The 264,192-nt window shown below is 49.3% G+C and overlaps 7 protein-coding genes, 1 non-coding gene and 1 pseudogene across 20 annotated transcripts; 5 read left to right on the top strand and 4 right to left on the bottom strand.

Moving 5' to 3' along the window:
* Positions 1–41,306: 41,306 nt before the first annotated feature.
* EMID1 (EMI domain containing 1) lies at positions 41,307–89,935 on the top strand. 6 transcript variants are annotated; one of them, XM_047828748.1, is made up of 16 exons: positions 41,307–41,461; positions 49,858–49,971; positions 50,465–50,568; positions 58,189–58,272; positions 59,392–59,453; positions 61,428–61,548; positions 61,751–61,801; positions 61,885–61,974; positions 62,752–62,907; positions 63,888–63,977; positions 64,118–64,170; positions 64,655–64,717; positions 64,824–64,868; positions 79,330–79,374; positions 85,439–85,529; positions 88,739–89,933. In XM_047828748.1, exons 1-16 carry the CDS (start codon positions 41,361–41,363, stop codon positions 88,861–88,863), a joined length of 1,395 nt encoding a protein of 464 aa, XP_047684704.1. In that variant the 5' UTR covers positions 41,307–41,360; the 3' UTR covers positions 88,864–89,933. The 6 variants fall into 6 exon arrangements, with proteins under 6 accessions (XP_047684704.1, XP_047684705.1, XP_047684709.1 ...); XM_047828749.1 differs by lacking the exon at positions 85,439–85,529 and adding an exon at positions 84,372–84,456 and having other exon boundaries at positions 88,739–89,932; XM_047828753.1 differs by lacking the exon at positions 88,739–89,933 and adding an exon at positions 84,372–84,456.
* LOC125149762 (uncharacterized) lies at positions 67,572–67,739 on the top strand (annotated as a pseudogene).
* A 680-nt stretch (positions 89,936–90,615) lies between the features above and the next one.
* RHBDD3 (rhomboid domain containing 3) lies at positions 90,616–96,516 on the bottom strand. Of its 2 annotated transcripts, XM_047828754.1 has the most exons (8): positions 96,369–96,516; positions 95,988–96,179; positions 95,295–95,442; positions 93,486–93,674; positions 92,475–92,858; positions 91,412–91,574; positions 91,037–91,324; positions 90,616–90,950 (listed from the first exon to the last, which is right to left on the bottom strand). In XM_047828754.1, the coding sequence occupies exons 4-8, from the start codon at positions 93,631–93,633 to the stop codon at positions 90,773–90,775; spliced, it is 1,161 nt and encodes a 386-aa protein (XP_047684710.1). In that variant the 5' UTR covers positions 93,634–93,674; positions 95,295–95,442; positions 95,988–96,179; positions 96,369–96,516; the 3' UTR covers positions 90,616–90,772. The 2 variants fall into 2 exon arrangements, with proteins under 2 accessions (XP_047684710.1, XP_047684711.1); XM_047828755.1 differs by lacking the exons at positions 95,988–96,179; positions 96,369–96,516 and adding an exon at positions 95,623–95,783.
* Positions 96,030–123,391, top strand: EWSR1 (EWS RNA binding protein 1). Of its 3 annotated transcripts, none has more exons than XM_047828745.1 (17): positions 96,104–96,249; positions 100,181–100,217; positions 100,360–100,411; positions 102,417–102,540; positions 106,833–107,019; positions 108,965–109,132; positions 110,886–111,097; positions 112,115–112,295; positions 115,068–115,102; positions 115,637–115,669; positions 115,986–116,104; positions 120,182–120,311; positions 121,164–121,286; positions 121,794–121,956; positions 122,372–122,469; positions 122,770–123,022; positions 123,177–123,391. In XM_047828745.1, exons 1-17 carry the CDS (start codon positions 96,237–96,239, stop codon positions 123,214–123,216), a joined length of 1,968 nt encoding a protein of 655 aa, XP_047684701.1. In that variant the 5' UTR covers positions 96,104–96,236; the 3' UTR covers positions 123,217–123,391. The 3 variants fall into 3 exon arrangements, with proteins under 3 accessions (XP_047684702.1, XP_047684701.1, XP_047684700.1); XM_047828744.1 differs by having other exon boundaries at positions 115,065–115,102; XM_047828746.1 differs by lacking the exons at positions 115,637–115,669; positions 115,986–116,104; positions 120,182–120,311; ... (3 more) ...; positions 122,770–123,022; positions 123,177–123,391 and having other exon boundaries at positions 96,030–96,249; positions 113,935–115,084.
* Positions 123,392–130,215: 6,824 nt separating this feature from the next.
* Positions 130,216–135,747, top strand: GAS2L1 (growth arrest specific 2 like 1). The gene is made up of 6 exons (XM_047828743.1): positions 130,216–130,370; positions 131,339–131,990; positions 133,279–133,386; positions 133,481–133,577; positions 133,681–133,852; positions 134,414–135,747. The coding sequence occupies exons 2-6, from the start codon at positions 131,358–131,360 to the stop codon at positions 135,447–135,449; spliced, it is 2,046 nt and encodes a 681-aa protein (XP_047684699.1). The 5' UTR covers positions 130,216–130,370; positions 131,339–131,357; the 3' UTR covers positions 135,450–135,747.
* Positions 135,748–135,917: 170 nt separating this feature from the next.
* Positions 135,918–138,856, bottom strand: RASL10A (RAS like family 10 member A). The gene is made up of 3 exons (XM_047828756.1): positions 138,199–138,856; positions 136,819–136,943; positions 135,918–136,535 (listed from the first exon to the last, which is right to left on the bottom strand). Exons 1-3 carry the CDS (start codon positions 138,415–138,417, stop codon positions 136,268–136,270), a joined length of 612 nt encoding a protein of 203 aa, XP_047684712.1. The 5' UTR covers positions 138,418–138,856; the 3' UTR covers positions 135,918–136,267.
* Positions 138,857–149,045: 10,189 nt separating this feature from the next.
* On the bottom strand, positions 149,046–234,129 carry AP1B1 (adaptor related protein complex 1 subunit beta 1). Of its 5 annotated transcripts, none has more exons than XM_047827097.1 (23): positions 234,051–234,129; positions 184,684–184,746; positions 181,648–181,753; positions 178,648–178,783; positions 177,623–177,868; positions 175,636–175,826; positions 174,610–174,831; positions 171,968–172,088; positions 171,408–171,503; positions 170,283–170,398; positions 169,769–169,934; positions 163,012–163,110; positions 162,216–162,475; positions 161,362–161,563; positions 160,565–160,585; positions 159,870–160,013; positions 154,937–155,082; positions 153,042–153,171; positions 152,660–152,744; positions 151,876–151,962; positions 151,618–151,772; positions 150,912–150,920; positions 149,046–150,047 (listed from the first exon to the last, which is right to left on the bottom strand). In XM_047827097.1, exons 2-23 carry the CDS (start codon positions 184,718–184,720, stop codon positions 149,973–149,975), a joined length of 2,850 nt encoding a protein of 949 aa, XP_047683053.1. In that variant the 5' UTR covers positions 184,721–184,746; positions 234,051–234,129; the 3' UTR covers positions 149,046–149,972. The 5 variants fall into 5 exon arrangements, with proteins under 5 accessions (XP_047683053.1, XP_047683052.1, XP_047683054.1 ...); XM_047827096.1 differs by lacking the exon at positions 234,051–234,129 and adding an exon at positions 203,982–204,133; XM_047827098.1 differs by lacking the exons at positions 150,912–150,920; positions 234,051–234,129 and adding an exon at positions 203,982–204,133.
* LOC125149750 (small nucleolar RNA SNORD125) lies at positions 154,274–154,370 on the bottom strand. The gene has a single exon (XR_007146046.1). It is a non-coding gene; the product is annotated as a small nucleolar RNA SNORD125 (small nucleolar RNA).
* A 9,748-nt stretch (positions 234,130–243,877) lies between the features above and the next one.
* Positions 243,878–252,815, top strand: NEFH (neurofilament heavy chain). Its single transcript, XM_047827095.1, has 4 exons — positions 243,878–244,751; positions 246,591–246,790; positions 247,773–247,897; positions 249,523–252,815. The coding sequence occupies exons 1-4, from the start codon at positions 243,878–243,880 to the stop codon at positions 251,600–251,602; spliced, it is 3,279 nt and encodes a 1,092-aa protein (XP_047683051.1). The 3' UTR covers positions 251,603–252,815.
* Positions 252,816–264,192: the final 11,377 nt, after the last annotated feature.

The following is a 264,192-nucleotide window of genomic DNA, read 5'->3' as shown; positions in this document are numbered from 1 at the left end:
AGCTTCCTAAATAATGCCAGTGCTCACTGAAGTTTGACAACTGTCTTAATCTGTCTGATAAGTTCAGTTGGTAGTCACCTTCTCTTTGGGAAATGAATTGTCCACACGCAGATGCAGACGGCTGCCTCCTTTGCTGCTGGCAGCATATGTGTTATTCAGCTGTAAAGTCTACCACCTGGGACAGAGAGGGGACAGAGAGGGGTATCGGATAAAAGGCACAGCACAGCAGGTATTCCAGATACTTCTCTGGTATGGAGCCCGAGTGCCCCTTTGCCCGCTATCCTCCCCGTGCGTCGCCAGCAGCCAGCACTCACACCCGCTGTGGCCCTCGGAATATGAGGGTTCCTTAAAGGCCAGCTTCACCTGAGTGTTTATCCTCTCTCTTTTCCTGGAAGCTCTCTCCTTCCATGAAGGAAAATATTTTTGGTGGCTGATGGAAAACAAATGGGGTGGCCTTGCTGTTGAATCAGCCTGCCACAGAAAAATGGATGCAGCCAGAGTATGCAACTCTCCTGCCTAAAACAGGACTAGGAAGAGCCCCCCACACCCATCTGTGTGGGCTTTGGGGGCCACCAACCTGGACCTCGTCCCCTTGTTCTCCCAAACCCTCAAGATGCAGACATTGTAAGACCCGCCCATGGGGAGCCAGCACCAGCCCCATCCTTTGTCAGGCAATCAAAGGCTCTTCTTCCTGTGGAGACAAAAAGGGCTGGACAAGAGTGACCTTGTCTCCAAGCTTGGAAGTCACATGATTGTCTCTTCTCCCCATGGGCTGTGTGTGCCTGAAACTTCAGACCATCTCTGGGAACTGGGAAGCTTTTGTTCCCCGGTGGCGGGGTCGGGTCCCCATGGGGGATTGTTTTTTCTTGGCTGAAAGGGACACTTTGGGGATAGAATATTTCAACCTCAAGAAGCAGCAATATTTGCTTGTAGCTGGAACTCTTCGTTTCTGGTCTCCAGCTGTTGTCTGGAGCCACCAGGCCCCCGCTGAATGGGACTATGCCTGGTAACCGAGGGCGGGCCGCACTGGGCTGGGCTGGCCGTGGACCAGCCCGTGTCCAGGGAGGCCCGTCTCCAGGACAGCTCGGAGGCAAGGATGCCTGCGGCCCTCCCAAAGGTGCTCACTGAGCTCTGGAATCGGCCTGCTAGCAGCAATGACTGGGCTAGAGAATGGCTCCACAGAGAAGCATTTCAGGGGGAAAGTGGATCCAAGATTAATGTGCAGAATAACTCCTCAGGGGACGAGCAGAAAGGATTGAAACAGCCAAGGCTTTTGCAATTGAGGAGCTTCAGATATCACTTATTTCACTCTTAGGAATGTTTAGCATTGTCCCCATTCAAATGAGGCCACCAAACTTTTAAAAACTTAGTAGGGGCCTGCTACTTTGCGCGTTAATCGTGTGAACACGTTTTGGGGCACCTGGGTGGCTCAGTTGGTTGAGCGTCCAACTTCCATTCAGGTCATGATCTCACGGTTCGTGAGTTTGAGCCCCGCGTCAGGCTTGCTGCTGTCAGTGCAGAATTTGCTTCAGATCCTCTGTTCCCCTCTCTGCCTCTCCCCTGCTCACTCACTCTCTCTCTCTCTCTCTCCCTCTCAAAAGCTGAATAAACATTTTTTAAAAATCGTGTGAATATATTTAATGAACATGCTTTAGCTGCTAGCACCAAAGATAAAATTGGATCAAAGGCACCAAGGGGTATTCAAACCTCCTATTTGGCCCAATATGGGGCAATTTTTTGTTGGGCTTGGAGGTGAGCTGAGGAAAGCACTTTTCAATGTGCAAGGATAATAATAATGATGAAGGTGATGATCATAACAGCCAGACACTGTGCCTAGCACTTGACAGACAAGACTACATTCATCTTTGGGACAACCCAGCCTGTGGACCTAGGCTCACAGAAGGGGCTCAGCCCAGGGGAGGGCAGAGCCAGGATCCAGCCCCCGTCCACTGGCTCCAAAACCAGGGGGCCTTACTCCTGTTGTGCTGCAGGCCTCTTCCGCCCAGGCAGGGGCATGGGCTCTGAGGAAGGCCCCGCAGCCCCCAAGTATCTCCCCATCATGAGCATCGCCTCCAGACAGCCCAGGGACAGTACCAATCAATTTTCTTGGAGCAGGGAAGGCATCAGACCTATGCTTCTTTACCTATTTGCGGACACAGGACCCTCTGAGAATCAGATGAATGTTATCAAGCCCCTCCCCTCCCCCAAAGACCCCACCTACAAAAATCTGCATAGAAATTCTGGAGATTCAGACACTCTCCCCTCCCTGAAACTGTCCCATGGACTTTAGCTTTAGAATTTCTCCATTAAGCTATAAGCAAGTTTACCTAAAAGTTAAAATTAGGCCAAAAGAGTGGCCTAATAATAACAACCGTGGATACACTTTCCTGATCACTTATTAAGTGTCCAGCAACCTTTTCTGCTAAATAACTATTTTAGACTTTGCAGGCCATGGGGTCTCTGGTCTCTGTCACAACTACTCAGCTCTCTGCACTAGTTGGGAGGTACCTGCTTGCCAGAAACAGGGCCCATCCGCTGGGACCCTCAAGGATCCCATTTGGCACTGCCCATCTTGGCGCCATCCAGACAGTTCCGTGAGGGGTGGGGGATTGGTGGGTGGGTGGGGAAGGGTCACCAAGGCCCATGAGTAAGCCGCCACAGCCAACATGTAAATAAACCTAATTTATGGACACTGACACTTGAGTTGTATATAACTTTCACATGCCACCCACTATTCTTTTAATTTTTCCCCAAATCAAAAAATGTAAAAGCCATCCCTAGCTCGTGGGCCCAACCAAACAGGGGACAAGCCCGCAGCCCAGGGTTTGCTGCCCCCTGCACTATGCTGAGCACTTTTCATATTATTTCATGCTCCCAACACCTGTACGGATTAGGCATTCTTATTATACCTTTGTCACATGAGGCCACTGAGGCTCAGAGAGGTTAAGTAACTCACTGAAGAAGCACAGGAATCAGGACTGGAACCCCTTCCCAAAACTACTTGCTTTCCAGAGAAAGGGAAGGGAAAGTTGCCGTTGGAGCAGGAAGGGGGACCCTCACTCATGGCAGCACTCTGGGCACTGGGAGGGCCCAGAAGAGGCTCCTTCCTCATCTTTGCTTGAACGCTCTGCTCTGCAGGAGAGGGTGGCTCGTTTCCTGACCCCCTCCTCCAAGGATGGAGGCCTCAGACCCAGGGCAGCTGGTGGTCCTCACATTGTTTTGTACCTCCCAGGTTCTCTTAATTATAACCAATTTACCACCCTCAGCAATTCCTTGTTCTCCTTTGCTAACACCCGCAAGTTGGAACCATCAGCCGGACTCCCAGCCAAACGCTTGGCTAAAATCACTTCCCTTTCCCATGTAGGGAGCCCCCGTCCCTTACAGGATTGCCTTTCTTCTCAGGCCTGTGAGGCGGGCAACACCGGCCTTTTTGCATGCCGCCTTGCTTGGCTGGGATTTGCCATCCAAATCTCTCAGCAAAGGGGGAGACAGAATCTGTTTAACTTTGTCCGACTCCCTGCCTTCCGGGCTGTCTGGCTCAGAGACTGACTGCAAAGGGCAACCTTCCTTCCCTGATGCTCTTCGCCATTTCTCCATTCCAGCCTTAGCAACTTGGGCCCAAGGCTTTGGAACTCTCTGCTCCAGAAACACACTCCGGGGTGGGGAGGGGAGGGGTGGTGACAGGCACCCAAGTCTGGGACTGAGGAAGATAGAAAAAGGACACGGGTTTGACGTCACAGCCTGTGTAGGTAACCTTGGCCGAGCAACCTGGCTTCACTTTGGAAGAGCCTTGATTCCTTATCGGAGGGACATTAGGACTATGAGCTCCAGACTCGTGGGGACCCGGGTTCAGTTTGGGCTCTGTGGTCACAAGTTCCCACATCTCAGGCAAGTTGCTTTACCTTCCTAACCTCAGTTTACTCACCTATAAAGTAGGTATGGCAGTAGTTTTTCATAGGGTTGTTGTGGAGCTTTAATTAAATAATAAAGGTAAAATGTTAGCTCTGCTCCCAGCATTCTAACAGTTTTTATCGGTAAACTCAGGGTGGTTATCCTCCTAACCACAAAGGTCTGGAGAGGAGTCAACATGTCAGGGGCCTGGCCTGTAGTCCCGACCCTGCAGGGGGGAGCTAAATCATAGGGTTCTCACTAGATCCCACGGAGACCACCAGGAGCACAGGGGACTTCAGATGCACCCCATCTTTGGGATCGAGAACTCCATTTATCAAACTCCAAGCACACAATGCACTAAGGGCAGTTCTCTCTGTAGAAAATAATTCCTAATTTGGTTCCTTTAAGGAGCTAGTTGTCCCCAGTGCATTCTATATGTGGCCCTGTTTTACAAAAGTATCTGACCTTCACCTTCTCAGGGACGTATCTATCTATGGGGGTGAAAGTAACCTTCTCTGCTGGCTTCATGCCCGCAGTGGATTTCCTTATCAGGAACAAATACAGAATTTGGATGTAGTCCTATTTCCCTCCTGGCGCCAGGTGAGCAAACAGTCAGGCTAAGTAAGCCCCCGGGCTCAGCTCGCAGAGGGAAGGTGCAGAAGGGCTGCGTGCCAGTCAGGCTGCCCCTCTGCACAGCCCCCAGACCGGGTCTTCCGCGCCCATGCTTTCCCTGCAGGAGCTTTCCCAGCGCAGCCTTGCTCGCCAGCGCCGCCCGGTGGTAAGACCAGAGACCTGCCGAAGAAGGTCGGCCCTGAACCGCCGCTTCCGCGCAACCCTCCCGGTCATTAACTCCGGTTTCTCACTCTCACCAGGACACTTAGAAGCTCTGTGATTTGCTAACCGTGCCAGAAGGTGAGTCCTCTGGGCCTTGACCCCACAGAAGATCTTTATTTAAGAGCATCCTTTTTGTTCTGCTTATAAAAGGAAGCAATTACATCAGGTGGGAGTGAAGCTGCCGAATCCGACCCCGAATCTCTCCCTGTCTCCCGGAGACACCTGCTGGTGCAGGGGGCCTCTCAAAGCCTTCTCCCCAGGGTCAGCAGGACACTAGGCCCCCATGCCGAAAGGTCCTTCTCTTTGTGAAGTCAAAATAAACATCCCCAGCCCCCCTGGGCTACTTGAAGTACAAATGTTTCTGCCTTTGGAAAGAGAAAAAAGAAAGACGCAAGTTCTCCCTGAGCAGATGGGCGCCAAAGCAATAATTAACCCTCAGCAATCGGGGTGTTTGATCTTCTGCCAACGGGTCTGCAGCAGGTTGGGGGGGAGGAGGCTGATGTAGGCTTCTGCTATAAGTTTGTGTTTGATGGGCCTTTGAGGCCTTGGAATGCTCTCTGGAAAGGACGCTGACTACGTCTTTAAAACTCTGAATTAGGCCCTAGGGACCCATCCACAGAAAGTTCCTGATGCCGCAGCACCCGTTCTAGGTGGAGGGCTGTGAACAGCCACAGCATTCAAACCACTCAGGACCAGGTTCCTGGTGGTAGGTGTACATACAGAACACAGAGGAGCCGGGCCCACCACGGGGCTAACATTGGCTAAAGTCACATTAGTAGCCAACATTTATTAAATGCCTAAGGACCAAGCTCCCTGCTAAACTCTACACACAGCATATTATTTCATTTGGTCTTCCCAGCAACCCCGTGGGCTGGGTATGGTCATACTCGCATTTTACAGATGAGAAAATTGAGTCTCAGAGAAATAAAGTCTGTTGCTGATGTCATTTCATCCCAGCTGAATAGACTCTCTTCTTCATATAACATGTGTCCTTTGCCCAAGGTCATCAAGCTTGTGAGTGGCAGCAGAGCTGGGACCGAAACCCCAGGCTTTATGACTTCAAAGTCCCATCCGCCCAGCCCTGCCCATTTGTGTTCACAAACACAAATGACAGTTATCACTTTTCAGACTTCCAGAAGCACTGCCCAGCTCAAAGGAGCTAACCTATGGCCACTCACTACAAGGATTATGGTCAGGGCTCCCCTTGGGTGTAGCCAGAGAGAATGGGAGAGGCAGTTGTCAGACTCCCATCATGAGAGGCCAGGGCAACTGAGAGGATCAACCCCTTCCATCTTTCCAATGAGGAAACTGAGGCCCAGAGGGCAGAACTCATGCCCAAGATGCCACTGTGACTTTGTCTCCACAATCAGCGTCCTTTCCATGGCTGCGTGGAGCTTCCTGGAGAAAGATGGAGCCAGTGTTAAGAACCAGACTGAGAATATAGGGAGAAAGCTGATCTTCCTGGTGTGTTCCCTAGGCCCTCTAGTATGAAAGGAGGGCACCATGCAGTTTCTAAGGGTGTTTCTTGCTTATGCACAGTCATCCATGGATGGCTTTCACCTTTAGCTCTACGATCTTATAGATTTAAGGCACACTTGTATCACAAACAGGCAGGTGAGGGCATGGAGTGTGCATAGAGGGTCTCCAGGAGATTTTAGGGGTAAGGGCTAGGAGTATACTTCTTCACTGTAGTTCACTTCCTCCCACATCCCATTGGCCATAACCAGTCACATGAGCTCACCTGGATGCAAGGGCCTCTGGGAAATGTAGTCTTCCTTTGGGCAAGGAAGTATGGGAAATTAAGTTGGTAAATCCATGGCATTGTCTCTGACACACTATTCAAAAGTGCACAGTCATGGGGTGCCTGGCCAGCTTAGTTGGTAAAGAATGCAACTCTTGAACTCAGGGTCATGAGTTCAAGCCTCACACAGGGCATAGAGCCTACTTAAAAAAAAAAAAAAAAAGTTTATTGTCATGTCAGGGCCTGAAACATCTCAAGATCAGAGGGAAGTCCAGTGTGTGTATTGCTCAGCACATGTGAGGTTGGTGACGTGGGTTGGCACAGCGTGAGAAATGCCAGTGAAAAGGTGAAAGGGGAAGAAGGTACTGATTTGCATTCAAGCCCCATGTGGCTCAAGTCCCTGACATCAATCCAGCCATAGCAGAAGGTCAAGATGGTGCCAGAGAAAGATGCAGAATCTTCCAGATGAATGTCAAGGGAAACCCAGTAACCCTGAAAACATGAAGCGAGGAGGCCTTGCTGGCTCTCCAGAAAAGAAGAGGATGCAAACTGGGAAATACAAGTAAAGAACAGAAGAGAGAAGCAAACAAGGGGCACTAGGGCATTCTAAGACACAGGGACTGGTTCCAACAGGGCCTGCTTCACAGGTCTGCTACTTCTCAGTCACAGAAGGCACCATGTTCAGAAGGGGCCCATGCTTGGCTCTGCTGTCGCCATCTTGAAATTCTTTTTATTTATTTTTTTTTCAGGACAATCTTAAGTTTATTTTTTCCCCCATTTATTTATTTAAATTTTAATTCCAATATAGTTAACATACTGTGTTATATTAGTTTCAGGTATACAATATAGTTATTCAACAATTCTATACATTACTCAGTCAGGGTGAGTGTACTCTTAATCCCCTTTACCTATTTCACCCATCCCCCACTCCCACCTCCACTCTGGTCACCATCAGTTTCTTCTCTATAGTTAAAAGAGTTTGTTTTTTTTTGGTTTGTCTCTTTTTTTTATTTCATTTGTTTGTGTTGTTTCTTAAATTCTACATATGAGTGAAATATGGTATTTATCTCTCTCTGGCTGACTTATTTCACTTAGCATTATACCCTCTAGATCTTTCCATGTTATTGCAAATGGCAAGATTTTGTTCTTTTTTATGGCTGAATAATATTCCATTGTATATGTATGCCACATCTTCTTCAGCCATTTATCTATTGATAGACACTTGGGCTACTCCCATAATTTGGCTATTGTAAATAATGCTGCAATAAACATAGGGGTGCATATATCTTTTCAAATTAGTGTTTTCATATTCTTTGGGTAAGTAGCCAGTAGTGGAAATCCTGGATCATGTGGTAGTTCTATTTTTAATTTTTTGAGGAACCTCCATACTGTTTTTCACAGTGGCTGCACCAGTTGGCATTCCCACCAACAGTGCACAAGGGTTCCCTTCTCTCCACATCCTCACCAACACTTGCTGTTTTTTGTGGTTTGGTTTTAGCCATCCTGACAGGTGTGAGGTGATATCTCATTGTGGTGCCATCTTGAAATTCTTAATAATTTTCAAAGAAGGAGCCCCACGTTTTCATTTTATATGGGGCACCACAAGTTATATAGCCAGCCCTATGTCCAGAGATAGCAGCACTGGTTCTAGATGACTCTGTCTACAGGACATGGGGTGCTGCTGACACAGGCTGCTTTCCAGCCTGGTGGGACAGTGAGGCAACAAGGAGCTGGATCTGAGGTAAGATGAGTAGGGGTGGTCAACCCCAGAGTATCTTGCTCCTTAATGTGCCCAGGTATAAACATTTAGAAGGGACTGGCTTCAGATGCCACTTGCTCAGGGAATCAGATTGGGAGGAAACAGGTGCTTACTGGTAAGAGATTTTTCAAAAACAGAGAATGATGAGCTCTGAAAGAGGTGTGATGTTGAGGATGACAGATGAGTAGATGAAGTCCAGGAGCCCAGGCGGGAAAACGAGGGCATCAAATCAAAGTGAGGGTGCCCCTAAAATCAGTAGTCTCTACTTTCATATACAGACATCCAAAGAGGCCTGTGCATTTTTTAAAAATAGTCCTGATGCTGGAGACATTACAAAAGCAGGGAATAGATTAATCGGCCTAAATGGAAATGGCTATGGATGGTGGTAGTGGGGATCCTCTTCAAGTCAAGGAGGGATTCAGGCACAGCTGGCAAGCTGATGGGATCAGCCCCCCCATTGCATTAGCTAGAAGAGGCCACGGCCTAAGGGAAGTAGGAAGCTGGCACAGTGAGCTCAACCTAGTTACAAATAAGAGGAGTGAGTAGTAATAAGACCTTGCTATCATTTGTTCAGCACATACTGTGCCAGGCACTGTGCTATAAACATGTTAGTTATCCCCTGCTGCATAACAAATCATCCCAGAATTTAACAGCTTAAAACAATGACGGTATATGACCTAGAGTTTTTCTGGGTCGAGATTCAGGAACAGCTTATCTGTTCACAGGGTCTCCCATGAGGTCATAATCCGGATGTCAACCAGGGAGGCACTCATCTGAAGGCTTGACTGGGCCTGAATGATCCGTGTCCAACATGGCTCACTCATGTATCTGGTAGGTGGGTGCTGACTGCTGACAGGAGGCCTCAGTTCCTCACCACTTGAACCTCTCTATGGGGCTGCTTAAGCATCCTCAATACATGGTAGCTGGCTCCCCCTGGGGCAGTAGAAGAGAGAGGAAGATGGAAGTTTCCATGTCTTTTGTGATGTAGCCTCAGAAATTACACTCCACAATATCCTATTGGTACAGAGGTCAGCTCTATCCAGTGTGGGAGGCAACTACACGAGGGCATAGATACCAGGAGGTGAGGGTCGTGCTAGGTACCATGGCGTGTTACTTGCATTATCTCATTTAATCATCACAATAGAGTTGGTCATAATTTTCCCCTACTCAAAGAAAGAAAGTTTATTTAATATCAAACAACAATACATAGCAGAGTGAGGATTTGAATCCAGCTGTCCCTTGGATATCTGAACTCTGTGGTGAGCAGCAGTGATGTAAGCAAGGCCTGACAGAAATGTTCAAAAAACCCCATTAGACAGTGGACTCCAAGCGGCAGGATGTGTTTGTTTCTCTCCTCTGCGGAGTCCTGAGGGAAAGAGGCATCTTCTCTCGAACTGTCTCACGGGACATGAGGAGCTTTGGTCTGGGAGGACAAAAAGTAGCTGCCTCTTTCCAGTCCCTCCTCATTTCTCTCCAAGAGGAGGGGCTGCTACTCCAAATGAATCTGATTCCAGAATAGTGACTGAGTTGAGTTTATTGGTGGTCAGTCATTTTTAGAAGATACTTCTCACACGCACCTCTGTCTCTTCACATACATACATACCACATGCATGCATACAACCACACATGCATAAGCCTGTGCACACACTGTCATACACACATGCATACCACACAGTGCATGTGTGTGTCACATGCATGAACATGTCACATACATGAACACACACCACACACTCTCCTTTTGGGCTTTCTGCCCCTGAGTGAACACATGATTCATTTTTTTCTTTTTTTAAATATTTATTTATTTTTGAGAGAGGGGGGAGCGGCAGAGAGAGAAAGAGACAGAGGATTGAATCAGGCTCTGTGTTGACAGCAGAGAGCCTGATGTGGGGCTTGAACTCACGAACCGTGAGATCATGACCTGAGCTGAAATTGGACATTTAACCGACTGGGCCACCCAGCCACCCCCATTTTTTTTCCATAAATATTTATTGAGCACGTATTTTATGCCTGGCATGGTGCTGGGTTCAAGGGATAAGGGATATGGCATTAAAAACAGACATGGTTTCTCCTAATGCAACGGGACAAGAAAGAAAGTAAAAGGTATACAGAGTGGGAGGGAAGAAATAAGACTCTCTTTGTTTACTGATGACATGATCATCTATGTAAAAAATTTTTTAAACTTGACCAAAAAAACAAACAAAAACCTCCCTGAAATAATAAGTGATTATAGCAAGGTTGCAGGATATAAGATTAATATACAAAAGTTAATCACTTTTCTATATACCAGAAATGAACAAGTGGAATTTGAAATTTTTAAAAAAATACCATTTGGGGCACTTGGGTGGCTCAGTCAGTTGGGCGTCCGACTTCAGCCCAGGTCATTATCTCGCAATTCATGAGTTCAAACCTCGCATCGGGCTGTCAGCACAGCTCAGAGCCTGGAGCCTGCTTCGGATTCTGGGTCTCCCTCTCTCTCTGCCCTTCCTCACGCATGCTCTGTCTCTCTCTCTCCCCACCAAATTAATAAACATTTAAAAAAATTCTGTGAATTGGACAAACTGACTCTTAAGTTTATAGAATGGCAAAAGACCCAGAATCACCAATACAATATTGAAGAAAGAAGAATGGAGAACTAACACTATCCAATTTCAAGATTTACTATAAAACTACAGTAATCAATACAGTGTGGTGTTGGTGAAAGAATAGACAAGTAGATCAATGGAACAGAATAGAGGGCCCAGAAATAGACCCCCATAAATATAGAAACTGATTTTTTACAAAGGAGCAAATGCAATACAATGGAGCAAAGATGATCTTTTCAACAAATGGTGCTGGAACAACTGGACATCCACATTAAAAAATCTAGACACAGGTCTTACATCCTTTACAAAAATTAACTCAAAATGGATCACAGATCTAAATATAAAGTGAAAAACTATAAAGCTACTAGAAGATAACTTAGGAGAAAATCTATATAACCTTGTGTATGGTGATGATTGTTTTAGATACAACAACAACAAAGACACAATGAAAGAAATCACTGATAAGCTGGACTTCATTAAAATTAAGAACTTCTGGGGCACCTGACTGGCTCAGTTGGTGGAACAAGTAACTCTTGATCTCAGGGTTGTGAATTTGAGTCCCATGGTGGATGTAGAGATTACTTAAAATCTTAAGGGGTCCCTGGGGGGCCCCATCAGTTAAGCTTCTGACTCTTGACTTTGGCTCAGGACATGATCTCACAGTTTGTGAGTTTGAGTCCTGCATTGGGCTCTGTGCTATCAGAACAGAGCCTGCTTGGGATTGTCTCCCTCTCTCTCTCCCCCTCCCCCGCTTGCTCTCTATCTCTCTCTCAAAATAAATAAAAATAAACTTAAAAAATAAAAATAAAATCTTTTAAAAAATTAAAAACTTTTGCTCTGTGGAGCTCCTGAGTGGCTCAGTAGGTTAAGTGTCCAACTCTTGATTTTGGCTCAGGTCATGATCTCACAGTTGGTGAGATTAAGCCCTGCATTGGGTTCTGTGCTGCCAGCGCAGAGCCTACTTGGGATTCCCTTTCTCTCTCTGCCCCTCCTCCATTCTCTCTCTCTCTCTCTTTCTCTCTTTCTCTCTCTCTCTTTCTCTCTCTCTCAAAGTAAATAAGTAAACATTAAAAGAATTTCTGCTCTGCAAAGATAATGTCAAGAGGATGAGAAGACAAGCTACAGACTAGGAAAAATATTTGCAAAAGACATATTTGATAAAGGACTGTTATCTAAAATATGAAAACAATCTGATTTTTTAATGGCCCAAAGATCTTAGCATACACCTCACCAAAGATATGCAAATTGCAAATAAGCATTTGAACAGATGCTCCATATCATATGTCCTCAGAGAAATGCAAATTAAAACAACCATGAGATACCACTACATACCTATTAGAATGACCCAAACCTGGAACACTGACAACACCAAATTCTGGTGAGGATGTGGAGCAATAGGAACTCTCTTTCATTGCAGTGGGAATGCAAAATGGTACAACCACTTTGGAAGACAGTTCGGTGGTTTCTTACAAAATTAAACATGCTCTTACTGTACGATATAGCAATCATTCTTGTTGGTATTTACCAAAAGGAGTTGAAAACTTATATCCACACAAACCTCTGAACACAGATAATTACAGAAGCTTTATTCATAATTGTCAAAATTTGGACACAACCAAGATCCTTCAGTAGATGAATAGATAAATAAACTGAGATACATCCAGACAATGGAATATTATTCAACACTAAAAACTAATGAGCTATCAAGTCATGAAAAGATGTGGAGGTAACTAAAATGCACATTAATAAGTGAAAGAAACCAATCTGAAAAGGCTACATACTGTATGATTCCAACATTCTGGAAAAGGCAAAACTATGGAGACAGCAAAAAGTTCAGTGGTTGCCAGGGGCCTCGGGGGAGGGAGGAATGAATAGGCAGAGCAGACAGAACAGTAAAATACTCTGTATGATACTATAATGATGGATATATGTTATTCTACATTTGCCCAAACCCACAGAATGTACAACACCAAGAGTGAGCCCTAATGTAAACTATGGACTTTGGGTAATAATGATGTGTCAATATATGTTCATCAGCTGTAACAAATGTCCCACTCTGGTGCAGGATTGTTGAGGGGGAAGGCTATGCATGTGTGGGGCAGGGAGTATATGGGAAATCTCTGTATCTTCCTCTTAGTTTGCCATGAACCTAAAACCACACTTTACTGTCATGAAGCCTGTGGTCATGCACCCCAAGTGGAACTGGCCTTCTGGGTGTCCCTGCTCCTCCTATCACATCTGCTGCACTCACTCACCCCTTCCATTCAGCATTGGGTGCAGGCATGGGAAAGGCCGCCCTAGACCTGGAGCCTGAGCCTTGGACTCTGCCCGGTTTTCCAGAGGTCCACAGTATGGAATTGATCATTAGCTTAATTAATGGTAACGTGTATTGTAGAACCTGCCAAAGTTATAGATGCACAGCCTCTCTTGACTTTTTGAGTCACAGTAAGATGGAACTTTCCAGAAATCAAGAGACCAAGATCAAAGGGTTTTTACTGTTCTTTTCTCTTCTGCCCCAACTGTGCTAAGCAGCTTGTAGATATGACTCGTTTCTGCTTTCTGCCTTCTGCCAGTGGTAGGATTTCTTTGCCCAGGCAATGCAGGACTCTGCAGTGATGAAACTCAGCATGCCCTAGTTCTGTGGGCACAACTGGTGGTAACTTCAAAGGACAGAGAGGACATTTTCATTACCCCTCCTCAGATAGAAATGGTGGGCTCAGCACAACTGTCTGACTTGCTTGAGGCAGGTCACAACTTTCTTAGCTCATATGGGACCCCTGGAGGTGACTCCCCCTTTCCTCTCTCATCAAAACAGCACACAGCAAGCTGCAAATTCTGGGGCGGAAGGAAGGAGTTCCCACAGGAATTCAGCCCTGGTTGCAATATGTTTTATCATCTAGAAGGCCACATAGAGCCTTGTGTGGCTTCCTCAGGATCGGTGGTCACAGTTGTTTAATTCCAAAGAAGAGCTTGTCACCCAGTGATGTCAAAGTGCAGTGCAGGCTTTTCTGAGAGTGTCCCAGAACCAAGTTGCATATTGATTTCCTTTTTGTCAATGACTTTGTGCATTTAACAAGCGGGGGACCTCCCTGGAAACAGGATTAGAGCATTCCTGGAGCTCCCAGCCAGACACCAGCTCTGAGAACTACAACCACAGGTCTTTGGGCAGTATGAGCTCCCAGCAGAAGACAAGGATGGTGGGTGATGTCCGGTGGAGAGTGCATTTGGTGGGTGAGCCCATAAGTGCATGTGAGAGAACCTTGGGATCCTCAGCACATTGGGACCACCCCATCTATAGACCAGGCCTACCTAAGTTACCTCTGGTTCCAGATGTAAATGCCACGGCCAAGTGATTTAAAGTCACAATCCGGAAAGTCTGCCCATCAGAGCTGGAGATCAACTGCAGACACCTCTGAAGCATCTGGGCAAATGGCCCACTACCCCCGCTTGTACCCTCCTAGGGGGAGAAGCTCATACCTCTCCAGGCAGCTGGTCCTGCATTCAACAGATAGGACACTTGTCTGTCCAGACCTTGGACTCCTGTTGGCTCAGGAATATGGGCCTTGTCCTGACCAGTCTCTCAATCCCATCTATTACCCTTTATCCCTCTGCCACCACTGAGGTCGTGCCATAATCAACCCTTGCTGAGTGACCATAACAGCATCCTCAATGGTCTTTCTCCTCCCACCCATTCTCCACCATCCCACAGGGGTTCCTTCCTGAACATAGGGCTTACCAGCTCTTTCCTACCTAAAATCTTCCCTGGTTCTGCAGTGCTCCCAGGATAACAGGGCTTCCAGGGCTTTCATGAACTGGCCTCAACTGACCACTCCAACCTCAATGATGATGATGATGATGATGATAATTATAATAATAATAATAATATGATGATGATGATTGTCAACACTTACATGGCACCTATCAAACTCCAGTTTAATAGGAGTTTAAATGTCCTGAATACACCGACTCACTTCATCTTCTCAACAGCTACAAGGATGGGGTCTCCAGCATCCCTAACTTATGCCCAGCTTCAGTCTTTGTAAAGTCCATACTCTTTCTCCTCTGGCCCTCAGACACACTTTTCCCTTAGCCCTGAACACACCTCCATGTCCTCTTTGCCAGACTAAGGCCATCCCTCCCTCAGTCCCCAGTAAGGCCACCCCTGGGCATGTATCTATCCCAGTTGGAGCCCCAGGAACAGCTACATAATCTGCAGGGCTAAGTATGAAATGAAAATAAGGGGCCCTTATTCAAAAACCATGGAGAGTTTCAAAACAGTGACAGCAGAGCATTAAACCAGAGCATTAAGCAGGGCCCTTCTGAGCTTGGGGTCCTGTGTGACTATGCAGGTCACACACCTATGACATCTGCCCTGTGGGTCCCTGCAACACTTTGGTAAGAGCCTTGCATTAAATCCTGTGCAGTTAGCTCTTTTGAGTCTGGCCTTGACTGATACCAGCATCCAATCTATGCTACCAAGGTCCCCAGGCTAAGCCCCTGGATGGAGATGTTGATGGCTTAGCTCTCCAGGAGAGCAAGGTCCCTTGATCCCCAGGCCTGTGCCAATGCTGGGTACACATTAGAGGCACTATGGTAATGGCTGGGGACATGGATGAGTCCACACAGAGACCTCAGGGGTCATGATCAGGCCCACTTTGGGTCCTTGCACGGAATGTAGTGCGCAATGCCAGTGGCAGGGGCCAGCCCTCCTGAGATACCACACTACCCCACACCCTGGACTCCTTAAGCCAGCAAGAGAGACTCAAGGCGGGGCTTCAGGGTGGACTGGATGAACTAGGGGATGAGAAGGAGTGGTCTGGCAAGTGTGGAGAGGAACAGGCCAGAAGAGGAGGCCCCTCCCAGAGAGTAGGTGGTGAGGGATGAAGGAGAAAGAGTGGGCATAGGGGTCTGCAGAAATCTCAGAGGTCCAGGCAGCAGAAGCTTTAGAAACAGACATGCATGTGACAGATACATCCAATGTGAGGAGAAATGCCTTCAGTTATCCAAGGAGAACCCTCTGGGGACACCCGGGACCCCAGAGAATATTTTGCTAGGTCCAAAAGGGAGGACATGAGACTGGCTGCAAGAATCCACCCAACCCTGTGGGTGTGTCTCTACATGTGGCCTCCTCAGGCTTGTGTCCCATGGCTGCATCCCCTTGGCTGTATCCCTGTGACCCTGTGACAGACACCCTCTTGGAAATGGAGAAACCAGGACACAAATATACAGTGCCTGTACTCCACCTAAGCAGGCACAGAATCCAGTGTGACTCTCTGTGTGGCCAGAGGTTCCGTAGCAGCCTGGTCACCAGGTCAAGACCTGGGACCCTCAGGAGGGTGGGAAATTGAAAGTGGAGCACCAGCCCAACCCAGTAGAGAGAACCTATGAGGGGGGCACTCAGGGAGCAGCCATGGGGGCCACAATATAGACAGGGCCAGGGCCAAGATGACTTTGAACCTGTACCTCCCTCCTGGACCTCTCCTTGCCATAGCCACATGTTTGCCCAAGGCCCTGGACAGACCATCCCTGCCAAGACTTAGCCTTCTCCATGGCTGGGAAATACTCCTGCAACTTCTGTAACAACCCCTGACCTTCCCTTCATTGCCTGGACTGACTCAGGGTTTCTCCACATTCAACCTAATTGGCATTTACATAACTCCCTACCTAACGAAAGCAGAATGCATATCTCTCCAAGTGCGCATGGAACATTTACTAAGATAGACATATTCTGGGCCATAAAACAAGCCTCAGTGAATTTAAAAGAACTGAAGTGAGCTTCCACCTTAAGAAACTAGGGGGAAAAGGAGGAGGAGGAGGGGGAGGAGGAGGGGGGAAAGAAGAGGAAGAGCAAGAAGAAGGAGATGGAGAAGGAAGAGAAAGAGAAGAAGGAGGAGGAGGACAAGGAGAAGGAGGAGATGATTAGTGAGACCCAAAGTAAGTAGAAAAAATGCATAAAAATCAACGTGGAAATCAAATAAATGGAAAACAGAAAAACAATAGAGAAAAATCACTGAACCAGATCTGGTTCTTGAAGAATAACAATAAAATTGGTTAACCTCTAGCCAGATTGACCAGTAAAAAAAAAGAAAGAAGACACACTACAGAAGTGACATCTCTATGGATTCTATAGATATTTAAAAGACAAAAAGGGAATATTTTGAACAACTTCATGCCAATTAAATTGGCAATTTAGATGAAATGGACAAATTCCTTGGAAGACATGATTTACCAAAGCTCATTCAAGTACCAAGAATAACCAGAATACCTTTCTATATTTTAAAGAGTTGGAATTTATAGTTAAACATCTTTCTACAAACAAAACTTTAGGTCTAAATAGCTTCTGGGCCTGGAACTCTACCAAATGTTTAAGGAAGAAATAATACCAATTTCATACAAACTCTCAGAAAATTGAAAAGGAAGCCATATTTCCCAATTCATTCTATGAGGCCATTATATCCCTGACACCAAACTGGACAAGAGTATTATAAGAATAGAGAAACTATAGTCCAATATCACTCATGAATATAGAAACAAAAACTCCACACAATTTTGGCAAACTGAATCCACTAATATATAGCAAATTCTCTCAGTTCTTGTTTTTCTGGGAATGTCTTTATTCTTCCTTCAGTTTTGAAAGATAGTTTTTGTTGGAGATATGATTCTTGGTTGACTTATTTTTTCCTTTCATCACTTTGCCTTCTAGCATTGTTTCTGATGAGAAGTCAGCTGCTAATCTTATTGAGGTTCTCTTGTAGGTGATGACTCGTTTCTCTTTCTGCTTTCAAGAATTTCTCTGTCTTTGAACACTTTTACTCTGATGTATTTGGGTGTGGATCTGTTCATATTTTTCCTACTTGGAGTCCATTAAGATTTTTGGATATGTACATTTTAGGTTTTCATCAAATTTGGGGAAGTTTTGGGGCACCTGGGTGGCTCAGTCAGTTGAGCACCTGACTTTGGCTCAGGTCATGATCTCGCAGTCTGTGAGTTCAAGCCCCATGTCGGGCTCTGTGCTGACAGCTCAGAGCCTGGAGCCTCCTTCAGATTCTGTGTCTCCTTCTCTCTTTGCCCCCACCCCTCCTCTCTCTCTCTCTCTCAAAAATAAATAAAAATTTAAAAAAAAGAAAACATAACATAACATAAAAAAAATTGGGGGAAGTTTTAAGCCATTATCTCTTCAAAAAGTTTTTCTTCTCCTTTCCCGCTCTCCTCTCCTCTGGGGCTTCCATTATGCGTGTGTTGGTATGCTTAATGGTGTTTCACATTTCTCTAATCTCTGTTTATTTTTCTGCATTCTTTTCTCTCTGTGTCCTTAAAATTGCATAATCTCTACCAGTCTATCCAAAAGTTTGCTGATTCTTTATGAACTGTTGTGGATAGGGGAGGGAGGGAATAGGCCATGGCTCAAATGCTACAGACTCTTGTGTTCTGAGATTTAGTAGATTTTCTTGAATAAATGTTTCTTTGTTTGCTGTATGCCCTTAGGGACATTTTCAGAGGATTTAAATGGTTGTTGTTTTTTTTTCAAATAAATTTTACCAGTTATAGTTGTTTCTCTGGGGAGAGGGACCACAGAGCTCCTCACACCACTATTCCAGAAGCCATCTCTGAATATAATATCTATAAAATGAGTAATACATCACAACCAAGTGGAATTTTCCTGAAGAATGCAAAGTCACTTTAACACTGGAAAATCAATCAGTGTAATTTACCATACTAACAGACTTAAAAATAAAAACTATAGAATCATTTTAATAAATGCAGAAAAACACTCATTCCTGATTTAAAAAAAAATTTTAAGCAAACCAGGAATAGAAGGGAACTTTCTTACCTAATAAAAGACAACTACCAAAACAAAAACAAAAACCAACAAAAAATACAGAGCTAACATCATCTTTGATGGGGAAAATCTGAATGTTTCCCCCTAAGATCATGAACAAGACAGGCCTATCTACTCCTACCTTCTATTCAGCATTGTGCTGGAGGTTCTAGCCAATATAATCAGGCAAGAAAAAGAAATAAAAGGCATCCGTATTTGAGAGAAAGAAGAAAAACTTCCTGTATTTGCATATAACATGTACATCTCTATTGGAAATCTGATGGAATTTACAAAAAAGCTACTGGAACTAGTGAGTATTATAAAGATGCAAGATACAAAATCAACATACAAAAATTAATACTATTACTAGCAACAAAAAATTGGAAATTAAAAAAATTTTAAACACTATTTACAATAGCATAAAAATATGAAATATTTAGGGATAAACACAATACAAAGTATTAAACATTGCACAGAATATTGTTGAGAGAAAATTTAAAAGTCTAAATAAGTGGAGAGGTATACAATGTCCATGGATTGAGAGACTCAATATTGTCAACTTTCCCTAAAACGATCTATAGATTTCAACATAAACCGTAGTCAAAATCCCAGCAGTCTGGTTTTGTTGTTTTTTGTTTTAGAAATGGACAAACTTACTCTAAAATTTATATGGAAATGCAAAGGACTTAGAATGGTCAAAACAACTTAAAAAAAAAGTTGAAGGACTTAAATACCTGCCTTCAAGACTTGTTTTAGGGGCTCCTGGGTGGCTCAGCTGGTTAAGCGTCCAACTTCAGCTCAGGCATGATCTCACAGATTGTGAGTTCGAGCTCCGCGTCGGGCTCTGTGCTGACAGCTCAGAGCCTAGAGCCTCTTCAGATTCTGTGTCTTTCTCTCTCTGCCCCTCCCCTGCTCACACTCTGTCTCTCTCTGTCTCTCAAAAATAAATAAACATTTTTTAAAAAGGCTTGTTTTAAATTTATAGCAATTAAAACGATGTGGCATTAGTATAAAAATAGACAAGTAGCTTAATGAAAGAGAACAAAAGTCCAGAAAAAGACCCATATATGCATATGGTCAATTGACTTTTTAAAAGTTGCAAAGGTGTTTTTGTAGAGAAAGAGTAATATTTTCAACAATTATAGTGTGCTGAATGGTACCCCCTCTCCAAAAATATGTCCACATCTTAATTCCTGGAACCTACGAATGTTACCTTATTTGGAAAAAAAAAAAAAAAAAGGTCTTTGCAGATGTAATTAAGTGAAGGGTCTTGAAAGGAGAAGATTATCCTGGATTGTCTGGGTGACAAGTATTTTTTTTTTAATTTTTTTTAATGTTTATTTTTTTGACATAGAGAGAGACACAGAATGTGAGTGGGGGAGGGGCAAAGAGAGAGGGAGACACAAAATCTGAAGCAGGCTCCAGGCTCCGAGCTGTCAGCACAGAGCCTGACATGAGGCTCGAACCCACAAACCATGAGATCATGACCTGAACCAAAGTCAGCCGCCTAACCGACTGAGCCACACAGGCACCCCGACAAGTATTTTTTATAAGAGACACACAGAGGAAAGACACATAAGGGGAAGGTGGTGTGAACTCAGGCACAGTTGTGATGTGACCACAAGCCAAAGAATGCTGAGCAGCCACCAGTAGCTAGAATACATGAGGAATGGATTTTCCTATAGACTTTCCAGAAGGAACATAGCTCTGCCAACACCTTAATTTCAGACTTCTAACCTCTAGAACTGTTACACAATAAATTTCTATTGTTTTTATTTTTTTAAGATTTTTTTCATGGTTTATTTATTTGAGAGAGAGAGAGAGAGAGAGAGTGGGGGAGGGGCAGAGAGGGTGAGGACACAGGATCTGAAGCAGGCTCTGTGCTGACAACAGAGATCCCGATGCAGGGCTTGAACTCACAACCCTCGAGATCACGGCCTGAGCTGAAGTTGGATGTTTAACTGACTGAGCCACCCAGGTGCCCCAAGCATCCAACTCTTAATTTTGGCTCAGGTCATGATCCCAGGGTGGTAGTATCGAGTCCTGCCTTGGTCTCCAAGCTGAGCATGGAACCTGCTTAAGATTCTCTCTCTAGGGGCACCTGGGTGGCGCAGTCGGTTGAGCGTCCGACTTCAGCCAGGTCACGATCTCGCAGTCCGGGAGTTCGAGCCCCACATCAGGCTCTGGGCTGATGGCTCAGAGCCTGGAACCTGTTTCCGATTCTGTGTCTCCCTCTCTCTCTGCCCCTCCCCCGTTCATGCTCTGTCTCTCTCTGTCCCAAAAATAAATCAACGTTGAAAAAAAAAATTTTTTAAAAAAAGATTCTCTCTCTCTACCTCTGCCCCCTCCCCCTCTCATGCACGTGCTCTTGTCTCTCTAAAAAAAAAATTTTTTTTTAATGATCTCCATATCATCGGTTATTAGAAAAATGCAAATTAAAACTACAGTGAGGTTCCTTGCACATATTTTAGAATGGCTAAATTTTTTTTTAAGTAACCTCTACACCCAATGTGGGGTTCGAACCCACAACTACGACATCAAGAGTCACGTGCTCTACTGACTGAGCCAACCAGGCGCCCCTACAATGGCTAAAATTAATGACTGACAATACTAGCTGTTGGTGACTCTGAGGAGCAAACGTAGCTCTCGTGCACTGTTTTATAACCACTCTGGAAAACAGTTCGGCCGCTTCTTTAAAAGTCATCCTCCTTGCCCATGACCCAGCAATTCTACTCCTGGGTCTCTCTGCCCAAGAGAAATGAAAATGTATGTCCACACAAACAGTTGTATGCAAACATTCATCGCAGCTTTATTCATGAGAGCCCAAAAGTGGAAACCACCATCTATGTCATCAACAGGCTGAGGATAAACAAGCTGTGAACCACTTTAGCAATAAGAGGGAATGAACTATCGGTACACGTCACAATGGAGAACACCGTAATAACTATGTAGAGTGAAAGATGCCAGACCAAAAAAAAAAAAAAAAAAAAAAAAAAATACAAACACTATGATTCCATGTATATAAAATCCTAGAAAATACAAAATAATCTATAGTGACAGAAAGCTGATCAATGGTTGCCTGGGGATTGGGGAAGGGGTTGGAGGAAGGGAATACAGCACACAAGGAAAAGCACAAGGAAGCTTTGGGGGCCATGGGTGGATAGGTTCGTTATCTTGGTTGCGAAGAAGGTTTTTCCAGATATAGACATATGTCAAACCTGATCAGATCGTACCCTCTAAGTGTGTACGTTGATTGTAGTCAATTTTACCCTCATTAAAACTGCTTAAAATAATGTCTTATGGGGGCACCTGGGTGGCTCAGTTGGTTAGACATCTGACTGGCTCAGGTCATGATCTTACGGTTTGTGGGTTCGGGCCCCACGTTGGGCTCGTGCTGGTAGCTCAGAGCCTGGAGCCTGCTTCGGGTTCTGTGACTCCCTCTCTCTGTGTCCCTCCCCCACTCACGGTCTCTCTCTTGAAGATAAATAAACATTTTTGAATAATTAAAAAACAATAATGTCATATGATATATGACATAATAAAATGTAATTTTTTAAATAAAGGGGCTTTTGTACTGAGGATTGAGGGCTTCTTTTCCTTTTTTTTTAAGAATGTTTATTTATTTTGAGAGAAAGAGAGAGAGCATGAGTGGGGAAGGGCAGAAAAAGGGAGAGAGAGAATCCCAAGCAGGCTCTGCACTGTCAGCACAAAGCAGGGCTCGAACCCACAAACCATGAGATCGTGACCTGAGCCAAAACCAAGAGTCAGACACTTAACTGAGCCACCCAGGCACCTGGCCCTCTCTTCCATCTTAAAAGGGGCATCGGGAAGTAGTCAGGTCATCTGGCCCGGAGTCTGTGCCCTCAACTGTCTCCTGCCTCTCGTTATTCACCAAAGATGATCCTTTCTGGGGCCAAAATGGAGATCAGATTCCCCTGAATAGCACAACACCCAGAGCACATGAGCCTATGTGAAGCATTTATGATACTTCACTTTCATCTATGACGATGATGGTGAGGATCATGATTTTGCTTTTCTTGTCCCAGGTGCCTCAGACCTCTTGAAAATAGCTCCTAGCTCCCATAACAGCATATTCCTACCTCAGGGCCTTTGCACAGGGTGTCTCCTCACCCAGTGGCGCCAGTCTCTTCACTCTCCACCAGTTAATTCCCCTCATCCTTCAGCTGTCAACTTACAAAGATTTTCTTTGACCTGCACCCCCACTCCCAAGCCCTGCCATCTAAATTGGGTCCTTGTTACTCTCTTGCACGTGCCTTGCCTCATTCCCTGCCATCATTTCCTATCACGATATGCATCACAGTTATCTGACTATCGGTTTGTCTACGGCCTGTCCTCTCGGCTGGTCGTGCCTGTTCCTGCATGGCCAACACCAAACCTGAGCTTGGGCTCTGAGTGGCGCTCAGCAAACGTGTGTGGGGCGAGTGAGGACATTCCCCTCACAGTGCCCGGTATGCTGGAGCCACAGAGCCGGCATTGAATCTCCCAGGGATCCAGTCCGCCACGTTCCACCCAGCAGGCGAATTTCAGAGCTGACATTAATTCAGACCCCACATACATGATTCTTACTGAGTAAGACATCAGGACAATCTCGCCCTTTGTCGGAACTGTGGGGGTTTCACTTACGCGTAGAGAGAAGCCAGTCTAAAATCAGTCGCTTTTTGAAAACCATCAGCTCAAGAAATTAAGGATTCTGTCAGCGTGCCCTGAATTTCTGGGCCCAGCAATTAATTCCTCCTAGATTAAAGGATTGTTGTGTTGCTGATACATTATTATGCAGAGTGGGCTTGCTGTGAATTTTAAAACTTTAACCAGAATCCTCATTAACTGGGACCTTTTATCTGTGTGCAACTTCTAGAAGAGGCCAGTGGCCAGAAAGTGAACTGACACATCCAAAAAAAAAAAAAAGAAAAAAAAAGGAAAGAAAGAAAAACATTCCAGGGGGTGTCCCAGTGCACATTCAGTCTGGACAGCTGTCCTCCCTCCTAATGGTCACAGGGCCTTTTACTCACAGTGCGCTGGGCACAGCCTGTACATCACCCCACTGAATCCTCTCCCGCCCTATCAGGTGGCCACACTTCTTATTATCTCCAGTCTATCAGTGAGGAGACTGTGGCTGGTGAAGGGGAGTGAGATGCCCTGCTCAGGCCCGCAAGGGCCTCAAGTCTATTTGACTTCCAGACCCCAGGCTTGGCCCCATCGTCCATCACATCCCTTCTCCCTGGACGCTAAAGATCACTATGCAGAAGGATGACCCCAAGGCCTTTTGAGTACATCAACCATCCAAGGACCATTCCATCTCAGAGTGGTGCCCAGGGCCACTTGTGTGCTGGGAGGAAGGCTCTGCTGAGCAATGAGAGCCAGGGGGCCGGAAGGAGCAGTGGAAGCAGCTAGTCATGTGTGAGGCTGAGGGTGACCCAGGGGCCAGGGGCTCCATCCTGTCGGGGAATTTCGAGGTCCTCTCTGGCAGGGTCCAGCCTGGCTGCACGTATGACAGAACATAAGCTCAGAGGCAGCTCTGGAGGGGAGATTTCCAGGACCCCCATCAGATGCTGGCTGAGACACCCCAAGTTAGACTGGGTCCTCTCAGTATTTGCCACTCCCCTTTTCAGTTGACGTAAATTTATACACATAACCTTGGTGCACACAGCCATTTCTTCACCCCACCCCTGGGCAGGCTAGGAACCAGCACCCCACTCCTGCTCCAGCCCAGTGTGGGTTCCCAGAGCCCTGGGACCTTCTTTTAAAGTTTTTTTTTCTTTTTTTTTATTAAATGTTTTTATTTATTTATTTATTTAAAAAAGATTCTTTTAACGTTTTATTTATTTTTGAGACAGTGAGAGACAGAGCATGAACAGGGGAGGGAGACACAAAATCTGAAACAGGCTCCAGGCTCTGAGCTGTCAGCACAGAACCCGATGCGGGGCTCCAACTCACGGACCGTGAGATCATGACCTGAGTCGAAGTCGGCCGCTTAACCGACTGAGCCACCCAGGCGCCCGTGTTTTTATTTATTTTTGAGACAGAGAGAGGCAGAGCATGAGCAGGGGAGGGAGAGAGAGAGAGAGAGAGAGAGAGATACAGAATCCAAAGCAGCCTCTAGGCTCTGAGCTATTTGTTAGCTCAGAGCCTGACACGGGGCTCGAACTCACAGACTGCAAGATCATGACCTGAGCCAAAGTCAGACGCCCAACTGACAGAGCCACCCAGACGCCCCAAAAAAGTTTTTTTTTTCTAGAGAGAGAGAGTATGTGAGCGGGGCAGAGGGGCAGAAGGAAAGAGAGAGAGAATCCCAAGCAGGCTCCATACTCAGCATGGAGCATGATGCAGAGCTTGACCCCATGACCCTGGGATCACGTGAGCCAAAATCAAGAGTTGGATACTCAACCAACTGGGCCACCCAGGTGCCCCTAGGATCTCCTTTTAGAAACTTTAGAAACTCAAAAGGAAACGGCTCAGGAGCTCCAGCATCCCTAAGAAAACACCCCCTTCTGGCTCCCCAAACAAGAGGTAGACAAGGCAGGCTGCCCTGAGAGCACTGTCCCAGGGCATGCTTCCTCCAGGACCAGGGCACCTGCTTGTCCCTCAGTCACACAAACGACTTCTCAGAGCCTTCACCCGAGGTGACCAGGAGCCTGCCACAGCATGAAGCACTAATATTATTTTTCCTCATTAAAAAAACCACACACACACACCCACAAAATGGGGCGCCTGGATGGCTCAGTCATTTAAACATCCAACTCTTGAACTCAGCTCGGCTCACGATGTCATGGTTCATGGGTTCAAGCCCCACATCAGACTCTGCACTGATGGTGAGGAGCCTGCTTGGGATTCTGTCTCTCCTTCTCTCTGCCCCTCCCCTGCTTGTGCTCTCTCTCTCAAAAGAAATGAATCAACATAAAAAATTTGAAAAAAAAAAAACAAAACACTAAAGGAAATTCTGACACATGTTACGACGTGGATGAAACTTGCGGACATTCTAAGTGAAATCAGCCACAAAAGGATTGTGTGTTTGCGGTATCCTATATGATTTCACTTATGTGAGATACCTCGAAAGGTCAAATTCATAGGCAGAAAGAAGGATGGGTGCCAGGGGCTGGGGGTGGTGGGGGGAGGGGGAGAATGGGGAGTTCGGGTTTAACGGGGACACAGTTTCAATTTTTGCAAGACGAAGAGTTCCAGACACAGATGGTGGTGGTGGCCGCACCACAGTGGGAACGTCCTTAATGCCACTGAAGCACTTACAAATGGTTAAAATGGTAAATATTCTATTCTGTGTATTTACCACATTGTTTTTAAAGAATAAAAAAAAAAATCTGAAGTTTCCCTTCGTCAAGCAAGCATCTTGCTATTCGAATTATCCCATTGAATCCTGGTGGCAACATCTGGAGGTAAAGTCTACTATTGTCCTTGTTTTATAAGCGAGAAAACCAAGGCCAGGGCGGTGCCGTGAGTGGCCTGGGTGGCAGGACCAGGGTTCGGCCCAGGGCCTGCCTACAAGGCCTGCCGTCTCCCCACCCGGGGCCCTGGCCACAAAGGGAGCCACCCCCTTCCTGACCACGTTCCACAGTTCTGCTCAGATTCCCCTGCCAGGGGACAGCAAACAGGATCCAGATGGCGGATCCCCCGCTGACCGGGATGGGGCCGAACTTGAAACCCCTTCGCCAGGGTTTCCAAATGCATCCCAGACTTCTGTCCTGGAAGCGTCTGGTGCCCTCCTGCTGGGGTGGTGGGGAGCAGAGAGGCAGACGAGCCTGACCACAGGCCTCGTCGGTGACCGTTGGGGGGCCGGGGGATGGCACTAGCCCCCTGTATTCCCACAGCCCCTGGAGGGCCCAGTTTCCCCAGACAACGAGACTCATCTTATTCCACTGGCATTAGTTCCCCGGAGCTGCCATGACAAAGTGCCACAAATTGGGTGCTTAAACAACGTAATTCTTTGTCTCGTAGCTCAGGAGGCCGGAAGACTGAATTGACGTGCTGCCCGGTTGGCTCCTTCTGAGGGCCGTGAGGGAGAATCAGTTCCACTGCTCTCTCCTGGCTTCAGGAGGCCTCAGGCGTTCCCTGGCTTGTAGATGGCCTCCCTGGGTCTCCACATCATCTTCCAGCCACGCATGCATGCCTGTCTGTGTCCAAATTTCCCCTTTGATAAGGACACAGTCATGTTGGATTAGGGCCACCCTAGTGACCTCATCTTAACTTGGTCTTCTGCAAAGACGATCTCTACATAAGGTCATATCCACAGCTTCCAACATATTTGAGGGGGATGCAGTTCAACCCATAACTCTGTCCCCTGATGCCATTTCTCCACTCAGCACCCAGGAGGCCAGAGGGGAAGGTTCTGCGGGCCAGAGAAATTAGCCAAGCAAAATGCTATCTCGCCTCCTCTCTGCGGTTTCAGGACTTCAGAACCTTCGCCATCGTGAACTGAATGCTTGTGGTGGGCCAGGCGCTACGGTCTACACGGTCCCCAGGCCTGAGCAGCTGGGTGGCTGTTGCCACCTATCTGATTTTACAGGTGAGCAACACGACTCTCAGCTGGAGAAGTGAGGCTCAAATTATTGCCTCGTTGGAGTAAAAAGCTATGCCTGGGGATTCGGGAGAGGAGCCATGTGAAAAGAGGTCGTTTCAACCTCCTAAAAATCTCTCGAGATTCCGGTGACTTTTCTCCATCCCTGCTGTGACCTCCTATACGTATTAGTGTCCAGAGGCTGCCGTAACAAATTACCTCAAACTGGGTAAGACTTAAGACATCAGAAATGTATTCTCACAGTTCTGGAGGCCAGAAGTCTGAAGTCGAGATGTCGGTAGGGCCTCACTCCCTCCAAAGACTCTGGGCTCGGGGGAGGGGAGGGGGGCAAACGGAGGTGGGGGAGGGACCCCCTTCGGGCCTCTTGCAGCTTCTGGTGGCTCCAGGCATTCATTGCCCGGTGGCTGTGTCCCCCTGTCTTCCTGAGGCCTTCTCGTCTTCTCTGCCTCTCTCTCCTCTGGGTGTTTCGCACTAGAACATTTGTTATTGGGTTTCGGGCCCACCCAGGTGACCTAGGATGAGCTGATCTCAAAATCCTTAATTTCATCATAACTGCAAAGACCTTTCGTCTCCCAAAAAGGACACATTCACAGATTCTAGGATCTGGACAATACATTTTGGGGGTCACCATTCAACGCTCGTGTACCGTGCTGGACACCATCGTCCAAGCTGGACTGCTGAGCAACAGCCCCCATCTCCCGCCTGCAGCCCTTGCAGCCAGAGGGATCTTGCAAAATCAGGGAGCAGCCTCGTATCCTTCCCTACTTAAATCTCACAGCGGCTCTAAGGGCCTGGCAAGCGGCCCAGACCCCGGGCTTGGCCCTGCTGGCCTCTCAGGCGTGGGCTCTCTCTGCTGCCCTCCCCCAACCCTGTTCCCACTGCACTGCCCTGCCTTTGGTTCCCACAGGGGTCTAAGCCTGCTCTCGCCTTCAGGCCTCGCTTCCACCACTTTCCCAGCACCTGGGACTCCTCCCTGGGCTCCACCCGATGACTTGCTCATCCACCACGTCTCGTCTCAGTGTAGACACCCCTCCCTCGCCAACCCTGGCTGGGTCATGGCCTCCTCTGAGCTCCCACAGTCCCTGGGCTGTCGCCGTCATGAGCTACGGCAGTGGGGTATAGCGTGGGTTCACCTGATTCGCTCCCTGGAGGGGGAGCTCGGCCAGGGAAGGCGAAGGTTGCCCACACCCATCTTACTCACCACGGATGGTCACCACCCACCCCAGGGCAGTGTCCTAAGGTGTTTCTGGGGGCCTGAATGTCAGGCATGGCTGGACCATTCCCTCTACCTCCCACCCCTGCCCATCTTCCTTCCTCAGAGTCTTGAGGAACACCTTTCTCTCACTGTTAAAATCTTAAGTTCTGGGGCGCCTGAATTTCTCTATCGGTTGAACACCCAACTTCGGCTCAGGTCATGATCTCACGGTTCGCGAGTTCGAGCCCCACATCGGGCTCTCTGCTGGCAGTGTGGAGCCCGCTTCAGATCCTCTGTCACCCTCTCTCTCTGCCCCTCCCCCGTTTGCACTCTCTCCCTCTCTCTCAAAAATAAACATTAAAAACAATTTATAGGGGCGCCTGGCTGGCTCAGTTGGTTAAGCCTTCGACTTCAGCTCAGGTTATGATCTCTCGATCCATGGGCTCAAGCCCCGCGTCGGGCTCTGTGCTGACAGCTCAGAGCCAGGAACCTGCTTTGCGGCTTCTATGTCTCTCTCTCTCAAAAATAAATAAACATTAAAATTTTTTCTTAATTTATAAAATCTGAAGTTATGTTTGAGTGTGTGTTTTATATATAACAGCTGTATTGTGATATACTTTACGTACCATACAATTCACCTATTTAAAGTGTACAAGCCAGTGGTTTTTAGTATATTCAGAGTTGTGCAACCATCACTGCAATCAAATTTAGAACATTTTTATCGTCTCCCAAAGAAATCCTGTGCGGATTAGCAGTCACTCCCCATTTCCCTCCAATTGCTCTCCTTCCCCAGCCCTTGGCAACCGCTAACCTGCTTTCTGTCTCTATAGATTTCCCTCCTCTGGACATTGCATAGCAACGGAATGGTACAATATATTGCCTTTTGTAATCGGCTTCTTTGACTTCGCATAATGTTTTTGAGGTATCGTAAGCCTGTGTCAGTATTCATTCCTTTTTATCGTCTGAATAATATTCCATTGTATGGACACATCACCACCGTTTATCCGTTCATCAGCGATGGGCATTGGGTTGTTTCCACTTTTTGATTATGAACAAGGCTGCGTGCAAGTTTTTGTGTGGTTGTATGCTTTCATTTTTCTTGAGTATACACCTAGGAGTGGTGAATGTGGGTTTTTTCCTTTTCTTTTTTTGTTTTGTTTTGTTTCATTTGGCTCTGTGACCAACATGGGGTTCGAACTTACAAACCCTGAGATCATGAGCTGCTTGCTGTACTGACCGAGCTAGCCAGGCGCCCCTGGAAATGTTTTTTAAATTAAAAATAGCTTTTATTTAAAAATTTTTTTTAATGTTTGGTTTATTTTCAAGAGTGAGAGTGCAAGCAAGGGAGGGACGGGGTGAGGGGGAGAGATCTAAAGTGGGTTCTGCACTGCCAGCAGCAAGCCTGATGTGGGGCTCAAAATCACAAACCGAGAGATCATGACCCGAGTCAATATTGGACGCTCAACCACCTGAGCCACCCAGGCACCCCAGATAACTTCTATTTTAAATTACAAATGTGGGGTGCCTGGGTGGCTCAGTCAGTTAAGCATCCAGCTTTGGCTCAGGTCACGGTCTCGCGGTCCGTGAGTTCGAGCCCCGCGTCGGGATCTGTGCTGACAGCTCGGAGCCTGGAGCCTGTTTCAGATTCTGTGTCTCCCTCTCTCTCTGACCCTCCCCCGTTCATGCTCTGCCTCTCTCTGTCTCAAAAATAAATAAATGTTAAAAAAAATTTAAATTACAAATGCGATACATTGGAGATCACCCAAATGACAAATTAGAAGAAAATATAGACACAGTCCATAATCCCCCCAAACAAAGATATCTTGTGTCCGGCCCTGCAGACACCCCTTTGCTACTGTTTACTTATATGGTGGGTGGACAGGAGGCCGTGTATGTGGAAACTGACTACTTTCCATCCATGGAAAAGACAGCCTACATCTGGCACCCCCTGATCCCTCCTGTGACTATCAATAAAGTGCCATTCAGTGCAGATTAGAAAAGAAACCAGATTTGACTTCAAAGGACAAACAGCTAAGAGAATGGAGAATTTTCAGGTGTCTAGAGACAGATTTTCAAGGGGCTAAAACTTCTCTTTGGAAAAAAAAGGGGGGCAGTAAGAAAACAAAGGAGGTAACAGCCAAGCAAAAAACTGGGGAATCATTGTATCAAGGTGGATGGCTTACAAGTGATTTATTTTCTTTTAAGAAATGTTAATGATACAATATTGTGATTATAATGTTTTGCCACTAAAAAAGATTCTAAGAAGCCTTTGAGGGCTTACTGATGAAAAAGAATGATTTTATAAAACTCAGCCATTCTTAAGAAGGGTGCGGCCAAAAAGGCTTTCTTGCTCCTTTATAGTTTCTTCCAAGAACTGGCTCACTGAGACAGAGGCTGAGCAAGCAGACAGCCGCAGACCTGCGGGAAGCTGTGACGATCTCAGCTCCAAGACAGAGCTGCTTATGAGCATGGAGGAAAAAGCAGGTAAGAAAAGGCATTAAAGCTTTCCCCCTTTAAAACTACTGTGGGGGGAAAAATTGGAAATTCTTAACCATTCATGACCAGTAAGAAAGGCTATGCCTACATATTTGTCTTTGTAAATACCTTCCTTTTGGGGCGCCTGGTGGCTTGGTCGGTTAAGCATCTGACTTTGGCTCAGGTCATGATTTCATGGTCCGTGAGTTCGAGCCCCGCGTCGGGCTCTGTGCTGACAACTCAAAGCCTGGAGCCTGTTTCAGATTCTGTGTCTCCCTCTCTCTCTACCCCTCCCCTGTTCATGCTCTGTCTCTCTCTGTCTCAAAAACAAAAACGTTAAAAAAAATAAATACCTTCCTGTGTAAGTATCCATTCCCAAACTGTATGTTCTTATTATAATAATGATTTATTTTTTAATTTTTTACTTTTGAGAATATCTTGAGAGAGAACACAAGTGGGGGAGAGGGGCAGAGGGAAAGAGAAAGAGAGAGAGAGAAAGAGAGAGAGAGAGAGAGAGAGAGAGAGAGAATCTTAAGCAGGCTCCACACTCCTTGCTGAGTGTGGAGCCTGACACAGGGCTCAATCCCACGACGCTGAGATCACGATATGAGCCGAAATCAAGAGTCGGATGTTCAACCGGCTAAGCCACCCAGACGCCCCTATAATAATAATTTTTATAAGCATCACTTCTTAAACAGTGATGAATATTTCTAATATTTATGCTCAAGTGTTTTAAAAAGAGTCCCACTTATTCTAAAAAGTACCATTAAATAGAAAAACATGCTTGTCTACTAAACAGCACAGTCTAGAGGTGGCAAGATGCCTGGCAGGGGACCGGCTACTTCCCCACCTTCACGCAGGACAGACATTGCTAAATGATAACAGCACTCTTTCCCACCAATCTCAGGACAGTCTCCGTAGCCCTGTCTACTCTTCTCAAAAGGCAGCTTCTAGGAGTGGATCGGTGTGGGTACAAGCCCAAGACGCCACCTACTGGCAAAGCTTTCTAATTGCAGGCAGAGTACACAGGACCTGTTCTGAGCCAGCAAAGCCAGACAAAATGATGGCACATTAACTATTCAGCCTAGTCTTGCATAAATACAATAGCTCTCCTAGACAAGAGCTTTGAATTTCAATATGACTTTTCCTTGCTTTAGCCCAACAGATTGGCCAGTAGAAGCATTTCAAACAACAATTAATGGTAAAGACCCTTTAGGTAACCCTAGATTCTTCCCCAACATTCTCTTTGCCAAAGGCTGACCCTTCTGTCTGTCCCAGGCTTCAGGTCCCCAGGCTGCCCAGATGTCTTATTTCATAAACTACATGTCACATGCTTCAGATTCAACATGGGTACTCTTTCCTGGGCAGATGTGCCGGTCACTGGGCAAGGAGCTCATTTAAAGGCTCCTCATAGCAGTCTACCCTGAGACACCTGCTGCTATCCCCATTTTCCAAGCAAGAACACTGAGGCTCAGGAAGGGGAAGCAACTTGGCCAAGGTCACACAGTGAGGAAGACAGAGGCAGGATTGAAGCATCCTCCTGGTCAACGGGGGCTACGGGCCCCACAACATTAGCCACGTGCTGGGCCCCTTTCTGAAAACAGGCTGCTCTTGTTGCTGGAAGAGTCCAAAGAAGGTCAGCTGTGCTCCCGGGAGCATCCCACTGGGACAGGGCACAAGCAGCCCCAGAGGGGCCAATGGGCCCCTTTCAGCAGGGAGATGTCCACGGGGCAGGGTCCCAGGGCCAATTCTGGACCTGGACAATCCTGACCACAGGCCAGTCCTGACCACTGGCTCCAGGGTTCTGCAGCCAGACGTTGGGTCCCACTCTGCCATTGCCTGCGTGCAGTGTATCGACCTCCCTGGCCTCCCTTTCTTGGGCAAAATACCTCCGCGTGGGCAGCTGTGATAACGCACGCAGTCTGCAGTCACACAGATAAGGGCCTGGGGCTGACCCAGCAGGAAGCAGGTCAACGCTGGCCCCCTTCTCCCTGCCCCCACACCCCTCTCCACCACCGTGTCCTCCTTCAGACTCTCTGTTCTCTTAGTATCTATCTCTGTCTCTGCCTGTATGACTACTCTGACCTGCCTTCTCTCCACGCCAGGCTCAAGTTCTGCCTTGCTGACATTAGAGTTCAGTCTCTCTCCATCTCTCACACGGCCTCTCTTATCCTTCCCCTCTCTGTCTCCCACCCTTCTCTTCTCTGTTTCCGTCTTCCCTCCTCCTCTCTTACTCTTCCTCCCTCCATGGGATCAGGGGATGACACCCAATTTCAGCTTCTGGTGGCTCCAGCCTGCAGACATGGAGGCTGTCTGTCAGCTCAATTCCTGGGACGGGCCCTTCCCACTTCTCTGTCACCTCCCTGAACAGCCTCCATGCAGGTGTGTCATGAGCCCAGGAAGCCCTGGGCCAGGCCTGCTCAGGCCAGGAGCTTGGGGTCCTCCCAGGGAGAGCAGGTTCAGAGGTACAGTTCCTGATGCAGCCTTGGTACTAGCCGATCTCTGCCTGCCCAGTGGCGGAAATCTGTGTAGCTACCTCACCCCAGCACCCAGGGGCACTCCCAAGCTGCAGGCAATGGCCACCAGAGCTGGAGGCGTAAGAACTGCCATCTTATACGTGCATACACGTATAACACATAGTTAATTCTCAGGGCAAAGAGTGACTGTGCGTGTGTACTTTTGGGTATTCATTTTTTTCAAACTACGTAAAAGGATTCACAATGGAAACAAACACCCTCAGTCTAGCGGCTCACCTTCCCAAAGGCAGCTGGTTACCAATTTCTCGTGAATCCTTCTAGAGACAGTGAGTGCACGATGCACGTATGGCTATATATCCCTGCAATTTCCCCCCTAAATGGCGGCAGCCTTCATACACAGAGGTACTTACCTTTTTCACTTAACATCCAATCTTGGAAATTGTTCCATAATCTGCCTCATTTCACGTTCCATAAAATTCATCTTTGAACGTGCACGATTCAGTGGCTTTTAGTGTATTCAGGGCTGTGCAACCATTATTATGATCTAATTTTAGAACATTTTCATCACCTTAAAAAGAAACCCCGTACCCATGAGCGGTCCCTCCCCATCCCCCGTCCCCAGCTCCTGGCAAACATTAATCTGCTTTCTGTCTCTGTGGATTTGTCTGCTCTGGACATTTCATATGAATACAATATGTGGCCCTTGGTGTCTGGCTTCTTTCATTCGGTGTAATGTTTTCAAGGTTCATCCATGCAGTAGCGGGTGTCATATTAATGGCTAATATTCCACTGTAAGAGTATACCATAGTTTGTTTATCTCGTTTTTAAAAAATGTTTATTTTTGAGAGAGAGAGAGAGAGACAGAGGCAGAGAGAGAGGAAGAGAACCCCAAGCAGGCTCTGCACTGTCGGCGCAGAGCCCAACACGGGACTCAAACTCACGAACTGTGAGATCATGACCTGAGCTAAAATCAAGAGTTGGGACGCTCAGTCAACTGAGCTCTAGGCGCCCCAACCCCCTCATTCTTTTTAACGGCAACGTAGCATTCCACTGATGCGTGCACCTTAATTTACCCGTCTCCTGCAATGGGCGCTTAGGTTGTTTCTAGTCTCTTCCTTCCACAAATGGTGCTGCAGCTGATTTCCTTGTGTTCTTTGCAAATGTATGTGTAAGAGACTTGCTCGGTGTGGAATTGCTAGGTCAAAGGAGTATATGTTTAACCTTTCATTACGTATTACAAACTGCACTTCAAAGCGGGCATATGTGAAGTGACATTTTTCCCACACCCTTGCCAACCCATTTTATCAAAAATGGTTTAAATCCTTAGCATTCATTTTGGAGGGTGCTATCTTATTGTAGTTTTCATTTGCATTGCTTCTCTTTTGAGTGAAGGTGAATGCCTTTTCATTCCACGTTGTCTGTTCATGCCTTTTGTTCATTTCTCTATTGGGCCATTGGTGTCATTGATTTGTAAGGGCTCTTTATATATGGAGGGAATCAACCTTTTTATCTGACTGATACTTTGCAAATTTTCCCATAGCTAATCACGTTACTTTTTTCTGTACCCAAATGTATCTTTGACGATGCCTGGGGTATGTATCTTTCCTAGAATTCTTAGAAAAAATTACAAAACATTCCCAGCATCTATGCCTATTTACGACCTACCAAGAGAACCAGACAAATCAACAGGTGGCTCCAATACAGAATGCTGTGAGTGGGGAAGCCCAGTGGACACACGACCCAGTCTTGGGGGGTATCTTTCTAGGACATCTTCCAAGAGGCAAAGGGGGTGATAGCTGAGCTAGACTGAAGGATGAGTGAGCATTGGCAGGCAGAGGGGACAGAATAGGAAAGCTATATAGCCAGCTGCAGAGCACAGAGTGGTCAGGAGAACTGAGACACATTTGATGTCCCAGGGTCAGGGGCAGAGGGAAGATGAGCAGGCTGGACCATATTCAGTTCTCAACCTGAGGGCTGCAGAGAGGCTAACGTATTCCTCACAGGGTAAATTGGCTTCATTTGCCTTTGGAAAGATCCCGAAGAACTGGAAGGGTCAGAGAGGACTTAAGGCCACCAAGGAGACTGAGGCCATATCCTGTGAAGCGGGGAGGCTAGAGGGGACAAAGCCAAGGGGTGGGCAGATAGAGATGGGATCCAGGCTCAGCGCCACAGGGCCGGACCAGAGGGCAGGGCGAGAAGAGCCTGGAGTCCAGGTGCTCAAGGGACACATATTCCCCCATATGGCTGTCCATCCACTTAAGACTCTCCAGGCCAAGCAAGAAGCTAGGGATCCAATTCTTTTAGGCTCAGAGACTCTGTTACACAATTTATACCAGCCCAGGTCAGCCAGTGCCAGGCATGGGTGGGAGACTGGCTCCCCATGCTTGAGGCATAGGGGTGCGGTTCTGAGGGAGGCCAGAGCCCGTGGGGTGCAGAGAAAGGGGCGAGGCTCAGGAGTGGTGCTGGGCTGGCACCCTGGTCCTGCCCGCTCTGCCCGGCTCCGGAAGGACCTGAGGTCCTCTGCCCAAAGGACCCTTCTCCCTGTCTCTTCTTCTGTCTCTCCATCCATTTACTTTCTCCATCTCTCTAGTTTATTTGTCTTCCTCTGTCTCGGCTTGCTGGCCCTTTCTCTCTCTGAGTACCTCTCTCTGGCTCTTTCCCCTTCCTCTTGTTCTTCTCTTCCCCCTCAGAATCACTTCCTCAGAGGTAGAAATGATTCATCTTAAGGGTGTCACGTGCTCATGGCCCAGCAGGCACCACCTGGGACTGGCAGGGGCCCAGGGTCTCTGCTCTGAGTCACCCTCTTGCTTGCCCTTCTTGCCTGCCAGATCCATATAACCCCAGGGACTTATGGCCAGCACCCCAAATGCATCCAACAGGGGGTGGGCTTCATTTCACTGGAGCTGGGAGATAGACACCTTAGCACACAGAAGGCCCTCTCACTTGGCAGACCTTTGTTCCTAGACCATTGGTCACCAAATATCCCCCTTATCAGCCTCGAGGTTCCACTACCAGTGATTCAGGGCTTAAACGAGGAAGAATCTCTGTTAACTGCCCTCCAACATTTAACATTCAACATATTAGTCATTGACATGCTAGTGCAAATGAGCCAACAGCTCCTCTCTCTGCCCCCCATCTCGGTGGACGCTGCCGAAGGAGACCCCATTAACCCATTTTTGCAGGAGGACAGGTGTAAAAAGAGAAGCAGAATAAAGGACCCCACAGAAGGCAGAGGGGACAGAGGTGGAAGGCAGAAAGGAGGGGATTTGGGGGAAGGTAACAGAGGATGGGAGGTGGAACAAAAAGTTAAGCAGAAGGCCTCTTATTTGTCTATCCCTTCATAGTTCACAAAGCACAGTCACAGGAAAGCCCCCAAGTCTTGTCATCACCCCCACTTTCCAGATGGGAAACTGAGGCCCACAGAGAAGGGACCCGCTGTGGATCACACAGAACATCCAGGACTCCTGACTCCAAATCCAGGCCCCTTGTCCTGCCTGCCATGCTAGTTTGTGCCCTGTCTTATCACTCTGTTGTCTTCCTCCTACTTCCTAAGGTGCAGGCCTCTCCTCCCAAGGATTCCTGAGGAGGGCAGAAGTCCCTCTTGCAGCCCTAATTTATGATTTTCTGACAGCTTCCTTCCTACCTTTCTCTTCCAGACTCAGACCCAGCTCTGTGAGGAAGGAATGAGCTGGGTAGAAGGCAGCTCCATGGAGCATAAATAATTTGTCCAGGCAGCTGCAGGCTCTCGGGAGGCCCCCAGCACCCCCGCCCTGGCCCAGCGGGGTGTCCCCTGCTCTGGGACTGAGGGGCAACAGGGCCAGGCCTCCAGATCAAAGGCACAGAAAGCGGGCATTGTTCCCCAACCTGGAAACGCTTGGGGAAGGCCTAGCCCTCCGGCCTGCCCTTTGTCTGGGCAGAAGCTTTGAAGGCCACTGACATTTACGCAGCCCCCTCCCTTTCATAACATCCAGGCACTGCCTGGGCCATTAGGCCTGGGGCCCTGGGGGCTGCTGCCATGGTTCTGTGGGCACCCCGGGGCCCCCAGCCCACTTGAGCTGCTTCCTCACCGATAGAATCGGGGTGATATGGACAGATGAGGTGGGGCTCCTGGGCTCACACAAGCTGGTACGCAAACAAGGCCGATGATGACGGCACCCCTGAGCCAGGGAGGCTGTCCTGTGGGACATAGGCAGGGGAAAGGCCCTTAGCACAGGCTCCAGTGGGAGTTCATAAGGAAGGGAGGCTGCGACCCAGGTTTGTTTGCTATGAGAACACTATTTCCTGTTTGGACTAGGCCTGGTGGACATGTCAGTGAATCCACAGCAGAAGGGCTGTGTTTCCCCAGACCCCACGGCCTGCTCCAGGAGGATGTGTGTGCGTGTGTGTGTGTGTGTGTGTGTGGACACGTGTGTCTGAGTCCGTGTGCCTGTGTGGCCGACACACACGTGCGTGTGCCCATGTGTTTTCTCTCACCTCATCGGCTCCCAGACAGGAGCCTAAATCTGAGCCAAGTTCTCTTTTTCCCTAAAGCAGCCCCACTGTGGGGCTCGGCCAAAGGGCGCCAGTGTGGCCTGGTGGGTAGATCGGCACCCATCACTCACCAGCCGGGCCTCGGGCGAGCCCCACACCTGGGGGGATGATAAAGCGGCCTCCCTGGGGACGGAGAGGAGGGCAGGAGACAATGCAAGCAAAATGCTTAGCACAGCACCTGGCACAGGGTCAGCTCTGGGGAACGGAAGCTGCTGTCTTACTGGCCGTTGCGGTCTCGGGTCTTGGCAGTAGATAGGACCAGGCCCCGAGGGAGGAGGCCCCGCCCACAGGGACAGCCCCCACTCCCTGAGAGCTGGAGCCAGCGGCCCCTCTCCTCTCTGCCTCAGCAAACACTGAAACCTCAGTTGACCAAGACCCAGGTCCCCGCAGCATTTCCTGCCCTTCCTGCTTAGGGAGGAAAGAGGACCAGAAAACAGGATGACATTTACCAGGAAAGTGTGTGCTTAAAAGGGGGCTTCAGGCTGTGCGCCAGGACCACCACACGGAGACTCAGAGCTTTCACACTTCCCCAGAAGCACACTCCTGAGCCAGAGGGATCTTGAAAAGGTCCTACGGCTTGTTCTTTCAGGCAAGGAAATGAGACTCAGAGAGGGGAGGTGACTTGTCCTAGGTCACACAGCTCCCAGAGCTTGCTCTGGAATTGACACCTAGGTTTTTGGGAAACTGAGACCATGCAGTAACCAGCAGGCTGCACTACCACAAGGTGTGGCTGTAGTTATAGGAGATCCCAGGAGATCCCAGTCTCAGCAAGGACAAGGACCCCTTCTGATGTCCAAATGTCGATAACACCTATTACTGAGAGTGTCCCTGGCTGAGAGGTCCCTTTTTTGACAGGGTTCGCTGGCTGGAAAAATTCCGCAGTAGCCTGAAGCTCCCACAAGTTTGGTGGCATTGACAAAGGAATGTGTGTGCCAGTAATCACAGGAGCATCTTGGACACGTTGCACATAGACCTGGCAGTCCCTCCTCTTTTCTGTGGCCCCAGAGGGGGTCTCGGACATCTTGCAGCCCCTTCCAGGCACTCTGCAGGACAGAAGCCACTGCCTGGCACTTCTCCTTCCTCAAGAGATGCATGCCCTTCAAAGTGCCCTTTGTGGGGGTGCCTGGGTGGCTGAGTCGGTTGAGTGTCCGACTCCTGATTTCGGCTCAGGTCATGATCCCAAGGTCATGGGATCGAGTCCCTCATCAGGCTCCATGCTGTTTAAGATTTTCTCTCTCTCCCCTTCTGCCCCTGCCCCCTCTCTCTCTTTCAACCTGAGAGAGCTCACTCTCTCTCTCTCAACCTAATAGATAGATAGATAGATAGATAGATAAATAGATAGATAGATAGATAGATGATAGATAAAATGAAGTGCCCTTTGGGGAGACGGTTTTTTATCCCAGCCATTTAACCAGGATTTGATGGGTCTGGGATCCTCTCATGAGATGGCCCCTTGGAAGTGACCAGTCATCCAGGGGATGAAGTCACTGATCTAGTTGTGTCAAAACAAGGGCTAACCACAGAGGTGCAAAGCTGCATTTTGGGAGGTCAGACAGATGGCATAAAGTAGGTGGCCCAAAATGGCACATGGAAGGGAGGGAGGCAGCTCCCCAAGGGGGCGAAGTTGGCACTATGACGATGTCTTTGGAGGAAGTGGTGCATGCTTGGGGGACCATATGAAGCAAGAGACGGTGGATGCCAGGGCAGGGCCAGACATCTCATGGTCACACCCACATAGTGAACGTGCAGATGTCCTTACACAAAGAAACTGAGGCTGGAGAGGGGCAGGACTTGCTCAAGCTAACTTGGGCAAAGGCAGCAGAGGCAAGGTTTGAACCTGGCTCTTACTACTTGCCCCCTCACGGGTATTGGCATACCCTCCCCCATCCTGACTTAGGCCCAGGATCCGGTGCTGGCCCAGCCCTGGTGAGTGCAGGAGAGACAGTCCCTGGGAATCAGAGTTAGGGGCTGGCAAATCCTTCCTGCTGGAATGTTTCTAGCAGAGATCCTGGGTTTGGGTCTGGACAAGCCACAGCAGGATCCTGAGAAGCAGGCCCCTGGTGCACTGCCAAGCTGGGCAGGGGGCTCCCCAGCCCAGGACTGCCTGCCGCATATCAATCCAGGCAGAAGAGGGAGTTGAGACTGTCCTGACGTTCTGGAGGGGTCCCCTCTGATGACAGCTGTGGTTCCTCCCCATAAACACACACACCCATCATACCTGCACACACACATATCACACACATGCATCACAAGCATCATCATACACATACACATTCATCCATCGTGCACATACACACACAAACACACACTTGCATACACCTCTGAGGGATTGATTCACAGCCCTCTCCCCAGAAGTTTATCCACGTACTTCAGATACTCTAAGCCAATCCTTACCTTGTTACAGATGAGGAAACTGAGGTCCAGACCAATATGCTGTCTGCTCTCTTCCCTAATTGTGCTTAAGAGGTAATCCCTTCCTTGGGTGGCTCAGCCCATCAAGCATCGGATTTAGGATTTTGGCTCAGGTCATGATCTCACGGTACCTGGGATTGGGCCCTGTATCACGCTCCCTGTGCAAACAAGTGTGGAGCCTGCTTGGGATTCTCTCTCTCTCTGCCTCTCCCTGCTTGCACGTCCTCTCTCTCAAAATAAACGAATAAACATTAGAAAAAAGGGGGGGGGGAGCTGATTCCTCTGAAGTCAGAAGATATGGGTTCAAATCCTGGCTCTTCCAACCACTGACAGACAGCCCCTCTCTGTGCCTCAGTTTCTTGATCTGTAAGACGACAGTAAAAGAAGACACTGATCTTATGACCAGCTCAGGTCTTCTCCTTGCAGGAGCGGCTACAAGGACCTGGGCCTCAGGTTTCTTCTCTGTATAATAGGAATAATCATGCCCACCTTGCCCAGAGTGGTTGCAGGAATAAACAGAGACAGGATGTGAAGTGGAGGCCAGGTGCCCTGCACACAGTGGTGCTCACTGCTCAGGAAGCCTTTGTTGCATGGATGGATGGATCCCGCGTGCCTTGGGAACTAGATCTCTCACAAATGTTGGGAAGGGATGAGGGCCCTGGCATCGCTAGTCCAGGCGTGGCGGCTCTGGTTGGGTCCGGGCTGCGTCTGAGATGGTGGCCCCGGCCACAGGTCCCGGGTCTGCAGCACGTGAGAGTGCACCTCCGAACTGGCAGCCTGGTCCCAAAAGGGCCACGCGGCGAAAGGCGCCAGGCTCAGGTGGGCACCTGGCGGGCCTCCCGGCGGGGGCGCCCGACCCCCCGGGGCTCCTTCCGGGTTGGCAACGGCTGCGCAGGGGGCGGGGGGCCGCGCCGAGGGGCCGGGCGAGGCCGGGAACGCGCGCCCCCGCCCCGCGCCCGCCTCCCGCCCGCCCTCCGGTCGCTGCGCTGGGAACCGGGAGCCGCGCGTCCGGGGAGGCTGGCGGCGCGGGCGGGCGGGGACGGCAGGCTGGGGGCGGCGACGGCGAGGGGCCGCGCGCGGAGGGCGCCGGGCGCAGCATGGGCGGCCCGCGGGCCTGGGCGCTGCTCTGCCTCGGGCTCCTGCTCCCGGGAGGCAGCGCCGCGTGGAACGTCGGGGGAGCCCAGTTCTCCGGACGCAGGTAAGGGCTGCCTCCCACCACCTCTGTGCCCTGCCAGCCCTGGGGCCAGGACTCCAGGCACCCCCCCTTCCCTCCCCCCAACCTCCGTGCAAGCCAGGGATTGGGGAGGGGACCTGGTCCCCCACCTCAGTGCCAGCCGGGATGGGAGTAAGGGACCTGGGCAGCCCAGCTATCTGGCCCAAGCTCCCGGCAGTACGGGGGTCTCCTACTGCAAGTGTCCTGAGCCGGCGTTCCCCTACAGCCTCCTCCACCCCTCCACCACCGCTTCACCTCCAGAGCCCCAAAGGAGGGGGAAGGGGAACAGCCAGGGAGAAGCCCGCCTCGCAGGACTTCCGTGGCCCTAGCTCAAGGGACCCCCTCCCTGCACACAGGAAAAGCCCAGCACATCCCCTAGCTGACCCCCCTTCGGGAACCTCCACCCTTTCCCCTCTGCTCTTGGCTTTTTTTAGTACCCTGGCTATTTATTTCCCTCGGAGGGAGAAGACAGGGGTGGAATTTCACAGTCCGTGGGTCAGTGGTCACCCCCAGGGACCTGGCATTTTGAACAGAGATGGGAGAGAGTATTCTGTGTTCCTTCTGCTGTTTCTGGAGCTGGGAACATTCTCTCTGTTGGTGTTTGTGGAGCATCTCCCCAGTGGGGAGTTGAGCCCCTTTATTTGCCGTGTGGTCATTAATCCTTCAAATGACGGATTTGAATGAGGTAGGAAGCACTATCCCCATTTAGCAGATGAGCAAACTGAGGTCCCAGATAATTAACATAATGTTCTAGGCTCTTGGGCCATTAGTAGAAGTGCTGGGATTTGAATCTGTCTTTCTGGCTTTGATAAGTGTTTGAACCTGTACTGGCCCCTGTCCTGGCTGCAGCCCCCACCTCTGCTGGGGTCCTCTCTCTCGAGGGCCAGCCCTTGTCTGAGGCAGACAATACGGAGTAGCCAGGCCTCTTCAGGCCTTTTCATCCCATTCAAAGGCCTTCCCCGGCCCCCACCCCCTAGGGCCTCAATTCTTTAATTCTTTTCAGAGATTCCCTTTCTCAGTGGTCAGGGGCCAGCATGCCCCTGCTGGGCTAGCAAGAGCAGGTGACATGGCTGGGGCTGGAGGGCAGAGGTGGTCAAGGCATCATAGGCCAGAATAGCGGTTATCTGAGACAGGGACAGGCAGGTGGCAGATACCACAGCCGCCACCACCTATTACATGCTGAACACAGCTGACTTGGGTTGGGCATTTTACCCGCATCTACCACCTCCAGAATCTTCTTCCCAACTGCCATGGAAGGCATGCATTTTGATGGTTCCCATTCCATAGAGGAGGAAGCTGCGGCTCTAAGGGAGGATAACACCTCCCCAGGGCATGAATGTGAACCCCCAGGATCCTAGGTGCTAAGGTGACCAAGACCCTAAACTCGAATCCCCAGTGTCAGGCTCAGGATGATGGTTGAGGGGACTGAAGGTCCAGACTGCCCTCCGGCCAGTCCAGGGCAGGGCCTTCCAGCCTGGGCTTCTCACCTCCTCACGGCTTCCTGCGTGGGAGCAGGATAGTGGCTCTGGGCAGGTATCTGTTGTCACTGGGGACTGTCACCCCATCTGTTCTCAGAAGGCTCCCAGTGGCCTGAGCATCACAAAAGCCCTATGGGCGGTGCTGTTGCTCCCATTTTACAGATAAGACTGGGGCCCAAAGAGGAAAAGTGGCACCTGGATCCAGGCCAGCCAGTTTCCCAATCCAGTGTCCTTTGCGTTGTAGCAGTGGTCAGCTGTGGGTCTGGGAAAGGTGTGCAGCTTATGGTTAGGAGGTGGGGGCTCTGGCCCTGGCTCTGGCACTCACTCAGTGTGTGACCTCAGGCAGGTCACTTCATAGCTCCGGGTCTCTGTTTCCTCAATGTTTCCCTCTTTCCTCCCCTTGTCCCCTGCCTGTTCTGAGGGTGGATGGTCCCCCATAAGAAGAATGAACAGTGGTTCCTCCTATCACTGACATTAGGTGGAGGAAGGGACCCCTAACTCGAGGAATCTGTGGTCCTCGGCTGCCAGGACCTCCCCTTGTGGCCACGTCCCAGCATTGTTGGAGACAGCATGGGGACGTCACACCCCATCAGCACTCCCTCCACTCCCAGCCCAGCACCCCAGGCGCCCCTTGGCAGCCAAAGGATCAGAGGCAGAAAAGAGGCTTTGTGCTTGGGGAGGGGGAGGCCCGGGAAGGCATCCAAGGAGCCGCCCCAGCCCCAGGAATGTGGCAAGACTTTGAGACCCCCGGAACCAGGGTGCCCGGGGGCTGTGCAGAGATGCCTTGGCTCACCCCTGCCCCTGTCTACCCCCCCCCCCCCAATCCCTGCTGGGGCTGCTTCCTAGCCCCCATGAGATCCCTTCCCACCTGAATCCTTATTTCCTTTAACAACCCATCTCAGCACTATGGCTCTAGAGTAGAAGCCATCACCGTGGCCTGGCCTAGGCCACTTCCCTCTGCAAGATGGGCTTCCTTTGGGCAAATCCTAGAATCGAGAGGAGTGGAGAATTTTCCTCCCCAGCCCCTCCCTGGGGAGCTCAAATCCCAGCTCTCTGCCCACATGGGTGACCTGGCCAGGTGACTTCTCTCAGAACCTCAGTGTCCCCCTCTTTAAAATGAAGAGCCTGAGGCGCCTGGGTGGCTTGGTCGGTGAAGCGTCCGACTCTGGATTTTGGCTCAGGTCATGATCCCAGAGTCCTGAGATTGAGCTCAACCAGGAGCTCCATGCTCAGTGTGGAGCCTGCTTAGGATTCTCTTTCTCTCTCTCTTTCCCTCTGCCCCTCTCCCCTGCTCACATGCGCATGCTCTCTCTCAAAAACTAAATAAAATAAAATAAAATAGTAAAATAAAATAAATAAAATAAAATAAAATAAAATAAAATGCAGAGCCTGGCAATTCCTATCCCAAAGTCAAAGGAAGGACCTGTGGAAGGTACTGTGCTGGTGTCTCTCAGCGAAGCCACTCTACCACAGCAGTGGGGTGTGGAGCCAGTGTCACAGTTCGAGAACAATAGCTATTAGCACCGTGCTTTACAGTTTGTGTGAGAGGAGATTCTGCTGTCCTCATTTGCAGATGGACAAACAGAGGCGCAGAGAGGGTCAGGGTCCAAGGTCACTGAGTTAGGAAGCAGCAGGGCCAGGACTGGAACTTCTCCTCCAGAGCGGGGCTCTGGCTCTGATCACCCTGCCCCCACCGTGTACATCTCCTTTCTTTCCTCTCCTTTTCATAACGGCCCTTGGCCCCTGGCCCGCTTGGCTGCCTCCTGCAATTAGCCCTATCACTGTTCCGGATCGCAGCCCTGGGCCCTGCAGAGACAAAGTCCCCTGGGCCCACATGGCAGGGGGTGGAGGGCAAGTGGGGGGGCCCTGGTAGGGGTAGCTGGTGCCACACCGAGCTGGTCTGGCCTGTTTTCTCTCCTCCAGCAGCCTCTGGGGGCCCAGGAAGTGCTGAGTGGGAGCAGTGGCAAGCCCGGAAGAGAAGGGCTGCCCCCTCCCAGCTCCTGCCCTCGCCCCATCCCACAGGCTCAGCCTCACTGGGTTCTTGGGCAACTTATCACTGACCCGCATCTCAGAAAAGAACCCCCCCCCCCCCCCCCCCGCCCAGGGGTGCCTGGGTGGCTCAGTCGGTTAAGTGGCCGACTTCGGCTCCGGTCATGATCTCGCAGTCCGTGAGTTCGAGCCCCGCGTCGGACTCTGTGCCTGGAGCCTGTTTCAGATTCTGTGTCTCCCTCTCTCTGACCCTCCCCTGTTCATGCTCTGTCTCTCCCTGTCTCAAAAATAAATAAAACGTTAAAAAAATTAAAAAAAAAAAAAAAGAAAACCCCCAGGGACAGTGGGATGTAGGCAGGCTTCCAAGTACAGCGCCTATCTCTGGGAACCTGGGTCCTGGCTCCTCTGCCCAGGGCCATTGCCTGTTCTTGGTCATTCAGTCATTCAGCAAACCTCCCTGGGCACCCTCAGGCTGAGCCCCATTCTAGTGTGGCCCCTGCCAGTGCCTTCCCTCAGCATCTGCAAGGAAGGGAAAAGCTCAAGGCTGCCTTGAGTGGCTGAAGGTGACCCCTGGAGGTGCCTTACCTCTCCTGGGATCTTAGGACTGAGACCTAAAGGACAAATAGGAGTTTGCTGGAGCAGGGGGGAGTGGGTGCTTTCCAGGCAGAGGGAATTCGAATGCAAGGACAGGGCTGGCAGGCCTCACAGGGCGATGGGGAGCCTTGGTGGCTGTGGACTCACAGCAGGCAGTGGCAACATTAGGTCTGTGCTTTAGAAGGAGGTCCTGCTGCCCCTGGAAAGTAGACAGAGGGGCCAGGCCAGGACTCTTCAGAGGAACTTGGGTTTATCCTGGGAGCAGTGGGGCTGGGGTCGTCAAGGCCGGGGGAAGGGTGGGCGTGGTTATTGGTGACTCCCCGCCCCATCCCAGGGGAGTGGCCAGGGGCTGACCTTGAACCCCACATGGCCTAAGTATCCCCTCCTGTTTAGTCAGCCATCAGCTCCACATCTTTTAAGCAGGGGATTCAAGCAAACTCCAGCTCGTGGGAAATAAACGAGGGACCCACATGGGGGCAATTTTAATTAAGGAAGAAGAAAATCATTTTCACTGCCCCCTGGTATAAAGAAAGAGGGGCAGGTCAAGCAATTGTGGGCAGTCACAGGCCCACCTCCCCCAGCCCGGTCCAGGGCCTGGGCATAGAGGGAGGCGTGTGTGCACAGGGCCATTTGCCTGACAGGATGATCATTCTGTGGCTGTGTGTCCTATTGGATTTGCCTAGGTCTGACTGTGCTTGAATGTGTGTGTGTGTGTGTGTGCTTATGTGGGTCTGTGTGTGTGCACATGGGTACACGTGTGTCCAGGAGTTGTAGGCACTCATAAATACGTGCGTGTGTGTCCATGTGTGTGTGTGTCTGTGTGTGTGCTCACTGCATTGATGGATGTGCATGCCTTTGCGTGTGTGTATACAACCATACACTGGGACGGAGTCTTCATTCCTGGCGCAGGGGCCCCTCCAGTATCTGGAGCTTCTGACTGTCCTCTGCCTGGGTTGCTCCCTCCCTCCCTCCCTCCCTCCTTCCTTCAATCCCAGAGCCCTAGGGCCAGCCTGAGGAACATCACACAGGCTGCAGGGAACCCCCAGCACCCCTCAGGAAGTGCCTTCCAAAACTTGCACCCCAAGTTTTATGCATTTTTCTGGATAAGAACCACAACTGACATCACTTTCTCAAAGGGGCTTATGCCCCCCCACACACCAAACAAAACTCAAACAGCTCTAGGGACCCAGAGGATCTAAAGAGTGGGGCCTTTTTGAAGAAATGTATTTTTTTTTTTTTAACTTCTAAAATCACCCACCTGCTCATTGGGAGAAAATTTCCAGCCTGAGGTTAAGAGTGCCAACTCTAGGGTCAGATGGACCTGAATCCCAACCTTTACTGTGTTGTTCATCTTGGGTGCCTGGGGCTCATCCCAGACATGAGAGCCTCAGTCTTCCCATCTGTAAAGTGGCACTCATAGTTGGTATGTGAAAGGCTTTGGACCCAAGCTCCTGGTGTGCAGCACGCATGATCATTGAAGGCTGCTGTTACTGCAGGAGACAGAGCAGATGGAAAGCTCCTCCCTGCCCCCATGGGTGGCAATTTGATGTGAGCGTGTGATTTTTCCTAACTTTGCACACATAGCTATATATGTGCATATACATATAAATAGTCTTTGAGCTTTCTCTTTTTTATATTTCTTTAAGTTTATCTATTTTGAAAGAGAGCATGAGCTTGAGCCCGGGAGAGGCAGAGAGAAAGGCAGAGAGAGAATCCCAAGCAGGCTCCCCCACTGTCAGCACAGAGCCCAGTGTGGGGCTCGAACCCATAAACAGTGAGATCATGACCTGAGCGGAAGTCAAGAGTTGGACAGTTAACCAACTGAGCCACCCAGGCACCCCTGAGCTTTTTTTTTTTTTCATGTAATGTTTATTTATTTTTGAGAGAGAGAGAGACAGAGGGTGAGCAGGGGAGGAGCAGAGAGAGAGGGAGACACAGAACCCGCAGGCTGAGATGTCAGCACGGAGCCTGACACACTGTGAGATCATGACCTGAGCCAAAGTCAGACACTTAACCACTTAACTGACGGAGCCACCCAGGGCCCCCCACCCCCACCCTGAGCTTTCTTATTTTAATAGAAATCCAATCCTTCTCTATCCGTTGGTCTGCACTTGCGTTTCTCAATTAGCCAGACATGGTGGTCTACACGTGGAGAACTTGGGCTCTATCTCGCATCTGGTTTTCCACATCCAGTGGTCCTGTAGCTGTTTAGGCTGTTCCCAGTGTCGCGTGGTTCCCAGCAGTGCTGCCACAAGCCCCTGTCACCTCTTCCATGTGGTGTCTGGCCAAGGGCTATGGTGAGCCTCTGCCAGGTCATTGGTCTAAACAGAGCCATCCCTTCTCCCCACTGTGCCTTTGGCTAAGGCTGTTTCTTCCTTCTGGACTTATCCCAGGGTGACAAAACGGTAAAGGGACTTCCCCAGCGTCCCACAGTGAGTTAGTCGGCAGGTCCCGGCCAAGGACATTCTCTGATGGGTGACCAGGGTCGGGGGTGGGACGGCAGCTGGGAGACTGGATGTCGGTGGTGGCAGACATCTCTGTGATGGCTGAGACATTCCAGCGGCTCAGCAGCCCTCAGCCCTGCACAGGGTCACAGGCCCTGCATTTTTTGCCGGGATTGGGAAAGGAGGGACTGTTTCAGGTGACCCTTTTCAGCCAGAGCCTGTCACCCCACCAGACTTTCCTTTGTGGTCTTGAGCCTGGGGTCAGCAGGTTCCCAGGCTGGGGCCTTCACAGAACCATGGACCGTGGCTCAGGAGATGGGGAGGAGACAGGAGCTGAGATCTCTGGGATGAAGTCAGGGGCCAGGCTGGGCCATCCACATTCCTGGGTGCAAATCCGACTCTACCATGCACCAGCTCTGGTACGTGAGCAGTTGTCCTCCCCTCCCCAAGCCTCAGTTTACACCTTTGTAAAATGTAGGGAGGTGCCTTCCTGACTTACTAGGAAGATAATGTAAATACCCTTAGCATACAGTGGGTGCTCAATAAATGCAATGCAATATGTTTTTTGTTTTTTTGTTTTTTTAGAGAGAGAACACACGAGCAGGGGAGAGAGGGACAGAGGGAAAGACAGAGAGAATCCTCCCTGCTGAGTGTGGAGCCCAATGTAGGGCTCAATCCCACAACCTTGGGATCATGACCTGAGCTGAAATCAAGAGTCAGCTGCTGATGGGGCGCCTGGGTGGCGCAGTCGGTTAAGCGTCCGACTTCAGCCAGGTCACGATCTCGCGGTCCGTGAGTTCGAGCCCCGCATCGGGCTCTGGGCTGATGGCTCGGAGCCTGGAGCCTGTTTCCGATTCTGTGTCTCCCTCTCTCTCTGCCCCTCCCCCGTTCATGCTCTGTCTCTCTCTGTCCCAAAAATAAATAAACGTTGAAAAAAAAAATTAAAAAAAAAAAAAAAAGAGTCAGCTGCTGAAATGACTGAGCTACCCAGGCGCCCTGCAAAGCAATATGATTATTAATGGGCATTTGGAGAATCCAGTCCCCCATGCTTGGGACATCTGGCTATCACACAGAGGGGACACAAGGATAAGTGAGACAGGGCCTCTCTTCTGTCATGCCAGGGGAGGGACAGGGCAGACATGAATCCTCAGCCTAACTCAGCGAGACAGGTATACAAAGTGCTGCAGGGGATCCCTGGCAGGGAACCATCAATTCTGTTCAGGTAGGGGTGGAGGTGGAAAAGGACTCGGGGAGAGGTGACAGCACAGTAGGGCTTTGAAGGTCGGAGGTGCCAAGTGGAGAAGTGGGGGCAGGGTGGGCCCAGCGTGTGGCAGTGGGCCCAGGCAGTGGGCCCAGCGTGAGTGTGTGTGAAGGCCTGGAGGTGAGGGTTCACAGCAGATGTGAGCACAGGACATCTGGAGGGCGCCGAGTGAGGATGAGCACGGGAAGAACATGGCCAGGTTTCCATTTTATGACACTCTCCCTAGGGAGCAACTGAGGGGCAAGACGGGGGCTGCTGCTGTTGTCCGGGTGGGAGGCAGGAGGCCCTGGTGACCCGGATGGAGAGAAGTGATATCGAGAAAGGAGAGCGCAGGCAAGGATGCCTTGCTCCCGTCTTGTCCCCCGCAGCTCAGTCCCCACGACCTTCCGAGAGCCCCCAGCACAGCTGCCCCTCCAGAGCTATAGGAGTCACTCCTCAGCCACAGTAGCCCAGAGACTCCTGACTGGGGCCCAAAGGACTCAGAGCTCGGGGGTCTCTCTCCCTAGAGACTCAGGGCTCCTGGAAAGAACCTGGACCTCCTCACTCATCCTCCCCGGGGTCCTGGGAAGAGGCTGCGCATGGCACCTGAGCTTCCTCACTGTGGGTCTGTTTCAGGAACTGGTGCTCCTATGTGGTGACCCGTACCATCTCATGCCACGTGCAAAATGGCACCTACCTTCAGCGAGTGCTGCAGAATTGCCCCTGGCCCATGAGCTGCCCAGGGAACAGGTAAGTGAGACCATGGTGGAACAGGGGCTGGTGGCATGCTAGGTGGAGGCCAGCAGGAGCAAAGGCCTGGTTGTGACACTGCATCGAGAGTGCAGGGAAATGCAGGGGCCCCGAGGGTGGGCGGAGCAAAGGGAATTTTGGCCCCGTCCCCATCCTCAGCACCTCCCCTTAGGCTCCTGGGGCACTTGGAGGGCCTCCTGGGGGAAGGATTCCACCATTTACCCACATGCATTCACTTGGTGAAGCTTCACTGCTCGGCGGGACAGGCCAACCCAGCTTGCAGGGACTTCCTGTCCACTTAGTATCTAGATCCCCCCACCCGGGGAGTTACAAGGGATTGGAAGGGCTGAATCCCTGTGTAGAGGAGGAGAGAGGCTCCAGAGGGGCTCAGAGGTAGCAGAGGACCCTGGAGCTTATCCCCATGGACATCCAGGTCGGTGGGAAAGGTGGCAGAAAACTCTGTCTGAGTCCGGCCCCCTGGACACTCTTTCAGCTACAGAACCGTGGTGAGACCCACATACAAGGTGATGTACAAGACAGTGACCACGCGTGAGTGGAGGTGCTGCCCCGGGCACTCAGGGGTGAACTGCGAGGAAGGTAGGACTACCCCGAGGTACAGGCCAAGTGCCTTCCCTTGGGCGCGTGGGTGGGAGTAGTCAACCCTTGCTAAGTCGGTAGATGCTACAGTGGCCAGCACTGGGCACACCCAGGCCCACTAGTGAGGCATGGCTGGTATGCACACAGTCAGGGCCTGCTGTCCCATGGGTGTTGACCGCCTAACTCTCAGGACCCCTGAAGGAATTTCATACATGCTGCATAGCTCATGTCTTGAGGCACACCGTCCCAAGCCTTTCCTCCAAACTTGGGGAGAACCCGTGTGGACATTTCCATTGGATATGGTAACAGCACATGGAAGCAAAGCACCCCTTAAGTCTGTGAACTGGCCCAGTTGGGATGGTTGTATCCATCTTGTGGGTGAGGAAACTGAGGCTCAGGAAAGTGATGGGTATACAGCTCCTGAGTGGCGGTCAGGATTTGAAGGCTGGTCTGCCTGGCCTCTCCCAGGGCCTTAGAGATGGGCCACCACATGTGGAGTGTGTCGCAGGCAGAGGGAGCCCTTTCACCCCACCCCCCTTCTCTGCATGCAACACGGGTGGCTCAGGGCCCAGCACCCAGCAGTGGTACAGAGGACACAGCCCAGGCCTCCCTGCACCCTGGACACATGGTTACCTGGAGAGCCCTCTCTCAAGGGCACCTGCCTCTCTGCTAAGCAGTCTGGGTGGCTCCCACCCTCACTACCTATCTGAACTCAGCAAGAGAAGCTGTCAGAACCAGCCCAAGAAGCACGCCTGTAGGCACATCAGTGGAAAGAGGCATTCAGGGCCCCCAGAGCAGCACGTTAATGTGAGCATCAGTCACAAGATATACTCTGATTCCAGAAACACGAACGTGTGAGACATGGCCTCTGAATCAAGAGAGCGTGATGCTAACAGAAGTCACCATTCATAGGTGCTTCTTGAAAGATTTACATGCTTCGCCTCCCTGGGACCCACAAGAGTCCTGCTTCATAGGATGGGCAACAGAGGCCCAGAGAGGTGGAGTCACATGCCCAGAGTCACACAGGGTGGGGGGTAGAGCTCATGACAGAGTGGGGCAGGGAGGGGCCTGGCAGATTTCCCTGTGGGGTTGGGGAGTCTCCAGTTCTGGTAGGGGTGGCCAGAGGGAGTGGGGGAGCTGCCTGATGCCCAGCAGGGGTCCTGTACAGAGAGGCAGCTGCCGGTGCCGGTGTGAGAGGGGACATCAAGGGGAACCAGGAATGGGACCCTCCCCTCCCTGGTGGGAGGAAGAGGGGCCCAGGGGGCAGGAGGAGAGCCAAAAAGGAGGGGCTGCTGCCAAAGAGGACACAGAGTAGCTGGTTGGGGGGAAGTAAGTCCCCAGAGTGTGGGGGCCACCTGGGCCTAGCGGGCCTGAGCCAGGCAGGGCCTGCCCAGACAAAGGCCACTCTGTCAGTGGCTTCCCTCCCAAGGGCAGACCTTCCCAGGTCTGTGGGGCCATCATGGAGCCAGTGAGGGCGGAGGACAGGTGGGGGCAGTTCCCATGCCCTTGAGTCCCACAGCTGGAGGCTGTGTGTCCAGAAACCAGGATCAAGGCTAAGGTCTCTGCCAATGGCAAGGTTGGCGTGCAAGATGGGGGCTGGGCTAGGCCAACCCTGACATCTGCCATCTCCTCTTTCAGGGCCTCCAGGTCCCAGCCTGGGATGGACGTCTCCAGGGCTTCATGGGCCAGGCCAGATCTGCCACACACCAGCTGTGTGGCCTTGGGCCAGGGACTCCCCATACATTGTGCAAGTCATTGTGCAAGGGCACCGGGCAGAGGGGGCGGGGTGGGGACTGCAGTGCAGGTGGCCCGTATCTCGTGCCCATTCAAAGGGAGGAATACCTTCTCTAAAGAGCACCAAGCTGCTGTGTGCTCTTGCAGAGCCTGGGCTCTCCCACACTAAACTTCTGTGTTCTCACTTGTGAAATGGGCAGGGTACTAGAGTCTGCTTCCCAGGGATGTTTCAAGGATGAAATGAAGCCGTAAAGACCCTGCAGTGGCACGGCAGCCTGTGGTGGGCACTATGTGATAACCAGAGACAGGAAGGGCCCCTCCCACACACACACAGGCAGAGCAGACTAAAGAGATGCCCAGGCCTGGATGTTCTGGAACACTGCTCTTCTGGGGTCCTGGGAATGAGGGTGGGGAAGCATGAGGACATTGCAAGCCCAACCCAGGCCGTGCCCTTCCTCTGACAGCTTGGTTGAGGCTGAGCCCCACCCCCCCAGCAGTTTCCCTGGCTGGTAACTGCCCTCATAATCTGCCCAGCCCTGTGACATGGCCCTGGGGCCACAGAGCAGTGTCACCAGAGCAGTGTGGGGTGACATGAAGGAGGAGAGGGAGCACCCATCATTCCAGAATTCAGATCTAGATCAGCTGTGCTCTGCTGTGTGATCTGGGGCAGGTCACCCTACCTCTCTGAATCTTGTCTCTATCTGGAAGTCACCTGGGATTGAAAAGTGCCCACCTTGTACTTTATTATGAGCATCTGAGACTCATGCCTCAAACACAGTGGATATTCATAAATTTATATCTTCCTCTCCCCCTTGGCCCCTGTGCTGGGGATTCTGCGATGGCTCTCTGGGACTGTCCTCCCTCCCACCTCTGAGATTAGTTTCTCAGTCAGCTGCTCAGCAAACAGGCCTCGAGTCTGCAGGTTCTTCGTTCACTCGTAGCTCTTAGCCCTGGCTTTCTCATCTTCAGAATGGCAATGTTCACTCTGTGATGATGAGTGAGGATGTACCCTGATGTTCATGACAACCTATGAGGAAAACACTGGAATAGGCCCCGTTTTACAGATGGGGTAACTGAGGCTCAGAAGGGTATTCACCTGGACCTGGAGTCACTCAGCACGGGACCTGTCTGATCAAGCCTCTACTAATGCCTCTTGGCCTTGGGAGGTGGGACTAGATGGAGGAAGAGAGCCTGGCTGAGTCTCACCTGGCTGCCCACTCCCACTGGAAAACGTTGAGGAAGGGCCAAGGCCGGATGCACTGTGTCTGCTGGTCCTGAGCCCCTGGTGGGCTCTGCTGAGGGCAGGGCTGCTGTGGCCTCCGTGTTATTCTGCCTCTGGGAGGAGGGAATCCTTGCAGACAGATTGTTCACCCATCAGCCCCATTGTTCAGGCGATGTAAGTGAGGCTCAGAGAGGGTGTAGATCTCATCCAGGGTCACACAGCAAATAAGCTTTATAGCTGGGATTCTCAGAGCTAGGGCTCTGACCTGGGGTCTGCAGCTTCCCCCTGGCTCAGACCCTCCCGTAATAATAATGATGAGGGGAAGGAAAGCGTCCGCTGTCTTCCATGCCGGGTACCATGACTCACACCCACCGGTGTCATGCTACCTATCATGCCATGATGCAGAAGGTCCAGGTATGGAAATTGAGGCTGGGAGAGGGAAATGCCTTGCTCAAGGTCACATCCCAATTCAAAGTCCATCAGTATGACCTGGGGCCAGGATTTTTCCTCTGCAGCAGCATCAGCTGAGGATTTCCAGTAGGGGAGTATTCGGACAGTTGGGGCACCATGAGACTGGTGGAAGCCAATCTCAGCCCCAATTGCTCCCTGATAGAAAAATCAAGAAGCTCCCTCACCCTCCTCTCCCATGGGATCCCCTGCAGCTAGGTGACCTCTGTTTGCCCCTCACTGTTCCACTGTCCTTAGCACACATGTCCCTTCCCCATCTGTGGACTCCCACAGCCTTTCTATGATGGGCTACCAGAGAGGGAAGAAGTTTGCCCCAGGTCACACAGCAAAAAAGCTTAAGAACAGACCAGAGGTTCTGGCCCAGGTGTTGCCTGGGCCCTGGGCTTCTCCACCATCCAGGGCCAGGCCCTTCCTGCACCTATCTTTCCAGCCCTAACTAGATGCCAGTTACAGTGCAAAGTTTGTGCTTTACTCTGAAGATTCAGGATCCTGTGGGCTCAGTGCTGCCCGAGTCTGCCACCTGTCTACTCCACTCCTGTCTGGAAGGTCCAGCAGCCCCTATCTTCTGACTCCCTGCCTGTCCGTCCTTCACCCCTAGCTGGGTGGCTCCCCTCTCCACCTTCCTGACCACCCCAGTGATGTGCTCCAGCCTTGCCCTCACTCCATCTTACCCCTGGCCTACACTGGCCTTCTCTCCCACCCCACAGCCTGGGCAGCAGCTGTCCCCTCTGCCTGTGACCCTCCTGGAGCTGCCACCTGGCTACAGTGGCCCCCGCCTTGCCATCACTACTCGTGTCTCTCCAGTGCCTGACGTACAGTGGGTACATGGGAAATGAATGGGAACCTCCTTTTACCCTGAAGAGAGGGCCAGGCTGGACACAGACTGAGGCTTCCCAGAAGCCAGCTGGAGGGTTCTTGGAGCTCCTGGCCCCATCCCTGACCCCATCTTTGGTTCAGGCCAACAGCAGCAAATATTTACATTTGCAAAGTAAATTCCCAGGACGACACCTGGACTGAGGCTGGGGAGACTGCATCTCTGTGGCTGTGGTCACTGGACCCAGCAGACCTGTGGGTGGCTCATGAATGAGGAAGCCCCTCTGCTGGCCCCTGTCCTGGAAGAGAAAGCCAGAGATGAAGCCCAGGGACACTCGCAACTTCTCACACCCACATTCCCAGTGTAGGGTGGTGTTTGAATCCCCACATCCCTACCTCTCTGTGTGGGCAGGCGGCCTCTCCTTTCTGGGCCTCATGTTCTCATGAAGACCCAATGAGAAGGGGCTTCTTAGCTTAGTCCTAGTGGTGGGCAGGGGGAAGGGGAGCTGCTTATGGGGGCACAGGGCTTGAAACTGTACCTGATGCTGTCCTTGTGCAGATCAAGGCAGGGAGTGATGAGAGTGTCATGGGGGGAGCTTTGGTGTGTCTGGGAAGGCTTCCTGGAGGAGGTGATATAGGACTGGCAGCTGTGGGGAAGGGGGTAGGGAGGCAGTGTGTGTGGTACTGGCAGAGACCTCCCAGGTGGTGGGAAGTAGCCCACAGTCAGGTTTCCCAGAGGGAAGCTGGGGTTTGTGGTCCTGGAACCCAGCCTGGAGCCCCTGAGAGGGCAAGGTTAGGGCTGAGGGGTGGAACTTCAGGACAGACCACCAGGCTGGGATCTGGGGGACTTTCAGCCCGTTGGGGTCTGCTCCAGAGGTCCTGGCCCAACACCAGTGGGAAGGATATGATACTTTTGGATGACAGGGGACCTTGTCCCAACCCTGAGCTTTTTTCCTACTGGGATTTGCTGTGCGAAAGGGCCATTTTACAGCCTGATTTGCCCCTTAAAGTAGTTCTGTCCACTTACCAGAATTTGAAGTTTTAGGGATTGTTTTTGTGAATCCTGAACCAAACCAATATTTTCTGGGTTTGTTTTTTTTTTTTTTTTAGCAGTTTTGTTATTTCTTTAACTATCTTCTTTCTTTCCTTCCTTCCTTGCTTCCATCTTTCTTTCTTTTAAAATTTTCACTTGCCGTCACTTTGAACCAGTTACATCTATGCTGATGGTCAGACCATGTTTTCATTAGTTTTTCTAGTTCTCTCTGGCGTCCAGTGAAATGTACAAAAGCAAATTGGTTGAAAAAGAATTTCCAACCACAAGTGCATAGATTAGTAACTCAGGGAAGCCCTCATGTGACGTTAGAACATTTATGCTCATTTTCAAGACCATTGTGTCTGCCGTCCACATTATTTTGCCTTTTGTTTTGTTTGCTTTACATTCATTTTGGGCCGGTGATTCATGCATTTGTTAACAGAAGGTCTGTTGAGGCCACTGAGGCCCTACTATGCAACAGGCACTTTTCCAGGCCATTCATGGGACAGACTAGGTCCCTGCCCTGGTGGGGCTCATGTTCCAGCCAGTGGGGTGGATGACTGGCCGTGAACTGGGGAACTGACACAGTACATGTTAGAGGGTGGGAATGCCATGAAAAAAAGGGGGAAACAGCAGGGTAAGTGAGGAGGCCGGGCCAGGCAGATGCTCTGCCAGACTTCATCCCAGAGAAAACCCAAACTTCCATGAGGTTGGAGAGACAGCAGCTTCCTTTGGTTGAATTCCTGAAAAGAGTAACAAAATGGCCTTTTACATCTTCACCTGGGAGCAAAGAGGACGAGGAAGGCTTGGCGAGCCCATTCTCCTCCAGAGCCAGCATTCCTACAGGTGCCAGGCCTCCCTGCCTCCACCCAGTGGGCTGACTCGAGGTAACAGGTGGCCCAGAGGTCGAGCCCTGGAGTTAGGCTAACCTGAGTTCAAGTCCAGGCTCCAGCCATCTTGGTTTCCCTCCAGAGAGATACTCATATTCACTCGTCCATTCATCTGAGCACAGGGGACAGAGGAGCTCTGTGCCTCAGTTTCCCATATGTAAAGTGGAGGTGGTACTAGCTATCCATTTATAGGGTTCCATGAGGATAATGAGTTAAAAATGTGTATGTGAAGTGCTTACTAGAATGTGCCAGGCCCAGAGTAAGTGCTAGCTGTTAAGTGTTAGCTGTTACAACCTACCATGTGAGATTGAGCTGGGGTGTGTAGAACACTTAGCATTGGCCTTGGCTCACATGGCATTCCCCCCACCTTGCCCCGATCCCTGCCCCCAGTCCTGGGCTGCCAGCCCACCTTCCTCTGTCCTGGGCCAGATTTATTCCCTGCGATGGGGCAAGTCCCAGGTCCCCAGGGAGGGTGAGCGGGAGATGCAAGGCCAGTCTGAGCAGAGGCCCCATAGTGGAGCAGGGTCTGGCCGCCTCCCTGCTGGGGGCTGGCCAGAGACACCCGTCTGGTTTGAGTTCCCGGCGCCGCACTCCCTGCACCAACCCGCAGCCTGGCTCAGAGCTGCCAGGTTTGTGCCTTATTTGGGTCTTTTCTCCCCGCCCCCCCCCCAACCAGATGGCACTCTGTGGCCTTAAAAGGCAGGCCTGGGGGGCGGTGGGGGGGGGGGCAGAGAAGGGCAGTTGCTACTGCTGGCTCCAGAGCCCCTCCAGCTGTACCCCTGCCCCTGGCTCGGCCAGCCCATCCCTCTGGCTGTGGGGAAAACCAGGCCCCCAGAGCCAGACCAGCCAGGGTGGCCACTCTTCATAGGGGTGGTGGCAGAGTAGAGCACAGCCCCCCTTGCCCTTCCCAGGCAGCCAGCCTCCCTCTGGTTTTCATTTAAAACCAGGGCGGGTTCCACTTCAGTGTCTTCTTACCAATTGGGGCAGGGAGAAGGGGGACAGCCATGTCCCAGCTGCCTGCTGTGTGCCTATGTGTGCCCAGGGGGCCCTTTGTATACATTGCCTTCCTCAGGATCACACCAGCCTGGGGGGCGTAGTAGCCTTATGACTCCACTTTACAGGTGGGAATATAGGTGGGTCCAGAGAGGACAAGTCATACAGGTCAGCAAGTAGCAGGGCTGGGACCCAACCTTGCATCTGTTACCTCTAAGCTCTTAACCCATGCAGCTTGCTGGGGTCATTGGCCCCTACCTGCTGCCAGCCCGCTCCCTAGTCCCATCAAGTTCGCAGTCTTGTTCCAGTTCATCCCAGCTCTTGCTGTGTGACCCAGGAAAACTGTCCCACCTCTCTGGGCCTCTGTCTCCCTCTTCACCAGGAGGGGTAGGGATCCTGGTCGGGGCCACAGTGGCACATGGGGAATAGTGCAGGCCAGCGGGGCTCTCATCAGTATCATCCCTCAGTTTCAGGTTCCGCTGGCTTCTTGGAGCCTGGCTGGTCAGGCAACACCATGCGACGGATGGCACTTAGGCCCACAGCCTTCTCAGGTGGGTCCTGGGGCAGCTGCTTGGGGTCCCCCTGGTTTAGGAGAGGCCGGACGGGGGCACAGGCAATGTGGTGATGATCCTAAAGCCAGCTGAGTCCAGCAATGGAGGGTCAGGGAGAGCGCCCACCCTTGCCCACCCCAGCCTGGAAAGAAAAGTGGGGGTGGAGAGAAAGGGCCTAGAAGGAGTCTGACCTGGGCCCAGCACCCCAAGACCCATGACCCCCAAACTCTTTTTTGTGTGTGTGTGATCCCCAGACTCTTGCAGACGTGGGCCCAAGCCGCCAGTCCTCTTTTTATTTAAACTATGCTTTTCTCCGCATCTGCAATGAGTGAGGCACTGCGCCAGGTGCTTTCCATTGTCAACCCATTTCAATCTCACAGCCCCAGGAAGGCATCATTGTCCCCATTCTAAAGAGGAGGAAGCTGAGGGTCAGAGAGGAGATGCGCCCTTCCCAAGGCCCCATAACCAGGAAGGGGCAGCTCTGGGACTCGACCCCAGACTTTGTGCTTGTCAAGAACTCACTGCACCCTTGCTCTGAACTCAGTGCCCTCAGATGTGAACTGGGGTGACACTAGTCGTAACACATGGGATCCTGGCGTGGACTGGAGAGATGAGCCCTTAAAGCACTAGTCCCCGTGCACCGCAGCTGGCAAGTTCTGGAATGGGCCAGAGAGCTGCTATCGATAACTTAGGGGTATCCCTGGGGAGGCCCGAGGAGCTGGACGGTGGTTGCGGAGGCAGAATCAGAGGGTAGCGCCTCTGAGCCAGCTCAGTCCAGGTTGTGATGTGTCAGTCCCCAAAGCTGGCAAGCCCAGGCCAGCCCTGCCCAAGGGGAAGCAACAGGATTTCCTGCCCTGGCTTCCAGGGAAGGAGTCATCTTAGATGTAAAGGTTGCAGGAGGTGGGTCCCTGATTCTGCTCTGGAGGATCTGGAGCCAAAGGAAACCCTCAGGACATGGCCTACCTTGAACAGGCTGTAGCCCCTTCTCCTGCACTGAGCTATCTCATGGTTTGGGGTCATCAGGTGTCCCATTGCCTCCATCCTGCCCCCAGGCGTTGAGGGGCTCCATGGGGAACCTGTGGCGCCTGGCCCCAGCCCCAGCCTCATCCCTCCCTGCAGGTTGCCTCAACTGCAGCAAAGTATCAGAGCTGACCGAGCGGCTGAAGGTGCTGGAAGCCAAGGTGGGTGAGCAGCTGCCCTTCCCCTGGCCTCCCCACCCCCTCCCTGCACCCCTACGCCCCATCCACTCATGATTCCCATTGCATCTCTGAGCTGAGCTTCAACACCCAAGAGCATGTGACCTCCCTACCAGGCACCCACCACCCTCCAGAACAAGCTGGCTTCCCCTCTGTGCCCTTCCCCAGGAAGCCTGCTCACAGTCAGATCGCCTGGCCTGCTCTTCCTCCGGGAGGCCTACGAAGCTCCCTGTGCACCCCCATCTCCATGCCAGCCAGATATTTGTAGACCCCACCCCCCCAGAGCCCGTGGCTGAGTCTCTTATTTGCCCTGTCGCCTTTGCCTTTTATTCCCCTCCACCACCATAATACTATCTTCCCAGTTTCCAAAGCAAAACATCTGCACATCCCAAATTATCTCAAGATACAAAGGTTTCAGCAATTAAAAAGCAAGACATTCTAAGTTTAGAAACATGAATAGCTCAGAACTGTGAAAAACCTACCAGAAAACCATCTGCAGCAGTCACCTATGCCCCGAGAGAGAGCAACGGTCAATATTTAAGCATCTTTTCTTCCAGATTTTCTTTTCTTTTTTTTAAGTTTACTTACTTATTTTGAGAGAGAAAGAGAGAGAGCGCGCACAAGCATGAGGGGGCAGAGAGAGAGAATCCTAAGCAGGCTCTGCACTGTCAGCAGGGCTCAATCCCACGGACCATGAAATCATGACCTGAGCAGAAATCGAGAGTCAGACGCTTAACCAACTGAGCCACCCAGGAGCACCCCCCCCCCCCAGATTTTCTAAGCACACGTAAAGACATACATGTTTTGTCTGCATATCCTTTCCTCCATCATTCTCTCCTTGGGAATTTATCTTAAGGAGAGTAGATAGATGCAAAGGTGGTTACCAAAATGTTAATGATTAATAGGGAAGAGGCGCCTGGGTGGCTCAGTTGGTTAAGCATCTGACTTCGGCTCCGGTCATGATCTCATAGTTTGTGAATTCGAGCCCCCGCAGTGGGCTCTGTGTGGACAGCTCAGAACCTGGAGCCTGCTTCAGATTCTGTGTCTCCCTTTCTCTCTGCTCCTCCCCGACTTGCACTCTGTCTCTCAAAAAAATAAATAAATAAAAATTTAAAAAATAATAATAATGAATAGGGAAAATTGAAAACCAGATGGCGGAGGGAGTGGTTGCATAATTAGCATAATACCAGACAGCCGTTCACAACACCTCCGTTTTGTAACATGAAAAGATGCCCCTGAGGTATCAAGGGGGAAAAGGAAGTTTCTGAACAGCATGTGCTAGAACCCCTGCTAGGAAGTGTGGGAGCTCCGGGAACCCCACACTGCTCCCCAGGCTTCCTCCCAGGAGGAGCCGGCATGAGGGGCTCAGTCTCAGGTCTGGGGTGTGGTTCTTAGTTCTGGGTCTGTCTGGGAGTTTCAGCTTTTCTCTGGACAGGACCACACGACCCCCGCCCCCTGGTCAGTGGGCATTCTGGCCCCTCTTTAATCCCAGGTCAGAGGCTCAGCGGACACCACTGACTTTCAGAGGCTCCCCACACTGGGTCCCAAAGTGGTTTTGTATACACCTCAGGGCCTCTATTTCATGTCAGACCTTCCCAAACTTCCCTCAAAATTTAGTAAAAATCCTCCCAGCCTGTAGTACTTGAATAGACCAAGAGGAGTTTCATGTTATTTATGCGGCTCAGCATAGGAAAGACCCTGTGGCCCAGCAAACATGGCGACACAGAACTCCACTTGGGTGGCAGTGACGGTGTATGATGGCTTTTTTACGGTGACGAATTGTGTAGTTTGAAAACCACAGTCACTTCTGATGAAGTTCTGAGCCTCTGGGAGGTGGGTCTCCACTCCAAGCTGGGCTATGCTGGCTGCATGGGCCTCCTGCCCCCAACACGGGGGCCCCTCTGCTGACCTGCCCCTGTTGAGACCCTGGTACCTACCTGTCTTTTTCTTCCTCCGCAGGTGGCGGTGCTAACTGTCACTGAGCGGGCAGTGCTCCCGACCCCAGCGGCACCCGGGGACCCTGTCCCACTCTGGGGCTCCCCAGCTGCCCGGGGTAGCCCGGGAGATGGAAGCCTCCAAGGTGAGTGGGTCAGTAGGGGCAGTGTGTTGGGAATGAATCAGGGGAGTGAGACTCCAGTCCCCGCCCTGCTGCTGACTCCCAGCTTGACCCCTTTCTGGGCCTGAGGGGATGGGGCGCAGCACCCCAGTAGCCCCTGTCGTACACACTGGAGCTGGAGGCAGGGACCCTGGATGACACTGACCCCTGTCTACCCCTGCCCCAGGGCTACCAGGAGCCAGAGAGAACGTGAGGGCCCCGCTGCTCCCTCGAGAGGGTAGGTGCTGACTGGGGGACGAGGGCCAGTGTCAGGGCAAGAGCAAAGTTGGAGCTACCAAGCTGATGAACTTTCTCCCCCAGATCGAGTTGGTGGCCAGGGGCTTCCTGGGCCCACTGGCCCCAAGGGAGACACTGGCAGCCGGGGCCCAACGGGGATGAGAGGCCCACCAGGTGAGTGCCCACAGCACTGCCCCTACCCCCAGCTTCCCAGGTCAGCCCTGTCAGGTGAACCCTTACTTGGCCAGAGGTAGCCTGGGCCCCTTCCACCCACGTGTCTCTCAGTTCATCACCCCTCCACTCACACCTGGGCTCCCCAAAACCCTCTTTTGCATTCTCTGGACCCATGTGTCCTGGGCACCTACCACAGCAGGCTCTGAGCTGGGTACTTGGTGGGGTCAGACCTGTCTATACCCTTCTGATGCTTCCAGACCAGCTGGGAGGAGGAGAGGCAGGCAGAGGAGAAATAGCAGTGTCCCCCACCATGTGACCAAGGTTGTTCTGGGGGAAGTTGTAGGTATGGAAACCCCAAGGAAGGAAGCCTAGACCCAGCCTGGATGGGGTGGGGCATGAGAAGGGCTTCCTGGGGAGTGACATCATAGCTGAGGCCTAAAGGATGACTTGGAGGGGACACCAGGCAGAGCAAAGGGAGGACTGATGGAGGGAACAACTCATTCAAAAGTCTGGAAGGGAGAGAAGAGAACATTCTGGAAATCAACATTTCCTAAGAACCTGCTGTATACCAAGTGTCCATTGTCCTAAAGCCCCTGAAGAGGGCTGTGTTCATCCCCTTAATAGATGGCCAGGGAGGTCAGGGCCAGGACCGGCCTGGGCTTGTGGCCTCCGCAGCCATCGTGTACCCACTCCCCCAGGCTGCCTTGTTCCGCCCCCTTGCAGCCACCCTGGACCTCCCTGCCTCATACACCCAACAACTCCCTGGTTCCATTGTAGGTCCTCAGGGCCCCCCAGGAAGCCCTGGCCAGGCTGGAGCTGTGGGCACTCCTGGAGAGAGGGGACCTCCAGGTCCACCAGGGCCTCCTGGCCCCCCTGGGCCCCCTGGCCCCCCAGTCCCTGTTGGACCACCCCATGCCTGGAACCCCCAATATGGTAAGTCCCTTGGGGTCATGACAGATAATGGTGGGAGTGGGGGCAGGGCTGGCATAATGATCATCCCATTGTCACTGCCATCTACCAGGTACCTTCTGTATACTAGGCTTGCCCTTGGTCAGCTATGTGTCACCCAGTCCTCCCATAGTGCCATTGTCCTCTTCTGTTCTCCGATGAGGAAGACTGAGGGCCAGAGAGGAGCGATTACATAACCAGAACATGAGAGACCAGCTTCAAACCCAGGCGTCCTCCGGAGCCTGTGCTTAGAATTACCAGCATCCGGCCCTCCTGCCAAGTCTTGGAGCTGGCGGTGATCCAGCCCTCAGAGCGCTGGAGAGCCCCAGGCCTGATGGCAGGAAATGAGTTCTGTGCTCCCTGACCCTGTGCTCAGAGAGCCTCCTCCACCCATCTGGACCCAGACATGTATCCTTGACCTCCTCCCCAGGCTGACCTACGTGTGTGCCGCCAGTGGTCAGAAGCTAGGAGTACCAGGTTCAATCATACCTGTGCTGTATCTTTGATGTATGACTGGGCGCCATTCATTCCATCTCACCACTCCTCCCTCTCCAAGCCTCAGTTTTCTCATCTGTACAATGGGGAGAGTGACTGCACAGTTCTCCCAGAGCTCCATGACCCCCATGCACAGAAGCCTAGCACAAAGTAGATGGTCAATAAATAGTAGCTGTTATTACTATTCCCATTTGACGTGTGGCAGTATAGGCTCAGCAAGGTGGAGGGTCTTGCTGAATGTCACTAGCCAGAGTGCGGTAAGGTTAGAACCCAGGCCTCCCTGCTTCCTGGTCCCATATGACCAGCACTCTCCACACTCCTCACCCTTGGAGCAGGTGTCCAATGGCCCCGCCCACACTATAGGTTGTCCCACAGGGTAGTCAAAGCTGGCTTGGCAGAGGTATGGCAGGTAAAGACTGACTGCCCTATCCCTGCCCAGTCCTGCTCACTCACCATCTTTCCTCCCCCAGGGGACCCATTACTGTCCAACACCTTCACTGAGACCAGCAGCCACTGGCCCCAGGGACCAGTCGGACTCCCAGGCCCCCCAGGGCCAATGGGTAAGTTGAGTCCAGGCCCAATGTAAGGGGTGGGGTCAGATGATGGCAGAGTGGCTAGGGCTGTGGCCATCAGGAGGGAGTGGATAGTAGACTTACTGGTATTGTACTCTGAGTCCTGAGGATGTCGTGTCTTACTCCAGGTCCCCCTGGACTTCCTGGTCCCATGGGCATTCCTGGGAGTCCTGGACACATGGTGAGTAATTCTCCAAGTGGTCCCACTCATCTGTCCATCCATCTACCCACCCACTGTCAGTCCACATATTCATCCATTCACCCATCTACCATTCATTCATTTGTTCATTCATTCAAGCATTTATTGAGCACTTAATATGCAAACTACTTTCAGTAAATCTTTTTATTCAGTCATTCAGTCCATGTAAGGAAGAGCAGCACATACAGCCAAGAATGATAGAGGTTCTTTTTTTTTTTTTTTTAAAGGGCTGCCACCAGCACATGGCAACTTGCAGATCAGGGGTAGGGACTCTCTGACTCCAGGGCCATAACTCTAAACCCTGAGATGTATAAACTGCCAGCTGTATGCCAGGCACTGGGAGTGTGGTAAAGAACCCAGAGGTCCAGGCCAAACTGGGACTCCCTCCTTGACCCCTGTGCCCCCCAAGTCCTTGCCCACCCAACCCTGCCTCAGTACAAAGCTGAGGCCCTGTCTTGTTGCTCAGGGACCCCCAGGCCCCACTGGACCCAAAGGAATCTCCGGCCACCCAGGAGAGAAGGGAGAGAGAGTGAGTACTGAGGCAGCCCCTGGTGGAGGATTCTGGGGAATCCTGGGATCCCTGGGTCACACCCACTCCAATAGCTGACTCTATACCTCTCCTCCCTCCCACACAGGGACTGCGTGGAGAACCTGGCCCCCAAGGCTCCATGGGGCAGCGGGTGAGTGATGCTGCCCACCCTGCAGCACCCCCTCCAGGATCCCACAGGCTCAGACCCCTGCTCTGGCTCTACACAATGAGACCAGAGCTCCTGACCCCCTTCCTCTCCAGGGCATGATCCATCCCTCTCTTTCCTTATCTCTGGGTCCTGTCAGCCTCTTAGTATCAGGCCATATACCTCTCCTTCACTTGGGCTCTGTGTCCCTGTAGATTTTCTCTATCTCTTTCTTTCCTCTGTGTCTCTGACACTCTATATTTCTTTCACTCTCCATCTTTCCAACTATGATTGTTGATTTGTCTGTTTCTCCCTTTAGTTTGGTCAACTTTTGCTTTGTGTGTTTTGAAGTTTTGTTATTAGGTGCATACATGTTCAGAATTTTAATGTCTATGAAATGAATATTTTTCTCTCTGGGGATACTCCTTGTTCTACATTCTACTTTTTTTAATTAAAAAAAATTTTTTTTACTGTTTATTTATTTTTGAAGAAGAGAGAGACAGAGTGTGAACAGGGGAGGAGCAGAGACAAAGGGGGACACAGAATCCAGGTTCTGAGCTGTCAGTACAGAGCCCGATGTGGGGCTCAAACTCACAAACCATGAGATCATGACCTGAGCCAAAGTCAGACATTTAACTGACAGCCACCCAGTCACCCCAATTCTACCTTTTTTTAAATAAAGTTTTTTTATTGACTTTTTTGTAGAGAGAGAGTGCATGTACACATTGGGGGGAGAGGTAGAGGGAGGGAGAGAGAAAGAGAGAAAAAAAAAAGTCTTAAGCAGGCTCCTGGCTCAGTGCAGAGCCCAACAGAGGGCTTAATCTCATAACCCTGAGATCATGACCTGAGCCAAAATCAAGTTGGATGCTTAACTGACTGAGCCACCTAGGTGCCCCAATAAAGTTTCTTATTTATTTAAGTAATTTCTGCACTCAAAGTAGGGCTCAGACTCACAACCCCAAGATCAGGAGCCTCATACTCTTCAGACTGAGCCAACAAGGGTATCCTCTGCATTCTACTTTGATACTAAAACACACCAGCTTTCTTACACTTAGTGTTTGAATGGTATATCTTTTTCAATACTTTTGCTTTCAACTTTTTCTATTTAAAGTATACCTCCGGTAAACGGCATATAGTTAGGTCTCTCTTTTTTCTTAACTGCCTTGACTGTGGAGTTCATTTACATTTATTAATACGGTACCATTTACGTCAACCAGCTTGCTATTTGTGTTCTATTTACTCCATCTCTTCTTTATTTTTTCCCCCTTTATTCTGCTTTCTTTTGGATTGAGTACTGTTTACTCCATTTTATCTCTGCCAATGACTTTGTGTTATTTTTTCACAGTTGTTTTAAGGATAAAAAATACATCCTTGACTTACCACAATTAACTTGAATTAATATTATACCACTCCACGTCTGAATAGGAATGTTACAACTGTATAATTTGCCTCCTTCTGACCTTGTGCTATGACTGCCATATATTTCACTTCTGCATTTGTTATAAACCCCACAATACATTGTTGTTATTGCTTTAAACAGTTGACTTTGAAAGAAGTTAAGAAAACAAAGAAAAATTGTCTTTTACATCTATTGATATATTTATCATTTCTAATGATTTCCTGTAGCTCCAGATTCCATCTGGTATCGTTTGTCTTCAGCCTAAAGAAAGAATGCCCTTTAGCTCTGCTTGTATGAGTCTGCTGGCAACAAATCCTCACCGCTTCTGTCCAAAACTGTCTTTATTTTACCTTAATTTTTGAAAGATATTTTAAATTGGATATAAAATGATAGCTTGGCAGTTTTCCTTCCTTTTAGCACTTTAAAGATGTTGTTCCATGGTCTTCTGGCTGAGAAAATTAGCATTTCTCATGAGAAATTGGCTGTGGTTCTTGTTGTTTTCCTTGTACATATCTTTTTGCTCTGGCTTTTAAGATTTTCTCTTTAGGGGCGCCTGGGTGGCTTAGTTGGTTGAGCATCCGACTTCAGCTCAGGTCATGATCTCACGGTTCGTGAGTTCAAGCCCAGCGTCGGGCTCTGTGCTAACAGCCCAGAGCCTGGAGCCTGCTTTGGAGTCTGTGTCTCCCTGTCTGTCTCTGCCCCTCCCCCACTCGTGGTTTGTCCCTCTCTGTCTCTCAAAAATGAATAAACGTTAAAAAAATTTTTTAATAAAATTTTTTTAAAAATTAAAATAAGATTTTCTCTTTACCCTTGGTTTTCAACAGGTTGATAATGATGTGGTTGGGATGATTTTATGTTTATCCTGCTTTGGGTTTGCTAAGATTCCTAAATCTGTAAGGATTTTTATTTTTGTTAGTTTTTTTTGTTGTTGTTTAATTAATGAAATTATTTCTTAGAGCATTTTGAGGGGGGGGGTGGGGTTCACAGTAAAATTGAGCAGAAAGTATAGAGAATTCTTATATACTCCCTGTCCTCACATATACACAGTCTCCCCCCACTATCAACATCTCGAATACAGTGGGACATTTGGTACAATCGAACCCACATTGACACATTATTATCATCCTGAATCCACAGTTTACATTAAGGCTCCCTCATGGTGTTGTACATTCTACAGTATCAATGGATGTATACTGTTAGTATCTACCATTGTAGCATCATGTAGAATAGTTCACTGACCTAAAAATCCTTGGTGCTCTGCCCATTCATCCCTTTTTCCTCACTAATATGCATTTAAGTTTCCTCCATATATCGCTTCTCGGCCTTTTGGCTAAGATCAAGTGTAGTTTCCTCCATATCTTTTCATGGTTTGATAACTCATTTCTTTTTAGCTGTAAATAATTTTCCATTGTATATACTACAGTTTATTTATCCATTCACCTACTGAAAGACACCTTTCCGAGTTTGGGCAATTATGAATAAATATCCACATGCAGGTTTTTGTGTGGACGTAAGTTTCCAGTTCATTTGGGTAAATGACATTGAGTGCAATCACTGGATCATATAGTATGTTTGGTTTTGTAAGAAACGTTTTTGTAAGGGGCATCTTGGTGGCTCAATCGGTTAAACGTCCAACATCTATCAGGTCATGATCTCATGGATCGTGAGTTCAAGCCCTGTGTCAGGCTCTTTGCTGCCAGTGCGGAGCCCACTTCGGATCCTCTGTCCCCCTCTCTCTCTGCCCCTCCCCTAATGATTCTCTTTCTCTTTCTCTCTCTCTCTCTCAAAATAAATAAACTTTTAAAAAAAGCTTTTTAAATAAGAAACACACCTTTTGTGTGTGTGTATGTGTGGTGAGAACACTGAAGATCTCTCTTAACAAATTTCAGTTATACAATGTAGTATTATTAACTCTAGTCACCATACTAAATATTAGATCCAAAGAACTCGGCCATGCTATAACTGAAAATTGATATTCTTTTATCAACCTTCCCCATTTCCCATCCCCTGCCCCAGGCCCTGGGATCCACCATTCTACTCTGTTTCTCTGAGTTCAACTTTTTTTTTCTTAAAATCCACATATCCTTCTTATCATTAAGATTCCATCTTTTTTAAGGATGAATAATGTTCCATTATATATACACACACACATATACATACATACCACATTGTGCTTATCCATTCATCCATATCTTGGCTTTTGTGAATGATGCTGCAGTGAATATGAGAATGCAGATATTTCTTCAAGATAGTGATTTTTGTTTTCTTTGGATAAATACCCGGAAGTGGGACTGCTGGATTGTATGGCAATTCTATTCTTAATTTCTTGAGGAACCTCCATTCTGTTTTCCATAATGGCTGTATTAATTTACATTCCCACCAACAATGCACAAGGGTTCCCTTTTTTTTTCACATCCACACCATTTTTTTATCTCTCTCTCTCTCTCTCTCTCTCTCTCTCTCTCTCTCTCTGATAATAGACATCCTAACAGGTGTGAGGTAATATCTAAAATTGTGGTTATGATTTGCATGTCCCTAATAATTAGTAATCTTGAACATCTTCTTACATACCTATTTGCCATTCGTATATCTTCTTTGGGAAGATGTCTGTTCAGGTCCTTGCCTGTTTTTAATTGAGTTATTTGTTGGATTGGGTTTTTTCCACTTGAGTTGTATAAATTCCTTATATGTTTTGGATATCAACTCTTGTTGGATAGGTGGTTTGCAAATATTTTCCCCCGTTCCATAGATTGCCTTTTTTTTCCTTCCCTTTTTTTTTTTTTTTTTTTTTTTGAAAGTGAGCAAGCAAGTGGGAGAGAGAGGGAGAGGGCGCCCAATGATGCATGGCTCCATCCCATGACCCTGCATCATGACCTGAGCCAAAATCAAGAGTCCAACGCTCAATTCACTGAGCCACCCAGGCACCTCTGTGCAAAAAATTGTTAAATTAGTTTTTCTTATTGTTGAGCTTTAAGAGTTCTTTGTGTATTTTGGATAATAGTCCTTTATCAGGTGTGTCTTTTGCAAATATTTTCTCCCAGTGTGTGACTTCTCTTACTCTCTTGACATTATCTTTTGCAGAGCAGAAGTTTTTAATTTCAATGAATTCCAGCTTATCAGTGATTTCTTTCATGGATTGTGCTTTTGGTATTGTTTCAAAAAGTCATCATGAAACCCAAAGTCATCTAAGTTTTCTCCTACATTACCTTCTAGAAATTCTATGGTTTGCTTTTTGCACTTAGATTTGTGATCCATTTTGAGTTAATTTCTGTGAAGGGTATGAGGTCTGTGTCTAGATTAATTTTTTTTAATTTTTTAAAGTTTTTTTAAAATTTATTTTGAGAGAGAGAGAGCATGCATGCATGGGAGGGGCAGAGAGAGAGAGGGAGGGAGAGAGAATCCCAAGCAGGCTCCACACTGTCAGTGTGGAGCCTGATGCGGGACTTGAACTCACACACCATGAGAGTTCAACCATGACCTGAGCTGAAATCACGAGTCAAACACTTAACTGACTGAGCCACCCAGGCATCCCTAGATTATTACTTTTTTTTGCCTGTAAGTGTCCAGTTGTTCCAGCATCATTTTTGAAAAAGATTATCTTTGCTCCACTGCATTGTCTTCATTTCTTTGTTGAAGATCAGTTAACTATATTTATATATCTGGGCTCTCTGTTCTATTGCATTTATCTGTCTATTCTTTAGCCAATTGCACAATGTCTTGATTACTGTAGCTTTATAGTAAGTCTTGAAGTAGGGTAGTGTTAGTCCTCGGACTTTGTTCTTCTCCTTCAATATTGAGTTGGCTATTCTGACTCTTTTTCTTCTCCATATAAACTTTAGAGTTAGCTGATCAATATCCACAAAATAACTTGCTAGAATTTTTATTGGAATTCCATTAAATCTATAGATCGAGTTGGGATGAATGACATCTCGAAAATATGGAGTCTACCCATCCATCCATATTTATTTAGTTCTTTGCTATCCTTCATCAGAGTTTGGTGATTCTCTTCATATAGATCTTGTATATATTTTGTTAGATTTATACCTAAGTATTTCATTTTGGGGAGTGCTTATGTAAATGATAATGTGTTTTTAATTTCAGGGGCACCTGAGTGGCTCAGTCGGTTAAGCGTCCGACTTTGGCTCAGGTCATGATCTCACAGTTCGTGGGTTCAAGCCCCACGTCCGGCTCTGTGCTGATGGCTCAGAGCCTAGAGCCTGCTTAGATTCTCTGTCTCCCTCTCTCTCTGCCCCTCCCCTGTTCGCCCTCTGTCTCTCTCTCTCTCTCTCTCTCTCAAAAATAAACATTTAAAAACATGTTTAATTAAAAAAAATAGATCTAGGCCTACTCAGATTGTGTATTTCTTCTTCTTTTGGCAGATTAGGTTTTTCAAGGAATTGGTCTAGTTCGTCTAAATTACCAAATTTGTTGGCATAAAGTTGTTGATAATATTTCATTTTATCCTTTTAATGTCCAGGGGATCTGTAGTGATGTCCCCCCTTTCATTTCTGGTGTTAGTCATTTGTGTCTTTCTTTTTTCTCTTTTAATTATCCTGGCTAGGGGATTGTCAGTTTTATTGATATTTTCAAAGAACCAGCATTTGACTTTGTTGATTTTCTCTATTGATTTTCTGTTTTCAATTTCATTGATTTCTGCTCTAATTTTTATTATTTCTTTTATGTTGCTTACTTTGGATTTAATTTACTCTCCTTTTTTCTACTTTTCTGAAGTCAAAGTTTAGTTTATTGATTTTAGATTTTGTTTTTAAGCTTTTTTTTTTTTAGAGAGAGAGAGAGAGAGAGGGAGGGAGGGAGGTCATGAGCAAGGGAGGGGCAGAGAGAGAGGGAGAGAGAGAATCCCAAGCAGTTTCCATGATGTTAGGATGGAGCCCAATGCAGGGCTTGATACCACAAACTGCAAGATCGTGACCTGAGCTGAAATCAAGAGTCAAAGGCTTAACCAACTGAGCCACCCTGGTGTCCCAGATCTTTCTTCTTTTCTAATACATGCATTCAGTGCAATACATTTCCACCTAGGCATTGCTTTCGATACATCCCATAAATTTTGGTAAGTTGCAATTTTATTTTTATGTAGTTAAAAATATTTTTAAATATCTCTTGAGATTTCTTATTTGACCCATGTGTTATTTAGAAATCTGTTGGTTAATTTCCAAGTATTTGGGGAGTTTCCAGTTATCTTTCTATTATTAATTTCTAGTTTAATTCCATTGTGACTTAAGAACATGCATGGTATGATTTCTATTCTTTGAAATTTGTTGAGATATATTTTATGGCCCCAAATGTTCCATGTGAGCTTGAGAAGAATGTGTAATCTGTTGTTGGATGAAATGGTCTATAGATGTCAATTATATCCAGTTGATTGATGGTATTGTTGATTTCAACTATGTTCTTTCTTTTTTTTTAATTTTTTTAATGTTTATTCATTTTTTTGAGAGATAGATAGAGATAGAGCATGAGTGGGGGAGGGACAGAGGGAGAGAGAGGCACAGAATCCAAAGCAGGCTTCAGGCTCTGAGCTGTGAGCACAGAGCCCAATGCAGGGCTTGAACCCATGAACTGTGAGATCATGACATCATGACCTGACCTGAAACCACTCTGAAACTGACTGAGCCACCCAGGTGCCCATCAACTATGTTCTTTCTGATTTTCTGCCTGACTACATTTGTCTGTTTCTAGCCAAGGATGTTAGAGTTTCCAACTCTAATAGTGGATTCATCTATTTCTCCTTGCAATTCTATCAGTTTTGGCCCCGTGTATTTAAAAAAAAATTTTTTAAATAATTTTTCTAATGTTTATTTATTTATTTCGAAGAGAGAGCACAAGTTGGGAGGGGCAGAGAGAGAGGGAGAGAGAATTCCAAGCAGGCTCCATGCTGTCAGCACAGAGATCAATTCGGGGCTCGATCTCACAAACCATGAGATCATAACCTAGGCTGAAATCAAGAGTTGGACACTTAACTAACTGAGCTACCCAGGCACCCCTTCGCCTCGTATATTTTGATGCTCTCTTGTTAGGCACCTACACATTAAGGATTGTTGTGCCTTCATTGATCGCTTTATCATCATTATGCATTGCCCCTCTTTATCCATGAAAGTTTTCCTTGCTCTGAAGTCTGTTCTGTCTCAAATTAATATAGTTACTCTCATTTTCATTTGGTTAGTGGTAGAATGGTATATCTTTTTCTATCCGTTGGCTTTTTGTGTGTCTTTATATTTAAAGTGGGCTTCTTCTGGACAACTTACAGTTGGGTCTTGTTTTTTTATTCACTCTGACAATCCTGTCTTTTAACTGGGATATTTAAACCATTGGCATTTAAAGTGGTTATTAGGTTAATATTTACCGTATTTTTTACTGTCTTCTATTTGTTGCCCTTATTCTTTGTTCCTATTTTTGTCTTCTACAATTTTTCTGCATTTTGTGGTTTTAGGTCATCATTTCACATGATTCCATTTTCTCTCCTTTCTTGGTACATTGATTGCACTTCCTTTTTTTTTTTTTTTTTTTTTACTTCTTGTAGTTGTTTCCCCAGAGTCTGCAATATACATTTACAACTAATCCAACTCTACTTGCAAATAACACATTACTGCTTCATGGTTAGTGCAAATACCTTATAATAAAATATTCCAATTCTTCCCTCCTGTTCCTTGTATCATTGCTGTCATTCATTTCACTCATATATAATCATATGTAAATCTATCTATACACACACACACAGATATACATAGACTCACATGCATAAGCCTATATGATCAAATATATTGTTGGTATTACTATGTTGAACAAAGTGTTTTCTGTTAGGTCAGTTAAGAATAAGAGAGATAAAAGTTTCATTGGGTTTTTACCTTCATTTATTCCTTCTCTGATGCCCTTCCTTTCCTTATATAGATCCTGAGTTTCTGACTTGTCACTTCCTTCTCTTTGAAGAATCTCTTTTAACATTTCTTACAAGGCAGATCTACTGGCAAAAATTCCCTCAGTTTTTGTTTTTCTGAGAAAGTCTTTCTCCTTCACTTTTGAAGGATAATTTCAGAGGGTACAGAATTCTAGGTTAGTGGTTTTATTCTTTTAACACTTAAAATATTTCACTATGCTCTCTTCTTGCTTGAATGGTTTCTGAGAAGTTGGATGGAATTCTTATCTTTGCTCCTCTAGATAAGGTGACGTTTTTCCTCTGGCTTCTTTCAAAATACTTTTTTTGGCAGGAGGTGGGGGGCACCTGGGTGGCTTAGTCAATTAAACATGTGACTCTTGATAATCAGCTTAGGTCATGATCTCATGGTTGTGAGATCGCGCCCCACATCAGGCTCTGCACTGAGCATGGGATCTGCCTGGGATTCCCTATCTTTCCCTTGCTCTCTCTGCTCCTCCCCTGCTCTTACTCTCTATCTCTCTCAAAATAAATAAATAAACATTTATTAGGTATAAAAATACACTTCCTTAAACTTTAAAAAAAATAATCTCTACAATCACTGTGGTGCTCAAACTCACAACCCCCAAGATCAAGAGTCGCATGCTGTACGGACTGAGCCAACCAAAGCGCCCCTTTCAAGATACTTCTTTATCTTTGGTTTTCTGAAGTTTAAAGATGATATGCCCAGGGTGTAGTATTTTGGGGCGGGGTGGGGGGGGCGGACATTTATCCTGCTTCGTGTTCTCTGAACTTCCTGATCTGTGCCTTTGAGAAAATTCTCAGTCATTATTGCTTTAAATACTGCTTCTGTTCCTTTCTTTTTCTTTCCCTTCCCATCTTCTCATTACATGTATGTTATACTTTTTTTGTGATCATCCTATCATTCTTGGATATTCTATTCTTTTTTTCAGTCTCTTTTATTATTGCTTTTCAGTTTGGGAAGCTTCTAATTGTCATAATTTCAAGTTTAGAGATTCTTGCCTCCACCATGTCCAGTCCACTACTGAGCCCATCAAAGGCATTCTTCATTTCTGTTACAAGTTTTCAATCTCTAGTATTTTCTTAAACATATATGCAAGTTTTTAACCTGAAAAATCTAAATATTAATATTAAGTCATATATTCATGTGCCCAACACCAAGCTCAAGAAATAGAACCTTATCAGTACCTTTGAAGCCCCCCATGTGCCCCTTTTGAGTCTTTCTCCTTGAAAGGTATCTTTATTTTTATATTTTTAATTATTATTTAAAAACTTTTTTTTAATTTTTGACATTTCTTTTTGAGAGAGAGAGAGACACAGAACATGAGCAAAGGAAGGGCAGAGAGAGAGAGGGAGGCACAGAATTCAAAGCAGACTCCAGGATCTGAGCTGTCAGCACAGAGCCCAACACAGGGAAACCCATGAACCACGAGATCATGACCTGAGTCAAAGTCAGATACTCAACCGACTGAGCGTCCCAGGCACCCATGAAAGGTATCTTTAAAGGGAATGTGAAGGGTGCCTGGGTGGCTCAGTCAGTTAAGCATCCAAGTCTTGGTTTCAGTTCAAATCATGATCTCACAGTTCATGAGTTTGAGCCCTGTATCAGGCTCCGTGTTGACAGTGCAGAACCTGCTTGGGATTCTCTCTCTCTCTCTCTCTCTCTCTCTCTCTCTCTCTCTCTCCTCCCCTCCCACGTGCTCTCTCTCCCTCTCTCAAAATAAATAAATAAACCTAAAAAATAAATAAATAAAGGAAATGTGAAATCTTGGCCAAGAAACTGAAGGACTTTATGACTACAGGTAGTGTTTTGTTATTTTTCTTGCTGTAGGTAGAACTTTAGGGAGGGGACAGTCTGGGATGAAATTCTGTTGAATTTTTATTTCTGGAACATGGCTCCTGATACTAGAAAGAAAGGCCTTTGTTAGGCCTGAAATATTTCTTTTTTTCTTTTCTTTTCTTTTCTTTTTCTTTTAGAGAGAGAGTATGCATGAGCAGGGAAGAGGGGCAGAAGAAGAGAGGAAGACAATCTTTTTTTTTTTCTTGGAGAGAGACAAAGCATGTGCATGTGTGTGTGTGCAAGCCAGGGAAGGGCAAAAGGAGAGAGAAAGAGAGGGGGAGGGGTGGGGGGGGAGAGGATCTTAAGCAGTCTCCAAATTCAGTGCAAAGCCTGACACAGGGCTTGATCCCACAACTCTGGGATCATGACCTGAGCCGAAATCAAGAGTCAAACACTCAAATGACTGAGCCACACAGGTGCCCTGTGGATTTAAGTATTTCTTAAGAGGCCTGGGAAAAATGTGATTACCCTTAGCTAACAGACTTTATGAAGAGGACCTTCGACTGAAATCTAGCATTTCTTTTTGATTTTTAGAATTTTCATCTCTCTGCTCACATTATCCGTGTTGTCAATTTTTTACATTAAAATTAATGGAAATTTAATTTAGAATATTAACCATAGTGTTTTATTTGCTAATTCCTGGTCTGATAATTCCAACATCCATGCTATATCTGACTCTAGTTCTAATATTTACTCACTCTTTTAAAACTGTGTTTTTTGCCTTTTAGTATGCCTCGTAATTTTTGGTTAGAAGGTAAACATGAGGTACTGGGTAAAAGGCCTCTTTATTCCAGTAAAGAGTAATGTAGTGGTAATGTACTCCAGTAAAGAGTAATGTGAGGAAGCATTCTGTAGTCTCATGGTTAGGTCTCAGTCTTTGGGTAAGCCTATCTCCCTACATTGTTAACTTCACCAGTGCCTCTTAATTTTGTTTTGTTTGTTTTGTTTCCCCTCAGGTGGGACAAGGTGGCTAGAGCTGGGATATTTCTCTTCCCCCATGTGGAAGGCTAAAGCTAGCTATAGTTGGGCATTTCCCTCCCCCTCCAGATTGGTAGGCTCTGATAAGACCCCAGCAGGTTAAACTCTGATAAAATAGTTTCTCCTGAGGGCAGGCCTTGCTGAGAGCAGAATGCTCTGGTGTGTTTCAAGATGGTACCTTTCCCCCTTCCTGCTGCTGAAAGCAAGAGGAGATTTTTCTACAGCATTCACTATAAGGACCTGACAGAGCTCTTGAGTAAAACTAGCAAAGATGTGAATATTCTCCAAAATCTGGGTCCCCCTGGAATGGTTAACTCTCAGAGTTGTCCACACTGAGCCTTTGGCAATTTGTCAATACATTTGGGTTTTCCTACCCTGGTGCTGGTTCCCAAGGAGGCTTATGTTCAGTAAATTATAATCCACCTCCTTTCTTCTCTCTCTCTCTCTCTCTCTCTCTCTCTCTCTCTCTGCAACTTGGGGGGCAGTGCTTTGTCCTGTGACCTCACATCTTTGATGCTTCTAAGAAGAGTTGTTGATTTTTCATTTTGTTCAGTGTTTTATTTGTTATTAGGAAAAAATGGTGACTTCTGAATTCCTCATGTGCCATACCAGACACAAAAAAATCTGTTTTGTTTCATTGTTTTTTTTTAAGTCAAATTTAGGGAAAAATTGGTTAGTATTTCTCCACATTTTTTCTGTTCCTGTACTCTCTTCTCTCCTTTTGTGATCCTAATTATACTTAATACTCTCTCATGAGTCATTGAGTCTCTGTTAACTTTTCTAAAAATCTTTTTTCTCTTTGTGCTTCAGTTTGAGTTATTGTCTTGACCTGTCTTCAGGTTAACTAATTCTTTCTTCTGTTATGGCCTATCTTCCGTTAATCTCAGCTACTGAATTTTTTCTTTCAGGTATTATCCTTTTCATCTCCAGGATTTCCATCTGATGCTTTTTCACAGTATTCACAGATCTCCTGAAATTCCCCGTCTCACCACCATTATATCAGTTCCACTACATTCTTTAACATGTTTATCGCAGATACTTTAAGTTTGTATTTAAATTCCAGTTAATTAGCGTCCAGTGTAATATTAGTTTCAGGTGTACAATATAGTGATTCAACACTTACAAACAACACCTGGTGCTCATCCGGACAAGTGCCCTCCTTAATCCCCATCACCTATTTCACCCATCCCCCCACTCCCCTCTGGCAACCATCAGTCTCTTCCCTATAATTGAGTCTGTTTCTTGCTTTGCCCCCTCCACCTCTCTCTCTCTCTTTTTTTCCCTTTTGCTCATTTGTTTTGTTTCCTAAATTCTACATATGAGTGAAACATAAGACATTTGTCTTTCTCTGACTTAGCATTATAGTCCCTAGCTCCATTCATGTCATTGCAAATGGCAAGATTTCATTCTTTTTTATGGCTGAATAATATTCCGTTGTATGCATACACCACATCTTCTTTATCCATTCATCAATCAGTGGACACTCGGGCTATTTCCATAATTTGGCTATTGTAGATAATGCTGCTGTAAATATCAGAGTATATATATATATCCCTTTGAATTAGCATTTTTGTATTCTTTGGGTAAATACTCAGTAGTGCAATTGCTGGATCATAGGGTAGTTCTATTTTTAAATTTCTGGGGAACCTCCATACTGTTTTCCACAGTGCCTGCCCCAGTTTGCATTCCCACCAATAGTGTGAGGAGGTTCCCCTTTCTCTGCATCCTCACCAACACCTGTTGTTTCTTGTGTTGCTGATTTTAGCCATTCTGATAGGCATGAGGTGAATATCATTGTAGTTTTTATTTGGATTTCCCTGATGATAAATATCACAGATATTTTATTTTTTATTTATTTTTTTGAGAAGATGCTTGTTTTCTTTTAATGTTTATTTATTTTTGAGAGAGAAAGAGCACAAGCAGGGGTGGGACAGGAAGAGAGACCCAGAATGTGACACAGGCTTCAGGCTCTGAACTGTCAGCACAGAGCCCAACGGGGGGGCTCAAACCCACAAACCACAAAATTATGACCAGAGCTGAAGTCAGATGCTCAACTGACTAAGCCACCCAGGTGCCCCCATTTAAAAAAATTTTTTTAATGTTCATTTATTTCTTTTGAGAGAGAGAGTGCAAGTGGTGGGAGGGGCAGAGAGAGAGAGGAGAGAGAGAAAGAGAGAGAGAGAGAGAGAGGGAGAGAGAAAGAGAAAATCCCAAGCAAGTTCCATGCTTGTCAGCACAGAGCCTGATGTGGGGCTCCATCCCATGAACCATGAGATCATGACCTGAGCCAAGATCAAGAGTCAGATGCTTACCCGACTGAGCCACCCAGGTGTCCCTGGATTTCCCTGATGACAAATATCACAGATATTTAAAAAAATTTTAATGCTTTTATTTATTTTTGAGAGAGAGAGAGAGAGAGAGACTGAGCACAAGCAAGGGAGGAGCAGAGAAAGAGGCAGACACAGAATCTGAAGCAGGCTCTAAGCTGTCAGCACAGAGCCCGACGCGGGGCTCAAACTCGTGAACCACGAGATCATGACCTGAGCTGAGCCACCCAGGTGCCCCAATATCACAGATATTTTAAACTTTGTGTCTACTAAACCCAAAATCTGGGTTGGCTATGGATCTGTTTCTACTGACTTATTTTTCTCTTGATATTGGGTCACATTTTCCTGTTTCTTCACATATCTAGTAATTATTATTGCATACTGGACAATATAGATAACAGAATAAAGAGAATCTGGGATCTATTATCTTCCTCTGAAGAGTGTTGATATTTGGTCCAGTGTGTGGGTTGGACTCAGCTTGTGACTTTAGGATGGGTAGTTCATGGACCATCTGAGCATTAGAGGGGGGTATTTATATAGATTTTACTCCCCTACTGTAGCTCCCTGCTTTCCAGTATTTCCTTTCAATTTCACTCTCCTGTGGCCATCTCAACTCCAGCCTATGATTCTTCGGCCCAGTAAGATGATAAAGCTTTCTGCTTGAGCTATTTGCCAGGCTGAGGGGGCTGCAGTGTGCCCTCAGAAGAAACGCCACAAGTATTTATTTTTTACCCAGTGTAGTTCCCTTCTTTCAAAAGTCAAATAGCCTCCAGTTTCTGGCTGCTCTTTCCCACGTTCTATTGTCTTCAAGTCATTGTTTTGGGGGGTTTTTTTGCATTTAATCTAGTGTTAGTCCCATACAAGCCACTCTCTGTCTCTCTCAGCCTTCTAGCTTCTTCCAGTCTCTCCTTCCCTCTTTCCCCCTCTTTCCCCCTCTCCTCCCCTCCTTCCTTTTCCCACTCTCCCTCCCTCCTTCCCTCTCTCATTGCTTCTACCTCTATCTCTCCTTGCAGGGAGAACCTGGCCCCAAAGGAGACCCTGGTGAGAAGAGCCACTGGGTAAGCTCCAGCCGAGCACTGACCTCCCACTGCCCTTCCTGCCCTGGGCTCTCAGGAGATCATTAGCAGTGGGGACACCTCATCCAAATCCCCACTGTAACCTGGTCTCCTAGGAAGGAGGCTTGACAGATCTCAGCTCTAGCCCCCTCCCAATCCTGTCCTTCCCAACCGGACAGGGCCAGCCTTATCAGCAGACCCCATGCTCTCTGTCTCTGTCTTTGTCCCTGTCTCCGCCTTCCCTCTGTGGCCTTTCCAAGCCAGGGTGACCCTGCCTGTTCCGCCTGGGTGGTTTGGGCTGACCCAGTCCAGACTGCATCCTCTGCCTCATAGTCCCTTCCCAGCAAGGGCTTTGGCTTCTGCTCCTTTGTCTGCAAAAGAAAGGGAGGCGTGAAGACAATATCCACACAAAAGAATGGGACGGAAGCCTTGAGAAATCTGTGAAGCATAGGAAGGGAGGCATAGGAATGGTGAAGGCCCTATGGTTAAAGGGACAGGGGACCTAGATACCACCGTATACATAGGAAATCCATGGAGCACAGGAAGGGAGGCCTAGAAGCCATTATGTATACATGGTACATGGTAAATGAGGTCAGGGGACCTAGACTTCACTATTCTCAAAAGACCTGTAATTAACAAGAGGTCCTAGACACCATCACATACATAGGAGACTCAGGGGGAGTGCAAGGACAGGGGGAGTGCAATGACAGGACTATCATGCATGGGAGAAACATGGAAAATGAGATGGGGTGATCTAAAAATCACTCTGCACAAAGGAAGCCCAGGAAGATTGAGAAGGAAGGCCTAGAAACTGTCACATACACAGGAGACATAGCATGTATGAGAAAGGAGACTTGGAAACCACAGCTGGGGTCCTAGAGACCTTTACAATCATTGGTGATGGTTGCAGTGAATGAATTCCCAGGCCTAGAAATTGACCCACCCAAGATACATGGGGAGAGGACCAAAAGCCCACAATGCAAGAACCTGGAAACCATTGTGACATAGACATTTGGAAAATGGACAGGGTGGAGGCAGACACCCCTACAGGAGAGAAAACTGGGAAGCTCTTTAGGAGACTGGTATCGTGCCTCCCTTTCCCCCAACCCCGTCTGGATGCAGTCTGGCTGGGGTGCCCTACTTTCCAGCAGGCACTAGTTAACGAAGACATGGGATGCACCCAGCGCCTGCCTTGCCCTCTCTGCTCCTGATTGTGGGGTCAGTGATGGATACAGCCGTGGGAGCCCCTCACCCCGCACGAGCCCTTCCCCATGTCTTCCCATGACTTCTGGGGCCCTGCTACCTCTCCGGCAAACCTCCCCCAGCCCCTTGCTTGTCACTCCACTCCCCATACCCCCCTTCATCCCCCAGTGGCTCTAGAGTCTCTTAAGCATACTACCAATAGGTGCATGAGCCAGGCCGGGGGTCAGGTAGACCCATATAAGCCCAGCCCTCTGCCTCCCCTGGGCCTGTCACTGGCCACCTCCACTCTAGGAACATGTTTTCTATTCAGCCCAGGAGAGGTAGGAGAGGTGAAGTGAAGCTGAATTAGGTTATGCAGCTTTATCCATACATGGAGATTCTGGGAGGAGAATGGATGCCTGAACTATCCCAAACCAGGCCTTGAACTCAGGACCACCTGTAGGAGGGGCTGCCCAAAAGGTAGCAGGGCCCCTGCCCATCCTCCTTCCTCCCTGACTCCCACCTGTACTTCTGCCCCTGCTTGCTGCCTGCCTGAGGGGGACCTGCTGGGCTGGGGTCAGCATGAGGCTTTGGGGACTTGGGGACCAGCTCTGTGGGGGGTAGGTGGAGATGAGGCCCAGTGTGGGGAAGGGCCCTGAGGGGCCACTCTCCACCTACCACCCCCAGGTAGACCTGAGCCAACAGTCCGATTGCGGCTCGGCAGTGACACCCAGTGGTCATGAGCATAAAGTGCAGGCACTGCCCCAGAGTAGGCTGAGCCATCCCATCTAGCCAAAGCTCATACCCCTTATTCAGACAAGAAAAACTGAGGCCTAACTCCACAGAGCAAATTGTTGGCAGAGCTGGAAATGAAACCCAGGATTTTCAGCTTCCAGGACCTGGGAAACCAGCCCTTCCTTGGTGGGTGCCAGGCCCCAGGCTGGGTTCTGTGGACATAGATGTGATTTGGGAAGGGGGGGGGGGGAGGGAGATACAGACCAGTAACCAGCAGCAACAGGATAGAGGGAGTTCAGCTGTGATGGGGGAGGATTTATCCTCCTGAAGGAGGAGATGGGAGCTGAGGCCCGAAAGGTGCATTAATCAAGCAAAGGGTATTCAGGTAGAGGAGTGGGAACATCATGAACAAAGGCCTTGGGGCTGGAGTGAGCCTGGGGTAGCCAAGGAGCTGCAAATACTTTGCATGGTACAGTGTGACAGTCAAGGGGTGAGACGGAGGTCAAATAGCCTTGCAGGACTTAGGCCATGTTGAGGAATTTGAACTTCGTTCTGTGGACAGTGGGGAGTCACTGAAGTATTGAACAGCAGGAAAGAGACACAGTCAGATTTCTGTTTGCAAACCATTCCTCTGACTGCCCTGCGGAGAATGGATGGGAGAAGCAGAAAGAGAGACGGCAGGCAGGAGTCTGTTATGGCCATCCTGGCAAGAGACCCTGGGAGCAGGAACCGGAAGGAGGGCAGTGAGGATGGATGGATGGATGTCAGTGGACTAACAGAGACTTGGTGCTGGTTTGGCTGTGAAGGGGAGCAAAAAGTTAAGGCAACTTTCACAGAAAAGAACAAGAAGAAGAAGCCCCCCGCCCGGGGTTCTGCCCATGGAAAATGGGAGGTATCTGTCGTAAAGCTGAGTACGGGGTGTCCGGCAGACCCTGGACGCTCAGTCTGGGTTTGGAGGCGACTGGGGTGTTATCAGTACAAACAACAGGCCTCTCATCTTGGAAGGCATCCAAATAGCAGGAATGTTGCTTTAGTGTTTTCCTCCAATTTTCATTTAGAAGATTTTCAAATGTTCAGGAAAATCCAGAATGAATATCCTCCTGCCTTCCACTAGCCAGACCAACTATTAGTATTTTGCCACGTTTGCTCTTTCTCTCTTTACTTATATTTACAGACTTTAAAAAATCTATTTGAAAGTAAATTGCAAACCTCGTCTGTATTTTCCCTAACACATCAGTGTGTATCTCAAAAGAGTGTGGACATTCTCCCAAAACGCTCCAATACCACCATCACACCTAAGAAAGCTGAAATTGATTCAGTGAAATGATGCTCTAAAGTGATGTATCATTTAACCTACATACAAATTTTACCAGTTGTCCCCAAAATGCCTTTTTTTTTTTGCTTTTTTTTTTTTTAATCTAAGCTCATCAAGATTCATGCATTGCATTTGGTTGTTACAACTCTAGTGTCTTTTCATCTAGAATGGTCCCTGTCCTTTTCTTCTTTCTCTTGACTTTGTCTTTTTGTGAGTGTCCCACCATCTATCTAGATTTGCCCGATTGTTTCCTTGCGACGAGATGCAGTTAAATGCTCTTGGCAGGAGCATTGGTGGGGGCTGCAGTACCCTTTATTACATCTTATCAGGAGGTTCGTGAGGTCAGCTTGTCCCACTGTCCATGCTGGGAGTGGCTTAACATAATTTTTGAAGGTCATCTATTTTTAGATCCTGCTCTTGTAATACTTGAAAGGGATTACTTTGGTGTGCGGCCCACGGTGACTCTGACCGTTAGGCTGCAATGTCCAGTCAGTGGCCTGAGAGTATCCAAATCCTTGTGATGTGGACAGACAGCTGGGTTATAACAGACAGCCCCAGCAAGGCCACAGCAGGCTCACAGACACATTGGGAGGTCTCTCGGTTGTTAGATGTTGGATTTCAATGGTGGCAATATGCATATGCTACCCCATCCCTTCACTTAATCTGAACCAAGTAAAGGACACTGAGAGAGACTCCCAGGTATGTGAGGGCTGGAATAGTTCTATTTGCTGTCCTGGGGTGCTCCTTTGGAATTAAGATATCGACATTCCGGAAATAGCTTTAGTCTGGATTAGGAAAGAGGAAGGAGTGAGGGAGTGTGGAGTTTCAGCCAGATTGTGGACCTCATGCTGGGGAAGGAAAGGACAGACAGACAAACTGGAAGTGAACGTGAGGGCTGGCCTGAACCCTGGGTAGCAGCCGACAATATCTCGGGGTGGGGAGGCCTGGGGCAGGGGCTTTGGGGGCCCGCTGCCACATCCCTGGGCCTGGGGGCTACAGACCTAGGGATGCTACTTCGAAGGGAGGGTGGGGCTGGGGGCCTGATTCCAGGACATGCAGAATGCAGACTTGGAACAGTCAGAGCCTGGGGAGGGATTGAGCCCAAAGTGAGAAGGGCTGAGGAGTGGACACCTGGGCCTGAGCCTTAGCTTCTCCAACACGTTAAGCACAAGTTCCCAAAAGTGATGCCACTCAAACATTTTCTAATTTTACTTGCCTATATTCATTTTGATGTTAATGGAAAGAAGATCAGTGGGAGCCTGAGTGGAATTGATGGAATTCATTAGAGTGAGGTTAATGTAGTATGTTAATGTAGGCAAAAAGTGAGTCAGTTTAAAGAATATTAAGTAAACAAGAGTGCAGGTGGCCCAGGGATGTGGCAGGAATCATGCAGGTGTCAGGCAACAGAGATTTGGGGGTGCCCCATGACAACCTCCAGGGCAGGCCCCGAGGCAGGTTCTGGGACAGCAGTGCGGCCCCTGTGGCCTGGCACTGCCCTGCCCCCAGTGCAGCAGATGTGCAGGGGTGTGGGCAGAGAGCAGCCAGCTGGGACCCATCAGGACTTACTGAGGGGGCCGCTTCCACCTGTCTTGCCCCTCCCTGCCCCATCCTCCCCCGGCCTTATCCTGGCTGTCCGCGGACCCTGGGTTGTGGCAGGTGGTGCGGGGCCGCAGGTGCATGTCCAGGGTGGGGCATGGGCCACCAACAAGCTTTGCAGGACCTCCTCCCTTGCCCCCTTCACGGCTGCATCTGTCTCTTTCCTCCGCAGGGGGAGGGGTTGCACCAACTACGCGAGGCTTTGAAGATTTTAGCTGAGAGGGTTTTAATCTTGGAAACAATGATTGGGCTCTATGGTGAGTAGAGACAGACAGACGGACAGACAGCCCAGCCCCCACCCACCAGCCTTCCCCAGGCCCTCTAGGGGTGGAGCTGCCTGGACCCAGTCATGAGGCTGGAGAAGGTGCCTGCCCCAGGCAGGTGAGGACGTGAGAGAACAAGGCCACCCATCCCTCAATGGCTGGTTCCTCCTCCACAGGTGAAAGGGAGCCCTAGAAACCTGGGCCCCCACCTCTGTGGTCAGACTGGGCCTCCGGGCATTGTGAGTAATGCGGTTTCCAGGCCTGCAGGGGAAGCAGAGATGACAGATTTTGAGTTTCGAAGAAATTAGGGGCAGTGGAGCCAAACTCCAGACCAGAAAGGGATTGTGGGTAACAGAGCCACATGGCAGAAGAGCAGGGGATCATGGGTAATAAAGTCAGAGCCCAGGCCCACAGGAGGGTTATGGGTAAGAAATCCAGACTCCAACCAGGCTTCATTCAGCTCTAGAGAAGTCATGGGTAAGAGAGCCAGTCCCCAAGCCCACAGGACAATAGGTCATGGAACTAGACTCCAGAAGTGCGGGGACTGCGGGTGACGAAGCCAGGCTCAGTCCCCGGGGTACTCCAGGTAATATACCACCCACCAGTTCTGATCTCCCCTCCCCCAGGAGCCCCCAGAGGCTCTCACAGGGCAGGCCTTCCTGGCCCCAAGTATCTCCCTTACAGTTCCTCCTCTGGTCCTCCTAATGTGTCCTACAGGTCCCTTTGGGGGCTGGAGGGAGACAGACCGTCACCCCAGGCTCTCACCCACCAATTTCTCCACCCATCTGGTCACTTGAGGAGCCAGGCAAGCCCTGTCCCCAGTTAGAAGGGGAGACCGAGGTCTCAGTAGAGACTCACACCCAGGCTCCTGCTTCGAAGCTGGCAGGGGCCTGGCCCCTACACCCCACCGTCAGCTCCCCGGCCCAGCCCTTGGAGGCCCGACTTGCACCGTCTGCTTTTCTTGATCTCCCATCAGGCTCCTAGCTTACAGAGCTTCCTGCAGCAGCAGGCTCAGCTGGAGCTCCTGGCCAGACGAGTCACCCTGCTGGAAGCCATCATCTGGCCAGGTAACGGCAGGGCGGGCAGGTAGGGGCAGTCCCTTCCAGGAAGGGCCTAGGGACATAGAAGTTACCTCCCACTGCTGGATCCAAGCCAGCAGACACTCCTCCTTTAGTCCTTCCAGCCAGCCAGCAGATGGTGCCTGACACCCTGCTGGCACAGGCTCCCAGATTAGACAGACATAGTCCTGCTCTCATGGAGTACAGGGTGCAAGGACACGGGGGTTGCCCTGGTACGGGCTGCTAGACCCAGGGCAAGGAATACCATGGTGGAGTGAGTACTGTGACAGCACAGAAGTGCCCCTGACCCAGGCTGGGGAGTGGGGAAGGGCATCTCAGGGAGGGCTTCCTGGAGGAAGTGTCATCTAAGTGGAGACCTGAAGGGCAAAGATTGAGGCAAGTAAATGGGCACAGGAACAGCATGAGCAAAAGCCAAGAGGCCGGTTCTGTGAGGTTGCTAAAGAGCAATAGGTGAAGCTAGAGAATCTGGCAGGGCCCAGTTTGAGAAGGCTCTTGAAGGGAGGTAGAAGGCAAGGAAGGAGGTTGGACACCAAGTGGGCAGCACCCCTCCCTGCGCCTGGCTTGTCATGGTGGGGCCAAGGAGGGCCCTCCCCATGAAACGGAGCTTGTGGGTGGCCCTCAAGAGAGGCAGGGATTGGCCACCCTTGGGGCTGAGCTCTGGTCTTCACCTAACCACTAAGAGGCCCCCATAAGCCATCCTTCTCCCACCTCCAGCCACCCCATATCACAGCCTGGTCCTAGTACATCAGTGCACATGGGCCTCAGAATCATGTCCAAGTTCGCATCTGTTTTATAGATGAGGAAACAGAGGCCCCAAGCAGGAAGGAGGGCTAAGGATACAGCCAAGCCTCCTTCATTCAGCAAAACTGTAGGGCATATCTACTGAGTGCCAGGTCTGGGCGGACACTCTGTGCCCATCAAGTGATGGGGGATCCTCAGTGTCTACAGAGATGAGGGCCAAGGGGTACAGGGGCACCAAAGGATGTGAGTGAGTGGCAGTCACTTCTGGCTATGGGTTGGAGAAGCCTTCCTGGAATGGGGACACTTGCACTGAGTAATGGAAAATCCCTACGAGAAGGTAGAAAGGGCAGCCTTGACAAAGACCTGGAGGCTGCAAGGGGCGTGTGGTCTGCTTCCCAAGCTCCTCTCACCTTGCCACATGGCTTCTCTAACTTCTAGAAACATCAGTGACCATCTCCCAGACCTCCTCCCCTCTCACAGATTTGGGACCAAGGACCAAATCCCAGGCTCTCAGCACCTTTTTCAAGTGTCTCTGCACCTCCTCTCTCAGAAGGATAGGGACAGGAACCAGAAGGGACACACTAGCCTTGGAGCCATACCCGCACTTTAGTCTACTGTATCCAGCAGCCCAGGGAGGGAGTTCTGGTCACCTTAGGAAGCCCACGCCCACTCTCTGTGGCCACAAGCCTGGGGGAGTGACCCCATAAGCAAGCTTGGGTGATGGGCCTGAAGAGGGGGTAAGGGAGGAGGGGAGCATTGAAGAAGGAACTTTCCCCTCACCCATCGTACACAGCAGGTGCTAACTAAAGACCCAGATAGGGCTCATGTTTAGGCTATAATCAATAATAATGAGATAGTAACAGCTGTCACACATCCAGCCCCCCAGGCTGGGGGATTTATATCCAGTCCCTAATACAAGCTTGCCAAGTGGGCAATGCCACGCCCATTTCACAGATGAAGAAACAGAGGTTCAGAGAGCTCACATGATTTCCGCAGGGTCATAGCGATAGTAGTGGTAAGGCCAGGGGTCCACCGTAGGTCTGTCCTTTAAAGCTCTGGCTCTTTTCGTTCCATCAACAAAAGTTCACTGACACCTCTGTTCTGCCAGGCATTGAGTGGGGCCAGGGGAAACCAAGGACCCTGAACTTGATTGTGTCAAAATAGTATCTCATGAGCAACTCAAACAGTAACCAGGCCTGCAGGAGACCTGGGTCAAAAACACATTTAGTGACCATAATAATCCAACATTTATTATGAAAACCACTCCTGGGTACCTTAAACACTTACCACAAGGGTGGGACACAGTATTATCCCCATGTTCCAGATGAGGCTCAGAGGTTCTATACTTGGTTTAGGACTTGGCCCTAGCTGATATTAGAGGCTGAGCTCTGTGGTACTCTCCTCCTATGCTCCCTGATTTAGGGCATCAAATCTCCCTTGACTGTGAGCACACACAAATCGGTCTGTCCCAGAGGCCCCAAATTTCGGCCCAGAGGTGCATGGGAGGCTGGGACACACAGAGTCAGGGTGCTAGACAGTTATTATTATGAAGGTATAGCCCATTCCCCTGGCAGTGGCCCAATGGGACGCTGGTGCTCACCAGAGTCCAAGTGTCCATCCCTTTGAACAGGACTTTGGAGGCTCAGCCAAGTCCCCCAACCTAGGGCTCTGCTCCATGGATGTTCCTCTTCCCCTGGGAAAATAGCCCAACCTGACCTACCTGACCTGTTTGTTTAACTTAGAGAGGGACTAAAGTTAGTGGCAGAAGGCTTCCTGGAGGAGATAGGCCTTCCTCTGGGTTTTGAAGGATGAGTTTTCCAGGTGGCAAAAATGCCAATTATTGTTTCACTCTTGGGGGATACCTTATTTCCAGGTTGGGGCATATTTCACCATAGTCAAATCAGAACTGATTTCAATATTATTGAAGCTGGTCAGGACCTCAGTGTATCTGGAACTATCCCCCCTGGTTTTAGAGATGAGACAACTGAGCCTCTGACAGAGGTTAGACTTGCCCAAAGCTGCACAGTAGGTCAGTGGCAGAGCCTGGCCTTCCGAAACTCTTCCCCATCACAGGTGGCCTGAGTCTGTTCCCTGACCTTAGTTTACCCAGCTACAAAATGAGGATGATTCACCTATATTCCAAAGTGTGGAAAAGAACTATACTTGTATGGATCATTCATTCACTATGTGCTAAACGTTTCAGAAATATGGCAGGTTCATTTATCCCCCCTTGACAGAGAAAATCAGAGACCCTTGAGTGCTCTCATTGGGCTGGGAGCTGCTAACTCCAGGGGGTAAGGGGAGACACTAATCAGCTTGCAAACTACCCTTTCTCACAGCTCTGCCTCCCAGATGCCAGGGCAGAGTGCCCAGCACCCCAGCCCCCAGAAGGCCGAAGGAAGATGGGCACCTCATACAGACCTCACTAACCCCGACTCTCTCCTTCCCTCCGGCAGAACCAGAGGGGTCGGGGGCAGGCCCTGCCGGCACAGGCACCCCCAGCCTCCTGCGGGGCAAGAGGGGAGGACACGCGGCCAACTACCGGATCGTGGCCCCCAGGAGCCGCAACGAGAGAGGCTGAGAGCAGGGGCGGCCCTAGGGGCAGACCTGGCCTGGCTTCCCTTCCTAGCCTGGACTTGGCCAACTGCCTCCAGGGACCGCCCATGCATATTTATTAATGTCCTCAGGGTCCCTTCTGCCACCTAGGCCTTTGGGATAGGCAAGTCTTGGTCCTGACACCCCGTGCAAGTCTGCCTACTATGAAGCTGAGAAGGGACTGTGGCCTGAGAGGGAGGGGCAGCCCAGGCAAGAGATGAGACCTTGCTCAGGGCCTTGGGCCTCCATTGCCCTCTGTGAAATAGGATGGTGCAAGCCTGCAGGGAAGGGGTGGCAGGTTGGAGGCTTTGGTATTCTCACGGGCTGCCCGGGCATCCAGGCCTGTGGGCACTAAAGGGTGGCTGGAGCTAGGGTTCTTCTGGGCCCTTAGCACACGGGCTGGTGGGGAAAGGCAGGCTTGCCTCTCCCTCCTCCCCAGCCAAACCTCGGGGAGCCCACCGCAGCCCTCCTCTCCTTGATTTCTGGTGCTGGGTCCCCACCCTGAGCTCAACAGGCAGGACATTGCATAGGTCCTGCCTCCTGAGCCCCCAGCCCCTCCCATGTCCCAGGTGGGGGCGGAGGCATGGAGAGGGAGGGGCACCCTGGAGGAAGAGGTCTCCAGCCAATAAAGGCACCCAACCTGAAGTCCCACTGGCCTGGTCTCGGTGTGTGCTTAGATGGGGTGCAGCTGGGCAGGGCCAGGAGCCTCTTCTCTCTTCTTGGTGGCCTTCCCTGCCCACATGCACAGCAGGACTGTGAGGGCAGTCAAGGTGCTGTTGGGCAGGGGGGCACACAGGGGTAGGTGAGCAGAGCAGAGGCTCACACCATCCCCATCCCCTGGCCAGGTGTTCGGCAATGGCTGCAGCTCCTGAGAAGCCCAAGGAGCAAGAAACTGCCAGACCTTGGGGCAGCTTCCAGATTGGGTGACTCGCAGCATCCCCCCCAAAGACTGTTTCCTCACCCATAAAAGGACGGCATGACCTTCAGGCTGTCCAGTCTGTTTCTGGCCCCTTGCCTGTGGCCAACGGCAGGGCCGGTCTCTACAGCCCCTTTACTCTGGCCCCAGCGTGGGGTACAGCCCCCTCAGGCGACTAGTCTGTAGGCTGCTCCAGGACACACAGTTCCCTGCATCACCCCTCAAAGTCCAGCTTCCCAGGTGCCCCTGGCCTTACCTCTCCCCACAGCCCATCAGCCTCACACCCAGGCCCCACCCTCCACCCTCTGGCTCAGTCTGCCCCTCCCCTTCCGGGGAAGGGGTCAAGGACTGAGGAGGGCCAAAAGGGAGGAGCTGCCTCTTCCAAGCTGAGAAAGCTTCTCCCTCATGGCACCCCCACATTGCTTCCTGTGCAGGGAGCCCAGCAGGCACAGCCACCAGCTCCAGAGCCTCAGGAGACTGAACTGGCCCCTGTCCAGCAGGGACACTGTCAGGGTGCGGGCAGCGAAGGGATGATATTCCTGGGGAATTGGGGAAGGTTTCCTGAAGGAAGGTCTCCTGTAGGCTGAGACCCAAGGCTGGGTAGAAATCAGCTGGGAAACAAGATTGCTCCTCAGCAGAGGGTCTTCTATGCCCCGAGGTGGAGGGTGTAGCTTCCCCAGGAAGAGGCTGCAGTTCAGCCTTGGTCTCTGCACATCAAGGAGCTGTTTGCCTGAAATCAGTCAGTCCCTCCCCGCTCATTCATTCATCCCCCTTGCTGCCAACACAGAAGAGTCAGACACAACTGCTGCTCCTGAGGAGGTCTAGGTTGAAAAGTGCACTGTTTTTATTCTGAACGGTACCAGGGTGGGGTGCCAGAGGGGCCTCTCCTGCACCACACTGTGACTCTCAGCAGACAGGGCTGGGGCTCCGACTCCCCAACCACAGGCCGAGCCCCTTGTCACCCAAGGGCCTGCATGTGCTAGGGGGGACCAGGGCCCTCAGGGTGGGCGGGTCCACCCCTCCCCTGAGTCACTAAGGCCTCAGTGCCCACCTCCCCCTCAACCAGCAGGGACACGGCACCCTCCACTCGGCCCGTGGCTGCCAGTGCCACCACTGCCTGCTCTGTGGGGAAGCCCATGCGCTCCAGCTGCTGCAACCTGTGGGATGGGGGGACAGGGAGGGAATGTCAGGGCCACCTCCAGCCCCTGCACCAGGGGACCCCACCCCCACCCAACCGCCTTACCGCAGAGAGGAGACAGAGGACTTAGGCAGCCGTAGCGGGCTCTCAGGACACTGGGCCGGCCCCTCAAGGAGTGAGGCCTGGATCCCCTCCTGCAGCATCTGCTCATCCAGGGCTGCCCACAGCGGGGTCCCTGGGGGCAAGACAGGCCCGGTCCAGGCCAGGCCCACCTCAGAGGAGCCCTCCCAGGTCAGCTGCACAGGCCCTAGGCCTGGCGGGAGGTGGGCTGAGCCTTCGCTGCGGGACCAGAGGCTAGGGGAGGCTGTGTAAAGAGGTCCGGGGGCGGGAGGCCTGGAGAAGCAGAAGCAGAAGAGGGCCTGACTGCCAGCACTGCTGCGGATTACACCGGCGGGGCGCCGTCTTTGGCATAACTCTCACCTGACTCCGGCAGGATGGGTGACCGGCAGCTCGGCCAGGCTGCCTGGGGTAGGAAGGAGTCTGACCGGCCAGCACTCTGCCAGGGCCCTGCACAAGATGCCCTCCTGCAGTGCTTGCAGCCGCCGCTCAGAGAGCTCCAGCCACCGGAAGGCCCCGGCTGCATCTGTCTGCCCGGGGCAGGGCGGCCGGTCAAGGAAAACCAAAACCAGCAGGGGTGAGCCCACACTGCATGCCAGGCCCTGGGCCAAGTGGTGACAGGCATTCCCTCACATCTATCTCCTCACTGTGGCTCAGCAAGGGGTGTGTTGTCATCCTAGTCAGCAGCTCTAGGAAAAGGAACCTGCCCGAAGCTACTCAGCCAGTTAGAGGGGGAGGCAGGTGTATCTCCCCACAAAAGCTCTATCCCCTCGTCTCCGGCATCCCCTGCCTGCTCTGTTCCCAGAGCTCTCCGGTCTGACTCAAGGCCCACCCTTGTGCCCAGTGACACCCCCCTCATTGCCCTCAGCCAGGGCAACGTACTCCCCACTGCAGGATACAGCCAGGCCTGGGCAACTGGTGTCCCCAGTCCTAAAAAGCCACAGCGGGTAAGCCTGTGCCCACTGTTCTCTCCAAAGGCACGGTTTCCCCAATAGGCACAGAGCATCTTTGGAGCAAAAGCCTGTGTTCAACACACCTGCACCGCCAGCCACACGTGTTCCACCTTTCAGTGCTGAGCCCCGGGGCTCACTCTCACCCTGGCCTTGCACTTCCTGCACCCTCTGCCTGGCCTGCTCTTTTTCACTTGCCCTGAACCCTTCATCCTGCACATCTCAGCTCAGATGCCGCCTCCGTAGGGGAGGGCTCCCCTTTATATTATAGTTGGTGCCTCTACCTGGCCATTAGCTCTCAGCTCCACCCCCGCCCAGTCTGGCCAGAAGAAGACTCACAGATGCTCCCGGAATGTGTTTGCACAGCTGACCTGCAAGGACCTGACCTCCTTGTGCTGCTTCCCTCCCAGGCAGCCTGGGGGCCCAGCCACAGAACCCACATGTCCACGTGGGCCCTGGACCCAGGCAAAGGATACAGGCGAGGCCAGCAAGGAGGCCGCACAATAGCTGCAGGAAGGGTGGCTCGGAGCTGAGCACTGGTGTCAAGGCAAGCAGCAGCCACGGCAGCAGCCACGGTGGCAGTACCCCCTGGGGCTGTCTAGGGTGGTAACCCTGCCCCGCCAGCATGGCCAGGTGGACAGGCATGTAGCCACAGCCACCAGCTGCGCTGGGTACCCCGAGGCCTGCCAGCAGCACACCCATTAGCCCAGCAGCCAGGGCGAGCAGGGCAGAGGCATGCAGGAACCGCAGCGTGCCCAGGTGGCACTCCTGCCACCAGCCCAGTGTGGGCAGGAGCAGCAGGCTCAGGAGGAGGCCAGGTAGGGCCGTGTGGCCCAGGACGTGGGTCAGCAGACGGTGTGCTGGGAGAGAAAAGGATCTTATGTGCCAGGTTAGTGGCCCTAACCCCCAAGGCTGTCCCAGAGTGGTAGTTACCCTCTACAGAATACCCACTAAGCCAGCCTCCTCTCCCCAGGAGCCAAAGTCTGCCCACTGCCAGCACTGTAATTACTCGTGAAAGGGACCAAGGGCTTCTAAATGCTGCGGCTGCTCCCCTACTGTGTTAACCGAACATGCTGGAGACACCACTCAGTCTTCTCAAGAGCAACCCAACTATGGATGAGTCACTTAACGTCTGATGGGAAACACTCAGCTGGGGTCACTCCTCAAACTCCCAGGACCTCCTGAACATTCCTGTACTAAGCTGAAAGCCTTAGTTCTTATTTTAAGAGAAAACCACCAAAAAAGGAAGCCATCTGAAAAGAATACCTACTCACAGGCTCCCACAGCTCTGCTGGCCCCTCTGCCTAGGTGCTCCGCCCTCCCTTCTTGGCTGTGGATGAGCTGGGCATGCTTCTGTCCAAGGCCACTGGGGGCACTGGGTCCTCTCTCTGCTTGACCAGTGTATGATGCATGCCGCTCCTATGAACTGGTCTTAGGCCCTACCTAAGTCTCCTGCCTCTTCCAAGGTCCATGGGGCTGGCTCTCACCCTGCCAAGGGTCCAGCAGCAGCTCTGGGGCCAGGGCAAGGCTTGGGCCAGCCCCCACCAGCCACAGGCAGCTCAGCAGCAGCATCAGGACAGAGGAGGCAAGAGGCAGTGCTGGGGACAGCGGGCCAGGGGGACCTCTGGCATGCATAGCACGGCTGAAGGCGTCAAGAGTGGTCTTGGGGCTGTGTGCTAGGAATAAAGGAAAACAATAACAATAGTTATTACTGCAATTTTCACCCAACTTCCTTTCAACTACCCTCCCAATGGCTCCATTTTACAGAAGTAGAAACTGAAGCTGGAGAGGCAGGTCCAGCAACTCAACCATAGAGCTCGGACCCTAACCATGTGCTTAGCCATCCTGCCATCCCCTCTGCCTGTGTGAGGATGGTGAGGAGCCAGACCAAAAGGGCTGTGAGTTGATCTGGGGCTCTGGACTCCCAAAAAAAGGGGTGCAGCACTCCAGGACAAACTAAGGGTCATCTCCAGCTTTCCTCTGCCTCCCTCTTCCCTTGGGTTGCAGACCAGCCACCTTTCTCCCTTCTCCCCTCCACTGTGCCCAGCCTTAGAGCTCTAGAGGGGCTCAGCTGCCCTTGACACAGGGTGAGGCCAACCAATCGGCAGGCAGATTCGGAAGGGGCTAAGGCAGAAGGCCTGGAGGAGGGGCAAGAGTCCCACACCCTAAGTGCAGAGAGACAGAGACATTCCCTTTCTTCAGCTATGAGTACAGCCCTTCTGGCCCTAGCCCTCCTTCCAGTGTCCCCTCCACTCCTTCCTGCTGTGCATCCCTGGACAAGTTTTCCATCCTCTGGGCCTCTCCTTCCTCATCTGTAAAATGGGGATTAAGAAAATCCTTTCCTCATACAGTGAGAAAAAGAAATGGACTAAGGCAGGGCCCAGCCCACAGCTCCTGCTCAAAAACTGTAGCCATCCCAGCTAATTGTGGGAGGAGGCAGAGATAACTAGCCACCAGTGAGGTGGGGGGCAGGGGGGGGGGGTGGCTCCTCAACATGGAAGCAGCTGCTCCAGCCTGGCTGGTTCAGTCTGGCCCTCAAAAAAGCCAACTCCCAGCCCACAAGGCACAGGCCTTGCTGAAACCTTCTCACCCCCAGCCAGGCCTGGAGCCTCCCAGTGAGTCGATCTCATGAGGCAGAAAGCAAAAGCCCAGAGACAAGAAGACTGCTTCATCTGCTCCTTTCCCAAGAGCAACCTCAGCATCAAAACCCACCTGCCAGTTTCCTGCAGGAAGAATGTAGAAAGTTCCTCTGCCTGCAATGTCCCTCCCTTCAGCTCTCCAATAGGCAAACTCCTATACACCCCTTGAAGCCCAGTTCAAATGTCCCTGTCTCTTACCCTGGCCCGCCATGTCATGGGTCATAGATCTTATCCTATCTAGTGAGTACAGCTTGGCCTGTCTTTTTTCCTGAGCGGATGGTCTGGACAGGGGGCAGGTGGGAGTGCCCTCCTCTTACTCATCCCCAAGTTTCCCATACGTGTGTTCACTGAAAGAGAGACACTGGCTTGCTTCCAGGTCCGGCTGAAAGATTTGGGTGAGCCCTGTGCTTCCTTGGGCCTGAGCACGTTTGAGGAGACTAGACGGAGTCCAGAAAGGCAGACAGGTGCCAGCCTTGCCCAGAGCCAAGAAAACCACTGCAAGCCTCCCTCCTTCTGCACCTTCACAACCATTGTACCCAGGGCACCTTACAAGGGTGAAAGACTTGCACACGGACAAACAGAACTGGGACTGGAACCCTCTGGGCCTCAGTCTCTTCATCGATAAAATGGGGCTGTGCACCATCAGACCCTGCCTACCTTACTAGGAAGACTGGAGGACGCAATGAGAAGACAAGAACTGGGAAGATTCTTCCGAGCGATAAAGTGGGAGTCCCAGAGCGTGGGTCGGACTCAGCTTTGTGACTTAGCAAAAGCACACAAATTCCTTGGGCCTCAGTTTCCCCTTCTGTAAAAACAAGGGTATTGGATGGGGGGGGGTACTAAAAGGGCACTCTCAACGTTGACCGTTACTGGGGGGGGGGGGCTCTTAGGATCTGGCGCGCTACGTTCGGGGGGCGTCCCATCTAGCCCACCCGCCTCGGCCCCCTCCCCCCTCCGGCCCAGGCCACGTGTCCGGGGTACTCACTGCAGAGCGCGTTCCCCCCCCCTCCCCCGCCCCCGGAATGCCAGGTGGGGCCCCGGCTGGGAGTCGGGACTCTAGCTTCCCGGAGAGGTCTGAGAGCCCCGAGCCCATTCTGGTTGCACTCGGGCGCGTGACCCCGGCCGGGCTGGCTCGCCACCTCTTCCCCCGCCCTCCCGTCCCCCTCCGTCCGCCGATTAGTCAGCAGTTGTTCTAGGCCCGGGTCCCTTCCCCCAGCCCTCCCGCCGGCCTCCGTGTCCCTCCAAGGCAGACTCTTCAGAGACGGTCCCTAGAGCCAGCGGACGTAACCATTCCGAACAGCTTAGCTTTGCACGGAGAATCACTCCGGGTTGATACCAAGACCCGCTCACCCTCCGCTTCGGAACCTTCGGCGCTAGTTTGGCCCGCATGTCACGCCCAGCGCCTTTGAGAGAACATTAGGACAAGAGCTGCAGGCGAGAAGGACGAGAAGGCTGTGGTTCATCCCTCCTTCCCTCACCCCTGCGGCCTGGCTCGATGGTAGCGCCCGAGGTTGCGGGTTTCGCGCCTGCGCAGTGCGGCGCCTAGAGGGAAAGCGAGAGGGAGACGGACGTTGAGAGAACGAGAAGGAAGGAGAGAAAATGGCGTCCACGGGTGAGTGTGGTGAAACCACGGTCGCGCCGGCGACGGTCGGGACACCCAAATGTGAGGCCGCTTGTCTCAGGGGGTGACCGAGACGACTAAATAGAGTTGCGGAGAAGGGTGTGAGGTACCTTCCGGGGCCCGACGAGCTCGAGGGCTCGAGTTCTCCTCCCCTCCCCCCACCGGGAAGGCCGGTTCTGGAATCTTCCGGCGCCCCCGGCGCGCGGGGTGCATGCGGCGGCGGGGGCGCGCGGGGCCTGCCGTGGTCTCCATTGTATGGCGGCCGTCGGGTCCCGCGCTCCGGGCTGCTCGCCACGTGGGCGGGGCCTTAGGCCTCCGGGCCCCCGCGTGGGGATGGGGGTAGGGCTCGGCAAGGCCTCGAGTCCGGCGCCCTTAAACCGGAGCGCGGGCGGGGGGGAGGTCTCGACGGCTGCTCAAGAAGTCGCAGCACTGCCGCTTCTGTGATTCCTCACCCCACCCCCATTTTTAGGGAGGCGGCCCAAGCTTGAAGGGGACTCTGCTTCGCCGAGGAGCCCGGGGGGAAAAGCAAATAAACAAAAAAGGCATCGCGGGTTTGTGAGCCGAGGGGTGCCGACCTATGAGCGGGCGCCCCGTCATGGCCCGGTCGGCAGGGGCGTCCGGTGTGGCCGAGCTGCCCTCTCGGCGGGTTCTAGCCCCAAACCGAACTTCTGCCCGACTGGGCTTTGGGCGGAATGTGCTTCCCCCTCCAGAGCAAACCCCCCCCCCCCCTTCGTTCTTACTATTATTGATTCCACTATCTTTTCTCCTCAAAAAGCAATTCAGTGGCTTCCCGGGGCCATTTTTCAGCAAATGCCGAGGGAGATCCGTTGTATAATAAGACCAGCCTGGATCGCGAGGCCAGAAATCCCTACCGAAAGGAAATTCTGGCCTCTTTGACCTAGGAGAAACAAAAGGCCCAAGTCGGCATTTGAATTATTCTTAAGCAGTTGCCTCGCACGTTTATTCGACTAGGTTAAGCTGGCGGGCTTGTTTATCTCTCGGACTGATACGAGAGAGGGAAGGGAGACGTAGGCTGGACTTTGAAAGAAAGCCCGGGGTGGGGGTGGGGAGCTCGAATGTGAAAATCTAGGGTGGTCTTTGATGCGTGAGTTGTTTAACCTTGTAGCCTAAACATCACCGGCAGTTTGCAGCCTGTTTGTGCACTAACCTGCGGTTTTTGGTAGGGCGGGGCATTTTTGCCTGGGGGGGGGGGGGGTATTCTTAAGCCATCTAACACCAGGCCTTAGAAGCAGTGGTAGAAGTCGAGGGAAGACCGGAAAAGCTCTGGTTCCTTCCGAGATTTAATTTGAAAGGGGTCCAGAATCCAGCAACTTAAGGACAATTTTAAGTCTTCCCCTGCTGTGTGATCAGTAAACAGGCAGGTAAATGCTGGCTATGGGTTCAGAGTGCCCATAGATGAGAGGACTCTGAAATACCACAGCCCAAGGCACATCCTGGTGGAAAGTGGTTTCTGCAGAGCCCTTTCCACCTTCCTCTTCCTTGGCGGTGTTTGAATTTTGTGAGGGAAGAGTGCTATTCTCCCTTCCCTCTTTAAGCATGGGGAGTCAAAATGTGTATGATCAAATTTTTTCGAGGCTGGACATTCCAGTTTCTTGGTCTACTTTGCTGAAAATGTTTTTTGGAAACCTCCATGTACTGTATTAGAATTACAATTGCGTTTTATGTTAGACACACAGTATTAGGCCAGCTGGAGGATCTTAAATCATGGACTTTGGTTTCCTTACGTTCAAAATGAAGGAATGAGGCTAGATCTTTTCAGTGCTTTTTGAGCCCTGAACTTATTGACCTTATAGAATATTTGGTTCCCACAAATTACTCCATATTGACTTTAACTCATTATGTAGTCTGAAGCTCTAAATCTCTGTTTGCATAGTGAGTACCCTAAAGTATCTGAAAGTCACTACTTTGGGTAATGTAAGATGTGGGTTTTTTCCCTCATGTATGTTATAGGTAGAAAAGTGAAGTCGATGTCCACTTTAACAAAGAATTACAGTGCAAACTCCCGAGTAACCACCATTCAGACCAAGAAATAGAACATTGCCAGCACTCCGGAGGCTCCCTTCTCCTCAACTTGTCTTGTATTTTTAGTGGAGTCTTCAGCTGCGCATGTGAGGGTTAAAAACAAAGTATAACTGACTGCTAAAAAAAATCTGACCATTCTGTAACTAACATTTTTGAGTCCGTAAAATGTTTGTGTGCTGTAGGTAAATAAAATAAGTTCTCAGGAAACAAATTTGCTACCTCCCTTAGCCCACCCGTGTGGGACTAAATGGGCTAGTTTCACGCTGATCTGAGATCATTCGTTGTTCCATATCAGCTTTGACAGTTTTCTGTTTTTACATAACTGTTCTTGTGTAAAAGTCCTCTTGCAAAGTTGAACTTACATGTCAGCAATTTAGAATAATTTCTCATACAAGACACCAACAAAACGTAGACTGAAATATTTTATTTTTGATGCTTCGTTTGTTTTGTGAATACCACATGGAAGAAGTGATTTGCATTTATTTTTTATGCACTACATAGGAAGCATGACTTGTGCTTTTGAAAATGCCTTAAGATTGTCTTGAACAAATCAATTTGTTCATTATACAAACCCTTTGGACATTTGATTTGATCATGTTGATTATTTGGGATTCTGTGTTAAGGCTGTACAGAGGAAGGAAAGTAGTTACAGGTAGAGAGGTAGAAAGGTGACCCTACTTGAAGACAGATTCAGCAAAATGCTTTGGGGTCAGGTGGACTGTGAGGCAGGCTTTGGATGGAGTGGGGGTAGATAGAAACTCATCCGTGAAGAGCTGAGATAGATGTCCACTGTTGCTTTCAAATGAGGGGCTACTTTCTGATTGGAAAATAAAGGACCCTTTTGTTTAGCACTAATGGCAGTACTGTCTTCTGGCATAGAAGAAGATAAGTATTTCTTGTGGAAAGTAAAGCATTGGGCAGAATTTTCAAAAATAATTAACTTTAAAAATATATGTCAAGTTCAGTAGTGCTGTGAAAACTTCTTAATCATTTTATTTTCTATTTTCACTACTTGTAGACACCTCACTGAACCAGAGTTCCTTTCTGTGCATGTTGTAAATTTCATATGAAAAGGAAAATTATGGGAAGGATTATGTAGAAAGAGAAAAGAAGAAAAGTTGTGGGTTCGTTTGTTTTCTTTAGAATTGAAATCATTTTGAGTTTTTAAAAGATATTACCTAAAACCAAATTACTCCCGTGCTTTCTTTGCCACATTTCAGATTCTGAAACTTTTAACTGCTGGGATTTATGTCGTGTCTAGCTTCTGACTTAACTGTACACATGTAACCCTGATATACTTAGGAAGGCCTTTAAAACACTGGATTGAGATGGCTCTCCTTTTTGCCATTCCATGTCACAGTCCTGCTAGGGAATTTTGGTTGGTCTAACTTGCTAAAGTGAGGGAGTGATAGAAAAACTAGTTTTTGAGGAGGTGTAGTGACTGATGTAACCAGTCTGATGTTAAACATTGTGATATTGTGGCATGCTTCGTTTTTATATGAAGGTAAAACTTCTGATCCTGTTGGTTCATCTTGGGGTTTTTTTGTTAGTCTTAGGCTGATGATCCATGTATTTGAAATGACAGCCTGCAGTTAAGGGGGGTTTGTGGTCATGGGAACCTTCAAAGTAGCTCTGCCAAATCAGCTGATCTTGACCTCATTAGCTGGCACTATATTCAAACTTTGAATTTAACTGGCTTAGACTTATTTTTTGGTTTGATGTTGAGAGGCAAGAGGCACTTATTGGAACCTGTATTGGCCTGTACTTCCTCTCAACAATTTAAAGAATTTATCTCTGCCACCTGAATTCCTTCACCCCTTTTTTTCTTTTTCCTTGCCTCTGCTAACTTGACACTATTTTCTCTCCTTGTTTCCTCTAGATTACAGTACCTACAGCCAAGCTGCAGCCCAGCAGGGGTAAGTCAGTCTTTTATAACAGGACTTTGGGTGTGATTGATTATACTGTTTTTAGAGTACCAAGTCTCCTGGAGTTATAGAGAATTTTGTGATGGAATCTGAATGTTCTGTATTCAGTTCTTGAATTTAATTTTTCTTACAGCTACAGTGCTTACACCGCCCAGCCCACTCAAGGATATGCACAGACCACCCAGGTAATCTTTAAGATAATTGCATATGATTGCATCCCCAAGCAAAATGTTTCTGTCAGCCATTAAAACAATAACAGATACAGATATTTTTTAAAAATTCAGTAATAGGAAAGTATAATGTGCTTGTAATCATAAAAATACCCAGGTGTTTTAAACTTTCACAGTGGGAGTGAAATGACACCATTCTCAAACTGGGAATTGCTAGCTCCCTATACCTTTCTGCCTTGTTAAGTTAAGTGCCTTGTTTTGTGCTAGGTCTGTCTACATACTATATTCTGTTTAAATTTATTTAACTTTATTATACAGCAATTCTGTCAATACAAAAAATTGCAGTGCATAGATATGTCATTTGCCAGTGTTCACACAGTAAATGGCAGGATCAGCTCTGCTAAGTATGGCTGCTTAGCTACAGAGCCTCTGAGCCCTTTCCAGTACAGGAGCTTGTGTTTAAAAGCCTAGGCCAGGGTACCTGGATGGCTCAGTTGGTCATTTAAGTGCCTGACTTTGCCTCAGGTCATGATCTCATGGTTTGTGAGTTTGAGCCCCAACTCAAGCTCTGCACTGACAGCTTGGAGCCCACTTTAGATTCTGTGTCTCCCTTTCTCTCTACCCGCCCCCCTTCCCCCCCACCACTTGTATTCTCTTTCTCTCAAAAATAAAAATTAAAAAAAAAACCCAAGTGGGGGCACCTGGGGGGCTCACTCGGTTAAGCGTCCGACTTCAGCTCACGTCATGATCTCACGGTTTGTTGGTTTGAGCCCCACATTGGGTTCTGTGCTGACAGCTCAAAGCCTGGAGTCTGCTTCAGATTCTGTGTTTCCCCTCTCTCTGCCCCTCCCCCACTTGAGCACTGTCTCTCTCTCTCTCTCTCTCTCTCTCTCAAAAATAAATATTTAAGGGGCGCCTGGGTGGCGCAGTCGGTTAAGCGTCCGACTTCAGCCAGGTCACGATCTCGCGGCCCGTGGGTTCGAGCCCCGCGTCAGGCTCTGGGCTGATGGCTCAGAGCCTGGAGCCTGTTTCCGATTCTGTGTCTCCCTCTCTCTCTGCCCCTCCCCCGTTCATGCTCTGTCTCTCTCTGTCCCAAAAATAAATAAATGTTGAAAAAAAAAAAATTTAAAAAAAAATAAATAAATAAATAAATAAATATTTAAAAAAAATTTTTTAATGATAAATAAAAACTCAAGTGAGTATAAAGTTAAAAAAAAGAAAAAGCCTAGGCCAACACGTGTTAGAAACTATCATCCTAGAATTCTTAAGATCACTTCAAATTCTGAAATGATCCATACATTAAATGGGTGCTGATAATTCTTCCATGGAAACATCCTAGGACAGACAGATTGTGAAGTGTCTGGCAGATCTTACATAATTGGTCATTCAAATCTCAAATGTAATCTTGCTAATAACCTGGAAGAATACCTCATTCCTTGCCAGGTTTTAAGTATTAACTAAAGTCCAGGTTCAAAAGACTGCCCTTGATATGTTAATCTTAAGAGGAGACACTTGGTGTTCTGGTTTGGTTTTTGTTTTTTTGTTTTTGAAGTGATGTAATAGTTTTTAAATCTGTATGTCAGGCTGAAAATCTGGTTATCAAATCAACAGATTTTAATCCCATTTTCCTTTTCTTTCCTTTGGCTCATTTTGCCTTCCTAACATTTGTTTCCAGCTGCTAAAACTGCTACACTAAGTGTTGGCAATTATGCACCTGTTCCCTTATTGCCCATCCCTTGAGAGTCTCTTGTTAATCTCTTGTATGTTAACTGAGATTTTGCCTAATTATCTCAGGAACTTTTTTGTAGTTAAGTTTACGAAAATATGAGTGAATTAGATAAGGGAAAACAAGCATTTGTGATAATGTAATCACTTGTCTGTTTTTTCCAGTCTTTTTACTAGAAAGCAATATTTTTGGCTTTGGTCTCCCAATTTGGAAACTCAGAAATAAGTCGATCTATTTTATTGCTAAAATACCAGGTTTACATATGAACTTCCTGCATGCGTTTTCTTTGAGCAGGCATATGGGCAGCAAAGTTATGGAACCTATGGACAGCCCACTGATGTCAGCTATACCCAGGCTCAGACCACTGCGACCTATGGGCAGACTGCCTATGCAACTTCTTATGGACAACCTCCTGCTGGTAAGGCCTGCCTTGGAGAGACTTTTGGGTCATAGCCACTGGGAGTTTGCTAAGAATCTTGTTATTCTGTATATTCTGGTCCATACTTTGGCATCTGGGGATCCTTTATTTTTAGGAGGAGCACTTTTTTTGGTCTCTTTTTTCTTTCCTTAGTTCTCCTAAAGGATCTGTAATAGAATGTGGGTGGGATAATTTTCTATTAACTATTTCATACAGTGTATTGAATAATTTCATAACCAAATGGAGAATATATAAAAGATTGTGCTAATGGTAATACTGGGTAAGAATGAGCCTTCTTAAAGTGAGCTGCTTAAAATCAAACTGATTTTCACATCTGTTTGCTTCATCTGATAGTGTACCCTCTACTTTTTGTTTTGTGCTTTCCACAGTAGAAGGGACCAGTACAGGTTTGACTATCCTGCTCATTCTTGCATGGGAAATGCTTTCCATCTTGTCTAACCCTGTAATGTTGACCCTTTAGGTGTTTCCATCTGTTTAACCCTCAAACTTTCTAACATCACACACAACAAGGTGCTAATGGGAAATTGCTTCAGGTGCCATTCACAGATCCATGTCCTTTTCTTTTTGTGATTTTGGGAAAGGTTATGCTTTATTTTACATTATTTTCTGTCAGGCCCTAATAATAGTTCACTTTCCCAAAGGTATTTCAGATAACTATTCCCCAGCTGACTTCCTCCTATTCCCTGAAGAATAGATTGCATGAGTAGATTTATTTAGAGGAACAGACTGCCACCCTGCATGTAATGTTTGTCTCTTGGTTGGTTTCCAGTCCAGACACATTTTATTTTCTGTTTTAAATGTTAATTATTTTAATTCATAGTATGTCGTACCAGCATTCCAAGGAGCTAAAAAAATAAACTACTCTGAGAATTAGAACAAAGTATACCCTAATACTAGGATTGAGTGGAATATGTGAAAAATTTATAATAATTTTTATGTTTAGTGTTTCTGCATAACATTTTAGAATCCCTACCTTCTCCTCACCCACCCACTCCCGTCTTTATTATTATAAGAGAATATTGAGTATACACTAGTTTTAAAGATGTAAAAACTCTAATTTTCCAACTATTTTTAGTTCCCTGTTCTATTAATCAAGAGTCTTTAGTAGGGGGAAACCTATATATGTAATTTATGTCATTGAGTGACAATGTCCTGGATTTGATGGGAAGAATTCCCTAATCTGTGTAATTAATGCATATCTCATATAGCATGAGAAATGTTTGCACTTCCTGTTGGTGTTAGTACTGGAAGAAAAGCTGGAACTAGTACCATGCAATTTGAATTGTGAGATTCAATTTTGAAATCGTGAGGTGAACTTTACATACCAAGCTACTAGAGTTTTTTATTGATCATAATGAGCATACAATATTAGTTTCAGGTATACAACATAATGATTCCATATTTGTATATGTCGTGAAATGATTGCCACAGTAATTCTAGTTAACATCTGTTGGTACACATGGTTAACAAATTTTTTTTCTTGCATTGAGAACATTTAAGATACAGTGTCTTACCAACTTTAAAATATACAAGACAGTTTATTAACTATAGTCAAGGTGCTGTACATTACATCCTTGGGATTTATTTATTTTGTAAACAGAAGCTTTTGACTACCTTCACTCGATTTTAAAAACAAGTATCATTTGAAAATAAATAATACAGCTTAGATCTAGCCTTTGGAGTCTAGATCATTTTATAGGGACATGATAAAGTCATTTATAGGAAATACAGGAGTCTTCTAGGTTCTTTAGAGTCATGTGTTCTCATTGTCATTAAATGGACAAGTTCTATCATGAGTACAAAAACATAGGACATTCTGATACAGAAACCAGTGGCTTTAATGAGCAAGAGATTGCACTTAATAAGGACTGTTTATATGTATTTTATAGTTTATGGAGAACCATTTATACCTCCCTTAGTGCTCCTATTGATCTTTGAAGTGTAGACATCAAAATTAAACCTGATGGGCAAAACTGAGGCCAAACCAAACTAAGTTAGGAACCTTCACAGGCAGTGAATGGGTTCAGACACTTTTGTCCTTAAATCGTGCTGTGTTTACACATAAAAGTCATCAGATAGTTACTGGAAGGAATGTATGAAAAGACCCTTTTCTCTTAATAGAGTTTTTTTCTGTATTAAACTTTAAGAGAAAGTGGCCATATAAATCTTGTCTCATTACTTAGAATAAAAATCTGAAACTTCAATTTTTACCATTCAAGTCGAATAAAAATTTTGCTTGATTTGTGTAATGTTTCCTTTTTCCTTAAAGTCATCAGCACAGAGGAGATGTGTTGTCTTTTTGCTGTCAGTTGTTTTTATTGTCATTAAATCATTTTGCTCTGTTAATTTTTGCTCATTTGCCTGGCTGTTTGTGTGGGTACTACAGATTATTTTAAAGATTATTAATTAACCCAGTGTCTATTACCTTAATCTTTAGCACTACAAGGCTCTAACAGTTACTGCGTAGTTTTATGACATCAGTTGTTGGCCTGATCAGTCATAGTTTGTTGTTTTTACTTGCCCTTGTGAATCTTATAGATGGCCCTGTCATCTGTAGGGGGGAAAAAATCTGTGTAGGAGTAATAGGGTAGGTGGAATTAGATTCCAGTTAAATTTAAATAAATGAGTGCTTTATATGTTTGACATTAGGACTCTGCAGAGAACTTTTAAATTAAATAAGCAGACGAACGACATGCCAGCTCAAAAAACTTCCATTGCTTGGGGCTTTCTGTTTTGTGCATTATGCTTTCATATACATTTCAGCCTAGCAGTTTTGAGAAGGAAATAACTGTCTTTGTGTATAATTAACTTTAGAATTTACTTAAAATGTTTGGGATGGAGAAGAAAGTATTAGTCTGTCCAACAAGAGGTGATAACTTTAGATTGTACAGAGGGAAGTTGGTATTGGCTAATAATGTGTGTATAGTGAGGACACTTTACTAAAGGTTAAGGCCCTAAATCCTAACTAAAATGAGCAGTCTTAATTCAAGATTTGTTTTTAAGTGCTGAAACTTTTTTTTACTTTAGTTGAGATACAGACTATTTTTTGGTGGGTATAAATGCTGAGAACTAGACCCAACTTTTTGTTGCATGGCTTACTTGTGCTCATTGACCATGAGGAGTCAGAGAAGAGCCCAGTACCAGGGAAGTTTATAAGACGTCTCACAGGAGGAGGATTCAAGTTAGAAGCTGCAGATTTGGGGGCCTTTTGTCACACTGCAAGCTCAAGTTGCAGATGAAAGGGTTTGCATCCTGCCTGGTCTGGTAGAGGCACAAACTAGGGAGAGAGTCTACCTTGGTCTGCCTTCTCCCAGTGAGGGCAGGTCTTTGTGATGCTAACTCTAGGGTCTACTTCCAATATTGCCAAATGGGAAAAAGACCTTTTTGCTTGTGGTGGGTGAAGAAAGGAAGGGGTGTATGGGTAGTTTGATGACAAGCCTAGAATCTCAGATGGTCTTTTAAAGGTTTATTTGGGGAGTATTAAGTTTAGTTAAAATCATTATCAGAAAGGTCAAATAGGATAACCTTCGTTGGTTATACTTAAGTAATATAATTTGTAGTGTCTTATTACTTGAGTGCCATTTCAAAACTTGGTGCTGGTAACAAACATCTTTTTAGTTGTTACCTGAAACAGAAGTAGCAATTGTTGGAGTGTTCATTTGTTCTTAATATCTCCCACTGAAGATTAAACATGTGTTCTCTGTGATTCAGTTTCCTTAAACCTGAACTGTCCGTTTTGGAGTAATTGGGATTGAAAGTAAAGTAATTCCAAATTACAGGTTTTATTACTGAAACTAGTACCTGGATCATTACTTTTAGCTATTTTAGCAATGTCTCATTGGCTTTTCCCTTTCTGGGATGTTTTATTCTTGCTTGAGAGTTTTTGGGGGTACTTAACTAGTTAGTCAATAAAATTGGTAAGAAGGCCTGCTAGCAAAACCAGAGTAGATTTAGCAAAAGCCGACTTTTCTCCTATTCATTCGGGCAGGGGGTGGGGGGCTGCAGCAAGAACCTTGTTTTCTGTAACATACCCTATTTCCTCCTTTCTGTTACGTGTGGTTGTAGAGCAAAGGAGAGTGCTTTGCTGAAAAGTGGGCGACTTTTCAGAGAACTTAGGCTTTAAATACTGGTTTGTCGCTGAACGGGAAATATTTAAGGGGCTAAATATTGTGGTTGAAAGTAGGTGGTTTGTTTACAAATTGTTCTGTTAATGAGTGTATAGGCAGATCTCTGAAGAGCCAGGAATCTGATATAGCTGTCCTTTGTTCTAGGTTATACTACTCCAACTGCCCCCCAGGCATACAGCCAGCCTGTCCAGGGGTACGGCTCTGGTGCTTATGATACCACCACTGCTACGGTCACTACCACCCAGGCCTCCTATGCAGCCCAGTCTGCATATGGCACTCAGCCTGCTTACCCAGCCTATGGGCAGCAGCCGGCAGCCACTGCACCTGCAAGGTAAGGCCATGCTCACCTAGTTCTGATTCTGCAGGGCATCAATCTATTTTCGGGAAAGAGAGCAACTATGCACACTTAAGAGTGTCCAGGATTTCATTCCTTTTTGATGGTTACTCTTAACATACTTTTAAGTGTTGACTGTGTGCTTACAATCATCAGGCTAATGTGCTAGGACACACCACAAATACATTGTTCTCCATTTAGTAGAGAAGTGGTGCCATCCAGGGGCCAAGATGAGGAATGTCACTGGCCAGATGGTCTAGTTTCAGAAGAGTGATCTTTTAGGATAAGAGGCTATTACCAAACCCAGAAAAAAATCGGGTGTGTGTTTTCCCTCACAACAAAGCTGATAGAGGTGTACTATTGGTGCTTTTATCTTTGGTTTTATTGGCCTTGTAAATGGGTAACACGTTTCTCTTTGGGAAAAACATGGCAGTTCACAGTAAAGGGGAGGTGGGAAGTCCTACAGTGGTGTCTTAGCTGAAGGAATTGACATGTTTTTTTCTGTATTATGTAGTTTGGTTTTCTAAATACCACGGGCAAGTATACATTCTTAACTGGATATCCTGTTATGGGGTGAATATTTGGGCAAACACATTTCATACTCCATGACTAATTAGCAGGTAAACAATATTATTACTTAACAGAAGATTTCAGGTCTTTGCTTTAGGCAATGCACATAGGTGGCATCTGCATACAGTCTTGAAGGAACATTGAATTCTGATTTGAAAGAAGACTTTAGGGAATAAACAAGATCAACTTGTAACCTAGACTTTTTGCCTACTGTAGAGGTAAGAAATTAGCTCTGGCAAACACTCATGAAATTACTTCTAATGTGCACAGTGAGTAATCAGAGCTACTTGGTAGTCTGCATCTGCTAGACGGCCTGTGCAGTAGTTAGGTGAAACTCACTGATTCCTATAGGGCTCCATTTCAGTTGACCTAGGCATTGCAGAGTGTTATCAAATGTTAAAAGGCCCGTTAGATGATCCGTTGCAACAGTATATCCAAGCCGTGGGGTGGGGGTGGGGGGCAGATCTATTAATTGTTTTTTATAAATTACTCTTTTTGGTTCCTTTTTTTCCCTCGAGTTTCAATTCTTACCACTTTAAAACTGTCTCGTGACCAGTGACAGCTACTCCTCTTTTCCACTGGAAAGAGGGGGCTTGTGACCTATTTCAGCTCTGGAGAAAGCAGTACTTCCACATCCTGTCTGGTCTGCCTACCGATTCTTGGGGGTTTGCTTAAAATAGCTCAAGCTCACTTTGCTACTGTCTTGTTGCACAGTTAGGACTGAGAGGTAATAGAAAACCCTGGATTTTTTTGTTTTCCTTCGGGATTGGGATTGGTTTTTATCACTTAAGAATATTTCCCAGTTCATCCAAGCATTGGTGAGAGGCATGTCCCTCCCCTACTCTGGTATTTCCATTATGGAGATTTTCAAGCAAAGTTAGAGTTATTAGTGGCAGTCGGAGTTAGGAAAATTTGTTTTCAGGTTTGGTCCTAATAAATGAGAAACATAAAGTAACCCACAGTTACTAGACAGTACTAAAACTTCTGCGTTACTGTTAAAAGTTTCTTGTCTGTCTGCAACATCCTTTTTGAGAGAAAGCATTTTCTTACCTAACAAACCACCTCCCCTCCCAAATCACTTAAATTGGCAGCAGAAAATCTTGTAACTGCCTTTCATAGCTGTGTTAATGTGGAACAAGTGGAACATGTTGGTATCTCTTCTGTGGGTGTGATGAATTCTCCCTCTTTTTTCATGTCCTCTTCCAGCAAATACAGTTGGACCAGCACTGGGTTTGATGTAGGTCACTTCACAATTGTATTTACTTCCAAGCTCAATCCTACCATTGCACATTGCTCCGAGGTTGTAGAGTTCTTATTCCCGGGAGTTTTATGGTTGAGGGAAAAAGTCTTACTTTTTTATTTCTCCTTTTAGACCGCAGGATGGTAACAAACCCGCTGAGACTAGTCAACCTCAATCTAGCACAGGGGGTTACAACCAGCCCAGCCTAGGATATGGACAGAGTAACTACAGTTATCCCCAGGTACCTGGGAGCTACCCCATGCAGCCAGTCACGGCACCACCATCTTATCCTCCTACCAGGTCAGTATCCTCCTGGCCAGTGAGCTAGTAGAATAACAAAATCGTTTTTGTCAGGCTGTTGACGTGCTTCTTCCTTAGGTGAAATGGGTTATCTGACTCTCTCAGTGTTTAAGCCTGGCCATGCAGTATTACATTAATCAGTCTTAGGTCCCTGTAGTAGTACCTGGCAGCCAGTAACTCTTTTCTCTTGAATACAAATGAAAACATTGTTACCACTCCAGGTTCTTCCTTTTAATTTTGCTCTTTTAGCTAATTCAGATGCATGAAAAACAGGTATATGAAGACAGGTAAACCCAACCATGGGAGCCACCTTCTCCAATGCAGTTTGGATGGATAAAGTGCAGGACATAAAAAAGAAAAGAAACTTCACTGTAATCATTTCATATTTGACTTAATTCAGAGGTCCGTTCATGCACAAGTCTTTTAATGATCGGGCCAGGGCCTTTACTTTTGTCTACAGGCTTATTCAACATTTTCTGTCTTAGGTTAACCACACCAGCAGCTGTAATGTCTAGTTTGGGTTTCTTTTAATAGTAGAGGAAAGAACTGCAAGTTTTCTCGCTCACGGTTTAATTAGAAGCAAATTTTCAAATGAATTGTCTGAATTGTGTCCTGAAGTGTTGACTTAGTTCTGCTAGAGGTGGCAGTTCCCTGTTTTGTACTCAATTTCATTGGTTTACACAGTAGAGCACAGCAGATGTGAACAGGTTTAGAAGCAGATACAGCTGACCCGGTAAGTGCACAACTTGGAGCAGCAATGGGCAGGCTTAACAGCAAGAGTTCTTCACAGAGCCCAGTTGCGCCTGTTCTGCTGCACGTAGTTAATGTGGCCCATTGAATAGGTGCACCTAGTGAAGAGAGGCTGTTGGGTCTGTATAGCCATGCTGTTGGGTGTGGTGGTAGAGGCTTAGTTTAACTGTACTTCTAATATGATGGGGTTGTTTTGTTTTGTTTTCTTCATTATCATAGTTCATCTAAAGTTTAATAGTTCTTTTCAAAAAAAAAAAAAATAGTTCTTTTCGAGGTTTATTTCTATGCAAGAAGGTATCTTGGTTTAGTTTCCCTGACATGTGGTTGCCATGTCAGCAGATGAAGAACTTCTGATGCTTCTTGTATAGTGTCTTAATTCTGAAGTTTCCATCTTTCCTTCATTAATGCCCAGATTTCATAGATGATAGATCATACATGTCTAAAAGTTTAAAACTATATACCGTACATAGAAAAATAGTTTGAAACTTGGGACAAATTGTCAAGAGAAAATTGCCATATTTGTGTGACCACACACACACACCGAGCATTCTTGTACCTTCTGAAAAATCACTGTCATGACTGAAGGGAATTGTTGGAGCCAGGCTTAGAGTTGCCATACTTAACTATCTCCTTTTCCTTGGTGGCTTTTTCACTGGGTCAGCGTGCCCTAGGTATTCTTCCCTTAATCCAGGAAGCACCTAAACTCCCAAATTGACCTTGAATTTAATTAAAAATAACTCTGGTTTTAATGGGGTGCAAAGTAGAAGAGGAGACTCTTAGGGTCGTTATACTAGATAGGTTTTCGGTATTTTCCTCTCTTGTGCATTTAAAGCTTTATTGTTCCAAATACAAAAATATTTGCTTATTTTGAATTCAAACTGTTGATATGTAGAAAGTAAGTGCATTTTTGAGTTTTCTATGTCACATGCTTTGAATGTCTCTTGATTAAAGGGGGCTTGAAGAAATAACAAGCCTCTCTAAAAAGCTTTTTTTTTTCTTTCAGCTATTCCTCTACACAGCCGACTAGTTATGATCAGAGCAGTTACTCTCAGCAGAACACCTATGGGCAGCCGAGCAGCTATGGACAGCAGAGTAGCTATGGTCAACAAAGCAGCTATGGGCAGCAGCCGCCCACTAGTTATCCCCCCCAAACTGGATCCTACAGCCAGGCTCCAAGTCAATATAGCCAACAGAGCAGCAGCTACGGGCAGCAGAGTGAGTTGCTAAGAGAGAAAAACAAATAAGAATGATTATGTTTGGAGTTTCTGAACGTGGGGAAATGCTCTTTTACAGTTGTTTACTTTCAGACTCCAGGATGCATCTTTAGGACATAGCATCCTGGCTAACCACTTGGATGTCCCACTAAAGACATGAGTGCTTTTCTCCAGTTTAGTTGTTGTTAGTATGCCTTGCAAAAGAGAGAAAAGAGAGTTTGTAACTGACCAGAGCACACATGTTAAGACTGCCAGCTTTGCTCTCTGAGGTTACACACAGTGAGTGAAGCTGGCATTCCTGTGGCCTGCCCACCACAACTCATTAGAAGGACATGAGCAGGTAGCTGTTGAAGACTACTGCAATTTTGATAGTCTAAAAAATGCTAGGTTTTGTTTTTGGTTTTTGTTTACATCTGTAAAGAAAAGAAAAGTCCTTCTCACAGAACACTTAGTTTGACATGGAGAAATAACCAAAAATTCAAAACTGCTGTTTCACAATTTAATTTTTACCCGGATTGTTGGGGGATTTTTGTTTTGAGGTTTTGGGGTGTTTTGTTGTTGTTGCCTTTTTTTTTTTTTTTTTTTTTTAAGTGTTTTTTTAACTAAACTCTATCCATGGGCATGTTTCATTATGGCTATGAAATGAGTAGTGCTGCTTGATGGGGCAATATTCTAAAGCCCTAAGAAACCTGGCTCTGTTTTTGTTTTTGAGAGTAGTTTAAAGCAGCAGCTTTTGGAGACATCTTAGGATACAAAACCTTACAAACTGTTGGCCAGGGGCTTTTGTTTGTTTGGGTGGTTTATTCTAGGGTAGCTATGTAAGGTTATTTCACTTGATGAATTAGCAGTTTTGGTTAAACTTATAAGAGCCTACTGATAGATGTGCCTTGTCAGGTGTGAAGAAGATAGTGCCTTGGTTAGTGCCTTGCAATTGAGAATTCTGTGATTCCAGGAGAAAGTACAGCAGGCAGTGGTTCAAATGCTGGTCCATGGCTTACAGATGTGACTCTTTCCTCAGGTTCATTCCGACAGGACCACCCCAGTAGCATGGGTGTTTATGGGCAGGAGTCTGGAGGATTTTCCGGACCAGGAGAGAACCGGAGCATGAGTGGCCCTGATAACCGGGGCAGGGGAAGAGGGGGATTTGATCGTGGAGGCATGAGCAGAGGTGGGCGGGGAGGAGGACGCGGTGGAATGGGGTAAGAGCAAACCTTTTATCCTTTTACTTAATTTTGTTTCATCCATAGGATTTTCAATGGAAAGAAGGGACTGAAAGACATAAGAAATTTATTTCTACATTTCCATGGACAATCTGTTGAGCCCAGGCCATCTTCTAAAACATGGAAATGTCATCTTTGTGGCATAGATTAAGTGGCAGTTTGCTTTTTTCCCTGCCAATCTACTTAGTTGGGTTGGGGAGAATAAAGAATGGTTTTGAAACTAGAGCTTTCAGTTCCCTTCATGGTTTCCAGAGGTCAAAAGCCTCTGTGGGTAATAGACTCGGGATGGAACACACACAACCTTCTAACACCCCTAGGTTTTTAACTAATGGCCTCTGAATGGTTGTCTTGAAACACCTGGTATATATATATATATATATACTGCAGAAAAGGAGAGCAGCTGTTTTCCGGTGTTTGTCCCCAACTTCTGTTTGTACTCGCAACTGTTGAACATAATGATGAAGATTTTGGTCCTGTAACCCTGAGGTGCACCTGGTACACAGAAAAGTCCAATAGCTTTTTGCAGAGTAATGTATATAATTACAGGATCACTCCCCATTGGAGATCTTGAGAAGTCTAAATCGGTTTGACCATTTTGATTAATGGCACAATCTGGTTTAGAAAACTTTTGTTTAGATCAATAATATAACCCTGCTACCTGTGCCTGCCCCTCCCCTCCCTCCTCCCGTCCCTTCTCCCCTTTCTGGTGTCTGTACTTTGATGAAGGTGAGGTATAATGTTGGTGGTTAACATAATCCAGAAGGTTTAGTTCTGTGTGTGTTCTGTCCCTATATAAATTAGTAAAAAAAGTTATGCAGAATGTTACATATTATGTATATTGGAATTGGTGCCACTGTTCAAGGAAAAACTGGATAGGATTTTTATATGTGTGTATATATATATATAGAAGTGGACTTCAAAATTAGAATAAAAGTTGATCTCTAATTTTTATATTAGCAAATCTGTTTACTGTTGAAAGATACTGATTGAACATACCACTTTGCATATTCTGCATAACTTAAAGTCTTTGGTGAAATCTTTATTGGAAGAAACCGTTACTTGACAAAATACAAAAATTTATGAACAATTTGGTAAAAAGTAAAATCAGTCTGATTTGGAGAAAATCATTCCATTATAAAGGTTTCACTTCTTTATATGGATGTTTTAAAATAGATGTAGACACTTGAAATTACTATCATCACGTCTCCAATCACCTAGAATTCTTAGAATTTTTCAATTGCAAAACCAATTTCAAGTTCACTCATTTTAATACTCCAGAAGTAATAATTCTACTAATTTTGCTAGACTTTGCTAATAGAGGGATCCCCTCTTTCTGGATGAGAAGTCTCTCCTGGAGCCATAGAAAAAATCGTGGCTTTCCCACAGGTTTTTCAACTGACTGTGAAGCAGTCAGTTGGATTCCTTGGGGACAGGACAGGGGCATTCTCCCCTCCCCTCTTTTTTACTGTGGTGTGGTGATGGTTTTCAGTGTCTTCAGCAGGTAAGGCACTCAATGTTGTTAACATGCCCTTTTTCATTGCCTCAGTATTTTGATATTTTCATTGGCTGTTAAACGTGGAAACTTTTTAACATGCTTTGTCGCATTTATATGCTACAGGTTACAAAGTGAGAGCCTTGTATACACTTCAATACTTAAAAAGTACCCGTACTCAGTACTCAGCCGGCAGCATAATGAAAAGTGGGACTAGACACGGTGTCCATATGGAGAGGAAAAATATACATAGAATATTTTTAACAAAATGTATTCATTGTATAAATGGAATCCTTCTGTAACTTTGGTAACTGCATACTTGTTATTTGGTAATGAACCAGAGGAGGTATAATACTCTAGAATTGTGTAACATTAAAGTGTAAACTTTTGTGTTTAAAGAGAGAGAACATTTTATGGTGTGTACTTTTAAAAAGGAAAGAAAGCTGCATGCAACAGCTTGAAACTGTATATTCAGGTATTAAAGGTGCAATACTGGTTAGGAAAAGCTCAAGGCCTCCCACTGGGGAGCTGCCTTTATTTAATTTTAAAGAAAAAACAAAAGGCCCAGCATATTCCCTCCCCCTGTTTACAGTATGTGAGGCAGTAATATTATACTGCTGTCATCTCTGTTCTCAACTGATATGTCTATAAAGTTGCACCCCCAGTCTGTTGAGCCTTGGTATTTGTTGTAAATTCTCCTTTCACAGCAATTGTTAAACCCATTAGTGCCCTGAAATGTATGGCTTTATGCTGAAGATTGGCTGGATGCGTCCTCTGATGTGTGTTGTAGGCGTTTAATGTGGTTGTCTCCTGCTTGATTATACTGTGACTTGTTAGGAAGCCTCCCTGGGCTCTCCCCTAGGAGAGGTTGAGGGTGCACCTTTATGAACATGGAAAGCAGTTGCCCCAGCTTTGCTGCTCCACTCTACGACCAAGCTCTCCCTGTTTTTCAGCCGATGGGGTGGGTGTTGGGATCTGTTTTCTTCCCCTAATTTGCCAAGTATTGCACTATTAATACCAGCCCCCGAAATGAAAGGAACCAACCACACTGGTGTGTACAATCAGACAAGCAAGGTTGTATATAAAGAAAATTTGAGCAAGCTGCCCTGAAGAAAGGCATAGTGACGAGATGAGAGAGATGCATTGTTTGGAGATGTGTTTAGCCAGTGCCCTTCTTCCCCACGAGCCCCCCCAAGGCTCAGAGCGGTACTGGCTTTTAAAGGGAAAGGCCTTCATTTCTTCGTTTATCCCCCCAGCAGCGCTGGAGAGCGAGGTGGCTTCAATAAGCCTGGTGGTAAGTTTTTGAGTATTACCATGGATAGTGTTTAAAAAAAAATACAGTCAGTTTTTAGAAAACTATAATTTTTTATTAGTTTCATAAGCGGTTTAAAAATGATCTATACAAAGAGACTAATGGGTACTGCCGGCATTGTCTTAGGGGTAATAAGGTTAACCTATGGTTACAAAACAAAGGGTAACTTGAAGTATTGAGCAACTGCTTCTGTAATATGGGGGAGAATCATTTTTTAAATTTGGTTTGTTTGGAGGAAAATTTTTGACTTAAATTTAACACTAATTTGGCACATAAGCATTGAGAGTGTATTTGGTTAATGGTTTAAAAGCAAACCAGCAAAGAAAAAGCAAAACCCTAGCAAATCTTTCACAAATGTTTAAAGGGGCACTGCTCCATTTTAGCAGTGCGGGTCTTTTTGAATTTAATGAAGCCCTATCAAATGGTGGTATAGTAGATAGCTATGTGTGTTTGTAAGGTTTGTAGCTTGCAAGACGTGCACTAATAGTATCTTATGTGATCTTTCCTGGTTGGCAGGACCCATGGACGAAGGACCAGATCTTGATCTAGGTAATTTTGAACTCTTGAATTTTGTATCTTGCTTTATAAACAAACAGCACAGAAGTTAAGTGTGTGCTGGAGCTCAGCAGCCTGACAGATCAGTGTGATATTTTTGCTGTCAGGAGCAGTTTGGGCTCCCTTTCTCATGAGCGTCTACTCATAATAGCCTTAGACAAAGGAAACCACAAGTTCCAAGGCATTCTTGTTAGTGTGGCTGGTAGTTCTCTTAGCTTTGTGATAATTACCAGTGAGTAGTAGTGACTAGTGGCTTAATTAGTCCATGTAGATACAGGACAATAACTCCCTTCTGTCTTTTTTCTGGAAGGCCCACCTGTAGATCCAGATGAAGACTCTGACAACAGTGCAATTTATGTGCAAGGCTTAAATGACAATGTGACTCTGGATGATCTGGCAGACTTCTTTAAGCAGTGTGGAGTTGTTAAGGTGAGTAAAAGCATAACCATGTGAGCTGACAGATCTTCCAGTCACTAGGCATTTACTTCATAGAGACATAGTTGATGTTGAATGTTTCTGAAGATCTGACTGCTTCTGAAGTTGCCTGACTTTTCTTAGTGTGTTGTAGTTTGCTCCTTAAAATACAAAAAAAACTATTTTATGTGGAAAAGAAATGCTAAACATGGTTTGGGTATACTTAACAACTCAGTCCTTTCTTTAATTTGTTTTTAATTACTAATTTTTGAGAGAACGTGAGCAGAGGAGGGGCAGAGAGAGGGAGGGAGACACAGAATCCAAAGCAGGCTCAAACCCTTGAACTGAGAGATTATGACCTGAGCCGAAGTCGGACGCTTAACTGATTGAACCACCCTGGCACCGCAACAACTCAGTCCTTTGTTTATCATTGTCAGTTACTTGTAAGAATACTTACATGGACACTACTTTTTGTGAAATACAGAATCTAACATAACAGTTTTAAAATAGTGAACATTTATATTTCTTCTTCCCGGTATAAGTAGTAGAGCTCTAAGTGTATGTGGCATATTTCTTTTCCACTTTTATCCCTTGTCAGCACTCCCATCCCAAATCTTACCTCTCCCTTTTTTTTCGTAGACGTATGCTTAATACTGGAGAATGTTTATTAGATGGTACTGTAAGGCAGCGGTATTCTGGGAATACAGCAGGAATGGGCAGATAGAAACCCTTGGAGTTCATGTATAGGGAACACAGTAAAAAGAAATACAGTATGTTAGATGATGTTATGGAGGAAAAGTAAATACAGCAAGGAGGGCTGGGGTAAAACGAATAGAGCTGTATAGTTCAGAGTCGGGAAGGCTTTTCAGAAAAATGGAGGGAGTAGCAAGGCATAAGGTCCGAGGAGCCCAACAAAACTGGTGTGACCAGAAAGTTTTGATCTGAGCTATTGCAGTGGTGGTTGGGTTATTCCTTACGTGGGGAAAACTAAGAGACACTAGGGTTTTGAGAAGGGACTCGGGGTCCCCAGGTCAGAAATCCCAAAGTTTGGGAAGGGGCATGTGGTTTGCTCAGTTAAGCATCAGATTCTTCATTTCAGCTCACGTCACAATCTCCGAGTTCGTGGGATCAAGCCCCACATCAGGCTCTGCTGGGTGTGGTGCCTGCTTGGGATTCATATTCTCTCTCCCTCTCCCTCTCCTTCTCCCTCTCCCTCTCTCCCTCCCTTTCTCTCTCTCTCTCTCTCTCTCTCAAAATAAATAAACTTAAAAAAAATACTAATCTAAGATTTAAAAAATTGGGGGGGGGTCTTGTTCATTTGTAAATACTTCACAAGTTATTCATATATTCTCTAATAGACAGTTGGGTTATTTCTAAGTTTTTAGTCTACAGCCCATGATGCAGTGAACATTCTTGTACACTACTGGGGCACAGTGCACTTGCAGTAGTTAAGTTCTGTAAAGTCACTACAAAATACTGAATTACTGAATGCTCAACCACTGCTCCTAGGGAAAGTATGTACACAGCTGTATACACACATCTCACATAGATTATAATCATAAATTCTAAAAACAATTCACCTTGAGATTCTGTTTACTCTTACAAAGAGAAAGTGAGGTTCTGAAGTGTTAAATGACCTGCCTGAGTTGACATTCAAATTCATCTAACCGGCCCCAGGGCCAGAACTTCTTGCACTACACTGCCCTGTCCCCTACAGTCTCCATCCCCTGGTCTTATCTAGAGAGAGCTGGAATGAGGAGGCAGTGTGTCTCTGGAGCTCAGCTGGAACACATGCATCAGGCAGCATAAATTTTTGTCCCTCTGTGCATGTGTACAGGTAACCACAAAAGTGCTACAAGTATTGGATTTGGAGTTCTAAATTTTAGCAAGTAGGCAAATTTGCAAATATTGAATCCATGAATAATGAGGATCGACTGTACCCAGGCATAGAATTGCTGGTTCTTAAGGTGTGCATGTTTAACTTCACAAGATAAGAGTACAGCTGAGCAACTTCAGTTCCGCCAGCATTCCTGATACCACATTCACCACATCCTCACTGCTACTGGGAATCTCCCGAATCTTTAGTTTAAGCCAATCTACTTTAAGAAAATGGAAATGTGGTTTTAATTTGACTTGCCCTGATTGCTAATCATGTTCTAATTGCATGCTATCTTTTGTGAAATGCCTGTTAGTCTTATGCTCATTTTTCATTGGATTGTTATTTGTTGTTCTGCCTATAGTTCTTTATATTCTCTGAAGGCTGATCCTTGTCTAATACTGCAGATGTATTCTCCCAGCCTTTAACTCCTTTTCTTGGGATGAATGGAAGCTCTTTGTGTAGTTGAACTTACCAGTCTTGTCCTTACTGGTTTGTGTCTTCCTTTTCTATTCGTAAGACCTTGTGTTCTGGCAACATTTATTGAAAGATCTGTCCTTTCCTGGATGGTATAGACTGTATCAGTCACATAACATATCTTGTATACTTTGGGTTCATTTGTATGAGCCTGTGCTAATGATAGCAGAGCTCATTATTTTTATGCCAAGTCTTGAGATCTGCAAATATCAAGCAAATTCTTCAGTTTTGTTCTTTTTCCTCAGGAATGCTTTGCTATTTACTGCTTGCTCTTCTGTGTACATTTCCATTTAGGAAGTTCTTTAAAAACCCCAGTTGGGTATTTATTGAATCTGTAAGACAGTTTGAGGAGAATTGACATTTTTATAATACTGAGTAGTTTTTTCCATGAATATCCTATGCCCATTTATTTAGGTCTTTAATAAAGACTGTGTCCTTAATAAGGTTTTGCAAGTCTTCGTTAGTTTTATTTTTAGATTTTTTTTTTAGTTAATGGTCATTTTCAAATGATATTTTGTGGTGGTTGTAACTGCATAGAAATAGGGATGATTCTGGTAGATCTTAACACTTACATAATGAAGATTTCTCTCTACTTGTGATGTATATGGCATGTTGTTTATTTGGGTACATGGGGTTTTTTCCTAGTTTAGAAAGTAGTGTATACTGTGAATTTTGTAAAATAAAGGAGATTTTAAAAATACATAGCCCAAGGGGCGTATGGGTGGCTCAGTCACTTGAGCATCTGACTCTTGATGTCAGCTCAGGTGATCTTCCCTTCATGAGATTGAGCCTCACGTTGGCTGGCTCCATGCTGAGTGTGGAGCCTGCTTGGGAGTCTCTCTCCCTCTCTCTTTGCCCCTCCCCCACTTGTACACCCGTGCTGTCTCTCTCAAAATAAATAACCCTTTAAAAAAAAAACACACATAGCCCATCATTCATACCGCTATTTCCATGTTTCTTTTCAATCTGTATATGTTATTTATAAAAATATAGGTATCTGTACATAATCTTACAAAAGTTATCTTTCTTTTAAAAAAAAGAAAGCCTTCTATGTCAATACTCTTAGGTATCACTAGGTGTATAAACAAACATGTATAGATTAGACTTTGATCATATGCACATTTAATGCAAAAAACACATGAAGCCATATTCTTGTACAGTGTGGCTCCTGAATACAATCTCATTGCATCTGGTGTTCACCTGAAAAGCTAGTGATGTGTTCTAGCTCTGGAGGAAAAATTGGCTGTGTTAGACGTAATCAAGAATGCTTCTAGCACACTCAGTCCTGTAATGATTTAAGGAAGATTTTTCCTTAAGCGAGACATAGCTTATGTGATGGCATCAAAGCCTGACTGTCACATTATAAGAGGTGGCTGCTCTGACCAGGTGCCTGTTAGTATGGACACACAAAATGTCGGGCAGGTGCAAGGACACCAGCAGAATGACAACTGGGGAAAGAACAGAACCTATATTGTTCATTGACACACTTCAGAACTTAAGGCATGTTTTGGTTTTCATGATCCCTACACCTAAGGGGAAAAAAAATCACCTAAGTGTATATGTTATGGCAATTTAGATCAGTCACCCATAATTGCAGTACTTAGGAGATAAACTAACATCCTACTAAATGTGCGTGTGTGTGGAAAAATTACTGCTTTGGACAATCCAAGGGCTTATCTAAATTTTGCATGGGCTTTATTTCCCCCAAAAGAAGCCTAACTGTGCTATTTTGTGCCTAGATGAACAAGAGAACCGGACAACCCATGATCCATATCTACTTGGACAAGGAAACAGGAAAGCCCAAAGGCGATGCTACAGTGTCCTATGAAGACCCACCAACTGCCAAGGCGGCCGTGGAGTGGTTTGATGGTAGGAGCTCTAGAGTCAACAGGGGGTGCTCACTGGCATTCTTAACTCCACCTGCCCTGGGGCACACTGAAGGTCTTAGAGTAGATGTGTGTATCAGCCTGCAGGTGAAGCAAGGGTCTTGCTGATGTATGTTAGAATATCGTTCTTGGAAGTAATTTTAGGGACAAGGATCTGTTCTCCCTCTGCATGACTAGAAGGCATGGCGGGAAGGAGGAACTTGAGAGCCATAGGAGCCAGAAGACCCTCTGTCTGTGCTAGAGGAGCACTGGATGGCTGTTGGGAAGCTACATACCTGGCTCCCTTCTGCCATGGGAGGGCCCAGTTGCTGGCCCTGGATTAGGAGATTCTTTATTTTGAGTCATTATTATTACAAATCCACCTTGCTTAAAGTTGTAGGTGCTTCTCTAAGCACGGGTATCAGGAGGTACAGACAACCACACAGAAATCCAGTATACATTTCAATATATACATTTGGCCTTTGGCATTGGTTCTGGAGTTTTCACTGCAGACAAAACCAACTTGAAAGTGCCAGAGGACAGCTCCTGGGTCTTCTCTCTTCGCCACTTTCATGCACTTGTCCCTACTTCTCACCCTTTTCTGGGCACAGGTGCCAGTGCACTTTGTTTTCCCCTGGCTTAGGGTACAGAGGTTTATGAGGTTGCTTTTGAAGGTGTTTATGGCCTTGCCAGTGATGATCTTAGAGCAGAGTGTGGGTGGAGCACGTGTGCTGCGCTGGGGTTGAGGGGATGAGTGTGGTGGTGGTGGATTGTGAGCAAGGAGTGTTCTAGCCTTGCCTAATCCCCCAAGGAGGGAAGAGTTGGGAGTAACTGGTATTCTGTTCTCTTATTCCAGGGAAAGATTTTCAAGGGAGCAAACTTAAGGTTTCTCTTGCTCGGAAGAAGCCTCCAATGAACAGCATGCGGGGTGGTATGCCTCCCCGTGAGGGCCGAGGGATGCCGCCACCACTCCGTGGAGGTATTTACCAGACACCTTCCCTGAGCTGCTTCTGTGTTGCTTTGGGCATTTTATGGCACACTTGTCTTTGAGAAACTTGATTTCTAGAATGTAAACAAGCCCGTTAGAAATAGTAAGAAGGTGTGTAGAATTAATACTGAACCACTAAATACCAACAGCAAAAGCTTGCAGGAATGAAAGGAAGAGAAGAACGGGTTTTTTGGCCGGATGGGTGGGGGGGTTGCTGGCGTGCCTGGGAACCACTGCCTGGCTATCAGCCCAGAGCTGCCATTTATTTATATTTATTTTGCTTGGGTCTCTTCATCTGCATGAAATGCCTATACTTGTACAGTTTGTGGGAGCTAACTGAAATAATGTGTATGGAAGGCACAGGGCTGGGCCCTCATGTCTGGGGCCGATGATGGGACAGTTGACAGCTGTGCTCTCTGCGAATGCCTTTAATGCTAGGGTGTTCCCTGCAGCAAATCTAGTGCTGTGGAGAGGTGACTGGCTCTTTTCTTATTGCAGGTCCAGGGGGCCCAGGAGGTCCTGGGGGCCCCATGGGTCGCATGGGAGGCCGTGGAGGAGACAGAGGTGGCTTTCCCCCAAGAGGGCCCCGGGGTTCCCGGGGGAACCCATCCGGAGGAGGAAACGTCCAGCACCGAGCTGGAGACTGGCAGTGCCCCAATCCGTATGTACTTCTCTTGACAAACTGACAGTCTGCACTAGTGAAGTCACATCTTACCCATTCCCACTGTGGAGAGGAGGGCCACTGGATGGTTTTTGTCTAGATGGTTTTGTAATGAGGACCCAGATTGCTCTGTGGTGGGGTGGATGGGGGGCCTTCTGAAGGAAGTCATGGTTCCAGTGGACTCCTGGGGTCCACGTGTGTGTGGTTTTGCAGACATTTTCTGGATCATACCTCAGTCCTTTCGGTGCCTTGCTGCCTGAGGTGGTGGCTCTAAAGCCAGTTTCTGTCGACAGACCCTCTTACTGGTGTTTGACCCAGACCCCAGTATATTTATGCTGGTGGAAATACAGTGAGTGCCTTTGCTTAACTTCCTTAGTTCAGTTGGTGATTTCTGTTGTGATACAATTTTATGCAGGGGGTGTGGAAACCAGAACTTCGCCTGGAGAACAGAATGCAACCAGTGTAAGGCCCCGAAGCCTGAAGGCTTCCTTCCACCACCCTTTCCACCCCCAGGTAGGTATAGGTTTTGGGAGCATCCCCTCAGCTTCTTCGTACTATAAACCTCTCTTGTTAACTTGGTGGACTTGGTAAAGTCCTGCTGCTGACGGCCAAGCTGATGGTTGCAGTAAGTGCAATCTTGGCAGTGGGGTCCTCGAGTCCTAAATAAAGTATGGCCCAGATATTCAGATCAAGTAAAGTATCTGCTTTGTTTCTGTTCTGGGAGGAGGTTGCAGATCCTGAGCAGCCTCTGAGGCATGTCTATAGCAGCCTCCGTCCTGTCTTGCTGCTGATCTGTCCCTTTCCTTATTTTAGGTGGTGACCGTGGCAGAGGTGGCCCTGGTGGCATGCGAGGAGGAAGAGGCGGCCTCATGGACCGCGGTGGTCCTGGTGGAATGTTCAGAGGTGGCCGTGGTGGTGACAGAGGTGGCTTCCGTGGTGGCCGGGGCATGGACCGAGGTGGCTTTGGTGGAGGAAGACGAGGTGGCCCCGGTGGGCCCCCTGGGCCTTTGATGGAACAAATGGGAGGCAGAAGAGGCGGGCGTGGAGGCCCCGGGAAAATGGATAAGTATGTGATGGTGAAAAACAGCTGCGGCTACCGGGCGCGTCGGGGCCACAGCCCCTTCCTGTCCGACTGGAGTGGGTCTGGCTCCAGTGGGAGGGGGTGGGAAGCTCCCTCTCATTCCCCCTCCTTTAACTCATCACCCCTTTCCGCCTTGCAGAGGCGAGCACCGTCAGGAACGCAGAGACCGGCCCTACTAGACGCAGAGACCCCGCAGAGCTGCATTGACTACCAGATTTATTTTTTAAACCAGAAAATGTTTTAAATTTATAATTCCATATTTATAATGTTGGCCACAACATTATGATTATTCCTTGTCTGTACTTTAGTATTTTTCACCATTTGTGAAGAAACATTAAAACAAGTTAAATGGTAGTGTGCTGAGTTTTTTTTCCTTCTTTTAAAGATGGTTGTTTAACTAAGACTAAACAATGGGAACCCCTTGTGAGCATGCTCAGTATCATTGTGGAGAACCAAGAGGGCCTCTAACTGTAACAATGTTCATGGTTGTGATGTTTTTTTTTTTTTTTTTTTAAATAAAATTCCAAATGTTTATAAACAGTCATCCTTCTCGGCCTCTGTTCCACAGTCGCTGCTTTGTCTCCTTGGAGTGCGCCCCGACCCGCCAGATAACTGCTCCTTCAAGTGTCCTGTGAGGGAAAACCTGGTCGGGACGTGAAAACAAAGAACGGTGCCATGTCAGTCATGGTGCTGCCAGCACGGAGCCAAGGTGTCACACTGACCCTGAGCTGTATCTGCAGATGGGGACATCTAGCCTGGATCCGTCTGATTTGTAGGGAGGAGCACTGTGTCAGGGCCCGGTGCTATGGCTAGGCACGTCCCCTTTGGTCACACGGACACGGGTGACTGCTGCTTCCAGGCTGTGTCCTGGCTCAGTGGCATTCTGAGTCCGGCTCCACACGCTTCAGAATGAAGGTCTGTTTCAGTGACTGCTAACAGAACCATTTTATTTTTACTTCCTCCTCCATGATGGGACACTTCCTTGATGTTACAGGGTCAGGGTTCGAGAACTTGGTAAATAGAGGCCACTGTTCAGCTCTCCCCGGTTGGTTGTGCAACGTCAGAGGCCAGGCCTTTTTCCCGTGGGCGTGCTTCTGAAATTGTTAGAAGAACCCCAGACCCTTCGCCTCCATGTCTTTTTGGTGAGTCTTGTCTCTTCTTGGACTTACATGAAGAGAAAGGTCCAGGCCAGATTTAAGTCTGGATTCCTTCCTGCATGTGGGTGATTTCAGGCATTCGGAGATTGAGGCTCATGTGCCTACCTGGGATGAGGTTTTCCAAGTAAGCAACTGTGTGTAATCCAGTCTATGAATAAGTTAATCACCAGATGCACTGGAAAGAAACGCAGGCCTTAACATACCAAGTCAAAAAAGACCAACTAGGGGTGCCTGGATGGCTCAGTCGGCTGAGTGTCCAACTTCGGCTCAGGTCCTGATCTCAAAATTTGTGGGTTTGAGCCTTCCATCAGGCTTTGCGCTGACAGAGTGGAGCCTGCTTTGGATTCTGTCACTCTTTCTCTGCCCCTGCCTTCCTCTTTGTGCTCGCTCTCTCTAAAATAAACATTAAAAAAAAAAAGACCAGCTAGGGCAGGGCTGCGCACGTAGTCCTGATTGACCTCTGTGTGGGGAGGTCTTCTGGAAATGGGATGTTGAAAACTAGGACTCCTGGCTCTGAAGTACCCTGCATATAATAATGATGCTCAGTGAGCCCGAGTCCTGTGTAACTCCTACTTACTCCCAAGAATAACATCACCAGCTTTTCTCTTAGCATTTATGTTATTCCGTATTTCAAAAGTTAACGTATGAAATTTTTACTCTGGTTTTTTGGAGCTAAAAAAAAAAGGGGGGGGTGTTTGGCCCCTGGGTGGCTTGGTCGATTAAGTGCCTGACTTGATTTTGGCTCAAATTGCGATCTTGTGATTCTGAGCCTGGAGTTGGGCTCCAGGCTGGCAGTGCAGAGCCTGCTTGGGATTCTCTCTCCCCCTCTCTCTGCCCCTCCCCTGCTCTCTCTCAAACTAAATAAACTTTAAAAAAATATTTAAAAAGCCAGCTAGTGTCTGAAGCATCAAGGAGAGATTGCCACCTTTGCTAGGGGCAGGCATAAGAACTTGGAATAAATTATTTCCCCTCCATCCCCTGCCCAATGAGAGCAAGACCTTGGGAAACCTTTGAGGAGCTCATATGCCCCTCACTGCTCACAGGACTCGCCTGTGCTCCTCGGGGGCAGATGGGGACAGGTCCCCTGCACTTTCCCAGCCCACCTAGGCATACATTCAACATCTCTATGGCTTTGTCTTTTAACGTTACCTGGTCATTTCTCATGAATAGGCATTGCTTTTCCCATCTTTGGGAAACCTCTCATCAGCCCCTCTAGATACCAAGCCACTTTTCCCCTAGTGCCTACCTCCTCTCCCTTTCTAGAACCCACTTCCAATCAGTCGTCTGTTTCTACTGATACCGTAGTTCTCAAAGTCCCCAGTGACCACAGTGGTTCCAAGTCAATGCTTCTCTCTCAGTCCTCTGATGGCTGCTGCCCCTTCTCCTCTTCTGACCTCTCAACCTCAACCAGGGAAGGCCTTCTCACCGCCTGGCTGATCTCCCAGGCGCCAGCTCCTGGGTGTCTGACGGGCTTACAGCAGGGCGGGAGCCAGCTGCTCCCTCCGCCTCAGCTCATCCAGAACCTCACGGTCCTCCTTGCCTCCTAAGTTGTCTCATGTTGCCCCAGCCCCAGCCGCGACCCAGCCCAGCAGGCTCTCTTCCAAGTACAGGACAGTATAAACCACCCAGGCCTCCCACCTCGAGTTTGTTGCCTCTCACTGAGCTCCCCGCTTCCCTCGGCCCCTCCAGCCCTTGCCTCACAGAGGCCAGAGTGACTTCCTGACACTTTAAGTCCCTGCAATTCTAGAAACTCTCCAAGGGCTTCCACTGCACTTGCCGTGACCCACAAGGCCCTACTCCATCTGGCCCCAGAGGCCCCTGTGACCTCAGCGGCCCCGCTCAGGCTTGCTCACTGCGGTCCAGCCACACAGACCGGTGCTCCTCCTCCAAGGGGCTCAGGAGGCTCCCGCCTCAGCCTTGGCAGGTGTCTGAAGCATCAGAGCCAGGGTGCACACCCTGAGGCCCAAACAACCATGACATGCCCGGCCTTGGGCATCGTGCCAAGCACCGCCTCACCATGTTTACTTCCTAAGAAGTCTGGGGTAGGAGTCTCCCGGGTGAGGAGACAGGACTTGCCAGCGGCGGTCTACAGAGCCCCACACACAGGCGTCTCGTGTCCGAAAGGCTGGGTGCTCCGGCAGCAACGGATGTGGGTTAGCCACCCCCGTGGCCTGCAGCCGGAGCTAAGGCACAACAAGCAGTCCTCATGGCGACCTGCTGCACAGAAGCCCATCACATGCGACCAGCTCCTGCCTGGAGCTTGAAGCTGCCCCAGGAATCACTCGTGTCCCTGCCTAGAGAGGGGCTTGTCACTAGCACTAAATAGCCCTGTAAGAGGTATTGACGTCCCAGGTGCCTAGGCCTTGGAGCGGAATTGTTCATGTCAGAAGGGCCGAGGTTTCTCTTAGCCAAAAGAAACGTCTGGACTGCACCGGCCCCAGAGGACCTCAGACAGCATGAGTTCCAAGCCCTGTCTCAAAGGGCTGTACAAAGCTGCTCAGTGCCCTTGGAAGTGGAAGAGGATGGAAAGCAGGGGCAGTGGTAGCCAGGAGCAGGGGAGATGGGAGGAAGAAGTCTCAGAAAAAGGTCCTGGTCAGGTTCCACACCCTGCCCCAAACTCTCCAAGAGTTCTTGGTCAGTCACGCTTGGAATAAAAATTTCCATCGCAGCCTCATGGTTCCACTAGGCCACACTCCACAGTCCTGGGCAAAGATTGAGGAGTCAGTGGGGAGACCCGTCTATGCCCCGCACGTGAACAGGCTGCAGGCAGTGGCTCACCTGCTCCACAGGAGGGAACGTCAGGCTCCAGGGCTGCAGCTGCTGTGGGGCCAAGGACAGTGCAGTGACCGGAGCCAAGCCCCCAGACACCAGGGCCAAGAGCTGGCTCACTGAGAGCTGCCGGGCACAGGGCAGGCAATGAGCAGTGTAATGGAGGCAAGGTTGGAAAGCAGGCCCTCTGGGGCTTTCTGGTTTCTCTCATGGAGGGCACGAGAGGCAGCTCAGGGTCACTTGTCCCACAGCCGGGACAGGAGCAAGCAGTCAATCATGGTTGGATCCACATCGGGACAGAGCAGCCTCAGGACCCCTGTGGGTCACTCACTCAGCCAGGCTGTGCTCACAGGCTCAATCTAGCCTGCAGAGCTTTGAGTAGACCCAACCAGCCCCTGAGCTGCCTGGTGCCAGGGCTGAGTCCTGCCAGTGAGGGTTTTGCTTGAATACTCCCTGGCCATCATCTGACCTCCATCTGCAACCAAGGCCAACAACACTATCCCCTGGCACCCAGCAGTGAAGGCAAGAAATCTGGCCATGTGCCCACTGGCCACAGGCAAGACCATGCCTGCACTGGGGGCACAGCATTCTATACACCAGAGTGGCTTCCGGGGTCTGTGGGAATGGGTCCAGGACATAGCCCAAACCATAGCCCAAACCTCCTGTCCCTCCAGCAGTTCCTGTGACTTCCCTTGGTCCTGCAAGGAACAGGAGAGGCCACCATACAACAGAGGGAGTTAAAGCCAAGGTCCTCCATGGCCTGGGCCAGGAGTCTGGCCATGCCAGTCAGCCCTACACTTGCTGCCTGTCCTGTAATCAGACTGTTGGAGCCTGTGGTCTGGAGTGGGCCTCTGGGCTCAGGTATGGGAGACAGGGAGAAGCAAGCCCCTGCCCCCATCCCCTCCTCCTCAGAGGAGTAGCAGACATATGCCCTGACTGCTAACTAATGATACCATTTTCACAACTCTATGATCTGACTACTACTGTTGTCCCATTTTACAGATAGTATCACTGAGGCTCAGAGAGCTTAACTGTCTCACCCAGTGACCAAGAGCAGAGCCCAGGTTCAATCTAACCTCTCTTATGTCCAGATCCCTGTAGTTCAGCAAGGTAGATAATAAGCAGGAATCAAATTCCTGCACAACTACCTACTGACCACACACATCCCTTGTCCTCTCTGGGCCTCAGTTTCCTCAAATTATAAGATGAGAACACATAAAAACATCATACCACATAGGATGATTTTGAGGACTAAATTACTTAGTTTCCATATCTTGATCTTCTACCCTGATCCCCGAGTTCCCCTGCCCCATCTCCAGCAGCCTCTCCTCCCCAGGTATCAGCAGTCCCAGACCGAGGAGCCATTCCTGACTCTGTCCTCACATTCACACCCAACTCACCAGCACATCCCACCGGCTTTCCCTTCAAATATAGCCAGGAGGCACCATACTCCACCACCCTCACTGGCACCACCTGGTCTCCTCTGGGGTTCCTGCCTGCCCACTACAGCAACCACAGAGTACCTGTTAAGACCTAAGTCAGGTCATACCCCTCCCCTGCTCTAAATCCTTCCATGGCTCCCATGTCCCTGCCCAGAGGCATGGCCTGCAAAGCCCCACTCAATCTGCCCCCAATCCCTTTATCTTCATCCCTACCTTCACCCTAGCCTCACAGGCCTTCTAACTCTTTCTTGAACACACCAATCACACGCCCACCTCAGGACCTTTACACTGGCCATTTCCTCTATTTGAAACACTCTCCTTCCAGCCATCCCCACAGCTCCTTCTCTTAGCTCCTTCCCTGACCACTGATTTAAAACTTCAGGCTCATCCCACCCCACACTCCCAGTCCCCTCACCTGGTCCCTGTGCTCTGTCCTCCCTAGTGCCTCATCCCTATTTCAGCCCAGGGGCTCCCTTCCTACCACACTGGGAACCCTGAGAACTGGCTGTTTCCTTCCCCACTTTTTGCTCTCAGTTCCCAGTGCCAGATGAGACCCATCACACAGTAGGTGCCAAGTAAGTGTTAGCTATTACTATTACTAGTTACCCGCCTTCCTCACTCTTTGTAGGTGGGGGTGCTGGAGGAGAGGGTTGATTGGAACCACCTGGGTATCTAGGACACTGGGGTGTGAGCCCACTCAGTCATGAGGACTCAGTGAGATGATGCATGTGAGCAGCCTAGCACCAGAAGGTCTGGCACACAGTAAGTACTCAACAAATGCCCCTGATCCTTGCATGAGAGTATTCCCATAATAGCCATGTTCAAACCCTGAGCTACTCTCCTGAGACCTAGTCTGGGGAAAAGAGAGTCCCTCATAGAGGGGACCTGACCGGTCCAGGTCAAGGGCACAGAGCAGCCCTGGCACACAGTAGGCACTTTATTAAAGCTCTGAGACTTGGCTATTGTTGGTGGCACTTCCCCCAAGGATGGCCCCGCCTGGCCAGCAAGGCTGCAGCCCAGCCAGGCCAGCTGTCCCCGCCCAGCCAGCAGCAGGAGGTGGGGGGGGGGCGGGGGGGGGGCAGGATTTCCCGCAGATCCCAGCCAGGTCCCTCCTCTGCAGTTTGAAAAGAAACTAGCAGCGATTAACCCTCCCAAGCCAAACCTACCCAGGCTCCTTCTTAACCTCCTGTCCCCTTAATTCTGTGCCTGACCTGGGCAACCAGACGTGGTAGGGGACTGGCCTCCCGGGGAAGGGCAGGGGCCAAGGTGTCAGACCCACAGGCTTTAGCCACCAGCCTACCCCTCTAAGCCTCAGTGTTCTCATGGGAGAAACAGGTTTCCCTAACCTCCACATAAAAGACGAGGATTCGGTGAGAGTAGGACGCCCGGTGGACACAACAGGCCATCCTCCCCTCCACGAGGCCCCCACTGCCGGTAGGAAGCTCACATCCCAGTCGATCGGGCCTCATTTATCTGACATGGGGAGGTTCACTCCAGACGGAGGTGACTTTGCAGCCCTGGTCCCTATCGCTTCCTGAGCTCCTCTTGGGAACAGGCCGTGCAGCCCGCCCGGGGAGGCCGATATCTGGGGAGGGGGCAGCCCAAACCTCTCTCCAACAGACCAAGGAGGGTTGGAAGGGACTCTAGGGACTAGCTTGGGCAGGGATGGCGAGTCTGGGCTGGTAGGGCCCTGGTCCCGCTCCTCCCACCCCCCAGTCAGGAGACTCCAGCTCCTCCCTCTCTCCGTCCACCCGGGAACTGCGCTGCCCCTTTAAGAGCGCGCGGCCCCGCCCGCCCCCTCGGGCCGGAGCCGAATTCCAGGGAGGCGGGGCGGAGACAGCGGGAGGGTGCGGAGGCCTCAGCCGCGGGACCGGATTGCTGTGGCTCGGGCGGCGCCTCCCTGCGGCGGCCTGGCCCGCTCGGCCCCGCCGGGGCGATGCTCCCCGAGGCCGCAGGATGAGCCAGGTGAGCGCGGGGACCCCCAGCACCCCCTGCCTGGCGCGCACTCCCGGGGACCTGGAGGCTGCGGCCTCTGTTCCCCCGAGCTGTGTGACCTTGGGCAGCCCGCACCCTCTCTGGGCCGAAGCCCGGAGGACAGCCGGGGCTGTCGGAAGCCATTCTGAGTCCCGACCCGCACGCACCCGGCCTGCGGCGCTAGGGAGGCTCCTCGGAGGAGGCGGGGCCTCGCTCCGGCCACCGGGCTGCCCACGGCGCTGGGGATCAGCCGAGCGGCTCACGTCGGCCTGGCTTTGCCATCCTCTGCTCTGCGACCTTGAGTGAGCTCTTACCCTCTCTGCACCTCAGTTTCCTCATCTGTAAAATGGAGATAATATCACTGGCACTCAGCCCTGGGCAGGGACATTGAGTTTACTGTTACTATTACTGCTGTTACGTCGTTGTTATAATGGCAGAGTCCTCACGGAAGGGGAGCTGAGGGAGGACCCCGCACCTTCCCAGAGGAGGTGGGAGGGGCATCAGCCTTGAGCGATGGAGCTAACCATTGCTGTGGTTGGGACCTGGATTCCTGTCCTGCCTGTCCACTGAGTGCAGGGCTGTGGGCTTCATCTCTCTAGGGCTCCGCTTTTCACCCACCGTATTGGGCAATAAGGATGCATTGCAATAAGGATCCCACAAATGCGTCCCTTTGTGGGAGGGAGGACACAGCCAATTCCCCCATTGCCCCCACCCCCAAAGAGCAAAATAGCAAACATTTATAGATATTAAATCTTTCATGCAAATTATCCCATTAGGTCTTGCAAGGAAGGTAATATTGTACCCATTTCATAGACGAGGAAACTGAGGTACAGTGAACTTTCTCACAGCCAGCACGCGCAACCAGGCATTTGGCCTGAGATGACAGGCGAGTGCGGATGGTCTGGGGCTTAGTCTGTGCTGAGTCCTCACAGCATTCCTGTGTCCCTGCCCACCCACAGTGACTCGGCCGGCCCGGCCATGGCGGACCCAGTGGCGGGCATCGCGGGCTCGGCAGCCAAGAGTGTGCGGCCATTCCGCTCAAGTGAGGCCTACGTGGAGGCCATGAAAGAGGACCTAGCTGAGTGGCTCAACGCCTTGTATGGCCTGGGTCTGCCCAGTGGTGGCGAGGGCTTCCTGACGGGGCTGGCCACAGGCACCACCCTGTGCCAACATGCCAACGCCGTCACTGAGGCCGCCCGCGCTTTGGCCGCTGCCCGCCCGGCCCGCGGCGTGGCCTTCCAGGCACACAGCGTGGTGCCCGGCTCTTTCATGGCCCGAGACAACGTGGCCACTTTCATCGGCTGGTGCCGAACAGAGTTGGGTGTGCCTGAAGTGCTCATGTTTGAGACTGAGGACCTGGTGCTGCGGAAGAACGAGAAAAGCGTGGTGCTGTGCCTGCTGGAGGTGGCGCGGCGTGGGGCCCGCCTCGGCCTGCTCGCCCCTCGCCTCGTGCAGTTTGAGCAGGAGATTGAGCGGGAGCTCCGCGCCGCGCCCCCGGCCCCCAGTGCACCTGCTGCTGAGGAGGATGCCACCGAAACTGCCACCGTGGCAGGGGCTCCTGCCCGTGGGCCCCGCATGACTCCCAGCGACCTGCGCAACCTGGACGAGCTGGTGAGTCCACCAGTGAGTGTGCGTGCTCATGGCCCTGCTTGTGCCCCCACCGTGCGCCAGCGATGGGACAGCCTGCCCCATGGAGTGGGTGCACATATTGAGCACCAAGTGTATACCTGGCCCCAAGGAGATAAGCAGACCCAGAGAGGTGCTGGTTGAGGTCACAAGACCCAGTAGGGCCTGGGGTAAAATGTGAGCTCCCCCCCTTATGTGCTTCCCATGTGCCAGATCAGTTCCTTCATCCAGGGGGCCGCATGATTTGAACCCCTCTGTATGTACTTGAGTGGACAGTTGCATCCACAACATCACAGAGCTTGAGGTTGAGTGGGTACCTGTCATGCTTGGCCCTGAGCAAGGTGCCTGGCACACAGTAGGCTCTCAGTGAGTGCCTAGGGCAGGTCCCGGGGGGCTCTACAGGCCCACCCACTCTCCAGGGGCTTATCTGGGAAGCCAGGCCCAGAGCTGCCACTGCTGCTAGGAGCCAGAGGTCCTCTTAGGAGGACAGGATTAGCTCTACTGTGAGCACAGGAGGTGCTGGACCCCACCCCCAGCTCCCTCCTCCTTTTCCCAGGACCTAGGTATCCCTGACACCCCCGCAGCCTGGCCAAGAGTTGCCTTCTTATCAGAAGGGCAGGACTATGATGTGCCTGTCCCAGAGGGGGTAGCCGGAATCCGTGGGCAGAGGCTGTCACCCCTCCCCTGTTGTGGGCACAGGGTCACCCGAGGCTCCACCTGCTCATTTCCTCTGGCTCCACTGTGGGCTGGGAGGCGGGCAGAGCCGCCCACATAGCCAGCCTGGCAGCTCCTGGCTTAGGGGCGGGGGTGGGGCATGTGGGCAGATGTGTGCCTGTGTGTGCATGCTGGGTGGTGTACTCTACGTGTCTTTGACACTGATGTGGTGTGGGTTCCCTGCACTCGTGTCCCATGGCCTGCGTCCTCCCAGAACCTGGCCTCCCTGTGGGCCTCAGCCTACATGTCTGTGAAGTAGGTGAAGGGGGCAGGGAGTGAGGATGGGTTCCAGGGCTTCCCCAGGCTCAGGGGCCACAGGGTTGTGCCTCACTGGGGTCCCAAGCCCTGGCCTGACCACAGACCCTGACTTCCGATAGCCAGAGGGGAAGGAGAGCTGGTGAAAGGTCAAATGTAGAGGCTGCAACCAAGTCTGGGGCAACACGATCTATGTCCCCTTTCCCCGGAAGGACCTGCTTCCTCCTGACCCTGGAGCTGCTGACATCAGGCCTAGGAGGAGGGACTTGATCCCTGACCTCCAGCCTCTCCTCTCTGGCCTCAGGTGAGGGAGATCTTAGGCTACTGCACCTGCCCAGACCAGTTTCCCATGATCAAGGTCTCAGAGGGGAAGTACCGCGTGGGAGACTCCAGTCTCCTCATCTTCGTGCGGGTAAGAGTTTGGGACTGCCCGGCAGACGGCAGCCCACAGTGGGCTGCCAGGCCCATCAGACAGGCCGTGACCTGTCCACGCTGGACTCCCACAGGTGCTGAGGAGCCACGTGATGGTGCGCGTGGGTGGCGGCTGGGACACTCTGGAGCACTATCTGGACAAGCATGACCCTTGCCGCTGCTCCTCCTCGGGTCAGTGCCCCTGGCAGGGATGGGGGGATGGGGGAGCGGGCCAGCAGAGGGCTTGTCTCTGTGGCTCCACCCTTCAAATGCCACCTGTCCTCTCACCTTGCAGCCCACCGCCCGCCCCAGTCCCGGGCCCGCACCTTCTCCCCACAGAGGGTGTCTCCCACCCCCAGTCCCCGTGCAGGCAGCCCAGCCCCTGGGGCTGAGCGGCGGAGCTCCCGGCCAGAGGTGACACCCATTAGCTTACGCAGCTCAAAGGAGGGAACTGAGACCCCACTCAGGTGAGAGGCACTAGGACAAAGGGGTGAGGGGTCCAGAGGGGGCGGGCATCCGCCCTGGCCTGGATGACGAAGGAGCCTGTGCTCCAGAGTGACTCACCCTGGGAAAAGTTCCCGTGGGTGGGGGCAGGCCTGGCTTCCTATCTCCATGGCAACCCAAGCAACCCAACAACACAGCTGGGGCGGGCCCTGGGGGCTGGGTGTCGGCCAGTCCTACCGCTTCCCTCTGGCCTACCCAGGAAGCTGGAGGCCTGGGGAGGGGGAGCTCAGAGCCTGGCTTTTTCTGCTGCCGGGGGGGGGGGGGGGGGGGGGGGGGGGGGGGGGGGGGGGGGGGGGGGGGGTGGCTGCCGGTAGCTGCTGCCCGTAGCTGCTGCCCAGTGGCTCACTTCTCTCTGGAAGTCCCCAGGACAGAAGCCCTTGATTGCCCCCACCCCCACCCCCACCACAGGTGTCTTCCCCAGCCCCAACCACTCAGCTGCTTGTTCCTTCCTCTGCCTGCTCTTTCTACACGCCAGTCCTCTCTTGAGATGCCCCATCTCTCTCTCTCTTGTTCCCCTGCCCCAGGGTCCGGGACCAGCTGCCCCCCCATCCCCGCTCCCGCCGCTGCTCTGGGGACAGTGACTCCTCAGCCTCCTCAGCCCAGAGTGGCCCCCTTGGTGCCCGCAGTGAAGACTCAGGCACTGGCTCCCGGAGGGAGCGACCCAGCCGGAGGCTGACCACAGGCACCCCGGCCTCTCCAAGACGGCCTCCAGCTCCACGCAGCCAGTCCCGAGACCGGCTGGATCGAGGGCGGCCGCGTGGGGCCCCAGGAGGCAGGGGAACCCAGCTGTTGGCCCCCAGCCCTGCCCGACGGGCCCGGAGCCAGAGCCGTGAGGAGCAGACCACGCTGCTCGTGCACAGGGACCGAGATGGGCAGCACTCGTGGGTGCCCCGGGGCAGGGTCAGCGGGGGCTCAGGCAGGAGCAGCCCCCAGACTCCCCGGGCTCGCAGCCCTGCAGCCCCCCGGCCTCTGCGGGTCTCCAGCCCCAGTCCAGAGCTGGGCACCACACCGGCCAGTGTCTTCCGCACCCCCCTGCAGCTTGACCCGAAGCAGGAGCAGCAACTGTTCCGGCGCTTGGAAGAGGAGTTCCTGGCCAATGCCCGAGCCCTTGAGGCTGCTGCTGGCGGGACCCCCCCTGGACCAGCCTCTGACCCAGCTCGGCCCCCAGACCCTCCAGCTTCTGACTCGGCCTACTGTTCCTCCAGCTCCTCCTCTTCATCCCTCAGTGTCCTGGGTAGCAAGTGTGGCCAACCTGGGGACTCTAGCCGGATGGCCAATGGGCTGCCCGGATCCCGAGGCCCAGTCCTGTCCAGCTCTTCTGATGAAGGCAGCCCCTGCCCTGGTGTAGAGGGCCCACCAGATGCACCTGGGAGCCCCTTGGCTGGCCTGGAGCTCCCGAGGACCTGGGCACGGGGCCGGGTGGACACACAGCCAGACAGAAAACCTTCACGCATCCCAACGCCACGGGGCCCTCGCCGCCCATCTGGATCCACAGAGCCTGGGTCCTGGCATGCCCTGCACTCAGTGAGCCCAAGGGGAGAGCCGGATTCCTGGATGTGATGAACCAGCCCAGCTGCCCCTGGACCCCATTCCTTTTTTTCCTTTTCCTTTGTGGCCTTAACCCCTCTGCATCAGGGAGCCCCCCCCCCCACCCCTGCCTCTTGGGTACCAGACCTCATGGGACCAGACCCCTTGGGACCACATGGCACAATGGGACCTCTGTTGTACATTCCGGTTGGGGGATGAGCGTTGCTATTTAATTACTAATATTATTGAATGCCTTAGAGGAGGCCAGTGAGGACCCTTCCTGAGGTCCTCTGGCCTGCAGAGCCTGACAGTAAAGTATTTGTTCCAGCCACTTGTGTCTGCTTCCTGGCATACCTTTGGGGGCCCCTTAATCCATGTCGGGATTCTGGCATTAACTGCCAGCGAGCAATGCCTGGCAACTCTGGCCTCTAAGGTTAAGATCATGCTACCCACCCAAGAAATGCTAGGTACACTTGTATGCTTGCATTGGTTCCCCCTTTATTACCTCCTGAGAGGTGTGATTTAAGATTGTCCACTGAAACCCCAGAAGCTACCTGAGAACTTCCAATCAGGTTCATAGCGAGTCCCTTTCATCCAGTGGGATTGTAACTCAATGAGGTCCCAGAAAGGACTTATCTTGCCCAATGTAGCTTGGGGCCTGGTTGGGTCCAATGAGGCACAAAGAGTCCTGTCGCCCAGGAGACTGGGTGGGAGCTTTCCAAATCCAATCAAGGAGGAGACTTTGCCTAGTCCAATCCGAGAGAAGTTGGGCAACTGCGTCCAATCCAGGTACCCTGTTGTTCATCAAACTGGGACCCTCCCCCCACCATCGGCGTTGTCGTCCAATTCGGTCACATGAGGCTGCAGCGCGCCGGGTGCAGCGCCCCCTGCAGGCGCAAGGCCGGGTGCGCGGGACGCGCGCGTACCAAAGCGCAACGCAGCAGTTCGCGGAAGAGACGGAGCACGTGCCAGTTGTACTTGGCGGAACACTCGAGGTAACCGCAGCGCCAGCCCCTGCGCACCAGGGCGGCCAGCGCGCGCCGGGGTCCGAAACGCAGCCGCTGCCGGTCCCGCTTGTTGCCTACTACGAGGATGGGCGCCTCGGGTGCGCCCGCCGGCCTGGGGGCCAGATGCGAATGAGGGCTGCGGTGCCGGACACGGACAGCCCACGGCCGGAGAACCCCCCGCCCCAGCCCACCCCAAGGGGGTATGTACACTCCTGTGGCCGGAGAGCCGCCCCGGGAAACACGAGACCCATGTGGCCCAAAGACCGCATAGCTGGCAGGCCCGACACGCAGCCAGGACTGGGGAAGAACCTACCCACTACCCTCTGGCAAAGGCCCAACAAGACTGGCAAAAACTCCCCTCCTCCGCCCACAGACACCTGTGGCCGCGTCCCTACCTGGTCTCTGAGATGCGCTGCCGCAGCGCCTTCACGTAGTCGAAACTGTCCGGGCTGCAGATGTCGTAGACCAGCACGAAGGCGTCCGTGTCCTGCAAGCTCCAGTCCTTGGGGTCCGGCCACTCCTGGGGCGGGAGGCCGGAGTTTGCCAGAGACCTATTCTCACTGTCCCACGCCCAGACCCTCTGAAGGGACTTGACACTAAACCCACAGTTCATCCTCAGGCCTCAGCCGTCGCCATCTCCCCCGAACTCTCTAGGCCCCACTGTCCTCACAGTCGCCAGGGTAAAAATGCCTACCCGTGCCTGAAGCCTGTCAGCTACCAGCCCTCCTTCACTCTCGGCCTCCTCTCAGCCCACCCCTCATCTTCCTCCTACCAGCTTTCCGAAGCTCAACGTGGGTCACGCCCCTTCACTCCCTCCCTGGTTACTACAGCTGCCTCTAGGACTAATTCCAAAGCACCGGGCTCCGTGTTCCCCAGGCCCTCAGAGATCACTGATGATGGGCAGCTGTGCACATTCAGGTCTCCCCGCCTAAACACATGCTGTTCTTTGCACGTGGAAGGCTTCTGCCACTTCCTTTAATCAAGACTTGACTCATTAGGGGCGCCTGGGTGGCTCTGTTGGTTAGGCCTCTCACTTTGGCTCAGGTCATGATCTCATGGTTCGTGGGTTCAAGCCCCACATCGGGCTCTGTGCTGACAGCTCAGAGCCTAGAGCCTGGTTCAGATTCTCCCTCTCCCTCTCTCAAAGATAAATAAACATTAAAAAAAAAAAAAAAACTTCACTCATCATTCCAGGGTCAGCCCAATTGTCACCCCCCTCTTCCCCCCCTTCCCCCCCTCCAGGAAGCCCTGCTTAATCCCACTTGCTCTTTCCTCTTCACCTCTCCCAGGCATCCAGCTCCAAGAATTCAAAGTCTGTCCTGGACTTTGCATAAATTAAGGAAATGAGGCTTTGCTCCAACCAAGTCACAGGAATAAGGGAGCAGAGAATGACAACTCCCCCCATCCCTGACAGTACACCCCTGTGTCTGGCCCCTTTCTCCCCCACCGAGGCTCTGCTTAAGGTCCCAAACATACAATGCTCACCCTCAGGAAGGCACAATCATGCTCCGTCATGCACTGATCCAGACCCACCAGTGGAGGCAGACAAATATACAGGCACTTACGTGTGTTTCAAAATCCCCTGGCCTGATCTTGGGCAACTCCAGGCCGGCAAGAAGGAGAGACACACAAACCACCAGGACACATTCATCCTTCAACCCATGAACACAGTTGAGCATTCCTGGGCTGTCCAGGCGGACATGCACGTGTGCACCAAGCACATCCCCACCCCCCACACGCTGTCACACGCCCCTGCCCGCCCTTCGAGCCGCTACCTCTGGACCCCCGGGGTTCTGACTCGGGGGAGCGCCGTCGCCGTCCCGGATGCTCAGGTCGTAGACCGCGCCGTCGAGCAGCACCGCGGGCCGGTAGAGGCGTGGCCCGTCCGTGGGCCGGTGGCGCTCCGGGTAGTCACCGAACAGGAACTGGCGGATGATGGCCGTCTTGCCCACGCCAGGGGCGCCCAGCACGGCCACCCGCAGGCTGCCCCCCATGGCCCGCGCGCGCTGCCGCGCCCTGCGCTGGAAAGCCTCATGGGCCAGCGCCGCGCCGTGCGCTCCGCGTGCCCAGCCCCGTGCGCCCCGACCCCACGCTCCTCATCGCCCCCCGGAACACCCGGGACCCGGAGAGGCCAGGCCAGAGGACGGAGCAGACGGCGGGAGGGCAGACAGATAGTCGAGCAGGCCGACGGAGGACGCACGAGCAGCTCCGGCAGGTGCCGGAGCTCGGGAGAGAACAGACCCCGCCGTGCGCCGCGCAGACACCGCCGCCTCCGATCCGCAGCGAGACTGGGGGCTCCGCCCGCAGTCGGAGCACCGAGGTCCGACCTCCTGGCGGGTCCTGCAGCGGGTCCTGCAGCGGAGCGGGGCGCGAGGACAGCGCTGCCTCTCGGAGCCTCTGTCCCTCCGTCCTTCTGTCGCTCCGGCGCCCTGAATCGCCTCCCCAGCCAGCGGCGCGAGCGAGCGGGCGCGCGGAGCCTCCCGGAGGCGGAGATGAGGTAACCGTCTGCCCGCCCCTCCTACCTCCCCCTCTACCTACCCGGGACGCCCCTCCCGGGAAGGGTCGCGGGAAGGTGACTGGGGCGCAGGGAGCCCGGGGAGGGACCCAGCCCCCTCCGCGTCCCGCGCTCCTCTCACCAGCTCCAAAATAGAAGTCCCTTCCCGCCCACGTCCGCGTCCGCTCCTCCAAGCACCGCTCCCCCAAGCTGGCTCCAGACAAACCCAGCCCGCTGGAGTCAGGCCTCCAGGGGTCGGATCTGGCCCCAGCTGCGTGACCTTGGGCAAGTCAGCGCGCTGCGCTGGCTCTCTGCTCCATATTCATCACAGGCAAACATCTTTCTTGAGAACCTACTACGTGCGGGGCCCTTTACTAAGCTGTTGCTTAGTGATCACTGAATCTACAGCCTTATTCTGCTTATCTCCGTTTGAGAGAAGAAAACAGGCTGGAGAGGGGACTCTTCAAGGTTGGGGGACAGTGGGTGGCCCCTGACCCACAGCGTTGTGGTCTCCTCTAGGGAACCCTCCCGCCTTTGTCCTACACATAAGGGTAAATGGCCAGCATTAAACAATGTATCAAATGGCCCTCATCCAGGTGGGGCTGAACAGAGTGCTGAGCTCAGTACACACTGGGTCACAGCAGCTCAGCCCCAAATCCCTGTCCCAACAAGGCTGAAAGATCCAGAAATTGGTCAACACCACCTCTGTCACTGCTAAGGCCGAGTTTTCTGCCTGAGCCTCCACCTGTAGCTTCACTCAAAACCCAAATTCCCACCTCCGTGGAGCTGGTGAGAAGCTCCTTAACCAACACAGCCTGGAAAGTTTGGGTTGGTCCAGCCCCCTATCCTCTGCCTCTGCTTGCCTCCTCCCTGCAGAGGAGGGGCTCCCACTTCTCTGACCAGATAGATGCCCAGGCACTGGGTGAAATGTACAGACATCAGTGTTTCTGCACTGGCCAAGAGTTTTCACTTACCCATCTTTTCAACAAATATTCCCAGTCTTACTGCTTGCTGGGACTGGAGTGGGGGAGGAGAGGAAGAGGGAAGGGGAAAATCCTACCTTAGTAGAACACATGGGATCCAGGAATTGTAGGAGCAGAGACAATAAGCCCACTCCAGCCTGAAGGAACTGGAGGAGAGAGGAGCTCAGCCCTGAAATGAGGAGAGGGTGCATCCTCCAGGAAGCAGGTGATGGCAACAGAAGATGTTTCTCCAGAGCACTGGTTGTGTTTTCATCCTCCCACGTCAGATAGGGAAACTGGGTCTGCTTTCACTCTTCTCCTCAGCCTCTAGGGAGCTCAGAGTGACTTGTGACTACCTCTGGCAGGTGTTCTAGGTCTTCAAGCCCAGTGAGTGGGGACTCCTGGCTTCATCTTCCTTTCCTGCCATGATTCTTTCCCTTCACCCAACTATCCCACTCATTTTCTGACATTTCAAGCTTCTGGGTTTTGTGAGCTGCCTCAATTCCTTGTGGGGAACAAGGCTGAGCATTAATAAACTAAGACCCATTTCCCTTTTGGCATTCAGCAGGGTGTGCGGCTGACATCAGGATGGTCTTCCTTAAAGCCCTGGTGGGACCCACACCTCTGACTGGAGCACCCTCTCTTCTTGCTCTTTGGGAGCAAGCCCACCCTTGGGAGCCAGTTCTGGGTGTCCTTCCTCTAGAAAACCTTCCTTGCTTCACTCTCTGTCAGAGTGCCTTCCTGGGCAAGGCTTCTTCAGGACCAGCAAACAGGGCTGTGTGTGTGTGTGTGTGTGTGTGTGTGTGTGTGTGTGTGTGTGTGTGTTTTGTGGGGGGTGGATTTCTGGGTCCCAGTGTGGTTTTTCAGTGTATGGTTTGGGAATGATGAGCATGTCCTAAAGCTCCTACAAAGCCCTGCAGACTGCACAGGGGTGACCCATTCCCTAGGAAACTCCTGCATCAGCACCCCTAAGCAGGAGTCCCCATTTAGCACAGGCCTGTGATATGCCACACCTGCCCCAGAGCCATGTGCTCACTGGGGCCCAGCAATGGGATGCAGTGGTTTGTCTGGGATTGCCTGGCAGGAAAGTGACAGCACAGCCACTGGAACCAAGGACGTTTGGGCCGTTGAACCAGACTTTCTGAGCAGCCCAATTTTATCTGGGCCCAGGGACCAGAGGGCCTTCAGGAGACAATCAGCTGTCATCGGTGGCCACTGAGCTATGACAGGAGTGGGTAGCCCAGGTGCCAGGCTTCCCAAACTAGCAAGCCAGAGAACTCTGGCTGGGGTGTGAATTTCAGTTTCCGTCATCGGTCCCTTCACTCCTTCCCCGAAGGAGAGGCAGCCAGGGTGCTGTCTGCTGTACCACGTCTCCCAGGCTCCTCCCAGTCTTCCATGTGGTGCTCCAGAGAGCAGTCACCAAGTATCCATACATCTTTTCCTTCAGGACTTGGTGCTGGGCCCGAGGTGGCCGTGCTGGTTCCTGCCTGCCCTCTGTGGCTTGTGAAGGAGCCACACATGCAGCCAGGTACTGACAGGTAGAAACAGGAGCACTGTGCTGCTTCAGGCCTGGGGGCTGAGAGAATACCGAGGGGAGACACTGGCCTATGGAGGTTGGGGGCTCAGGAAGGGCCTCATGCCACGCCTGAGCTGAAGGGTTAAGCTGCAGAAAGTTGGGTGGGCTGGGAGGCTGTTGAGAGGCCCTGGGCAGGGGCAAGCACCAGATGGAGAATTCTGAGCCCACAGCCTCCCAGTGCCAGCCCGCTGGGCAACCCCCTTCCCTACCACCTGTGCCCACATGGCTTCTTCCCAACTGGCCCGATACCAGCCCTTCCCTGGGGTCGAGCACCCTGGACTGCATCCAGCTCCCAGGGGCATTTGCTCTGGACCATGCCCCTGACCACGAATGTGGTCTGTCTTGTTAATGACAGCACGATTCCATTTGTCCCAACAGTGACTCACTTCCGGAGCCCTGGATGGCGGGGGGTGGGAGGGAGTACCCCTGTCTCTCAGATGCTTGGTGTGTAGTGGGTCCTTGGTCATCATTATAATGCCACCCATTGAGTGTAGCGGTCAGCCTCTTGAAGGCCATCAGGACACAAGGGGGCAGCACAGAGCAGGGCTTCCGGGCCTCTTGAGTTTGAGGCTTCTTTCCAGGAGTGTGTTATCTGTGCAAGTTACTTAAACTCTCTAAGCCTCAGTTTCCCTCTCTGTAATGGGATAACAACGGTCGTGACTTCACACAAGTTGTTGTGGGATGAGAGGAGATAAAACGGACAATTTTAATTTGTCTAAAAGCAAGACAATTTTAGTAAGGTTGGGGAGGGACAAGACTTGTAAATATAAAACAATTTCATTTTTATATGAAAATAGCTATTAGTTACAACACGGTGGAGGGATATGGGTGTCTACCCGGGTAAGTACGCACAGATATTTCCTAGCTCCACTGCTGACAGGGCCTAGAAGTGTCACCCCGGGAGAAATAAGCACACCCAGCACCTAGATCTTGGTTTCTAAGGCCACTCACCAATGAAAGGAACCATGCTCCTTGGACAAGTGGCTGATGCTAGGGTTGGGACAGGACTGATACGAGATGAGCCTGGAGTATCATGTAATGCTGGAAAGTAAGGAAGTTGCAAAGAAACAAAGGGATGGGTGCATATCAAAAGAACAGAGGGTACCCAAAAGAGCTCCCAGTGGCCAAATTGGACCAATTTAAATAACAAAATAAATAATGTACTTTTAGATTAATTCCAAATTGGAAAATAAATATCCATGAATCCAAACTGACATAAATGACTGAATTAATACATAAATACAAGAGAAGAAACAAATTCTTTCCTACAGAAGAATTTCAAATAATGATGTACTACTCCCTGCCCCCACGATCCTTCCAGAGTGTAGGCTGCACTTGGTGACTTTGCTTCTAAAGAACAGAATAGGGAAAGAGGATGAGAGTAACTCCACAATGGAGAAAGCTGGAAATACCACCTTGGCCAAGTGATCCAGCCTAATGTGACAGTGATAGAGTCTTTTTTTTCAACGTTTTTTTTTTTTTTTTTTTTTTTTTAATTTTTGGGACAGAGAGAGACAAAGCATGAACGGGGGAGGGGCAGAGAGAGAGGGAGACACAGAATCGGAAACAGGCTCCAGGCTCTGAGCCATCAGCCCAGAGCCCGATGCGGGGCTCGAACTCACGGACCGCGAGATCGTGACCTGGCTGAAGTCGGACGCTTAACTGACTGCGCCACCCAGGCACCCCATACAGTGATAGAGTCTTATCAATGGTGTGTGCCCTTGATCCGATGTGATGAGAAGGCCAACTCTCTGGCCTTCTTCCTAAAAACCCACAACCCCAATCTAACCACAAGAAAGACATCAAACAAACCCAAACTGAGGGATAGTCTACACTATACCCAACTAGTACTCCTTGAAATTGTCAAGGTGATAAAAAACAAAGTCTGAGAAACTGTCACAGACCAGAGGAGCTGAGGAGACACAGCAATCACATGGAATGTGGGACCCAGGATCAGAACAAGGAACATGAGTGGGGAAGCTGGTCAAATCTGAATAAAGTCTGGAGTTTAGCTTAAAAATTGTATATTCACATCACACACACACACACACACACACACACACACAGAGAGAGAAAGAAAGAGAGAGAGAGAATGGATGGGGTGCCTGGGTGGCTCAGTCAGTTGAGTGCCTGACTTCAGCTCAGGTCATATCCACAGTTCATGGGATCAAGCCCTATGTTGGGCTCTGTGCTGGCAGTGTGGAGCCTGCTTGGGATCCTTCACCACTTGCGCTCTCTCTCAAAATAAATAAACTTAAAAAAAAAAAAAAAGGAATGGAAAAGAGCCCATTTACAAAAAGGAACCAAAAAAAAAAAAATACTCATGAATCTTTGTAAGAATAAAATAAATGTACATACAAGAACTTTTAAAATGAATAAAACTTAAAATATTAGAGATGGGGCCCCTGGCTGGCTCAGTCAGTGGAACGTGCAACACTTGATCTTGGGATTGTGGGTTCAGGACCCACACTGGGTATAGAGATTACTTAAAAATAAAAATATTCCGGGGCACCTAGGTGGCTCAGTTGGTTAAGCGTCTGACTTTGGCTTAGGTCATGATCTCACGGTTCATGAGTTCAAGCCTGTGTCGGGCTCTGCTCACAGCTCAAAGCCTGGAGCCTGCTTCGGATTCTGTGTCTCCCTCTCTCTCTCTGCCCCTCCCCAACTTGTGTTCTCTCTGTCTCTCTCTCTCTCAGAAATAAACATTGAAAAAAAATTTTTAGTAAAAAATAAAAATGTTCTCTGTGCTGACAATGTGGAGCCTGCTTGGGATTCTCCTCTCTCTCTCTCTCTCTTCCTCTCTCTCTCTGTTTCTTCCCCACTTGTGCTCTCTCTCGTTCTCAAAATAAATAAATTTTTAAAAGTCTTTAAGGGGCGCCTGGGTGGCGCAGTCGGTTAAGCGTCCGACTTCAGCCAGGTCACGATCTCGCGGTCCGTGAGTTCGAGCCCCACGTCAGGCTCTGGGCTGATGGCTCAGAGCCTGGAGCCTGTTTCCGATTCTGTCTCCCTCTCTCTCTGCCCCTCCCCCGTTCATGCTCTGTCTCTCTCTGTCCCAAAAATAAATAAACGTTGAAAAAAAAATTAAAAAAAAAAAGTCTTTAAAAATAAAAATATTAAACAAAATATTACAGAGACATAAAAGAAAGCATGAACTGATGGAGAAGCATCAACTTCTCTATTTGAATATAAAGATTAATGTTATTATTGACATCATTATAAGAACATCAGTTCTTTGTTCTCTTAGGTAATGTAAACATTTGGTGTGATCCAAATAAAAATAATACCACCGATTTTTTAAATAATGTGTATTTATTTTTGAGACAGAGAGAGACAGAGCATGAACATGGGAGGGGCAGAGAGAGAGGGAGACAGAATCCAGAGGAGGCTCCAGGCTGAGCTTTCAGCACAGAACCCGATGCAGGGCTCGAACTCATGAACCATGAGCCAAACCATGAGCTCGAACTCACGAACCTGAGCCAAAGTTGGATGCTCAACCGACCGAGCCACCCAGGCGCCCCAATACCACTCATTTTTTTAAAGACAAACTAGTTCTAAAGTTCAATTGGGACAAAGAGGGGGAATATAAAATGGTACTGTGAATTATGGAAATACAAAGGTATGATTATTTATTTTAATGTTTTTTTTTTTTTTTTTTTTTTGAGAGAGACAGCACATGAGCAGAGGAGGGGCAGAGAGAGAGGGAGACACAAAATCTGAAGCAGGCTCCAGGCTCTAAGCTGTCAGCACAGAGCCCAACAGGGGACTCGAACCCACGAACCATGAGTTCATGACCTGAGCTGAAGTCGGACGCTTAACCAACTGAGCCAACCAGGCGACCCAAAGTTACGATACTTTAACAAAAAAACACAGAAATGAATAGACCAATTCTCTGGTAGAGAACGGAGTCCAGAAAGGGACTCATATACATATGGAAATGTAGTCCATGTTACAAATGACATTTCAGCTCTGTGGGGAAAAGATGAATTGCTCAGTGAATTGCATATAGGCATATAGGCAACTGGGTAACCATCTGGGAAAAGAGAGAGTTGGATCCCTACCTCGTCCCAAACATAAAGCCCAGATGGAGCAAGATTGAAATACACAAAACGAAGATCAGACGAATAGTAGATCAAGCAAGTATAGAAGAAATTAAAGGAAGATAGCATAGGAAAACCATTTCGGAATGGAAAAGTAAAAAGGCAATAACAAGATGGGAAGAAATAATGACATCAGTAAGAGGACGACTCTACAGAAAAAGATGGGCAAGAAATAGGATGAAGCAGCTCACAGAAAAGGACAAATGGCTTGAAAGCACACAGACAGAGGCACATTGAAAACACAGTAAGGGAGCACTTTTCACCATCAGTGTGGGGGTCATTTGTGCAGGGGTGGGGGACGCAGGCATGTTACTCCTGGCTGGCAGGAGTGGAAGTTGGAGAATTTTTAGCAACAGGTACCAAAATTATGAGCGCACCTACCTCTGACCCAGAAACTCGTGCCTGAGGAATTTATCCATGTGTGAAAGTGAATATTCTTTGCAGTATCACTTGTATTAGCAATACCCTAGAAACAATTCAATGGGCATTGCTGGGCTATTGGTTCAGGATGGTACCTCCGTTCAATGGAAATGCATACAGCCCTCAGAAAAAGGCTTGAGGACCCTCTCTGTAATGGGCTGATAATGGAAAAGTCTCCAAAATCTAAGTATGGTGCAGACTGGGGTGTATTCCATGCTACCCATTGTGTAAAAAAAGGGGGGGCTGTATTTGACATCTTTGAGTTTCTCTTATTTCTTTAAAAAAATTTTTTTTAACGTTTACTCATTTTTAAGAGACAGAGTGTGAGCAGGGGAGGAGCAGAGATAGAGAGGGAGACACAGAATCTGAAGCAGGGTCCAGACTCCTAGCTGTCAGCACAGAGCCCGAGGCGGGGCGCGAACCCACGAACCATAAGGTCGTGACCCAAGCTGAAGTCAGACGCTTAACCAACTGAGCCACCCAGGCGCCCCTCTTTGAGTCTCTTTGGAAGGTAACACTGCATTCCTTTGGGAAGAGGATTGAGCAGTAGGATTTTTCACTTCTTTTTTTGCCTTTGGGATTTTGAGTCATGTGAATACATTGCCTTCTCAAAACAAGAAGTACACTTTAAAATATAAAATGCTACACCCTCTGGTCCAGCAATTCTGGAGCTAGATCCTACAGCTACATTTGTGCCCACGAGCGAGGACGTATGTAGGCAGAGATTTACCACACTGTTGCTTGGACTCACAGAGGATGGAAACTGCCTGAATGTCCAGCAGCAGGCCCCAGCTACTGGCAGCCTGTTCACCCGTGAAATTCTGAGGTGTGCCTGTTTGCACTGATAGGTAAGGAAAGCAAAGGGCTGGTAGTGTCTGGAAGGTGCTGCCGTTTGTTTAGTAAGTATCTCCACGGATTTGCTTGTATACATGCACAGAATATTGCTGGAAGAAAACCCCAATCTAGCAACAAAGTTTGCATTGAGGGAGAAAAACTAAGAACTGAGGAAGATGGGAGGGATATTTTGTATGGCTTATCTTTTCCCATGGTCCAGAACCTAGCCCTCTCCATAGGGGGAAAAAAAAAACAAAAACCAAAAACCAAAAAACAAACCCAAAACAAAAAACAAAACTAGCAACAAAGCAAACCACTAGCTGAAGAGAAAAAAAAAAAAAAGTAAAAATGAGGTCCCCCCCACAGGCCTTACTTAGCACAGTGCCTGGCACACAGGGAGCCCATCTGGCCCCTGGGCATTTGTTGGGCCCTCCAGAAATAACTGGTTGCTGACAAACTCCTCAACTGGCTGGGAAGACCCAGAACACTTGAGAATCTTCTATAGGACACTAAGGCTCCCGAGAGGTGTCAGGCCCTGAGAGGGGGCAGGCCTGAGCATATCAGGACCAGGGAGTGCCACGTGAGGAGGGTGAAAAGGCACGTGATGGGCCCTCCCTCAGATGAGGGGAAACAGGGAGGCTTCTGAAGGACAGAGCTGGGGCTGACCGGCCATCCCCTAAAGCACTTCTCCTAAAGGCCTGGGCCCCAGTGGTGGCCCTGGCTGCTTGTTTTTTGGATGCAGTGATGTGGTAAGGCCCAGGCTTGGGGAACTGGGGGTGAAGATGCTCTCCCTGCCTCAGTTTTTCCCTGCAAATGTGGACTCTGCTGGGTCCCATCATGCCAGATGCCATGTGACTGGGGGAAAGGCACAATCATGATAAGGTCCCGTCCACAGCTTTATATAGGACCCAAGGTGTCCAGTGACAGTCCAAGGTGCTCCATCCCAGCAGGCCAGTCTTTCTCATCAGCTCTGCCTCCTCACCCCAGTACTCAGTCCTGGGCCTCCTCATCCATCATCACCCCGCTGCGGACAGCTACCCTACACTTCTAGTCTGCCCTCCGTGGCAGAGAGGTGTGGAGCCATGACCTCAGCCAATCAGGGGTGGCAGGCGACATAGCAAGCCAGGGTAAGCCTCATCAAGGGCTCAAAACCCTGTTTCTCTAGTCCACAACTGAGGGTACCACAGCTGTGTTGGTGTAGGGCCTTCTGAGCCCGGGACTTTCAGGTAAACTGAGAACTGGACTGTGCAATCAAGGGATTTGGCCACTCTATAGTCTTTTTAGTCCCAGGGGTTAAGAGGTGGGTCAGTGGAGAGCCAGGTACTCCTGCTGACACTGTTCTTTCAGCCCCTCCAGAGCTAGGAAAGCAACATTGGGTCAGAAGCAGGCAGTGCAGGGAGTGGCTGGGCTGAAATGGGGTCAGGGCACCCAGGCTGCTCCCCCCGCAGTGGCAGGCCGAAGGCCCACTGACCACCAGGCACTGAGAACCACAGGCAGCTTTGGCTGTTGGGGCTCTGCCCAGGGTCTGGCTGCCCTCCAGTGCCAGCACTGGAGCCACAGGGGACATCCTTAGTGGTAGCTGGGGTGGGCACCCGCTTAGTACCCACACTCAGCCAGCCGCAGACGCAGAGCGGGGAGGAGCCTGCCCAGACAGGCCTGGCGCTTGGCCTACCCGATTGTTCCCTCTCTCCTGCAGCTGCCCCCGATCAGAGCACCTCCCCACCGCTCCTGGGAGCCTTCCTGATGGCAGGGAGCTGAGGAAAACCAGAACAGAAATCAGCCTTCTCAGGCAACATCAAAAGGCAAGACAGCTGGGTGGAGTTAGGATCAAGGGCAGGAGAGGTGCCAGGGAGACAAGCAGGCCTCAGAGGTCCGTTTTTAAGGACAGGGTAGAGGAAAAGGCACTGTCCTCAGAGAGCCGGAGGAAGGGCTGGGCACACAGCTGGAGCCCTTGATCTTGGACCCAGGACCACACCCAGAAGAGTCTCAAGACCTGACACACTGGCCAGGGACACGCTTGATGTCATCATTTTTATTCACTTTCTGTTTTTGAAAATAAGAGTCAACATACGTTTTACATACATGAAAAATATACATACATATACATACATATATATATGTATATTTTCTCTTCTCTATGTATATTATAGTTACTGCAGGGGTCAGAAAACCATCCTCAACCACTCGGAGCCAATTTTCAATTCTGACGTTTAGTGGAGGGGGAAAAAAGTGTCCGTGATTGCCAAAAGCAGAATCTTTCTTTATTATTAAACAGCAGTACAGGAAAACCTAATGGTCTGTCAGACACAACTGAAACTTGAGAGGCCAGGGGGAGGGCAGCAGACACTAAGGAGAAACCCCAAAGAAACCCCAGATAGGAAGCACCGCGCTCACCCACGTACCCCATCTCTCAGCCCTGTCTCTGCTTCAGGAACACAGGGGACGCCAAGGACTATATCGTAGGCAGTGACCGTCCTCAGGGGCAAGAGAGGGAGTGGGGTGAGTGGGTGTGTGCAACTGCTAGGGGAGCAAGAGTCTGGGCAGGGGCTCTGGAAGTTTCTGCCCAGTCTTGCCCATGTGGGTCAGTGCTCAGGAGGCTGTGGCCCAACTGGCACAACCACAGGGCCCCAGCCTGGGTGGATGCAGGAGGGAGGGTTGGGGTGTAGGCCCTGGGAGCCCTAGACCCGACAGAAGAGCTCCCCAGAGCCCACCAAGAGAACCTTCCACACACACCAGGGCAGCCTGGCACGAGAGTGGGCAACAGGGAAGACCTCTAACACTGACCCAAAAGAGACTGAAGGGCAGGGGGCTTCCTGGACCAAGAGCCCCGAGGAGGGAGCCACACACTCGCCCTTCAGGCACCAGCCAGGGAAAAGGAAGAGAAGAACCCTGGGTCAGCTGATCAGCTTCTGTGGCCCCTCTGGCTCTGTCTTCTTTGGTCCCCTCCTCACCTGACCCTGTCAGCAGCAACAGAAGAGGGGAGTCCCCGAGCTTTCACTCCAGGTGGAATGCTGCCCCACCCCGAGGACCTAGGTGGGCCCGGCGGTCAGGACCAGGGAGCTCCATGGGCAGCCTTGCTCGACCTCTCCGGGGAGGAGGTGCTGCCACTCCCGGGGGGCTCCTCGACGGGGCTGGCAGAAGGCTGGGACGGGCACTGGATGGGGCCTCAGTTCTTGAGGATGGTCTCATAGGCCTGGTACACATGTTGGGACACCTCTGGCGCTCGACATTTCAGGGACAGCTGCAGGGGGGGGAAAGAGAGGTCAGGGGACGGAGCACTCAGTTCTCCGGGATCCTCTCTGGGGCTGGGAAGGAACACAGGGAGGGAAGAGAGGGGGAGAACCAGATGGAAGAGTGCGGTGTGCACGTGTGGCCTGGGGGCAGCACAGCTGGGGCAGATGTGTGGTAAAGCGGAGTGGGTGGCTGCTGCGTGGACCAAATATACTTGCAGCCCACACACCTGCTGTCAGCCCAGCCACCACGGCCCTGCTGGCAGGCAGCGTGAATCATGAGCTGGAGGCTGTCAGGGAGTGCCCAGCCCCCACCCCGCAGAGCTGCTGGGGCCTTTCACAGCCTGTGGAGGGCTGGGGTCTCTGAGGAGGCAGGGGGCCGAGAGGGAGCAGGCCTCTGCTTAGAGAGACTGGGGGGCAGGCACCGGGGATTCTTCCTGGCTTCCTGCACAGGAAGTTTTGCCGCATCGTGAGCCTGGAGAGTAGGGAGAGGCAGAGGAGAAATGAGTGCCGCCACCATTTCTGCCAAAATCACTGCTTCTAAAGGGTGCGATTAGGAAAGGGAGGAGCAAATGGAGCTCCGGAAGCCAGCCATGGTGGGCCCGTGGGGTCCAATCTTCTCTGGAGGACTCTGTGCACACTGCATGTGTGGGGAAGTAGGGGTACCAGCTCCTCAATCGGGTTCACCTGGTTGGGAAGCTTTGGGGTGCCCTCTGCCTGCAGCCTGCATGCATGTCTGCCCCGCTCTGGGGAGCAGCAGGGTGAGGCAAGGCTAGGAGAGGCAGGGTGCACTGGAGCCAGGCCGGGATGTGAGCTATGCAAGGTATGGCTGGGGAGAATGAGGGGAAAGAGGAAGAGAAAAGCAATCTGCTAACCTCCAAGTCCTGCACCACGGGCACCGGCAGGGAGGGTGGGCATGCAGCAACCAAACATAGGGAGACGGAAATTACCATGACCGAAGCCAATGCCGCGGCCCCCGCCCAACCACAGTGCCAACACCGCCAGCAGGGCCCGGGAACAACGTCTGGAGGGCCACGCCTGCCAGACACTTTGGTTCCGGGGGAGAAGCAAAGCCTGGAGCTCTCTGGGGCCTGGAACAGCAGCACGGCCTCCACGACGACCATGTACTCCGTGGAAGCCATGTTCTGACTGGGGTCTGACACAAAGGCCAGGAAGGACGAGATGCTGGGAATCAGCATCCTCCCAGGCGGGCCCTCAGGCAGGAAAGAGTAGGAGGAGGGCCAGGGTACAGGCCCAGGAGTGCCATTTCCCAGTCAGGTGGGCCTCGGGCCAACTGTGCCACCTCACAGGGGCCAATGTTATAGAACCTTCTAGTCTAACTCACTGTTTGGTGACACAGTTTGGTGTCTGACTGGATAACCTGATGAGCAGAGTTCGGAGCTAGGGTCAGAATTCTGATGCTCATTCGTGCCAGGTTCCAAGGGGCCCCAGCCTAGCTGGGCTAGAGCGCACCCCATCAGAACTGACCCCTAGTCTGGGAAGGAGCGAGGGCAGGAAAGGCTGCCTGGAACATGGAGGCAGACACCCTGGGGCTGGCAGGGCAGGAGCGGGGACCCTCACCGTGAAGCTGGGGTTGCCTGGCTGGATACGCAGCTCTGCCAGCACCCAGATGCCGTTGGTCAGCTTCAGGGACTGGTAGAGCATGTCCTGGCCCTCCACGTTCCTCTTGGCGACAGTGAAGATGTTGCTGCTCTGTAGCCTGCTGCTCACAGCCTCTGAGAGCGAGAAGGGCCCCCAGTCAGCGGTGTGAGGGCCGGGGGCACGGGTGCAGGGCAGTGTGCAATGGGCAGGAGGGTGGGGGAGGGTGCAAAGTCCTACCCGCGTTGAGGGGGCAGTCTCTGATCTGGAACTGGGCTTCATTTTCATTGGGAATGTCCTTCCACGTGGCCAGGAACATCTGCCGGTCTAGAGGATGGGGGGGCAGGGTAGAAGATGGGACCCCGATAAACCTGTGGCCCTGCTCATTGACATCCAGCAGGAAGTGGGTCTGCCGGGGATGCCAACCTGAAGCTGAAGACAGGGACTGGCTCTGCCACCGCACCTGCCGCTTCCCTGAACAAACCCTCAGCTCTGTGAAGGTGGCTGCCAGTGCGCTTCCAAAAGGCCCTGGGCTTCCCACCTCTGCACCTTAAATCTCCCCTTCCCAGCATCCACACATGCGCTCCTTCCTGGTCCCGAGCAGCCTGCTTGTTAATCACAGCCTGTGTCACAGGGCTTCTGCGGTGACTGAGAGATGATGTGGGCAAAGTTGTCTGCACAGCTCTGAGCTGGCAGAGAGCCCTCCCGGGGTGGGGATGAGTCTTCTCGGGGGTTTCAGCCAGGGCACAGGAGACGGACATCAAGTGTGGCACGGTGTTGGCTCGCGGCCTCGAGAGCCGTGGGGATGGCCGAGGGGCAGAGCAGGAGAACCCAGGAGTGAAAGCTCCCGCGTGGCCCGCCCCCACCTCGGGACAGAGATGGCCAGGCAACACCCAGCGGGCCTTGAAGGAGGTGTGACCCTCGCCTTAGGCTCTGCAGAGAGGCCAGCGACTCACAGACTTCACTGTGGAGCAAACCCAATCGTTCTATTCCAGGGACTCCAGGGGGTACCATCAGGACTCACCCATCTTCCCATCCTCCACAAAGAGGATATGCAGTGGGTACAAAGTGCTGAAGTAGAAGACGTCAATGTTGTTCTTTACGGCCACCTAGGAACAAGGCCACCTAATTGGTCCCTGATGCCCAATACTACCTCTGAGGCCCCAGGAAAGGCCTATTCCCTGTGCTTCCCCCTGAGCAGGTTCCCTCACATCCCTTCCCTGGTAACCACATTCCCTCGGATTAGGCCTTCCCTGCCAGATCTTCAGCTAAGGGCACAACTCCATAGATACACCCCTTTGCCAACAAAGGCCAGACCCCCAGACCCCAGAACTCTCCACTGGGCTCCTTCCCTGCAGCGAGTGGGCAGGTGAGGATGGGGGTGCTTGGCCCTGACTGGAACACACCTGGAGGTTGTTCAGAGGCTCCATCTTCATGACCGAGCCCACCGTGTTGAGAGGCAGAGAGATTTCCACAGTCTGGTTGGGGCTGAGTGGTGCGTGGACCTGGAGGGGGGCGGCAGGGGCCAGGCCGAAGCTGGGGAAAGAGAAGCCCCCGCGGGAATGGCAGGGGGAACAGGTGCTGACGAGGGATGTATAGGCTCCTCAGGGTCCAGAGCTAGGGCAGCAGCTGGCAAGAGGCCTCTCTAGTCAGCTGGCCTCACCTCAGCTCTAGGCCCAGGACAGAAGGATAAGTTCCTGACCCCACCCTCAATGGCCATGTGGACAGGAGGAAGGAGCCCCAGGCCAGCTGCAGGCCTAAAGCCTATCTCTACTCCTCTGCTCCTCTGGCCTAGGCACTGGGTAGGCCTGGGTGAACATGGCCTTGCTCTGTCCTGCCCTTGAGGAGCTCCATCTGACACCAGGGGCCTGGACTATAAGCTGCTGGCAATCCCCATCTCCCAAGACAGATGTGACCACCCCAAGCAAGATGCCAGATTTCACTGTCTAGCTTAGAACTGGCCAGGGAGAGATTCAGAAAAGCCCTGCTTCTTGGTAAAGCAACACGTGGGTATATCAAGAGGATCCCCATGAGTGTGATACATGACCATGAACCAACAGCTCACTGTGCCCAACCTGGACATTTGATATTATACCAACTCCTACCCTCATAAAAACAGTGAGAAGTATATATTCTCTTATCCTCCAGGACACGGAGAATCAGGGAGGGGCAGGCCTGTGTTCAGACCCTATGGGGTGAGTAGCTGAGACCCAGAGCTTGAGCTGCCTGACCTGGCCTGTACTTGCCCACGATGGCAATCAGGCCTGCCTGGGACACAGTGGGAGGTGATGTGGGAGAACCATGGGCTCCTGTGGTGGCCCAGCGCTTCAGGCTTTCTTGGAAGCTCCCCCACTGATCCTGGGCAAGCCACCTATTTTGAGCCCAGGTGTCATTATCTACTGAAAGGGGGATAATGGCACGGACTTCCCTGGGCTCAAAGTAAGATAATATGTACTCCTAAAGCCCTCGGCACAGGGTCTGCTACCCAGGAGGTTGCCAGCACGCTGTATGTCTGTTACGAGCAAGCAATGGGACTACCCCTTAGAACCCCGAGTGCTTCTACGGCCTCTGGGGCCATCTGAGGGTGAGTAGCAGAGCTGATGGAGGGTCAGGACCCACTGGCTTGAGGGCTCTCCCTGAGGAAGCAGCCCCTTCAGTCAACTTCTTAGAGGCTCAGTTTGCTCATCACTAGAGCTGCTCAGGAAGAAGAATCATCAGGAGAGGCTGCTTGGGTCCCCTAGAGAGCCCTGGCCTAGTGGGCCTGGTCCGTGAAGACCCTCATGGTGCCAGAGAGGAAACCTTCCCCAGGAACCTCCAGCGCAGGGGACCCAGTGGGGGTGAAGAGCCCGGGGCAGCCACCACTCCGAGGCTCAGTCTGATTGTTTAATCCTGTGCCACAAGGGGCTGGGGCAGCAAGGTCCACCCCCCGTCAGGCTTCTTTAGAGCTGGGCCCTGAGATGACAGCAACTCAGGCCTGGACAGGAGGCTACCTCCTGTTATGTGGGGTGTTTGCCAAAGGCAAGTTCCTAGTTTGGAGCTGGGGGTTTTGTCAGCAAAACACTCTTTGGGCAGTGGAGGAAGGCTAAAATAAGGGGAGACGCTCTCCCCTATGCTTGGTATTGTGGGGTCCACGTAAAGAGGTCACTGGGAAGAAAAAAAATCGCTGCTTTAGAGGGCTTTGGCCTGAGATGCAGGAATATCCGTCTTCACCAGAAACGAGGCACCAGACCCCTCAGAACTCTCAGCCGCTGCCTACAGTCACCAGCACGGGCTCTCGACAGACCGGCCTCAGGGAGCTCACCTGTTGCGGTTAAACTGGATGGCAAAGTCGGTCATGACCTGCAGAGCCTTGTTGGTCAGCTGCAGGTCCATGGAGATGGAGCCCACCTGGCGGGTGAAGGTACCTGAGATCTCCAACCCTTTGGCCTTCATGGCCGGGAGCCACACCTGCAGGGAAGACAGCGGGGACGAGGCTCATGTTTGCCACTGCGCTAAAACTTAATAGCCCACTGGAGGGTCCGCCCCCTCTTCTCCTTCCCCCTCTCCCCCGCTCTCTCCGATCAACCACACCTGCCTTTACCACTAGGAGGTGACCATGTGGATCTTGGGACGAGAGGAACAATCCGGCATGGGCCATGGAGGGCACCACCTCAGTGTGGCTGTGTATCAGAGCAGCCTGGGGTAGGGAGGTGTTTGGTGTGCCCAAGGGCTGACCAGTCTCCAGAGGTCCAAGAAGGAACACTCAGTCAGTAGCACTGAGGAAGGTAATGAGACACGTGGGTCCTGCCAGCCTCCTGAAGAGCCAAGTAGAATCAAGAGCCCAAGGGCATCTGGGGCCTCAGCCAGAGCCTGAGGCCTCCCTGGCTGTCACAGTCTGTTCTTCCTAGCAGAAGGCAGGGCTGGCCTTTGTTTTTTAAGTTTATTTATTTTAAGAGAAAGAGAGAGAGAGAGAGGTGTGCATATGCACACAAGCAGAGGAGGGGGAGAGGGAGAGAGAGAGAATCCCAAGCATGCTCCGTGCTGTCAGTGCAGAGCCCAACGTAGGGCTCAATCTCATGAACCGTGAGATCATGACCTGAGCTGAAATCCAGAGTCAGACACTCAACCGACTGAGCCACCCAGGCGCCGCAGGACTGGCCTTTTAATTGTAGAAACTGGCCTGACCAAGGACAGCACCTAAGACGGCCTCTTGCCTGGTAGGCCTCTGCTGCCTGGCTGCACGGAGCCTCAGCTCAAGAGCCACTGCCTCTCACCTAGGTTCCTTCCCTACATTCCCACCACCAAGACATTTTAACGGACAAATGTGAGTCTGTGTGTCTGTCGCCCCTGCACCCAGCCAGCTCTTTGAGGGGAAGGGCTCTGCTTTCTGTCTTTACATCCTTGGCCTAGAGCTTGCTGTGGCACCGGCATTCACACAGCGCTTGCAAAGTGAGACAGCTTGAATTAAAACCCCAACCACGCAGGACATCCACAAGTGTCACCCATGGCTGTGAAAATGCCTTTCAGGACGTTTTTGTCTCAGATGCCTCACAGGCCCCCTGAGGTCAAAAGACCCAGGCCCCCTTGAGAGCTTCCCCAAGGTGCCCTGCATGGGCAAATGTCTCACCATCTCTCAAGGTGCCAATTCCAGGAACTTCAGAGACGTCTGGGTCCCCACCCTCAGCCGATCCCAACCCCTACAACACTGTCACACGGCCCAGGTCCTATCACCCCCACCTCCTCCATCTGCCGCCAGGGCCTCTACTTCTCTCTGCAGGCACTCCTGCATCTGAGCCAGCCAGAGTCCACTGGGTAAGGCGGCAGCCCACGTGGCTGACCCAGTCCCTCTCTCCCCGCCCTTCACAGCAGCCAAGTCATCTTTTATTTATTTTTATTCATTCATTCATTCATTCACTCATTCATTCATTCAGAGAGCGTAAGAGCAAGCAGGGCAAAGGGAGACAGAGAGAATCCGAAGCAGGTTCCAAGCTCTGTGTGGAGCCAAACACAGGGCTCCATCCCATGACACTGGGACCATGATCTGAGTCGAAATCAAGAGTCAGACACTCAACCAGCTGAGCTACCCAGGTACCCCTAAAGTCATCTTTTAAAATGCGAATCTGGGGGCACCTGGCTGGCTCAGTCAGAGGAGCATGCAACTCGATCTCGGGGTTGTGAGTGTGAGCCCCATGTGTGGTGTAGAGATTACCTAAATAAATAAAACTTTTAAAAAATGCAAATTTGACCATGGTATCCTTAAAAGCCCTCCCAGTCCTGCAATGGCTTCCACTCCCCATGGCTTCCATGGCCTGGTATCCCCTCTGCCAGGCTTGGATTGCACCTGCTCCTCTGCCCTCCCCCACCACATTGTTCCCTATTTGGAAAGTGCTTCTGCAGGCACTCCCACCCCCACCCCACGTGCTAACCTGATCATCCTTTGTTTCCCTGGGACAAATGTGTGAGGGCAGAATTTCAGGGCTTTAGCCTCAGCTGAGATCCAGCAAGCAGAGAGCTCAGAGAATGCCCCCACAGTGGCTTCCCTGGGCCCTGCACCACCCCCCACCAGCAGGCCCCCTTTCGCAGTTCTTGCAGAAGTGCCTGTCACTGGGACTTACTGCTGAGGGTGGGGACCTCGTCTCTCTTGGTCACTGTGGGTTCATGGAGTCTAGCCCACCACAGAACTAATCTTCAGCATTTCCTGAAGGACCCAAGGAAATATCACCACCCACCGGTCCAAATGCTTGAGGAACTCCAAGTTCTTGTGCAGAGAAAGCCTTATTCCCTTGACCAGGAATTTTGGCAAATAGATTTACCCCCACATGCATGGGGGGGAATGCATGTGGGACAAACAATTCTAGGTAGTTACAGTGCTGTTAGGAAAATGTAGATGACACACCTACTACTTCTGAAGGCAGAACACACCCATACCCCAGAAACTCCTGTGTCTCAGATAAAGGGGAAAGTCCTGCCTGTGCTGCAAGGACTCCTCTTGCAGGCAGCCTGCGCTGAATTCCTCTGACCGGGTGATCCTCTAACCTCCCACTTCTAGCACTCACTGTTGGCACACCCAAGAAAAAGCAATGACAGCATCCAGTAAAATGAACACACAAGCAGAAGGCCAGCTCCAGACTTAATATTCCTGGCGGGTCTGCAGTCCTGGCAAGGCCTGGCACCCACAGGATTGCAGGAGTCATCGTTGCTCTGGGTTTTTAACATGTATGCGTCGGCCTCATGCAGTGAGGTAACCAATCTGGGGAGCAATTAGTGATTCTGCCAACCTATGACACTGAGGCAGGCACACAGGATGTTGGCAAACACTTCGGGGCATGATCACGCAGGGATAAGGAACAGAGGCTTTGGTGCCCCCACCCTTCATCAGTTTCAGACTCTCACTTACCGGCTGTGTGACCTTAGGCAAAACACCCAGATTTCTCAACCTCAGAACAGGAATCACAGCACCGTAAGGCTTCTGGCAAGATTTAGGGGTGTGGGGGCTGTGCCATGTTCCTGCAGTCCATGGCACAGAAGTGTGCAGCTGTTGGCACTTCCTGTCTAGACTTCCTGTCTGCCGTGGGCTCCGTGGGCCCACATCCTGCTATCACCACCTCAGGTACAGCCAGCACACCTGGTGAGGCCAGGGCAGGTGCTGGCTCATGTCCCCCCAGTCACAGCAGAGATATCCCCTTGGCCCTGGAGCTCAGCGGCGTCCTGCTCTGGGAAGGGAACCTTGGAAGAGAGAGAGGGGCTCCGGCTGGGAACGAAGTGGCAGACACAGTGTCCGACCGGAGTCTGGCCATGTCGGTCCCCTCTGGCAGCTTCCTTGATGCTGGGGGCCTGGCCCGCACTGCGCTCTCCTCAGTGCCAGGCCCACATGATCTTGTCTCCCAAACTCAGCTCTTCTTCCTTCCCCTCGCCCCCATCTCTGCAGATGGCACCTCCCCCACCCCACCACTTGAGCCAGCATCCTCTCCTCCCCACCAACCCCCACATTCTGCCAGTCCCACCGCCCGAGCTCTCCAGTGCAGCCTTTTGCTTCCACCCTCAAAGGTGCCCACCTTGTCTGGGCCACCATCAGCATACAACTCCTACCAGTCTCCTCACTGGGCACCTGCTTCTGTTCTAACCCTTCCAACCTGCCTCCCGCCCCACACACAGTGGAGCCAAAGCAATCTCTCTCAAGTGCAAATCTGTTTCATCTCTGCTTAGAACCTTCTAAGAGCTCCACCGCTAGGACTGAGAGAAACCCTCACAGCCTAGCGCTGCTGACCTTGCCGGTTTCTTCCCTCCCGAATCTCTAGTGTAGCCAGGAGTCTTGGGGGAGCACCGCCCTTAGGTAGCATGGGGCATCTTCAGGTGGCACAATGGTGGGGAGGCACCACGTTTAGTGGGCTGGGGTCAGGGATGCTAGACATGCTGCTGGGAGGACAACAGTCCCCTCGACGAGCAATTGTCCTCCATCCCTCAAGTATGTTTTGCACGGTTTCAACATACCCCCAGATTGCTGGGATTCTAACTGTGGTGAAAATCAAAGAAAGCCTGTTCCTCGTGTTGTTTTACTGAACCTTTAGTGGGAGTCAGTCACCACTTCAGAAACTGAGGGCACCACTGGCCACAAGGCTTACAACACCCGAACTACAAACACCTGACAACTTCATCAGATCTTCTGGGGTGGGTGGGCCCAAACATTTATGACACTGAAATACATAATTTGATACTCTTCCTTGGATGTCTCCTTTATGAAGTGACAGCATCTTACTAACTCTGAAATGATACACATAAGTAGGCTGCACAGTCCACGCATCTCCTTTAAACACAGGAAATAAAGGATACACCAGGCACTGTCTATCGTTGATAAGGGGTGTTGGGTGGGGCAGTGCTGAGAACTGCTGCTCCGACGAGCCAGGACTTCTGCCAGCTCTCTCTCCCTCACCTCCAGGCCCCTCCACAGGCCATTACCTCCACTCAGAGCTGTCTCTCCACTTGTGTGTCCGGCCAATTCAGACTTGATCTACAGGCCAGAGCTCCAGTGACCCCACTCTGGGAGGTCTTCCTAGGCCCCCAGGCCCCACCTAGCATCTCTTCCCTCTGCTCCCACAGCCCCTAGCTGCCCTCAGCATCGTGTTGGCAAACTATTGCTCCTTGGGCCCATCCTTGTTGGCCCGAGCCGATTCCATGAACGGGCCATCTAAGGAACCCACACATCAGCCAGTGTCTTAATTTTCTGCTCCTGCCGTGGAAGGAGGCACAGTACTTACCGCTTTGGGGGCCACGTACGATCCTGACAGTGTGCCCACACCACTGGTCAGGTCAAAGAGGTCACTCAAGCCACTGCCCATGGATGCTCCTAGGTTGGCTGGGACTGTTGTTGCTGGGGGTGCCACAAAGTTGGGGCCCCCAATCTGGAAAGAAAGGGAAAGGGGTCAGAGGTGGGCATCAGAGGTGGGGGGACATTAGGGGCCCAGGCATGAGTGGAGCCACCTGGCACTTTAGAAAATGGGACGGGGTGGGAAGGGCTGTAGGGCTGTTGTCACAGCAATTCTTTCAGAGACAAGACAGGGTGAGGTGGGTGGAGAAGAGAGGCTGTGCCCTCCCATGACCTGCAAGCCTCCAACCTTAGGGGTGACCTCTGGGAAAGGGCTGGGACGCTTGTAAACTAACACGCAGCCCACAGATAAAAGGAGCGCCGAGACCACTGCTGTGAGGCTGTGCTCAGCAGACAGGAGCACACTCTCTAGGACGTCACAGAGGGCCCGTGGGAACTGAGAGCGTGGGTGATCCTTGGGATGACAAGGCAAGTTTGTCTTAGGGTAGTGAGGATGGGACACTGGATACAAGGCCGTGGCTCAGCAGGAGGAGGGACGGCTTTGACATCAACCACCCCTTGGGACGCTGGGCCAGCACTCAGGAAGAGCAGGGACAAAGGCTTGGGGGCACAAGGGTTGAACCGTACCCCTTCAGGCTCATCCCCCATCTCCAAGCGGAAGCAGGCAGGGTGAAGAGAACAGGCAGCCACATGCAGAGAGAAAAGCCAGCAGAGAAGACAGAGACAGACAAGAGAGAGAGGGAAAGAGGGAAAAGATTAGTCACCGCTGCTTCACTGAGATGAGTCTGTGGCAAGACAGTAAGACATCTGTGCCAGGCGTAAGAGGGGGGCCCATCTCTGTGAAGGGCACTACTGCCTGAGCTTCACCCCCACTCAGTTCCTGTGCCATGACCTTTCCTCCCCTTTCCAGTGCGATGCCTTGGGGACCTGAGCCACACATGGCCAAATGACAGGGATTCTGCCACCCCTTCTACCTGGCTCTACCAGCTGCCCGGAGAAGTCCCAGGGAGATACCTAGTCCAGTCTTACCACCCCCTTTCTACAGGGGAGGAAGGTTGTCTCTGATTGCTCCTGGGCCTCCCAGGCCTGCTGGGCTGCTACCCTGAAGTGGAGCAGGGTGTGGGGCTAAGTGGACCCTGGTCTGGCTCCTCTCCAGCTTTACCGGCCCCAGGTCTCTTGGGGCTCAGTAGCTCAGCAAGGGGCTAAGGCCCGTGTAAGCCCCATACTGTGCACTCTTGGAGGGAAGATCAGCTGAACTCTTTAAGCCTCGGTTTTCCTCCCCTGTAAGTAGGGAGCTACACCATCGCCTCTGCAGACAGGGGTGCCTGAGGCCCCTGGTTCGTGAATGGCACAGACAGGGCCTTCAACGACTGCTCATCTGAAGATCATTATCAGTGTCATCCAGAAGGGGCCCCAGGACATACCAGGCTGTCAAGGCCTCCACCAAGAAGATCCACAGCTCCCATCTGCACCGAGGAGGTGGCCAGGGGTGGACCGCTCACTGGGGGGCCAAGGTCCAGGTTGAGGAGGTCGCCTAGCAGGTCTCCCTGGGTGGGGATGACATCCGGCTGCTCACCAGAGGGTGCTCCGGCAGGGGCCGTCTCGGGGCTCTCTGTGCTCTCGCTCCTGTGAGGACACAGGAGAGAGAGGTTCAGTGGGGTGGGCGTTGGGCTGTCTCAGGGAAGTCAGAGTCCCAGGCTCCGGGATCCTCCCCTTGGACGGGCACCCGTCTCCTCACAGTCCCAGAAGCGCTGTCTACGTGCCCCCTCCTCTTCCCCCTTCCCACGCTCGATCCAGCTTTTTGGCTCTCCAAGAGATCCAGCTTCCTGGGGGTGAGCAAAGGGAGGGGCCCTCTGTACTTCCACCACTCAGTGCACTTTAAAGACTGGATGCTGGCCCTGGAAGCCTGGGCACCCAGGCCAAACCAACCACCAGGGGGTGGCAGAGGAGGGTGAGAAGAACAGGGCTCTGGAATTAGAATTGGGTCTGAGCCTAGCTGTGCTGGCTGTGGGATGCTGCACAGGCCCTCAAGCTCTCCGTGCCTATTGTCCTCGTCTGTTAAATGGGGTTACGTCTTAGAGCTACTGTAACGGTCAAATGAGGTAACTTAGTCCACACCTGGTATGGACTTTTTTTCATTAAAAAGTCACTAGGATTAGAATTTTCCTCAGACTCAGGCCTTGCCAGGGGGTTACTACATCAAGCCCGAGTGCCTGTGCTAATGACTCTGAAAACCAGGTAAGGAGGCTCAGCCTGGAGCCTGGCCCACATCACTCACGAGGCGGTGCGAGGTGGCAGGCTCTTGTGCACAACGCCCCGGCCCCCCTCCACAAAGGCGCTGGGAGGCTTGTGGTAGACGGAGGCCAGTGTGCCAATGTAGCAGATGAGCTCATCCAGCAGTGTGGGCTCAATGAGGTCCGTCTCTTCGGAGATGAGTGGCTTCTCAGCCAAAACCACTTCCTTGGCAGCCACCGGGTCCGTGGAAAGCAGACGCCAGTAGATGTAGCCACGGTCCCGCAAGTCCGGGTTATCAGAGTCCTGGGATGGGGGTGAGGGGGGTGATGAGAAACCTATTAAACTCAGAGCAGAGCTATCAGCTGAGGGAAAGGGGAGAAACCCTCCCCAAAGCCCATGATCCAGACATGGTCACAGTGCTGGCTGCCGACAGTGATCCTGAGCAGTCCCATGAACCTGTCCCTAAACATGGACTGGCCCCTTGGTGTCCTACTCTAGTCCAGGATTAAATATGCCATTCCCACTCCTGTCCCCACTCTCCACCCTCCCCTTCAAAATCTTCCCTCCCCGTCCTCCTACAAACCATCTGGCTCTCCTGGACCTCCCTCTCCTCTTTAGTTTACAGTCTGGCTCAACTTTACTACCTGACCCCACTCCATCTTGATTTCTTTGTGACTGAGCTCCCTGCATAGGGATCCTGGATTACTCTGGGGCCAAACCCCCCAGTGGTACCAGTCTTAGGGGCAGGACCTTGGCTCGAAGGTCTGGCTCCTGGGACCGGAGCACCCCCTGCAGAGTGAGACCTGCACTGGGCGCAGCAGGGAGGCTGAGGCACGGACCTGAGTGGCCAAGCTGAGGACCTGCTGCACCAGCTCCTGGGTCTCTGTTGGCTTCTTCAGAAAGAGTTTCACAATGGCTGTCAGTAGCTGCAGCTGGACCTGCAGGAAGACAGAGAGGTAACAAGGAGGAAGTAGCAAGGGCTTCATGTGGGGGACAGAAGGAAACCAAATCAGGCCCTCAAAGAGAGAAAAGGGTATTTTTCAAAGGTCCCGAAAGCCAAGAGCAGCTACCCCAAGTTTGGAGGTGGCCACAGAAAACGGACTAAGGCCAGGGGGCTGCTGGTAGCGCCAAGTAGCCTAAACCTTGGTGTTACCACCCAGGCAGGAGAGGGCCACTACTATTTGGACATTCCACCCCAGGGTCCCAGCAGCCTGTCAGGGCTCTCCGCCTCCAGTGCCTTAAAAGAGCTCGCAGCTTAAAAGGGCACCGTGTGTAGCTGGTGTACTTCTTAAAGGGGCCACCTGTCAATAAGCAGAAACGGTGCCAGGGAGGCCCTGGGGACAGGGCCAGCAGGGCCCACAGAGCCAGCCCGTCACTGAGGAGCTGGGCTTCCACCAGAAGGTGGGAACAACTCTTGCCCAGCCCTCTCTTGGCACCCCTTTCTTACCGAGCTGCTGCCTTCACCTGATCATGCCCCCCGCTGCCCTTACCCTGGCCACTATCTTCTTACCCCTCGGAGCTCATGCTGACCCCAGCACCCCCAGGCTTCTGCAGCTGCCTGCACCCCCTCATGGGCATTGCCCCACAGTATTAGAAATGCTGTCCAGCCACCAGGCTGTCTGTGCTGTGGAGACAGCCCTTTGAGGGCAGAGATCATGTCTGTCACATGGTATTCCTGGTCACTATTCTATCTAGTGCCCAGTGCACAGGAAGCATTTGAGAAAAACCTGCTAACTCAAAAAACATCTCTGAAAGAACAATTCTCTGCACATAGTCCTTCCTTAGCCACATCTCCTTTTTCCCAGTCACGAGACAAGAGGACAGCCTGAGGTTCCCAAGCCAGGGCGGTGCCAGGGGCAGACCTGTGGCAGGAGGGCGGCAACAGGGCTGACAGCACCTCCCGGGTCAGGCCGGCAGGAGGGCACTCATAGAAATCCTGGTACACAGGGCAGGCTGACAGCAGGAGGCAGGATAGAGGGGATATAGTCCATTTCTGGAATCAAGCAATCCAGAGTTCTTGCGATTTGGTTACACATGGGCCAACAGCAGAGGGGCAGTGGGCTGGCTGTTGCCCAGGTAGGAGGCAGCCCAACGAACTGGCTTCCAGGACTTGGCTACAGTCCCTGGCCAGGTAGTCCAGGGGAAACCATTTATCCTCAGTTGGTGGGGAGAGGGGTGTTTTGCTTCAAGGGGTTCTATGAGCTCTGAAAATGGCAATTTATGACAGTGGACTTTGAAGTTAGAGTTACATCACACCTCATTTGAACGTGACTCTGGACAAGTCATGTAACTTCTGAGTCTGCTTCCTTATTAATAATGTGGATTTAAATACCTCACAGGGTTAATGGAAGAGTCAATGAGACAAGAAATGTAAAGAACCAGGGTGCCTGGGCAGCTCAGTCGCTTAAGCATCCGACTCTTGATTTCAGCTCAGGTCATGATCCCACAGTACATGAGACCGGCCCTCGTATCGGGCTCAGTGCTGACAGTGCAGAGCCTGTTTGGGATTCTCTCTCTCCCCCTCTCTCTGCCTCTCCTCCCCAGCTCATACTGTCTCTCTCTCTCTCTCAAAATAAACAAACAAACATGAAAGAAAGAAAGAAAGAAAGAAAGAAAGAAAGAAAGAAAGAAGAAAGAAAGAAAGAGAGAAAAAGGAAGGAAGGAAGGAAGGAAGGAAGGAAGGAAGGAAGGAATGTAAAGAACCTATCATGGATTCTCTCAATATACAATAGCTCTCACTGTGGTCATCAGTATCACTACAGCCAGCATGCAGGGATTTTTTTCTTTTAATTTTTAATGTTTATTTATTTTTGGGACAGAGAGAGAGAGAGAGAGAGAGAGAGGGAGAGAAAGAAAGACAGAGTATAAGTGGGAGAGGGGCAGAGAGAGGGAGACACAGAATCTGAAGCGGGGTCTAGGCTCCGAGCTGTCAGCACAGAGCCTGATGGGGATTCAAACTCATGAACCATGAGATCATGACCCGAGCCGAAGGTGGATGCTTAACCGACTGAGCCACCCAGATGCCCCAGCACACAGGGATTCTTTACCAAGTTCTCAACCCAGGTCAGCTGGCTGCCTGGAATCATTCATCACCCAATCACTCATTGGGTTGGCTACGCTGCCTGGGAACTCTGACCACTAGCCCAACTCCTCCCACCCCTCACCAACACACAACACCCTCGTGTTAGCATGCATGTTCACGGCAACCCTCCTGCAATGATGCCCCCGCCCCTGCCATCCAGACAGGGGCGAGGCACAGGCTGGACTGACATACCACCTCAGCCCAGACTTTCTGAGCTCCAGGTCCATGGGTGGAGAGGCCTAGGAGCCCAGGAGAAGGGAGCTCAAAGAGATAATCTAAAGTAAGTTTCCAAGCTGCAAAGCACTGAACAAGTATTCTTACGAAAGCTTTGAATGGTGCTGTGAACCCAGAAGGCAAAGGGAGCTGGCCACTTAATTAAAACCACCATCACCATCACCCAGCTACTGTTTGCTGAGCACTGGAGAGGCCAGTTTACACAGTCATCCAATAAGCTTTGCAGTAACCCCGTGCTGGAGACAAAGAAACAGGCTTGGCAAGTTTAACTTGCTCCAGGTCACCCGACGGGGGAGGAGACTGGATTTCCTCCAGCCAGGCTCATGCTCGGCTTTCCCTTGTCTGACTTCTCTCATCCTGGGCTCTTCAGCAGGCTTTGCCAAGGGGGAAGCGGCTACAAAAGATTTACTCTACTATATGGGCAGAAACACCCCCCAGAGGGCATTCTCTGCAGTAATCCCAGGCAGGACTCAGGGGCACAAGCAATCCCAAACGACGCTCTGCTTCTCTTAGAGACAAGCGAATGAGGGGGTGGGTGTGAAAGTGAAAGCAAGCCCGGGGCAGGCTGGCAGCCGACTTGGCAGGTGGCAGTGGGAGTGGGTGATGGTAGGAGTTAGTACTATTATTTCATGATGGACATCTGTTGTTTTTGCCCACCCAGCATCTAGTCTGTCTTCTGGCACCAAAAATGCTTGCTTTCCTTCAGAAAATCACTCTCTTCTCTTGCCCTGTCCGATCCACAGAGACTAGGACAAGCGTCTGACAGACATAGTCACTTGGATTCATGGCGACTGGCTTAGGAGAATGTAAACGGGCCTGGACTGTTGCTGGAACTACCGAGGGGAAGGGAGTTAGGGGAGTTGCTAAGCTGTAAGGACACAGCCTGGAACAACTGACCTCACGCAGGCTCCACCTGTGGGAGCCTTCCTAAGGGAGAAGCCACCCCAAGGAGACAGAGACAGTCCTGATGCCACCATCTGGGCACCCTCACCCAAGCATGCTGGAAGAGAGCACACTCCCAGAACTTATCAGCTACAGGAACCAGTAGGTGCCCTCTTTGTTGCCTGAACCAATTTTCAACCAATTCTGACCAACACCAATACTACCATTCGTGAGTGCTTATCATGGGCTGGGCACATGTTAGGGACATTACACAAAGCATCCCATTTAACTTTCAGAGCAACAGGATGAGGAAAAGTCTTACAACACTCATCTTACAAATGAGGAAACTGAGGCTCAGAGAAGCAGAAAATTAGTGGAAAGCCACCAAGCCAGGAAAGGGCAGAAGAGGGGTTTGGACTCTGGGGTCTCCTATCCCAAGGCTCATGCTCTGACCCAACAGGTTACACTTCCTAGCTGGAGAGCAAAGATTTCTGTGCTTACAAACACGTTTTAGAAGCCCCCTTGCGTGAGCAGACAGTGCCTGGTTCACAGAAAATGGAATACAATATGAAAAGATGTTCAACCTCACTCAGAACAGAAATGCAAACAAAACCAACCAAGGTACACTTTGTTGTTTATCAGATTGGCAAAAATTGTTTGAGGATGTACTAGGTTGGCAAGGAGGTAAGGTGAATGCCACCTCTGAGATCGGAATGTAAACCCTCTACACTGAGGGAAATGTGGAACAACTACTCCCATCATCAACGCACGGGCCCATTTACTAGAAAGAATTTATCTAAGGGGGTGCCTGGGTGGCTCAGTCAGTTAAGCATCCAATCTCACAGCTCGTGGGTTCGAGGCCCGCGTTGGACCCTGTGCTGACAGCTCAGAGCCTGGATCATGCTTCGGATTCTATGTCTCCCTCTCTCTCTCTGCCCTTCTGTTGCTCACACACACTCTCTCTCTCAAAAATAAGCAGACATTAAAAAAAAGAAAAAAAAAAGAATTTATCTAAGGATTATCCCCCAGCTAGACTTGCAGATGTGCCCTACCCAGGTTATTCACAGCAGTATTGATTACAAGAGTAGAAGACTGACACCTTCGTATCTATCAGGGGAGGCTGGTTAAATAAACATGGCACTATGCAGCTGCAGAGTCCCGTAAATTAGTAACAGCAGGGCCTTCAGATGTATTTTTAAGGGAAAAAGTCAAGGTGTTATACAATTTGACAGGGTATAGTGTGCTATCAGTAGCATTTATTTATTTACTTTGATTATTTTTAATGTTTTATTTTTTTGAGAGACAGAGAGAGAGAGACAGAACATGAGTGGGGGAGGGGCAGAGAGAGAGGGAGACACAGAATCCAAAGCAGGCTCCAGGCCCTGAGCTGTCAGCATAGAGCCTGACCCAGGGCTCAAACTCACAAACAGTGAGATCATGACCTGAGCTGAAGTCGGATGCTTAACCAACTGAGCCACATAGGTGTCCCTTATTTATTTATTTTTAAAGATTATATATTTATTTTGAGAAAGAGAGAGAGAGGGAAAGAGCACGTGGGAGGAGCAGAGAGAGAAAGAGAGAGAATCCCAAGCAGGGACCGATGTGGGGCTCGAACCCACAAACTGTGAGATCATGACCTGAGCCAAAACCAAGTCAGATACTTAACTGACTGAGCCACCCAGGCGTCCCCAGTAGTGTTTATTTTTAAGTAATTTCTACACCCAACATTGGGCTCGAACTCACAACTCCAAGATCAAGAGTCGCATGTTCTACCAATAGAGCTGGTCAGGCACCCCATGATAGTGTCTAAAAATAAATGAGAGGCAACATATACATGGTTGTGCCTTAGTATTTATACACAGAGTCCATATTTCGAATTTGCCTATTTTCTAAAATGTACTTGTAACCCCAAAATCAATGTCTGGGGGCTTTCGTGATCTTGCACAGCAAAGTGCAGGGCAGTGAAAAGTTCAAGTTGCCTGAGGTGTTACATACTCGCAGCTGAGGTCCAAGAAGGTGATGCTCTGCCTTGTTGTTTCAGCTCTCCTACCATAAATAAGTGGCCTTTTCACAATCTATTTAGTACATATCTTTCACATTTTGTTTTTTTGTTGGTACTTTCACTGTTTCAAAATGGTCTCCAAGGGGCGCCTGGGTGGCTCAGTCGGTTGAGCATCCGACTTTGGCTCAGGTCACAATCTCATGGTCCGTGAGTTCGAGCCCCGCATTGGGCTCTGGGCTGATGGCTCAGAGCCTGGAGCCTGCTTCCGATTCTGTGTCTCCCTCTCTCTCTGCCCCTCCCCCGTTCATGCTCTGTTTCTCTCTGTCTCAAAAATAAATAAATGTTAAAAAAAAAATTAAAACAAACAAAAAAACCCCAAAATGGTTCCCAAGTGTAATGCTGAAGTGCTGCTGTCTAGTGTTCCCAAGTGCAAGGAGGCTGTGATGTGCCTTATGGAGAAAATATATATGTTACTTAAGCTTCATGCAGGTGTGAGTTATAGTACTGGTGGTCATAAGTTCAATGTGAATGAATCAATAATACATATTAAAATGTCCCTAAACAGAAACACAAAAAACAAGATTACTGTATTGACTGACAAAACTATTTTAATTAGAGGCTTGTAGGAACTCAGCTCTATACTTCTCTTAGAAACAATGGGTTCAGCACTCGTTAATTCAGTGTTTGCAGTGACTTTATAGAATGTAAGTACCATGAAGAGTAAGAACCAACTATGTCTGTATATGTTTGCTTGTATGTAGAGGTGTGTATTCCTATCTCTGGAAGTATCCTCAAGAAACCAATAAATGACACCAATGACTTCTGTGAGGAGAACTGGGTCGTTGGGGTGCCTGGGTGGCTCAGTTAAGTGTCTGACTTTGGCTCAGGTCGTGATCTCGGTCTGTGGGTTCCAGCCCCACGTCAGGCTGTGTGCCAACAGCTCAGAGCCTGGAGCCTGCTTTGGATTCTGTGTCTCTGTCTCTCTCTGCCTCTCCCCAGCTTGTGCTCTCTCACTCTCTCCATAATAAATAAATAAACTTTAAAAAAAATGATTAAAAAAAAGAACTGGGTTGTCAGGAAAGTGGTAGGAAGACTTAATCACTATATATTCTTATTTTCTCAATTTTGAATCAAGTCAAAGTATTACCTATCCAAAGATAAATATGAAATTAAACCCAGAAACTTCTGCCTGCATTCAGTGCACACCATCACAGGGGCCACACCTGTCAGCGCTACATCACTTACCTGACCACCCTGTCAATGCTGTATTATGAAGGGCAGGGCCCTGAGGCCTCCTGGCTGAGGGGACGGTTTCGGGGCAGGATGGACTGTAGTGGTGCCAAGCCACCAGTCATGACCCACATCCTGCCCCAAGTCACCCCACTGGACAGCTCACCTGGGTGCTCTCATCATGGAAGCCCTCAAGGAAGCTCTCTAGCAGTTCATCGGCATTGTCAATTCGCTCAGCGTACTCGCCTACAATCCAAATCATGGCAGCCCGGGCCTCAGGCTCATCCAGAGAGTCCAGGTTCTCACATAGCGTGGCGATCACACTCTCGTACCTAAAAGATGGGCACACAGACGGCATATGAGCAATGAAGGAGCCCGGGCAACCCAGGGGAGGCCCAGCAGGGGCCAAGAGAGACAGGAAGCTGCGCCGCAAGACTCTGAGAGAGTGGTGAGTAATGGGATTTGAGTTTATCTGTTACATTCTAGTGCTTATTTTGGTGTGGGGAGCAGAGGAGAAGCAGCTCAGAAGTAAGAAAAAAACAATGGGTTTCTTTCGAGAATGCCATTTATGGCAGAGCAATAAGGAAGAAGGGAGAGGCTCCTTCTTGTTTTTCCTCCCCACCACCCCTGTCCCCAGCAGGAGCCACATCACTCTCACACTGGGAGGGGTGGGCACATACTTGTTGGGGTATTTGCGGAAGATGTCCTTGATGACCACGATGGCTTCCTGGACAACGTAGTTGACCTTGGTCTGGATGAGATCCAGCAGGGTGCTTACACAGCGCTCTGCAGATTGCTGTGGGAAGAGGAATGTGGGCAAGTCCCTTGCACCCACTTCCAACAGAACCTCTGATGACCATGCCTTGGCCAAGGGCTCAGTCATGCCTTGCCCCCTTCCTTGCCACAGTGGGAAAACAGGAGAACACGCTCCCCAGATAACAAGGGGGAGAATGAGTACAAAATGACAGCCCGAGGATGGCAGGGACACAGAGAGATACAATTAGACTGAGAAGGTCAGTGAGCTCCTGAGTGGGGAGGATATTTGCAGTGCCTCCAGGCGAAGCCTTGAGGGTAGAGTGACTATGCTCTAGCCTGATACCACCTCTCTTCTACTTGTTTCCCAAAATGGGTTCCTATGATCAAAGCCAGAAAGTCTCTACTTGAACCCTACCCCCACCCCTTATGCCAACATACTGCACTAGTGCCCTTGTGGGAGAGACTCTCAGATTCTCCCCATAAGCACCAACAGGAAAATGCCTCAAGGGGCTGGGCTGAGGTGACCAGCTGTCCCAGGATCTCCCAATTCCCAGTGGACTAATTTAAGGAGAGTCACCTCATTGGTCAAGGAACAATGCCACAGGCAGAGAATGGGAGGGATGAAACACCAGGACACAGGGGTCTGGACAGCCCTTGGGAGCTTGGAGAAAAGGACGTCTGCACAGTCAAATCATGATTATTGCTAAAACGTACAGGCAGAGCCCCTGCCCCAAAACTCCATGGAGTGAAAGCTAAGTCTACTGGGGCCACCACTGGCTGGGGCTGTCCCACCACCTTAGCTAATGCTGCAGAACCCATGGTTACAGACGGGTTTGTTTCATCTGCAACAACCTGAAGGCCTAAAGGCGATTACAGAGAGAGGAGCCTAATCAAATCTGCACAATGTGTGCCTTGGGGCCTCCAGTGACCCTCAGGCCTTCCTGGACCATGAGCAGCTGACAGATTCTGCTACAATCAGACTGGTTTCCTGGTTTCAGCTTCCTTCTCCTCCCTCTCCCCGACCAGAGGACAGAGTCCCAGAGCCTCACCTCCACCTTGATCGCACAGCGGCCGATGGCTCGCACAGCCTTCCGTACAAAGTCCACATCCACCTCTGTTGCATATTCTTTCAGCTCTGCCAGAACCTGTGGCCGAAACAGAGAAGGTGGGGTTGGGAGGGGGGATCTGGCAGGGCAACCAACACCCCTGGACAAAGTGTATGCAGACCCCCCGAAGGATGAGATTCTGCATCCTGCTTGAGGTGGAAGGGTCAAGGGAAGGAGAGAGCTGTCAGGTGGCCCAAGAGGAAAGCAGGGAAGAACTAATTGGCAGGGCTGGACAACCCTTGTTTAGGCTGATCTAGCTAACATGGCCACCGAACTACCACTTTTCTATGGATAGATAAGTAATAGGGAGAACAAATGCCTTAATCATAAAAATGTCAGTTAAGAGTTGCTGAGTGCTTGCCTCTGGAGCCCTGCGCTAAGCACTCTTCATGAGATGAACTGTTAATGGTGAGACAAGGCAGCCTGCCTTGAGACCACAGCTTGGTGGTGGGGCTGCTGTCCAATACCAAAGCTCACGTCCCTGGCTGCAGCCCTCTGCTGACCTGGGCGATGTTGGCCTGGGAGGCCAGACGGATCATGATGTCCAGCTTCTCCAGCTTCACGTAGATGGGGTCATTGTACTTCACAAAGAAGACCTTCATTTCGTGCTTCAGGATCTCAGGCCTGGTGGCAAGACAGGATTGCCCGAAGAGCAGAAAGCAGGGCGTAAGCCCTATGAGAAAACCCCTTTCATGTTTACTGGGGCATTTCTGGGGTGTGAGGCAGACCCTGATATCTGAACTGTTGTGGCTGCAGGTTCCTGGGCAAGGATCCATTGACTGATCCTGAGCAAGGTTCTGACTGGCCATTGTATGACCAACCATATCCCAGGAAGGGAAGAGGGAATATGAGCAAGAGACAGTTCATATTTGAGAGGTAGCAGGCACCAGGAGACGGGTGTGGCAATCAGACCTTGTGCCAATCCCAGCTTGTGACCTCAGGCCTCTGTTTTCTCACTCATGAAATCAAAATGACACCATACAGGAAGCGTTACCATTGCAGGCCTCAGTCTCTAGTCCTAGAAAGGCCTGGCATCTGGGAGCTCATTTTTCGGGAGTGTTCTTACTGTTCCTTAAATGATAAAGGTGGCTAACTGTGCCTAGACTGTTTGTATAAATAATACGATTTATGCTGAATATCTGCCTTCCCTCTGGGAGTCTGAAATTTTGCTAGGTGCGTATGTGAACAGCCCCAGTAAAAACCTAGGGCGCTGAGTCTCCAACAGGCATCGCTGGGCAGAAAAAATTACACACATGTTGCTGCATTTTTTGTTGCTGGGGGAAGAGTGTGCTGTGTGTAATGCCCTCCCTGTACATGGATTCCTCCAGACTCCACCTGTGTATCCTTCCTAAGTCCACACTAAATCTGAGCCATGAAAACAACTATATGTTGACTCCCGTGAGTCCTTCTAGTGAATCTCTGAACATGAGGTCGGTCCTGGGGACCCCGAAAGACACCTACAGGGTGAGAGGTAGATGGGAAGCATCCAGCATGATCGACACCTGCCTCCAAAAAGGCACTTGCTATGCAGGAGCTGTCACCAGTGTCACTGCCCCTCCCTCAACTGGTGCCATGCACCTCGTTTTTCTTAGATGAGGAAACCTGAAAGGTGGAGGGGCTTGCACCAGGTCACATACCTAATGCTAGTAAGGGCAGAAGCGAGAGTCACTACCCCCCACTCCTATGCCCTTTCCAGAACAGAAGGAAGGAAGAAAAAAGCAGGAGAGAAGACACAGCAGACAGGAAGGAGGGACCCTACCCAGGTAGTACTCAGTGCTGCTGTACAACTGCGGGGAGGTGCTGGCAAAGTAAGGAGGCTTTGTCATGCCTAGCGGGGGAAACAGGATCCTAAGCTGGGGGACAGGAAGACATGATTTCTGCAATCAGGACTTGGCAAAAGCCGCCCAACCATGTTGGGACTGGGCCAGGTGGTGCCTGGGCAACACAGTCAACTTCTTAAGAGATTTGCCATGTTAAATATAGCACAGGGAGCCCTTCATGCTGATCGGGGTATACAGGTCGCTACACCTCACTAAATCCCACACCGCAACTACAAATGAATCCCCAGTCTTAGGGCTCTGTGTAGGCACTCAAAAAGTGTTCCCAAATTTACCTCCCAAACCTTCACAACTGTCACGATTCCACTGCTATCTCTAGGCCCCCAAGAGTGTCCTAAGAACCAGAATGATGCTTCAAGGACAGGCAGATGTGCTATCTTCCAAGAAAGAATGCCTACAAGAGGCCCTTGTTCTCCACATAGCCCTGCTTCCAGCAAGGGGGCTGCCGGAATGCACGGACGCTCATGAATTAGTTGCTGAGAGAGCCATTTGACTAAAAAGGCTGGGGGAACTCCAGAGACCAGCCTCACTCTGTTCTCTGGATTGTTCCAGAGAACCCCTCCTGTTCTGAGCCCCTCAGACCGCACTAGTTGTTTTTCAGCTCCACCCACCCTGCGTATCAGGCACTTCCCTTTAGAAGCAGTGGCTTACAGCTGTAATCGTTCTATGGGGTGAGCAGAAATGGTCTTCTGAGTGACTTTCGCACCCTCCTGCTCAGCCCCCAATCTGATGCAAAGTCCATAGCACTTCACCACTTTGGAGTCCTCCAACCTCAGAGAATTTGACTAAAACTATAGACTCTGTCCCCAGGGAAAATACACACACACACACACACACACACACACACACACACACACACACCCCACATAGAATCTTACACCCTGTTTTAGTCCTATGGACTATGGAGCTATCCCTTGTGTATGGTTAAGAAGCTCCATGCTGCTCTTTACCTCACCTGCTACCTGATTAGGTGAAGCCAGGGTTTCTCACCCTCAGCACTACTGACATTTTGGGATGGAGAGTTCTCTGGGGGTGGAGGCTGTCCTGTGCACTCTACGGCACTGAGCAGCATCCTTGGCCTCCATCCACTAGGTGTCAGTAGTACCTCCCAAAGTGTGACAACCAAAAATGTCTCCAGACATTTCTAAATATCCCTTGAGGAACAAAGCTGCCTGTGGCTAAGACTCTGGGTTAAGCTATTAAGACTTCCTGCACGGTGACAGGTCAGCTTCCCTTTGGTCCCGATCCCGTCAAGAGATGCCCCCCGAACCTGAGTGCACGCTGCACGTTTGCGGCAGCCCAGGTACCTTTTCTGTACGATGAGGTTGATGTTGCGCAGGGCCACGTACTGCAGCTCAGGCTCGGCCGACAGCAGCGTGACCAGGGGTGGGGCCAGCTTCTTGAGCAGTGTGCCATAGTAGTCCAGGTCCTTGGACAACATCTCCATGAACTTCATCAGCACTTTCACAGCAGACAGCACCACAGCAGAGTTGGCATGGGAGAGCCTGGGGGTGACCCGCTCACAGATGCTGGGGTCCATTCCAAGGAGGGGGACAAACAGGAGAGACAGACAAGGAAGACACCCTGTTTTTAGTTATTGAGGGAGTATGTTTTCTGTAGGAAGATCGAGATCCTGCTTCTGGTGCTTGCTAACTGACCCCAACAGGTTAAAACCACTCAGAGTCTGTTTCTTCATCTAGAAAACGGAGGTGAGGATGCCAACTTCACAGGGTTGCTGAGGGCTTACATGAGATAAACCACATAAAGCACCAAGCACGGTGCATGGTAGTTAATAAATACTGGGTAACTTTCAAGTCCCTCCCTTCCCTCGCTACAAGGGCATTCAAAAGGGGCAAGGTATCATGTTAGGTAGGACCAAAAGTGAGGGGTGACCCAGGCGAGTGACCTGCATGACTTCTTCCACCTTCTAAGCCGGTGTTTCCTTACCTGTAAAATGTGGACAATGATGGGGCAGCTTCCACAGAGGTGCGTTAAGGATCATCTAATGCATAGGAAGCGCTCAGCAGAGCCCCAGCCACCCAGAAAGAATCCAGTGAATGAAGACTCTGGTACTATCCACCTCCTTTACTCAGCCCAAGGTGACCGGGGTCTCTGTCAGCAACCAGATCAGGCACTGGCTTCTGTTCTGTCTGTACCATGCTGAGCAGGGAGCTGACTGCCTGGCTCTGGCCTCCCTTGAGATGTGTCTGAGGATGGTCTGTGGGGCAAAGCCCTGGCAAAGGGCCCAGTAGAGGTCTGAGGCCCAGCTCATGGTTGGAGCCCTGCAAGGACCAGGTCCCGCTGGGCTGGCAAGCAAGGGGCAGCCTGCTCACCTCTGGGCCTCTCGGTCATCTTTGGGCGTATAGTTGGCCAGGCAGTCCAGGATGAAGATCTGGCCCCACTCGGTGCACTCATTCAGGGCTGTCAGTAGCTTATTAATGGACTGCGGGTTCAGGTCAAGCAGGTTGCTGCTGGGGTGAGACTCGGCAATCTCTGACAGGGCAGCCACTGCGTTTGCCACCACCTGGTTGAGAGGGTGGAAGGGGCAGAGGCTGGGGGCGCTGCTCGGGCCACAGGGCATTGGGGCTAATCATGCTGGCCGGTCAGTGGTTGAATATCCTGAAAGGAACAGGACCCGATGGGCAGGGTCTGCAGCACTGAGACCCCCTCCAAGCACTCACCCTACAGACTCCCCTGTAAACCAGAACAAACATAAGTGCTCCCAACCAGTGAAAAAAAAAAAAAAAAAAAAGAGGCAAAACAAAAGAAACAAAGGAAAGATCGGGCTCCAAATGCCCGGCAACAGAAAACATTCCTAGCCACCTAACACACGGCCCCTGTCCACCACCTATAGCAAATCAATTCAGGGGCTGTTGAGGGTGCTTCTCGGAGCTAGAAGATTCCACAGAGCCCCTTAGGTCTGCTGGTAACAGATGGGGGCTGGAGTCCAGGGAGGTTGCCAGGTGAAGCACTGGACTCTCAACCCATTTCTACCAGAGTAGCTGTTTTTATGTGTGTTCTGCAGGGTTTTGAACTCTTCCCTGTACAAACGGTGCTCTACTGGCCAATCCTGTACTGGCCACTCAGCACCCATGTGTGATCAGTGTTTCTGTAGGACAGAGCGGGATGGCTGAGCTGAGGAGTTTATGCATTTCACTTTTTTTTTTAAGTTTTGTTTATTTAAGTAATCTCTACACCCAACATGGAGCTCAAACTCACAACCCTGAGATCAAGAGTTGCATGCTCCCTGGGGCACCTGGGTGGCTCAGTTGGTTAAGCGTCTGACTTCATCCCAGGTCATGATCTCGTGGTCTGTGAGATCAAGCCCTGAGTTGGGCTCTGTGCTGTCAGCTCAGAGCCTGGAGCCTGCTTCAGATTCTGTGTCTCCCTCTTTCTGCCCCTCCCCTGCTCACACTCTGTCTCTGTCTCTCTCTCAAAAACAAAAAAACATTAGGGGCGCCAGGGTGGCTCAGTCGGTTAAGCATCCAATTTTAGCTCAGGTCATGATCTTGCAGTCTGTTGAGTTTGAGACCTGTGTTAGGCTCTGTGCTGACAGCTCAGAGCCTGGAGTCTACTTCAAATTCTGTGTCTCCTTCTCTCTCTGCCCCTCACCCACTCACACTCTCTCTCTCTCTCAAAAATAAACAAACATTAAAAAAAAAAAAAAAAGTCATACGCTCCTCCCACTGAGCCAGCCAGGCACCTCTGTGCATTTCACTTTAAACAGTGCCTGCCAAACTGCCTTCCAAACTGCTGCCATCCTATGTGTGAGGAGGAGCTCCCTCCCAGCCATACCCTGGTGCCCTGTCCTCCAGGCTATGCTACTTTAAGAGTGACCCTTTGCAACCCTGCAAAGATGTGGGGAAAAGGAAAAGTACTTCACATTCAGAGCTCACCGATGGTGTCGGTAAGACAGTGACAGTGACTGGAAGGGGAAGGAGGGCACTAGTCTTGGTTGCATGCCCATTGTGTGTTGGGCCGTGCCAGGCACATTACCTTCACAGGTTAAGCCTCACAGCACTCCTGCCGGCCACGGAGAATTAGATCCATCTTACTGACGAAAAAAAGAGGGCTCTGGAAGGTTAGGCGGCCCGCCCAAGGTCACAATAGCTCATATTAGAAAGGCCACAGAGAAGGCAACTCAGGTCTAGCTCACTCCAAAGATGGTTCCCAAACCACTGCAGGGAGGAGAACAATTAGCCTACCCAGCAAGGCTCTGACTTCCAGGACCCAGGGAGCACCTGGTGGAGGGTCAAGCCAAGGTGCTCCCAAGCAACCCAGTAGGTAATAGAACTGGCATGGTGGATGGCAACGGCTTACCATGGGGTTAGAGTCAGAGATGAGGTCTTTAAGGGTGTCCAGGAAGCCCTGGTCCTCTACCAGCTGGGCATTGATGTCGTGGAGCTTGGCTACACACACAGCCGCCGTTTTGCGCACATATGGGTCCTCATCCTTCAGGCACTTCCGGAGTGGCTCACACAGGTACTCTGTGATCTTGTCAACGCGGATACAACCCATGGTCCGCACGGCCAGGGCTCGGATTAAGGGATTGGGATCCTCACAGTCCTGAGGAGAATCAGCCATTGGCCAGGGGAGCAGGGGCAGACTGACCAACATCAGGTGCTGCTGTGGGATCTCCCACCAACTGTGGCCAACAGCACCAGAAGTAAGTGCCATGTGGGGACATCCAGCATTTGTCAGATACTGTGCTGGGGCTCTGTGCAATGTTGTCTCTGATTCTCACAGCAGACACACAATACTGTTCCCATTTTACAGGTGGAGCAGCTGAGGCTCCCAGGAAGACTGGGAGTTCGCCCAGTCACAGAGCCGAGCCATGATTCAAACCCACATCCATCTGGCACCATACCCCACAGAACCCCTCATGTGTCTGAATCTGAGCACTGACAGGGCGAGGGGAGCTAGGAAGGTCCTAAAGGTACACAGCACTGACACTTCAAGTTCTCGTTTGCTCCTTAATCTGGAGGATGGAAAACACAGAAAAGGGCAAAGTCTAGAAGGGGAACACAGCTCTCAGATGCTTGCTGAATCCTGCCCTGGCAAAGGATGTAGGGCAACGGTGCATCTCAGGGAGACATGGAGGTCAACAGGCTTTAGGTCACCTCACACGGAATGAGTTAGCAGGGTCTGTAGCAACTGATTTTCTGAGAGAGTGGGAGCCCCCTGCTGGAGGACTAGGCAGCCCTCAGGCTAGGAGTTGGAGGGACTAGAAAAGAGCCTGAGTGTTTTTGCTCAGGGCCGTAGTGTCCTATCCCAAGAGACAAAAGGCAGATGGACCACTGAGCACCCAGGCCCTCTGCTCTTCCTCCCACCAAGCTCCCACTCACCTTCACAAAGGTGTTGACAGCCATGATGGCCATGTCGGGCTGACTCTTGGCATAGTTCATCAAATACAGGTACACCAGCTTCTTCAGCTCTAGGTTGTCTGTCTGCATGCAGTTCACCACATCGGGGAAGAGGGCACTGGAAAGTCAAAATGGTGTGAGTGTGGGGTTAGGCTGGAGAAAGGAAGAAGATTTTTCAAACAGCTAATGGGGAGTGTGTATGGGGAGGTGCAGGGCACAGAGACAGTGGATAGGAGGGAAGTAAAAAGATAACAGGACTTCCTAGTAAAAGGGAGGACATCAGCTCTGCTCTGTTACCACGAACACGTATTGGTAGAAACAGAACCCAAAACTTGATTTGAAAAGCAAAGTCCTCTGTTCTTTTCACAGGGTTCATTCACATACAAGCTCTGTAGCCCATCAGACTTGGCTCAACCCCAGCTCTAACGCTAGCTGTATGGAGTTGGGAAAATTCCTTCAGCCTCCCGCCAAGTCTGAGTTTCCTCACCTGCCCTGCAGGAAAGGTGAAACAAAACCCCATTACACAGGGCCTTTATGATAATGAAAGACAATATACTCTAGGTGTCTGGTCCTTGCCATCCAAGAGTACTGACTACTTGAAAACAACTGTTTTCCTTCCCTGATACTTAACATGGCCCCTTATATTAGAATGTTGGTTCTAGAAGCAGGGATGGACCATGCTGCTTTGACCACAAGGGCCAGCTCAGGTGCCCACTAAAAATCAGCCAGCATGAATGGGCTTTATATACATGGTCTCATTTAACAGCCCCGGGAAGCCAGGCTCTTATCCTCATTTTACAGAAGACAATACTGAGGCTCACAAATGTCAGCTGGCCTGAGGAGCCAGGTCTGGATCTAAAGCTCATGCTCGTGACTGCCATTAATCTGAGGGGAGCCCCTCCCAACATGGTACCCCACAGTCCCAGAGCCACAGGCCCTTAGAGATGTAAAATATGCTTTTTAAAAATGTTTAATTTTTTTTTAATGTTTAGTTATTTTTGAGAGAGAGAGACAGAGAGAGAGAGACAGAGAGAGAGAGACACAGACAGAGAGAGACACAGACAGAGAGAGAATCCGAAGCAGGCTCCAGGCTCTGAGCTGTCAGCAGGGCTCGAACCCATGGACCACGAGATCATGACCTGAAGTTGGACGCTAACCAACTGAGCCACCCAGGCATCCCTAAAAAAAGTTTTTTTTAACTTATTTATTTTGAGAGAGAGAGAGAGCAAGCAGGGGAGGGGCAGAGAGAGAGGGAGACAGAATCCCAACCAGGCTCTGTGCTGTCAACAGATGCGGGGCTCCAACTCACAAACAGAACCGTGAGGTCATGACCTGAGCCGAAGTCAAGAGTTGGACATTTAACCGACTGAGCCACCCAGCACCCCAGAGATGTGAAATATGCTTAGTTAGAAGCCTATTTTCTGTCTCTGGAATCATAGCCTCCGTTTTCTAACTTAATGCACGAGAATGTGGTAACAGAGACTTAAGAGGTCAAAGTGAGCTTCCTGGGCCTCCATAGGAAATAGCCCAGTTGGTGCTGAAATTGAGGCATCACCTCGGAAGGCGAAGAACCAGGAAGCAAGAGGGGGGTGGAGGAGAGGGACAGTTGACAGGCATGTCACATGAGCACAAGTCTACTTGAGATGGAAGAACAAAGATGCTTCCTCTGTGAGGAGGTGACAGTGGTGTTCTAGTTAAAGGAGAGTGGCTTTGTCCTGAAAGGATCTGACTTGGAAGGAGGCCCAGTTTTCCAGCAGATGCCTGATCCCTTTGCCACTCTCTCTACAGCAAGTCTCCCTGCAGAACTGTTTCTTCTGCGGCCCTGTCAGGAGGTCCCTTGCTGAGGAGGCCACGGGATAGGGCAATCCGTGAAGTCTGGAGCAGTGCAATCCTGACACGGGACCCGGATGTGCTGCTCCAGGCCTCTGAGGCGTGGAGCTGGGTACTATGAGGGCACAGAGGAGAGGGTATGGGTGGAATCGCCCTGGATTTGGATTTCAGAAGGGCTGGGCATGAGTCCTAGTTCTGTCATTAACCACGTGATTGCCAGGAAGTCACCACACTCCCTTCTTTATGTGGTTTCCCTGGCCATGAATACATCATTACCTACAATACAGGAATTATAAGGAACAGCTAGGTAAACGCATCTGAAGGTGTTCTGCATACTATCAAGTGCTCTGCATTAAGTTGCTGCAAAATGCAGTCCCTGTCCTTGGGGCCTTTATGACGTGGTGGGCAGGGAAACACAAGTACGTGTAAGAAAAGGACAGAATTAGTGACAAAACACAGAGCAAGAGCTGCACATTCAGGGCGGTGGGCTGCGGTGACGAGGGAAGGCAACAGGGAGACCTTGACCAGGTTTTTAAGAGTTAGAAAAACAAGCCGGTAAACGGAAATGAAGAAAGGGACATTCCACGCAAGGACAACGCAGGAGCAAAGAAGAGGCAGCAATACTACATATGATCTGCTCTGGCAACCACATGCAAAGTAGAGGCTGCAAACCAGCGACAAATTCAACAATTCCCACTTGCAGGTGCATGTTACTGGGACAGAGCTTACCCGCAGTGTGTATGTGTTTGTTTAACATCATCTAGCGATCGAAAACAGCGAGATTTAAAATAAAAAAAATCCAGATTTCCTGTCCTTTTAGAAAACCAGTAGACCTGCCCACACTGGGTTCCATTTTCCCCAGCTGGCAGCAATCCTCTGGAGTTTCTGACAGGGTTCACATCATAGCCACTTCATTGCCTGCTGCCTTTTTGACCTTGCCTACTTCACTTACCCCACTACCGCCTGACCCCAGCAGCATCTGAGCACGGGACACTTCTGTAAACAAAGCCCTTCTGTTTGGAAAGGAGGTTCAGGAAGGGAGCTGTAACAAGGGGAGACACGGGTCCCTGGAGATCCCCTCAAGGAGAGATCTGAATTAGACCAAAGCTATGAAGCCCCCCTCCGGCTGCCGCCCGGCCTGTGCCTGCACACCTGACATCTTTGCCCACGGTCATGGACGCAATCACTTTCTTTACCGCCTCCTTCTTCTTCTCCTTCTTGTCACTGTTGAGCTCTGCCTTCAGCTCGAAGATCTCCCCTAAAAAAGGAGGGACGCATGAGTGATCCAACCCCACCCTGCCGGGGGGCCATTCCCAATCTTCCAATCCCAAAACAATGAGATTGTTTAGGTCCTTGGTCTCAGTGACACAGGCAGCAGAGAAGGACAACTCTTAGGAGAGGAATCATCAAGAGGGAAGCTTGGAGGTCGTGCTAGACTGAACAGAGGCAGCTGTGGAAGCTACAAAGGTTCTGACACAAAGTGTGAGGGCAGGTCCTGCTCAGCCAGACGGTTAAACACGTTCAGAGGAAAGTGCTCCTCAGCCACCCTCACCCAAACCCCCAAGGCAGTGTGTGATGGAATCTGAGGACTGAAAATTGGAAGCGAGAGCGTAGGATTTGCTTGATTCCCACACTTGGCTTTTCCTGTTTTCCTGAACCTCCAGTTAAAACAGCGCACTCAGGGTTTCACTTCCTGAGCCACATGTGGTTGTTCAGCTCTGAAAATAGGAATTCAGCTGCCTCACAAGGGCTCGAGCACGTAATACACTGTTCTTAAGAACTTGATGATCTGGAAAAAACAAATGAGGAAATAGGGTTGTTCAGGGCCCAGATAACCCCACTGACGGTTACAAGGGCAGACTTTGGAATGAGACAGGCCTCCTGCCCTCACAACAGCAGCCGCCAGGATTTCCTGAGCCTCTCCTCAAGTCAGGTGCCACACTAACTTTTCCCCACTTCTCATTTCATCCTCATGACAACTCTGCATTTCCCATTTTGCAGATGAGCACCTAGAGGCTGTGAGAGGTTCAGAAACTTGCCCACGAATATGCAGCTAGTAGCAGATAGGGCCAAGATTCAAAACCGGGTCTGCCAGCTCCAAAGCCCACATGCTCGGGCCAACCAAGGACATCCCTTTGCTTCTCTGAACCGGCTTCCTTGTCTGTACACTCTCTACTTTGACTGGAACGGTGAAGTCTCTCATTTAACACGCAGAAGTAAAATGCTCATCTCAGTGCCAGCACTCAATGCCCTGCATGAAAGGAGACTGTTCTTATTATTAACTTGCCATGTGACCTTTGGCTTAGATCCTTCTTTTGTAGGAGTGTCCCAGGTGGGAATAAAGCAGAGATCTAGATGGATTTACGGTGAGAAAAAAAAAACTTGCAGGTTTTTATCATGACTGAACGATGTGGTGTTCAGGAAAGAACTTAAGATGACAGACAGCAAACAAAGTTAATGAAGAACAGTGCCCAGCACAGCCCAGGGCAAGGCCACACTGAGGATATTGCTCAACAGAACCAGGAGGAATCTGCAAACCTTGCAGTTCAGACTCTTGATTCTACAGGACTGAAAGAACACAGGCCCTTCTCCTCAAGAGACTGAGGGGGCCACGTCTCCCTGCTGCAGGATCCAACAGACCACGAGGACTCTGACCCTGGCTCCTGCTGCAGGGCTGCCCCTGCTTTGCTTAAAGTGTTTGGTCAGATTCAATACAACTGGCCGTCAATTGATGGATCTAGGCCTGCATCACCCCAGTTCTAAGAAGACTGTTGAGATGAACCTGGGATCTGCCTGTTTCTGAAATCTCTCTTTCCTCTAATGGGCCCCAATCCAATCGGTCACCAAGCCTACTTCCTCAGTCACATACCACGCACCCAATTCTCTCTACCCACAATGCTACCCCCACCCCACTGGCTCAGGTACTATTATCTCTCATGGGAGCTTTAGTAACTGGTCTTCCTGCTTCGCCCCAATCTTCACCCTCTTCAAAACTTTATTAGAATCTGCCTTGCACCTCCTCTTGCTTAAAACCATCACTGATGTCTGATTGGGACCCAGGCATCCCTCTGCAGACATTCTCCTCAAAAGAAAACCCACAAAAACCCCACCACTGATGCCCCAATACACTTAGCAATAGGTTCACCCCCTCCAGCCCTGCACACCTCTCCAACCTTCCATCACACTCTGGTAACTTGTGCCCATGTGCTTTCCTTGGGCAGAGCAAGAGCTACCCTCCCCTCCACTTTCTTATCTAGCTAGCTCCACCCAAGGTCCTCCCACAGCCCCGGGTACTGCCCTTGTCATAACACCTACCACCCTTTAGTGTGATTACTATTTTTAATAGACTGTCTTCGCTGCTTAACTGCAAGCAAAGCCAGGTCAGAGACTCCAGTTTGCCGCCTCCACTGCACAGGGAAGGGGCTCAGTAAAAACCGGCTGACCAATAATTGAAGTGCTTGGTAAGGGGCAGGCTGCAGGTCCTGGCTCAGCTGTCTCAGCTGTCGCGACAAGACTCTTTTCATCTGGTCAGCAGGCCTGTGTCAATCTCACTTGGAAGGAAGGAGGGAGGGAGGAAGGAAGGGCCAGTCAGAAAGAAGCTTACAGGGTTAAAGCACATTCGTCAGCCACTACAACCACCTGTTTTCCAGAAAGCAGAAACAATACCCTACAACATAAGACTAGCTTAGCAAATTTCAGTGCAGCAACTCAGCAGACTTAACATTGAGTCGTTAGAACTGTGGGGAAATGGTTAAGATAATGTCAAATGAAAAACAGGATATAAATTCTGACTTCACGTAAAACATGTGCCCATGGATAAAGACCACACACACACACACACACACACACACACAATCGCTGTGGGGTTACTGATAGGATTGTGTGCTTTCTTTCCTCCAGCAAAAAACATTGAACGTTAGACCATGGGGAACAAACGAGGGCTTTGTTCCCCCCCCTACACTTGGAGCTAATGCTCTTCCCTTCCTGAGGTCTAAAAGAAGTGGTCAATTTCTTACACCATCAATACTTCAATTTTCTGGATCCACAAGGTTAAAGATGCTTGGGTAATCCCCACCAATTGCTTCTAGGCCTCCACCCCCTACCGCAAGCCCCACCCCAGCAGGGAGAAGGCAGAAGGGTGGGGCACAGAAAGGGTAGGAAGAGACCCCACAAAGAAATAAACAGTACCTTTCTTGGTGGTGGTGAAATATTTTGAGTCGGTCATTTTGGTCCCTTATCTGTGGCCAGACTCTGCAAGACAAAAAAAAGGGGTGACTTTCCATTGTGTCCATTCTGTTTTCAGTTACGGAGCATAGGAGGAGAAGGGAAGGATCCAGCACACATGTGGTGTGGGAAGATAGCTTCTTATCTCTCTCCTGGGAAAAGGGGCTGTTAGATAATGGCTGATCAGATTTTGGAAGGTCATTCTGAGGGAACTATCAAATTTCTGAATGTGCATATCCTTTGACCCAGCAGTTCTACTTTTTTTTTTTTTTTAACTTTTTTATTTTTTGAGAGAGACAGAGAGAGAGGGAGACACAGAATCCAAAGCAGGCTTCAGGCTCTGAGCTGTCAGCACAGAGACCGACATGGGGCTGAAATTCATGAAGTGTGAGATCATGACCTGAGTAGAGAAGTCAGACGCTCAACAGAGTGAGCCACCTAGGCACGCCAGCAGTTCTGCTTCTAGAACTCTCTCCCACAGAAATACCTACACACAGATACAGGGGTTTTACTGCAGCACTGTCTGTAACAATACACTGTTGGAAATTAACTCAAATACCCATCAATAAGGGAAGGGCTAAGTACTCTCGAGTCCACAGATTAAAAAGCACTTAGTTACAGCCACCCCTTCGTGGTGCTCACTCCACCCAGCACTGTCCTAAGTGCTTCACACAAATTAACCCATTAAAGCCTCATCACAGCCTCATGGAGGTACTCTTGTGATCCCATATAGTCAAATGAGCTTGGAAGATGCCAAATTTGAAAAGATGGGAAGATTTCTTCTCTCCCCAACTTTTCCGAGCTTCTCTAACAGTGGTATGCACTATTCGTCTCTAGAGAGGGCTAGAATCTATCCATATACTGTAGACTCTCCAGCATTCCTCAAATCTAACTGGCCAGTTTCCTCAAAGCATCTGTCAGGACATCTCCCAATGACTTTTGTCACAGTGTGAAGTGCTGTTCTAAGGCAACAGGACAAAATACCAAGGCACCCTTGTTCATTCAACATTTTCTGAGTATCTACTATGTACCTACAATAGTTCACCTTGATGAACAGATGAAGATTAAAGATGCTACACAGGGGCCAAGCACCCTGGATACATGGCAGAGGTTCTTGAGGTGGTTCTAACGTTTAGAAGCATCCATTTACAGAGCCCCTATCACAGACAAGGGTTTTACACATATCATCTCATTTAATCCTACCAATAAGATAACTGGTTTTTAACCCTATTTTACAGATGAGGAAACTGAGGCTCAGGGTTGTTAAGTAACTTGCCCAAACATGGCTTGTAAATGGCTAAACTGAGAGACGATCTCAGGGCTGCCTGAGCTCAGCAGCTGTATTCTATCAATGAAGGAGTTGTTTCCCCTACCTGAAAGGGAGGACGGAGCCCTGACAGGGGCTAAGGACTTGGTCCAAACACGATAAGACCTTCAAGTACAACTGTTCAGTCCTACCTGTAATCTCACATGGTACAGAAAACCACACAACCAAAAAAATACGAATTTGAATGGAAAAAACTCACTCACATTGTCCCTTTTGTTGCCTCCATGGAAGAGACTTAAACATAGAACCCATCGAGGGCGCTTGTGATGAACACTGGGTGTTATATGTAAGTGATGAATCACTAAATCCTACTCCTGAAACGAATATCATACTACATGTTAACTAATTAGAATTTAAATAAAAACTTGAAATCAAAAAAACATTTAATAAATTCATTACAAATAAAAACATAAGGGCACCTGGCTGGCTCAGTTAAACATCTGACTCTTGACTTCGGTTCAGGTCATAATCTCATGGTTTGTGGGATGGAGTCCTGTGGTGGGCCTCTGCACTGACTGGTGCGGAGCCTGCTTGGGATTCTCCCTCTCCCTCTCTCTCTGCCCCTCCCCTGCTCATGCTCTTTCTCTCTCAAAAATAAAAATAAATACACTTAGAAAACAACAACACAGAATCCATTAACATCTTCTTTCAATGCGTTACTACGCGGGGCAAGATGGAGGTTAATGGTGGGATGGATGTGAGAGGTCAGGATCAGTTCAAAAGTCTCTGGAAACAAAGCTGACATAGCTCCTCTTCAGCCCAACTGAATTCTCCAGACTAAGCTTGTATTCATGGCAGGATGGCAATGAGACCGTTCCCCAACTGAGACACCCATAGATCTCGTCTCACTAATCAAAGGAAAACAAGCATGTGCTGTCTCAGGGCTGCCTTACATCCTTTGTGGATCCCGTCAGAATAAAGGAATAAAGGCTTCGCTGACAAAACAGTACAAAGAGGAAAACGACAACTCTACTTTCCTTTGGGGATAAAAAGGGATGGTGGCACTTTCCTGTAGGAGGTGCAGGAAAAAGCAGAAGAGACCGTGGCGTCTGATGATGGCAGACCCACAGGGGGACTCTAGCTTGCAGGCTGTGGCAGCAGCAGTCAGGGCTATGGACGGATCCACCAGGTCAGCCCGGTCCATGGGTCCATCCATCCTCCTTCCTCACACCCGGCCCAGGGTTCTGCACATGGCCAGTGTTGAGTCTGAGTTGACAGTTGTTAAAAGAAACGAAAAGGGGCCAAGGAACATCCCCAGGAGCCTCAGCTTGCTCTCTGACAGCTCGGTTATGTAACTATTTAGCATTTGTTTCCTACAGGAGTTTACTTACACTGAAAATAATTTTCTTTTGAGCACACATGAAGCCATTTTCTCAGAGAAATCGCACCAACCTACAGGGGTTTCTTTTGGAGTGTTGAAAATGAGCAGGTAAACAAGATCATGGGATGTCTGCCACACAACAAAGGGCTGTATGGCTTCAGGAGTCACAAGCATGAACACAACTAGCAGTGGTATCCAAAACAGAAGTACCCCATTTCTCCAAGTTTAGTCTAAGAAGAGGGATCAATGAAAGCAAAAGGGGCTAAAAATTATAGACCGAAAGAATCACAGTAACATATAAACCCCTCCATTGCTAAATCCAGAAGGAAATCAAAGTGAACAAAAAGCAAAAACTACCTTAGATGTCTAATGTCTGCGCTGCCCAGAAATTCTTCCTTCTCCAACAGAGGAGGCTGTCGGGGGCTTTCCCTTTATCTGCAGGCACAAAACATCTGGGGGCCCCCTCAATTCCCAGAACACAACCTCCTGGGGACAGATCTGTGCTGTATGCAACCACTCAGGTGGAAGAAAGGGTAAGAAGCTTCTCTTTTGGGGGATTAAAAAAAGCAACAGAGCCACAGGGTCAGCTAATTAGACCCCTACAGCTGCTGTCACCCCTATAATGCTGAGCTTTGATGACACCCTTCCTTTTACAGGTGCTAAGCAACTACTCACAACTTAAACTGCTACCCAGCCCGGGTGCTGGCTGCTTCTTTTCTCTGCAGTGTCTATTTCGCATATCCCTCTGCAGAGGGCCCAAGGGGACTGATGATGCAGAAACTGTATCCCTCTGAAGTTGTTTCACATATAGGAAAATAAAGTGAAGGAGGAAGGGGTGGTAGGGAGAAGTGAAAACGCTTTTGCAAAGCCACCCAGAGCACAGATTTTAGAAACCTCCTTTCACTGTGGAAGATCAATTACACCTGGTTGATCTGCTAAGGGTGGTTATCTCCTGTGTCCTTTCTCTGCAGTTGCCTCTTAGATGTCAGTGCAAAAGATTTTTCATTCTTTCTGAAGCAATGGAGAAAACCCTACAGTTTGGTCAAAAGGACCAGACTTGCAGATGCCCCAGGAAAGGCTGGTGCTTTCCCTGGCACCGCTCAGCTATCACCATATGCTGTGTCCCTACTAATGGAGGCCAAAGGGGTTAAAGACCTTGTGTGATCTGATTGCACACATGAGCCACAACTGAAAACAGGCAGCCAATTCAGGCAAGAAAAAGCGTAGGGTTTGGATTCCATCTTTGGAAGTGGCAGGACGCACTTTAAAAAACAATTAATTGGAGGGAATTTTTGGTTTGGAAACTGCTCTGGCCAGTGTGATGAGTCACTTTTGCTAAGGAGACAGCATTCTGGGCTGGGATACCCCTCATTTTCAGCATTTACAGGCTAAGGAATGCCTCAAGGGGAGGGAAAGTCAAAATTAAAGAGGGGTACACCTGGAAAGACTGGTTCTGTCTCTGAGGAGCCACAGATGCTGTGCTCACCTTAAATCTACCTTCCCACACTTGCAAAGTTATGACTTTGATCCCATAATTCCAGGACGAGTCCCTAGTAATTTTACTTAAAAAAAAAAAAAAAAATCCTACCCACACTCCTGCTTTCCCCTGCCACCAGGCTTAAAGCAAAGAAACTGAGTAACAAAGCCTGAAATGGAGTAGTTTTATGTTTTCTAAAAGAATTATAAAGAAGTCCTTGGTAAGGGGGCACCTGGGTGGCTCTGTTGGTTGACTTTTGCTCAGGTCCCAATCACACAGTTCGTTGAGTTTGAGCTCCACCTCTGGCTCACTGCTGTCAGCCTGTCAGAGCAGAGCCAGCTTCAGATCCTCTGTCCCCCTCTCTCTGCCCCTCCCCCACTGCACTCTCCCAAAAAGTAAGTAAATATTAAAAAAAAAAAAAAAGTCCTCAGTAAGAAACACTGACACATTGGCTAGGACAAAGATGTAATGCAATCTAAGAATGGGAAAATGAGGGGCACCTGGGTGGCACAGTCGGTTAAGCCTCCGACTTCGGCCAGGTCACGATCTCGCGCTCCGTGAGTTTGAGCCCCGCGTCGGGCTCTGGGCTGATGGCTCAGAGCCTGGAGCCTGTTTCCGATTCTGTGTCTCCCTCTCTCTCTGCCCCTCCCCCGTTCATGCTCTGTCTCTCTCTGTCCCAAAAATAAATAAACGTTGAAAAAAAAAAAAAAAAAAAAAAGAATGGGAAAATGAAGTCCTAGGAAGAAAATGGAAGAAAAACTCATAAAAACATTCCCAGCTAAAGACTTTGAAGTTTAGCCACTGGAGTTAGAGTTAGATTTAAGGAAAAATGTCCTCAACACTTTCTAAATTTGTGAGTCTTCACATATCCCATTGTAGTTTTATGAACAAGAGATAAAGAATCTCTTTTTGTGTTTTAAGCTAATAAAACGTATTTAAATGTACAAAAAATACATGAAGAACATTGAACATATTTTAAGTTTTCTCCAAGGTCTCAAAATTGCTAATAACGGTAATTATTTTCTTTTCTTTTAATCATTAGTATTTTTTTAGTAGGCTTCATGCCCGGTGTGGGGCTTGAACTCATGACCCTGAGATGAAGAGACCAAGCCAGCCAGGTGCCCCAACAGTAACAATTTTAAAGGAAAGAACACTGAATCGATATTAGTTTACTTCATCTCTATGATCCAATTCCTCTCTTGAAAAATGGGGATGTCAGCACTTGTCGCTCTTAGTTCACTCATTTCTTCCGACAGGGGACAATGTGGGCATGAAAGCACACTGACAAGTATAAACATTGTAAATGTTGTGGGATTCCGTTTACATGAAATTCTAGAATAAGTAGAAGAGCAAAACTAACTTATGGTGGTAAAAGATCAGTGGATGCTTCTAGCTGAGAAGGACTGTCTTGAACGGGGCACAAAAGAACTCTAGGGGTGGGGCGCCTGGGTGGATCAGTTGGTTGAGGGTCGACTTCGGCTCAGGTCATGATCTCATGGTTCATGGGTTCGTGAGTTCAAGCCCCACATGGGGCTCGTTGCTGTCAGCACACAGCCTGCTTTGGACCCTCTGTCCCCCTCTCTCTCTGCTTCTCTCCCACTCATGCACTCTCTCTCAAAAATAAATAAAACATTAAAAAAAAAAAAGAACTCTAAGGGTGATGGAAATGATCTATTTTTATTTTTTTATGTTTTTTTTTAACGTTTATTTTACTTTTCAGAGAGAGAGAGAGAGAGCAAGGCAGGGACAGAGAGAGAGGGAGACACAGACTTTGAAGCAGGCTCCAGGCTCTGAGCTGTCAGCAGAGCCCAACGCGGGGCTCGAACTCACGAACCGTGAGATCATGACTTGAGCTGAAGTCGGACGCTCCAGCCAACTGAGTCTACCAGGCCCCCTATGATCTCTCTATTGACGCACTACTGGCCAGACTATACGCTCAAGAGCTGAGCATTTCACTTGGTATAAATCATACAAATATTGTATTTTTTTAAATAACAAAATAAAACTCAATGCTGAAGAATAAAAATAGAAAATTGTATACTCTAGAGGAAATAAAGCCTTTCTGAGTATGACATTAAATCAAGAAATCTAGGAGTTCAATTATATAAAAATTAAGTTTTCCTGCATGGCCAAAAACATAATAAAAAAACCCAAAAATATGATAAACACACACAAATTTTAATCATATTGCAGACAAAAGCCTATTTGCCTTAATACATAAAAAGTGTCTAAAAACAGAATGGCAAAGGATGCGGTGTGTTTGGAGAAAATGAAGAACAATGGTTTAAGCTTACTTATAAGAGAAATTGATACTATAATGAAATACCATCCATCAGCCACTAGACTGGTAAAGACCCAAAAATCTGATAATATGCCATGCTCATGCTGATGTGGGAAAAAAGATACCCTCATATGATGCTAAGGAGGGTCTATATTGCTACAGTCTCTACATCAATTTGGCAACAGCTCTGAAAATTGCAAAGGTGCTGACCCTTTGACCCAGCAAGTCTGCTTCTAGGAATTTGTTTTATTTATATTTACACACACACACACACACACACACACACACACACACACACACACTGCGTAGATCATGTAGTTATTCGTGTAGCATCCTTTGTAACAACAAACTATTGTAAACACCTTAAATGTTCTTCCACAGAGTGCTTGTTTAAAAATTATGGCACAACATTGGGTGCCTGGGTGGCTCAGTTGGTTAACTGTCTGACTTCAGCCTAGGTCATGGTCTTGCCGTTCCCAAGTTCAAGCCCCGCATCAGGCTCTGTGCTAACAGTTCAGAGCCTGGAGCCTGTTTCAGATTCTGTTTCTTCTTCTCTCTCTCTCTCTGCCCCTTCCCCACTCGCGCTCTGTCTCTCTCTGTCTCTCTCAAAAATAAATAAACATTAAAAAAAAATATGGCACAACAGGGCACTTGGCTTGCTCGGTCAGTGGAGGGTGTGACTCCTGATCTCGGGGTTGTGAGCTTGAGCCCTACTTTGAGGGCAGAGAATACTTAAAAAAAAAAGAAGCAAGCAAGCAAGCAATCAAGCAACAAGCGGACACCTGGGTGGCTCAGTCGGTTAAGTATCCAACTTCGGTTCAGGTCATGATCTTACAGTTTGTGAGTTCAAGCCCCGCATTGGGTTCTGTGCTGACAGTTCAGAGCCTGGAGCCTGCTTCAGATTCTGTCTCCCTCTCTCTGCCCCTCCCCCGCTCATGCTCTGTCTCTCAAAAATTAATAAACGTTAAAAAAATTAAAAATAGGGGCGCCTGGGTGGCTCAGTTGGTTAAGCGTCCAACTTCAGCTCAGGCCATAATCTCACGGTCTGTGAGTTCGAGCCCCACGTCAGGCTCTGTGCTGACAGCTCAGAGCCTGGAGCCTGCTTCAGATTCTGTGTCTCCCCCTCTCTCTGCCCCTCCCCTGCTCATGCTCTGTCTCTCTCTGTCTCAAAAATAAATAAAAGCATTAAAAATTTTTTTTTAAATTAAAAATAAAAAAAAAAAAGAAAGAAAGAAAGGGTAAACAAGAAAAGTTAACAGTAGTTTCCTCCAGAAAAGAAGCTGGATTGCCAAGGGATAGTGTGAGAGACTGACCTTTCATCACTCACCAGCTTCTATCTTGGGAATTTTCTACCCTGTGCATATATCACCTCTTTTTTTTTTTCTTCCAAGATTTTATTTAAATTCAAGTTAGTTAACATATAGTGTAGTATTGGTTTCAAGAGAATTTAGGGATTCATCACTTACGTATAACACCCAGTGCTCATCACAAGTATGTATCACCTCTTTCAAATATAATGCAGGGTTTTTTAAAGTTTATTCGTTTTTGAGAGAGAGAGAGAGAGAATGCATGTGCATACGCACAAGCAGGGGAGGGGCAGAGAGAGACAGACAGCAGGCTCCTGAAGCAGGCTCCAGGCTCCGAGCTGTCAGTGGAGAGCCTGCTGCAGGGCTCAAACTCACAAACTGTGAGATCTTGACCTGAGCCGAAGTCAGACACTTAACTGACTGAGCCACCCAGGCACCCCAAATATAATGCAGTTTACAAAACAGGGGAGCATCTGTTGAAAGCACTGTTCCCAGCCCCATGCTTATCCTCAGTCTCAGCTCAAACACTCCAGACCCAGAGGGGTAGAGGTCTCCCCGACATTTGACTCAATCATATCATGGACTTCTCCACAGCCCTCCTCATGACTCTAATTTGGGATCTGTCCTGTTTAATGCTGTCAACCCAGTGACTGGCACTATGCCTGGCACATTCCAGGAGCTCACCAAATGCTGACAAAATGAATGAAAACGCTCCCAGAGAAGTCACAAAACCAGGGGCCTATAACAAATCAAGATAAGAGGGCTCCCTGATGAGACCAGAGAGTGACGATGGGGCAGACCAGGGACATAAGCCTTTGTGGATAACTTTCAACAAACATGGCAAGGCTGACCCAATGCCAAGATAGCTGCCAGGAAATCTAGCTTTGCTACCAACAGCTGTATGACCCTGGGCAAATCCCCTCATCTCTGGGACTTACTTTTTCCAATTGTCAAACAAGAGATTGTTTCCAATTGTCAACCAGATCAATGGCTTTTCAAGCCCCTTCTTCTTTTCAAACTGTTTAAAACAAAAACATGACTGCCCTGGTTGACATAAGACTGGGGGACCTACAGCCTAGCTCATTCCAGAATGCTCAACTCCCCTCCTTCACCAGGGGCCCTTCAGGCAATCCACAGTTCCAGGGACAAGAGTTTCGGCCTATCAAATGACAGATAAACTCCCTCCCACATCTCACGTTTTGTGATTCTCTGCTAGATGAGAAATCCATTTTTTCACCAATGAGTGTTCTTCCAGGCTATCAAACTAGAGGAAATGAAGCATGATCATTCTCAGAGCATGACAGAAGACGTTTCCAAGGGACAAGAGAAAACAAATGCAGAATGCAGCATGGCCAGCAAACCTTATTAGGTCTTCAGTAAGAAGGAAAACAGTAACAAGCCAAGCAATTCCCCAAACGGCCCGCCAATGGCCAGGGAAAGGACTTTTCTAGTCTCAGAGCAGTGATTCGTTCCAGAACAACCTATGCTCTGCAATCGAGAGGCATGAAGTTGGCGGCAGTAGCACAGTCCGCTACGCATGATGGGCACTCAGTGAATTAACAAGGGAGACCATCAGTACCGTGAGATGAGCCAGAGAAGCAGCTTTAGGAAAGGGAAAGGGGAAGGAGATATTTGGCAAGGTCTGATCCAGCCACTAAGACTCATCTCTGAATTCAAGGATATTTGAGCAGGGGAAAAACGATCCCTGAAAGTCTGTGTTGGTGGCTTCCAACTTTAGTGCTGTTTAAAATTGTCACCGTTGGGGTGCCTAGGTGGCTTAGTTGATTGAGTGTCCGGCTTTGGCTCAGGTCATGATCTCACACTTTGTGAGTTTGAGCCCTGGGTCAGGCTCTGTGCTGACGGCTCAGAGCCTGCAGCCCGCTCGGGATTCTGGGTCTCCCTCTCTCTCTGCCCCTCCCCAACTCACAGTCTGTCTCTCTCTCTCAAAAATAAACAAACAGGTCACTGTTAAACCCTTGCCTGATGAATAGCTGTTCAGAAGCCTGTTCTAGGCACATGCTAGCTCAAGGACTGTCAAGACTAAGCTAGGTAGAATGAATAAGAAGGGTTAGGGTGGTGCTGTTTCTTCTTCGTTTAGAACAGAAAAGCCAAACTTAATCATCCCACACATTTGGCTGTTTCAGTTCTGTCTCAAAGCCACAGGTTGATTCATTCACAAATATTCCCCTACTCTGTGCCACGCTATGGATTATGTGCCTGCCCCATGAAGCCTAGAGTTTATAATAAGAGATAATGATTCTACTCACCACCCAGCAATCACTCATCACTGTTCACTTATCTGACTGGCCCTCGTAAAAGGAAAAAGGTCCTGGGGCACCTGTGTGGCTCAGTCGGTTGAGTGTCCAACTTTGGCTCAGGTCATGATCTCATGGTTCATGAGTTGGAGCCCCACATGGGGCTCCATGCTGGTGGTGTGGAGCCCGCTTGGGATTCTCTCTTTCCCTCTTTCTCTGCCCCTTCCCTGTGTGCACTTTCTCTCTCTCTCCCTCTCAAGAATAAACAAAGTAAAAAAAAAAAAAAAAAAAAAAAAAAAAGGAAAAGGTCCTCACAGGTAAGTCCTAAAGTTCACTTTATATACAGGAAAATAGGTAAGGCCAACTTGAAGATTAAAAGGTGAATCAGCAGTAGAGAAACCAGATTTCAGACTTTCTCTCTGAGACAATGTGGTCGCCAAACTCAGACAGACAGGCTCTTTCAAGTCGGTTCAAGAATTGTGAGAAAATAAGCTGTGTTCGTCTTTAGGCTTGGCATGAAATTCAGAACAAAGGTGGCAGTGCTAGTCGTAATGGCAAACAGATGAGCACCATGGGCCAGACACTGTGTAAAGAGCTTCGCATTTAATCCTCACAATAATCTGTGGAGAAGGTACTGATAATATCACAAGTTTACAGATGAGGAAACTGAAGCCCAGAGAGATCAAGGCATTTGTCTGGAGTCACACGGCTAGAAAACGGTAGCACTGACCCTCTCTATCCCTGCCTCATAATAGGTCCCACAGGTCCCATTCTGTCCAGCAAGGCAACTTCTCCCGTCTGAATGAAGCCCTGGTAGAAACACACACACTCCAAGCTAAAGGATACGTGAAATATGTTACCACACATCCCTGCAGAGTCCCTCGAATGTTGAATTACAGGTTATTTCAGGGCCAGCCCATCCAGCTTGGACAACACGAATGTCAAGTTTGGTAACGTGCCTAGTGAAAGCCTGTCTGGATGAGTGTGCAGAGTTATGGGCCTCCTGGGATTTGAATGAAAAGTGACTAGCCAAAATCAATCTCCTGAGACCCACTAGCAATTAAAACCTCAAAATGAAAAGGAAGTAAAGGCAGGCACATGCCATGTTCTTATGTTAGCACTGGGTCTCTAGAACCTATTTCGAGAATTGCATGCCAGTTTTCTTTTTTTTTTTTTTCAACGTTTATTTATTTTTGGGACAGAGAGACAGAGCATGAACGGGGGAGGGACAGAGAGAGAGGGAGACACAGAATCGGAAACAGGCTCCAGGCTCTGAGCCATCAGGCCAGAGCCCGACGCGGGGCTCGAACTCACGGACCGCGAGATCGTGACCTGGCTGAAGTCGGATGCTTAACCGACTGTGCCACCCAGGCGCCCCAAGAATTGCATGCCAGTTTTCAACTATCTACAGACAGTAATGTTTGGAAAGATCTGCTATCAAGAAAAAGAGGCCAAAGACTATAAAACAAGGTGCCTTGAGATCTCAGTTTTCCCATCTATACAATGGGAATACTTTCTGAAGATCTGTCAAGTGTTGGAGTCATCCATTCAGCATGTGTAACAGTGTGGGGCACTGTCAGCTCTGAGATGGGATTGTGCCCCACATAGGAGCATGCACACAGCAGACAAAGGACAGTTTTCCCTCTGGGATCTTACAGATGCAGAGGTCAGGTAAAGGACTGCGGGTGAAGGGCAGAGCAATCATGCCTTCCAGATGAGTGCCACCATTGCTCAGACGAGGGTTCTGTGAATGAGAGAACATCCAGGGACGCCCTCTTAGAGGAACAAGGGCTTGCCTGGATAGGAAAAGATGATCACATTTGTAAAAGGAGGGCTGAGGGTGACCTGGAAAAGACCCACAAGATGCTAAACCGCTGAGGCTAAACCGCCAGCAACACTGACTAGGGTGCAGGCTCTGTGCTAAGTGGTTTATAGCCCCTCTCTCATTTAATTCTCAAGGTAACCAACCCATTTATAAGTGAGGAATTAAAGATGCTGAGAGCGGAGTGACTTATCCCAGGCCAAAGCCAGCCTGCGTGCTCAGGAGTTTGTGAGAAGCCCTGCCTGGCTGAAGGCAAGGACTTGGGAAAGAAAGGAGTAGATGAGGTGAGGCAAAGAAGGATGAGATTCACAGACGGTCTTGGATGCCAGAGCATGTTAGATCCTGCAGGCAGAAGATGCAGTGATCCTGTCAAAGGACAAGTCTCACGCTGACAAGCATTTGACACTGCTGATCACTCCCTCTTTCTTGAAACACTTTCTTCCCCTGGATTCTAGGATGCTGTGCTCTCCGCCTTCCCCTCCATCCCACTGCCTGCTCCTTCTCAGTCTCCTTTGTGGGTTCTTCCTCGTCTCCCTCTTCTTCAATGCTGGAGGGCCCTAGGCCTGGTACCTCTTCCCTTCCCCACCAATGTTATCTGGCTTCTTTGGTAAGCTCACCCAGTGTCAAGGCTTTAAGTATCATCTACATGCTCACACCCACAAGTTTACATTCCTAAACCCAACCTCTCCCGTGAACTCCCAGCACAGATACCCAAATTGCCTAATCGACATCTGAACTTGAATGTCCATATAGCTAACAGGCAGCTCAAACTTAACAACTGACCTCAAGCTAAAAACCTCAGTTGCCCTTGACAACACACACTCTCCCTCACATCCCACATCTAATCTATCAGCAAATCCTACTGGGTCTACCTTCAAAATGAATCCAGAATCCATAAAGCGGATTCACTACCATCACTACCACCAGGCCCCAACCTACCATCACTCTTTATTGGGATTGCTACCAAAGCTGTTTCCACACTGCTTCCAACAACGCACTTCAGCAACAGGCAGAATGATCCCATTATCGTCTAAGGCAGAAAGTGCCACTCTTCTGTTCAAAATCGTCCAACGGTTCCCTGCTTCACTCAGAGTAAATCTCTACCATGAGAGATTTTGAGGCCAAAATCTCTACCATGGCCTCATGGACTATAAGGCCAGTATGAGATACATCCCTTCTGTCTCATACCACCCATTACTCCTTTCAACTCTTTTCCTAGTGTTTTCCCCATCCTTCTCTCAATTCCAGCCACATGCGCCTCTTTGCTGATCCTTGAACACAACAGGAGTGCTTCTATCTCAGGGCCTTTGCACGTGCCGTGATGGTCACTTTGCCACAGAGGCTTTCTTCAGATAGTGTCATGGCTTAGTCCCTCACCTCTTTCAAATCTCACTCAAATGTCACCTTCTCTGACCACTTTATTTAAAATTGTACACATCCCTGGGGCACCTGGGTGGCTCAGTCGGTTAAGCATCCAACTCTTGGTTTCAGCTCAGGTCATGACCTCACGGTTCATGAGATCTAGCCCTGTGTTGCGCTCTGCGCTGATAGCGTCCCTTACCCCCTCTCTCTCTCTCTCAAAATAAATAAACTTCAAAAAAAATTGTATACATCCCCAACCAATTCCCCAACTCCCTCTTTCTTTCCTCCTTCTGTATTTCTTCAAGGTACTTATCACCAACATACTATAAAATTTATTTATTTATTAAAAATTTTTTTTAAGTTTATTTATTTATTTTTGAGAGAGAGAGAGAGAGAGAGAGAGAGCACAAGCAGAAGAGGGGCAGAGAGAGAGGGAGACACAGAATCCAAAGCAGGCTGCAGGCTCTGAGCTACCAGCACAGAGCCAGATGTAGGGCTCGAACCCACAAGCCGTCAGATCATGACCTGAGCTGAAGTCAGTCGTTTAACCGACTGAGCCACCCAGGAGCCCCTATAAAATGTATTTATATTGTCTATTTTTTTTCCCCTCCATAATGTGCTTCATGAAGACAAAGATTTTGTCCATTTTATTCACTACTGTGAAGCTCCTAGACTGTTATCTGGCAAACAGTAGATGCTCAATAAATGTCTGAACGATTAGTGCTCGACTCTCCACTCCGGGAAATTTCAAGTTTTGTAAACCAACCTCAGCTAGAGACCAGCTTCCCCTGTTCCATTTACAGGGTGTGCCAGCATCAGAAATGCATCTTCTCTGGCTGTCAAGCTATTTTGACAAAACTGAAGTTGAAAATGCCAGACCCTGTAGCCATTTTACAGCCAATCAATGGAAGACAAGTAAATAAAGAAAACAGAGAAGAAAGGGCAAAGGGGGGAGAAGGTCAGGTGGCAACACCTCCAGCGGGAGAAAGGTCCAGGCCATTTCCCTCAGTGAGGCCAGATCGCCATGCCCTGCTCCCATGGGCATCGGCTCAGAGACAGGGCTGCAGGAGGTGGGAATGAACTGCTGGGGGCAGGGTGCTCAGACACAGCTATGAAGTGAGCACAGGCAGGCCCTTCCCTCTGCCTGTAACCCTTTAGGCCCACAGGCCTTCTGTGTCCTTTGTCAAGCTCTTCACTGCCTTTGCCCTTGCTGAGCCTTCTGCCTGGATTATCCTCTCCAGCTTCTAGAGTGGCTGCTCCAACTTATCCTTCAAATATCGGCTTAGATGACATCACTTCAAAGACACGGTCCTGAGCTCACTAAGTAGGTATTTTCCTGTCCTCACCCTCACCCCTGTTCCTAGTCACAGATTTGCTAAGCACCTCCCTCCCATGTACTGTAAGCAGGTCTACATGCTAGGGATGCAGCAGTGAATAAGTCAGATAAAAATCCTTCCCTTCATGGAGCACGCGTTCCAATAGTAGACAAGGCCCACAAGTCTCTGAGACTATCTCTGAGAGTGATAAATGCTATGGAGAAAAAGAAAGTAGGGAAGGAGGATACAGAGTGTGGGGGAGGGGAGGAAAAGAGGTTGAAATTTAACCAGGTGGCCGCCTTGAGAAGGTGACAGGTGACACTGTCTGGGGAAAGAGCCTTCCAGGCCTAAGAAGTGAGAAGTGGGGATGTTTGAAGAACAGCAGAGAGGCTGAGTAAGGGTGGGTTATGAGGTCAGAGAATGGAGGGGGCCTTCCAGGTCAAGGTAAGAACTCTGGCTTTCACTGAGTGAGGTGGGAGCAGCTAGAGGGTTTTGAGCAGGAGTTCTAAGATCGGACTTACATTTCAACAGGGGCTGGCTGCTCTGCCTGCTTCCCTCATGGCTTATCAGTTTTTCTAATTATTACACTTGTTTTCTATTTCCTCTTTGCCTCCCCCCCCAACCCCACCCCATTCAAATCCAGTAAGCAACCCAAGCACAGAAATTGACTTGTTTACCTATCATCAATCACACTTAGCCCAGTGCCAGGCACACCGCAGGGCTCAATAAATACTGAATGAATAAATGCCAAATGTGTGACGGCTCTGTCCTAAGTGTCTCAACATCCAGCCCCTCAGCCCTTAGAGATCAGAGAACGAAGACCACAGGAGCAGACTCACCAGCTAATGAAATTTTGTCATTCCATTCTCAATATGCTTAAGGCCCTAAAAGCAATTAGGTGTGGCAAAGAGTATGTGTCACCCAAGTCTATTTCTCTACAGAGCTCTGCTTTGACGAATGTTTTCAGTACTGAAAGTGAACAATGCGGGACTGGTGTTAAACCTTGGAGACCTGACTTCCAAATCTACCATCGTCCAGCTCAAGTCCACAGAGGAGATGGTAAATCTGGGAGAGCAGTCACTAAGGCAGGCATCCTGGCTGCTGATGAACTGTGGGCATTCTGGAGTCAACCAGCCATACTCTTACCTTAACTGGAAGGGGGTCTCCCAACTTCGGGGAAACCCTCTTAATGGAGTCAGGGATCAAGCCCAAGACTAAAGACCCGAAAAGGATGAGACTTGGGAATCTAAAACCACAGCCAAGGTCAGCTCCACTAAATAACAGGGGAGACAATCCAAGAACAAGGGGTTGGGATAGGAAAGGTGGCTACAGCAGGTGTGACAGGGGCTCTCCAGGGCGTCTACACAACTTAAGAAGCACAAGCATACCACCACTGTAAACGATAATTGCAATGTCACATACCTGAGGGATTTGTGAGGCTAAAACGGGTCAATACATACAAAGCCTCCAGCAGTGCCCAGCTCACCAAGCGCTTGATGAATGTAGCCACTCTTCCTACTACCTAGAGAGAGTGGTTACCACCAGCACCTCCTTGCTGGTCCCCAACCCCAGGTCTCTGGAGGCCCTGAAGCACTCTGGTGGTTGGCTGGGTGGTAGCAACAGCAGCCCAAGAGGAGTAATCCTATCACTCGTCAGATTTCTCCCTATTCCCCTGGAGTGATATCAGGATGGACAGGAGATCATTTGGAAAAGTGCTTTGAATTCTTTAGGAATCAAGGAATCCTAACAATTCAAGGCAACATTCATTCATTTACTGAACACTTACTGAGCACCTACTATATGCCAGACATTTCACTAAGTGCTAGACACACACACACACAGTTAAGACAAGTTCTCCCTAGGGATTAAGAGCTGTTTACTTAGAAGACAGCCAAGTGAACAGACAATGACAACCCATTGTGATCAGTGACACAGGACACGGTGGAAGTTCAGGCCTGCGAGGTGGGGGAGATGATTAGATAGGAAGCTCCAAGTAGTGGTCCAGCAAAGAAAGAGCCATGTGTGTGACAGGGAATGGTGTTCAGGCAATGAGGACAGCACAAAACAGAGACAGAGGTAAAAAGAGTTGGAGGCTGCAGAAGTGGCAAGCAGCTGAATTTGACTGGAGCTTGGGAAGAGATGAAGTGAGGAGTAGGACAGATAAGGCAGGAGAGCTAGGCTGGAGTCAGCCCAAAAGGCCTTGAAGGCCACGATAAGGAATGTGAGTTTTAGCCTGAGGGCAATGAGGAGCCACTGATGGATAATCAAGCAGGATTATTTTTTTAAGGATTTCCCAACTGCTCAAGTGATATTTTCTCTCCGGTGTTATTTGCTTCTCTCTGTGTGAAGAGAAAAAAAACAATACAAAAACCATTTCTGGGCTGTGATCACTTATCAGTGACCTGTCTTAAGCAGCAAAAAAACAAGACCCTGTTCAGAAAAAGAAACATCTACATGACGTCGATGTCCTCTCAGCTTTCATAATTACACAAACGTGCAAAACCCACACCCGAGCCATGCTTGCTCACTGCCAGCACATCAGACTCTGGTGCCAGCCGTGAGGGTTTTCTGGGAAGTGAGCAGTCAAGACAGCAACAGTTTCAGAGGATGACCAGAAAAAGATGAGAGGCCAGAGCCAGTAGGGCCAATAGACTAAACTTGTCCTGAAACTTTTAGGAAGTGAAACAAGAAGGGTAGTAGTAGTCCTGTGTATACAAAGGTCTCTGCAAGAGGAAGTAACACCCCACAAAGCAGGGTTGACAGCCTTCCTCAGACACAGGCCCCCAGTAGGCACCAACTGCCTAGAGTCAAAGCATCCAACCACAGTAACAGTCTCTACACAAATTTCCTTATCTAATACACACACACACACACACACACACGAGACTACTGGGGGTTGGGGGAGAGGAGATGGGGAGAAGGTGATGGTCACTATCATTTTAGAGCTGAAGTAAAGGAGGCCTAGCCCAAGTAAGTTGACCCAGTCATATTACCAGGAAGCTGCTGAACTGGGGTCAGAACTCAGAGTTGACTGATGGGGAGTCAGGCAGTGCTTTTTCCATTACACCTCTGAGCCCTTCCAGTTGCCCAGGGTGAAGCCTCTGCTCAACCCATACTCAACAACCTCTGAGAGATCTGATTCTTTGAGAACTATTGAAGCTTTTCTCCATGACAATTTTTAAGAGGTTGGAGGAGGCTGGTGGGCTCAACTCAGGACAGGGAGCCAGATGCTCTGAGCTCTGCTCATGTTCCCACCATCTGGGACAAGCAGCTTCATCTCGAATCCTCCCTTGGAAGGATGGGGATAAGGTGACAATATTAAGTTTCTGTGAATTCAATGGAACTAGGAGAACAGATCATAGAGTTAAAAGAAAAAAAAAGTACTACAGTAATTATATCACAGCTTTCTCCAGAAGCATGCAGAAACCTTCACGGGTTCACTAAGGCTTGTAACACCCAGCAGTGGATAGGAAGGCAGCAGGTCCTTCTCGTGCTGCTGTCAGGGAAACTGAGGCAGAAATGGAGCAAGTGAATGCCTGCAAAGGAACAAGGCTCAGACTCACAGAGTCTAGTCCTCCGGCCATCAAATGACCTCACCATCTTCCAGGCAAATGTGCTCTCCCCAGCCAAGAAGCCAAGGGGTCTGCACTTTTCTCAGAGAGACAGAGACCCTTCCCTTGAGAATGTTCTTCAAGAACCCAGGGCCAAAAGGTCCCCCTAGGTGTCACATGCTTCCTTTCTTTATTCCAAAAGGAATGCAGCTCAACCACTCTTAACAGTGGGACTGAATATTCCCAAATTAGCTTCATGGATGGCCTGTTTTGTGTCTCACAGTTCTCAATAGTCAGGAAAAACTTCCATTTCTGTCCCGAGTGGTAATCACTTACAGCAACAGCCTGCAGGATTGTTTCATCCTAAATATGTGAATCAAATGCCCCTTATGAAGATTAGATGCAAAGTAATAAGACTACACTTTACCTGGCTGTGAATAAACAGAATGACAGCTAATGATACTAAATAGCCCCTACACCCCAACCTTGCTCCAGCCTCTTTGGTCTCTGCACTTTGCAGGTCCCTGAAAGCCCTGGGTAAGAACCCTGGCTCTGCCTATACTACAGGATTGACCTTACCATATGTGATTCAACCTCACTGTGCCTCAGTTTCCTTGTGGAGAAAATGGGGATATCAACAACAGCTACCTCACGCGGGTTGTTGTGAAGTTTACACGTACTGTATGCAAAGTGCTTAGCACAGTGTCTGGTCCGCAGTAGGAGCTCAATAACCAGTAGCTGGCATTTCGTCAGTATTTTTAACATGATTACAGGTGTCCCCAGATAACCTGTCCACGAAGCGCCAAGGGACAGATCAAGCCCAAGCCTACCGCGGGGCAGGCGGCGCAGGGCCGGTTCTTGATTTTTTTTTTTTTTTTTTTTGAACCTTGGCAAAGAGATAAGGCCCTGAACGACAGGGAGGCCTCAGAATGTGAAGGGGGAAACCAGGACCCAAAGAGGAGTTTCCCGTCTGGCCAGAGGCGGACTCCCAGGGGCCTAAGTCTAGGAGTCTCTCCGGAGGACGCCCCAGGAGGGGCTGAGGGCTGGGGAGGCGGGGATTCAGGCCGGCGGCCAAGTGGGCGCGAATGAATGAACCCGCAGTCCTTCTGCCTCGTCGGAGGTTGGGAAGCCACTCTCGCCCATCTAGCGCCCCGTCCTCTCCGTGACCTCTGACCCCACAAACCCCCTCATCTCAGACCACCGCCTCCCCACCCCTGCCCCGCCGGACTCCCTTCTTCCTCACCCGAAGGTCCGAACGGCTCCCGGCGCCACGGCGCGGCTCGGATCGCCAGCAAAATGTCCGCGGCCTCGTCCTCCCTCTCCCCCGGTGCGTCCGTGCCGCCGGCCGCTCGGAGCCCCACGGCTGTCACCTGCCGGGCGGAAGTGAGCTGCCCGCGCGCGGGCACTTCCGGTGGACGCACGGCTTCGGGGCGGGGTCAAGGGTGCAACCCCGGCGGGGGTGGTGCCCGAGGGGCGGGGCCAGGAGGGGCGGGGGCAAACGGAATTAACCCCTCCCCAGCAGCGGCGCTGCTTCGCTGCTGCCTCTGGTGGCGCGCTGAAAAGGAGCCAGCTAATCGCTAAGTAGCTTAAGGTGATGGAAATGGAGAAGGTCGTACAGACAGACTTTAAGGGCCATCTTTCTTTTGTGTTACAGACGGGAAAACTGAGGCTCTCAGAAAGGCAAAGTTTTGCTCAAGATCACTTACCTTATGAATGGAAGAGTCAAAACCAGAGCTGTAATTCTCCATGTACCTCCAAGGAACTTCTATCCAAGAGGAACTTCATAATATCCCGTTTTCCCTTTTGCTGGGTCTGCCAGGACATCAATTCCTATAATCATCTCACTCTGATACTTTCTCCTCCTTATAGATAATTTTTTATCATACCCCCTTAAAACAGTATTTCGTGTCTGCTCTTTAAAAATGTTTTACTGGCAATGAGTTTAACCAGGACAAGCTCATATTCTGACTCTTACGGTATTTTCTTTTTGCCATGATAGTGATTTGATTAGTTTGATTTGGGCACACTTGTAATCGGGTATGAGTGTCACCTCTGTCAAAGATGTTTCAGCAAATATAATAAAGGTTTCTAAAATAAACTTCAGGTTGAGAAAAGAACACTTATTTTTTTTAAGTTGCTTATTAGTACATTATGAGACTGTTAAAACAGTCATGCTGGAGTGCCTGGGTGGCTCAATGGGTTAAGTGTCCTCCGACATCAGCTAGGGTTCTGACCCCTGCTTGGGATTCTCTCTCTCTCTCTCTCTCTCTCTCTCTCTCTCTCCCCCTTCCATGCTCGCTCGCTCTCAAATATAAATAAACTTATAAAATAAATAAAACAGTTATGCTGAAACACTAGTCAGTTAATATGATTTAGAAGTCTAAAGTAACATTTCCCATTTCTTGTATGTAAAAGGTGACTTTACTGCTTCCTCAGTTCATTACAGGAAAAGTAAAGAACATCTTGTTTTTGTGTGTGCGTGTGGGGGGGAAGTATTTCAATTATGAACTATAAATATATATAACTGCTAAGTGTTATTTCTAATGTTTTAAACCACTCAGGTTGGGTAAAGATTATTTGTGTTGTTTTTGAGTACTTGCATAGTTTTTTTTTTTAATGTAATTACAAATTTGGTGAGCACTTCGTATTGTAAGGCACTATCTTTACATGCATTGCAGCATTAAACAAGTGACTTTGGTTTCACACTCTTTCTGACATTATTCACCTAAGTGTTAGAAAACATTGCTTTTAGATACATCACTAATATATTACCAAGTTATAAACCACATGCATGTATTTAACCAGAAGATAAGAAGAGGAATAAGTTTCATCCTCTAAATTGTATCAGTAACAGGTTTGCATTTGAAAGATGTGTTAATTCAACTCCAGGGGAAGAATGAAGTCAAACGTTAACCTAATGAAAAATTTTTGCTAGTGAAAATATGAAAATCTGGACAATGGCAAAGTTTGTTTGCTTTGCCTTTACTTAAAATTTTCACATGCTTAAATATTAGATATTAAAAAGCCAAACAATTATGGGTTCCTCTATACCTCAGCTGACATGAACTTTCTTAAGGTATGTTCAACCTTTGTTTTGCTACCTTTGTGGCATGTAGCCTGATTAACAAGGTGATAGCAAAAGATCTATTTAAAAAAATTTTTTTTAATGTTTGGTTATTTTTGAGAGAGAGAGCAGGGGAGGGCAGAGAGGTGGGAGACAGAGGATCCAAAACATGCTCCATGCTGACAGCAGAAAGCCTGATGCCCGGCTGGAACTCACAAACTGTGAGATCATGACCTGAGCCCAAGTGAGACGCTTAACCTACTGAGCCACCCAGGCACTCCAAAGATACTTTTTTTTTTTTTAAAGATTTTATTTAAGTAATCTCTACACCCAATGTGGGGCTCGAACTTACAACCCCAAGATCAAGAGTCATGCGTTCCACTGACTGAGCCAGCCAGGTGCCCCAAAGATACATTTGAGTCTCTGCTTTGCTAACCCAAGCTGTTCAGTTACCTGAAGCTTTTGTCAAGACCAGAGAGAAGTACATGGCATATGTGTGTAGTTTGCTTCTATTGGATTTGATTGGTCTGTTTGTAAATTGAATCATTACTTAAGAATTCCAGTAGATAATAAAGTGCGATTGAATATGATAGTTTCTAATATTCCCTTAGATGTACCTAATTTACCAAAGGAAAAATCAATTTACCTGACGCTCTTCTAAGGAATTATACTGAAGGTGCGAAGGTGGTTATTTTCTTAGTCTCTTTCAAAACACCAGTACTTTTATTTGGAATGATTACTGGGAAGAGTGAAATGTCTCTTTTATTTATGAACTTGAAGCATACCTGGAATTTACCAGTGCACGTGCCCATTTTAGAATTTTGTTTCTTAAAATAATCCACTAATGTTTTGAACATTTTCATCATTTGGTTTCTCTTTCTTCTAAAGAATAATTAAATCTTAATTTGGCATTGGATCCTTTTGGGCTGAAATCTGCACGGGGCCAATAGCAATATAAGTAGTTCTTTAATGCTTTCCCCGCCCCTTTACCAACACTTAGCAAAACAGAAAACTCTTATGACACATCTTGTCAGAAAATAACGGCCTGCCCTGTGGCTAGGTATCTTCTGCTCTTTAATCATTTAAAAAGGTGGTTGGACATGTAGGTTTCTTTGTACATAATCTACCTGTTAAGAAAGATAATCCTTGGTAGCACTTAATGCTTATGGTAGTTCTGGATATTTTTGTTACTTATGGGGAAATAATGGCAGCTCTCTTAGGTTCTGCTGAGAAGTAGAATAGGAGCTATTATTTTTTTGAAGGACAAACAGATCACAGGAGATTCTAAGAAAGTCTGGAGAAAGCAGTACATATTTGCCATCATTAAATATTTATTTGTATTTATGGAAAGTGTGTTTTGGTTTTTAAACATGTATTTTGCTTCTTTTTTTTTTTTTTTTTCACCTTGGCAGTGGAGAGTTTTATTTTCAAAGAATGAAAAATGTTTGGGTTAGGGGCACTTGGCTGGCTCAGTCAGAAGAGCATGCAATTTTTGATCTCGGGTCATGAATTCAAGTCCCACATGGGGTGTAGAGCTACTTAAATAAATAAAACTGTAAAAAATTTTTGGGCTGGGTGCCTGGGTGGCTCAGTCGGTTAAGCTTCCCACTTCGGCTCAGGTCACAATATCAGCTCGTGGATTCGAGCCCTGCATCAGGCTCTGTGCTGACAGCTCAGAGGCTGGAGCCTGCTTCGGATTCTGTGTCTCCCTTTCTTTCTCTGCCCCTCCCCATTTGTGTGCATGCACACATTCTCTCTTTTTCTAAAATAAATATTTAAAAAAACGTTTGGGTTATATGCAGTAAGTAGGGTGTTCATGCACTGATGACTTACTTTTAACCTGTCCCTTGGCTAGAAGCAACAAAGCTATAGACATTTGCCTGATTTTTTAGGAAACTGGTATTTTTCATACCTCATGAACTATTAGTGGACCTGTGGTCATACTTAATAAACTTATATTTACCTCATACTTTCATTGCAAATAAAGTTTGAGCTCCATGCCCCTTTCCCTTCCAATTTACTCAGTGACAAAATAAGTATTTTTTTAATATACTGGAAAATGTGAAGATTTGTAATTAGACCACTTACTAAATGATAGGAATGGATCATAATTAAGAATTTGTGGGGGCACCTGAGTGGCTCATTCTGCTGAGTGTCTGACTCTTGATTTTGATTTAGGTCATGATCCCAGGGGTCATGGGATCCAGTCCTATGTGGGGCTCCTCGCTGAGTGTGGGGCCTGCCTAAGATTCTCTCCCTCTCTCCCTCTCTCTCTCTTTCTCTTAAAAAAAATAATGATTTGTGTTTTCCGTGGGGCACCTGGCTGACTCAGTCAGTAGAGCACGTGACTCCTGATCTCCGGGTTGTGAGCTCAAGTCCCGTGTTGAATGTAGAGATTACTTTAAAAAAATCTTAAAAGAATTCTAGGGGTGTCTGGGTGGCTCAGTTGGTTGAGCATCTGACTTCGGCTCAGGTCATGATCTCACGGTTTGTGAGTTCAAGCCCTGTGTCATGCTCTGTGTTGGCAACTGAGAGCCTGGGTCCTGCTTTGGATTTGGTGTCTCCCTCTCTCTCTGCCCTTCCCTTGCTTGTGCTCTCTCAAAATTAAATAATCATTAAAAATAAGAATTCTTTTTTTGTTATTTTTTTAGATGTTTAGTTACTTTTGACAGAGTGCAAATGTAATATTCTTCAGGAATTAATATAATTTTTTTTAATTTATTTTTTGAGAGACAGACAGAGAGCAAGCTGGGGAGAGGTAGAGACAGAGGGAGACACAGAATCCAAAGCAGGCTCCAGGCTCCAAGCTGTTAGCACAGAGCCTGATGCAGGGTTCGAACTCACAAACTGTGAGATCGTGGCCTGAGCCAAAGTCGTACACTCAACCGACTGAGCCACCCAGGCGCCCCAGGAATTAATATAATTTAAAAGAGTCGAGGGATTTGATAATAAAACATAGCAAAAAAAAAAAAAACCCACATAGCTTTGTTTAAAAAAAGGTTTTACTGGGTAACCAATATCTGCATCGTGGAGAAATGGAAATATACTAGGAAGCAAAAAGAACAAAAGTCATCAGCAATCTCACTGTGCTGAGACAATCACTTTCTATATTTTGGTGAATATCCTTCTAGACTTCATATATCAGTTGGTATTTATTTTATTTTTATTTTTATTTTTTTATTAGAGAGAGGGCACAAGAAGGGAAGAGGGGCAGAGGAAGAGGAGAGAGAGAATCTCAAGCAGGCTCCACACTTCGCGGGGCTCAATCCCACAACCCTGGGATTATGACCTGAGCCAAAATCAACAGTTGGACTTTCAACCAACTGAGCCACGCAGGTGCTCCTCAGTTGGTATTTTTTAGTTGAAGTAGAGTTGACACATCATTTAGTATTTTTAACTCACTGATATACATAAATATAAATATATTTCTACATGGTGCTAATTCCTGTATAGTATTCCACTGTATGGATGGTATTGCAGTTCTCAAAAACAATCCCCTACCGTTGTACACTTAGGTTGCCACCAATCTATTAATATTATAAACTTAATAAATAAGCTTCTACAGCCAAGTCTGTATGTCCCATCTAATGTAGATATTACTTTGTAATAGTTATTGTAGTTTTATATGTTTAATCAGTCTCGAGTCCTTTCTGTAAAATTTATTTTGAAATAGTTATAGACTTATAGGATTGCAAAACTAGTGCAGAGAGTCTCATGTACCCTTCACCCAGCTTCCCTCAACGGTGACACTTTATATATCAGCAGTATAATATCAAAAGCAAGAAACTGACATTGGTACAATGCCAGTTGCCTAAAATTACAGACCTTACTCAATGTTTAAATGCTTCTCTGAAGTAGGCAGGGGACAAGTAGAATAATTTTATATGTATGTCCTATGTTCCGCATGCTATGCACAGCTGCCTGGAGGAACTACCTTCCCCTGATGATAAATGTTGACAAATGCTGTCAGCCTCACCAGAAAACAAACTTTCACTGGGAATGTAACGTGGAAAGAGAAGAATTATCCAGCAAAACAAACCAACAAACCTAAAGGTACCAAGGTGGAGAGTATATGTGAAAGTGTCAAGTTAATGGTAGGAGCAGTCAGAGCTTTAAGATTTCCAAGGAGACAGAAGTCACAGTGTTAGCTTGTTCAGGAAAGACATCCTGGGGACCGTGACATCTGTGCCAGGCCTTGCCCAATGAGAACAGAGTCGCACAGGCTGAGATGGAAGGAAAAGGCAATCCAGGGACAATAGTAGGAAGGCAAGGGAGGTGGGAAAGCAAGGGAGCCAGGCATCTGGGTCCTTCAGAAAGCATTTCAGGGGCGCCTGGGTGGCTCAGTCGGTTGGGTGTCCAACTTCCGGCTCAGGTCATGAGCTCATGGTTCATGGGTTTGAGACCCGCATTGGGCTCTGTGCTGTGCTGACAGCTCAGAGCCTGGAACCTGCTTCGGATTCTGTGTCTCCCTCTCTCTCTGTCCCTCCCCCGCTCATGCTCTCTCTCTCTCAAAAGTAAACAAACATTAAAAAAAATTTTTTTAGAAGAAAGCATTTCACAAGTCTCTATTCTGAACCAGGCCCTGGGCTGGGTGTTGGATAGTACATGGGTGAAGCAAAAGCCTGGCCCTTGCTGAACCTACAGTCTGTCTGGAGATGGTGACAGAGCAGTAGACCCAAATGTGATTGGTGCAGTGATAGGGGAGGTCTTAGGGGCTATTGGAGTCCAGAGCAGGAACTGAAGCTCCCTAGAGTTGAGGGGACAAGGGGAGGCCTAGACAAGTGGAGGGCATTTAATCTGGAACTGCAGAGCAATGAATGTTTATGGAGCATCTGTGGTGCTCCAGGTGGTATGGAGAGGGTCTCATTTGCTCCTCACATCAGCCCCATTTTATGTGAGGGCAGGAGGGGATGTAACTCCAAGAGCTTAAGTCACAATGTGTGAGTTTCTGGGCTAAGGGCCTAGTCCTAGAGCCCCAGGATATGTGCTCTGATGAGTCCCACTTGTTCACCTAAAATATATTTGTCACTCCTACCTGAGCCAGCCAGCCATAAGGGGGATACAACAAAGAGAGGTAGCACACCTCTCTTTGGGCTACTGTTGAGTGTGGGAGAGAGACAAAGGGGCAATTATAACACAGCCCAGAAGGACCAGGGATGCACAGGAGACTCAGGCAGCAAACTCACCCTGGGAAAGTCAGGGAAGACTTCCTGGAGGAGGTGACATTCTATGAAGGATGATACTACTACTACCAATAGTTGCCATGAAGCAGGCACTGTGCTGGGCTCTTCCAAGTACTAACTCACAGGACTCTCCCGACGATTTGAGGTTCCATGGCTGTCCCCAGGTAAAACTGAGGAAACAGGCCAGTGGGCACACTTCCCTGTGGGTCTTGGCCTCCTCTTCCACAGTTTGGCCTGGCAGGAGAGCTAAAAATATAGTACTAATAATAAGAGGCACAGTTAAATGTCAAAGGCTGGATAATTACAGCTTGCAGAGGTAGGAGCCGGAAGCAAGACGGGGGGGCCTTCTCAGGGGCTTCCCTTTCCACCCCTACCATCAAACCCAGCTGACCACTCTGCCTCAGTCACACTCACCATCAAAGACTTACGGCTGTGGCTAGAACAGTCACACCTGGACCTTATGCATCTCACTTGCCATCGGAGACCCCAGGCCCAGGAGGAGCCCTTTGCTCCAGGAGGGTGGAGCAGAGTCAATGATGACCAAACCCGCATGCAGACAGAACTGACCTCTCCCAACAAATACACCACTACTGGGGGCGCCTGCGTGGCTCAGTCGGTTGGGTGTCCGACTTCGGCTCAGGTCATGATCTCATGGTCCATGAGTTTGAGCCGCACGTCAGGCTCCTTGCTGACAGCTCAGAACCCACAGCCTGCCTCAGATTCTGTGCCTCCCTCTCCTTGCCCCTTCCTCTCTCATGCTCTGTCTCTCTCAAAAATAAATAAACATTAAAAAATAAATAAAAATACACCATTACTAACAATACCATCACATCCTGGTTGGAAGAGGATGTTTTAAAACTTTTCTCCAAGCCCTATTCACTTTCTACTCTGCGGTATTGAGCTGGCTGATGTTGGGCTGGCTTATCTAACTCTTTGAACCTCAGTTTCTCCTCCTTTAAACAAAAAATATTTATTTATTCTTTTGGGAGAGTGCAAGCAGGGGAGGGGTAGAGACAGGGAGACAAAGGATACTGACAGTCTGACAGCAGTGAGCCTGATGTGGGGCTCAAACTCATGAACCACGAGATCATGACCTGAGCCAAAGTCCGATGCTCAACTGACTGAGCCACTCAGGTGCCCCACGGTTTCTCCTGAGAACCCTGCACTCATTAGGGGCCAAGCACCTTTGTATGCCTTTGACATCCAATCCCTTTATGTTAACCTTCACCATTCTCAAGAGGTGGGGGCTACAATAACCCTCAGTCACAGGTGAGCCTGCCAAGACCTTGAGAAGCTGAGGAACTTTCCTACTTTCACAAGGCAACAATGTTGAGCTGGGAGTCAAGGTTGATGACAGCAGGGCCCATGCTTTCTCCTTCCCCCACCCATACCTGCATTGTGAGGTTTCATCCAATCAGAGGAAGGTTGGGAGTTCTTGTGGTCATAAAATGATCGAAGATATGCTCCTGGCACTGTGTGCCCTTCAGTAAGTCCCCTCCTCTTTCTGACACACAGAATCTCCCAGCATGTCCTTCCAACCCTCCTGCCATACTGGTGCATTAATAAATATATGTTGCACAAATTAAGTATTATTTCTCTTGATGCCCACTAGAGGGCACACAAGTGACACTAACTGCCACCTTTCCCTTCCTGTGTAATTGTTAGGCAGCCCCACCACATCCCTGTGTCTCAATCTTCCTTCTGGATTCTTCTTCCTATGTGATTACTATTCCTCTACTTCAATTTCTGTTTGCCATTTTTATTATTTTTACCCTACAAATTACTAAAAGTTACCTCAGATCCTTTCTGGAAGGAGGAAGGAGGTGACTTTGTCAAGGCCTCACTAATAACACCAGTCCTGCACCTGCTGAGGGTGGGCAGCTCCATATTCTTCCAGCCCAGGCCAGGCCTGGCACAGCGCCCCCCCCAAGGGGCAGAAGGGCCTAGCGGCTCCTGGGGACTCCTCCTCCACCCCCATCTCTTCCTCCTGCAAATGTTCTCATTACATCATCCCTGGTCCTCCCAGGAGCAAAATTCTGCTCACCTCGTCCTGGCTCCATTGCTGCCACAATAGGCTGCTTCTCAAACAGCTCTGCTCTGCCTCACAGGTGCCCCCAAGAGAGCCAAACCGCCCTCCACTGCTGCAACTGAAGAGGCCAGGATCTGAATCCCACCTGGGTTCAAGTCCCCAACTGGACCTTACTTTCCAATTTGTAAAATGGGGCTGATGGGCTTCCTTATGTGGTTAAGGAGATTAAATTGTACAGCTTATATTCAGTGCCTGGCAACCTATAAAGCCTCCTTCAATGGAAGCTGCTACTTGTGTTAATATTAGTTCAGCTCAGCCATTTCCTGACTGTGTATGTAGGAGCACATAACTTAGCTTCTTTGAGCCTCAGCTTTCCCATCTGGAAAATGGGACTTATACAGATGTCAGGAGAATTGCACTGGATATTGTAGGTAATGTTTTTAGAGCAATGCCTAGCAAGCACCAAATGATTAGTAATGATTACAATTATTAAAGGCCATAAATTAGGGAACAAAGGAAATATCAATAAACTAACATAGTAGAATCAGAATTCATAAATCATTCTTAGATTGCAACCTAAAAGACTAGAAATCAATAATAAAATCAGAAAACTGACCCTACACCTGGCAAATAAAGCACTCTCTTTTAAATAACACCTAAATCTTCTGGGTGAGGGAGTGAATTCATGTGCCCTATATTAGGATGGGGACGGCACCTGGCTGGCTCAGTCAGCAGAACATGTGACTCTTGATCCTGGGGTCATGAGCTTGAGCCTCACGATGGATGTAGAGCTTACTAAAAAACAAAAAACAAAAACAACAACAACAACAACAAATAAAAACCTACATTAAGGGGTCTTATAATTTTGATAATGCAGAATGTATAGCATGCAACTTATTTTAACCATTTTTTATAAGTTTATTTATTTAGAGAAAGAGACCGCGAGCAGGGGAAGGGCAGAGAGAGAGGGAAAGAGGGAATCCAAAGCAGGTTCTGCACTGTCAGCGCAAAGCCTGACTCGGGGCTCAATCCCACGAATCATGAGATTGTGACCTGAGCCAAAATCAAGAGTCAGACATTTAACCGACTGAGCCACCCAGGCACCCCAATAACAGCCATCCTAATGGGTGTGAAGTGGTATCTCATTGTGGTTAAAGGGATTGTTTTAAGGTGGAAATCTACAAGAGCCATGAGAACAAGAGACAACAGGAACAACACTGAAAGCTGAAAGCAAATGGATAAAAGGTTACTGACTTAGCTGAATCCTAAGCCACAAGAAGGGAAGCCAAGAAGCAACCCAATTGATACTGCAGGACCCCAAAGATCCAGGAACTGGTGGCACCAGAAAAGTCTGGAAGTGGAAGTGAAGAATTGAGTAAAATTTGGAGGATCGGGTGAACATCTGAAAAGGAGTCAGACACCCCCCAGATCCTTCCCCCACTCTGTCAGACAACTTCCCCCTTCCCTCCCACAGAAGACTGAGGTCTACTCTCAGAAAAGAAAACTAGCATAGTGGGGGCGGGGATCACAGTAAAAACAGTGAGGACCATGGTGGACAAGCCCACGTCCACCAGAGCGATCACTCAGCTGTCAGTACCTCCCTTAAAGCTGAAGAAGCAGCCAAGGATCACCAGGCATTTGCAAAATATGGAAGTCAGAGGCCAAGAGGCCAGATGAGTAAAACAGCATAGATACAATCTAGACTAGTTGTGGCATACACATAGATTATTCTGGAAGGAAACAGAAGAAGCTGATAACATTGAGGCCTGTGGGGAAGAGACATGGGTGGCTGAAAGACATGGGAAGGTAGGAGACATTTCACAATACTTCCGTTTGAATCTGTAAAATTAGTTTAAACTTTTTTTTTTAAAGCTTTTAAGTAATCTCTACACCCAACACGGGGCTCGAACTCACAACCCCAAAGTCAAGAGTTGTATGCTCCACTGACTGTGCCAGCCAGGTGTCCCTAAACTTTCCTTTTTTCTTTAAGTAGCTTTATACCCAATGTTGGGCTCGAAATCACAACCCCAAGATCAAGAATCACGTGCTCTGCCAACTGAGCCAACCAGATGTCCCTAAACTTTTCATTTTTAAATACTTCTGGATATACAGAGAAGTTACAAAAATTCCACCTTTCACCCAGCTTTGTCTGATATTTACACCTTATCTAACCATAGTGCAATGCTCAAAATCATTGATACTATACCGTAACTATTTTAGCTACAGCCCTCATTCACATTTCACCGGTTTTCCTACTGATGTCTTTTTTCCGTTTCAGGGTCCAATCCACGATCTCTCATTGCATTTAATTATCGTCTCCCTCTCTTTTTAAAAAAAAATGTTTAATGTTTATTTATTTTTTGAGAGAGAGAGAGAGAGAGAGAGAGAGAGAGAGAGAGACCGAGTGTGAGTGTGAGTGGGGGAGGGGCAGAGACACAGAATCTGAAGCAGGCTCCAGGTTCTGAGATGTCAGCACAGAGCCTGATGCAGGGCTCAAACCCACAAACAGTGCGATCATGACCTGAGCCGAAGTCAGATGCTTAACCAACTGAGCCACTCAGGTGCCCCCATTGTGTCTCTTTAGTCTCCTCTGGTTGCTGACAGTTTTTCCATTTCTCCTCTCTTTTACAAACTTCAAGCATTATACATTTTTGGCAATACGAAAAAGTGACGTACTCTCATCAGCATATATCAGGGGAGACATGATACATGATGGCGATATACCTTACTATTGGTGATGTTGGGGCTTCTGGGTGGCTCAGTCAATTAAGCATCTGACTCTTGATTTCGGCTCAGGTCATGATCTCACAGTTCATGGGAATGAGCCCCTCATCAGACTATGCACTGATAGTGCAGAGCCTGCTTGGGATTCTCTCTCTTCCTCTCTCTCTGCCCCTCCCCTGCCCTCAAAATAAATAAACATTAAAAAAAAAAAAACTATTGGTAACGTCAATCATGGCCACCTGGTTGAGGATGTGTCCATCACGTTTCTCCGCCTTCCTGTTTTTCCTTTGGAATTAATGAATATCTTGTGGGGAAAGACTGAGGCATACTGTTGTGTTTGCTTAATGATGATTTTCTAGTTCCCTGATTCCTTCTACATTTATTAGTTGAAATTCTGCCAGGAAGAGTTGCCCTTTCTTCCCCATTATTTGTTCAATTACTTATTTCTCCATCATCAATTATTTATTTAAATTCAATTATTTATTAGCCATTTGAGCTTATGGATATTGAGTTATAATCCAAACCTATCATTATTTATTTTGCTGATCATTTTTCCCAGCTTTGGCCCTTAGGAATTCCTTTAGGTTGGCTCCTTTCAACATGACCCCACTTTTTTTTTTAGCACTTCCTTATTCTCTGGTACCTCATGATGTTTCCAGGCTCATCTTGTATTTTCTCTGTCCCAGCACTGGAATCAAACCATTTTTCCAAGTAAATTACCGTGGGATCATTATTTTATTAAGGGCAGATTAAAATGATCAATTGTGCTTTATTCAGGTTAATATTTATTTTTGAGAGAGAGAAAGAGACAGAGCAAGCAGGGGAGGAGCAGAGAGGGAGAGAGAGGAAGGGCATCTTTTTTTTAAGTTATTTATTTATTTTTGAGAGAGAGGGAGAGCGTGTGCACCTGCACACAAGTGGCTGAGGGGCAGAGACAGACAAGGAGAGAAAGAGAATCCCAAGCATGCTCCACTGTCAGCGCAAAGCCTGATGTGAGGCTCAAACTCACGAACCGCGAGATCATGACCTAAGCTGAAGTTGGATGCTTAACCAACTGAGCCACCCAGGCGCCCCGAGAGAGAGAATCTTAAGCAGACTCCACGCTCAGCACAGGGCCCGACTAGGGGCTCAATTTCACGACTGTGGGATCACGACCTGAGTCAAAATCAAAAGTCAGTCACTTAACCGACTGAGCCACCCAACTGCCCCTCAGATTAATATTAAGTAGGTTACCTGAACATGTCTTCCTGGGTATGTTATATGCATTTTCTTTCTCTTTTCTTTTCTTCCTCCCTTTCTTTTCTTTATTAATGAGGCTCTTTTTTTTTTAAGTAGGCTCCATGCCCAACGTGGGTCTCGAACTCACAATCCCGAGATCAAGAGTTGCATATCCTACCAACTGATCCAGCCAGGCACCCCTCTATGCATTATCGTCAATCCTCATGTTACCTCTGCAGGTTGTGCACTATTAACCCTCTTTTACACACAGAGAAACTGAGGCTCAAAACTCAGTTCATAAATGTCAGATTGAGAGTGTGAGCCCAGGTCTGTGGGCCTCCAAAGCCTGGGCTCTTTTCTCTGATGGATAATAGAAGTCGGGGAGGGCCCGGGGACATGAGGGAATGGACAAATCCATACCAACAGCTAGAAGGCTCTTGATGGACACCTCAGAGGCTATGGTAGGTCTATAAGGTGTGAATTTGGCTAGGTTGAATGACATTTCTCACAATTCCCTTCCCTGGTTGGGGCACAGGAGAGGTTCTTATGAAAGATTTAGGGGGACAGAAGTGAAATGGCAATGCTTTTTGTAGCTCCCACATATTGAAGCGGAGGGACTGGCTCATTTTGTGGGCATGAGGCTGATGCGGGCTGGTTGGGCCCAAGGATCCGGGCGGCGGGGGGGTGGGGGGGGTCCCACACAACTAGCCAAGAGGGTCCTTGGCTTCACGCAGGATAGGAATCAAATGCAATCCAAGAAGAAGTGAGAGCAGAGTTTATTAAAGATAGGGAGTGTGTGTAGATTTGGACAGAGCATCCAGGAGACTTGGAAAGGAAAGAAGAGTGAGTTTCATCTTTGCTTGGAGTCTGGGGTTTTTATTGAGGTCTATGGTCCAATGCCTGTGTCTTCTCAGGCACCCGTGAACAAAGACAATGGTTTAGGTGTCCACCATAAGTCACTTATGCCCTGAAGCCAGGGGTCTTGGTGTGTCAGAGGTCTTGGAAAATGTTCATGATGACCCTGGTCACTCCTTAGATGTTATCTGTTGTGCTGGAAGACTCCAGAGAAATCATCGATTTCTTGACCTTTACAAGGAGGACATACATTACCTGTACAAGAAGGCATGTGTAAGGCAGGGGGCAGGTCCTAGCAAGAACAGAAGCAGGAAAAGGAACAAAAAAGCAGTTCTTCATGGGGGTTCCTTCAGTTTCTCTGTCTCAAGGCAGTGGCTGGTCTGCAACTGCCTCTCCTACCCTGGGATCAGCATTCAGCTTTGACACTTGCTAAGCCAGGTGTGTGTGTTTAGATCTATGAGAAGGGCCCTGGTCTCTCCAGAAACCCCACATACACCCCTCAAGGTTGGCAGCAGCAAGAACCAACCGGGGTTCCAGTCTGCCCATGTGGGTTCCAGCTTGTTCCTGTGGATCCCAGAATGTTCTTGTCCTTCCCATACATGATATACCTCTGTCCTTGCTGACAGCCTGCTCTATGTCTTCAAGCTCCAGCCTCGATGTCCAGACTCGATGACAATATCCTTGCAGAGACTGCTTAAGCGGCTCCCATAATTGCTCAAGTTCAAACACCTGGGACAAATCCCTTCCTCTCTGTGGCCTGGTATTTCTGCTTGACCCCTGACTGAATCAGAGGAGGGACACTGGGTCAGAGCAGGCATGTTCTTAGAGCTCAGGGCCTCCAAAGGCCATCAGTGTGAGGTCCTCCTGACAGACCCACTCAGACAGAGTCCAACTCTCCTAACTTCCCTGTCACTCTCTGTGGCTGGAGGAGGACAGATTTTTGCCAAGCTGGCTCCAACAACAAAAAGCCACAGTTACCTGCCATCCCATGGATTTTCCTAAGCAAAATAAAAGGAAACCCAGAATCCTACATAATAAAAACCAGATCCTCTGTATCACAAGGGGTACTGTGGTAAGTGGGCATCCAGAACTGGGACACCCCGGGGACCAAAAGGGTGATGAGGGTCTGGGGATGAGGTATTAACACCCCACCGGGATGGATCCTATGCCACACAGGAGCACAGTTCAGACCTTAGCACCAAGGTTGGGACACTCAGTGGGGCTGGAGCACCTGGGGGGCTCAGTTGGTTGAGTGTTCTACTTTGGCTCAGGTCATGATTTCACGGTTCTGGAGTTGAAGCCCTGCATCGGCCTCGCCGCTGTCAGCGTGGAGCCTGATTCAGATCCTGTCTCCATCCGCCCCTCTCTCTCTTTCTCGAAAATAAATAAACATTAAAAGAAAAAACAACAACAAAAAAGACACACATGTGAACCGGGCTCCCAGCTGGGGCAGAGCGGGACTTCCATGATGCCCAGACTCTGAAGCTGCAGCCCTAGGTGGCCACCAGAGGGCTCTCAAGCCACGTCTAGGAAGAAAGTGGCATCCTGAGGCTGTGAGGTAGAGGAAGCCTCCAGGATAGAGCAGTGGGGTTCTCCAAGGTGGAACAGGACAAATTTCCTGTGCAAGGCGGCCAGCCACATCTGTAGGAACTCTTGGTGCTGTAGCTGCATCTGTTCCACCTTAGGTAGCTGGGGGTATAAAGCTGGGTTAGTGCCCCTTGGGACCCCCGTTGGGGCTACATTCATGGGAAGGCCTGACACTCATCACTGCAGGGTGGGGAGGCTGGAGGTGGCAGGCCTGACTCATGAGGATTTCTGATACTCCCTCACGGCTCACCAACTGTGTGATCCACCGCCCCCTGTTCAGATCTCAGTTTCCGCATCTGTACAAGGAGGCTGGATCGGATGATCATTCAGGTGGCTTCTAGCCCATCGGTAATAATGGTGGTGATGGTGGCGATGATGATAGCAGTGACATTTGCCATGCACTCAGTATGTGCCAGGCTCCACACTAAAATCATTCAATTCGACTGTCTCCCTTAATCTGCACGATAACCCCGTGGGGTAGGCACACCTGTCATCCCCATTTTCATAGGTGAAAACATGGAGGCTCACACAGCTGGAAAACTGTTGGGCTAGGAGAGAGATAATACAGCTAAGAAGAGCCCATCCCAGAATCACATGGACCTGGGCTTGGACCCAGGTTCAGCTGTTTTTAGCTGTGTGACCCTGAACAAATCACTCACCCTCCCTGTGCCTCGGTCTCCTCTGATGCCCATTCCACAGGGCTGCCACGAGGACCAAAAGCAGTAATGCCAAATGCCTGGTATACAAGGAGCACATCACATCGATCACTGTTCCATATTAAATGCGTTATTATCTGTGGCTGGGATGTGAACCACAATCTACTTGGTCCTCAGCACCAGCTCTCCACCCTCTGGGTAAATCCCTGCTGAAGCAGGAGATGAAATGCTGTCTGGGTTGAGGACTTGGATTTCATGACAGGCTCCGGTTGCCACAGCCGCATAACAGGCCTGCCAGGTGCCCAGAAAGCTGCTTGGCCCCATTCTCGAGCCAGATGGGCCTGCCCCCCGGGGAGGGGGTGCGGCACAAGCATTCTCACTCACCTGGCCAGCAGCCTCTGCCACCCCATCCTGGCAGGCCCAGAGCCAGCCTCTGCCCCCAGCAGCTTCCCATTTGCTCCTCACCAAACTCTCTGCACCTCCTCTGCAAGGCTCACCCACAAGATAACAGAATACCTTATAACCTCCCATGGGCTGCCCTTTGAAAGATATCCCTTCTCTGTCCCTCCACGTTAGCCTTACCCAGATCTCTTACCCAGTAACCCCCAATCTGGCTGACTCCTTTGCCCCCACCCAGCTCACCTGCCTGAGTACCAAGAAGATGCTGTTCTCAAAGAGGACGCTGCTGGTATTTGTGTCTAGTGGATGCCATCAAGGGATAGGGTTGGCAGTGCCTCTGGTCTCCTGGGTCCCTACCATGTGGTTTCTACTAAAGCTTCTGTTCTTTGCACACGGGGTAGCCCCCTGAGAGTGGAGGGGCTGCTGCCTTTCCAGTGCCTGACATAGCCAGGCACACAGTGGGGCTCATGAGAATGTGAATGAATGAATGAATGAATGAATGAACAAGTGAACGAATGAATCGAGTGAAAGAAAAAATGAGGAAGGGTTGGGTTTGGTCTTTGGATTTGGGGGACTCAGGGGATCTCAATGGCACTGGGAACCCTGGATCTGTGTCCTGGCTCTGTCTGCCACCACTCAGCAACTGTGGGGCCTTGGTCAAGGCTCTCAATTTCCCCAAGCCTGTTTCCTCTTCTATAAACCAGGGAGAGTAACAGTCCTTACCTCTTGGAGCCAATGTGGAGACACCATGGAAAGAAGTGAGCACAGCCTGGTACTGTTATGATTACCCACCCTGTGAATGCCCACCTTCCTGAGCCACCAGAATTAGAGGAACTAGAGGTGGGTTTGGAGGTGCAGGGGTGATGCTCATCTGATAGCGAGGGTGCCGGCATGAAACTCTGACGGTGAGGCTTCTGTTGGCCCAGCTGGGTAGGGACGTGGGACAGGAAGCCAAAGGTGTGAGCCTCCTGGCCGGTTCAGTGGCCCAGCCCTGTTTACACTCCGCCCAGTGTGGCACATGGCTGCTGGCCATTGCTTCCTCACCACCTTCCCATCCGATCCCTTCTGATCCAGTCCCCAGAGGGAGCCTTCAAATATTGCATCTGAGACATGGTGAGCCCCTGCCTGAACCCTTCTCGAAATTTCCCTGGTCCAGCTCTCCACATGGCACGATGCTCCTAGCCTCTCCCTTCGCCTACCTCACCCTTCTGCTCTGAGCTCCAGCCATCTGGACCTCCTCTAAAATCCCTCATGTCATTCTACCTGTGCTGGTCACTCTGTCCTTTGCCCCTTCTCTAGCAACTTCTTGCTACTAGCTCAGTAACAAGAACCTGGCCAGGCCCAAGAGTGCCCTCTGACCCCACCCTTTGTCCATCCCCATGTTCTAGGCCTGCACCTCAGAGGGCTTTCCTGAGCCCAGAGGAGCCAGGCCTGACCAGTAGCTGGCTCACTGCAGGCACTGCGGACGGCTCCCTTCCCAAGTGCTGCACCAGGCTCTTTCTCTGTAACCTCCAGCTCCTGGTGGCCGTAAATCTTGGCCTGGCAGGGACTGCAGAAGCCCTGTCTGCTAGCTCAGGCAAGGCTGACTCCCTCACCCTCCTTCTGGTTCCGCAGGGCGCAGTTCCTCTCGGGGCCAGGGCAGGGTGCCCAGGGCCAGCAACTGCAGCATTCTCCCTGTCATCCTTCAAGGCCACCCTGAGGGGCTGGGCTCCCCACTCACCTGCCTTTCCCCTCTCGGCCTCGTTTTCTCCAGCTGAAATACAAGGGGCTTGGGTCCGAATCTTTTCAGAAATTCTGATGATACTCATAATCACCATCCCTCCACTCACATACACAAAACACAATTTCGCATTAAAACTTTACCAGTCGCTTCCCCCACAGATCTGAGTGGTTAGGAACCTCTGTATTTCAAGAGCTACTGTTACTTGCAAAAAGCAAGTTGCAAAACAGAATGTACAATCTTCTTAAAACATAAATATTAACACTTACTTGTAAATGCATAAAAGAACCTGGAAGAATATATATAATAAGTGGTTCCAGAGCTTATCTCTGGAAAGTAGGGTTGCAGGGCCTTTTACTATCTACTTCAGACATTTTTGTAACTGAATATTTTTTTTAACAAGTGCATGCTACTTTGAGGGATTTTCCCCCCATTTAAAATATAATCCTATGAGGGGCGCCTGGGTGGCGCAGTCGGTTAAGCGTCCGACTTCAGCCAGGTCACGATCTCGCGGTCCGTGAGTTCGAGCCCCGCATCGGGCTCTGGGCTGATGGCTCAGAGCCTGGAGCCTGTTTCCAATTCTGTGTCTCTCTCTCTCTCTGCCCCTCCCCCGTTCATGCTCTGTCTCTCTCTGTCCCCAAAAATAAATAAATGTTGACAAAAAAAAATTTTTTTAAATATAATCCTATGATATTATCACCAACAATCTCAAATTCTCCAGACCATTGATACTTTGGTTGAGCAGAATGATAATGAGCACTCAGGTTTCTGAAGTCTGATTGACAATAGAGTAGCAGGATTAAGCCATGACTTGACACTTACAGATGGGTTCCTCAGAGCAAGGTAATTAACCTATCTAGGCCTCACTTTATTCTCAAAAATGGGGTTAGTAGTAACTCCTACACCTCAAAGGATTTCTTACATTGGCAAGAAGAAAAATGTAACCATGTCTCTTTTTTTTTAAGGAAAGACTTTTTTTTTTTTTTTTTTTTTTTTTTTTTTTTTTGAGAGAGAGCGAGAGAGAGAGAGCTCGCACACACTAGCGGGGGAGATTCTCTCAACCAGGCTCTGTGACCAGCCCAAAGCACAGCTTGATCCCAATGACTGTGAGATCATGACCTGAGCCTAAACCAAGAGTTGGACGCATAACTCGACTGTGCCACCCAGGCACCCCTAAAAGGAAAGGCTCTTGAGCGAGGCAGACTCTTAAGACCCTGCCTGGGTCCCTAGGGGAGGTGTCACATCTTGTAACTGCTTTCATTGGCCCTGGCCAATGTCTTCCCAGTTGCTGGGTCTCACACTGGACCACTGGGAGGTCCCCACAGGGCTAGGAGTCCATAGGACAAATGTGGCTAATGGAATCTGGCTTGTACTCTTGTGTCTGGCACCAGTTCAGCAATGGGGATATAAAAAACCCAGACATCACCTCATTGCTGTTTCATCAAAAAAGGAGACTTTCTCCCTGCACATCCCTGCAGAGGACAAATTCTTGCTGGCTGTGTGGCCTGGGAGGGAGCAGGAAGAGAGGTAGGAAGAATCTGGGGAGTTCTCCCCATCTTGGGGGTCAGAGGGCAGCCTGTGTCATCGTAATAGCCATGGGACTGGCCCCTTGGTAACCATGATAACCTAGGTAACCACGCACTGTGTGGGCACCTGACAAGCATAAACCTCTCCTCCCCTCCCCACATCCTATGAGGGAGATACTGGCATCCCCTTCTAACAAGGGGTGAGGGTCCTTGTCTGAGGTCACTGAGCTATGGTGGGGATTTGTCTCCAGTCCAAGTGACTCCAAAGCCAGTGTTCTCAGCATCTTGGGAGCCAAGAGGCCTGTAGCATAAGCACAGATCTCCTCAAATGCCATGTGTGACCTTGGACAGGTCTGAGACCCTTCCTGAGTATCGCCTCAGGGATTTTCAGAGGAGAACTTCAGGCCGCCCAACCTCCTCCTCCAGGATAGTTCTGCCATGAGTTAACATGTTGGGCTTTCCTGGAAGATTTGGTATGAACAAAGGGCCTGACAGCCTCAGAAAGAAAAATAAAACAAAAAGCAAACAAACAAAACCTCCACAGGACTAGAGAGTCTCCAAGAGCTAGGGTATTCCCATAGTCCTGGATACCCGGTGCGCTCTTTCTAAAGGCCGATCCAGCCCTGTCAGTTCCCCTGGCCCTGCCTGTTCTGTCCACCCGGCTCAGGGTCCTCATGGCTTTTCGTCTATCCCTGCTCTAAAGGACTTGGGGGTCCCTTCATGCCTCATTAGGTGCTGGTCAGAAAACTGGAGACTCTGTAAGCTTTTCAGGACTCCTCAGCTGGCCTGCCCAAGGCAGTGCCCCAGCATGACTCGGCAGAGGTGGGCCTTGCTGACCCCCATGCCCTGTCTTCCTCTCCTCTCCTCCCCTCCCCTCCCCTCCCCTCATGGGCCTTGCTGACCCCCATGCCCTGTCTTCCTCTCCTCTCCTCTCCTCTCCTTCCCTCCCCACCTGTCCCCTCCCCTCCCCTCCCCTCCCCTCCCCTCCCCTCCCCTCCCCTCCCCTCCCCTCCCCTTTCCTTTCCTTTCCTTTCCTTTCCTTTCCTTTCCTTTCCTTTCCCTGTCTACAGGGTCATTGCCAGGACAGGGGGCTCAAGGATGTTTTGGAAAAAGTTATGAATCCAGATTTTTATGTTAAATGACCCAGCTGTCAGATGTTGACAACTGTACCAGTCATTTGCTATATGATCTCAGACCCATTCCCTGCTCTTCCTCTGCTTTTCTTGGCATCCCAAGTGCTCATTGGGAAACTACATTTCCCAAGCTCCTCTGCCAACGGACTCTGGTTAGGTTCAGCCAATGGGAGGCATTAAAGAAAGACTGGCAGGTAGGAAGAGGCCAGGGTATTTCCCAGCTCTCTGTGCAGTGCCTGGGTCTCCTCCAAAGCCACTGTGCCTTCCAAAGCCAGCCCATCCTCCATGTGTCCAGTCACAAGTTTGGGTAACCACGCCCTTACTGCCTCCTATTTGGCTTTTCAAAATTGTCGCTACTGACCCCCATAAAGTGGTCTCTGTTTTTCTGATAACGGCAATTGATTCAAATCCTCTTTTTTCTGCACTTTTTAATCATAGTGTAATATATATAACATAAAATTTACCATTTTAACCATTTCTAAGTGTACAATTCAGTGGCACTAATTACATTCACAATGCTGTGCAACCATGACCATTATTTCCAAACGAATTTTTTTAATACCCTTGGTTGGGGGAGGGGCTGGACCCAGCTGCTCCACAGGCCACATCAGCCTGTGGGCTGACTGCTCGTGACCTTGGCTTTGAAGGTGGCAGATATTCTCTCATGTATTCCCCTGCCTGAGCATCCCAAATCTCACGATATTAATGGGAAAGGACAGATGACCCCAATTCCACACAGGAAACTGGAGCTCAGGCAGGCCATGGCTACTGACCAAGACACCCCATTCCCAGCCCTATGCTCTTACTCCCAGCCAGCTTCCTGTTAGCCCCCTTCCCCTGGTCTTCAAAACTCGAATCTCCACACACAGGTCCCCTGCTGCTCTGCCCCCCAAGACAGTAAACTCCTGCCATGGGCTTCCCCTCAGAGTGTCACCCGGGGAGTAGGATAGGGGTGGGGTCCTTGGGGTCTACATACCCAAGGACACCACTCTCTGGGCACCAAGTAAGAGTAATAATAATACCAACGACAACAATAATAATACAACCTAATGTTTATTCACATTCAATTCCTTCGGCATGTAGAAAGGAAGGGAGAGCTGAGGATCTTGCATCCCCGCTTTCCAGGGGTCAGGTAGAAATTTGGAAAAGCTCAGAACAGAGGCCTTCGTAATTAAAACAAGCCGACTACCAACTTATCGGGGACCTATTACATTCCCCAAGCAGGTGCTTTGTCTCTTAATCCTCATGAGTGTCCTGAGAGAACAGAGGCTCCTTAAGGAGGCAGGCCCATCTGGTTCCACAGCAGGAAGGGGTGGAGCCGGGACTCGGACCCAAGTCTCCTTGTACCCAAAGACCATGGCACCTCCATACCCCTGTGCTCATTCTCACCTCCCTGCCTTTGCATGAGCTGTTCCCCTATGCTGGGCTACCACCATGAGGGATAGTAAAATGGATGTCAGACTGGGTTGAAGGGGTCCCCCATGGCTTGCCGCAGCCCTTCTGCCATTGCCGGGCAGGGCCCTGGACCAGTGCCCAGGCTCTGCTGCAGCCTGAGTCGAGCGAGGCAGGCCCTCAGCCAACTGCTGAAGAGACACAATGGCAGTGGGGAGAGGGAACTCGGGCAGAGGACAGAGGCTTTTGGGGTCCCCAAATCTCTGCCAGGGCATGGTGGGCACTCTGTGTCAAGCCCTGAGCCTCTGTGGGTGACGGAAAATCTCATAGGTGTGGGTTTAAACCTGGCTCTGAATAACACAAACCCAGGTTTGTCTGTGAACACACAGACCTGCTCTGAAGGACATTTGTGAATCATCCTAGTCGCCTCCAGGGGAGGAGCTGGGTGGCTGGGGACAGAAGACAGGGAGGCTTTTCATCATCTACCCTTTGGGCCTCTGGGCTTTTAGCCATTAATAAATCACTTAAAAAGTTTAAACTCTGGTTTGGTAAATCACTGCTGTGTGACCTTGAGCATGTCACTTAACCTCTCTGAGCTTCGATTTCCCCAGCTCTAAAATAGGGTTAATCATAACACTTACTTCATAAGGAAAGAGTAAGGCAGAAGTGAAAGTATTCATACACCGTGCTTAGCATGATGCCCGAGACACAGGAAAAGCTCTTAAGTGGGACTGCTATTATTATTATTATTAATATTGTTATTACTACTATTGGCCATTTGCCTGTCAGACCTTAAGCAAGGGCTACTACAAAGTTCTCTGACACCTTCCAAAGTCTCTTCCTCGAGACTGAGGCCATCCCAGCAAATGCCGGCTCTGTTACTGTGACTTGGGTAGGTCATGTCACCTTTCTGTGCCTCAGCTTCTCCCTCTATGAAACAGAGATACTAGACTTGCCCACTATTCACAAGATTATTACCAATCAAGACTTACCACATATGGTGGCAGGCACAGGGGGTGCCAAGGTGAGGGCAAGGGGCTCACAGTCTGGTGGGAAGGCACCTAAATTAACAGATGCTTGGGGCACCTGGGTGGGCCAGCTGTTTGAGTGTCCTACTTCGGCTCAGGTCATAATCTCACAGTTTGTGAGTTCAAGCCCCAATTGGGCTCTGCTCTCAGCGCAGAGCCTGCTTCGGATCCTCTGTCTTCCTCTCTCTCTGCCCTTCCCCCCGCTTGTGCTTGCTCTCTCTCAAAAATAAATAAACATTAAAAAAATAAATTAACAGATGCTTGTGACAAGAGAGATAAGTGGGAGATGGGGGAAAGGGAGCGAACAGAGGCCAGCAGAGGAGCCTAACCCAGCCAGGGGTGGAAAGGGCACCAAGGAAGCCTTCCTGGAAGAGGTGTTGCCACAGCTGAGCACTGAAGGATGACTAGGAGTTGGTCAGTCAGAGGAGAAAGAGAGTCGGAAAACACACTGCAGACAGGGGAAGCTGTAAGAACAAGGGCTAGAGGTGTAAGACCCAGTGGGTTGTTCCAGAACACGCAGGAAGGAAATGAAGCCAGGCCCACTGAGGGCAATGGGAAGATGAGGAGACGTTTTTGTCACTGACCTCAGAGGACTGTCTGGTTTCAGACACCAGGTCTACGAGTTACCTGCTATGTAACCTTGGCCAAGGTACTTAACTTCTCTGTGCCAAACGAGGCAAACAGTGCTTACCCCATTCTGTTGTCGTGAGGGTAAAAGTGAGTTAATTCACGTAAGGTGCTTAGAACCAGGGGCTGGCACACAGCCCTGTACTGCTCTGTCCTCCACAGGCCCAGGCACGCAGTGGCCTTCAAGGAGACTAAATTATTTGCTGAGTGGATGAACAAATGAGCAAACAGGGTGCCAAGTCCCATGACCCCTCTGCTGACCCCCGGGGGTGGAGTCTGCTCTGGCCTCCCCGCTTTGTGCTCACCATACACACTTTGTGCTGGGATCACACAGATCACCTGGAGGCACACTGATGCTCCTATCCCCTGCGCCACCTGGGAACCACCTCAGCCACAAAATGTCCATCGCTAGTTCATTCCCCATCCCTGACACTATCTGCAGGGACCTCTACAGGAGAGGCCCAGATTTGGGGAGCGAAGCTGCACTTTGAAGGGGAAGGAGACCCATGTTTATTGTCACCTGCTAGCGGTGTGTCTGGCAGAGGGGTCCACCTCCAATAACTCAGGTCTGACTCTTGTAATTTTACAGATGAAGAGAACAAGGTTCAGGAAGGTGAGGACTGGCTGGGGCGGGGGTGGGTGGTGGGGGGTGGTGGAGATGAGTCCAGCCCAAGGTTGCAGGCTCCAAAGCTTGGCTTCTCCACCACCCCCATCACCCACCCTATCTTAGCTCTCTCCTGTTTGCCTGGCCTGGTTGTTGAGGTCACACAGGAGACCTAGTTTCAAGGTAAAAGATTCAGGGTCAGGGGGAGTTAAAAAGAAATCAGAAGGATGGATGTCAGTGCCGACACTTTCAGGATCATTCACACTGTACAAATGGGGAAACAGACCCAGAGAAATTCCATGAACCACTCTGAGGTGCCCAGCCCATTCATGGTAGCGCTGTGGTGGGACCTTGACCTTACTCTCAATACACAACGTGTCTCATTATCCCAGGTGCCTGGCAGGCTGTAGCCTGAGACAACCATGCTGTCTGCAGATGGGAACCAGGAAAAAAGGGGGAAGGAGTTGTCAGCAGGCAGTTTTGGGGGAGAGCACTCTGAGGGAGCTGCAAAGCAGGCAGTGCAGATCCAGAGTGGAGAGTAGCACCCAGCAAGGGAAAGCACACCCCTCTATCCCTGCCCTCCATCCACCACAGCAACAGGGATGCTGCAGATGCTGCTGCGGCCCTGGCTGAGTCGCCAGCCAGCCTGGTTTACAGCTCTGCAGAGGGAGGGATGTGGGAGGAGACGCTGAGCCAGGCTCAGCTTGCTCTAGCTCAGCTCCAGCCGCAGTGAGAACAAAATGCCCAGAAAGGCCTCCCAGGGGGCGGCCTGGTGACCTTACCCTGCAGCTGGGTGGAAGGAGAGGGGTTCAGTTCCCTGCTTGGCCAGACCTGCAGGTCCAGAGAAAAGGGTCTTAGAGGAAGGGGGCAAGAAGGGGGCTTGGGGCTGCACAGAGGAGAAGCTTCTTCAAGCCCCAGGGCTGGGTCTGAAAAGGACAGTACCAGGAAGGGGCATCTAGGCCCTGACCTGGGGGACTTGATCATCTAGGACACGGACAGGAGAGATGGAGACCTGACACAATTCACCGTGTAACAAGATAGCTGAAATGGGGTGAGAAAAGGCACTTGATCATGATATTAATGATAGCAATTAATAATAATGGTTCCCACATATTAAGTGTAGTCACTGGGCCAGTCACTGTAAGCCTCAGTTAAGCTTCACCCGGGAGACACAATTTTTCCCCTTTTCACAGATGAGATAACTGAGGCCCAGAATGATAACATGACGGCTTGATCAATCCTAGCCTGGGAGACCCTTGTGTGTCCCTCCACCCAGGCTCCTCTGAGGTCCAGGGCTCTGGTTGTTGCCAGCCCTGCTCTATCCTTTGCCCAGTGCCTTAAATGCAATCTGCACTCAGTACTCAAGACGAATGGATGGGTGAAGCCAGTCCCACCTCGGGCAGAGAGAGGGAACATGCAATCTCCCCGCCCTTCTCTGCCTAAGTGGGGATGCATCCAACCTTGTGTCTGTATCTGGCAAAAACTCAGTCTGATCTGAACCTCACAGTGTCTCAAGAGGTGGTCAAAATGTGGAAAATCACCCCATTTCACAGATGAGAAAATTGAGGCTCAGAGAGGTTATGCACCTTGCTTTGGGCCCCTAGCCAGCCGGTGGTGGGTCAGGCTCCTTCCCCTCCTCCTGGAGTCTATCAGCCCTCTCTGAGGGAGGGCTGGACTTGCTACTGGGAATAAACAATGCCAGTGATAGCTAACATTCAGACAGCACCTACAATGTGCTGGCATGTAGCATCTCATCGGATCTTCCCAACAACCTTTTGGTTTTTTGTGACAGTCTACTGAGATATAATTCACACACCATCCATCCAATTCAGCCACTTAAAGTGTACAAGTCAATGCTTTTTAGTATATTGTCGTGCAACCACCACCACAGTCGATTTTAGGACATTTTCATCCCCACAAAAAGAAACCCAATGCTCCTGAACAATCATCCTTCGATTCCCTCAACCCTCCAGCTAAAGGAAACCATTAACCTACTTTCTTCTTTATACATCTGCCTATTCTGGACATTTCACATAAATGGAGTCATATAATATCCAACAACTTTATGAATGGGTTATCTTATCCCCATTTCCCAGATGGCAGTAACTGAGGCTTAGACAGGTGAAAACCTTACTGAGGGCCTTTATAAACAATTTTTAATGCTTATTTATTTTTGAGAAAGAGAGAGAGAGCTGGGAAGGAGCACAGAGAGAGGGAAACGGAGGATCCAAAGCAGGCTCTGCACTGTCAACACAGAGCCGGAGCAGGGGCTTGAACTCACCAACTATGGGATCATGACCTGAACCAAAATCAGATGCTTAACCGACCGAGCCACACAGGTGTCCCACCAAGGGCATTTCATGAAGCAATGATGGGTAGGCTTGAAACTCAGGCTCACCTGACTCAGAGGCCCTGCTCTTCGTCATTAACTCCACCAGTCAGTGAATGCTAGAGCTCAAGGACCACCCCGCTCCTCCCCTCCCTTCTACCTGAACCCAAGGCCCCACCCCTAAATTCCTCCATTACACCGGGGGTTCTGCCAGGGACCCCTGTGGTTCTCCCACAACCTCTGCTACCCTCCAGGCCTCAGCGATGCCACCTCCTTTGGGACCTTCTCCCTGATTGCTCACCTTTCTTGGAGCTCCCACTGCCCATGTGCATTTGCCCGTGGAAGACTGGGCAGCCAGGCTCCCTCTCTGTGTGGGAAGGAAACTGAGGCCCTGAGGAGGTGTTTGGGGTGACCTAGTGAGACCAAGTAGAAAGGGGACTGAGGCCAGATCCTCGAGTCCCACACCAATTCTCTCCCCACTGGCCTATTCGAAAGGGGAACCCTTAACCTCCCACCCCCTCACCCCTCCCCTCACCCCACCCCAAAGTGGTGCCATTGAGCCTATGGGAAAGAGGAGGAAAATGACGCTCAGAAAGTCTGGTGACCTGCCCGAGGCTATAGACACGGAACCAGGCTTCACCTCCTGATTCCCCAACTTGCCCCCCCCCCCCCCAACATGCTGGGTCAGGAGCAGCAATTTGTGACTCCCATAGCCCCTGGACTTGCCCTTCTATCAGCCCTTATAAAACCGGTTCCTTATTTGTTCGTGGTAAGAGGAGGTGGGACCACTGTCTTTGTGGCTGTATTTCCAGTACAGGCCTGGGCCTCGAACAGGTCTCAAGAAATGTTTGTTGAACAGATGATGGAAGAGAGGAAGGAAGGAATAAGGTTTGAGGGGTGGGGGTGGGGGGTTCAGCCGCCTGCCCAGAGTCACACTATGCCATTTACTAACATCAGTTCTTCTGACTCCTAAATCGAGAACTTCTGGCATTTTGGGGTCCTGCACCTCTTGGACAACCACTCACACAATCCTACACACAGTTCTGAGGGCTCCTGGCCCCCTGTAGCTCACTCACAGGCCAGGAGTAGCATCTCTATACTGCAGGCGGAGAATCCTGTCCTATGTCACACAGCCCTGTCCTGGGGACACGAGATATGTATGCACTTCATAAAAGCCTGAAGCATAGCACGCACGTCAGCTGTGTCATCTTCAACCGCGAGCCCGCACCTCGCTGCAGCCCCTGGCACACAATGCAGCAGTCCTGACACCATTCCTCTGCCTCTTCTGTCCTCAGACAGCCTCTGCCCCACCCCGGGGGCTGCCGCCAGCCAGGGACGTGCAGGAATGCACTAGCCACTTCAGCCACCATCAGACCTGGCAGCCTACACCAGCAGTATTAGGGGTGGGGCCGCCTATATCTCTTATCTGGGTCCCCTGCTGACTCAGCAGGACCCTGCGTCTCCTCCCTCACCCCTAACACCACCTTGGTCTCAGGGGGCAGAGGGTGGCAGGGTCCAAAACTCAGGAACTCTCCCAGCCCCAGGATGGCGCAGCAGACAGATGTTTTTTGAGGGTTTTCTAGGCCAGAAGCGGTTGTCTTTTTGCTTATGTTTTCCACCAAATCTCAAATGAAGCTGGTATTATTAGTACCCCATTTTACAGATTCAGAAACTGAGGCATGGAAAGGAGAGGTCGCTTGCTCGAGGTGCTCTGAGGGGAAGTGGGAATGCTAGCACTCAGCCTTGGGTTGGTCTGACCTCAGCAGTGGGCTCTGTACCATTGGAGGAGTAAGCCTCCCCCAGAAGTTACTCCTGATTGGAGGTGTCTGCTCCCTTTGACCCATGTACAGTATCTGTCCTTGGAAGTCTAGCACCGGGACGTTCTGAGTGAAGTGGCAGATTTGCATTCATTAGAAATCCTCAGGGGATGCATGTTTTGCTGAACCTCAACTTGTCTCTTCATCTACGGTCATAAAATATTAAAGCCAGAAGGTGCCATTGCAATTAGGATTGTCTAGTCTCTACATCTTATGAAGGGGAAACTGAGGCTCAGCGATGCAGGGGACTTGGCCAAGTCATTCCCAAGTTGCAGATAACTGGGAACAAACCCAGGACTCTAGACATCATGTCAATGCTACCTAAAAGTCAAAGAATGTGAGCTCAGGAAACAATCAATGTCCAGGGTCTTCGGGCCCAAACCTCCCATTTCACAGAAGGGGAAACTGAGGCTCAGGGGAGAGTGGGGTAGGAGCGATATACAGGCAGGCAGAGTGCACCATCAATGAACTCGAAAGTCCCAGTTTAATAGTGTGACCTGAGACACGTGAGGTGACCTCTCTGAGTCTAATCTGTGAAGTAGAAATAACGAAACTTATAGTGTAGGGTCACTGTCAGCAGTATAAAGGATGCTGGCCCTTAGGCCGGCACCCGACACATACTTAATACTGGCAGGCCCTTGTCATTTTCCCCGTCTGCCATCCTGCCTTCCAGATCAAACATTTCTCAGAACAGTGTAGTGGGTAAGACTGTGGACTGCTGCTCCAGCCACCTGTTAGCTGGGTAACCTTGGACTGGTTACTGTTCTGTGATTCTGGGCCTCAAATATCTCCTCCATTCAACAGGATGGCAAGGACAGTACCTCCCAGGCAGGGTTGTGGCGAGGTGGAAGTAGCACATGTGATGGGCTTCGTGTAAAGCCAGGCACCCAATAAGTGCTCAGTAAATCTGAGCTAACACTATTACTTGTTACTTGCATGGCCATGTCTCATGTCTGTCCCATCCCAGGCTGCAGGGTGTCTGGTCCACCAGGAAGGGGCTAGTCCCCAACCTCTAGGACTCTTCTGTCTCAGGACTGCTAATGCAGCAAGGGAAGGAGATCCCAGGGCTCTGCGCGGCCACACGGGATAGCCTGACCCAGCTCTGATTTCTCGGTGCCTGCCTGGTGACAGGAATTCTGAAAATACTGGACGAAATCCCGTTTTTTGCAGTCACGGAAGTGTCCCGAGCCCCCATTTTACAGGTGCAGAAACTGAGGTCTGAGGAGGGGGAGGGTGCTGCTCACAGATGCACGGACACGTGCCCAGGGCTGGATGCACGGGTGCCCTCGTTTGTGGCACCGTCCCCCAGGGACGAGCCTCTGCAGCAGGAACCCCTCCCAGAGCCCCGCCTCCTCTGCTTGGGGGTGGGCGTCTGGCCCTCCCCGACGCCCCGCGGCGTCCGTAGGGGGGACATTACTCACAACGAAGGAGACGACGGCAGCCAAGGCCGCCTCCACCTTCCCTTGGTCCCTGGGGATGCCTCTGACCCGATGCCGCGGCGACTAAGGCTGCCGGGAAGTCGGGTGCGGGCTGAACGTCGCGTTCCCGGCTTCTCCGAGCCCGGGCCTTGGGAGGAGCGCTCCATAATCTTCCGTGGCCGGAGGGAGCGTTCGGGCGTTTCCGGCGCCGAGGGGCGGGGCTGAACGTGACGCAGACGTCACCGTCGCTGCCTGCAGAGGGCGCTTGTTGCGCGATTCGTTCAAGTCAGATTGTGGGCCAAGCATCCAGGAGGCACAGGAATCAGCTGTAGTCCTAGAACCTCGGTTTCTTGCTCTGGAAAGTGGGTTTGATGACAAGTCTGGTGAGGCCGCAGTGGGACCTGGATAAATTTATGAAATGAACTAGAAGAAACATTGATAAATATGCAGTTACTTGGCCTTCCTCGGTTTGTTCATCTGTAAATGGGGATAATTGTACCTTCCTGCCCTGTGTATATTGTGAGAGTTGCAAACTGTGGGAAAAATGCATATCAAGGGCTTGACACCTTGTAAGCACCCAGTAAATGGCAATATTTGTGGTAATAGGCAAAGTGTCCTGCCAAGCCAGGAAATAATGTCCAAGACTTGGTTCCTGTCCTCAAGGAGCTCCAGTCGTAGAACCAGAAACAAAGCAGCTGGGAGCTGCAGTGAAAGCACTGGCTCGGAATCAGACCTGTCACTGACCACTTGGACCTCAGTTTCTTCCTCCTTTCTCTAGCCTGGCTTCCTTGGATTCTGGCTTGTGAAAAGCAGTCCAAGATGTATTATAATTAGATTCATAAAATGGAGTAGAGACTTTGCAGTGTCTACAGACTCTAAAGTCACCACCAATTGGCATCTATTCATACAAAAAACTTCACTGAGCTAATACTCTAATACCAGATCCTAGGGAAGCAATATTGAGTAGAGATGGCTCTCTCTTGCCCTTGGGGAGCTCACAGTTCAGTTAGGAGCATATAAACAGCCCTCTAGGATAGTGTTGGGCTAGAATGAGGGACAGGGAGAGGAACTGTGGAAGCCCAAAGGAAGCAGCTATCAAAACTTTGGCAGTTAGGGAAAGCTGCTGAAGGAGTGGATAACAAGAAGTAGCTGTAAGATGGAAAGGAGTTATGTGAAGGAAGGGTAAAGAGTGACTACTGGAGTGAAGGAAAGGATTTCAGACAAGAAGCTCATGGTGAAAGAGAATGTGGCAGAATCCAGAATTCCATGGAGGCAGCCCTGGAAGGCAGAAGAGATTTGGACAGAGAAGGATGTGGGCAGGGGAGGGCATACCAGTTGTCTCTGTCCATTCCATCCAGTCCTGCCCCTTCCAAAGACACCACGAGGGAACATGCTTGTGTCCTTCCATCTCTGCCTCAAGTACTATGTCCCCACAGCTGTTTCACCCACTGCACACATCCTGAGCCCCAGGTGCAAGGACCACTCCCTGCATCCACAGGCCAGAAGACACAGGTGCCAGGGACTCCAGCACATGTCATCATCTAGGACCCAGGACATACACTTAGGTAATGAGTAGGGCATAAGGCACATGGAGATGGAGGAAGACTTAGAGTGGAGTGATGAAGCAAGAAGGCATTCCTGGGAAAGATCTAGTTGTGAACAGACAGGAAGATAGGACAGGGTGGCTATCTAGAGCCAGACTGTGAAGTTTTGTGCCTGGCAAGTGGATTAGCCTCTCCAGGCCTCACTTTTGTTACCAAAGCTTCTTAGAGTGGATGTGACACCATAATGAGAGAATGTATGTAAAAGGCAAGAGCAGGAACTGAATCAGTGAACTTGGTAGGTTGGTTGAGAACAGATCCAGAGGCAGTTCTGCTCTAGGGACACTGGCATAGAATGCACATCCCCAGGACCTTCAGCAAAGATTCTGACTCAAGAAGATCAGGGTGGGCCTGGGAATATGCATTGGTGACCAGCACTGGGGCAGAACTAGTTTTAAAATTTTAATAAAAAGCACATTATCTCCACTAATTCCCCCTAAGAGCAAAGACCTCAAGTTCAGCTCTGTCTCCTCCTTCCTCCACCACTAATATCCCCAGAAGCCAGGAAGCAGTCAGGCACCCAGCAGAGCTTTTTATGTGTAACTGAGTCCCCAGTCCAGGTCCTCCCTAGGCGCCTGGCTCAGGGCAGAGGAAGAGGTTTCAGAAACTTTCCTGGCATGTCTCCTCCATGCTGGCATTTGGTGCTTTTGGGTGGCCCCCTGTGTCTTCACGCAGTTTGACTGCAGAGGGACAGGCCAGGAGGTGGCTTCCCCCAAGTAAAGCAAGCTTCATGTCCACCAACCCCGGGGCTGTGCCCACTTGCAGGGGCCTTTTTAAAGCCCAGTAATGCCTCATTTACCTGCTAACACTGACCATAAGGAATGACCTTTTATCAACTGGTAGTTCTCCCCTCAAGTCCCCAGAGCCTCAATTTAAACTTATTGGCATATAATCTTTCTAAAATTTACTATGTACTGCCTTCTCTTCTGGAATAAAGAGATGAAACATCACTGAAACCTTTTTTTTTTCTGAGACCCATTGTGGAAACTGGAAAGTACAGGAGGCTTAGGTGTGAGCCACAGCCCCTCCACTACTTTGCTCTGTGACCTTGGCAGGTCACTTACTTTCTCTGACCTAGATCTTCTACTTTGTATTAGAGGATACCCTGCAGATCTAGCGAAGTTGTTGCAGACATCACATATGTAGGCGGCTAGCACACAGCAGGCAGGTGCTCACCACATGGAGGCTGCCAAAATTGTTTTCTTGATGACTCCAGATCTACACTGTGAACATCAATTATGGTTCCATGACCACTTTCTATTTATCAGTCTCTCCTCTGGTCAGGTCATCCAGAAAGCTGAGTTGGCTGTCATCTTAACTTCCTGACTATACTCTCTGGAAAGCCTCCTCCCCCAGAGACAGTGCCAGTTCTCAATGCCCCTTGCTTCCCCCAAGGTTACAGAAGGAGTGCCCAGAGCAAAGCCCCAGCCAGCTGTGATGGAACTGGGAGTGTTGGGTCCATTTCTACAACAGTGGTCCTATGGGAACCTAGTTGGGCCTTCCCATGGACGTGAGAGGTGGTAGCACAATCGTGTAGTTCATTATACCTGCTGCAATTGAATCCATTAGACTTGAGTTCAAATCCCAGCTCCACCACTTTCTAGCTGTATATCCTGGGGCAAGTCACCCTACCTCTCTGGGCCTCCAATTCCCAGACCATGAAGTGGAGATAGTAACAGTATCTATCTACATCATAGGGTTACAGGGATGAGCAAGGCCAGAGGTAAACTCAGACACACCTCCTCCCCTCTTTAGCTAAGAGCCTTCATTCCTATTGTTGCTTAGCCTCTTGCTCTACGTTACAAGAATATGACAGCATGTGTAACACAGCAAACCTCACCCAGCTGCTAGAACTGGTCCCTTAGAAAGCCCAATGAATCACCTCACTCCTAGTCTAGGAACCACAGCCCCAAATCATTCATCTATGATTACCCACAAAGGGAACTGGAGCAGGGGACATGGGGCAGATCAGTAAATCCACCCACCAGCCCATGACCTTTGCAGCAGAATTCTGCTTCCCACTTGGTGCCACCCCAGGGTGCAGACAAGTGGGCAGGCAGGCCTGCTGCAGGCTTTCATCAGCTGCAGGCAGGTTCCCTGGTGGTTAACCTGTGGGTGGACACTAGGAGGAGGAGGCTTATGGCAAAACTGCATGTAGTTCCGTTTTTTGTTTCCTTCATAAAAGGAGTAGGGGAAGGGAGGCTGCCTCCCTTTACTATAAATCAAGCCCTGCAAAAAATGGGACATCTCTAAGGATGGGGGAGGAAGAGGGCAGAGATAAATAGGACAGAGAAATTGGGGGAAAGGAAGAGGGATGTGATAACAGGGAAAAGGAAAGGGGAAAAGTGGATAAAGGACAGGGAAAGAGGAGAATGTGGGGGCACGATGAAGGGGATGAGAGACAAGGAGAAAGAGAAATGCTTAGTTTCTAAAATAAGTCTATGTACTTGATCTTAGTCAAAAACCTGAGAAGCGATCTTCATAGATACGTGCAAATAATTGCTGAAGTCAAAAAGGAATACTGAGGGAGACTGCAGCGGAATAGACAAGGCTGTAGCCCCAGCAAAACTGAGCACACAGCTGGGCTCACGAGGCTCCAAGCTTGAGGGTGGGGGCGAGGGCGGGTGGGGAGAGTGAGGGCGGTGTACAGGGCATGTTTTCAAGCCCACCTTTCCCCTTCCCTCCTCCTTACTGGGGCCTGAAGAGCCCGGCAGCCTGGGAGCTGTCCAGATGCCTGGTGCTGAAATGTATAGGCTCTTACTAGCCTGTCAGACAGAACTGCTCAGCCATTGGACAACTACTTGTTAAGCACCTACCATATGCCAGCTATTGTTCCAAGTGCCAAGGAAGGCAGCAGTGAATAAAACCGACAAAAATCTGGGCCCTTATGAAGCTTACAACCCATGGAAGAAAACAAGATAAGAGAGTAGAACTATCCATGTTATGTCACTTTTTTTTTGTTGTTATAAATTGTTATAAATTATTGTTTTCAAACAAAGGTCATTTAATAAAACGCAACCCTAATTAAGTAATAGCTGGTGATGGATTTTACATCCGATGCCAACACCCACAGCCACAGCCACACCCACACACACACACATTCACACACACACAGAATGCTCTATGTATGTGATTTGTCATTTCGCTTTTAACAAAGTGCTAAATCAGTTACAATTTTCATACAATATTTAATGTGGGAAAAGGGACACATTTTATGGAGAAAAATAAAGCAGGAAGAGAATGAACAGTTTGGCAAATGCACCCCTAAACAATGGTCACATGCTGCTCTCCAGAGAGGTGACACAGTGGTACCGGATGCCAAAGTTGGGAGTGAGCCCTTATATAAAGGATGTGCTGACATTGGGTCACAGGTCACAGGGACTTTCAATTGAATGGCCCATCAGAGGCCATACTCCAACCCTGGCCTGTCCCCTCTCTGGGTGATACTCATTCCTTCAACCTCAGGCCATCTGGGTCCCTACTGTGCCAGAGAAGTGAGTTTCCACCCTGCGTGTCCAGCACCAGTTTAGTTCTGGATGATTTGAGACACTGGGCTCACTTCTGCTTTATCAGTGGGTTAACTCAGGCAACTGACTTCCTCACTTTACTCATCTATAAAATAGCAACAATGATCCTTGCCTAGTGAACAAGGGTTGAGGAGGTACCAAGGAGAAAGTGGTGGCTGAGTTCTCTTTGCTATATACATGGTGGGGTAGGGGAGGATTCCCCCTTACTGAGGTCTCATTCTTTAGAGTCTCCAGTGCTCAACACAGGGTCTAACCCCATAGATGCTGAATGAATGAAGTGAGTGACAGTAATGTTTGGTTGATGTTCATGGAGAACTGCGCTGCTTTATCCTTCACATTGAAGCCCTGTTCCTGAAGAGCACTAATCTTACGGTCCACAGGGGTTCTGGATAGTTTTGCCCCAAGCATCTTTGCTACAAGCATTTTCACCACATAACTAACTGGCCATGAAACAATTTTTCCTTAAAAGATTAAAAAAAAAATAACTGGCTGGCAGTTTGGTTTGATAGTTTGTTGATTTCTTCAACTAGCTGACGGTTTGGTTTCATTTCTCCATTGACATAGTGCTCCCGTTTGTATATAATATAAACTGCAGCCATTATAATGGTCTATACAGTGGTGCAGTCTTTTTAAATTTTTTTAATGTTTTTTTAAATTTATTTTTGAAGGAGGGAGAGACAGAGCATGAGCGGGGGAGGAGCAGACAGAGAGGGAGACATAGAATTTGAAGCAGGCTCCAGGCTCCAAGCTGTCAGCACAGAGTCCGATGCGGGGCTCGAACTCACAAACTGTGAGATCATGACCTGAGCCGAAGTCGGACGCTTAACCGACTGGGCCACCCAGGCGCCCCCAGTGGTGCAGTCTTGAACTCACATTTCCCATAGAACTTTGGGATGCCTATCAATGGTCATGTGGCAATATGTCAAGAACAAACAACAGAGTAGAAGGCTTTCATGATGCAATACAAAACTCAGTTACAAATATGCATCCTAGTATTTGGAAATGGATACCTCTCTTAATGAAGGAAAAACTGTGATGCTAAATGAGATGAATCAGCAAGCAAAAAATGTGTAATACTATGAACAAATGACTTTGAGGTAAGTGCTTAGGTACAATCCACAAAATAAAGTCAATTATTTGCAGTATTGCCATGAATGTACACACATTTAAAACGCATTCAAATATTTTTGTATTTTGCAATAGTCTTTTAAAATTTTGTTTCTCAGTGGCACCTAGCTGGTTCAGTCAGGATAATGTGTGATTCTTGACCTAGGGGTTGTGAGTTCAAGCCCCACGTTGGGTGTAGAGCTTACTTAAAAAATTGTTATTCATTTTTCATGTTTCATTATGTCCTTTTAAGTGAATGTCCTTCTTTTATTTTTCGTGATTTTGTCTGAGAAAAACAGACAAGATCCAAAGGAGCCCAGACGGCAGCCCAGGAAGAACACAGGGGTGTTCTGAGTGGGTCCTTCAGTGTGGGCTACCATGGGAGACACTTGGGGTCAAGAAGGACCTATGGTCAAACAGGCTTGGGCAACTCAGCATACTCCACCTACCTCAGGAGATTTTCAGTGTTCATTGCCAGTCCAGGCTCCAGGAGCCCTATTTAACTCATTTAGCCATGAAACTCCTCTTTTCCTCTCCTTTTGGAGGAACACTTATCATCCTCAAGAAGGTGCCTTAGGAAATGCTGGACTAGGATTTGGGAAGGACTTGAGGATTCTTGTCGCAGGGAGACAATTTTAGAGGTTTATGGGATTCTGTAACCTCCATGTTTTGCGTGTGCCTATCACACAGTAGGTGCTCAGTAAACATATAATGGATGGATAGATGAATGGATGGATGGATGGATGATTATGTTGTTCTCATTTCCAAATGTAAAAATTGAGGGGAGGAAGGTGAAAGAGATGTGAAGCCCAAGGACTTAGGACAGAACCATTTTAGTTCCTTTTAGACCACAAGTTTGGCTGGAGAACTGATGGAATTCATTCATTCATTCATTCATTCAACCAATGACAACATAGAGTGGTTAAGTGCAGTGTGGTAGATTAGCACTAAAGACTCAGAGAGGATAATTAACTAAATGCAGGGGTAAAGGAGGCCAGAAATGGCTTCCTAGATGTGAGTCAAATGGGCCCTTTGGAATAATGAACTCAGGGTTCCCACTCTCATGTTATTTTTCCAACCACACAAATCATGCTTGGGATTTCTTGCTTGGAATCCACAGGCAGCTGTGATCCCATGGTTGTGACCCCCTGACCTTGATAGAATCCATCTTGGCCCCCTCCCCTCTTTTACCCAGCCCCTCTCACCACTCTCCCTTGCTGTCAGCTGCACATCCTACACATGCAGAGGATATATCTGCATTATGCAGATGACTGAAAAGATTCAAAGGAGTCTGGCTCTTCTGGCAAAATTTCAAGCAGAATGACAAGTAAATGGGGAGCCACTTGAGAGCATGGAGGCCCTGCTCAAGCCCCCCAAATGCCATTCTCAGAAGCCTCGACCAGACACTCACCTCCATCCTCCCAGCACCGACTGCAAACCAGACCGTCTGGCCCCTGCAAACAGACTCATGACTGGATCTTTAAATGGGGAGAAAAATGCTTCATCATGTTCTGCTTCTCCATTCGAAACTAGAAACTCCCTTCCCCCTCCTTGCTCCTCCCTGGCGCAGTCTCCTTCCAGTAAAACATGGTTAAAGGGACAGCACCATCACTTCTTCATCTCTGAGGGTCTGCTTAGAACCAGCGGTCTGGGAATGAGGCAGAGGGCAAGGAGAAACAAACTGGCAGAGGTCTTTTCTGGGGGGATCTATCTGTCTCCATCCTGGGGATCCCACCAAAGGAAATCCAGTGTAAAGTGGAAGTGTAGTGGGGGTTGAGATAACTGCCTCAGGGACGCTCAGATCTGGGAGGAGAGGCTTAAAGCTCCCTCCCAGAAAAAGACTGTGGGGGTCCTTTCAGCTATCAAAGGAGGAGTGGGACAGCCCAGGTGTGTGTAAGTGGGAGAACATCATAGAAAACATGGGACTGGAACCCCTTGCGGAAGATCAAGGGGCTGTGTCCCTGACTCCCAGAGTGACCCCGCCAGATCATTCACCGCCCCCTCCTCGGTTTTCATCTGCATAACACATACGCATACCTCCCTCCCCTCTCCCCCCAAGGAAAAGGCAGAGATTAACCCCTTTTTCCCCCTAGAAAGAACAGACCCTGTCCTCGGTGCTGAAGCGACAGACGCAGCCGGCCCCCACTCCCAAGGAATTTCACATGAGAATGAAAGCCCAAGAAAAAGTCATAGAACACCAGCAGCTGCAGGGCACCCCAAATTCCAGGGACCCCTTTTCTATCTGACCCTCTATTAGGGATTATGGGGGTAAGGGATTTTGGTACCCTGAAAGCATTCCACCACTTAGCTGGGGCCGAAAAGGGATGCCTATCGCAGCACCCACTTCTCTGCTGTGGGAGTGGGGGAGAGATGACAAAGTCGAAGTGGAGGGAAGATGGACTTCCTAGTTGTGCGAAAGCAGCTGCCATATCCACGGGCAGTATATGGGTCCCCTTTCCTAGTTCAGCCAGAGACACCCCCCCACACACACAAAGCAAAAGCTGTGTGGGGTGGGGAGGGGGTTTCTAGTTGCAGCCTGTCCCAGGGCAGGGCCCCCTCTTGGTACAGACAGGAAAATCAGGGGTGGGGGACACAGCTTGTCCAAGGTCATTTGGCCAGCAAACTGTGGAGCTGACTTCAGTGTGCAGACCCTGGCCTGAATTCTCTCTCACACAGCCCATGTTCCTCCTGCCTATTCATGGCATCCTCTGCCTCTTTCACTGAGGGTCCCCCTTGCTGGGGCCAGCTGCAGAGCCTACCTCCTCCTATACTGTGGAGACCACTGTGTCTCCCATCTGGGCTCCCCTTTCACCATCTTCTGAAGTGTTTCCCATACCCCCAATTCAGGGTAGCCTTGCCCCCCTTCCCAACTCCAAGTCCCCCTCCCCTATTCCGCAGCCGGCTGCAGTTTCTTGAGGCCTCTCCTGGTGGGTCCCAAGCTATGAGGGAAAAAGTGTACCTCCATTCAGGAGTCTTCTATCTCTACCTTCTGTAGCACCCATCATGAGTCCATTTAGGATTACTTTGCTCCCTCCCTTATTCTGGGCCATCTCCAGACACGCTACACCCCCTATCTGAAGGTCCTCTCTAACTTTCAGGAAAATTTTGTGCCCCCCATTCAGGGGTCCCCTCATCCTACTGACTACAGAGTCATCCATCACTCCATCCCAAAGGCGACCTGCCCCTATTCCCACCAGGACTCCTTGTCATCTCCCCATTTCGGGCCCCTTTTCTGTTTCCGAACACAGTAGCAGGGTCTTCGGACTCGCACCCAGGGGTCCCCGCCATTCCACTCCAGGAGTCCTCTACCCCCTAACTCGATCTCAGGGTGGTCCTCTGACGTCGCGTTGATTCCCCTTCAATCCAGAGTCCCCCTGCCCCGCCCCTCTCACTGCGGCGGAGCTGCCGGACCCGGGCCGCGGGGGAGGAGGGAGAGAGGGCGGGGCCCTCCTCCCCCGCCCCCCCCCAACTGCCTAGGGGCTGGACCCGACCGGGCTGCTATAAAAAGCCCGGCATCCCAGTGCTGCCGCAGTGCCGCCCGCCCCGTCTCGGCCTTGGGCTTCCCCCTCCACCGGCGGCCGCACCTGCTCCGGCCATGATGAGCTTCAGCGGCGCGGACGCGCTGCTGGGCGCCCCGTTCGCGCCGCTACATGGAGGCGGCAGCCTGCACTACGCGCTGGCCCGCAAGGGCGGAGCGCGTTCTGCTGCCGGCTCATCCAGCGGCTTCCACTCCTGGGCGCGGACATCCGTGAGCTCCGTATCGGCCTCGCCGGGCCGCTTCCGCGGTGCAGGAGCCACCTCGAGCACCGACTCGCTAGATACGTTGAGCAACGGACCGGAGGGCTGCGTGGTGGCAGCAGCGGCAGCCCGCAGCGAGAAGGAGCAGCTGCAGGCGCTGAACGACCGCTTCGCCGGCTACATCGACAAGGTGCGGCAGCTCGAAGCACATAACCGCAGCCTGGAAGGCGAGGCGGCGGCGCTGCGGCAGCAGCAGGCGGGCCGCTCCGCCATGGGCGAGCTGTATGAGCGAGAGGTACGCGAGATGCGCGGTGCAGTGCTGCGCCTAGGCGCGGCGCGCGGCCAGCTGCGCCTGGAGCAGGAGCACCTGCTGGAAGACATCGCGCACGTGCGCCAGCGCCTAGACGACGAGGCCCGGCAGCGGGAGGAAGCTGAGGCGGCAGCGCGCGCACTCGCGCGCTTTGCGCAGGAGGCTGAGGCGGCACGCGTCGAGCTGCAGAAGAAAGCGCAAGCACTGCAGGAAGAGTGCGGCTACCTGCGGCGTCACCACCAGGAGGAGGTGGGCGAGCTGCTCGGCCAGATCCAGGGCTGCGGCGCCGCGCAGGCGCAGGCGCAGGCCGAGGCGCGCGACGCCCTTAAGTGCGACGTGACGTCGGCGCTGCGCGAAATCCGCGCGCAACTCGAAGGCCACGCGGTGCAGAGCACGCTTCAGTCGGAGGAGTGGTTCAGAGGTTTGTAGGCGCGCGGTGGTGCGGGGGAGGGGGCGCCCCCTGGTGGCCTGGCAGGGTGGACTCCCAGGGTGAAGGCGGCAGGGCTGGAGGATGTACTGCTCAGCTTCCCCCTGCAAAGTGCATCCCCCTTAGTTAAACGACAGTTTCACTCTGGGTCTCTGGAGATAACCCCCTTCCCTTCCCTGCAGCTCTGGGTTCTCCTTTGGCTGCCCTCCTCCAGGGGCCTTATAGCTGTCCTTAAGCTCTGGATCCCCTCTGTCCCCCCGCCCAAGATTGGATAACCCCACTCTGAGGCCCCTTTCCATCAGGTTCCTAACACAGTTCCAAAGCAGTGACGGCTTCTAGTCATAGGCACTGAGGACTCTTTGCCCTTCAAAGTAACATGCCTTCGCTGCCCAACACTGCCCATCCCCCTTGCCTGCACCCTGCAGGGGACCCCATCCTCCAGACTCCTATTAGGCTGCTCCCCAGTGAGGGATCATCACCTCAGCGAATGGGTGTGTGAGGCTGAGGTGGCCCCTTAATGTCCTCTCTCCACTTGAGAAGCTGGGAGCCTCTTAAGTTCCCCCCTCCTCCCAACTCCATGATGCTCTGAGTCAGCTAGATTGCAGCAGCAGCAGCTCTGAAGCTGTGCCCAGCACCTGCAGGGTGACCTTGACTAACACTTGCCTTCTCTGGTTTTCATTTCTTTGGGGGTTAAAAGGGGAGGCGGTTGACAAGCTGAGCCTCTTACTCAGGGGAGCTATATGATCCTTCCTGAAACTCTGTATACAACTTTTGCATTTTTCTTGGGAGAGGGTGCAGAGGCTCCAGCGATTTTCAAACAGGTCTGTGATCCACAATGAGTAAGGGTCCTCACCCACTTTGATGGTTTTTAAGTCTTTGCCAACACTAGCAGGGAAAGCCAGGAAAGCTAGAACTTAGATGCATGGTTTTTCCCATTACTTTTCCTCTCCTTTGCAGTGGCAGAACCTTCCCCTCCCCCATCTCTGCAGCAAGACACCTCCCAGAGCAAACCTCTCTGCTCTCTTGGGCTTTGGCTTTCACATAGACAAACCATCCCAGGACTTCTGGCCCATCCAACTGGCTTCCCTTCTCCCTGGCCCACCCTCCCGACTCAGGCCCTGGGTGTTACTATTTTGGGATGCAGGATATTCACTTTCAGGAGATGTGGATTAGTCTCCAGACCTCCACTGATCCTGAGAGATCTTCTGGGAACCAGCAGCCCATTGCTCACAGGGGCCAGGGTGTGGCTGTCCTTGGCACAGGGACTCCTATGCTAGAGAATGCACAGCCAGGTGGGGGAAGAGACAGAGGAGATGACGCATGGGCCCCAGGCTCTGCGGTGACCTTGGGTTCTACAGAGCCAAAAACCTGCAAGAAAGGGGCTATGGCTACATAGTAGCTCATAGCACCTTTATGCCTCCAAAGGTCACAGGCTCATTAACTTGTTCAGCCACATGCTCAGAGTTAAGCCCTGTACGCCAAGTTTCACATTTAAACACTAGCACTGCCAGCCCTTGCTGGGGAGCTGAACTGGGTATTAGGACCAGAACTGGGGGCTTCTTCTGCCTTATGAGTTTTCAGATCCTGTATTGGGGGAGACAATCTAATCTTTGGAAACAGATAGACACTAGATTTGAATCTTAGCTCTACTGCTTACTAGCTAGGTGGCCTTGAATGTTAGTAATTTGCCTATCACAAAGGATAGGGTGGATTAAGAACCCAAGATGGCACCAGGCACCCAGTAGGTCCTCAACCCACGTGTGTCACCTTTTGGATCAGTAGAATTCAAATCCAGGTGTGTCTAACTCTGTTCCCTGTCTCCTTCTCCCCCAGTGAGGCTGGACAGACTCTCAGAGGCAGCCAAGGTGAACACAGATGCCATGCGCTCAGCACAGGAGGAGATAACTGAGTATCGGCGCCAGCTACAGGCCAGGACCACAGAACTGGAAGCGCTCAAAGGCACCAAGGACTCATTAGAGAGGCAACGCTCTGAGCTGGAGGACCGTCATCAGGCCGATATCGCATCCTACCAGGTGGGCAGGGGTGGAGCAGAGACCAGACTACCTTACCTGGTTGGGTTATCCTGAACAAGTCACTGCCCCTCTCTCGGCAGGGTTGTGGTGGTGAAGACCATGGGCCTTGGAGTCAGTCAGACATATGAGGGGTACCACTGTGTCTTTCTAGCTGAGTGGCCCCAGGCAAGTTACCTGCTTTATCTGAGTCTGAATTCCTTTAATGCAATGAAGAAAAAAAAAAAAAAAGAATGCCCACTTTGCTCTGCAAAGGTTAAAGAGATGGGCAAACTTTTCACGAGCTGTGTGTGAGCCTGCTCAGCAGGGTCTTAGTCACAGTGCACATCTGGTAAATAATAACCAGTGTCTGGGAGTGAGCGTAGCCTGGGGAAGGCCTTGGCAGATTCCTTGCATTAAAGACAACTGGCAAAAGAAAATAACACTTTGAAAGAACGTATTATGCAAGTATGGTGATTGTGGTGATTGTGGATAAATTAGAGAACGGAGAAAGCAGAAAGGAGGCAATAAAAATCAGCCATAATGTTTCACTTTAAGCAGGGCTAAGTGAGCCTTCATACTAGTGGAGAAGCTTCCACTAGTATTTAACCTGCTTCTGTGTGTTGCTTCAGTCATCAGCTGCGGGTGCTTCCTCAGCCCTATCTGGCAGGCACTTGGGAGCATTGGGAGCCAAAGCAGACAAGGCTATGTTCCTGCTGAGCATTTTCTAAGCTTAAAAGATCTGTAAAACGTCACCCATCATTCCTGGTGTGTTTCATTCAAGACCAGTCCCCAGGTTGAGGTCATATACATACACGGCAGGATTTTTGCTTCATCTGGTTTCCATGTCCATGAATGAGGCTGCCACAGCTTTGACAGCATGGCCCCAGTGAGACTGGCTAGATTGAACTGCTTTGGGTTTGCACAGTCTGCCCAGCTTCTCTGGTGCTGAAGGCCAGGCACTGGCTGGTGCGTGACATGTGTGTGTGTCACCTCTCCTCCCCAGGAAGCCATCCAGCAGCTGGACACCGAGCTGAGGAACACCAAGTGGGAAATGGCAGCCCAGCTCCGAGAGTACCAGGACCTGCTCAATGTCAAGATGGCTCTGGATATTGAGATCGCTGCTTACAGGTGAGGTGGGCCAGGGGCCTTTGTCATGGTGGGGAGCCCTTGCGTTCTTATGAGAAGCGAAGCACTGAGTTTCAAGTTCCCAGCAAGGTGGCCTGCCTGTCTTAGAGAGCAAAAAGAATTTTTTTTATTGTGGTAAAATGTATAACACAAAATTTGCTATTTAACCTTTTTTAAGTGTACAGTTCAGTGGCATTAAGTACACTTACATTGTTGTGCAACAGTCACCACCATCTATCTCTAGAACTTTTTTCATCTTCCCAAACTGAAACTCTGTGCTTGATAATGAATAACTCCCCACTGCCCTTTCCTCCCTTCCTCTGGCCCTAGCAACCATCATCCTGATTTCTGAGAGAAATAAGTCTTGAGAGTGGCTTATTTTCATTCTGACAGTGATTTAGAGGATTAATGTTCCTCATCCCTCCCCAAATCCAGCTGACTAGAGGTCTGCTTTGGAGGGAAGGGAGATACTTCAGTTGTTAGGGGCCTTTACAATTCTCTTAGTGTTTTTTAGCTCCCTGAGCTTTGGTTTTCCGGGGAAATAAAATGGGGATGATAATAACAGTACTCTTGTTGGGTTGTCAGGAGGAGGTGCTAATCCAGTTCCTGAGCGGATCTTAGTACCGCTGGGTTGTCACAGAGCAAGCCCTCAGGAAATGGTAGCCAGGAGAAGGTCATGAGACCTCCCAATTTAGCAATCTCTTGCTAAAGAGCAGGCTGACCCCCTGAAGACCTGTCCCAGTTGCTGGCTGGTGACCCTTTACTTCTCACCTCTTGGGTCTAGTTTGTAATCTTGGTGCTCAGAGTGTGGTCCATGAACAATTGGCATCTTCCACAAGCATGTTAGAAAGTCAGACTCTCAGGTCCCCCCAAGATTTACTGAATCAGAATCTGCATTTTAACTAGATTGCTGGGGTATGTGTATGCTGTTAAATTTGCAAAGCACTGGTCTCTAGGGGTAACCCCTACACCTACTGTGAGGCAGGTACTGCCAGGTTCTTTTTATTCATTATCTCACTGAAACAATCCTCTGAGGTAGGGACTCTTAGTGACCCTCTTTTTGCCAATGAAGAAACTTGAGGCTTAAAGTGTTTGAGTGGCTTGGCTGAGGTCACATATCTACTGAGTAGGAAAGGGTAGAAACTGCTGCCCCCTCCTATTCCTAAAACTCAAAGAATGAGAATATAAAGTGAAAAGAGACCCTTAACATTCCAATGGGTATATTCTGAGACCTCTTAATCACAAATTTATAAATGTGGAATTGTTTGCTCAGGCTCCCATCTTCCTCTTAAATGTTTTAGTTGAGGGACAATTAATGTAATTTTTGTTAATGCAGGTGCTCTCTCTTGAGGACCATGTTTTTGTGCATGTTAGGGGAGGTTGTTTTATAAGTTTCATACTTAGCTGCATAAAACCCCAGTCCATTGGGGTGCAGATTCTGGGTAGTTCCTGGGATGATTTGCCAAGTAATTTTTCCGGTCTCAAAGTGCCCACCATTCACATTCCTTCCTCCACCAAAGTCCATACCGTTGGATTCTATGGGCCTTCAGAGTAACTCAAGAATACCCCCAATCCATCGATCTGTTCTGAGTTAATAATAATAATGTGTTCCATTATCCATTCTGCAGAAAACTCCTGGAGGGCGAAGAGTGTCGGATTGGCTTTGGCCCCAGTCCTTTCTCCCTTCCAGAAGCACTCCCCAAAATTCCCTCTGCAGCAACTCACATAAAGGTCAAAAGTGAAGAGAAGATCAAGGTGGTAGAAAAGTCAGAGAAGGAAACTGTGATTTTGGAGGAACAGACAGAGGAGATCCAAGTGACTGAAGAAGTAACTGAAGAAGAAGAGAAAGAGGCCAAAGAGGAGAAGGGTGAGGAGGAGGAAGCAGAAGGAGGAGAAGAAGAAACAAAATCTCCCTCAGCAGAAGAGGCTGCATCTCCAGAGAAGGAGGAGGCCAAGTCACCAGTTGGAGCCAAGTCCCCGGTGAAGGAAGAAGCTAAGTCCCCAGCCGAGGCCAAGTCCCCAGTGAAGGAAGAGGCTAAGTCACCAGAAAAGGCTAAGTCACCCATGAAAGAAGAAGCAAAATCACCAGCTGAGGCCAAGTCCCCTGTGAAGGAAGAGGCCAAGTCTCCAGCTGAGGTGAAGTCCCCTGAGAAAGCTAAATCCCCTGTGAAAGAAGCAGCAAAATCACCAACTGAGGTGAAGTCTCCAGAGAAGACCAAGTCCCCTGTGAAGGAAGAAGCAAAGTCCCCAGTGGAGGCCAAGTCCCCAGAGAAGGCCAAGTCCCCTGTGAAGGAAGAGGCCAAGTCCCCAGAGAAGGCCAAGTCTCCTGTGAAGGAAGAGGCCAAGTCCCCAGAGAAGGCCAAGTCCCCTGTGAAGGAAGAAGCCAAGTCCCCAGAGAAGGCCAAGTCTCCAGTGAAGGAAGAGGCCAAATCCCCTGAGAAGGCCAAGTCCCCTGTGAAGGAAGAAGCCAAGTCCCCAGAGAAGGCCAAGTCCCCTGTGAAGGAAGAGGCCAAGTCCCCTGAGAAGGCCAAGTCCCCTGTGAAGGAAGAGGCCAAGTCCCCTGAGAAGGCCAAGTCCCCTGTGAAGGAAGAGGCCAAATCCCCTGAGAAGGCCAAGTCCCCAGAGAAGGCCAAGTCCCCTGTGAAGGAAGAGGCCAAATCCCCTGAGAAGGCCAAGTCCCCTGTGAAGGAAGAGGCCAAGTCCCCTGAGAAGGCCAAGTCCCCAGAGAAGGCCAAGTCCCCTGTGAAGGAAGAGGCCAAGTCCCCTGAGAAGGCCAAGTCCCCTGTGAAGGAAGAGGCCAAATCCCCAGAGAAGGCCAAGTCCCCTGTGAAGGAAGAGGCCAAGTCCCCTGAGAAGGCCAAGTCCCCTGTGAAGGAAGAGGCCAAATCCCCTGAGAAGGCTAAGACTCTTGATGTGAAGTCCCCAGAAGCCAAGACCCCAGCAAAGGAGGAAGAAAGGTCCCCTGCAGACATCAAATCTCCTGAAAAGGCAAAAAGCCCTGTCAAGGAGGAGGTCAAGTCCCCAGAGAAGGTGAAATCTCCTGTGAAGGAGGAGACCAAGGCTTCTGAGAAAGAGGTCACAAAGAAGGAAGAGGCAAAGTCCCCCGTGAAGGAGGAAGAGAAACCCCAGGAAGTGAAAGTCAAAGAGCCCCCAAAGAAGGTCGAGGAAGAGAAAGCTCCAGCCACACCAAAACCTGAGGAGAAGAAGGACAGCAAGAAAGATGAGGTGCCCAAGAAGGAGACTCCAAAGCCTGAGGTCCAGGAAAAGAAGGAACCTGCTGTGGAGAAGCCCAAAGAATCCAAGGTTGAAGCCAAGAAAGAGGCTGAAGATAAGAAAAAAGCAGTGACCCCAGAGAAGGAGGCTCCTGCCAAGGTGAAGGAGGAGGCCAAGCCCAAAGAGAAGGCTGAGGTGTCCAAGAAGGAGCCAGATGATGCCAAGGCCAAAGAACCCAGCAAAGCAGCAGAGAAGGAGCCAGAAAAGCCAAAGAAGGAAGAGACACCAGCAGCACCTGAGAAAAAAGATGCCAAGGAGAAGACCACAGAGGCCAAGAAGCCTGAAGAGAAACCCAAAGAGGAGCCTGGCAAGGAGGCCCCCACACCTGGCAAAGCCAAGACGGAAAAGGCTGAGAAATCCTCTAGCACAGACCAGAAAGACAGCAGGCCTCCAGAGAAGGCCACAGAAGACAAGGCCTCCAAGGGGGAGAAGTAAAGCAGGGAGAAAGGACTATCCAGAACAGCCAAAGAAACTCAGGAGGGTCTGGGAGCTCAAGAGTTGACATAACAAATTTTCATGTTTTTCTCCCTTTTCTTTATATAAGAAACTCTACTTAGACGATGGGGCCCTCCTTCACCAAACAGAAATTTCTATTAGCAATATTTAGCAAGAGAGGGTATTCCCGACCCCCCAACTCCACACCTCAAACCCTTCCCAGGTGATGGACAATTATGTTATATGATAGCTTATGTAGCCGAATGTGATATATGCCGAATGCCACATGTAAACACTTGAGTATACAAACTGACCCCCTCCTTTCCAAATAAGTGCATTTATTTCCTGTATGTGCAACTGACAGATGACCGCAATAATGAATGAGCAGTTAGAAACACATAATGCTTGAGATGTCTTAACTTATTCCTGAATGCCTTCTGTTTTCCAAAGGAGTGGCCGAGCCCTTGCCCAGAGCTCTCTATCCTGGAAGAGCTGGAGCAGGTGGGGCTGTGCACTGGCCACTGAATCATGCCAGGGCGCACTTTTCCACTGGAGTTCACTTTCAATTGCTTCTGTGCAATAAAACCAAGTGCTTATAAAATGAAAATGTTTCTGTTGTTATTTATTCTCTTTCCCCAGGCAGGTTGGGGGACAGGGCCAGGGGAAGTCTAGATGTCACACTCAAGACAGCAGAGGACTGAGTAAGCATCAGAGGTCTCATGCAGGTATGGGACCAGTTAATGTGGCCTTCCTTGGGCTATTTCCTGGCATAAATCATGTGCCAGGCAATGTGCTTTATTTTTAGGATCTTGTAGATAAGTGGTCTGGTGTATGGTTTCACAGGGTGGTCCATGGATCACCTATATCAGCATCATCTGGGAGCCATATAAAAATGAAGATTCTGGATGTCTCGGTTGAGCATCCACCTTTTGATTTTGGCTCAGGTAATGATCCAGGGTCATGGGATGAAGCCCCATGTCAGGCTCTCCCTCTGAGGGAGAGAAGATTCTCTCTCCCTCTGACACTCTCACCCTACTCACAGGCACACTGTCTCTAAAACTAAAAAAAGAAAAAGGAGATTCCTTGTTTCCATTGTAGACCATTGAATCAAAATTTGAGGGGTAAGCCTGGGAAAGTACATGCTTTACCAACTCCCACTTGATTCTGATGCACCCTGACACCTGAGAATAGGTGAGGTCCTTTGAATATTAAAGTCTATTTACAGAGCTCTATGTCCTCTTTTGTAAGGAGGGATGAGTCTTCTGAATGAGGGGCCATATGTTGCCAATTCACCTGTGGTGAAGACTACAGTCACCACCATTGGGAACAATCTGTCAGTAGTCCCTTAATTGAACGCCAGCATACTTCTCCAGACATGATTTTGAAAGTTGTGTTGTTCTGGTGGACTGATGTGAGGTCTTTACTGTAAAATCCCTGTGTGGTTTCCAATTTTAGCACTGTCATGACTCCTTGTGTTTATTTTTAGCACTTCTCCTGGGAATTGCTTCTTTCCCTGCCCCAACCAGGTGGTTCTCAGAGCCACCATGTTTTCTAATTGCTCTATGCCACTGGTCACTGGTGATTGGCCCAAGAATGACCACGTGGCTCCAGGTGAGTCAATGAGATCCCTTTCCCGGGATTTCAAACTTGAGACCAGATTGGCTGGCAGTTTTCTCATTGTGGAAGGTGGGAAGATATGGGAATCAGTAGCTATGGGCTACCATTTTTCCAGCCTTGAGGAAAAGTTAGTCTGTGAGAAAGGGAGAGATAGATGGACAGAGATAGATGGATAGAGACAAAATACCTAGAGAGTCATTATAGATTTCAAGTCCTTGATTCTGATGTTCCTTTCCAAAGCTTGTTGGCCATTCTTTGAGCCAATAAAGTTTTGTTAAAATTCATTTAGGATACTTTAGGATTCTGTCATATGCAACCAGAAGAGTTCTGAATAATGTAGTGACTGAAGGGGGCTGGTCACTGTGCTAGAACACAAATGATGATCTCTCAGAGAATGAGCAAGTAACTCCTCAAAGTTGTGCCCAAAGTCCACTCCTCAGCCCAAGGCCCGCATCTCACTTTTGGCAACCACTTTCATCTGTTACAGGTCTCAATTTTTATTTTTTAATTTATGTATTTTTAAAAAGATTTTATTTTTTATTATTAAAAATGTTTTTATACATTTATTTATTTTTGAGAAACAGAGTGAGACAAAGTGTGAGCGGGGGAGGGGCAGAGAGAGAAGGAGACACAGAATCTGAAGCAGGCTCCAGGCTCTGAGCAAGCGGTCAGCACAGAGCCTGATGCAGCGCTCGAACCCACAAACCGAGATCATGACCTGAGCCGAAGTCAAACGTTCAACTGACTGAGCCACCCATGTGCCCCAAAGATTTTATTTTTAAGTGATCTCCACACCCAACATGGGGCTCGAACTCACAACCCCGAGATCAAAAGTTGCACCAACTGAGCAGCCAGGAGCCCCATAGGTCTGAAGTTTTAAAACAGAGTATCAAGACAGTATAGGGTGGTCACATTTAAACAAAGGGGTCTTTAAATGTCATTTTAGAAACAGTTTTGATTGGCCCTTCAAGTTATCAAACACAACCAAGGACTCTATGAAACCTGAGTATTAATTTTCTGAACAGTTCTTTCCTAGGGAAATCAGACCTCCACAGGCCCTGGCATATAGCTACACTACCTAAATATTGAGGGGGATCTAGGACCTAGGAAATCCCCATGTGTCTTTTCTGAAAAAAGTCACAATTAGTTGCGTTCCCCAAATTGCTTATAATGATAACTACCATTTGTTGAAGTAATCATATTTCACATTTTCCCATCTACATGGGAGTTTCTCAAGGTAGCTGTTCTGTTGCCTATTGTATAATGCTGAGAAAACTGGTGAGGTGAGTTGCCCAGTCATACGGCTAGTAAGTGGTAAAGCCAGGATTTAAACCTAGAACTCCGGAGTCTGTATGTTTTCTGTAGTAACCTGCCACAGAATCCTGAACAAGTTTCTGTGGTGTATCATTGGCTTAATTTTGGTCATCAGAGGACTGCTATGTAGGGTGACAACTGTCCTAATTTGTCTGGCATGGAGAAGTTTCCCAGGATATAGGGCTTTCAGTGTTTCAAACTAGGAAAGTCCTGGACAAATGAGGATGAACTGAAGGACAATGGCTGTGCAGCCTGTATCCAGATTGGAATGAGTCTGGGGGGGAGGGGGATTTCCAAGAAAAAAATTAAACTGATAAATTGCTTGACATGATCCATCATGTATAAAATTGGAAGTCTATTACTGAACTATTGGAGAGTGTGGGAAGATTTAGTCAATTCAAGGAAAATAAAACAAATAATAAAATAACTATAAGGCAAAAAATTATGTATAAGAGGAAGTGTAATATGCATAGTGAATCCAACAGGTAACAATATTCACATAAAGATAACAAAAGCAATGAATGTGGATTACACCCAAAGGTAAGATAAACATAAGGGAAAGATGGGGAAAGGGAAACTGGAGTGTGTAATTGATCAAAAACACTTATCTCTCATGCCAGTCTGGAGAAACTGCTTAAAACTGATACATCAAAGGCCTGAGAAGCCATCAGACTAGAGGAGACTGAGGAGACATGATGACTTAATGCTGTGTGGCAGCCTGCATTGGATCCTGGAACATTAGAGGAAAAAGCAGTGAATTCAAATGCAGTCTGTCATTTAGTTAAGAGTAACATACCAATATTAATCTCTTCATTTTGACAAACATACCATGATCACACAGAGGTGACTATTAAAAGAAACCAATTCCTGAGGGTATTCAGGAACTCACTATGCTGTCTTTGCAACTTTTCAGTACATTTTAAATTACTTCAAAATAAAGCTTAAAAATATGATATATCAAGAAGTTGCACAGGGCTAAAAATACAAGGTAAAATATCAGACATCAGAACCTAAGCCATGGAGTTGAAGATAAAGCAGATGAGGGTCAGGAGAGGAGGCAAAGACCCCTATGCATCACTATAAGCAGATCATAACCAGTCAATGCCAACAGGGTCCAAAACAGCTTCTAGCCCCATCTCCTTATTCTAAGAGGAGGCCAGAGGACGCAGGAGCCTGCCTGAGGCCAAGTTGGTAGCAGAGATTTCGCTTTCCTATTTGTTCTAGAGAGAAAATATGAATTACCTGGATGTCAATTTTTTACAGTTCTATTTTTTAAAAATTGCCCTCAGTGACCCTCATTTAGGAAATGTATACTTACTCAGTTTTGAAATTGCAGGGAAGACATGATTGGTGTTAGAGATACAAGGCCTCTTACAAATCACTGACTCAGCCGATGTCCACAGAAGACAACAGGGGGCTTGTCTAGATTAGAATCCAGGTCATTAGCTTTGATGCACCATCATGGTCACCACTTACTGAGCACTTTCCAAGGACTGGGCACTGGGCTACACATTTTATATTCACAGTCTAACAACAGCCTGATGAAATGAGCACTCTTGGGCCTGCATTTTCTCAGTCAAGAAAACTGAGGCTCAGAGAAGTGACTTTGCCCCAAATCCCAGAGCCAGGAAGAGGTGAAGGCTGGATTTAAATTTGAGCCTGTCTGACCACACAGCCCAAGCTCTTCCTTTCTTTGCCATTCTGTCTTCTGACATATTACATGACCACCCCAAACCAGATGCTGTAGGTATCTGGAATGCCAAAAGCTGTAGCCTTCTTTGGTGATATCATTTTCATGGTGGCCCCAAGTGGCACAGGCAGGGCAGAAGGATCTGAGCCAGCTATTCCTCTTCTCTTGCCCTAAGTGGGTATGCTCCCAATGCTGTAGGTAGGATTAGCAGGCCAGATACCAACTAGGACTAACTTTAACCATCTGCCAAACAAAATAATTCTCCTTCTGAGAGGATAACAAAGCTTGGGAAAAACCAAGGGAGTCAATTTGCTAAGAAATTGCTTGTCAGATGTCAAAGGCCTGGGGGACACAAATGATACATGGAAAGAAGCTGATTGCTTTAGGATGTGCCCTTCCTGCTGGCTAGCTGTCGGTTCAGCAAACACAGCTGGGTTGATGAAAAACATCCTTCATTTTTTCTCAGGGGAATTGTTTCAGAAGGACTAGGTTAGGTTCTGTCTGTGATAATAAACAACTACATCTCGATGTAGCATCTTTCTCACTCATGCTACACATCCAGTGTGGGTCAGCAGGGGTCTGTGTTCATAGTGGTCACTTGAGAACCAAGTTCATAGGTGACCCATGTAGACCCAGGCTTTCCAAGTTCACTGAGGCAAGAGAGAGAGAATACAGCAAACTATGCACAAGCTCTTAAAAGTTCCACTTGAAAGTGATACAGGTCTCTTCTGGCAACATTTCACTGGCCAAAGTAATTCACACAGTTATATCTAATATCAGAGGAGATAGGCAGAGCAGTCCTACTCAGTGCTAAAGGGAGAAGAGGGGAAACTTTTTTAGGGGACAGCACTGATAATTCCACAGCAATGTTCCAGAGAATTCTGACCAGCAGCTCCTGAGAGGATGTACTGGAGGTTTCCATATTCATCAGCATTATTTCTGTTGCAAGTGGTCAAAACAGAACCAAACTAGTTTAAACAAAATACCATTGCTACCGATAAATTAATAAATATATTACCTTACAGAACCAAGGAGTTTAAGAAGGTTGACTTGCCTCAGATAAAGCTAGATCGGGGGAATTCTCAAAGGATGTTCCCCAAGATGCTGTCATTTCTTTCCCCATCTCTCAGCTGTTTTCTTTTGTGTAGGCTTCATTCTCAGGCAGGACCTCTCCATGTAGTCTCTTCCAGCTTCCAGCTTCTGTGCCACCAGATGAGTAAACTCTTCAATATTTCAGGAAAAGTGCACGGGTTGGTTCTCATTGGGCTGATAAGGTCACATGCTCCTCTCTGGTACACTGTGGGCTGTAGTCACTTGCTCATGCTTAGAGCTGGGGAAATATGTTAGGCCCTCAAATTGAAATTGAGAGTTTAGAAGGTGTGGTTCCTAAACGAAATTGGAGATACTGCTATTAAAAAGGAGTAGATGCTTGGTGGTAACAATGATAAATGTCCACAGTGCATGTAGTAGAAGATCCAAAGGAGCAATAATACTCAGTGTCAGTGGGCATGCTGGGAAACCTGAATTTTTTGGAACTAATGGTTGGAATGGAAACTGACAAAACCTTCTTGGAAGGCAATCTAATGAGATATATCAGAAGCGTAAAAGCTGAGATACTCTAACCAAAGTATGCCACTTTGGGAAATGTATCCTAAATCAATAATCAGGTCTGTACAGAAATATTCAAATCCAAAATATGTTCACTTCAGCTTTGTTTATATTTTGGAAAAATGGAAAATACCCTGAATATACAATAATAGGAGAATGACTAAATAAATTAAAGTACATTTATATTAGTAAACATTCTGCAGCAAAAAAGAAAACTATTTAAAAAAATTTTTTTAATGTTTATTTTTGAGAGAGAGAGAGACAGAGTGAAAGTGGGGGAGGGGCAGAGAGAGGGGAAGACAAAGAATCTGAAGCGGGCTCCAGGCTCTGAGCTGTCAGCACACAAGCTGACATGGGGCTTGAACCTATGAACCATGAGATCATGACCTGAGCTGAAGTCAGACATTTAACCAACTGAGCCACCCGGGCACCCCAAAAGAAAACTAATTTTTAATGTTACAAGTAATTTATATCAGTTTATAGCAAACATCTTTAAAACACTCCATGCAAGCATACGGAATGTTCTCCAGGACAGATCATACGTTAGATCATAAAACAAGCTTTAACAAATCTAAAAAGGATTGAAATAGGACAAAGTCTGTTCTCTGATCATAATAGAGTGAAATTAGAAATAACAAACAAATTTGTAAAACTCACAAATATATGGAAATTAAACAACACGCTTCTAAATAACAAAAAAATCAAAGAAAAAACCATGGGGGATGCACCTGGGTGGCTCAGTCAGTTGCGTCTGACTCTTGATTTTGGCTCAGGTCATGATCTCACTGTTTATGGGATTGAGCCCCCAGTCAGGCTCTGTGCTGACAGCATGGAGCCTGCTTGGGATTCTCTCTCTCCCTCTCTCTGCCCCCCTCCATGTGTGTGTGTGCTCTCTCTCTCAAAATAAATTAACTTTTTTTTTTTTTAAAGAGAAAGAAACTATGGGGGAAATTAGAAAATACTTTGAGGTGAATGCAAATAAAGACATATGGAAACTTATGGGATGTGGCTAATGCAATGCTTAGAGGAAAATTTATAGTTGCAATTATCCACATTTAAAAGGAAGAAAGTTTTCAAATTGATAACCTAATTTCCTACCTTAAGATTAATGATAGAAAAAGAAAACTAAACTCAAAGCAGAATTAGAGTAGAAATTAATGGCATAGGAATAAAAACTAAGACAAAAGTCAGTGAAACTAACAATTGGTTCTTGGAAAGATCAACCAAACTGACAAACCTTTAGCTAGACTGAGGAAGAAAAGAAAGAGCACTCAATTGCTAAAGTCAGGAATGGAAGAGGGGACATTAATACCAAACTTACAGAAATAAAAAGGATTATAAGGGAATACTGTGAACAACTACATCCCTGATAATTCAGGTTAAATGGAGAAATTCCTAAAAAGGCACAAACTACTGAAACTTACTCAAGAAAAAATAGAAAATCGGAATATATCTACCACAAATAGAGATTAAATTAGTGATTTCAGGGGTACCTGGGTGGTTCATTTGGTTGAGCATATGACTCTTGATTTTGGATCATGATCCCAGGGTTGTGAGATCAAACCCCGTTGGGTAGAGTTTATTTAATAAAAAATATACATTTGTATATTTTAAAAGTTTCTAGATACAGGGGCACCTGAGTGATTCAGTTGATTAGTCATCCAACTTTGGCCCAGGTCATGATCTCCTGGTTCCTGAGTTTGAGCCCCATATCGGGCTCTCGAGCAGAGCCCTCTTCGTACCCTCTGACTCCCTCTCTCTCTGTCCTTCCCCTGCTCACAATCTCTCTCTCTCAAAAATAAACGTTAAAAAAATTAAAAACTAAAGTTTATTTATGTATTTTGGGAGAGAGAGAAAGGGAATCCCAAGCAGGCCCCATGCTATCAGTATGGAGCCCCACATGGGGCTCGAACCCACAAACTGTGAGATCATGACCTGAGCCCAAACCAAGAGTCAGATGCTCAACGGACTGAGACACCCAGGTGGCACAGCCAACTATCCATTAAAACTAATTAAATATGGAACATCCATTGAATGGAATACTATGCAGCTGTAAAGAAGGATGAGGAAGCTCTTTATATCCCTGCACTGATATGGAAAGATGTCTAAAAAAAAAAAAAAAAAAAAAAAAGAAACAAAAGAAAAAAGCCAAAATGCAAAAACAGTGTATGCAGTATGGTATTTTGTGCAAAGATGGAAAAATAATGACGCCTGGCTGGCTCAGTCGTTAGAGCATGCGACTCGTGATCTTGGAGTCATGAGTTTCAAGCTCTGCATTGGGTGTGGAGCCTACTTAAAAATAAAATTTCTTAAAAAATAGAAAAACAATTTGTGTTTGTTTAAAGAATTTGAAAGGATATAAGAGAAAGTAAGCAACTTGGTTGCTTATTTGTGGGAGAGGTGGGAACTTGGCAGGTGGGGGATAAGATTGATGGTAAAACTTTTCACTGTACTTTCACTTCTTATGCTTTCTGGTTTCTCCCTCTTGTGAATGAATTACTTATTCTAAAAATCAAATTAAGAATTTTGTATACTATGGCTTCATTTTAGTAAGAAAACAAATAAATGTGAAATTGGAAAATATGAAACACCCAGCCAGTAAGTGATTAGTCTACATACAGTGGGAAATAAATATGGTAACTGGTCCTGTGGAATTTGACCCAATGGAATAAGAAAAGGAATAGTGCAATTTCAGCGTTTCTGCCAGTTCCCTGCATTGCCAGGGCAGATACCCCTTGGGCACAGTTGCTCACCAAAACTACCACATATTTTCACTCAAGCTGCTGTATCCCAGCACATGGGTGAGCGATTGATTGGTTTTTATGCCCTTCATGTAGGATTTTACATTGCAACTTGTTAGACTGGGTCCACCTTTGAAATATTTTGGGATGCCATCGATTCACTCATTGCACAAATGTACTCTGAGGGTCCCCCGCCAGCCCCACTGGGTAGTGCTGGAGTTTCCTTTCCCAGTTTAGGTCATCTGTGGAAGTAGTGAGAAAGCCAAGTGAGGAGAGGGTGTGGCAAGAGCCCAGGAAGTTGAGGTGACCCTCTGGTGGGAACCAGGACACAGGCCCACAGACAGCAGGGAGCAGATGTGAGGCTAATGGGCTGTGGTTGGCCTAGTGACAGGTAATGAGAGCTTGGCTCCTCCACCTGAGGGCAGAGCCCAGTTTAGCTGCCACAGGTGGAAGTGCTGGGGGCCAGGAGTGACAGGACCAGAGAGAGCTGGGCTTCCAGAACCTGGGAACCATCTGCAGGGGAATGGCATATCAGGCAGGAGAGGCCTTCCTTACTCAAGAGGCCCCTTCTCAGGGCGCCTGGGTGGCTCAGTCTGTTAAGTATCTGACTTAACCTCCGGTTAAGCTCCGGTCATGATCTCACAGTTTGAGAGTTGGGGCCCCGCATCGGGCTCTCTGCTGTCAGAGCAGAGCCTGCTTCAGATCCTCTGTCTCCCTGTCTTTCTGCCCCTCCCCTGCTCGCTGTCTGAATCTCTCTCTCAAAAATAAATAAAAACATTAAAAAAAAAAGAGAGAGGCCCCTTCTCTGGGGCTGAAATCTGGAAGGCAAGGACAGGAATCTCTCCCCTTTGCTGAGCAATGCTATGTGTTGGGCACGGTGCTGAGAAAGTTGATACTTAATCCCTACAACCACTCCCAGTTGCAGATGGGGACCCCAAAACTTAGAGTCAAGCAACCTGCCCAAGGTCAAACAGTTGCTCAAGGGTGGAACAAGGACCTGATGGGTCAGCCGGACACTAAGCTGTAACTCTTGACCACCATAGTGCTCTTGGTGTACTTGTGTCGCTGAAATGAACAAACGGCCCAGCAAAAAGTGCCAGCATGAAACTATGCTGAGCCTGTAGGTGCTCTTATGAAAAGGAAAGCTCTGGGGCGCCTGGGTAGCTCAGTTGGCTAAGCGTCTGACTTAATTTCGGCTCAGGTCATGATCTCACGGTTTGTGAGTTTGAGCCCCGTGTAGGGGTCTATGCTGGCAGTGCAGAGCCTACTTGGGATTCTCTCTCTCCCCCCTTCTCCTGCTTGTGTGCTTTCTCTCTCACGCTCTCTCCCTAAGTAAGTAAATAAATAAATACTTTAATAAAGACAAAAAAGAAAAGGAAAGCCTTCACGGTAGTTAGACCTGCTGAGATCTCACCCTGGGTGCTCAGCTCAAGAAGGCCTCCGGGTTGAACACCTCATTTTATGCTCTGAGCCTCACTTTCCTCAACTGTAAAAATGAAGAGAATGTGTATTCTTGGTGTCCTGTTGTAATTAAATGGGACAGTGAATGTAAAATTGTGACTAGCACAACTGTCTCAACAGACAGACTGCTGCACGCCAGGGAAAGGACAGAGTTGGGGCTAGAGACAGGGAGAAAGTTCCTTTGGCAGTCTGGCAGCCCATGGATAGGGTTTTTAGCCATTTCCCCACAGTGATCAGCAAGAACACCCTTAAAATAAAAAGGGTCTTTTGGATTTTATTTGTAGAGAAAACAGGAGAGAGCAAGCTGAGAAGAAAATAATGGCGAGATTAAGATATACAAAGAAATCAACAACGTGGATGGTAGCTTTAAAACAGGCAAGGAGATGGGGCACCTAGGGGCTCAGTCTATTGAGGGTCCAACTTCAGCTCAGGTCATGATCTCACGGTTTGTGAGTTTGAGCCCCGCATTGGGCTTGCTGATGTCAGCACAGAGCCGGCTTTGGATCCTCTGTCTCCCTCTCTCTCAAAGATAAACCAACCTTTAAAAATAATTAAAAAATAAAAATAAAAAGACAAGGAGGGGCACCTGGCTGGCTGTCGGTAGAGCATGCGACTCTTGATCCCGGAGTCGTGAATTTGAGCCCCACGTTGGGCACAGAGATTACTTTTTAAAAAACTAAAAATAAATAAAAAGGTAAGGAACCTAGGCTGAGTCCCAGGTATGGGAGGATGACAGAGAGGGACTACTGTCTGGGAGGTGCTCCAGGAAAGGCCAAGGACAATTCTGGTTGAGGGGGAAGCTTTGAGGTCCTTCCAAGCCAGGCCCTTCCCCTAACTGCTGACTGGAAACACATATGGCTGTCAAGTACCTCAAAGGGGCTGGACTGTCCTGAGCTTGTCACTAGCTTTAAAATACTTCTCCTTACAGCCAAAGGATTCTTTTGTTCAGCCAGCTCCTTTGAAGAGGGAAAATCTCTTCTGGAGGGCGACAGGTTCTGACATCCGCCCCGGGGAAGTAGAGCCTTTCCCCTGTGCTCACATTCTTTGCAACCTTGTCCCAGCTACTGGAGACCAGCTTTTGTGCTGAGTCAGTTTGGCTGCCTTCCAGCCAAGAACAGTGGAGGCTGCAATGCAGGGGCCATTAAAGGAACTATTTTTAGGCCCCATTTCAATCTTATTCAGCACAGGCGGTGAGATGCAGGGCCTGAAGGTGTCCAGACCAAGGGGATGCCGGCAGAGACAGGGTCCAGGCAAGTAGGTCAGGGAAATGACAAGGAGATCTCACTATGTGGAGAGAAAGCAGCACACGGAGGGAGGTTCACTCTGCTGCCCACGGTACGGAAGACAGAAGAGGGGGAGCTGATTGCAGAAAATCGAGCCTTCCTACATTATATGAGGAGTCACCAAGAAAAATGAGGGACGGGAAGGAAGTACAGCTACTTCCAAAAAGAGACTAGGGCAACGTGCACCTGGGGAGTTTGTTAAAAATACACTTCCTGGGCCCAACTTAGGTCAACAGAGTCCGAATATTAGCGGGAGGCATGGGAATCTGTTTTTCTAACGCCCTCTTGGGATGGGGGACTCACACACACTTACGTTTGAGGGCCTCTGGGCAGAAGAGTATCTACCTTTGAATTCAAAAGAATGATGCAGGCTGAGGGAAAGGAGAGGCACAGGTGGTGGTGGTCATTTAGCCACCAGAGAGGACATTCTCCTTTCTTCAAGGGCTCAGGCCTCCATCTGTAAAATGAAGGGCCCTGGGAAGGCCAGGAGTCTCCTGGTTCTTTCTCAGGAAATCCTTATTACTGAGATGCTCTGTGATCAGCCAAGACAGGAGGAAACAGCTTTTATACCAGAGACCCATGTTATCCAAGGATATTTAGTCCACCGAGTGAATAAATGCATGATAGGGAACAAAGTTCAAAGTATGTTCTGGGAGAAAAAAGCCACTTTTTAAAAAATTTATTTTTTTAGAGAGAGAGAGAGAGACAGAGAGAGAGAGAGAAGGCACAAGCAGGGAAAGGGGCAGAGAGGGCAAGAGAGAGAGAAGCCCAATCAGGCCCCAAGCTCAGTGTGGAGCCCGACACAGGGCTTGATCCCACGACCCTGGGATCACGACCCAAGCAGAGATCAAGTTGGACTCTCAACCGACTGAGCCA

The sequence above is a fragment of the Prionailurus viverrinus genome, chromosome D3 (genome assembly GCF_022837055.1).
Source record: "Prionailurus viverrinus isolate Anna chromosome D3, UM_Priviv_1.0, whole genome shotgun sequence".
NCBI lineage: Eukaryota > Metazoa > Chordata > Mammalia > Carnivora > Felidae > Prionailurus > Prionailurus viverrinus.
The sequence above is the reverse complement of the archived record's forward strand: the minus strand, read 5'-3'. Positions and strand labels throughout refer to the sequence as shown.

Coding starts and splice junctions, on each gene's coding strand:
- EMID1 (XM_047828747.1), top strand. CDS start 41,361: ATGGGCGGCCCGCGGGCCTGGGCGCTGCTCTGCCTCGGGCTCCTGCTC. Junction 61,549..61,750: donor GGGAGATGGAAGCCTCCAAG/GTGAGTGGGTCA, acceptor CCCCTGCCCCAG/GGCTACCAGGAGCCAGAGAG. Junction 61,802..61,884: donor CCCGCTGCTCCCTCGAGAGG/GTAGGTGCTGAC, acceptor TTTCTCCCCCAG/ATCGAGTTGGTGGCCAGGGG.
- RHBDD3 (XM_047828754.1), bottom strand. CDS start 93,633: ATGCATGCCAGAGGTCCCCCTGGCCCGCTGTCCCCAGCACTGCCTCTT. Junction 92,859..93,485: donor GCTGCTGGACCCTTGGCAGG/GTGAGAGCCAGC, acceptor TTTCTCTCCCAG/CACACCGTCTGCTGACCCAC. Junction 91,325..91,411: donor ACCCATCCTGCCGGAGTCAG/GTGAGAGTTATG, acceptor CTGCTTCTCCAG/GCCTCCCGCCCCCGGACCTC.
- EWSR1 (XM_047828744.1), top strand. Junction 122,470..122,769: donor ACCACCCTTTCCACCCCCAG/GTAGGTATAGGT, acceptor TCCTTATTTTAG/GTGGTGACCGTGGCAGAGGT. Junction 123,023..123,176: donor GGCCCCGGGAAAATGGATAA/GTATGTGATGGT, acceptor TCCGCCTTGCAG/AGGCGAGCACCGTCAGGAAC.
- GAS2L1 (XM_047828743.1), top strand. CDS start 131,358: ATGGCGGACCCAGTGGCGGGCATCGCGGGCTCGGCAGCCAAGAGTGTG. Junction 133,387..133,480: donor GTCTCCTCATCTTCGTGCGG/GTAAGAGTTTGG, acceptor GGACTCCCACAG/GTGCTGAGGAGCCACGTGAT. Junction 133,853..134,413: donor GGAACTGAGACCCCACTCAG/GTGAGAGGCACT, acceptor CCCCTGCCCCAG/GGTCCGGGACCAGCTGCCCC.
- RASL10A (XM_047828756.1), bottom strand. CDS start 138,417: ATGGGGGGCAGCCTGCGGGTGGCCGTGCTGGGCGCCCCTGGCGTGGGC. Junction 136,944..138,198: donor AGAACCCCGGGGGTCCAGAG/GTAGCGGCTCGA, acceptor CTCCCGCCCCAG/GAGTGGCCGGACCCCAAGGA. Junction 136,536..136,818: donor CAGCGCATCTCAGAGACCAG/GTAGGGACGCGG, acceptor TCTGGCCCCCAG/GCCGGCGGGCGCACCCGAGG.
- AP1B1 (XM_047827097.1), bottom strand. CDS start 184,720: ATGACCGACTCAAAATATTTCACCACCACCAAGAAAG. Junction 172,089..174,609: donor AACCTCATCGTACAGAAAAG/GTACCTGGGCTG, acceptor TCTTGCCACCAG/GCCTGAGATCCTGAAGCACG. Junction 160,586..161,361: donor GTGGAGGCCTTGACAGCCTG/GTATGTCCTGGG, acceptor TTCCGCTTGGAG/ATGGGGGATGAGCCTGAAGG.
- NEFH (XM_047827095.1), top strand. CDS start 243,878: ATGATGAGCTTCAGCGGCGCGGACGCGCTGCTGGGCGCCCCGTTCGCG. Junction 244,752..246,590: donor GTCGGAGGAGTGGTTCAGAG/GTTTGTAGGCGC, acceptor CTTCTCCCCCAG/TGAGGCTGGACAGACTCTCA. Junction 246,791..247,772: donor CCGATATCGCATCCTACCAG/GTGGGCAGGGGT, acceptor TCTCCTCCCCAG/GAAGCCATCCAGCAGCTGGA.